Source organism: Heterodontus francisci, chromosome 1 (genome assembly GCF_036365525.1).
Source record: "Heterodontus francisci isolate sHetFra1 chromosome 1, sHetFra1.hap1, whole genome shotgun sequence".
Classification (NCBI taxonomy): domain Eukaryota; kingdom Metazoa; phylum Chordata; class Chondrichthyes; order Heterodontiformes; family Heterodontidae; genus Heterodontus; species Heterodontus francisci.
In genome coordinates this window covers 134,374,252-134,662,609 of record NC_090371.1, presented here as the reverse complement: position 1 = coordinate 134,662,609, position 288,358 = coordinate 134,374,252, and the positions used below count along the sequence as shown (strand labels likewise).

Here is a 288,358-nt window from a genome sequence, read left to right as displayed (position 1 = left end):
GTGGCGCTGCTGGGACTAACAGCTGCTGGCCCGCTGATTGTCTGGCAGCTGTATTAGGCAGGACTTCCTCCCTCTAGCGGGTGGAAGACCGCCTCAGAGCAATTAAAGCCCAGGGACCCGCAAAGTATGGGTCGGATCCCCAGGCAAGAAGCGGGTTCGCCACCGACTTTTCAGTTGGTGGCCAGCTCCCATCCGCCTAGGGTAAAATCCCAGCCCAGGATTTTAAGTTTAACATTGGGAGATAGGGAACCAATTAAGCTCAGCAACAACAGGCAAGCAGGAATTAGTGAGCGACATGATATGGATGGCTGAATTTTGAACAAGTTGTAATTTATGGAGGGGAGAGAATGAGAAGTCAGGAAAGAAGACATTGAAGAAACTGAGACTAAATATGACAAAAATATGGGTAAGGGTTTTAACAGTGGTGAGGTAGGGCTGAAAGCAGACAATGTTGCAAATGTGAAAGAAGTCTTGATCAACAACATGATGTGGAGTTTGAAGCTCAGCTGTGGGTTGAGCAGGCCAGCAGAGTTTTGCGCCGTCTGGTTCAGCCTAAGCGAATGACCAGAGTGACATTATTGGCAAGGAGGAAGAGTTCCTGGCAGGTGACAAAAATTATAGCTGTAGTCTTCGCGATGTTCAATTGGAAGAACTTTTGATGCAAGCATGAATTAATCTCAACAGGCAGTCATACAACCAAGAGGTGATAATAGGATCAAAGGAAGTAGTGGAGAATTAGAGCTGTATGTCACAGGATAGATATGGATACTGACTCCATCCCCCATATGTCACCAAAAGATTGCATGTAGATGAGGAAGAAGAATGTATAGGATCATGTACCATGACAGGCCAAATGGCTTGGTATAAGCACAGAGCATAATGGGATAGTTAGCATATAATGTAAAGGACTAAAGTGTGTAAGTACAGAGGAGCACAAAGAATGAACTGAACATAACCAACAGGGAGACTGAGGTAAAGCAGAAGAAGGGCAACTGGTACACAGTGTACCTGGTTGTTTAAGTATGAAACTCTCCCCTACATCAATGATATTTCTGATGCCCTCCGTCACTTTACAGCCAGGAAACTCATCACCATGGACATCCAATCTGTCTCCACCTTCGTGCCCCACGAGGATGGTCTGAGAACTCTCCACTTCTTCATTGAACGGAGATCCAACTAATTCCCATCCACCACTCTCCTCCGCCTGGCCGAACCTGTTCTCACATTCAGCAACTTCTCCTTTGACTCGTTTCACTTCCTCTAAATAAAAGGTGTTGCTATGGGTACCCACATGGGTCCTAGATAGGCCTGCCATTTTGTGGGATATGTTCCAGTCCTACTCAGGCCACTTCCCTCAAGTCTTTTTCTGGTACACTGATGGTATCGGTGTCATTTCCTGCTTTTGTCCTAAACTGGAAAATGTAATCAATTTTGCTTCCAATTTCCACCCTTCTCTCACCTTCACATGGTCCATCTCTGACACTTCCCTTCCTTAACTTCTCTGACTCCATCTCTGGGGATAGTCTGTCTACTAGTATTCATTATAAGCCTGCTGACTCCCACAGCTACCTCGCCTACACTTCCTCACACCCAGCTTCTTGTAAGGACTCCATTCCATTCTCTCAGCTTCTCCATCTCTGTTGCATCTGTTCTGATGATGCAACCATCATACCAGTGCTTCTGATATGTTTTCCTTTTTCCTCAACTGTGGATTATCCCCCACTACAGTTGACAGGGCCCTCAACTGTATCTGACCCATTTCCCGCACTTTTGCTCTCACCCCTTCCCCTCCCCTCCAGAGCCATGATGGGGTTCCCCTCGTCCTCACTTCCTACCCCACAAGCCTCCGTATTCAAGGAATCAACCTCCGCCATTTCTGCCACCTCCAGCATGATACCACAATCAAACACATCTCCCCTTCCCCTCCTCTTTCAGCCTTCTGAAGGGACTATTTCCTCTGCAACGTCCTGGTCCATTCCTCAATCACCTCCTATACCCTGTCCCCTTCCCACAGCACCTTTCCAAGCAAGTGCAGCAGATGCAACACCTGCCCTTTTACCTCCTCTCTCCTCACCATCCAAGGCCCCAAATACTCCTTCCAGGTGATAGTGATTTATGTGTACTTCTTTAAATTTAGTATACTGTATTTGCTGCTCACAATGCAGTTTGCTCTACACTGGGGAGGACAAATGCAGATTGGGTGATTGCTTTGTCCATTCAGTCCGCAAGCATGACCCAGAGCTTCCTGTGGCCTGCCATTTTGATTTTCCACCTTGCTCTCACACTGACATCTCTGTCCTCAGCCTACTGCAGTGTTCCAATGAAGCTCAGTGCATGTTCAAGGAACAGCACCTCATCTTTCAATTGGGCACTTTGCAGCCTTCCAGATTCAACATTGAGTTCAATAATTTTAGACCCTAATCTCTGTCCCCGTTTTGCTTTCTTATCTTTGCATGTCTTAATCTTGGTTTTCTTTTTTTTTTTGCTTTCAGATGGCAGCTGTTCATTATTCTGCCATTCACACCTCCTCTGGACACATCGTTTGTTTCTCTGCTTGTCCCATTACCACTCGCTTTGGCTCTGCACCGCCAACACATCTGTCATTTGGTGTCTCCTGTCTTCCACCCTGTTGCAGGACTTCCCTTTTTTCTTTTTCCACCCACACCCCCACCATTTCACCTGTTAAAACCTATTACATTTCTAACTTTTCCCACTTCTGATGAAAGGTTATGAAAACAGAAAATGCTGGAAATACTCAGCAGGTCCAGCAGCATCTGTCGAGAGAGAAACAGAGTTAACGTTTCAGGTCGAAGATCCTGCCCAGTAATGGTGACCATGAAACTACTGGAATGTAGTAAAAAGGAAATCTGCTGTCCTTAACTGGTCTGGCCTATTTGTAACTCCAGAGCTACAGAAATGTGGTTGACTCTTAACTGCCCTCTGAAATGGCCTAGCTAATCATTCAGTTGTACCAAATGGCTTTGAAAATCTCAGACTGCAGCAGTTCAAGAAGGCAGCTCACCATCACCTTCTCAAGGGCAATTAGGGATGGGCAATAAATGCTGGCCTTGCCAGTGATGCTCACATCCTGTGAATGAATAGAAAAAAATGGAGAGGACGAGGAGAAGACTAAAGAACCGAGTGGATAGCCTTGATCTACAAGACAAAAAGTGAGGATGGGTAAGCAGAAAAAGATTTGAGAGTTGATTGTTTTTGAGAGGGCAAGTTTGGGATTGTTCTTCCTCTCAAGGCTAATTTAGAAGCAGAAGGAAAGTTTAGCAATGGAAAGGTAGATATAATTGTGCTAGATCAGGCAAAGTTACCAACCAGGATAGCTGTGTGGGAATTGTAGAGGGTGGAGATTGAAAATTTGTGAGGGATAGAATGGGTGAGCCCATCAAAAAGGGAGGCAAGGGACCTGTTGAGTGAATTAACAACAATAGTGGCCAAATGAGAGGAAGCGGAAATAGATCAGGATTTGGATTTCCTGGGTCCTGGGTCCTGTTTCAGGAATTCCTTGGACCTAATAAGAGGTTCCATCTGTACCTTACAAGACCATGGGCATCATAGGAGGTGTGCCCGGGGCGAAGTCTATCTATGTCAGATAGTTCCATGCCCCTAGTCTTGGAGAAGATCTGGCCTACCTGTGATTGTGGCCTAGATTCCCAAAGAGGAGGCACATTGTTTTTTGTTTAGAACAGCACAGGGGGCCACAGGGGACTCAGAAGGTTGTGGTTTCAAGTCCCACTTCAGGGACCTGAGCACAAAAAATCTAGGCTGACACTCCAATGGAGTACTCAGGGAGTGCTGTGCTGTTGGAGGTGCTGTCTTTCAGACAACATGTTAAACCAAGGCCCTGCATGCCCTCTCAGGTAGATGTAAAAGATCTAGTGGCACTATTTCAAAGAAGAGCAGGGAGTTCTCCCTCATGTCCTGGACAATATTTTGGGGTATTATAGCATAATGGTTATGTTGCTGAACTAGTAATCCAGAGGCCTGGACTACTGATCCAGAGACATGAGTTCAAATACCACCATGATCACTGGGGAATTTAAATTATGTGAATTAAATAAACCTGAAATAAAATGCTAGTATCAGTGACATGAAACTACCAGATTGTCATAAAAAGTCATCTGGTTCACTAATGTCCTTTAGGGAAGGAAATCTGTAGGCTTTACTCAGTCTGGCTTCCATGTGACTCCAGACTCACAGCAATGAGATTAGTTCTTAACTGCCCTCTGAAATGACCTGGTAAACCACTCAGTTGTTGGGGATGGGCAATAAATGCTGGATTTGCCAGCGATGCTCACATCCTATGAATGAAAATAAGCTTGTGATAGTAGAGGTTCTTTCCAACAATATTATAACATTTATGTTGAAGAAGGGTTCTGTTCAATTAAAGCACAGATTGAATTTGTTCATCAGCATCATATCATGCAGGTAGACAACAGAAGCTGCCACGATGCATTTATCCAATTCTCTTTTGACTGTTACTATTGAATCTGCTTCCGCCATCCTCAAATAGTACCATTCAGATCACAATTCTCTGTGTAAAAAGAACATTTTCTCTATTGTCAATCACCAACAATCTATGTCCTCTAGTTACCAACCCTTCTGCCACTGGAACAGTTTCTCCTTATTTATTATATCAAAACTGTTCATGATTTTGAACACCTCCATCAAATCTCCTCAACCTTCTAACGACCTTCTAAAGACAAAAAGATTAATAAGAAGGGAAACATTAGCGTACGAGAGAAAGCTAGTTAGAAATACAAAGACAGTAAGAGTGTCTGTAGATATTTAAAAAAGGGTTAACAAAGTGTGCATTGGACCTATAGACAGTGAGTCTGGGGAATTAATAATGGAAAATGGGCGGCAAAGTGGCGCAGTGGTTAGCATCGCAGCCTCACAGCTCCAGCGACCCGGGTTCAATTCTGGGTACTGCCTGTGTGGAGTTTGCAAGTTCTCCCTGTGTCTGCGTGGGTTTCCTCCGGGTGCTCCGGTTTCCTCCCACATGCCAAAGACTTGCAGGTTGATAGGTAAATTGGCTATTATAAATTGCCCCTAGTATAGGTAGGTGGTAGGGAAATATAGGGACATGTGGGGATGTGGTAGGAATATGGGATTAGTGTAGGATTAGTATAAAATGGGTGGTTGATGGTCGGCACAGACTCGGTGGGCCGAACGGCCTGTTTCAGTGCTGTATCTCTAAAAAAAAAGAGATGGCAGATTAATTGAACAGGTATTTTGCATTGGTTTTCACTATAGAGGATACAAGTAACATTCCAGAATTAACTGTAAGTCAGGAAATGGAAGGGAGGGAGGAACTCAAAAAAATTACAATCCCAGGGAAGTGGTACTGAGCAAATTGTTGGAGCTGCAGGCTGACGAGTCCCCGGGTCCTTATGGACCTCATCCCAGGGTCTTAAAAGAAGTGCCTAGTGAGATAGTTGATGTGTTTGTTTTAATTTTCCAAAATTCCCTCGATTCAGGAATGTTCCATTAGATTGGAAAATAGCAAATGGAACTCCTTTTTTCAAAAAGGCAGGAAACTACAGGCCAATTAGCTTAACATCTGTCATAGGGAAGATGTTAGAAGCGATTATTAAAGATGTTGTAGCAGGGCACATAGAAAAATTCAAGGTAATCAGACAGAGCCAACATGGTTTGGTGAAAGGGAAATCATATTTAAACAATTTATTGGAGTTCTTTGAGGAAGTAAAGTGTGCTTTGGATAAAGGGGAGGTGCTGTACTTAGATTTCCAGAAGGCATTTGGTAAGGTATCACATCAAAGGTTATTGCGAAAAATAAAAACTCATGGTGTAGGGGGTAACACATTGGCATGGATTGGATAGAAGATTGGCTAGCTAACAAAAAACAGAGAATAAGCATAAATGGGTCATTTTCTGGTTGGCAAGATGTAATGAGTGGTGTGCCACAGGGATCAGTGCTGGGGCCTCAATTTTTACAATTTATATAAATGACTTGGATGAAGGGACTGACGGTATGGTTGCTAAATTTGTTGATGACACAAAGATAGGTAGGAAAGTAGGTTGTGAAGAGAACATTAGGAGGCTACAAAAGGATATAGATAGGTTAAGTGAGTGGGCAAAGATCTGCAAATGGAGTATAATATGGGAAAATGTGAAATTGTCCATTTTGGCAGGAAGAATAAAAAGGAAACATATTGTCTAAATGGTGAGAGATTGCAGAGCTCTGAGATGCAGAGGGATCTGGGTGTCGTAGTGCATGAGTCGCATAAGGTTAGTATGCAGGTACAGCAAGTAATTAGGAAATCTAATAGAATATTATCGTTTATTGCAAGGGAAATTGAATACAAAAATAGGGAGGTTATGCTTCAGTTATACAGGGCATTTGTGCGACCACATCTGGAGTACTGTGTACAGTACTGGTCTCCTTATTTAAGGAAGGATGTAAATGCATTGGAAGCAATTCATAGAAGGTTTACTAGACTAATACCTGGAATGGGTATGTTATGAGGAAAGGTTGGACAGGCTAGGCTTGTATCCGCTGGAGTTTAGAAGAGTAAGAGGTGACTTGATTGAAACATAAGATCCTGACGGGTCTTGACAGGGTGGATGTGCAAAGGATGTTTCCTCTTGTGGGAGAAGCTTGAACTAGGGGGCACAGTTTAAAAATAAGGGGTTTCCCATTTAAGACAGAGATGAGAAGAATTTTTTTCTCTAAGAGGGTCATGAGTCTTTGGAACTCACTTCCTCAAAAGGTCTTTGAGTATTTTTAAGGCGAGGTAAATAGATTCTTAATCAGCAAGGGGGTGAAAGGTTATTGGGAGCTAGGCAGGAATGTGGAGTTGAGGTTACAATCACATCAACCATGATCTTATTGAATGGCGGAGCAGGCTCGAGGGGGCGAGTGACCTACTCCTTCTCCTAATTCATATGTTTGTATGTTTCTGGCCCCCTGAGGGAAGAGGGCCTCTCTCCTCCTGCACCAAGGCCTCCAATACTGCATTGGAGAACACTGGGGCAGGCTCTCTGGCCTGCTGTACCATTTTTCAAGATTCTTCCTGATCATTGATTCATCCTTGTGTCTGCAGGAGAAGATTACACATAATCGCAGAGAGAGGCCCAAGGCTGGCAGTGGGCTGCCGATTCTCCGTATCCTGAGCCCGATGGAGGAGGAGGTCATGGAGCTGGCTGGTCCGCAGGATGGAAGAAATGTTGCGGATGGAGAGACAGGGGCACCTTCCCAAGACAGTGAATAAGGTCATCATGGGGCACAAAGGTGCACCAGCAGCTATGTAGCCATGTTGCTCATCAGGCATCCGGTGCCTACAGAGATCTCCAACATAGGGTTGTGTGACTCTTCAATGTCTGTTCTCTCATGCAGGTCACGTGGAACCTACTCGAAGAGCTTCTGAGACTGTGAGAGAGCCTGCCAACTCTGCGGGAGAGGAAGGAGCCTCAGAGGGTCCAGTGACACCTCATACCCCTCCATCAGCACGGGTACTCTCACATCAGTGGGTATGTTCTCACGGTTCGATTCAGACGCACAACCTGGTGAGCACAGCACACACATGCCCGAGCAGCCGAGGGAGACTGTGACAGCTCAGGCCTCTGATAGCAGCAGGCTAGGCCCATTCTGAGCCCCAGACTCATGATGCACCTCTGGTGTCGCCAGCTTCACAGGAAATACTGCAGCTGCAGCGAAAGGTCAGGCAACATCTGACAAAGATGTCAGAGGCTATGTGTGCCCAAGAGTGGACGATGGATGAGTCTATCCAGGCCTTGAGTGCTGCATTGTCTCTGACTAGTGCACGAGTGGCTTCCTCCATTGAGAGATTGGTGGCTCTCCTGGAGTCACATCCAGCAGAGCAGTTAGTGTCTGCAGGAGATTTGTGCAGACCTACATACCCTCATCTTGACCATGAGCTCAAGGCAGCAGTGGCAAGGTAAGAGTGGGACAGGGGACCTGGAGTCACCACCAGGTCCTCCACCCTCTCAGGTCAATAGGGAGGTACAAGTTTGCCTTACAAGGGAGGAAGAGCAGCTGCCCAACACTGTTGGGAGCTCCTCTTAGGGTGCTCTTGGTGGGGACAGCAATTCCTCTGCCTTTCTGCCAGTGACGCCAGGGCCTCCATCATCCCTGATGACAGAGGGTGCTACTGTTTCTGTGCAGGAGGACCCCAACATGCCGGGGCCCATCAGGCCTCAGGCAACCGCAGGACGACCGCCAAGGGACAGCAAGGTAAGCAGCCTGCCTCCACTTCAACTGACAGCGCAGGGGGAGCACCTTATAGAAATGTATGCAAAAGAACGAAGAAAATCACCTAGAAGCACAGGGTTTTCACGGGTGAATGTGTATTGTAGATGGAAAGAGCTGAGTTTGCTGTCACAGTCAGTAAAGAATTTTTTTTCCAACAAACAGGATCTCCTTGCTATTCCATAAGGCCTTTGCCGCTTCGTATCAACCCAGCCTCCATGAAGAGGCTCGCAGTGAGGGATCATGCTGCGAAGGGTCCAGTCTGGAGCCTTGCCAACCCAGTGCTGTGCAAATGATCAATGAGCGTTTGTTCCCTGAAAGAAAGATGGTGAAAACAGGGCTACATAAAGGTGAGTCTTTATTGGTGAACATAAAACTGGAAATACGGATTAAAGGAAATGCAAATGTATAAAGGTGTCATGCGCCTCACTTGCACATATCCCATGGCGTCTCTCCTGTTGTCCCTGGGTCCTTTATCTGTTAATGCCTGGCCAGCTTCCTGCTCTGCATCCTCATCGCTGAGGAGGCATCGCACTCCTTGCATTCTGCATTGTTCAATGCCACCGTCCCCTCCGTCATGCCAGGTTGCACAGTAGACCTCCATCATATGAGAGACCTTCGCTGGCGCATATTGAAGGACTCCACCAGACCAAGTTAGGCACCTGAATTTCATCTTCAGCAAACAAATGGCCTGCTCAATGGTCATTCACGTGGTCCCATGTCCTCTTTGTCTGTGCAGGCGCTCCTTAGAGGCGTCAGTGGGTAGCAAATTGCTCCAAGGATCCACCTCTGAAAGCGGCAGGGAGGCTGGAAAATCTCTGGCATCTGAGACTGCCTCAAAATGTAGGCATCGTAGCTGCTTTCTGGGAAATGTGCACAGACTTGCAGGATCTGTTTACGGTGGTCGCAGGCCAGTTGTACCTTGAGGGGGTGGAATCCCTTCCTGGTGTTCAGGAGCCTTGATGGGGAAATCCAGCAATGGCCCTGAACCCAATGGCCCTCTCAGCTTGACAGTTGGGATCTGTGCGGAAGTGCACATAGTCACCGGCCCTCCTGAAAAGGGCATTAGTGATCTCCTTGATGCACCGATAGGCCGTTGACTGTGAGATCTCACACATATCCCCAGTGGATCCCTGGAATGATCCAGAAGTGTAGAACCCCAGCACCACTGTGATCTTCAGTGCCACTAGCACTGGATTTTTTTTTTTAGAGATACAGCACTGAAACAGGCCCTTCGGCCCACCGAGTCTGTGCCGACCATCAACCACCCATTTATACTAATCCTATACTAATTCCATATTCCTACCACATCCCCACCAGTCCCTATATTTCCCTACCACCTACCTATCCTAGGGGTAATTTATAATGGCCAATTTACCTATCAACCTGCAAGTCTTTGGCATGTGGGAGGAAACCGGAGCACCCGGAGGAAACCCACGCAGACACAGGGAGAACTTGCAAACTCCACACAGGCAGTATCCAGAATTGAACCCGGGTCACTGGAGCTGTGAGGCTGCGGTGCTAACCACTGCGCCACTGTGCCGCCCTGAGACACAGCTCATCCTGCATCATAGTGCATAGGTCAGTGACAGCCTCGCTGGAGAGGCAGAGTCTTCATTGACACTGCCTCTCGGACATCTGCAGATAGTTTAGCCTTGACAGGTAGCCCCTCTCTGGAGAGTAGCTTCTTCGTGTGGGGGAGCCACCTGTCTTTCCCCTTTGTGCCCTTCCCCATCATCTTGTGAGCTCTCAGGTCATTGTGGAGCCCTGCAGTTGCCTGGACCTCCCTCCCGCTCTGTTGCACTTCCTCTTCAACTGGGTCCCTGAAGCCTGGATGAATGAAGCCCATGATAGGTGGCCTCTTCCTAAGTCCAAATCCTTCACTGCCAGCAGTCCCCCTCCCTGACTTGTCACCTCTGACGAGGTGGCTTTGCCCATTACCCCCCTTAGAATGGCACCCCTGCAGTTCTGGGATATTTGCCCCCACTCCTCAGATGTTGTCCGATGCTGTTCTTTCTCCACCCTGCCTGGCAGACGATGCTGCTTTTCTTGATGGCTTCTCCTTTCAGGCAGAAATGAATTTCTGCCTCCATGTCACCTCCATCAAGCAGGTGAGGCTCTGAAGCCCTGTGAATACCATGCGCCATTAATAAAATTTAAAACTACACATAAAATCACGGTCAATAGCCCTCTTAAATACCTTAATTGCTTGCCCACCACATCAATGGCTGACCTCCGCCCTCCATGTTTGCCACCATAGACAAAAGCGGGATTGGATGTCACAACATCGGACTTCCTGTCCAATGTCTCCTGTCTCGATTATATCCCCTCCCCACCCCCCCCACGTCCGTTTCCATCCCCAAGGCCTGCACAAAATTCAACTCTCATGCAATGGATTAACAAAGGGATCCATGTGTGCCAAGAGATAAGCCTTTAAAAGTGGGTGAAATGATAAAAAAAATTGAGAAGGCAAATTAGATTTTTAGGTTTATTTTAAGAGGGATTGACTACAAAAAGGAAAGTGATTATGATGACTATACAAAATGATATTTGCTTACTTTTTGAGTATCGTGCAGTTTTGATCTTCCAATTGTAGGGGGGGGGGGGGGGGATATAATAACTCTGGGCAAAGTGCAATGCAGATTTACAAGGACAATATCAGGGATCATCACAAAATGAAGGGCTGCTGTACCTAGTTCAGTTCAAACTGTGTGCATCTTACAGTCATACTTTTTACAATAGTTCTATTCTGCAAGTCTAACAAAAAAACACTTGGATTCCGACTGAGACTGCTCATGCCATCTTGTGACTACACTAAGCAAAATCATTGACAAGTAGTGAGCTGTATTATTTGAAGCACTGCCCTCTGCTGGTGGAAGAAATACATGCAAAAATCAAAACAGACATCAAAGATTTGCAAAACTAAGGGCCAACACAATTTGGAATATGTAGCTGGCACTGCTAATCTCTCACATGTCTGAGCTTCAATCTGTCAGAGCCACAAGCATGAAGTGCCACTGTGTTTATAATTTGCATGCATGTCTGGTATATTTTGGGAACCCGCCTTATAAAAAGAATATAAAGCAATGGAAAAGATATAGTGTAGATTCACTAAGATGTTAATAGGGATGAGGAATGAAGAAACAAAATCAGCACAAACCAGATGGGATAAATGAACTGTTTCTGTGATGCAACATTCTATAAATCTGTGATGTTCTGTTTGTATTAAAGGGTCGATGATGCAGTCTAAGCTCTGCATTGTTACTGCTACATACACCCATACACGGATAGGCTGTACTTGCTAGACAATGCCAGACTAACCAATTGCATAGCTTATTGGAAGTTGGGGCATGTCACTCATGAATTTTTCAAGGAGGTGACTAGATGTGTAGTTGAGGGTAAGGCAGTTGATGCAATCTACATGGACTTCAGTAAGGCTTTGGATAAGGTCCCGCATGGGAGATTGGTTAAGAAGGTAAGAGCCCATGGGATCCAGGGCAATTTGGCAAATTGGATCCAAAATTGGCTTAGTGGCAGGAGGCAGAGGGTGATGGTTGAGGGTTGTTTTTGCTTGTGGAAGCCTGTGACCTGTGGTGTACCGCAGGGATTGGTGCTGGGACCCTTGCTGTTTGTAGTATACATTAATGATTTAGACTTGAATATCGGAGGTATGATCAGTAAGTTCGCAGATGACCCAAAAATTGGTGGTGTCGTAAATAGTGAGGAGTCAAGCCTTAGATTACAGAACGATATAGATGGGCTGGTAAGATGGGCAGAGCAGTGGCAAATGGAATTTAATCCTGAGAAGTGTGAGGTGATGCATTTTGGGAGGACTAACAAAGCAAGGGTAGGATCCTAGGAAGTACAGAGGGTCAGAGGGACCTTGGTGTACGTCCATAGATCACTGAAGGCAGCAGCACAGGTAGATAAGGTGGTTAGGAAGGCATATGGGATACTTGCCTTTATTAGCCGAGGCATAGAATATAGGAGCAGAGAGGTTATGACGGAGCTGTATAAAATGCTAGTTAGGCCACAGCTGGAGTACTGTCTACAGTTCTGGTCACCGCACTATAGGAAGGATGTGATTGCACTGGAGAGGGTGCAGAGAAGATTCACCAGGATGCTGCCTGGGCTGGAGCATTTCAGCTATGAAGAGAGACTGGATAGGCTAGGGTTGTTTTCCTTAGTGCAGAGAAGGCTGATGGGGGACCTGATTGAGGTATACAAAATTATGAGGAGCATTGATAGAATAGATAGAAACTTTTTCCCTTAGCGGAGGGATCAATAACCAGGGGGCATAGATTTAAGGTAAGGGGCAGGAGGTTTAGAAGGGATTTGTGGAAAAAAAATTTCACCCAGAGGGTGGTTGGAATCTGGAACACACTGCCTGAAGAGGTGGTAGAGGTAGGAACCCTCACAACATTTAATAAGTATTTAGATGAGCACTTGAAAGGCGATAGCATACAAGGCTACGGGCCAAGTGCTGGAAAATGGGATTAGGATAGGTGCTTGATGGCTGGCACAGACACAATGGGCCGAAGGGCCTGTTTCTGTGCTGTAAAACTCTATGACTCTATGAAGCACTGGGAGCATCTGGGCACATTATAAGATCCCAGCAGCAATGAAAGATGAGTGGCTGTCTACTGTGAACCAAATACTTTTGCTGGCATAAGGAAAGGGCCACCAGGGATGAGGCAGAGGGAATGCCAGTACATTAAAAGATAGAAGGACCCAATATGTTTTTAACTTAAAGAGATCCTCCCTTTCAGCCCCTGTTCCGATGGGTGTTGTCAGGCTGCAGTGCTGCTCATGCATCTCAGCCACATTCTGGGGCAGATGTTTCATTTAAATGCAACTAGGTGACCAAATAAGGTAGGGATGTAACTTGTGCACCAGCTCCCAGTCCCCTTTGCGCTTGACACCTCAGACTTCCCCACACAATATTTGGGTGGTGGGTTCCCGATACATTGAAGCAGATAGAGGGCCCACCGTCATATTATCGGCTCTATGTTGACCGTACATTCTAGGTTGGATTTTTAGGTTCCGCCAGGGGCAGGAACAGAGGTGGGCGGGTGATGAAAATAGCAGCGCCAGCTGGTGTGCTGGTTTCCCATTGCCATTATTGATCCCAGCGAGTTTCACCAGGGTGGGGGGAGACCAGCCCTGAGAACCTTCCCGATCCACTAATGAGTGTGACTAAGGTTGTTAAAGAGCCCATTGAGACCTTGTTTGAGGAGCATGCTCAGAATTTGGTTACGGGCTGCACGCTGGGTCACAGGCAGACCAGGTGCATGGAGGTGGCAACACAGTGGGGAGCCAGTCTTGGCCACACCAAGGAATTAGGTGGGCGCATAAAAAGGGAGGGGGACTCAGCCTTTGGCACACAGGTGCCATCGGGTATGTGCAAATTTGGGGAGAGTGTTGACTGCGCACTCGGCCTGGGGGTCGTCACCATCCTGGCATCATGGGAGCATGGGGGGGCAATGCTTCCAGGCACCTAAGCACAAGGGAGGCAGCGCTGGCAATGGGGGCACAACTCTCAGATTTCGCACCTACTGGCAATGAGGAGCAACATCCTCCACAGGAAGGGCATGAGGAGGGCAAAGGGGAGGGACAAGGGGCAGGAAGGCAACCAAGGCAATACCCTCAGAATGGGATCTACCGCTGAAGACGGAGTTGCTGGACATGTCGCAGGAGACTGTGCCTATCCAGGCAGACGGCAACAGAGATTTGTGCCCTTGTTGCAGAAGACCTCACCTTGCAACACTGCTCACCATGCCAATAACCATCAAAGTCACTGTGGCCTTGAACTTCTTTGCTTCTGGCTGCTTCCAAGGATCAGCTGCAGACCTTGGTAGCGCCTTGCAAATGGCAACACACCACTGCATCTTGCAGGTCACTGATGTCCTATTTGTGAGAGCTGGGCAGTACATTTAATTCCAGATAGATGGGGCCTTGCAATCACAAAGGACAGTGGGTTTTACTCCGTCGCTGGATTCCCCCACGCATCGACTGACTGCCTAGTGAGGTTCACCAGGGCTTCCACTCCCTCAATGTTCAAATGGTCTGCGACCACAAGAGCTTCCTGCGTGTGTGCACTCACTATTCTGACAGCTGCCATGATTCCTTTATCCTGCGACAGTCCAGGGTGCAGCAGCACTACCTTCCACCCCCAAACTACGTGGTTGGATTCTAGGGGTCAAGCGATATCCCTTGAAGAGATGCCTACTCACCCCTTTACAAGACCTCAAGACAGAACCACAGAGGGGATACATAGAAGCCATCTGCTCACAAGGACCACCATTGAGTAGGCCATTAGGATTCTGAACATGTGGTTTCAGTGCCTTGACTGGTCGAGTGGCACCCTGCAGTACACTCCTGCAAGGGTCTGGGACATTGTGGTGGTGTGCTGCGCTCCCCATGACATGGCCCTCCATAGAGGTTTAGTTTAGTTTAGAGATACAGCACTGAAACAGGCCCTTGGGCCCACCGAGTCTGTGCCGACCATCAACCACCCATTTATACTAATCCTACACTAATCCCATATTCTTACCACATCCCCACGTGTCCCTATATTTCCCTACCACCTACCTATACTAGGGGCAATTTATAATGGCCAATTTACTTACCAACCTGCAAGTCTTTTGGCTTGTGGGAGGAAACCGGAGCACCCGGAGAAAACCCACGCAGACACAGGGAGAACTTGCAAACTCCACACAGGCAGTACCCAGAATTGAACCCGGGTCGCTGGAGCTGTGAGGCTGCGGTGCTAACCACTGCGCCACTGTGCCGCCCACCTTAAACAAGGAAGAGAGACTTGAAGAGGGTGATGCCCTGGAATGCAACAGCTCAGCAGAGGGAGGGGAGAAGCAAAACATGGAGGAGGAGGAGGGAGATGTAGAACAGAGGTTGAGGGAGTGGAAGTCCTGGTGAATCTCACAGGTGCACAGGGAGGTGGCTGGGCTCGGCAAGGGACTTGAGGGTCTTGTCAGGGTTCCATCAACTTCAGGGATTATCTGATTCAGGATCATTTCAGCTGAGCCCTTCTAACCCAGGAGGATGGCATGGTCTGGAACTCACTTTGAGCTGCCTGTGAGAGCACTTCCATTGATGACACAGCCTGGAATAGATCAACTCCTACCCCCAGTGAAGGATGCACATTTGTCCAGAGGTTTCACTCTTCCCATCCAAGGGCCCATGCTCTCCCTTTACCACTTCATCCCTCTTTTCTTGTTTCACCATTAAAATATGGAAGCTCACATGTCTTGTGTTATGTGTCAATATTTACATTGTCTTAAAAAATAGGAAAAGTGCTCAGTTACAGGTGAAAGAAACCCCAGTGACCCACTCAGTACTCTGCCTGATGCGGTGGCCTCCATTCTTAGCCACTTTTATGTGTTGCTTCTCTTGCGGGCTCGGAGAAGGTGGTGGAAGCCTATTTACTTCTCTCTGCTCATGGCTGAGATGCACATGGCGGTTGTCCATGTAGTGGAGGTGCCAGGGGGCACCTCCAGAGGCCGCTGCATGGCATCATTGCAGGGGCAGCCTCCATTGGAAGGTGGGTTTTCTGGTGTGGGGGGGGTGGGGGGGCGGGGGGAGATTCAGCGCAGATTCGTCCGGCATGGAACCCAATGCCGGATTCCGATTTTCTCGGAGAGGCGAAGTTCCGTGGCGGTATCTCCGCTACGATGTGACGGTATCATAGTTTAAATATGCTAAATATTGTTTTGCATGCATTAGTATCTAATTTGCCAAGATCCTACCAGGCGTTCACAATCTTCTGCATGAAGTGCGGCACTCACGTGCCTTCACTTTCCCGTCTATGAAAAGCTGGTGCCACCGAGGTGAGAGTCATCAGTGCCTGCAAAGGTCAGGTAAGTTATCCGTTGTTATCTTGGTGAATTTATTTAGCATCGGACATTGCCACTAAGCTCAATCTGCAGATGTGAGGGGAGGTTGGAACTCTGCAAGTGGATACTGTTGGGGGGCTGGGGGAAGAACTCAGCAATTGTATCAGATGTTTTTTTCGGGGGTCCAGTGCAGGCAACTCAAATGGTATTGTTATGGCCATGATGACTTGGACTTATTGAAAAGTTACGAGAACAATATCAAGTCGTACCATAGAGCTCATGCCAGAATCCTGCAGAACCAAAAATACACATCTTTGCCCAGATAGGTGTACTTGACCTTTTGAAGGAAGCCAAAGTTACAAAGAGGATAGAGATGGGTATGATTCACCGTTTGCCTAGAGCCTTTTGCTGTGCTGAGGCATCTCTGCCGGAGGTGGGCCCAAGAGGCAGCTGCGGCTCAAGAGGAAGCTCCTACATGTGAGCAGCAGTAGCCGCCAAGGCTAAGAAGACTCGGATGACATACTTGCGGATGTCTGAGCGCAACTCCCAAAAATGACTGCAGATGCCAGAGAGGCCGTCACACACCTCTGCACACTGCTGAATGATGATTTGCAACCAATGGGTTTTGGTGGAGCACCCGTGGCCCTCACAATTACCGTGGCCCTAAACTTTTATGCCTCTGGATCATTCCAGCAACATGTGTGGGGTCTCTCAATCCGCAGTGCACCATGAAACATAACACACTACTGCATCAAGGAAGTGACCAATGCTCTGTTCAGGAGGGCCAGTGACTATGTACGCTACAGGTCAGATGCTGAGAGCCAGGCCGAGAGGGCCATCGGATTTGGAGCCATTGCGGGATTCCCACAGGTCCAACGTTTTATCGACTGCACACATGTGGCCATCAAGGGTCCCATGGACCAACCAGCCACCTTCATAAACAGAAAGGGGTTTCATTCAATTCATGTCCAACTAGTATGTGACCACAGAAAGTGCTTTCTGCAAGTGTGTGCCCGCTTCCTGGGCAGCTGCCATTACTCATACATACTTCGCCAGTCCCAGGTGTCACTGCTTTTCACTCCCCCCACTCACCTTCAGGGGTGGATTCTTGGGGATAAGGGCTACCCCTTGATGACATAGCTTCTGACACCAGTGAGGAACCTCACCAATGATGCTGAAAAGCGTTATAACGCTTGCCACAGCTCCACCCGAGTGACCATCGAGCAGGCCATTGGTATGCTGAAGATGTGGCGCCGCTGCCTCGATAGATCTGGTGGAGCTCTTCAGTAAGCACCATACAGGGTTGTGCAGATCATTGTAGTCTGCTGAGTTCTACACAACATTGCACTACAGAGGGGGAGGCCTTGCAAGATGAAGAAGTACGGAAGCATGAGGCATCCTCCACGAAGAGGACACAGAGGACACGCAAAGCCAAGCACGCATGGAAAATCAGAGAACAGTGATGGAGGCCAGACATAATGAGCAGTGCACAAGGGAGGCAAAGCAGAGACAAATAATTGTGCATTTTCACAATCCATGAATCTTAATAAATATATTTGCTAACAAAACTCACCATCATGCATGTAGTCTCAAATCCTCTGCCTCTGTCACATCTGTCTCTCCAGCATGAATGGCAGCAACAAACTGAGCCATTGCTCATCTGAAATCATTCATGCAATTAAACATGCATATTGGCATGCTAATGATGTCAGTGGTCACATTGACAAAACTTTAAGGCTTAGGATGGAATTGAAAAACACATAATCACTCTATGGTGGAATAAGGCTTTCAGACAATAAAGGCAGATGATTGGCAGAAAAACATTTTAAAAAACATGAAAAAATTAAAGTAAACAACATATCTCTGTCACCCATGAATATCCATATGTGTCAAGGCGTTTTAAAAATATTTTTGCTGGTGCTCCTTCGCAGTGTTACCTCTGCGCTAGCAGCTGGACTGGAGGCAGGCTGCTGATCAGGATGCTTTTTGGCCTGGGATGACTTTGGTAGTTGTCCTCTGGGTGCCTGAGGCCTGGAGGGCCCCGGCTGCTTGAAGGCCTCCTGCACCAGTGCAGGACTCTCCTCAGGCATCGTGGATGCTGCAACTGGACTCACTGCCAGAGGGGCTGAGTAGCCGGTATCCACACTCGAACCACCCTGAGGGGAGACTCCAGATGTGGAGCGCAGCCTCTCCTTCTCACTCTCAAAGTTCGTTGGAGCCTCCCTGCTCTCCAGAGAAGGACTAGGAGCGGGAACATTCTGCAGGCTCCTGGTCCTTCTCTCGCCCTGCCACTGCTGATTTGACGTCATGGCCAAGGTGAAGGTTTGCAGGTCATGGTGTATCTGTGGGATCTGGTCCTCCATGAGAGTCGCCAACCTCTCGATGGATGAAGCCATGTGCTCACATGCCTGGGACATGACAGCATTCATGGCATGGATGGACTTCTTCGTTGTCCGCTCAAGGCTGTGCATGGCCTCTGGCATCTCTGCCAGATGTTGTCTTACCTCTCCCTGCAACTCCAGCACGCCCTGTGTTGTTGACACCAGAGGCACATCATCAGCCTGGGGCTCAGCATGGGCCTGGACACCCACAGTCCTCTGACTGTCAGAGGCCTCGGCTGTCACGGCATCAGGCAGCTGCTCGGGTGCGTGTGTGGTGCTCTCACCAGCTTGTGACCCCAAATCTAATGCTAATTGAATACCCACTGAGGTGAGAGTATCTGCACTGGTGGAAGGTGCAGGAGAGTAATGGGATGGTGCATCCTTTAAGTGTTGCTCATCCTCAGAGGTTGTTTCCTCGTTGTCTTTAAGCATTTGCGAATGCTGCCCTGCAAGATACAATGTAAAGAACAGACATTTAGATGTTATGGTACACATGTCGCAATGATGACAGCACTGTGTTTCTCCATAAAATGTAATTTCGATTCATTTTGTGTTTGTCAATAATCACTCTCTTCAACTGGGACCCCGAGCTCGATGTCCGATATGGAATGTCCTCCTTGGCTCCTGACTAGCTCGAGCGCCCCCTCTGCCTGAGACAGAGGCTGCAGGTCAGGCAACCTGCCACCGGTCCAGGGTGCCTCCCTGCTGTTGTGGACCCCCTTCTCCTGAAAGATCAAGGATACAGTTACTGTTAAGTTCCAAATGTCTTTACATCACCACAAAGCTAACATGAGCTCCTCTTCTGCACCTGGGGGATGTCGCTGCTCTCATTCTGACTCGACTTGTCATGGGTCTCAATTGGGCTAAAATAGAAACAAGGGAGACTGGTCTCACTTATTCAGTCAGTAATCTACTATCATTATGCTATGACCTTCCTATCATTGGAATGGTTATGTAAGTGTGCGTCTTTACGCTTGTGGGCAAGCAGATTGCAGCAAGTTATGTGGAACCACGCAACTTACCTTGACTGAGCAAAGGAGGTCATTGATCCTCTTTGTGCACTGGACCCAGTTACGACGGGTGACCTCACGGCTGCTGATCTCCTCTGTGATCTCTGTCCAGGCTCACTTGGTCAGATGGGAGGACCTCTTCTTGCCATCAATGGGGAACAGGACCTGCTGCCTTTCCCTTGCAGCCTGGAGGAGAATCAGCAAGAAGGCACCACTGAACCGTGGGGCCACCCTAACCTTATATCTGACATAGTCAGAATGATGCCGGGGGGAGGCTTGCTGAGTTGCACAATTATGGCAAACCAATGAAAGTGTTGCTGCAGTAAGCTGTTATTCAAGGCAAGGAAAGTAAATGCAGGACTGGCAGCCTTTTAAAGATGGTGCCAGCACCTGATCCAACATCAGGTAATGCCATTAATGGCGGCACCAATGCGGCCCTCGCCACGTGATGGGGGATGGCCGATGTCATTATTCTAAATGGCCGCATGGCTAAAAACATCACAGGCAGGACCACCGCCATTTTGCGCACCCGCTACCACTCACTGCGGCGCAATAATAAAATCCAGCCCATTAACTCTTTTTCTCTTTTCACAGATGTTGCCTGACCTCCTGAATATTTCTAGCATTTTCTGTTTTTATTCCTGAAAAAAACCTGCTTAAGTATAACTAGAAACTTGTCTTGTATGGGTTGGGATCAGCAGAGAGATAGATGCCAACTGTTCCAGCTGCAGAAAAGTCATCTGAAGTATCCAATATCCAACTACCGCTTTCCTGCGACTTTCTGGTTGTTTTGATCATAGTTGGAAAGCAGCACACTAACAGGACCAGCTGTTTAAATTGTCCAAGCCTGCTGCCACTCCTGGACAGGCTCACTCGCTTTGCCATGTTCTCACCGAGGAGTTAAAATCGAGACTGTAATGTAACTTTACTCTGTATTAAATAGGGCAACATCACAGTTGGCCATGTGAGCCGCATGGAAGATGGCAGGATCCCCAAAGACACATTGTACAGCGAGCTCGCCACTGGTATCAGACCCACCGGCCGTCCATGTCTCCGTTATAAAGACGTCTGCAAACGCGACATGAAATCGTGTGACATTGATCACAAGTCGTGGGAGTCAGTTGCCAGCATTCGCCAGAGCTGGCGGGCAGCCATAAAGACAGGGCTAAATTGTGGCGAGTCGAGGAGACTTAGTAGTTGGCAGGAAAAAAGACAGAGGCGCAAGGGGAGAGCCAACTGTGCAACAGCCCCAACAAACAAATTTCTCTGCAGCACCTGTGGAAGAGCCTGTCACTCCAGAATTGGCCTTTATAGCCACTCCAGGCGCTGCTTCACAAACCACTGACCACCTCCAGGCGCGTATCCATTGTCTCTCGAGATAAGGAGGCCCAAAAGAAAATAGGGCAACACCATTCCGTTATTGTAAAACACTTGAACAGCTTTTGTCCCTGTAGGGTTTCTAATTCCTGTTAGTTAATTACATTTGCTCAAGTACTTCATGTAATCTTTAACTTTTAGTCTTAAAATGTTAATTTTATCAGAAGTTAATAAAGAAATTTTATGCATGACTTTGTTGTCTGACTTCTTATGTCTTTAGCAAGAAGACGTTATCTTATTAATTCTATAGTGTACTCTGTCCTCTAAAAGGATGGTTGGTTTGGGTAACTATTAATGTATTTTGAACTGGTTAATTTAAGATGGTTCACTGAACTTATTTTTAGGCACCTAATACCTTAGATGTGGATGGTAAATCTCCAGCTATTTCTTTAATGAACATTTAAGGTGAAGGGGTTGAAAGATTCATTTGGTGCCTTTTGATTAATATGCCATAAGAGGTTTACCAGTCACAGAATTCTTATATAACGTCTCCTCTCATACAGCTCTTCAATGCTATTCAATCCCAGTTTTCCTCATAACTCAGTCCTCTTACATCAGGGATTAGTCTTGTGCCTCTTCTTGATACCAAGAATTGGGTGTTTCCCTTATGCTATTCTGACCAGAAATGGACAGAATACTCAAGCTGCAGCTAGACCAGATCACTGTCTAGCTTCAGCAAGACCATTTCAGACTTAAAAGGATAAATTCACTGATCCCATGCTCCCAATGCGGAGGTGCACTTGAATGGAGATAGGGGCACAATGTTACAGTACTGAATCTCTGAATCGTACATGCTTCGAATGTGGTTTCCAGCTAGGAGCACGAGTTTAATAAATTTACCCAAAATTTATTGATTTAGCAGGACATCTGTGCAGGTTTTAGTGTGTTTAGTAGGTTTAGTCAGCAGAATATGGCTAACATAGATATTATGGGTACGTGAAGTTAACTGGAGTCATGTCTGTTAGCAGACAACTGATCACACAACATAGAAGGGTCACTGACCTGAAATGTTAACTCTGCTTCTCTCTCCACAGATACTGCCAGACCTGCTGAGTATTTCCAGCATTTCTTGTTTTTATTATAAATAAAATTAAGCTAACTAGAAAAAAATCAGTGGATAGCAGGAATTGGTGTTAGGGCCATTTCTGTTTACTATTTTTATTAATGATCTAGATGTAGGTGTTGGGAATGATCTGCAAGTTTGCAGATGATACTAAGATTTGTGCAAGAGTCAGAACTCTAGATGATGTTCAGCCACTACAGACATATATAGATGTGCTGGGGGATTGGACCTGTGACTAGCAAATGATGTTTAACTTCGAAAAATGCAGTGTTATGCATGTGGGCAGGGCGAATGTTGAATGTATCTGCACCCTTCAGGTAAAAATACTACAGCAGGTGGAGAAAGATAGAGATTGGGCATTCTAGTGCATTGATCTCTAAAGTTTCATGACCAATGTCATGAAGCAATAGCTAGACTGAGTAGGGTTCTAGGGTGTACTTGTAAGACAATTCAATATAAGACAAAGCATACTACTTTGTCCATGTATAAGACTTCTAGGTTAGGTCTCAGAATGCTGTGCCCAGTTTTGTTGGGCAATATTGACCCTTTGGAAAGGGTGCAGAAAAGAACCATAAGATTAATTCCCAGTTTGGAGCATCTTAGTTACCAAAATATGTTCAAAGAGCTGGTACTGTACATTATATGTATGTTTGATTGAGGTTTATAAGATGATGAAGGAAATAGATTATGTTTACATAGACAATTTGCTTCAACTAAATAGATTAGGGAGGACCAGGGCTCACAATCTCCAGTTATACTCGGCTAGATGTTAGAAGATGGTTCTTTTCCTCGAGAGTAATGGAACTCCAGAACAGGATGTCAGCTCGTGCGGTGAATGCTGATTTACTGAATTCCTTAAAGTGAGAGGGGAGCTGTTCCTGACCGGGGCAGAGATCACCATGTACAAAAGGCAGGGACTGTGGAACATTACTTTGGACTAGAGTGGTCTCTGGACTGGTTTCATTCACTTAAAGGGGGGAGTGGGGTTGGAGAGGAACTTTACTGATTTTTTTTCACTAATTAGCTGGGGTGTTTAATCTCATTTTCTGCCTCTCATTGGAGATTAGTTGGCTTTCAGGTGGGGTGGGGAATGCATATATTATGATGCAAAAGGCATTGTAGTCACGTGGAATAGGCAGGATGGTCCAATGGGCCTGTTCCCGTCCGTCATTATTTGTATGCAAAAGAAAAGATGGGATTAATGGGAGGTAGAAACAGGAGAAGAATCACAATGTAGACTCAATCAAGAATTAGTAATAGAATTAATCAGATTACACACATGCCTTTGATACTATTAGAATTACCATAATTAACAAGAAGTCAGCCAGTTTATCTATGATGGAGATATACTGAAAGGAAAAACTCAGTTTAAAAGAAAGGAACACAACCTTGAGAAATACAGAAAAGGGGTCCAGCTACAGCTGTAGTTTGTGTGCAGAAAACAGTCAGGAAAGCAGACGTAAAGTGTCAGGTGGCATATGTTTGTTATAAAAGTTTGGGCATCCTGGTAGCCTGTGGGAAACTTGTACTAAAGCACCCAAAGCACAGGGCGCTCGAAGTCTGACCAACGGGTTGTCTGCTTGTAAGTCTATGCACGTATATTGCTTGCTTACTTTGATTGATGCATGGGTATAAGATAAGGCCAAGGCTAAATCATATATTTCTTAGAAAAGTAATAAAGTTGCTTAAATTAGACTGTTGAACCTACTATTTAATAAGGCAAGGCAGAGGCCAAAACCTTACACTCAATTTTATTTGCTTTGCTGATTATTACTTTACAAAGACAGCATTGTAAGCATTGTGTCTACTATCACTCAATGATATTCTTCACCCTCTCTACTGGATAGCATGACTCCATTCATTCAGTATGATGCTTATTCTTTTCTCTTCCAATATGTAGCAGCCTGCACTTATCCATAATGAATTTCAGCTGCCATCATTGTGTCCACTTGCAGATATTTTTCAGATCCTTCTGTAGATCTCTGACTGATTCGTAAAATTCTACTCCTCTCCGTTCCAATTTAGTAACATCTATAGATCTGCCCAACTTAAATTGCATTACTGAATCCTTTTGGTAAATGTAGATTAGGTTATCTAAATATTCACAATTCATTAGGTAATGAACTGTTCTTCACCATGGCCATTTATTTCTGTATCCTGATCTTTGAGAATGCATTTTGAAAGGTTTGCTGGATGGGTGGGGTTGGAGAAGAAACTATTCTTTTTGCAATAGCCCTAATTAAAAGGCAGCAGAGCACATTGTTCCACTTAGTATCAGCACAAAGATGACCAAATCTTGCCCAATAATGCCAAGTATATAGAGATGCAACTTACACTTTGCATTTTGTGATATCTGCTGAAAATATATATTTATTACCTTACAGAACTGCCATAGTAGAATACCACAGCTATTTCAAATTCAATTGAAAAACTAATCACAATACTACATTGAAATCTTTCACCAAAGTGAAAGGAGGAGGAAACGCATTTGGGTGAAATTTGGCAATCATACTCTGCTCAGCCATCACTTAACATGTGTGATCCAAATGAAACATCTGCTTTATAACTGAAAAGAAACATGCACCAAAATTAAGGATTCTGTCAATATTTGGACAAAAGAATAAAAATAAAGGATGAAAGATACCCGTGAGGAAATTATATTGAAGTAATCCAATTAAAAGGCTCAGATGGTACCAACTGCAAATCATTTTGGATAATTTCTGAAGTTCTGATACTGCCCTGAATTTAAATTTCCTTCCAGTGTTTTCTTCTTGGCCTTCTTCTGAAGTTGCTGACTCTTATTATACAATCCTAATGCACCTCACCCAAGTGTTAGCCCAGGCAGTGAATGCCAATAGGTTGTTTTACTGTGGAGAGTATCAGTGGCGGCACAGTGGCGCAGTGGTTAGCACTGCAGCCTCACAGCTCCAGCGACCTGGGTTCAATTCTGGGTACTGCCTGTGTGGAGTTTGCAAGTTCTCCCTGTGTCTGCGTGGGTTTCCTCCGGGTGCTCCGGTTTCCTCCCACAGCCAAAACACTTGCAGGTTGATAGGTAAATTGGCCCGAGTATAGGTAGGTGGTAGGGGAATATAGGGACAGGTGAGGATGTGGTAGGAATATGGGATTAGTGTAGGATTAGTATAAATGGGTGGTTAATGGTTGGCACAGACTCAGTGGGCCGAAGGGCCTGTTTCAGTGCTGTATCTCTAAATCAAATCAAAAAATCATGACATTGTCCTCAATCACCTTCCCCACTCAGGTGCTTCCAATGGAGTTGTTCAGAAGTGGATTCACAAAGTCATGGATTAATGGAAGAACATGGATTGATAGAATATAATATAGCATGCAAATTGAGCCCTATAGCAATTTTGAGGTACTGCTGGCTACAGCATCCACTTTGTGCCCTCCACCCTTTGGTATTAGGCACTGCGGAGCCTAACCAATAGTCAGTCCTTAAATGGACTGTTACAGAAGCAGGTAAGTCTTCAATTTTTTCCAAATTTTTGTGCGGTCAAGAGGTGAAAGTGAAAAATTACCCCTACTGATTTTCTATAATGGGGCACCCGAAACTGCACACTAACTGTGACCCAACAAGTACTCTGCACTAATTCATCCTTGTTTTTTTAAATCTTGTTCTCTATGCTACACTAATAGCACTATAACAAACGGAAGTTTTTGTTGTCTACAGTTTCAGGAATTATGTACTTCAATTGCTAGGTCTCTCTGACATGCACATCCTTCAGTGTTGTTTCGTTAAGTGTGTACTCCCATTCCTATTGGGGTAATTTTAACCTAACCCATCTGGCAGAAAACTGACACAATCAAATCTGTCTGTCTAACATTCTCGGTTTACTTCCCATTGAAGACCTGTTCAAAACTAAGCAATTGTCATTGTATCATATCCCTCCATAGTTATCAATGGTTCTATCATTCCAATTTTGTTTTGAATGCTTTGTGCAGTCACATACATACCATTCAATTGTGAGTCCAATTTTTCAAATATTGAGCCTTACTCTTTTTCCTGTTTTACCCATTTATTTTTGACATCCTTTCTACAACATTGTTTTTATCTCACTGGTTCTAACTAGTTTATGTTACATTTTTTCCTTCCCTTTCTTCTGATAGTGTATTCTCACTATTTAATTCAACTAAGATTCTGTCTTAATTCTGCTTTCCCCCACCGGTTTCAAACCTAGACTTTTCCCACTCCTTGCTACATTATTTTGAATCCTTCTCCACTGTTCTACCAGTGCCCCAAAATTATAAATACTTTGTCTGAACCAGCCTTGCAGCCACACATTAACCTTTCTAATCTTCTTATCCGATCCAGAGCGTGTCACAGGAAACAATCAAGAGATTACCATCCCTGGGGTTTTGTTTTTCCAATCAGATGCCTAATTCCTTAAACTCCCTCTGCAAGACCCCAAAAATACCTCTGTCTCTATAATTGATTCCATAATGTCCTTCACCCTGGCACCAGGAGGCAACATACTGTTCAGGACTCGTTATTACAGCTACAACAAAGACCATCTATTCTCCTAACAATTTACTACTATCTTATTCTTGGAGACTATGGGCAGAATTTTCGATTGCCGGAGAAGGTGGGACCAGAGGAATACGAGGGCGCAAATTTAGATACCCGAGCAGGGTGCTGTGTGACGTGCTGTCTCTCCGATATGGTCCTGCCTCCCAGCGATTTTGGAAGGGGCATCGGGGCCTGTATTCTGGCAAGCTGCACAAATGCGCAGTTCAGCCCTTTAGCATGTAATTGAGGCACTTAACAGTCCATTAAAGAGCAGAAAACTATTTTTGATTGCAGGCACCAGGACCACGAAGGGCCATGACCACATCCCTGAGTAGGAGGCATCGGGGGTGGGATCAGTCACTGAAGAGGGTTCAGTGAACATCAATGCTTTAAAGGGGAATGGATCAGAGAGCTGCTCAGGCAGTGGCACATAGTGGCCAGTAAAGGCTGGATTTAGTTGCGTACGGGGTCTCCCGGCGCCAGGCCAAAAAGGCGGTGGGAACCTTGCCTTGGCCTTTTGGAGCCCTCTGACCAATTCAACAGCAGTTCGGCAATGAACTGCGGGGGCCACTGTCGGTACCGCACCAGGAAGCAGGCCCAGCGCTGGAGACCAGGACTAGAGGAAAGTGAGGCAGGGGTCGCTGGGGCCAGTCCGGCAGGCTCTGGCGATTGGAGGAGGGGCAATGAGTGCAAGGTGGATGTGGGTGTTAAGGGAGCTGGGATTTTTGCTGGCAGGGTCCCTCTGTGGACCACAGATTGTCCACAGAGGATACCCCTCCCCATAAGCCCATGGGAGGTCATCCCATTTCACTGGGTGACCACGCGAGGTGGGAGAGCTTCCCCACCCCAATGCTGGTTTAATTCCAGCGGCAGCAGGAAGAGGCCCTTAAGTGGTTAATAATCGGCCACTTAAGGGTTTCAATTGGCCCTTTCCACCCCTGACTTATTTGCATGATGACAGGAAGGCAACAAGCCTCCTGTGCTCCCTGCCTCTCATTGCAATTCTATGGCCACCAGCAGCACCCACCCCCCACCCCCCACCCCCCCCCCAGCCCATCTTCGGGGCCCATTAAATCCAGCCGTAAGTGTGCAAAAGGAGCATAGAGATAGATCTGCAGGCACTGGAGCAATTACAAGGGAAGTGACCCTACAGGGGCACAGCAGGGGTGTCCAGGCATCCGTGACATCACGTTCGGAGGCAATGGAGACCAAATGTGGAGACGGGGCTGAGCTACTTGGATTTGGAGACGAGAAACAATTAAGAGCAGCAGGAAGTGCAGGCCATTGGTCTTGAGGAACGCAGAGGTGTTGGATGAGGGGCAGGGTGGGAACGAAGGCAAAACCCTCCACATAGAATATACCAACAATGAATTAGTTTCACCGAGGGATGCGCCTATCAAGGCAGAGGGTAGCAGAGTTGCGTGCCCTGGTGGAGGGACACCTCAATCCTTAACGGCCATATCGGCACGCCCTGCCAGCAGCCGTTAAAGTGACTGTGATGTTGAACTTCTTTGCCTTTGGGTCCTTCAAAGGGGTAACAGTTGACTGCACTGGCATCGCACAGTTGGCTGCCCATCACAGCATACGGGAGGTAATGGATGCCCGGTTTGAGAGGGCATTGGATCATATTGAGTTCACTACAGATGGGGGCCACATAGGCATAGACAGCGCTGGGATTTACCTCCATTGATGGACACCCACAGGTGCAGGGGGTTGCCCACTGCAGCCATGTTGCCAGCAAGGCACCAGCAAAGTAGCCAGGGCATTCATGAACAGGAAGGGATTCCTCTCTCTCCACGTTCAACTGGCATGCAACCACAAGTGTTTACTGAATGTCGGTGCACGAAATCCTAGCAGCTGCCATGATACCTTCATCCTTCGGCAATTGCAGGAGCCGCAGCTGTTCATGCCACCAGAGAGACTGTTAGAGGATGGCTGTTAGAGGACAAGGGCTATCCATTGAAGATGTGGCTGTTGACACCTATATGCAGCTGCTGCCATCTCAGCACAAGGGCCACCATTGAACAGGCCATTGATTGCTCAAGATGTGGTTCCAGTACCTTAACCAGTTGGGGGAGTGGGGGCCCTGTAATACGCTCCCTCAAGAATGTCTTGGATTGTAGTGATCTTTATTTTTTTTAGAGATACAGCACTGAAACAGGCCCTTCGGCCCACCGAGTCTGTGCCGACCAACAACCACCGATTTATACTAACCCTGCAGTAATCCCATATTCCCTATCACCTACCTACACTAGGGGCAATTTACAACGGCCAATTTACCTATCACCTGCAAGTCTTTTGGCTGTGGGAGGAAACCGGAGCACCCGGGGAAAACCCACGCAGACACAGGGAGAACTTGCAAACTCCACACAGGCAGTACCCAGAATCGAACGCGGGTCCCTGGAGCTGTGAGGCTGCGGTGCTAACCACTGCACCACTGTGCCGCATTTCACAACATGGCGCTCCAGAGAGGTGTCAACCTTTAATGAAGGAGAAGCGGAGGATCGGCACACTAACTCGGAGGAGGAATTAGTAGAGAAGGGTGATCCAGCCTTGCAAGGACCTGCAGAGATCAGGTTAAAGGCCTCAAGGCATCGATCAGGATGGAAGGGATGCTCAGGTCGCACTGATACGGCATGTTTCTCCTGAGGGCTCATCCTGGAAGACAAGCAGCTCATGACCTCACCTTTCTATGGGGAGTCTATGAATCTAAGATGCAACCGATTTATTGAGGTTTCACATTGCTTAAATCAATTAAATTCTGGAAAAATGAGTTATAATCTTAAAAACACAATTGGGTGGCTAGGAAGTGTACCACCATTTGCAACTTCCAGCATCCTGCTGATTCTAAGAATGTTAATCAACACATGGGAGATACTTACATAGTGGTAATAGCACAGGACTTAGTAATCTAGAGCCCTGGGGACACAGGTTCAAATCCCACCATGGCAGCTGGTGGAATTTAAAATCAATTAATTAAAAAAGATCTGGAATTTAGTCTCAGTAATGGTGCCATGAAATTATCATAAAAACCCATCTGGTTCACTAATGTCCTTTGGGGAAAGAAATCCACTGTCCTTACCTGGTTTGGCCTATATGTGATCCTAGACCCACAGCAATATGGTTGACTCTAAAATGCCCTCTGAAAGAATAAAAAAAAGCATGTGTGCTTACTGCTGGCTAAGCATTTTCTTAGAAATTAAATAGATTTCAATTCGAAATTAACAGTTAAACAGCCTTATTTTGGAAATAGAAGGGGACAAACCTACTTGCAAAGAGGTAACATTCCCATAAGTAAAAAAAACTAGTTAAGCAGATTAGAAACAGTATAAATATTGAAATCACACAGTGGATCTTTAGATTCACTGGATTCAGTCCAGCATTTCTCACAGTAAAGGTACAGCTACTGTGGTGCGGTGATGATAGTTCTCCTCCTAATTGGGATAGAGGTATCTCGCTAAACTCTGTAGATTTCTGCTCAGGGATTTACGGTAAATGTTACTTTAAATATTGATGGATATCTCAAATATTTTAACGTAACAATATTAGATTTAATAATTGGATTCTCCACTAGGAACAAGATTATACTTTCTTTCTTTTCCTAGAACTATTAACGTTGCGATTGACTTTCCCATCAAATCTGAATTGCATGTTCAGTTCTTTAATAAACTTTTATATAATTCAGAAAATATATTGTCTCATATAGTCTTCTGTATCTCAAACTCGAGAACCCATCTCCATACACTCTTCAGTGGGGAGGTACATTATTGAGGAGAGATGCCTGGACCCTTATAATATCCGGGTTGTTATAATCTGGCTAAAGCTTGTTAAAAAGGCTATCTGGAGGATGGTAATATTTTCAGCTGGTTCCTTTCCTTTAGGGAGAGTCAAATCAGTTCTTCAGACTCATTCAAATGTTTGTGAGATCTGTCTCTCTCAACTGTCACTGCCTTGTGTTTTTTCTTCTCTCCTCAGAAATATTGCTGTGCGCCTTTAAGACTGTAAAAAATCAGTACATCTTTAAGGCAGAAAGTTCCAGAGGCTCAGTGATCCAGGGTGCATTTTGCTGGCCAAGCAACAGCCACAAAGAGAAGACACGTGATTCAATGCTGCAAATTGACTTTTGAAAATAGCTGGCACAGACTGGTTTTAAGCAGTTCTAAGGCGATTTAAAACTGAAGGAGCTGTGTTTTCTCTCTCAAGATTCTAGCAAGCAACAAGCCAAATTAATTCCCGAAGAAAATAAGAAAAACTTTTCTTTCTTAACAAAGTATTGATATTGCTGTGTTTATCACTGAAGGGACAGCTTATGCTAGAACAGCCAGACTGCTGAATTCCTATCTTGGAAGGACCTTTCTTTTTCCCATCGGATCACTGAGAAGACATCAAGCAACCTTGGACTGTTTCTATATTGGAAGACTCCATTTCGTCAGGAACACAACTTGCAAAGACTTTATTTTTTTTATTTTTACGGGCAGCTAATTAAAAACCAAACTACTGTTAGTTTGACTATATGTATGCGAATGCAGGAGTTAGATTTTTAAATAAGAAGTTATAAGGTCTTTAGATATTGGTTTATCTTAGTAGTGTGTTTAAGATTTTAGTTTTTTTAATAAATAGTTAATTTGCTGATATCTAAAGATACCTGGTTTGGACCACTTCATTCGCGGGTTACTAGATTGTTCAATTTGGCTGTTTTTTGTTCTGATTTGGAAAGCTTAAAGAAAATAAAGCTGTGACCTGTGGAGTGACGGGATTGAATTGACAGTGCATTGCTCCCACTGCAATCAGAGTCATATATTTTGATTAGGAGCTTTATCCTAAGCGGTCATAACTCAACCTTAAGTGGTAGTAATCATCTGGGGATTACACCTGATCCGGAATGGTCCCAAAAAGGGGCTAGAATTACAATCCACTTCACTCGGACTTCAGAATGGATCACCAGCTGGGGCGCACCTGGCATCCACTCCATACATTGTTGCGCCATTAGTGCCACTGATTGATTAATGCTACATAAAGTGACATTCATTACCTTGTGGTCAGTGCATTGTTCCTGCATCCACTCAGCTTGAGCTCCAGTGCTCATATGCTTCAGGCATGGAGGAGCACATGTCATGGATGGACTCCTCCATTCTCTGCCCATGACTCCACACAACTTCAGGGAACTCTGACATTTGGATACACACCTTCCCCTGCTGCAATAGGAAGACACACCTTGTCTGAGACACCCGAGGCTCTGCATCTCCGTCCAGCTGAGCATGGCGGTGTCAGTCCTCCATCCTCCGAGGGAGACTGCCCACAGCTGCCTCTGCCTCCCTCACCTTCTCCGTGAAGTGTTGCTCACCCTATGCCATCCATTCTATGATCACATGAAGTCCCACCGACATGATTGTGTCTGTGCTGGTGAAGAATGCGCTTGACTGATGTAATGATGCAGGCTTGCTCACATCTTCCACCTCTGCAGACGCCGCCGACCCTGTTACTGTCGCCTGCATTGCCTCCCCCTCCACATCTGGCCCTGTGGGAGATATAAGAAGGTGGTCGAGCTAAATTGCCTCTGTTATTGCTTGCTTCTGCAAAGCTGAAGAAGGCCCTTAGAGCTACTGTTTGGCATGAAGGAAACTGGGGAGGAGGGAGCTCCATCCCAGTCACCTGTAGATGTTCAGAACTTTTCAGCCTGGCTTGGACAGGCTCCCCTCTCACCATCGCCTAGTTCCTCGCACTGTCACCCTGGCCAGGTCAAGGGCCACCTCCTCCATGGTCACTAGATGGCCAGATTTGGCATTCCATCACCTGACCAAGCCCATTCTCTGGCATTATGCAGTATCTTCCCCTGCAAGATCAAGAGGATGAGAGTTAAGATCAATGTATCCAGTTGCACAAACACATGTGATGTCACTGGCCAGAGTCTTACCTCCTACACTTCTGATGGTGAGGTGAGTTTTGCCCATGGCTCAGTGATGTTTCTGGAAACACGTGTAGTGAATGCCCAGGAGGACTTGGTGTCCTCACACTTCTCAACTCGTGTGTATGCTTGTGACTGCAAACCTAGAGGACTGTCATCTGGGTGCAGCATTGTACTCACCTTGCCAGTCCACAGAGGATCATTCAAGCTTTTGCAGCACTGAGTCCAGGCCCACCGCACCATGCCACAACCATTTACTTCTTCTACAATCACCAGCCAACACTGTTTGGTTTGGCTGCCTGGCCTATTCCTGTCTCTCTCTGGGAATAGAATGTTGCAGCATGCTGCCACTACCTCCAACAGAACCTTAAGGGAGGCATCGCTAAATGGGGGAGCCACTCTGGCATGGCCACCTGTCCTTTTATGGACCTGCTGTTTCTCCTGCCACCTTTCACAAAACTAGCAACCACAATAATGGCTGCCGGCTCCTTTGTAAATTGTGCCCGCCTCACTGCTGTCCCGTGTACGCCCCACCTCCGCAGCCCCTAATTGGACGGTGAGCGTGAATCCTGGTGACTAATTAGCCAGCTTGTTTAAAATTGCGTTGGACGTCAGGCGTAGATGTAACGTCGGGACCCAAATTCTGCCCTATCTGTCTCTCACTCCCTTGTTTCTCTGAGCCACTTCCACTTGCCCAATATTAATTGACCCTGAATTTCCAAGGGACAGGATTCCCAATATCCTGGAGCAACCAGGAGATTTATCGAGCTTTTGGAGAAAAGGCACAAATGGCTAAAAATGGAACTTCCACCAATTTCTCGCTGCAGGAGTGTCACAATAATCCTGAGATTCTTTGGATCTAATGAGTCCAGATTCCCTGTAATACCACTGTAGATAGCCCCAACTTCTGTCTTTCTACACTATCCCTGTCTTGAACTCTCTTATTACCTCTTCCTCTTGATTGACCACATTCTGGACAGCATGATCCAGAAACTCCTCTTTCTTTCTGTGTCAAAACCGCAATTGGCTACTCTCTGTAGAATCAGAGATCCTCAGCTCCACAAACTTAATTTATCAACACTCAGTGGAAATGTACTGCCACTGGATGTAATCCATGATGATCCACATATCACACTCCATGAACATTACATCATGCCATCCCTTTGTGTCTAACATAAAAAAATGTATGCCTAACCTGGGCCTTGAGACAGGTCTGAATTCGACACCTTCAGTTTACTTTCAATAAAAATCCAACTTATCAATTTGATTTTACTTTTGATTGCATCAGTCTCTAACTTTATCTGCATCCTTGTTGATAACTGTATGCCTGATTCATCATCATTAGGGTAAGTGAATTTTCACACTGCAGACATTGCCCGATAGAGAAAACTGAATGCTGGAAGAGTCCACCTAATCTGCCCTCCTATTGTCTTAGCAGTTGTATTCGATGCAATAGAGCCAATTTTAACCCACCTGCCCAGCAGAAACTGCTTGTATGCAGTTACCACAGAGACACTCCTCAATGATCTTGATGACTCCAAACAGGTTGCAATTTTAACCTGCGCTAACCAGAAGGCAGTGGGGTCTTTATTCAAATATGCAGATCAGTCTCTGTTGATGTCATCAAAGTCTGACTACAATGTTAACCTGAGGTCTATGCAAAGAAGCCTTTGTGGCTTCTTCACCAGATTGGGCTGTTGGCTAGAAGAGGACCACAAAGGTGAATTAACTTTATTTTGTTTCTTTGTAGGCCAGGTGCAGCATGCTGCTCCAGACACCACGAGGAAATTCAAAACCTATCGCATAACAGGCTTCCTTCCCCTGATCACGATGTCCTCCTGCTTCCCCTCCCAATAACTTATCAGATTTCTTGGGGTTGGTCTATCAGGTCTCCGCAGCGGCCTGATCACCCCTGAAATCCCGCTCCCACCTGCTGGCACTTTGCTGGGGCCTATGCAGATTTTAGAATTAGAATTAGATGAGGCTTGAGATTTAAAATCTCCCTTATACTGAAGAGAGTCACAGTGTGACAGACACCTTGGCTCCCAGCTGCACCACACCTGTCAGGGTTTTTTCTAAAAAAGGCCCTTGTATTTCTGTTCATGAAACTTGCACAGTTTGATCTTAAAAATATCTAAACCCATTTCCCCCTACAACTTCCTTAGGTAAGCTGCTACAATAACCAATTAACTAATCTCTAAATAATGTTTCCCTACATCCAGTGTGAACCTATCTCTTCCTAATTGCCCTTCAGCAGGTGGTGGTGAGTTGCCTTCTTGAACTGCTGCAGTCCATGTGAGGCAGGTACACCCACAGTGCTGCTAGGAAGGGAGTTCCAGGATTTTGACCCAGTGACAGTGAAGCAACAATGATATAGTTCCAAGTCAGGATGATGTGTGGCTTGGAGGGCAACTTGCAGGTGGTGGTGTTCCCATGCATCTGCTGCCTTCGTCCTAGCTGGTAGAGGTCATGGGTTTGGAAGGTGCTGTCAAAGAAGGCTTGGCAAGTTGCTGCAGTGCATTTTGTAGATGGTACACACTGCTGCCACTGTGCACCGGTGGTGGAGGAAGTGAATGTTTAAGATGGTGGATAGGATGCCAATTAAGCAGGCTACTTTGTCCTGGATGGTGTTGAGCTTCTTGAGTGTTGTTGGAGCTGTACTCATCCAGACAAGTGGAGATTATTCCAGCACACTCCTGACTTGTGCCTTGTAGATACTGGACAGGCTTTGGAGAGACAAGCGGTGAGTTACTCGCTGCAGAATTCCAAGCCTCTGATTGGCTCTTGTAGTCACAGTATTTATGTGTCTGGTTTAATTCAGTTTCTGGTCAATGGCAACCCACAGTATGTTGATAGTGGGAGATTCAGTGATGGGAATGCCGTTGAATGTCAAGGGGAGATGGTTAGATTCTCCTTTGTTGCAGATGGTCATTGCCTGGCACTTCTGTAGCATAAGTGTTACTTGCCACTTATCAGCCCAAGCCTGAATGTTGTCCAGGCCTTGCTGCATTTCAACACGGACTGCTTCAGTATCTGAGGAGTTGTGAATGGTACTGAAACTGTTCAATCATCAGGAAACAACCCCACTTCTGACCTTGTGATGGTGGGAAGGTCATTGATGAAGCAGTTGAAGATGGTTGGGCCTAGGACAATATCCTGAGGAACTCCTGCAGTGATGTCCTGTGGCTTAGATGTTTGGCCTCCAACAATCACAGCCAGTGGAGAGTTTTCGCCCCCGATTCCACTTGACTTCAATTTTGCTCACGCTCCTTGATGCCATACTCGGTCAAATGCTGCCTTGATGTCAAGGGCAATCACTCTCACCTCTGGAGTTCAGCTCTTTTGTCCACATCTGGGCCAAGGCTGTAATGTGATCTGGAGCCGAGTAGCCCTAGTGGAAACTAGTGTTGTAGCTGTACTGGAACAGCTTGGCTAAGAGCCTAGCTAGTTTTGGAGCACCCGTCTTCAGTACTACTGCCGAGATATTGTTGGGCCCCATAGCCTTTGTTGTATCCAGTGCCTTCAGCTGTTTCCTGATATCATATGAATGATTGAAGACTGGCACCTGTGATGCTGGGGACCGCAGGAGGAGGCTGAGATGGATCATCCATTTGACACCTCTGGCTGAAGATGATTGCAAATGCTTCAGCCGTATCTTTTGCACTGACGTGCTGGGCTCCCCCATCATTGAGGATGGGGATGTTTGTGGAGCCTTCTCCTCCAGTTAGTTTAATTGTCCACCACCATTCACGACAGGATGTGGCAGGTCTGCAGAGTTTTGATCAGATCCATTGGTTGTGGGATCGCTTAGCTCTATCGCATGCTGCTTCCACTGTTTAGCATGCATGTAGGCCTGTGTTGTAGCTTCACCAGAATGGCACCTCTGCTACTCTCCTTATTGAACCAGGATTGATTCCCTGGCTTGATGGTAATGGTAGAGTGGGGGATATGCCGGGTCATGAGGTTACAGATTGTCGTTGAATGCAATTCTGCTGCTGTTGATGGTCCACAGCACCTCATCAATGCCCAGTTTTGAGCTGCTAGATCTGCTCTGAATCTATTCCATTTCTTCTTCTTTCTTCTTAGGCAGTCCCTTGGCATCAAGGATGACTTGCTTCCACTCCGATACAATGCATTCTGAAATGGCTGATAAGTCCAATGCATGATCTGCAGACTCTGCCACATGAAGGACAGGTGGTGCTTGAAATGTCAGGGAGTTGAGCAGTTTGGAGGTTTGTGCACTCCCTCCAATGCCTCAACTTTGCCTCTGCATATTAGCGATGAAGTCCTTCGAGGTGTACGATGACTTCCCTAATGAGCTTTTTCCATCTAGGACGGTCAAGAGCCAGGGACCCTATGAGTTGACTGGAATATTTGATCTCTTCAGGGATACTTTGAGGAATCTTTAAAGCATTTCCACTGTCCTCCTGGGAGTCTCCTGGTGTGACCTAGTTCCGAGTAGAACAGCTGGTGTCAGGCATGCGAACATGTCCTGCCCAGCAGAGCTGGTTTTGGGTGATTAGCACCCCGATGTTGGGCAGGTTGGCTTGGGAGAGGATGCTGCTGTTGGACTGCCTTTCTTGCCAACAGATTTGGAGGATCTTGTGGAGACACCTCTGGTGGTACTTCTCCAGTTCTTTGAGGTACCCGCTGTAGGTTGCCCAAGTCTCCGAAGCATATAGGAGCGCAGGGATTACTGCAGCCTGGTTAACCATGATCTTAGTCTCAGGTTTTAGATCCTGATCCTCTAATACTCTCTTCCTCAGTCAGCCCAAGACTAAGTTGGCACACTGGAGGTGATGATGAACCTCGTTGTCTATGTCTGCTTTCACCAAGAGGAGGCCCCCAAGATATGAAAAATGGTCCACATTTTCCAGGATCTTGCCATTGATCTTGATTGACGGGGGCGGGGGGTGGAGGGGATGGTGTTATGGTGTGGGAGCTGTATGGAAGAAGATCTTCATTTTCTGATTGTTTGGTGAAAGACCCATTTTCTCATATGCTTTGGAGAAGGAGTTGACACTGATCTGGAGCTCAATTTCAGAGTGAGCACACACGTAAGCGTCATCTACATATTGAAGCTCGATGACTGAGGTTGGACTGATTTTGGTTTTGGATTGAAGGCAGCATATGTTGAACAGTTTCCTAGCCATTCTGTAGATTATCTCCACGCCTACGGGTAGTTTGCTGGAGGTGAGCTATAGCATTGCAGCGAGGAAAATGGAGAAAAAAGTTGGAGAAATGACACAGCCTTGCTTGACTCCAATCTTGACTGAGATAGGGTCTGTCGTAGTTCTGTTGGTGAGGATTAGAGCTTGCATGTTATCGTGGAGTAGACGGAAAATGGAGACAAACATCTGCTCCATAAGCCTTCGCAGTTGACAGTCAAAGGCTTTCATGCAGTCAAAAAAGGCATGTACAGTGGTTGGCATTGTTCCCTGCATTTATCTCGGATTTGCCGCGCAGTAAAGCTCATGTCTGTGGTGCCTCTCAATGGGTGAGAACCGCACTGTGACAAAGAAAGAACAAAGAAAATTACAGCACAGGAACAGGCCCTTCGGCCCTCCAAGCCTGCGCCGATCCAGATCCTCTATCTAAACATGTTGACTATTTTCTAAGGGTCTGTATCTCTTTGCTTCCTGCCCATTCATGTATCTGTCTAGATACATCTTAAAAGACGCTATCGTGCCCGCGTCTACCACCTCCGCTGGCAATGCGTTCCAGGCACCCACCACCCTCTGCGTAAAGAACTTTCCACGCATATCCCCCCTAAACTTTTCCCCTCTCACTTTGAACTCGTGACCCCTAGTAATTGAATCCCCCACTCTGGGAAAAAGCTTCTGGCTATCCACCCTGTCTATACCTCTCATGATTTTGTACACCTCAATCATGTCCCCCCTCAACCTCCATCTTTCTAATGAAAATAATCCTAATCTGCTCAACCTCTCTTCATAGCTAGCGCCCTCCATACCAGGCAACATCCTGGTGAACCTCCTCTGCACCCTCTCCAAAGCATCTACATCCTTTTGGTAATGTGGCGACCAGAACTGCACGCAGTATTCCAAATGTGGCCGAACCAAAGTCTTATACAACTGTAACATGACCTGCCAACCCTTGTACTCAATACCCCGTCCTATGAAGGAAAGCATGCCGTATGCCTTCTTGACCACTCTATTGACCTGCGTTGCCACCTTCAGGGAACAATGGACCTGAACACCCAAATCTCTCTGTACATCAATTTTCCCCAGGACTTTTCCATTTACTGTATAATTCACTCTTGAATTGGATCTTCCAAAATGCATCACCTCGCATTTGCCCTGATTGAACTCCATCTGCCATTTTTCTGCCCAACTCTCCAATCTATCTATATTCTGCTGTATTCTCTGACAGTCCCCTTCACTATCTGCTACTCCACCAATCTTAGTGTCGTCTGCAAACTTGCTAATCAGACCACCTATACTTTCCTCCAAATCATTGATGTATATCACAAACAACAGTGGTCCCAGCACGGATCCCTGTGGAACACCACTGGTCACACGTCTCCATTTTGAGAAACTCCCTTCCACTGCTACTCTCTGTCTCCTGTTGCCCAGCCAGTTCTTTATCCATCTAGCTAGTACACCCTGGACCCCATGCGACTTCACTTTCTCCATCAGCCTACCATGGGGAACCTTATCAAACGCCTTACTGAAGTCCATGTATATGACATCTACAGCCCTTCCCTCATCAATCAACTTTGTCACTTCCTCAAAGAATTCTATTAAGTTGGTAAGACATGACCTTCCCTGCACAAAACCATGTTGCCTATCACTGATAAGCCCATTTTCTTCCAAATGGGAATAGATCCTATCCCTCAGTATCTTCTCCAGCAGCTTCCCTACCACTGACGTCAGGCTCACCGGTCTATAATTACCTGGATTATCCCTGCTACCCTTCTTAAACAAGGGGACAACATTAGCAATTCTCCAGTCCTCCGGGACTTCGCCCGTGTTTAAGGATGCTGCAAAGATATCTATTAAGGCCCCAGCTATTTCCCCTCTCGCTTCCCTCAGTAACCTGGGATAGATCCCATCCAGACCCGGGGACTTGTCCACCTTAATGCCTTTTAGAATACACAACACTTCCTCCCTCCTTATGCAGACTTGACCTAGAGTAATCAAACATCTGTTCCTAACCTCATCATACGTCATGTCCCTCTCCTCGGTGAATACCGATGCAAAGTACTCATTTTGAATCTCACCCATTTTCCCTGACTCCACGCATAACTTTCCTCCTTTGTCCTTGAGTGGGCCAATCCTTTCTCTAGTTACCCTCTTGCTCCTTATATATGAATAAAAGGCTTTGGGATTTTCCTTAACCCTGTTTGCTAAAGATATTTCATGACCCCTTTTAGCTCTCTTAATTCCTCGTTTCAGATTGGTCCTACATTCCCGATATTCTTTCAAAGCTTCGTCTTTCTTCAGCCTCCTAGACCTTATGTATGCTTTCTTTTTCCTCTTAGCTAGTCTCACAATTTCACCTGTCATCCATGGTTCCCTAATCTTGCCATTTCTATCCCTCATTTTCACAGGAACATGTCTCTCCTGCACACTCATCAACCTCTCTTTAAAAGCCTCCCACATATCAAATGTGGATTTACCTTCAAACAGCTGCTCCCAATCTACATTCCCCAGCTCCTGCCGAATTTTGGTATAGTTGGCCTTTCCCCAATTTAGCACTCTTCCTTTGGGACCACTCTCGTCTTTGTCCATGAGTATTCTAAAACTTACGGAATTGTGATCACTATTCCCAAATTAGTCCCCTACTGAAACTTCAACCACCTGGCCGGGCTCATTCCCCAACAGCAGGTCCAGTATGTCCCCTTCCCGAGTTGGACTATTTACATACTGCTCTAGAAAACCCTCCTGGATGCTCCTTACAAATTCTGCTCCATCTGGACCTCTAACACTAAGTGAATCCCAGTCAATGTTGGGAAAATTAAAATCTCCTATCACCACCACCCTGTTGCTCCTACATCTTTCCATAATCTGTTTACATATTTGTATCTCTATCTCACGCTCGCTGTTGGGAGGCCTGTAGTACAGCCCCAACATTGTTACCGCACCCTTCCTATTTCTGAGTTCTGCCCATATTGCCTCACTGCTCGAGTCCTCCATAGTGCTCTCCTTCAGCACAGCTGTGATATCCTCTTTGACCAGTACTGCAACTCCTCCACCCCTTTTACCTCCCTCTCTATCCCGCCTGAAGCATCGATATCCTGGGATATTTAGTTGCCAATCATGCCCTTCCCTCAACCAAGTCTCAGTAATAGCAATAACATCATACTCCCAGGTACTAATCCAGGCCCTAATTTCATCTGCCTTACCTACTACACTTCTTGCATTAAAACAAATGCACCTCAGACCACCAGTCCCTTTGCTTTCATCATCTGCTCCCTGTCTACTCTTTTCCTTAGTCACGCTGACTTCATTATCTAGTTCCTTACAGGCTTTAGTTACTACCTCCTTACTGTCCACTGACCTCCTCATTTGGTTCCCATCCCCCTGCCACATTAGTTTAAACCCTCCCCAACAGCGTTAGCAAAAGCACCCCCAAGGACATTGGTTCCAGTCCGGCCCAGGTGTAGACCGTCCAATTTGTAATAGTCCCACCTCCCCCAGAACCGGTCCCAATGTCCCAAAAATCTGAACCCCTCCCTCCTGCACCATCTCTCAAGCCACGCATTCATCCTGACTATTCTTTCATTTCTACTCTGACTATCACGTGGCACTGGTAGCAATCCTGAGATTACTACCTCTGAGGTCCTTCTTTTTAACTTGGCTCCTAACTCCCTAAATTCTGCTTGTGGGACCTCATCTCGTTTTTTACCTATATCATTGGTGCCTATGTGCACAACGACAACTGGCTGTTCACCCTCCCCTTTCAGAATGTTCTGCAGCCGATCTGAGACATCCCTGACCCGTGCACCTGGGAGGCAACATACCATTCGGGAGTCTCGTTTTCGACCACAGAACCGCCTATCTACTCCCCTTACAATCGAATCCCCGATAACTATAGCCCTTCCACTCTTTTTCCCGCCCTTCCGAACAGCAGAGCCAGCCACGGTGCCATGAACCTGGCTACTGCTGCCTTCCCCTGGTGAGCCATCTCCCTCAACAGTATCCAAAACGGTATACCTGTGACTCCGGAAGGAGCTCTTCAGCCAATGGGAGGAGGTGATTGAGGACGATCCTTGCAATGATCTTTGCTGTGGCAGACAGCAGGGAGATTAAACTGTAGTTGTCACAATTGGTCCTGTCTCCCTTCTTGAATGCAACCACGATCACAGCGTTCCTGAAGTCCCCCAGCAAGCACTCCCTGTCCCACATGAGGGATATGAGGTTGTGCAGTCAGGCTAGGAATGTATCTCCACCATGCTTCACGATTTCAGCAGGGACTCCAGCTGCTCCAGAGTCCTTGTTGTTCTTCAGCTGTTGAATGGCTTTTTCAACCTCGCTCAGGACTGGGGTAGCATCGAGACTGAACCGGATGGTGTGTTGAGGGATGGAGTTGAGGACATTCAAGTTGAAGACAGAGTCTCAGTTGAGGAGTTCTTCAAAATGTTCCCTCAAGTGAGCACAAACTGCTTCCCTGTCCTTGATCAGTTTTCTTCCACGTTTGGCTCTCAGTGGGGTGGGCCGTTGAGTGCTTGAGCCATTGATCGTCTTGAGAGCGCAAAGGAAACTGCACATGTTGTTAGTGTCCGCAAGTTGCTGGATCTCTTGCATTCTTTCTACACATCATTTGTTTTTTATGTCCCGGGTTTTATGCTGCACCGTTGCCTTCAGGAGTATTACCTTGGATATGTGGTGAAGTTTCCAGTCTGCGAAGGCTTACGCTCGATTAGATCATGTATTTCTTGGTCGTTCTCGTCAAACCAGTCACGATGCTTCCTGATGGAGAAGCCAAAGATCTCTTTACAGGTGCTTATTATGGTGGCCTTTAGGGTCAATTGGGCACTAATAGCACACAGGAGCTCCTGGTGGTTGGAGGTACGGTGCTGACTGAGAAGGACCAATGATATAATGGAAAACCAGGCTGATTTTGGAAGGATCAGAGGGGAAGTGAAAAAGCAAATAAGAGAAGCAAAGAGGGATAGAAGAGGCTGGCAGCTAACATAAAAGGGAATCCCAAAGTCTTCTTTAGGCATATAAATAGTAAATAAGTGGTAAAATAAGTAAGGCCGATTCAGGATTTACACATGGAGGCAGGGGGAATAGCTGAGGTGCTAAATGAATACTTTGCATCTGTCTTTACCAAGGAAGAAGATGCTACCTAGGCCATGGTGAAAGAGGAGGGAATTAATACACTAGAAGGGTTTAAAATTGATAAGCAGGTATTAGATAGGATGTCTATACTTAAAGTTGATGAAGCACCAGGACGGGATGAGATGCATCCAAGGATATGGAGGGAAGTTAGAGTGGAAATAGCAGAGGCATGGGCAATAATTTTCCAGTCTTCCTTAGACTCAGGGGTGGTGCCTGAGGACTGGAGAATTCCAAATGTTACACCCTTATTGAAAAAAGGGTGTAAAGATAAGCTCAGCAACTACAGGCCAGTCAGTTTAACTTTGGTGGTGAGGAAACTTCTAGAAACAATAATTCGGGAACTTATTAGCGAGAGACAGCATGGTTTTGTGAAGGGGAGGTCGTGTCTTACTAATTTGATTGAGTTTTTTGAGGAAGTGACGAAGATGATTGATGAAGGAAAGGCAGTGGATGTTATCTATATGGACTTTAGTAAAGCCTTTGACAAGGTCCCGCATGGCAGACTGGTACAAAAGGTGAAGTCACAAGGGATCAGAGGTGAGCTGGCAAGATGGATACAGAACTGGCCCGGTCATAGAAGACAGAGGGTATCAGTGGATGGGTGTTTTTCTGAATGAAGGAATGTGACTAGTGGTGTTCCACAGGGATCAGTGCTGGGACCTTTGCTGTTTGTAGTATATATAAATGATTTGGAGGAAAATGTAGCTGGTCTGATTAGTAAGCTTGCGGACGACACAAAGGTTGGTGGAGTTGCGGATAATGATGAGGATTGTCAGAGGATACAGCAGGATATAGATCGGTTGGAGACTTGGGCGGAGAAATGGCAGATGGAGTTGAATGTGAGGTAATGCATTTTGGAAGGTCTAATGCAGGTGGGCAGTATACAGTAAATGGCAGAACCCTTAGGAGTATTGACAGGTAGAGAGATCTGGGCGTACAGGTCCACAGGTCACTGAAAGTGGCAACGCAGGTGGATAAGGTAGTCAAGAAGGCATACGGCATGCTTGCCTTCATCGGTCGGGGCATAGAGTATAAAAATTGGCAAGTCGTGTTGCAGCTGTACAGAACCTTAGTTAGGCCACACTTAGAATATTGCGTGCAATTCTGGTTGCCACACTACCAGAAGGACGTGGAGGCTTTGGAGAGGGTACAGAGGAGGTTTGCCAGGATGTTGCCTGGTCTGGAGGGCATTAGCTATGAGGAGAGGTTGGAAAAACTCTGATTGTTTTCACTGGAACGATGGAGGTGGAGGGGAGACATGATAGAGGATTACAAAGTTATGAGCGGCATGGACAGAGTGGATAGTCAGAAGTTTTTTCCCAGGGTGGAAGAGTCAGTTACTAGGGGACATAGGTTTAAGGTGCGAGGGGCAAAGTTTAGAGGGGATGTGCGAGGCAAGTTTTTTACACAGAGGGTGGTGAGTGCCTGGAACTTGCTGCCAGGGGATGTGGTGAAAGCAGATACAATAGCGACGTTTAAGAGACATCTTGACAAATACATGAATAGGAAGGGAATAGAGGGATATGGGCCCCGGAAGTGCAGAAGGTGTTAGTTTCGGCAGGCATCAAGATCGGCGCAGGCTTGGAGGGCCGAATGGCCTGTTCCTGTGCTGGACTGTTCTTTGTTCTTTGGGACAAAATTAATAGGTACATGGTCAAATGTGAGTTAATTAAGGAAAGCCAGCACGAATGTTTCAAAGAAAGATCATGTTTAATTTGCTGGAGTTTTTGAATAGGTAATACAGAGGGTTGATGAGGGCAATGCTGTTGATTTGGTGTACATGGACTTTCAGTAGGCATTTGATACCGTGCCACACAACAGACTTGTGAGCCAACTTATAGCTCAGGGAATAAAAGAGACAGTAGCAACATGGATACAAAACTGACTGTTATGACGGGAAACAAACAGTAGTGATTAATGGATGTTTTTTGGGCTGGAGGAAGGTTTGTAGTGGAGTTCCCCAGGGATTAGTGTTGGGACCCTTGCTCTTCCTGATATATATTAATGACCTAGACCTTGGTGTACAGGGCACAATTTCAAAGTTTGCAGATGATATGAAACTTGGAAGCATTGTGAACTGTGAGGAGGATAGTGCAGAACTTCAAAAGGACATAGGCAGACAAGCGGCAGATGAAAATGCAGAGAAATGTGAAGTGATTCATTTTGTAGGAAGAACATGGACAGACAATATAGAATAAAGGGTACAATTCTAAAGTGGGTGCAGGAGCAGAGGGACCTAGGTGTATTTGTGCATAAGTCATTGAAGGTGGCAGGACAGGTTAGAGTGCAGTTAATAAAGCATACAGTATCCTGCGTTATTAATAGGGTTATAGAGTACAAGAGCAAGGAGGTTATGTTAAACTTGTGTAAGACACTAGTCTGACCTCAGCTGGAGTATTGTGTCCAGTTCTGGGCGCTGCACTTTAGGAAAGATGTGAAAGCACTGGAGAGAGGACAGAAAAGATTCATGACAAAGGTTCTTGGGATGAGGAACTTCAGTTATGAAGATAGATTGGAGATGTTGGGACTGTTTTCCTTAAAGAGAAGGCTGAGAGGTGATTTGACAGAGGTATTCAAGATCATGAGGGATCTAAACTGTGTAGATAGGGAGAAACTGTTCCCACTTGTGAAAGGATTGAGAACGAGAGGAGACAGATTTAAAGTATTTGCTAAGAAAAGCAAAAGCAACATGAGGAAAAACTTTTTCACAAAGCGAGTGGTTAAGGTCTGGATTGCACTGCCTGAGAGTGTGATGCAGGCAGGTTCAATCGAGGCATTGAAAAGTGAATTAGAGTGCTATATGGAAAGTAAATATGTGCAGGGTTACAGGGAGAAGGCGGGGGAATGGCACCAAGTGAATTACTCTTTTGCAGAGCTGGTACAGATATGATGGGCCAAATGGCCTCCTTCTGTGCTCTGATAATTCTGTTATTCTGAAGGGCCGCTTTAGCAGGATCTTTGAGGCCTTCAATGTTAATTTTCTTGTGGCATTGTTTATGTTGCTTCCGCTCAGATGAGGCGGTGGTCGGTCCAGCACTCGTCGGTACCTGAGGCGGCGTGGGTGATGTGGACATTTCTGCGGTCCCTCACTTGAACGATGACATAGTCCTGTAGGTTTCAGTGTTTGGATGTTGCCTTGAGGTCTTGTGTTTGTCTCACTGGTGGAACAGGGCGTTAGTAATGACAATGTCATTGTTACGACCAGGTGAGAAAGGTGTCTAGGGGTCTTTTGCTGTCTTCACCTGGTCTTATTGTAACAGGGTTTTATTTTTAACACACAGTTTTGAGCTCCCCCTTATTGAATCCTTGTTCACAGCTTTCCAATTATAAGGCAAAGAAATGAGCATAAACTGACTTTCTTTGGTTTAAAGGAGAAAAGTGAAATTTATTAAACCTTAAACTTAAACTGTAATACAGCTAACACCTATGGATATACAACGCACCCACGCTAGCATGCACATGCGATACACACATGCAAATAGGGACAGAAAAGAGTAGAAGAAAAATAAAATGGAGAGGTTTGAGGCAGTCTCTAAAAGGGGGTTTCTTGTTAATGTTTCTGTGTTTCCAGCTCACTGTGGAGTCCTTGATTGTAGACAGTTCTTACATTTCATTGGGGCCCAGTATTCTTCTTAAACCTTGTTCACTGTAGGAGACTTTTCTCTCTTGGGGTTCATATGTCTTCAATGGTTTCCGAAGCTGGTGGGAGCGAGATGAGAGCAGACAAGAGAGAGGTGTTTTCAGTCCAGGAGCTAACAGCCTTCTGAGTTCAAACACTGTTTTCTCCAATTTAAAACTCTCAGTTCAAAACTCTGCAACAGCCAGTTAGTCATGTGACTAAACACTGGTCTGTCCACATCTGTGTTTGTGGATTCTGCTAGCTTAGCAGTCAACCTGGAATGCTAGCTCCCCCACCTCCAACATCTGGTAATCAAAAGTCCATTGTTGGTTGAATATGTCAGGGCATGGTCCTTTGTCCCTTGTTCCAACACTGTGTTACAATTAAAATGTCTTTCCAGTCAGGGGCTTGCAATTTTTAGTTTTAATGTTCATGTGATGAAATAATGTGTGCCTCAGTCTTGGCAGGTAGGGGGGCTTGCCTGACAGTCATGCTCAAAGAATTTTGTCAGGAGAAGGACTCCGTTGGAGTTTGTTTTCCCTATTCCTTCTTTGCCAATCACCCCCTTCCAGAGATTTGTGTCCTTCCCGACTCTGGCATTGAAGTCTTTGAGGAGGATTAGCGTGTTTCTGCTGGGATTCAGGCTAGGGAATTGCTCAAGGTCTGTGTAGAATCCCTCTTTGGCCTTGTATGTTGCTTCAAGAGTAGGAGCATAGGCACTGATGACAGTGGCATGCCGGTTTCTTGTTAGGGTGAGCAGGGCAGTTATGAGGCACTCACTTATCCCACAGGGGGAGTCGCTGATGTGCTGGACAAGCTCATTTTTGATGGTGAAGCTCACCCCATGGAGGCGAAGTTCCTCTTCTGGCAGACCCTTCCAGAAAAACGGTGTATCCGCCACCTAGTTCTTTCAGTTGGCAATGTCAATGTCGAGGCGCCTGAGCTCCTGAGCTATGATGGCAGTGTGACATTCAGGCCTGTCGCTCTTGGGGTTGTCCAGGAGGGTCCTGACGTTCCAGGCCCCAAACTTCATTTTGGCGAGTGGAAGATGCCTGTGCGTGGATTTTTTAAATGTGGCATGGTCTTGCACGTCGGCCACCATATGGCCTCGGCAGAGTGGGGCTTTGGTCCAATGGAAAGGGGGTTCCAAGACGATTAGAGGCCAGACTCTGCTGTAAGACGTATACAACACGCAGTTCCAGGTCAGGAGTGATGCAAGCTAAGTATCATGCAAAGCTTTCTCAACTTTCTATCAACAGTAAATTATAACCACAATCTAAGAAAAGCACTCCTCAGCTTCAGTTCAACATTTTCAATTTCACTCACAACCACAAGAATGGCTGATAGGAAAATGAAAATGTTGACTATCCCATTTAGCATGGTGGTAGTGCCACACAACATGATGGATGGCATCATCAGTGTGAAGTCAGGCCTTCGTCTTCACAAGAACTGTGCGGTGGTCACTCCTACTAATACGGTCAAGGACAGATGTGACAGGTAGATTGGTGAGGACGGGGTCAAGTAGGTTTTCCCTCTTGTTGGTTCCCTCACCACCTGTCACATGCCCAGTCTGACAGCTATGTCCTTCAGGACTCGGCCAGCCCGGTCAGCAGTGGTGTTGGTGAACAGTCAAGCAACTGTGGGTCTCCTTAACTAATCAGATTGAAGAATCCTTACTGAGCCACGCAGTCTAAACTAGGAACTGTAAGGTAGAATAATGGGCTGGATTTTGAGTCAGCAAATATAAAATAATTGTTTCAGGGCCAGTGAGGTTGCTGAACAGTAATCTTGAACCATTAAAAACCCAGTCAGACCTCATTCAACAAGGTGTAACTTCTCAAGTGTTTTGACAGCAAGACTAAGAGCGTAAGTGTGTAAGTTCTCATCAGTTCAATGATTTCCAATTGATTGCAGTCTGGGTGGACCTTACAGAGCACCCTCTGCAGAAGCGTAGAATCATAGATCGCAACTTCTGGATTTCCACATTTAACAGTACAGGTGTGGATTCCAGAAGTTGCTGACAGTTTCACCTTCATTACCACCACAAAATACGGGCGGCACAGTGGCGCAGTGGTTAGCACCGCCGCCTCACAGCTCCAGCGACCCGGGTTCAATTCTGGGCACTGCCTGTGTGGAGTTTGCAAGTTCTCCCTGTGTCTGCGTGGGTTTCCTCCGGGTGCTCCGGTTTCCTCCCACAAGCCAAAAAGACTTGCAGGTTGGTAGGTAAATTGGCCATTATAAATTGCCCCTAGTATAGGTAGGTGGTAGGGAAATATAGGGACAGGTGGGGATGTGGTAGGAATATGGGATTAGTATAAATGGGTGGTTGATGGTCGGCACAGACTCGGTGGGCCGAAGGGCCTGTTTCAGTGCTGTATCTCTAAACTAAAATGCAAATCATGTACAGAAAATGAAATAAAGAGGAAAAGCAAGATGGAATTAAGAGGGAAATATAAAAGAAACCAAAAAAAAGTTTTAAAAATTAAATTACTTTAAATCTCCAACCATAATTAAAATCTGAAGGAGTGAGAGTCCACAATTTTAAAAGTAAATTTTCAGTGCTAGAGAGGTTTATGGCCAGTAATTAAGACTTAACATGCTGTTATAAATTTACTTACACTTTAATGAACAAAGTCCACTTTTTCTGTAATTTTGTGGGCACCTAATGAGTATGTTCAGCAACTTCATGCCCTTAATGTGTTTGAATGCAGAGTCTCTTGGCGAGTTACTGGTGGAATACAGCTTCTGGCGGAGCAAGGCAAATTGGATGGCAACTTTCTGATTTCCACATTTGATTGTGCATGTGTGGTAACTGGAAGATCCTTTGCATTCCACTCCTTAATAACGGTGAGTGCTGCCCACATTGACCATCTCCATGTTTAAGGAGCAATGCTCCTTGCTGCTACTGGAATAGGGAATTTCCAGCTGCTCCTATCATTGATTTGCACTATATCACCCTTCCACCAGTTGAAAACCTGCTGCACGAAAATTAAAATTTAGTATTAGATACTTTTCCACAGAGTAACTACAGTATTGTGTGGCACCATTGTGTTACCTCTCATATCTGGTATTATAAATTTATTACTTGTAATCTTCTGAATTGTGTAGAACAGAGTGTGCTACAGCATGTCAGTGCTGTTTTCAGAACAATTCTGAACTTCAAGACTTCTCAGTCCTGCAACATCATAGAAACATAAAGAATCTCAAGGCTGGAGGAGATCAGTGCCATTAAGCTGTGTCTCTTTCTGTCCTGCTTCTTGCTCATGCTGCAGCACATTTAAAAGGGGGAAAATGAATGGTGCAATAGCTGAGACCTGTTTCCTGCAAATCTCATGTCATATGTTAACTCCAGGGCACTTCATGTGTCTTGAATAGCCAAACATGCAGGAATTACCTCCAGTTGCTTGAACATGAGCTCAGAGTTTCTGAGCTTGAGGAGTGGCTGGAGTCAATGCAGTGCATATAGGAGGCTGAGAATTTCCAACAACACAAGTTTCAGGAGGTGGTTACCTTGCAGCTACAGGATGTTTAAGTGAATAGTGAGTGGTTGGCCATCTGGCAGAATAGGAATCCTCCAGGAGTGTGGCACTGTCAAACCGGGATCAGCGCTGAATATTGGTGAGAGTGATAACATCTTAGGGAAGTGCAGTCTAAATACGCCAATAGCATTGTAGGGCAAATGACTGCACATGGTGGGCACAGCAAATTACAAAAATGCAGTAATCATAGGGGATTTAATAGTCATAGGGATAGGGATAAACATGCATTTCTGCAACTGCCTGTCTGTTGCCTCCCTGGTGATAGGGTAAAGGCCATCACTGAGAGGGTGCAGAACATTTTGAGGAAGGAAGGGGAACAGACAGCAATCGTGGTCCACATGGGAGCTAATGACATAGGAAGGAAAAAGGTTGAGGTCCTGCAATCAGAGTTTTAGGAGCTGGAGAGAAATTAAAGAGAAGGGCCTCAGAGGTAGTGATCTCTGGATTACTCCCAATGCCATGCGCTAGTGAGTATAGGAACGGTAGGATAATACAGGTTAATGTGTAGCTGGAGAAATAGTGCAGGAGAGAGGATTCAGTTTTTTGGGACAGGAGCAACCTGTTCAAGGTGGACAGATTGCACCTCAGCAAAGCTGGAAACAATGTCCTTCAGGGAAGGTTAACTAATACAGGAGGGAGATTTTTAAACTAATTTGGCAGGGGGATGGGCACCAGGTTGAAACATTAGAGAGGAGAACCAAGGTACATAGGCACAAATAGCACTAGAGTAAAGGATAGTTCAGAAATAGGAGGAATTAGACAAGGGCAAATATGTGGCAGTCTAAAAACAAGAAATGCTGGAACCACTCAGCAGGTCTGGCAGCACCTGTGGAAAGAGAAGCAGAGTTAACGTTTCGGGTCAGTGACCCTTCTTCGGAACTAGCAAATATTAGAAATGTCAAAGATTATAAGCAAGTGAGGCGGGGGTGGGGCAAGAGATAACAAAGGCGAAGGTGTAGATTGGACAAGGCCACATGGCTGACCAAAAGGTCATGGAACAAAGGCAAACAATATGTTAATGGTGTGTTAAAAGACAAAGCATTAGTATAAATAGGGTGTTAATGGACTGAAGGTAGAACAGCAGCAAGTACAAACATGAAAAAAAAACAGTGGGTAAGCAAACTGAACAAACTAAGATGAAATGAAATAAACATGAAAAAAAAAGTTGTAAAAAATGTAAAAAAGAAAAACTAACTAAAAATAAAAGTAAAATGGGGGGCCCGTCATGCTCTGAAATGATTGAACTCAATGTTCAGTCCGGCAGGCTGTAGTGTGCCTAATCGGTAAATGAGATGCTGTTTCTCGAGCTTGCGTTGATATTCACTGGAACATTGCAGCAATCCCAGTACAGAGATGTGAGCATGAGAGCAGGGGGGAGTGTTGAAATGGCAAACAACCGGAAGCTCAGGGTCCTGCTTGCGGACGGAGCGGAGGTGTTCCGCAAAGCGGTCACCCAGTCTGTGTTTTGTCTCCCCTTCTCCTTCTCCTTTGTTATCTCTTGCCCCACCCCTGCCTCACTTGCTTATAATCTTTGACATTTCTAATATTTGCTAGTTCCGATGAAGGGTCACTGACCCGAAACGTTAACTCTGCTTCTCTTTCCACAGATGCTGCCAGACCTGCTGAGTGGTTCCAGCATTTCTTGTTTTTATTTCAGATTTCCAGCATCCGCAGTATTTTGCTTTTATTTTATGTGGCAGTCTAAGATGGGTTTGGAGAGCATGTGCGGCTCACCATCACCTTCTCAAGGGCAGTTAGGAATGGGCAACAAATGTTGGCCTTGCCAGCGATGCTCACATTTCAAGAACAAATTTTTTTAAAAATCTGTCAGTAGTGTGGTAAATAGGATTGGTGAGCTACATGGACAAGTCGTCACATGGGGCTATGATATCGTGGCAATAATAGAGACCTGGCTCAAAGAAGGGGAGGATTGAGACATTAATATTCCTGGCTACATGGCATTCAGAAAAGATTGGGAAGGAAAAAAGGAGAGGGTTGGTGAGATGGCAGTCTTGATCAAAGAAACTAGTATAGCACTGGAGAGGGATGATGTAGTTATGGGGTATTCAGGAAAAATAAGAAAGCCAAATAAAAAGGGGGGAGACAAGCAGTATTGATCAAAAAAACTATTAAAGAACTGGAGAGGGATAATGGAAGAGTGTTCGAAGACAGAATCTATTCACTTAGAATTAAGGGCCAATAGAGGAGCAATTACACTATCAGGTATATCCTATAGGCCACCAAATAGTGGGAAGGAGATAGAGGAGTATAATTTTCTGGGAAATTACAGAAAGATGCAAAAATTGGGGGACTTCAACTATCCTGATTTAGACTGGAATAGGAACAGGGCAAAGAGGGGGAGGAATTTCTGAAATATAAACAAGAGAACATTTCTTGATCAGTCTTGTTTCCAGCCCAATGAGGAAGGAAGAATTACTAGATCTAGTTCTGGGAATGAATTGTGGCAAGTGAAGCATGTTTCAGTGGGAGAGCTTTGTAAAAATACTTAACTGGAGGAAAGCTAACTTCAGTGAGTTGATGGCCCCGATGGATTGGAATGAAAAATTGGAAAGCAAAACAGTAATTGAACAATGAGAGGCCTTCAATGGGCAGATGTTTGGGTAGAGAGAAGACCTGTTCCAACAGAGGGAAAGGAAGGGTATCTAAAGCTAGAGTTCAGGGATGACTAAAGATATTGAGGTTAAAACAAGACAGAAAATGTAGGTTTATGACAAATGTAGGGTTCATAATACAGCAGGGAACCAAGCTGAATACAAAAAGTATAAAGGAGAACTGAGAAAGGAAATAAGAGGGGCAAAGAGAGATTATGAGAATAATTAGCGGGTAACATAAAACAGAAACAGAAAGTCTTTATAAACATATAAAGAGTAAAAAGATAGTCAAAGGAAAGGTAGAAAGATTATGGACCCAAAAAAAAGAGATATTCTTGTGGAGGCAGGGGGAATGCCTGAGGTACTAAATGAGTGCTATGTAACTGTCTTCCCAAGAGGAGTAGCAAAGGAGGAGGTAGTAGTGAAATTGCATAGAGAAAAACTGTGCATTATATTGCGCCTTTCACAACTAAAGGACATCTCAAAGCACTTTACAGGCAATGAAGTATTTTTGAAGTGCAATCACTATTGTAATGTAGGAAACATGACAACCAATTTGGGCACTGCAAGCTCCCACAAAAATCAATGTGATAATGACAAGATAATCTATCTTTGTGATGTTGATTGAAGGATAAATATTGGCAGGACACCGGGGATAACTCTCCTACTCCTTTTTAAAATAGTGCTATGGATAGATGGGACCTCAGTTTAATGTCTCCCCATCTCTAACAGTGCAGCACTCCCTCAGTTCTGCACTGGAGTGTCAGCCTTGATTTTTGTGCTCAAGTCCTAGAGTGGGACTTGAATCCACAATCTTCTGTCTCAGAGGCGAGTGTGCTTGGATAAAAATAGGTAAAGAGAAGGTTGTCAGGCTTCAAAGTAGAAAATTCATCCAGTCAGGATGGGATGCATCCTAGTTTACTGAGGGAAATAAGGGTGGAAATTGCAGAGGCTCTGTTCAGTTTTCTAATCCTTGGATTTGGGGTTAGTGCCAGAGGACTAAAGGTTTGTAAATATTACACCTCTGTTTGAAAAAGTAGAGATGAATAAACCTGGCAACTGCAAGCCTGTCAGTGATGAGGAAACTTTAAGGGACGTAAAAACAGAAAATGCTGGAAATACTCAGCAGGTCTGGCAGTAGCTGTGGAGAGAAAAAAAGAGTGGGAGTCCCTAAATGCCACGGCAATCCATGGCAACCACATCTGTAGTAAGTGTCTGCGGCTTGAGAAGCTTTGGCTCAGAGTTGATGAGCTGAAGGCCGAGCTGCAGACATTACAATGCATCAGAGAGAGAGAGAATTGTCTGGACACTTTTTTTTCCAGAAGGCAGTCACACCCCTTAGGATAGGCTCATCTGATTTGGTCAGTGGTCAGGGACAGGAGGATGTGACTGCGAGTCAGGCAGGTCAGGGGATCGAGAAGGTGGGAGCGGAGCAGCCTCAGCCCTTGCAATTGAGCAACAAGTTCGAGGTTCTTGTAGCAGTATGGACAACTCATTTAAAACATACCTGGACATGCACCTGAAATGCTGCAACCTACGAGGCTACGGACCAGGTGCTAGAAGATGGGATTAGATTGGGTGGCTAGTTTTTACAGCCACGCAGACATGATGGACTGAATGGCCTCCTTCTGTGCTGTAACTTTTTTATAGTTCTATGGACAAGACCAAGGACTGTAGTGTGGATGAGCAGACTAACCATGGCATCGTAGTGCAGGAAGCCATTCAAGCGGAGGGAGCAAAAAGGAAAGTAGTGTTAGTAGGGGACAGCATAGTGAGGGGGATTGACACTGTTCTCTGCAGCAGAGTGAGAGTCTAGAAAGCTGTGTTGCCAGACCGGTGCCAGGGTTCAGGACATCAACTCAAGGCTGGAAAGGAACTTACTGTGGGAGGGGGAGGATCCAGTCGTCGTGGTCCACGTCGGTACCAACCACATAAGCAGGTCAAGAAAAGAGGTTCTACATAGTCAGTATGAGGCGCTAAGCACCAAATTAAGAAGCAGAACTTCAAAGATAATGATCTCTGGATTATTACCTGAGCCACATGCAAATTAGCATAGGGCAAATCAGATTAGAGAAATGAATGCGTAGCTCAAAGACTGGTGTGGTAGAAGTGTGTTCCGGTTCAAGGGGTATTGGCACCAGTACTGCGGAAAGTGGGAGCTGTACCGTTGGGACGGTCTACACCAGAACCGTGCTGGGATCAGTATTCTAGCGAAATGCATAACTGGGAAAGTAAAGAGGGTTTTAAACTAAATAGTGGGGCTAAGGGATCAAATTTGGGAAGATGTGGTAAATCAAAGAAAAGAGACAAGGCAAGAGAGAAAGGTATTAATATGGGAAATGATAAACAGACCATGACAGGGAGGGATAGAGAGTACAAATCTAAAAGTAAATCAGCAGTCAAGGCTAGACATTACAAAAATAATAAAAGGACAAAACTAAAGGCTCTGTATCTGAGTGCACGTAGCATTTGAAACAAAACAAATAAACTAATCATGCAAATAGAAATAAATAAGTGTGATCTGATAGCCATTACGGAGACATGGCTGCAGGATGACATAGATTGAGACCTGAATATTGAAATGTACATGACATTTAGGAAGGACAGAAAGCTAGGAAAATGTGGAGGGGTGTCTCGTTAATTAATGATGGTATTAGCACAATAGAGAGAGATGACCTAAGTTCAGGAAACCAGAATGTAGAAGCGGTTTGGGTAGAGATGAGAAATGATAAAGGCAAGAAGTCACTTGTGGGAGTGGTGTACAGGCCCCCTAACAGTAACCACATGGTAGAATGGGGTATAAAGGAAGCAATAATGGGGGCTTATCAGAAAGGTAGGGTGATAATCTTGGGGAATTTTAATCTACATATAGACTGGAAAAATCAGATGGACAAAGGTAGCCTAGATGTGGAGTTCATAGAATGTTTCGGGATAGCTTCTTAGAAGAGCATGTTCTGGAACCAACCAGAGAGCAGGCTGCATTAGATTTGGTATTGTGCAACAAGATAGGATTAATTAATAACCTCATAGTGAAGGCGCCCTGAGCAGCAGCGATCATAATATGATGGAATTTTACATTAAGTTTGAAGGAGAGAAGAGTGGGTCTAAGACGAGTATTTTAAACTTAAATAAGGGCAATTATGAGGGCATGAAAGCAGAGCTAGCTAAAGTGAACCGGCAAATTAGTTGGGTTAAGGGATAGGTCAATAAAGATGCAGTGGCAGACATTTAAGGGGATATTTCAGAATACACAGAATAGATACATTCCAAAGAGAAAGAAAAATTCCAAAGGGAGCACTCACCATCCATGGTTAACTAAAGAAGTTAAAGGTAGTATCAAACTTAAAGAAAAAGCACATAATTGCACAAAGATGGGTGGCAGGTCAGAAGATTGGACAGAATACAAAAAACAGCCAAGAATGACTAAAAGATTAATAAGCAGGGAAAAATTAGAATACGAGTGAAAGCTAGTTAGAAATATAAAAACCGATAGTAAGAGTTTCTATAGACATTTAAAAAAGAGTTAATAAAGTGAGTGTTGGTCCGATAGAAAGTGAGTCTGAGGAATTAATAATGGAAAATAAGGAGATGGCAAATGAATTGAACAGGAACTCAAGAAAATTATGATCACCAGAGAAGTGTTACTGAGCAAATAGCTGGAGTTGCGGGCTGACAAATCCCTGGTCCTGATTACTTCATCCTAGGGTCTTAAAAGAAGTGGCTAGTGAGATAGTTGATGCATTGGTTTTAATTTTCCAAAATTCCCTAGATTCGGGGAAGGTTCCATCAGATTGGAAAATAGCAAATGTAACTCCTTTATTCAAAAACTGAAGGGGACAGAAAGCAGGAATCTACAGGCCAGTTAGCTTAAAATCTGTCATAGGGAAAATGTTAGAAGCTATTACTAAAGATGTTATAGCAGGGCACTTAGAAAAATTCAAGATAACAGGCAGAGTCAAAGTGGTTTTATGAAAGGAAATCATGTCTAACCAATTTATTGGAGTTCTTTGAAGAAGTAACATGTACTATGGATAAAGGGGAACCAGTGGCTGTACTGTACCTAGATTTCCAGAAGACATTTGATAAGGTGCCACATCAAAGATTATTGCGAAAAACAAAAGCTCATGGTTTAGGGGGTAACATATTGGCATGGATAGAAGATCGGCTGGCTAAAAGGAAACAAAGAGTAGGCATAAATGGGTCATTTTCTGGTTGACAAAATGTAACGAAAGGTGTGCCACAGGCATCAGTGCTGAGGCCTCAACTTTTTACAATTTATAGTCATTAATTCGATGAAGGGACCGAAGGTATGGTTGCTAAATTTGCTAATGATACAAAGATAGGCAGGAAAGTAAAAGCAAAATGCTGCGGATGCTGAAAATCTGAAATAAAAACAAGAAATGCTGGAATCACTCAGCAGGTCTGGCAGCATCTGTGGAAAGAGAAGCAGAGTTAACGTTTCGGGTCAGTGACCCTTCATCGGAACTGGTAGGTAGGAAAGTAAGTTGTGAAGAGGACATAAGGAGGCTACAAAGGGATATAGATAGGTTAAGTGAGTGGGCAAAGATCTGCAAATGGAGTATATGTGAGAAAATGTGAAATTGTCCATTTTGACAAGAAGAATGAAAAAGAAGCAGATTACCTAAATGGTGAGAGATTGCAGAGCTGAGTTGCAGAAGGTTCTGGGTGTCTTCGTGCATGAATCACATAAGGTTAGTATGCAGGTACAGCAAGTAATTAGGAAAACTAAGAATGTCATTGTTTATTGTGAGGGGAATTAAATACAAAAGTAGGGAGGTTATGCTTCAGTTATACAGGGTATTAGTGAGACCACATTTGAAGTACTGTGTACAGCATTGGTCTCCTTATTTAAGGAAGGATGTAAATGCATTGGAAGCAATTCAGAAAAGGTTTACTCGACTAATAGCTGGAATGGACGATTTTTCTTGAGGAAAGGTTGAACAGGCTAGGCTTGTATCCGCTGGAGTTTAGAAGAGTAAGAGGCGACTTGATTGAAACATATTAGATCCTGAGGGGTCTTGACAGGGTGGATGTGGAAAGGATGTTTCCGCTTGTGGGACAATCTAGAACAAGGGGTCACTGTTTAAAAATAAGGGGTCGCCCATTTAAGGCAGAGATGAGGAGAAATTTTTTCTCTCAGAGGGTTGTGAGTCTTTGGAACTCTTCCTCAAAGGGTGGTGGAAGCAGAGTCTTTGAATATTCATACGGCAGAGGTAGATAGATTCCTGATAAGCAAGGGGGTGAAAGGTTACTGCGGGGGTAAGCGGGCATGTGAAGTTGAGGTTACAATCAGATCAGCCATGATCTTGTTGGATGGCGGAGCAGGCTCGAGGGGCCAAGTGGCCTATTCCTGCTCCTAATTCATATGTTCGTATGTAACATTTTGAAACGTTAACTGTTTCTCTCTTTACAGATGCTACCAGACCTGCTGAGTATTTTCAGCATTTTCTCTTTCTATTTCAGATTTCTAGTATCCGCAGCATTTTGCTTTTGGAAACGTTTAGAGACAATGGGCTGAATTTTCAGGTCCCACTGAGGGTGGAAATGGGGGCTGGCAGGGGACCAAAATACTGGTGCATTAGTTTCCTGATGCTGGCGAGTTTCACCAGGGTGAGGGGGAGTGCGGTCCCGAGATTCCACCCAATCCAGTAAGGAGGCCTATTAACATTGTTAAAGAGCTCATTGAGAGCTCATTAAAGGGCATGTTCTGGTTTTGATGGGGGCACCAGGGCTGCACGAGTTATATGGGGCAGACCAGCTGAATGGAGGCGGACACACAGTGTGGAGCCAGTCATGGCCACCCCAGGGAATTTGGTGGACCCCATGAAAAGGCGAATAGCTCAGAGAGGTCCCAGCCATTGGGAAGTAGGTGCCATCCGAGGCAGTACTGGGTGTGTCGAGTGGGTAATAAGTGCTTGGGCAATGCAGGGGGTCATCACCCTCCTGGCTTCACAGGGGAATAAGAAGAAGGGACAAGACTAGCAAACAGAATTGGAGGACCACCTGAGCAGAACAAAGACAGCAGCTGGAAACGACCTGGACTTGGATATATAGGGCATAATTTCAAAATTTGCAGATGACACAAAACTTGGAAATATAGTAAACAATGAGGAAGATAGTAACAGAAATCAGAAGGACATAGACAGAAGTATGAAATGGGCAGACATGTGACAGATAAAATTTAATGCACTGACCTGTAGAGAAATATATTTTGGTTGGAAGAATGAGGAAAGGCAACATGAACAACATGTTACAATATTAAAGGGGGTGCAGGAACAGAGACACCTAGGAGTGTATGTACACAAATCTTTGAAAGTGGCAGGACAAGTTGAGAAGTCTGATAAAAAACATATGGGATTCTGGGCTTTATAAAATAGAGGCATAGAGTACAAAAAAAAGGAAGTTATGCTAAACTTTTATAAAATGCTGGTCATGACTCAGTGTGTCCAATTCTGAGCACCACACTTCAGGTTGTCAAGCTGTACAGAAGGTGTAGGAGAAATTTACAGGAATGATAACAGGGTTTTGAGAATTCAGGTTTGTGGAGAGACTGGAGTAGGTGGAATTGTTTTCCTCAGAGCAGAGAAGGTTAAGAAGAAATTTGATAGAAGTGTTCCAAATTATAAATGGTTTTGATGAAGTAAATATGGAGAAACTGTTTCCAGTTGCAGAAGGGTGAATAACCAGAGGACATTGATTTAAGGTGAGTGGCAAAAGAACCAGAGACAACATGAGGATTTAAAAAAAAAATCTCAGTGAAATCTGTTACAAAAGTTAAGTATATTGTTAAGTATATGTTTTTGAGGACTTATATTTAAATTGTGAAGATGAATTTATTGGAAGGCTGAAGATTTCATAGAAGCTGGACTTTGCTTTGTTGTTGACAGTTCATTGAAAGGAAATGTTGCTTAAAAACAGACTTGCTGGAAGTCATGTGCTTTAAGCAATAAACAACAGAAAACTTGGTGACCTGGGGAAGATGTTTACAGAGAAGTAACAGGTCAAGATTTATAGCGGTCAGGAGGCTTGACTTTACTTTTAGCTTTAGCTTTAGAGATACAGCACTGAAACAGGCCCTTCGGCCCACCGAGTCTGTGCCGACCATTAACCACCCATCTATACTAATCCTACACTAATCCCATATTCCTACCACATCCTCACCTATCCCTATATTTCCCTACCACCTACCTATACTCAGGGCAATTTATAATGGCCAATTTACCTATCAACCTGCAAGTCTTTTGGCTGTGGGAGGAAACCGGAGCACCCGGAGGAAACCCACGCAGACACAGGGAGAACTTGCAAACTCCACACAGGCAGTACCCAGAATTGAACCTGGGTCCCTGGAGCTGTGAGGCGGCGGTGCTAACCACTGCGCCACTCTTGAGATATTGTTTTTGGTTTCACTTTGGACAATGTGTTGGGGTGTGAACTGTTTTGAAGACAGTTGGAGAAAACCAGCCAAGAAAGCAGCCACCATCAGATCACCCTCTTCCATCTCTTGAGAACTTCCTGAGAATCAAGCATAAGAAATATAGAAACTGATGCCACATTTCTCCTGGAAAGTCTGCCAAACTGATCCTCAACATCACCTGAAAAGAACTACTCTAGAAAAATCCCAGTGACAGCCATCTACGCGTATTTGGGATGCCAGACCAAAAAAGGACAAATGACATCTTTCCATATCTTCTCTTATTTTTCTTCAAGAATTAGTAAGTATTTGGTGTTCTATTTGCTTTTTTTTGGTAACAGGCCTCTGCAGAGAGAACGTCTGTATTTTTTTCAGTGTGTGTGAGTTTGTGTGTGGGGAATTTAAAAAGGGGAATGTTCATATTTCAATCTGTGTATTAATGCTTTGCTTCGTTACTGGATATGTCTTGTTTTATAATAAACTGATAATTTTGTTGTTTATTAAAGAAATCTGGTTGGTGTATTTTATTATGGAATAAAGAGTAGAGTATATGATTGACTGCATCGGTAACTGAGTAAATATTTTTAAAAAACGTTGTGACCTGTGGAGAAGTGGAACTAGAAAAGACAGTGCACTCATCCACCTCGGTCATAACAAATGCACTGCCTGAAAGCATGGTGGAAGCAGATGGAATGCTAACTTTCAAAAGGGAATTGGATAAATACTTGAAGGGAAAAAATACAGGATAATGGGGAAACAACAGGGGAGTGGGGCTATATGTTTTTCATGTTTTTGCTTTTGGACAGAGCTGTTCATTATTCTGCCATTAACAGCCTCTGGACTAGTGCTTTGTCTTTTACTACAACTATTAACACTCCCTTTGCCCTTTTTTGTTCTGTGACATCTCTGTTATTTAATCTCTCCTGCCCTCTGCTCTATCATACACCTTCCCTTTTGTTCTTCTTCCCCACTCCCCCCTTTCACTTGCTCAAAGCCTATTACATTTCCAACCTTTGCCAGTTCTGATGAAAGGTCACAGACCTGAAACGTTAACTCTGTTTCTCTCTCCAAAGATGCTGCCAGACCTGCTGAATATTTCCAGCACTTTCTGTTTTTATTTCAGATTCCCAGCATCCACAGTATTTTGCTTTCATTTTAGTGGGACTAATTGGATAGCTCTAACAAAGAGCCGGCACAGGCACAATGAACAGAATGGACTCCTCCTGTGCTGCATCTTTCTCTAGTTTCTTTCCTATGTCCCCTCATACCCTTTCTTGCTCATCTTATCCATGAGATCCACCTCTTGCTCTCTAGACCCTATTAGTACTAAATTGCCAACCACCCAACTTTCCTTTCTGGCTCCCATGTTAGCTGATATTGTTAACAGTTCTCTTTCCTCAGGTACTGTCTTTCAAATCTACCGTCAACACCCCTTCTCAAAAAACCCCCTGACCCCTCCATCCTTGCAAACCATTTCCAACCTCCTGCTACTTTCCAAACATATTTCCTTGAACATATTGGCTTCCAAATCTGTCCCCATCTGACTCGGAACTACATGTTTGAATCCCTCCAATCAGGTTTCTGCCCCCCGCCACAGTACTGAAATGGCTCTTTGTAAACTTGAGGCCATCCAAAACTCTGCTGCCCAATGTCCTAACTCGCACCAAGTCCCACTCACTAATCTCCCCGTGCCCGCTGACTTACATTTGCACCTGGTTACGCAATGCCTTGATCTTAAATTTTTAACATTGTGTAGAAATACTTCATTGCCTTGCCCCTCCCTATCTCTGTGACCTCCTCTAGCCTTACAACCCCCAGCGATCTCTGTGTCCCACTAATTCTGGCCTCTTGAGCATCCCTGATTTTAATTGCTCCACCATTGGCCTTCACATGCCAGGGCCTTTTTTTTTTAAACCTTTGTCACAGTCATGCAGGATGTCATTTGTGATTTTGATAAGAACTGTTTCAGTACTGTGGCAGGGGCGGAAGCCTGATTGGAGGAATTCAAATGTGAAGATCTAGGAAAGATGGGCATAGATTGGTGAGGCAACATCTTCAAAGTCTTTGGAGAGGAAAGGGAGGTTAGAGATGAGGCAGTAGTTTGTAAGGATGGTCAAGGGTTGGTATTTTGAGGAGGGGTGATGGCAGTAGATTTCAAGGAAAGGTGGAAGTACTTGAGAGAGAACTGTTAACAATGTCAGCTAACATGGGAGCCAGGAAGGGAAGCTGGGTGGTTAGCAGTTTAGTGGGAATAGTCGAGAGAGCTGGAGGTGAGTCTCTTGGATAAGAGGAGCACAGAGAGGGCTAAAGAATGATGCAAGTTCAAGGGCTAGGGCGGGGAACTTTTGTGGAAGCTTGACCCGGAGGTTAGGGGAAGGAAGTGGCAGAGGCAGCTGATGGGATGGTCTCAATCTTAGAGACAAAGAGGTCTACGAGGTGCTCACACTTGTTTCAGGTGAGGGTGGAGACAGGGGTTTGATAAGATGGCTTGCAGTAAACTGTAACATAATTTCCATCCTTTGTACTTCAGTCTCCTTGAGATAAAAGCCAACATTCCATTAACCTTTTAAATTATTTTTGTACCTGCCAACTAGCTTTTAGTGATTTCTGTGTTGCATCCTTGAATTTCTACTACCCTGCCTTCTTGTCATTTAGATGATCTTTCTTCCAAAGTGGATGATCCCACTTGAACTCCACCTCAGTTTTGCCCACTCACTTTATCAGTGTTTTTTGTTTAATGAGTGGTATAATTTCAGATCGCTACTATATCTTCGATTTTTCAGCAGTTCAATTTTAATCCTAAGAGTTACGTTTGCAGGCTTTCCACATTTTTGTTTCAAATTTCTACCATTCCCTTACCTTTTCCCACCAAGGGTGGCTCTCACTAGAACTATGATGAAGGGTCACTCACCTGAAACGTTAACTCTGCTTCTCTCTCCACAGATGCTGCCAGACCTGCTGAGTATTTCCAGCATTTCTTGTTTATATTTCAGATTTCCAGCATCAGCAGTATTTTACTTTTATTAGATAACTATTTTCTTGTATTGTTTCTTTAATATATGGCTGATGACCGTCCGTGAACCTTTATATCAATTATTTCAAGCAGGCCATTGGTTTTTAACTTAAAAAAAATTTTTTTTTTAGAGATACAGCACTGAAACAGGCCCTTCGGCCCACCGAGTCTGTGCCGACCATCAACCACCCATTTATACTAATCCTACACTAATTCCATATTCCTACCACATCCCCACCTGTCCCTATATTTCCCTACCACCTACCTATACTAGGGGCAATTTATAATGGCCAATTTACCTACCAACCTGCAAGTCTTTCCCATTTGGTAGTACAGTATCTATTGTTAACTTCTGTTTTCGTTCCTTTACGCCCTTTCCCTCCTCCCCAATTCAATAAAATACTTTTTATATTTGCTGCATCTCGAGTACTTTCAGTTTGGTTTCAATTTTCATTATCCACCCACCCTCTTCAAACACATCCGCCATTTGGTCACTAGGCAACAGACAATCACTAATGGCGTTCAGTACCCTGCAACACCAAACCTTCCAATCGGAGCCCACCACGCACTCGACCAACAAGCTCCATTGTCCCATTGTGACGTTCTCCAACGTCCACAGGGTGCGCTGCGCTAATTGGGCGGCGGCGGCTGTGATCTCGCGATGGTTTATTTTTCTTCCCGTCATGAAGGTTTCTGTGAAGTAGAAGGCACTGGGAGGATGGTGATGATGGGGGAAAACGGGAGTGAAGGAGTGAGCGTGTTATGAACGGATTTAAAGTGAGACAAGCGTGCGTTACTTACCGGCACAAATAAAGAGACAGGTGAGTGAGCAAGCTAGGAGCAGACGTAAACAGTATATTTAAAGCGAGACATGTACCGGCGTTGGAAGTTGCCGCCCGACTCGTTACCGGGAGTCAAGGAGCGAGCGAGCGGGGGGGTTGAACTTGTGCTCGGCGGTTTGAATGATTTAAAAAATTAAATTAAATGGCTGACTATCTGTGCGGCTCCAGCAGTTGATCAGTGGGGTGGAAACATTGACCTTTATAATTGGCAGGCTCTGTGTACTAAGTGGGCGGAGGGACGGGCAACCGTTCTTTATTTTCCTTTGGTTTAGGTTGCAGAGGCGCTCTAATTTCTGCTCATGTTATTGCCGAATACATAGTTTAAAAAATCCCATAGAAATAACTAGCCCCTCAACCCACAACTAGTGCCATACCTACCTCACTCCAGTGCCAAAATCCAGAGGAATATTCTGGAGAGTAACTGATAACCTTAGGGTTGCGAACTCTGGTTGGATGTATTCCCGGAGGTTCCACCTGACATTTGCGAAAGAATATTGTTTACTTTTTTTTGAAGCTTTAGAGTAACAACCTAGGTCCAAATACGGTCAAAGCAGCTGACTTCCTGAGGTGAGTGACTGCCCTTGACATCAAGGCAGCATTTGACTGAGTATAGTATCAATGAGTCCTTTGTAAAATTAAAGTCAATGGGAAAGTGGGGGAGGGGAACTCTCCACTGTTTGGAGTCATCCCTAGCACAAAGGTGGTTGTTGGAAGCCAATCATCTCCGCTCCAGGACATTGCTACATTTGTTTGTCAGGGTAGTGTGCTACCTTGGCCCAACCATATTCAGCTGCTTCATTAATGACTTTCCCTCAGAGGGTCAGAACTGGGAAAGTTAACTGATGATTACAGTGTTCACCATTCTTAACTCGTCAGATACTGAAGCAGACCGTGTTGACATGCAGCAAGACCTGGTCAACATTCAGGCTTGGGCTGATAAGTAACATTCATATCACACAAGTACCAGGTAATGATCATAGAGTCAAAGTCACTTATAGCACAGAAAGGGGCCATTCATCCCATTGAGTCTATACCATTTCTCCACCGAGCTATCCAGTCAGTCCCACTCCCCAGCTTAATCCCTGTAGCCCTGCAAATCTATTTCTCTCTGGTGGCCATCCAACTTCCTCTTGAAGTCATTGATAGTCTTTGCTTCTGCCACCCTTGTGGGCAACAACTTCCAGGTCATTACCACCCGCTACCTAAAAAGTGCTTCCTCATACTCTCCCTGCATCATTTGTCCAAAACTTTCAATCCGTGTCCCCTAGTCCTTGTACCATTTGTTAATGGGAACAGCTTTTTCTTGTCTAACTTATCTAAGCCAGTCATCTCCAACAAAAGATAATCTAACCATCTCCCCATGACATTCAATGACATTATCATTGCTGAATACCCCTCCATCAACATCCTGTGTGTTATCATTGACCTGAAGCAGAACTGGACCAGCTATACAAAAAATGTGGCTACAAGAGCAGGTCAGAGGCTGGGTATTCTGTTACAAGTAACTCCTCTCCTGACTCCCCAAAGCCTGTCCATCATCTACAAGGTGTAAGTCTGATGGCATACTCTCCAGTTGCCCGAATGAGTGTCGCTCCAATAACACTCACGTTCAACACCATCCAGGACAAAGCAGACCACTTGATTTGCACCCTATCCACTACCTTAAGCATTCACTCCTTCCACCAGCAGTGCACTATGGCTGCAGTCTGTATGATCTACAAGATGCACTGCAGCAACTTGCTAAGAATCTTTCAACAGCATCTCCCAAACCCATGACCTCTACCATCTAGGAGAACAGGGGCAGCAGATGCATGGGAACACCACTTCTTGCAAGTTCCTCTCCAAGTCACACACCATCCTGACTTGGGAATATGTTACTTTATTGGAACTCTCTCCCTATAGCAGGCTGGGTGTACAACACCATATGGACTGCAGCATTTCAAGAAGGCAGCTTACCACCACCACCACCTTGAAGACAATTGGGGATGGGTATTAAATGCTGACCTTGCCACAAAAAAAGTAAGACAGTCACTAATAAATTCAATAGGGGATTCAGGAGAAACATCTTTACCCAGGCAGTGGTTAGAATGCGGATCACAAGGAGTAGTTGAAGTGAATACAGTAAGTATATTTGAGGCGATGCTAGATAAACACGAAGGAGAAAAGAATAGAAGGCTATGTTAATTGGGTTAGATGAAGAGAGAGGTGGGAGGAGGCTTGTATAATGTTAGCATGGACCAGTTGGTCCAAATGGCCTGTTTCTGTACTGTACATTCTATGTAATTTCTTGTGCTGGCAGCTGTTGAGACGTTTTGAGAGCCGAGGGCCATCTGTGAGCAGGGAAGAACGAACAGTAACTCACTAAAATTGCACTGATAACTAATAGTAATACTGGTAACACTTAAATTCCTTGTGTAACTAACAGTAATACAGTAACTCACTGATAATTTATTTGTAATAGGTAGAATGACTATCCTATTTGTGGCTAGTAGTAATCCTATAATCTGCTGATATTCACTGTGAAACTACAGCAGTAATTCTCATGAACTGCATAAGGTGTTGTTTGGCTCCCAAGTCAATGCCACTTTTTAACAGACCTCTCCCTCCGTACTCCTTGATGTTTGGTTTGGGCTCAGGCTCTGTGTGAGGGCGATAACTCTGAAGTGGGAGCCTCAGTCAGAGCTGATCTGCACTTGGACTTCACGTGTCAAAATTAACAGAACAGACAAACTTGAGTGAAAGCAAGGGGTTGCTCAGATGGCAGTAGGCTCAGAGTTTGGGGCACTTCTCACAGGGCACGTTGTCCTAAACTCTGCTCAGCAGCATTTCTAAACCATTCCCTGGGCTCAAACTCAATAAAGGCCAATTTTCATAAAATAATGGGCATTATAACACATGAGGAACCTATTTTTCTCTAGGTAAATGTACATGTGCTGTCCCTCCTATAACCTCATTCTCCCTGATCATTGTATATTGCTCCCTTTCAAATGCTTATCCCAATCCCTTTATGAATGATGTTCTAATCTCTATCTCAATAGCCACTTGTGAGCAATCCCATGGTCTCAGCCTACAGTTTGAAAACCTTCCTTCTCTGTTTTCCCATACATGTACCAATGAGAATCCTCAGTCTCTGTCCCCTACTTTTCCACTGGCCCTTCTCTTCCTCTCTTATTGTGCCTTGATACCATTCCACATTTAAAATAATTGGCAAAATGAGAATTTATTTTAATGCCATGGGTTGTTACCTTCTGGAATGCACTGTCTGAAAGGGTGATGAAAGCAGTTTCAATAGTAACTGTGTGTGCGTGCGTACGTGTGTGTACCTGTCCAGACGACCGTATAGGGCTATAAGGAAATAAGAACAGTAGATGTAGGAGGAGGAGTCGACCATATGGCCCGTCAAGCTTACTCCGCCATTCAGTATCATCATGGCTAAACTTAGGCTTCATCTCCGCTTTCCTGTCTGCTCTCCATATCCCTTGATTCCCTGAGAGACCAACAAAAATCTGTCCATCTCAGCCTTAAATATATTCAATGATGGAGCATCCACAACCCTCTGGGGTAGAGAATTCCAAAGATTCAGAATCCTTTGAGTGAATAAATTTCTTCTCATCTCAGTCCTAAATGATCGGCCCCTCATCTTGAGACTGTGCCCCCTTGTTCTAGATTTCCCCAGCCAGGGGAAATAACCTCTTAGTGTCGACCCTGTCAAGAGCCCTTTAAATCTCAGCTGGAGTGTTGCATCCAATTCTGGTTGCCGAACTGGAGGAAAGATATGTGGGAACTGGAGAGAGTACAGAAAAGATTCACCTGAATGGTTCCAGGGATGAGGAATTTCAGTTATGAAGATAGATTGGAGAAGTTAGGACTGTTTCCTTGGTGAAGAGGCTGAGAGGCGATTTGGTAGATATATTCAAAATCATGAGGGGTCTGGACCTAGTAGATAGAGAGAAACTGTTCCCACTCGTGAATGGATTAAGAACGAGAGGGCACAGATTTAAAGTATTTGATAAGAGAAGCAAAAGTGACAAGAAGAAAAACTTCTGCATGCCGCGAGTGGTTAAGGTCTGGAATGCGCTGCCTGAGAACGTGGTGGATGCAGGCTCAATTGATAAATTCAAACGGGAATTAGATCAGTTGTATGAAAAGGAAGAATGTGCAGGGTTATGGGGAAAAGGCAGGGGAATGGAACTGAAGGGGTTGCTCATTCAGACAGCCAGTGCAGACACGATGGGCTGAATGACCTCCTTTTGCACTGTAATGATTCTGTGACTAGAGGACATAGATTGAAGGTTTTGGACAAGAGATGCAGGGGGAATGTGAGGAAGAGCTTCTTATGCAGCAAGTGGTAATGACCTGGAACTCGCTACTCACGAGGGTGCTGGAAGCGGAAGCAATCAATGATTTCAAAAGGAAATTAGATGGGTACTTGAAAGAAATACACTTTCAGGGCTATGAGGATCGAGTGGGGGAGTGGTACTGATTTGATTGCTCTGTGGAGAGCTGGCTTGGAGTTGATGGGCTGAATGGCCTCCTTCTATGGTGTCAATGACTCTGACTGTGTTTGGGGATAGGGAACTAACGAAGATGGGCACAATGAGTGATAGGTGGGAATTAGTACTGCATAGGATGTGGTGGCATTTTAAGTATACAGTTTGGGAGACAGGTTAGAGAGCATTGGAGCCTTAACGTGACAGAATGTAAGGGAGTTTCAGTGGGGTAAAATAGAAATATTTGATTCTTTAAGTTAAATTTATATGAAATCTAGTCAATTTTTATTGTTTACAAAGCCATTTTAATTCCATAAAATATTTAAAATTTGGTGTTCTCTACCATTCTTTGCTTTATATTTATTGTGTGATCGCATACAATGGCATGTTTTTCCAACTGGAACTTGATTTCCATGATTGTACCACTGTACTCTATTTTTATGCCTATCTCCTTATTTATGAATAATTACCATCACCATGGAAAATCAGGTAAATACAGTTACAGTTGTGATGAAAGGTCACAGACCTGAAAGGTTAACTGTTTCTCTGTCCACAGATGCTGCCAGACGTGCTGAGCATTTCCACCACTTTGTTTTTAAATCTTCTTGTCAGCATGTGTGGGGGGTGGGAAACGGTCTTCAGGTTTGCTGAGTATGCCAAACAGAGGCTCCCTGTTCTTGTATAACTTTTAATCCCCACTCTTGGCTTTTGAGTTTTTCCACCTATAAGTAATGCAAGCGGTGGCTATAAATTTTGTGCTTTTAAAAAGGTTTCCAGTTCATCTAATGTGGATGATGTCATTTCTATTGTTTTTAAATACTTTGTGGTTCATCTCCTAACGGTTCTGTGCTGGATAGCGATAAAGAAAACTGTTCATTCAGCATCTTGCCACAAGTGATGTGCTGCTAATGGGAGAAGCATAGGGGTCAACATCTGGTTATTTTTGTTTACTTCTACAATGCTGTGGTTTTATTGGAACAGTTAGTGAAGGCAACAATTTGTAGAGAGGATCTGCATATAGTAGGGATGACTGAAACATGGCTACAGAGAAGAAAATTGGAAATTAAATATTGTCGGATATCATGCATTTAAGGAGGAAAGGGGAGAGGAAGAGTAGTTGTCCTAGTTAAAGATAGAAAGAAAAGAATGTAACTGGTAGTAAACTAAGCACAGAATCCGTGGGGACGTGGGTTCGAATCGCACCATGGTGAAACTTTAATTCAAAATTAATAATTAATAAATCGCACCATGGTGAAACTTTAATTCAAAATTAATAATTAATAAATCTGGAATTTAAAAAAAAAACTATTCTAATGACCATGAAACCACTGTCAATTGTTGTAAAAATCCACTGGTTCATTAATGTCCTTTAGGGAAGGAGGTCTGCCATCCTTACCTGGTCTGGCCGACATGTGGCCACTGCTGGGACTGCAACCCAGCCATCGGAAGGAAGATGAAGGATGGCCCTGGAATGATGGTAAGTTTATGGGCCCTTGCCGGGATGATTGGTCAGGCCCTGGCGAGGCAAGGATAGTAGATTGGGGGGGATGGGGGGTTGGCCTGATGGGTGGTTGGGGCATCAGGGGCGGCCCTCTGGGCACAGGATGCCTGATAATGAGGGCCCCCCCCCACCACTGGCTATCAGAAAGCCGCCTGCTTTTGTCAGGCGGCTTTTCTCGGGCCTGGGCCCCCTGACTAGCGATGGGTAAAATCCATGTGGTGCCGGGTGAAGGCCCTTAAGTGGCCGTTAACAGGTCACTTAAGGGCTTTGGCCTGGGGTGGGCAGGCTGTTTTTCATCGCCGCCCTGTGTAAAGTGGAGAAGGGAGCGTGTCAGCAAGGGCTGCCTGAGCCTCCCATTTTATGCCCCCCTCCCACCACCTTCCTGCTCTTTGGTGGGGGGGGGGGGGGGGTTGCGGCGGTGGGGTGGTGTAAAATTCAGCCTGCTGTTCCTCAAGCTTGTGTTGCGCTTCATTGGAACACCGAAGTAGGCAGAAGTCAGAGACGTCGATGTGAGAGCAAGGTGGAGAATTAAAATGGCAGGCCACCAGAAGCTCAGGGTCATGCTTGCAGACTGAACATAGGTGTTCCGCAAAGCGGTCACTCAATCTGCGTTTGCTCTCCCCAGTGCAGAGCAAACCATGTTGTGAGCAGTGAATCCAGTATACTAATTTGAAAGAGGTACGTGTAAATCACTGTTTCACCTGGAAGGAATGTTTGGGCCATGGACAGTGAAGAGACAGGAGGTAAAAGGTCAGGATTTGTATCTCCTGCGCTTGCGTGGGAAGGGGATAGGGTGACTTAGGAGTGGACCAGGGTGTCATGAAGGGAACAGTCCCTTCGGAATGTTGAAAGGGGAGTGGAGGGGAAGATGTGTTTGGAGGTGGCTGAAATGGCAGCGGATGATCCGTTGAATATAGAGGCTGGTGGGGAGGAAGGGGAGGACAAGGGGAGCTCTATCGTGGTTCTGGGAGGGATGGAAGGATGAGAGCAAAAGTGCAAGAAATGAGTTGGACATGGTTGAAGGCCCTGTCAACTATGGTAATAGATTGGAACACAGCAAATTACTAAGAAATGTGGGTGGAACTGAAGAAGGTAAACTCGGAGAAAATCTTGAAAAACAAACAGGAAAAAAGTGGGATACCCTTGAAAGGATAATCAACGCAAACGTTTTCCAGGAAAAAGCCAAAAACAAGGACGCTAATTATGGGGCACTGTGAAGAAAGAATGAAAGGAAAAAATGAATCTAAAGAAAAAGGCATTAGAAATACTTAGCTGTTAAAGAAGAGGACAAAAGCAAATGCAGAGAACTTTCTTTAGTTTAGTTTAGAGATACAGCACTGAAACAGGCCCTTCGGCCCACCGAGTCTGTGCCGAACATCAACCACCCATTTATACTAATCCTACACTAATTCCATATTCCTACCACATCCCCACTGTCCCTATATTTTCCTACCACCTACCTGTACTAGGGACAATTGCTAATGGCCAATTTACCTATCAACCTGCAAGTCTTTGGCATGTGGGAGGAAACCGGAGACGTTTTTTTTTTTAAAAAGGCAAAAAGAAATTACAAAATCAAATTATCAAGGAAAATATAAAGAAATAAATGTTCTCTAGACACACAAATAAGAAAAAGAAAATTCAAGTAGGGATAAGGCCACCAAAGGATGAACAAGAGAAACTTGCAGGTAATGACAGAAATGGCAGAAGTATTGAATAATTACTTTGCCTCAATTTATACTCAAGATAATGTAGGCACTTTGTTAGAGGATAAACTCAAAAAGAATATTAATATAGTTGAGATAGAAAGGGAAAAAATAATTGGCAAACGAGCAACCCTAAAAGAGAATGAAATCCCAGGTCTATTTATGCGCCCATAAATAGTCAAGGATTCTGGGGAGGAGATAAGAGGCACCAGTTTATGCGTAGAAAAAGGGGAGTGAAACAGGACTGGCGGACAGCTAATGTTCCTTGTATATAAAAAGGGTGACAGAACTAAACTTGGAAACTATAGACAATTCAGCTTAAGGTCAATGATAGGAAATATACTGGAATCTGTACTCGGAAGTGATAGAGCATCCAGAGAGGAAAAAATATAATTTAAAAAAGTTAGTATGGACTCAGGTTAAGTCATGTTTAACAAACCTGAAATACTGGAACCACTCAGCAGGTCTGGCAGCATCTGTGGAAAGAGAAGCAGAGTTAACGTTTCGGGTCAGTGACCCTTCATCGGAACTGATAAATATTAGAAAAGTCACAGGTTATAAGCAAGTGAGGTGGGGGTGGGGCAAGAGATAACAAAGGAGGTCTAGATTGGACCAGGCCACATAGCTGACCAAAAGGTCACGGAGCAAAGGCAAACAATATGTTAATGGTGTGTTGAAAGACAAAGCATTAGTACAGATTAGGTGTAAATACACTGAATATTGAACAGCAGCAAGTGCAAACCTGAAAAAAAAACAGTGGGTAAGCAAACTGAACAAACTAAGATGAAATGAAATAAATGCAAAAAAAAAAAGGTTGTAAAGAATGTAAAAACAAAAGGAAGAAAAAACAACTAAAAGTAAAATGGGGGGCTGTCATGCTCTGAAATGATTGAACTCAATGTTCAGTCCGGCAGGCTGTAGTGTGCCTAATCGGTAGATGAGATGCTGTTCCTTGAGCTTGCGTTGATGTTCACTGGAACACGGCAGCAATCCCAGGACAGAGAAATGAGCATGAGAGCAGGGTGGAGTGTTGAAATGGCAAGCAACCGGAAGCTCAGGGTCCTGCTTGCGGACTGAATGGAGATGTTCCGCAAAGCGGTCACCCAGTCTGCGCTTGGTCTCCCCAATGTAGAGGAGACCACACTGTGAGCAGCGAATACAGTATACTACATTGAAAGAAGTACAAGTAAATCGCTGCTTCACCTGAAAGGAGTGTTTGGGGCCTGGGATAGTGAGGCGAGAGGAGGTAAATGGGCAGGTATTACACCTCCTGCGATTGCAGGGGAAGGTGCCCTGGGATGGGGACGAGGTGGTGGGGGTAATGGAGGAGTGGACCAGGGTGTCACGGAGGGAACGATCCCTTCGGAATGGTGACGGGAAGGGAGGGAAGATGTGACTGGTAGTGAGTTGATGCATTTTAGGAGGCAAAACAGAAGTATCACCTACACCTTAGAGAATAAGAAACTAAATGGGGTAGAAAAGCAAAGGGATTTGGGGCTCTAGGTGAACAAATCATTAAAAGCAGCATCACATGTCAGCAAAGCAATTAAAAATGCTAACAAAGCACTGCAATTTATTACTCTGGTTATAGAATTCAAAAGTGGTGAAGTTATGTTTAACTTGTATGGGGATGAAAGGCTGGTTAACAAAATGAGGCTCATGGAATAGGAGCAAAATGGAAAATGTTGAAAATATTCAGCAAGCCAGGCAGCATCTGTGGAGAGAAAAAGAGTTAATGTTTCAGGTCTGTGTGACCTTTCATTAGAGCCTTGACAGAAATCTTTGTATCCTCATTGGCTACTGGTGAGGTTCCAGAGGACTGGAGAATAGCCAGTGTTGCTCCTTTTGTTTAAGAAGGATAATCTAGGAAATTAAAGGCCGGTGAGCCTTATGTCAGTGGTAGGGAAATCATTGGAGAGGATTCTTCGGGACAGGATTTACTCCCATTTTGAAACAAATGGACATATTAGCGCGAGGCAGCACGGTTTTGTGCCTCACTAACTTGATTGAGTTTTTTGAGGAAGTGACGAAGCTGATTGATGAAGGAAGGGCGGTGGATGTTGTCTATATGGACTTCAGTAAAGCCTTTGACAAGGTCCCTCTTGGCAGACTGGTACAAAAGGTGAAGTCACATGGGATCAGAAGTGAGCTAGCAAGATGGATACAGAACTGGCTTGGTCATTGAAGACAGAGGGTAGCAGTGGAAGGGTGCTTTTCTGAATGGAGGAATGTGACTAGTGGTGTTCCGCAGGGATAAGTGTTGGATCCTTTGCTGTTTGTAGTATATATAAATGATTTGGAGGAAAATATAGCTGGTCTGATTAGTAAGTTTGCGGACGACACAAAGGTTGGTGGAGTTGCGGATAGTGATGAGGATTGTCAGAGGATGCAGCAGGATGTCGATCGGTTGGAGACTTGGGTGGAGAAATGGCAGATGGAGTTTAATCTGGACAAATGTGAGTTAATGCATTTTGGAAGTTCTAATACAGGTGGGAAGTATACAGTAAATGGCAGAACCCTTAGGAATATTGACAGGCAGAGAGATCTGGGCGTACAGGTCCACAGATCACTGAAAGTGGCAACGCAGGTGGATAAGGTAGTCAAAAAGGCATATGGCATGCTTGCCTTCATCGGTCGGGGCGTAGAGTATAAAAATTGGCAAGTCATGCTGCAGCTGTACAGAACTTTAGTTAGGCCACACTTGGAATATTGCATACAATTCTGGTCGCCATACTACCAGAAGGATGTGGAGGCTTTGGAGAGGGTACAGAAGAGATTTACCAGGATGTTGCCTGGTCTGGAGGGTATTGGCTATGAGGAGAGGCTGGATAAACTCTGATAGTTTTCACTGGAACGACGGAGGTGGAGGGGCGACATGATAGAGGTTTACAAAGTTATGAGAGGCATGGACAGAGTGGATAGTCAGAAGCTTTTTCCCAGGGTGGAAGAGTCAGTTACTAGGGGACATAGGTTTAAGGTGCGAGGGGCAAAGTTTAGAGGGGATGTGTGAGGCAGGTTCTTTACACAGAGGGTGGTGAGTGCCTGGAACTTGCTGCCGGGGGAGGTGGTGGAAGCAGGTACGATAGCGACGTTTAAGAGGCATCTTGACAAATACTTGAAGAGGATGGGAATAGAGGGATACGGACCCTGGAAGTGCAGAAGGTTTTAGTTTAGACAAGCATCAAGATTGACACAGGCTTGGAGGGCCAAATGGCCTGTTCCTGTGCTGTACTGTTCTTTGTTCTTCTGTCAAAAGTTAGAAATGTAACAGGTTTTGAGCAAGTGGAAGAGGACAGTGGGGGAGAAGAACAAAAGTGAAGGTCTATAGGGAGCTGGACTTGATGGGCCGATTGGCCTCCTACTATGCCGTTATGGCTTATTCCTCGTCAGGCTACACTTAGAGTACTGTGCACAGCTCTGGTCTCCCTACTATAAAAAGGGCATAGAAGTACTGGAGCAGGTGCACGAAAGATATGCAAGATGGTACCAGAACTGAGAGATTATAGCTATTGAAAAAGATTGTACAGGTTGGGACTGATTCTTTAGAAAAGTGAAAACTTGGAGGTGACGTGGTAGAGGATCTTTAAAAGTATGAATGGACTGGACAGGGTACATGTGCAGGGAATCTTTCCATATGTGGCAGAATACAAAAATAGGGGCCATAGATACAAGGTAGTTACTAATAAATCCAAAAGGAAAATAGGGGGAAATTTCTTTACTCTGAGCGGTTAGAATGTGGGAATCGCAATCACAAGCACTGTTTGAGGCAAGTAGCTTAGATGCTTCCAAAAGGAAACTAGATGAGTATGTGAAAGAAAAAGGAATAAAAAGATAATCCTGAAAGGCTGAAATGAGAGAGATGGAAAGGGACAGCACAGACTAGTTGGGCCGAATGACCTATTTGTGATGTGTATATATAATCCTATGTAGTTGGATCATCTGATGAAGAGAATGGTTTAGGGAAGCAGTTCTTGTCATCTTCCCGTTTCACACCGTGAAGTAAGTTTTTGGTTGTGGATTACAACCTGGTTGAAGAAATCGTGGAACAGTCTTCTGTTTTCATTTTTTAAAAATCTGTTCGTGGGATCTGGGTGTCGCTGGCTAGGCCAGCGTTTATTGCCCTTGAACTGAGTGGTTTGCTTGGCTATTTCAGAGGGCAGTTAAGAGTCAACCACATTGTTGTGGCTCTGGAGTTGCATGTAGGCCAGACCAAGTAAGGACAGTATATTTCCTTCCCTGAAGGACATTAGTGAACTAAATGGGTTTTTACAACAATCGACAATGTCACAGTTAGAGTAGCTTTTTTTTTGAATTCCAGATTTATTAATTGAATTCAATTTCACCATCTGCCGTGGTGGGATTCGAACCCATGTCCCCAGAGCATTAGCTTGGGCCTTTGGATTATTCCAGTGACATTGCCACTACACTACCGCCTCCCATCTTTCATTTGGTATTGCATGCATTACATCCATAAATTTCCTCCTTGGTTCAGCTTTGATGTTTTCCTTACTGTGATATGCTTGATGTATTTCATTATATATTTCTGTTTTGCCTCCATCGGTTTCCTCATAGTACACTTTGGCAGCCTGATTGTGTTGAGACGTACCCCTTGTTAATTTTAGGATGAGTCTGTATGCAACTGTGTGAACACGCACAGCATCTTTCAATATCAGATAAGTGAAAAATTCTAGTTTTGTGTATTTTACAAGGACCTTCTATATGTCACCCACTGGGTGATATTAGTTAAGTTTAAAACCATGAGTACTTTTTAATTCAACTAAAGTTCTTTTTTTCCCAACAGGAAAACCTGTCTCCTGAAGAATCTCTGAATATGTTTCTTTCTCTGGTGCAGAAACCATGGCATCCATTGTGCAAGTTTTACCTCCAACATTATGCTGTTGGAGCCAGTCAGGTCCATTATGGTGAGTAAAACATGATTCTAGAAAGCTATTGTATACCTGTTCCAGTCCTTGTCTTTTCCAGACCAGGTTATTTTGTTTAACAGACTTGATCAATCACTAGTGATAGTTATAACCTATACAATTACAATGTGTCTGAATCAGAACATAATGTAACAGTGCATTCACGATCAGCTTGTGCATTATAATGGGTTGGTTGGCATCTGTCCATCTATGAAAGATGATGGATATCAAACAATCCATTTAAGTGGGGTCTCATCTCATGGTACATCTTTGGCTGTGAAGGCCAATCCTTGAGAGGCAGGTTCTGCCACAAGTGCTGCACATGAAGCTGCCAAGTGACCGAGTTGTTGCTTTTGACGTTGGCACCTGTTGTCAAGCTGCTGTCGCAATTGGTCATCGTGGTAGTGCACACCAGTCCACAGGATGTCGCCATTTCCCGCTTTCTCCAGCTCCTAAGTGTGATGGTCAACATTTAGTGCCTTCGTGTCACACTTGCAAGCTTACTTGAAGTGGAGCTTTGGGCACCCCACTGGTCGTCTGGCCCTGGCTACATCACCATACAGAAGGTCCTTGGATATGCGACTGTCTTCTATCCTGCGGGTGTGCCCGATCCACCGAAGCCACCTCTGTTTGAATAGTGCCAACACACTAGGGAGCTCTGCCTTTTTAGAGGACTGCCACATTTGTGACTTTGTCCTACCAGGATATACCCATAATATGCCGCAGATAGCTATGATGGAAATGATTGAGCTGCTTTTCCTGGTAGCTGTAAGTCACTCATGTGTCACAGCCATACAGCAAGTTGCTGAGAGCCTTCTAAACCATTAGCTTGGTGTTATCCCATGCGCGTTTCGCAAGTTGGCCAAAGGTGGTAGCTGCTATCCCTATGCACGTTTTGAGCTCTGCATCGAGGGACAGATTGTCGCCATGGACCAAAGGTCCATGTAATTTGCTAACCACTTCCAGTGGGGTGTTATTTATGTGATCGGGTGGAGATGCAACACCTTGTCCCATGACCATGGTTTTCTTGACACTTATAGTCAAGGAGAAAAGTCACAGTCATAGGAGAGACAGTCCATGAGTCTTTGCAGCTGAGTTTCCGTGTGAGCGACTAGTGCAGCATTACCAGTGTAGAGGAGTTCTCTGATCAGGGCAGGATGTGTTTTTGTCTTTGCTTTCAGCCTTGATGGATTGTAGAGCTTGCCGTCTATAATAGCACAAGTTAAACTGGAATGTTGAAACAGCGTTTATAAAGGTGAATTAATGTTAATCTGCTTAATCCCATCTTCATTATGTTGATACGTGTTGCTGTTTTGCCACAGTCTATGCAATTTGGTAGTGTGTCTTTGATTTGGTACAGTTAACAGTTTTTAATTTAGGTTTGAACTTTGTAGAAGATTAGCAGTAATGTACAAGTGGGTTATGTCTGAACACAAAACATTCATCAGATGTGTGATACATCTGAAATATTGATTGAAATTGATTATCAAGTTGAAGGTTCAGATATGTACAATTTCAAAGTGCTTCATATGACACATCAACTAGGAACTTAAATATGCAGTTACAGTACAAACTGCAGCAAACAAAATTCAGTTGAGGTAATTGTAAAATGTTAAGTCAAAACTATCCTTATTTACTTTAAAAATCGACTCAATGCTCATATCAACGCAATTTATCCCATTTTAGCAGATGTGCGTTATAAATTAAATTTCTGTGGAAAAGTAGACAGCATCTTTGGGGGTAAAATCATTAATGCTTTAACATTTAAGCATGCTGATACTTTCCTGCATTGTCATTCTATGTAAGGATCAAGATTGCAAGTGTTTGCCATCACTAGAGGTCAAATGTTAGACCTAAGCAATGACCAATTTCTATTTAGTGAAGTATTTTAAAAGTTTAAAGGGTGCATTTACAAAAAGCATTAATGTTCAGGTTCGCAATGTGAATCTGAAGTTTGGGAGCAACTATGCTCACTGAAACCTGAATCCTTTTTAACTGGCCTACAATTAAGGTGATTGGCAAAAGTGAGTTGTTATGATCTGGAATGCACTGCTTGAAAGGGTGGTGGAAACCGATTCAATAATAATACTCAAAAGGGGGAGTGCGACCAATGGATAATTTTCAAAGAGCTGGCACAGACTAATGGGCTGTGGCCTCCTTCTGTGTTTCATTCTATGACGTCGTTTTGTTTTTGATTTCTCTATCAATAACTTGTAACATATTAAACAGTTTGATTGGATCACTGCTCAAATGCCTATACTCCAGGGAATACAAGCCAAGTTATGCAACCTGTCCTCACAATTTAATCAACTAATCCCTGGTATCATTCTGGTCCATCTGAACTGCAGATCTTCAAGGCAACTATATCTTTCCTGAGATGCAGTGTTCAACAAGGCTGAATACAGTGTTCCAGACGAGATCTGACCAGTGTTCTAAACAACTGAAGCATAACTTTTACCCATCCTGCTTTGAATCCACCCAGGATTGCAGGTGTCTCTGAGAAATACAACATTCCTCGGACTGCTATTCTCGCCGCACCCTGAGATCCACACTCAGTGCTATGTGCCGCCACATGCACACACTGAACACCTCTCTCCAGCAGCACCGTCTCACCTTATCTCAGAGCTGTTCTACTCGACAGTTTCATTTCATCCTTCGTCTCATCTGACGCATTAACAAAAAACTCTTTTTCTTCCTTTCAGGTGTCAAGGAACGCAAGCTCCAGTAACTGATGGGGACTAATGCCCCTCCAGATCCTTTTTCCCCTTCACTTCCCTCTGACCCCACCCCTTCTGATCTGACCCCTTGCTCTGTATTCACTATACCCTCTGACCTCCCCCTCTCTGACTCTGAACGTTCTGTACTCAGCAAAGGTCTCAGTTTTATCCCCTTACGCCCCCACCTCAATGAATTTCGCGCTCGGCATGACGTTGAGCTCTTCTTCCGTCGCCCCCGGGTTCACTTCTTTGACCAGGATTCCTCCCCCCCCGATCAGTAGACCCATTCATCCGCCTCCAGCATTCTCCCTCTACCTGGACCCCTCCCCCTGGCCTCTTGCCCTCGCTTGATCTTTTCATTGAAAACTGTCGGCGTGACATTGGTCTACTCAATTTCTCTGCCCCCCTCACTCACTCTAACCTGTCTCCCTCTGAACTTGAGGCACTCTGTTCTTTCTGGTCTAACCCCGACATGGTCATCAAACCTGCTGACAAGGCTGGTGCTGTTGTTGTATGGCGTACCGACCTCTACCTTGCAGAGGCTCAGTGCCAACTCTCAGACAGTTCTTCCTACCTCCCTCTGGATTGTGACCCCACCACCGAACATCAAGCTACTGTCCACAGGGCTGTCACTGACCTCATCTCCTCTAGAGATCTTCCCTCTACAGCTTCCAACCTCATAGTCGCACAACCCCGGACAGCCCGCTTCTACCTCCTTCCCAAAAGCCACAAACCGGACTGTCCCGGCAGACCCATTGTGTCAGCCTGCTCCTGACCCACTGAACTTATTTCTTCTTATCTTGACTCTATCTTTTCTCCGCTGGTCCAGTCTCTTCCCACCTACATCCGTGACTGTTCTGACGCTCTACGTCATGTTGACAATTTCCAGTTTCCTGGCCCCAACCACCGCCTCTTCACTGTGGATGTCCAATCTCTCTACACCTCCATCCCCCACCAGGACGGTTTGAGGGCTCTCCGCTTCTTCCTTGAACAGAGGCCCAAACAGTCCCCATCCACCAGCACCCTCCTCCACCTGACTGAACTTGTTCTCACATGAGGTGAGAGTGACAGCCCTTGACATCAAGGCAGCATTTGACTGAGTATGGCGTCAAGGAGCCCTAGCAAAACTGAGGTCAATGGGAACCAGGGGGAAAACCCTCCGCTGGCTGGAGTCATGCCTAGCACAAAGGAAGATGGTTGTGGCTGTTGGAGGTCAATCGTCTGAGCTCCAGGACATCACTGCAGGAGTTCCTCAGGGTAGTGTCCGAGGCCCAACCATCTTCAGCTGCTTCATCAATGACCTTCCTTCAATCATAAGGTCAGAAGTGGGGATGTTCACTGATGATTGCACAGTGTTCAGCACCATTCGTGATTCCTCAGATACCGAAGCAGTCCGTGTAGAAATGCAGCAAGACCTGGACAATATCCAGGCTTGGGCTGATGTGTGGTGTGAATGTTACTTGCCACTTAAGTGCCAGGCAATGACCATCTCCAACAAGAGAGAATCTAACCATCTCCCCTTGACTTTCAATGGCATTACCATCGCTGAATCCCCCACTATCAACATCCTAGAGGCTACCATTGACCAGAAACTGAACTGGAGTAGCCATATAAATATCATGGCTACAAGAGCAGGTCAGAGGCTAGGAATCCTGAGGCGAGTAACTCACCTGACTCCCCAAAGCCTGTCCACCATCTACAAGGCGCAAGTCAGGAGTGTGATGGAATACTCTCCACTTGCCTGGATGGGTGCAGCTCCAACAACACTCAAGAAGCTCGACACCATCCAGGACAAGGCAGCCCGCTTGATTGGCACCCCATCTACAAACATTCACTCCCTCCACCACCGACGCACAGTGGCAGCAGTGTGTACCATCTACAAGATGCACTGCAGCTATGCACCAAGGCTCCTTCGACAGCACCTTCCAAACCCGTGACCTCTGCCAACTAGAAGGACAAGGGCAGCACATACATGGGAACACCACGACCTGCAAGTTCCCCCTCCAAGTCACATGCCATCCTGACTTGGAACTATATCGCTGTTCCTTCACTGTCGCTGGGTCAAAATTCTGGAACTCCCTTCCGAACAGCATTGTGGGTATACCTACCCCAAATGGCCTGCAGCGGTTCAAGAAGGCAGCTCACCACCACCTTCTCAAGGGCAATTAGAGATGGGCAATAAATGCTGGCCTGGCCAGCGATGCCCACATCCCATGAATGAATAAAAAAAAACATTGAACAACTTCTTCAACTCCACTCACTTCCTTCAAGTAAAAGGTGTTGCAATGGGTACCCACATGGGTCCTAGTTATGCCTGTCTTTTTGTGGGATATGTCGAACATTCCTTGTTTCAGTCCTACTCAGGCCCCCTCCCCCAACTGTTTTTCCATTACACTGATGACTGTATCGATGCCGTTTCCTGCTCCCGCCCCGAACTGGAAAACTTTTATCAACTTTGTTTCCAATTTCCACCCTTCTCTCACCTTTTACATGGTCCATCACTGACCCTTCCCTTCCCTTCCTCGATTTCTCTATCTCCATCTCTGGTGATAGGCTGTCCACTAATATCCATTATAAGCCCACTGACTCCACAGCTACCTCGACTACACTTCATCACACCCTGCCTCCTGTAAAGACTCCATTCCATTCTCCCAGTTTCTCTGTCTCCGACGCATCAGCTCTGATGATATGTTCCATGACGACGTTTCTGATGTGTCTTCCTTTTTCCTCAACTGAGGATTTTCCCCCCACTGTGGTTGATGGGGCCCTCAACCGTGTCCGGCCCATTTCCCGCACCTCTACCCTTACCCCTTTCGCTCCCTCCCAGAACCGTGACAGGGTTCCCCTTGTCCTCACTTTCCACCCCATCAGCCTCCATATCCAAAGGATCATCCTCTGCCATTTCTGCTTCCTCCAGCGTGATGCCACTACCAAACGCATCTTCTCCTCCCTTCCCTTGTCAGCATTATGAAGGGATCGTTCCCTCCGTGACACCCTGGTCCACTCCTCCATTACCCCGACTACCTCGTCCCCTTCCTGTGGCACCTTCCCCTGCATTTGCAGGAGGTGTAATACCTGCCCATTTACCTCCTCTCTCCTCACTATCCCAGGCCCCAAACACTCCTTTCGGGTGAAGCAGCGATTTACTTGTTGTACTTTCAATGTAGTATACTGTATTCGCTGCTCACAATGTGGTCTCCTCTACGTTGGGGAGACCAAACGCAGACTGGGTGACCGCTTTGCGGAACGCCTCCGCTCAGTCCGCAAGCAGGACCCCGAGCTTCCGGTTGCTTGCCATTTCAACACTTTTTTCCCCCTGCTCTCGTGCTCACATCTCTGTCCTGGGATTGCTGCAGTGTTCCAGTGACCATCAATGCAAGCTCGAGGAACAGCATCTCATTTACTGATTAGGCACACTACAGCCTGCCGGACTGAACATTGAGTTCAATAATTTCAGAGCATGACGGGGCCCCCTATTTTACTTTTATTTTCAGTTATTTTTACTTTTTCCTTTTTTTAAAAATATTTTTTTGTTTATTTTATTTTCATAGTTTGCTTACCCACTGTTTTTTTTTCATGTTTGTACTTGCGGCTGTTCAATTTTCAGTCCATTTAACACCCTATCTGTACGAAGGCTTTGTCTTTCAACACACCATTAACATATTGTTTGCCTTTGCTCCATGACCTTCTGGTCAGCTATTCTGTGGCCTTGTCCTATCTGCACCTCCTTTGTTATCTCTTGCCCCACCCCCACTTTACTTCTAATTTTTTACATTTCTAATATTTGCCAGTTCTGATGAAGGGTCTCTGACCTGAAACGTTAACTCTGCTTCTGTCTCCACAGATGCTGCCAGACCTGCTGAGTATTTCCAGCATTTCTTGTTTTTATTTCATAACTTTCTCCCCTTTGTGTTCAGTCCCCTTGAGATAAAAGGCAACATTCCATTAGCCTCTTTCTTTTTGTACTTTTATTACTAGCTTGGAATGATTAGTGTGCTTGGACTCGCAAATTTCTTTGCTTTTTTACAGTTCCGAGTTTCTCAACATTTAGAAAATATTTTGATTTGTTTTTCTTGCGTCCAAAGTGGATGATCTCACACTTGTCCACATCGATCTCCATTTGGCACACTCAATCTGCCAATGTCTGTTTATAACTTTCTGCTCCCAACTGCACTACATATCCTATGAAAGAATAAAATAAATGTTGGTGACACTGGCAAGGCCAGCATTTGATACCCATCCCGAATTTCCCTAGACAACTGAGTGGCTTGCTAGGCCTTTTCAGAGGGCAGTTAAAAGTCAACCACATTGCTGTGGATCTGGAGTCACATGCAGGCCAGACCAGGTAAGGATGGCCTATTTCCTTCCCTAAAGGATATTAGTAAACCAGATGGGTTTTTACAACAATCGATGATAGTCTCAGTAATGGTGCCATGAAACTAGCTTTCAATTCCAGATTTAAAAAAAATTAATTAATAGAATTTAATTCCATCAGCTACCATAATGGGATTTGAACCCATGTCCAGGGCATTGGCCTGGGCCTTTGGTTTACTAGTCCAGTGACATTACCAATACGTCGCCATCTCTGTTAGTAATTTAGTATCAACTGCAGACTTGGATGTACAACTTAATATTCCTTCATCTGTCATTAATAAATATGATGTAAAGTTGAAGTAGATCCCTGGGCAACACCACTGGGTACCCCACATTCTGCTAATCAGGCTTTGTACCCAGTCTGTCTCCTATCTCTCAACCAATATTCATCTCCAGTCAAAAGGTTGCCTTCACTTATGTGCACTCATAATCTTTGTATCAAATGCCCTCTAGAAGTGCATATAAATAATATCCACAGACACTTCCTTATCTACCTTGGCCCCTCAAGAAATGCAACTGGATTAGCCAAACAGGACTTGCCCTTAATGTTGACGCATTCTGATCAGCACATATTTGTTGAATTGCTCAGTTACTCTATTCCCAACAACACATTCTAGGAGAGAGAGTGAGAGCAGTTTGAAAGAGCGAGCCAGTCTATTCCATATTCATATAACAGTCTAATTCCCTTCTGAATGCTTTAATTGAACCTGCCTGCACCACACTCGGGCAGTGCATTCCAGATGTTAACCACTCGCTGTATGTGAAAACTTTTTTTTCCCTCATGTCACTTCTTCTCAACCATTACGTTAAATCTGTGCCCTCTTGTTCTCGATCCTTTCACGAGTGGGAACATTTTGTCCCTATCTATTCTGTCCAGACCCCTCGTGATTTTGAATACCTCTATCAAATCACCTTTCAGCTTTCTCTTCAAGGAAAACAATTCTAACTTCTCCAATCTACCTTCATAGCTGAAGTTTCTCATCCCTGGAACCATTCTCGTGAATCTTTTCTGCACTCTCTCCAGTGCCTTCATGTCTTTCCTAAAGTGCGGCGCCCAGAACGGGACGCAATGCTCCAGCTGAGGCCGAGCTAGTATCTTATATAAGCTCAACATAACTTCCTTGCTGTTGTAATAAAGCCCAGGATACTGTATGCTTTATTAACTGCTCTCTCAACCTATCCTACCACCTTCAATACTTCTCATATGCACCCAGGTTGATTTGTTGGTGAGATTTTTTCTCTCATTTATCTTTCAAAACTGGGGTAATTTTTAGTAATTGAAAGGTTTTATTTACTAATAGTAAAGCTTAATAGATTTGTTAGTAAATATTTACTATTAAGTAATTAAATAAATAATTGTTTTAAATAATCAGGATGGCAGGGCAGGTGATATGTTGCAGCTGCAGTATGTGGGAGCTCGTGGACACGTGTGATCCATGGCAACCATGCCTGCAGTAAGCGTCTACAGCTTGAGCTTCGGCTCCGAGTCATTGAGCTGGAGACTGAGCTGCAGATGTTGTGATGCATCAGGGAGGACGAAAGTTACCTGAACACTTTGTTCCAGAAGGCAGTCATGCTCCATAGGAGAGGGTGTTCCGATTTGGTCAGTGGCCAGGGACAGGAGGGTGTGACTGCGAGTGAGGCAGGTATGGGGATCGAGAAGGAAGAAGTGGAGTAGTCTCAGCCCTTACAATTGTCCGACAGGTTTGAGATTCTTTCAGCTTGTATGGATGAGAACGAGGGCTGCAGGGTGAATGAGCAAACTGCCCATGGCACCGTGGTACAGGTAGTCATTCAAATGGGGGAGTAAATAGGAATGTAGTGGTAGTAACGGACAGCATAGTCACGGGGATAAACACAGTTCTCTGTAGCCAAGAGTGAGAATCCAGAAGGCTGTGTTGCTTGCCTGGTGCCAGGGTTTGGGACATCTGCTCGGCTGGAGAGGAATGTGTAGTGGGAGGGAGAGGATCTAGTTGTCGTGGTCCACGTGGGCACCAATGACATGGATAGGACTAGGAAAGAGGTTCTGCATGGTGAATATGTGTAGCTATGGGCTAAATTAAAAAGCAGAACCTCAAAGGTGGTAATCTCTGGTTTATTACCTGAACCACGGGAAAATTGGCGTAGGATAAATAAGATTAGAGTTAAATGCATGGCTCAAAGATTGGTTTGGAAGGAATGGGTTTCGATTCAGGGGCACTGGCACCAGTCCTGGGGAAAGTGGAAGCTGTACCGTTGGGACAGTCTACACCTGAATTGTGCTCGGACCAGTGTTCTGGCAAGTCGTATAACTAGAGCAATAGAGAGGGCTTTAAATTGGAGTGAAGGCAAGGAATCAAGTGAGGGAAGATGTGATGTAAAGAGAGAGGAGAAGGTAAGAGAGCAAGATAGCAATAAGGATAATGATAATCAAGATATGGCAGGAAGGGATAGTGAGTACAAACGAATGAGCCAGTAGATAAGACAAGAGGTTGTGAACTAACAGTGGGGAGAGGGTTCATGAGAGGTGAGATTTAGAAATCCAAAGAGAAAGGCCAAGGCATCGGAACAGTATAGCATTGTGGGTAAAGACCAGCTGAATGGGACAGTAAGGGACAGAGAGTTTAACAGAAATTGGACATCAGCCAATAAGGTCATTGAAGGAAATAGAAGCAAAAAATGAAATTACAGGTTCTTTATCTGCGCAAAGCATCTGCAAAGTGATAGATGAACTAGTGGCACAAATAGAAGTACATGATTTAGATCTAATCGCCGTTCCATGGTGATCATGGTTGGGTAATAAATATTCCTGGGTATGCAATACTTTGGAAAGACAGACAGAATAGCAAAGGAGGAGGGATAGCAATGATGGTAAAGAATGACATAAGGGTATTGGTGAGAAAAGATCTGACCTCAAAAGATCATTAAGTAGAATCAGAATGGGTAGAAATAAGGAACAACAAGAATCAGAAAACACTGGTGGGAGTAATTTATAGGCCCCCAAACAGTAGTTATACTATTGGACAGAGCATTAAACAAGAAATTATTGGAGCTTGTAACAAAGGCAATGTAATAATTGTGGGGGACTTTGATCTTCATTTAGACTGGGATAATGAAATTGGCAGGAGTGGTCTAGAAGATGTGTTTGTAGAATGTTTTTGGGACATTTTCTTGGAGCAATACGTTGTGGAGCCAACTAGGGATGAAGCTTTCATTGCTTTCTATTTCCCTCGTGTTTGATAAGCATTGCTTTCTATTTCCCTCCTGGTGTTTTATAAGCTGTCTACCAAAACTCATTTTCACAGCCACCTCTTCTTCCTCAGCGATTGTCTCTGGCTCCGATTTATTCCACGTGGTTTCCAACTGAAGTTCCATCCTTCATGTTTTGAATCCACTCAGGAATACAGGTATCTGTAACTACAGTGTTCCTTGGACTGCTTCTCTTGCCGTGTCCTGAGATCCACACTCCGTGCCATGCGCACCACATGTATGCACTTGACCTTTCTCTCCAGAAGCACCGGCTCGCCTTATCTCAAAGCTGTTCTGCTCCGCAGTTTCATTGTCCATTGTCTTATCTGACTCGTTAACAAAAAACTTTTTCTCTTCCTTTTCAGGTGTTCAGGAATGCAAGCTACAGCAGCTCATGGGGTACCAACACCCCTCCAGATCCTTCTGACCCCATCCCTTCTCCTGATTTGACCCCTTGCCGTGTATTCTCAGTACCTTCTGACACTGATCTGTACTTAACGACTGTTTTATCCCCTTATGCCCCAACCTCAATGAATTTCGTGCTTGGCATAATGTTGAGCCCTTCTGTCGCCTTCGCCACCGGGCTCACTTCTTCGACCAGGAGTCCTCTTCCCCGACCAGGGGACCCTTTCACCTGCCTCCACCTGGACCCTTCTGGCCTGTCACCCACTCTTTATCTTTTCATTAAGAACTGTTGGCGTGACATTGGCTGTCTCAATTTCTCCGCTCCCCTCGCTCACTCTAACCTGTTTCCCTCTGAACTTGCTGCACTCCGTTCTCTCAGGTCTGACCCCAACATTGTGATCAAACCTGCTGATAAGGGTGGTGCTGTTGTTGTCTGGCATACCGACCTCTACCTTACAGATGCTGAGCGCCAACTCTCAGACACTTCTTCCTACCTCTCCCTGGGCCTTGACACCACCACTGAACATCTAGCCATTGTCTCCAAGACTGTCATTTGACCTCATCATCTCTGGAGATCTTCCCTCGACAGCTTGCAGCCTCATAGTCCCACAACCCGGGACAGCCCGCTTCTACCTCCTTCCCAAAATCCACAAATAGACTGTCCTGGTAGACCCATCGTTTCAGCCTGTTCCTGCCCTGCTGAACTTATTTCTTCCTATCTTGACTCCCCGGTCCAGTCTCTTTCCACCTACATCCATGATTCTTCTGATACCCAACATCATTTTGACAATTTCCAGTTTCCTGGCCCTAACTGCCTCTCCTTCGCTATGGACGTCCAATCTCTCTACACCTACATCCCCCACCAGGATGCTCTGAGGGCCCTCTGCTTCTTCCTTGAACAGAAGCCCAACCAATTCCCATCCACCACCACCCTCCTCCGCCTGGCTGAACTTGTTCTTACATTGAACAACTTGTCCTTCAACTCCACTCACTGCCTTCAAATAAAAGATTTGTCACTTGGGTCCTAGCTTTGTTTGTCATTTTGTGGGATATGTCAAACATTCCTTGTTCCAGTCCTATTCAGGCCCCTTCCCTCCCCTCTTTTTCTGCTACGTCAATGACTCTGTCGGTGCCGTTTTCTGCTCCTACCCCAAACTGGAAAACTTCAACTTTGCTTCCAATTTCCACCCTTCTCTCACCTTTACATCGTCTGTCTCCAACACTTCTCTTCCTCGACTTCTCTGTCTCCATCTCTGGGGATAATCTGCCCACTAGTATTTATTATAAGCCCACGGACTCCTGCGGCTACCTTGACTACACTTCCTCACAACCCCTTTCCTGTAAGGACACCATCCTATTCTCCCAGTTTCTCGTCTCCGACGCATATGTTCTGATGATGCAACCTTCCACAATACGCTTCTGATATGTCTTCCTTTTTCCTCAACCAATGATTCCCCACCCCCACTGTGGTTGACAGTGCCCTCAACCGTGTCCAAACTATTTCCCGCACTTCTGCTCTCATAGCTTCCCCTCCCTCACAGAACCGCGACAGGGTTCCCCTTGTCCTCGCTTTCCACCCCACCAGCCTCCACATAAAAAGAATCATCCTCCACCATTTCCACCACCTCCAGCTTGACGCCACCACCAAACACGTCTTCCCTTCCCCTCCCCTGTCTGCATTCCAGAGGGCTTGTTCCGTCTGCGACACCCTGGTCCACTCCTCCATCACCCCTGACACCCCGTCTGCTTCCACGATACCTTCCCATGCAATTGCAGGAGGTGTAATACCTGCCCTTTTACCTCCCCTCTCCTCAGCAACCAAGGTCCCAAACACTCCTTCCAGGTGAAGCGGCGATTAACTTGTACTTCAATTTTGTATACTGTATTCGCTGCTTAGATTGGGAAGACCAGACGCAGATTGGGTGACCGCTTTGCAGAACGCCTCTGCTCGGTCTTAAAGTATGACCCGAGCTTCCAGTTGCTTGCCATTTCAACCCCCCGCTTTCATGCCCACATTTCTGTCCTTGGCCTGCTGCAGTGAGTGTTCCAGTGAACATCAACAGAAGCTCGAGGAGCAGCACCTCATCTTTTGATTAGGCACTCTACAGCTTAACCTAAAGTTCAATAATTTCAGATCATGACTGACTTTTTTTTTATATCTTTCTATTTTTTATTTTATTTTTTAACCATGTGCCTGTTTTTTCATGTGGACTGAGCTGCTCATTACTCTGCCATTAATACACTCTGGTCTAATGCTTTGTCTTCCACCACAAGCATTAACATGCTCTTTGCTTTTGCCCCACGACAGCTTTGTAATTTAATTTCTCCTGCCCTCTGCCCCATCGCACACCTCTTTTGTTCTCTTCCCCAGCAAACTGCCCCCCTTCATTTGCTTAAAACCTAATTCTTTTTAACCTTGCCAGTTGTGATGAAAGGACACAGACCTGAAACATTAACTCTCTGCGTCTGTCTCCACAGATGCTGCCTGATCTGCTGAGTATTTCCAGCACTTTCTGTTTTCATTTCAGATTTCCAGCATCTGCAGTAGTTAGCTTTATCCTTAATATAAAAGCTATCTTAGATCTAGTATTGTGTAATGAAGCAGGGTTCATTAGCAATGTCATAGTAAAAAGTCCACAGGGAAACATTGATTATAATGCCATTGAATTCCATGTTAAGTTTGAAAGTGACATGCTTCAATCACAAACAAGAATCTTAAACTTAAACAAAGCCAATTCTGTAGGCATGAGGGGAGAACTGACTAAGGTAAATTGGGTAAATAGACTAAAAGGTATGGTGGTAAATGAACAGTGGGAAACCTTTAAAGAAACCATTCAAAATGTTCAACAAAAATACATTTCATTGAAAAACAAAAACTCTGCCCGACAGACCCACCTGTGGCTTACTCAGGAAGTTAAGGATAGTATTAGATTGGAAGAGAAGGCTTACAATGTTGCAAAAAAGAGTAGTGAGTCTGAAGATTGGGAGTGTTTTAGAAACCAGCGAAGGGCCACCAAAAAGTTGAGAAAGGAAAAAATGGAATCTGAGCGTAAACTAGCCAGTAATATAAAAACAGATTGTAAGAGCTTTTATAGGTATATCAAAAGTAAGAGAGTAGCTGAAGTAAACATTGGTCCCTTCGAAGCAGAGACAGGAGAAATTATCATGGGGAATGAAGAAATGGCAGAGGCATTAAACAAATACTTTGTGTCTGTCTTCACAGTGGAAGACACAAGTTCCATACCAGAAATACAGTAAAAAGAGTGAGGAAATTAAGGAAATTCATATCACCAGAGAAAAAGTGTTGCAGAAACTTAAGGGACTAAATCTGATATCTCCAGGACCTGATGGTCCACACCTTAGGGTTCTAAAAGAGATATCTGCCGAGATGGTGGATGTGCTAGCTATGATTTTCCAAAATTTCTTGGATTCGGGAACAGTCCATCAGATTGGAAGTTGGCAAATGTTACATAACATTTCAAGAGTTTTTTGAGGATGTAACGAGTAGGGTAGATAAAGGGGAACCAGTAGATAATGTATACTTGGATTTCCAAAAGGCATTCTATAAGGTGCCGCACAAAAGTTTAATAGGCAAGATAAGGGCTCATGGAGTTGGGGGTGATATATTAGCTTGGGTAGATGATTGGTTAACAGACAGGAAGCAAGAAGTGGGCATAAATGAGGCATTTTCAAGTTGGCAGGCAATAAATAGTGGAGTGAAGCAAGGATCAGTGCTGGGTCCTCAGCTGTTTACAATTTATATTGACTTTGAAGGGACAAAGTAATGTATCTAAATTTGCTGATGATGCGAAGGTAGGTGGAAAGGTAAGCTGCAGGGAGGACACAGGCTGCAAACGGATATAGACAGGTTAAGTGAGTGGGCAACAAGATGGCAAATGGAATATAATATAGGAAAGTGTGAATTTGTGTACTTTGCTCATGAGAATAGAAAGACAGAATATTTTTAAAAGGTGTGAAACTTGTAAGTGTTGATGTTCAAAGAGACTTGGGTGTGCTTACACTAGGAACACAGTTAACATGAAGGTACAGCAAGCAATTAGGAAGGCAAGTGGCATGTTGGCCTTTATTACAAGGGGATTGGAGTACAGGAATAAGTAAGTATTCCTACAATCAGTGACTCCTGACCGTGCAGCGCATATGCAGAATGATCGCGGACATTATCAGTCCATGTAATCACTTGCCAGGTTGCCAGTATGAATGCACGCACGCGATTGCTGATGTCACCATGCAATGATGTACTCACCCCTCAATAGCAGCGGTTGCTGCCGCCATTCCCCCGAACAATACCACGCTCCCTCCTGCCATCCCTGCTTCAATTGCTGCTTTCAATTTGCCACTTCCACCCCCCCCCCCCCCCCCCCACTTGTCTCTTCCCCCTCAGCCCCTCGCTTCCCGCCTCTCCAACACTACTCCACTACTCCCAGGTAGGCGGTGGCATAGTGGTATTATTGCTGGACTAGTAACCCAGAGACCCAGGGTATTGCTCTGGGGACATGGGTTCAAATCCCACCAAAGCAGAAGGTGGAATTTGAATTTAATTAATAAATCTGGAATTAAAAGCTAACCTAATGATGGCCATGAAACCATTGTCGATTGTTGTAAAAACCCATCTGGTTCACTAATGTCCTTTAGGGAAGGAAATCTGCTGTCCTTACCTGGTCTGGCCGACATGTGACTCCAGACCCACAGCAATGTGGTTGACTCTTGCATGCCCTTTGAAATGGCCTAGCAAGGCACTCAGTTGTATCTAACTGCTACGAAGTCAATAAAAAGGAATGAAACCGGACAGACCACCCGGCATCGACCTAAGCACCAGAAACGACTATGGCAAACCCAGCTCTGTCGACCCTGCAAAGTCCTCCTTACTAACATCTGGGGGCTTGTGCCAAAGTTTGGAGAGCTGTCCCACAGACTAGTCAAGCAACAGCCTGACATAGTCATACTCACGGAATCATACCTTACAGACAATCTCCCAGACACTGCCATCACCATCCCCGGGTATGTCCTGTCCCACCGACAGGACAGACCCACCAGAGGTGGTGGCACAGTGGTATACAGTAGGGAGGGAGTTGCCCTAGGAGTCCTCAGCATCGACTCCAAACCCCATGAAGTCTCTTGGCATCAGGTCAAACATGGGCAAGGTAACCTCCTACTGATTACCACCTACTGCCCTCCCTCAGCTGATGACTCAGTACTCCTCCATGTTGAACAGCACTTGGAGGAAGCACTGAGGGTGGCAAGGGCACAAAATGTACTCTGGGTGGGGGATTTCAATGTCCATCACCAAGAGTGGCTCAGTAGCACCACTACTGCCAGAGCTGGCCAAGTCCTAAAGGACATAGCTGCTAGCCTGGGTCTGTAGCAGGTGGTGAGGGAACCAACACGAGGGAAAAACATACTTGACCTCGTCCTCACCAATCTGCCTGCTGCAGATGCTTCTGTCCATAACAGTATTGGTAGGAGTGACCACCGCACAGTCCTTGTGGAGGCGAATTCCCGCCTTCACAGAATACTTTCCATCGTGTTGTGTGGCACTATCACCGTGCTAAATGGGATAGATTTCGAACAGATCTAACAATGCAAAACTGGGCATCCATGAGGCGCTGTGGGCCATCAGCAGCAGCAGAATTGTACTCAACCACAATCTGTAACTTCATGGCCAGGCATATCCCCCACTCTACCATTACCATCAAGCCAGGAGACCAACCCTGGTTCAAAGAGTGCAGGAGGGCATGCCAGGAGCAGCACCAGGCATACCTCAAAATGAGGTGTCAACCTGGTGAAGCTACAACACAGGACTATCTGCGTGCCAAACTACGTAGCAGCATGCGATAGACCGAGCTAAGCGATCCCATAACCAATGGATCAGATCTGAGCTCTGCAGTCCTGCCACATCCAGCCGTGAATGGTGGTGGACAATTAAACAACTAACTGGAGGAGGTGGCTCCACAAATATCCCCATCCTCAATGATGGGGGGGGCCCAGTACATCAGTGCGAAAGATAAGGCAGAAGCATTTGCAACATTCTTCAGCCAGAAGTGCCGAGTTGATGATCCATCTCAGCCTCCTCCTGAAGTCCCCAGCATCACAGATGCCAGACTTCAGCCAATTTAATTCACTCCGCGTGATATCAAGAAACGACTGAAGGCACTGGTAACTGCAAAGGCTATGGGTCCTGACAATATTCCAGCAATAGTACTGAAGACCTGTGCTCCAGAACTTGCCGCACCCTTAGCCAAGTTCTTCCAGTATAGCTACAACATAGCATCTATCCGGCAATATGGAAAATTGCCCAGGTATGTCCTGTACACAAAAAGTAGGACAAGTCCAACCCGGCCAATTACCGCCGCATCAGCCTACTCTCAATTATCAGTAAAGTGATGGAAGGTGTCATCAACAGTGCCATCAAGCAGCACTTGCTTAGCAATAACCTGCTCAGTGATGCTCAGTTTGGGTTCCACCAGGGCCACTCAGCTCCTGACCTCCTTCCAGCCTTGGTTCAAACGTGGGCAAAAGAGCTGAACTCGAGGTGAGAGTAACTGCCCTTGACATCAAGGCAGCATTTGACCGAGTATGACATCAAGGAGCCCTAGCAAAACAGAGGTCAATGGGAATCGGGGAAAACTCTCTGCAGGTTGGAGTCATACATAGCGCAAAGGGAGATGGCTGTGGTTGTTGGAGTTCCAGGATATCACTGCAGGAGTTCCTCAAGGTAGTGTCCAAGGCCCAACCATCTTCAGCTGCTTCATTAATGACCTTCCTTCAATCATAAGGTCAGAAGTGGTGATGTTCTCTGCACAATGTTCAGCACCATTCGTGACTCTTCAAATACTGAAGCAGTCTGTGTAGAAATGCAGCAAGACCTGGACAATATCCAGGCTTGGGCTGATAAGTGGCAAGTAACATTCGTGCCACGCAAGTGCCAGACAATGACTATCTCCAACAAGAGAGAATCTCGCCATCTCCTCTTGACATTCAATGGCATTACCATCGCTGAATCCCCCATTATCGACATCCTAGGGGCTACCATTGACCAGAAACTGAACTGGAGTAGCCATATAAATACCGTGGCTACAAGAGCAGGTCAGAGGCTAGGAATTCTGCAGCGAGTAACTCCCCATCTGACTCCCCAAAGCCTGCCCACCATCTACAAGGCACAAGTCAGGAGTGTGACGGAATACTCTCCTTGCCTGGATGGGTGCAGCTCCAACAACACTCAAGAAGCTCGACACCATCCAGAACAAAGCAACCCACTTGATTGGCACACCATCCACAAACATTCACTCCCTTTACCACCAACGCACTGGCAGCAGTGTGTGCCATCTACAAGATGCACTGCAGCAATGCACCAAGGCTCCTTAGACAGCACCTTCCAAACCCGCGACCTCTACCAACTAGAAGGACAAGAGCAGCAGATGCATGGGAACGTCACCACCTGCAAGTTCCCCTCCAAGTCTCTCACTATCCTGACTTGGAACTTTATCGCCGTTCCTTCACTGTCGCTGGTCAAAATCCTGGAACTCCCTTTCTTACAGCACTGTGGGTGTACCTACCCCACGGACTGCAGCGGTTCAAGAAGGCAGCTCACCACCACCTTCTCAAGGGCAATTAGGGATGGGCAATACAGGCTAGCATAGCCAGTGATGCCCACATCATGAATGAATTTTTAAAAAAAACCTTCCTGCTGCTCCGCTCCCACCCCACCCCCCCCCCCCTCTCCCCCCCCCCCCAGTCAATTGCTCCCGGCCTCACCTCTGCCTTCCCTCAGCCGCTCGTTTGCGCCGCTTTGCCCCCTCGGCCGATCGCTCCCTGCTGTGCCGCCCAAAGAAGCGGCGGTTGGGGTGTGCGGGCGGACGAGTGACTGAGAGGGGGAATGCGGCGAGGCCTGGAGTGAGCAGTCGGAAAGAGAGCGGCTGAAGCGGCAAAGCGGGGAGCGAGTGGCTGGGGGTGCTGGTTAGAATGGGGGATGTGGCAAGGGCGGTAGCAAGTGGCTCAGGGAAGGCCATGGCAAGGCGGTGCGCAGCCAGGCACGTGATGGAGCGGCGAAGAGAAGTGCGATGGCAGGAGGGAGGCGTCGATCACAGCAATTGAAGGGATTTGGGTTTCAATTTGTTTTTTGTGACAAATTGAGCTGCGCCATCTTTGTTACTGGCAGCTGTCTGCAACGTCGTAGACTAGGCTGCGTTTGTGCATGTGACAGTACTGCACCACCTAGTGCTTCTGTTATCAGCAAACCCAGCCTGCAGTAATTGTACAGGGTTTTGGTGAGACCGCATTTGGAGTACTGTGTGCAGTTTTGGTCTCCACGTTTAAGAAGGATTATACTTGCATTGGAGGTGGTACAGTGAAGTTTCAGTAGTTTGGTCCCTGGGATTGGCGGTTGTCCTATGATAGGCTAAGTAAAGTGGGCCTGTTTTCTCTGGAGTTTAGCAGATTGAGAGGTGACGTTACTGAAACATGCAAGATTCTAAATGGGCTGGATAGTGTAGACACTGAGAGATTATTTTCGCTGGTCGGGGAATCTAAAACACGGGGGCACAGTCTCAAGTTAAGGGGCTGATTCATTTAGGACTGATAGAAATTACTTCACTCAAGGGGTGCTGAACCTTTGGAATTCTCTACCCCAGAGGGTTGGATGCTGCATCTTTGAATGCATTTAAGGCTGGGATAGACAGTGTTTTGGGGTCTCAGTGAATCGAGGGATATGGGAAGCTGTGGGAAAGTGGAGTTGAATCCTAAGATCAGCCATGATCGTTTTGAATGGCAGAGCAGGCTCGATGGGCCATATGGTCTACTGCTGCTCCTATTTCTTGTGTTCCTCGTTCCTGTTGTGTTCCTGGTTTCTGTCTCCCATCCTCCTTATATCATGGAGTGACATCAGCAACAATAGCTGGCAGTATGCAAAGTGGTGAGTTGAAGATGCAAATTAGATTTGAAGCCACCGCTGTCGTTTTCCAACTCCGTTCTCCAATCAATGTCTTATCTTAATCTTGCACAGCTGAACGCAATGTTAAACAGCATGAGGAATCCCCCACCAGCACTGTTTAAAGGGATCATGATGTCCTTACAGGTTATATTTACCAAATTGGATTTTGAGCCACTTTGGTATTCCAAACTCTGGTAGATTGAATTTGCTTATTAAGTAACTTTTCAGTTCACACGTACCCTACCAAGTTTCCTTTTTATTTCAGACTGGTAGTCTGTATTACGCGTCAAGTGTTCAGCTTTGCTGGTTGATAGGTTAATTGCCCCTGGTATAGGTAGGTGGTAGGGAAATATAGGGACAGGTGGGGATGTGGTAGGAATATGGAATTAGTGTAGGATTAGTATAAATGGGTGGTTGATGGTTGGCACAGACTTGGTGGGCCGAAGGGCTTGTTTCAGTGCTGTATCTCTAAACTAAAAACAAATGATCTAATCTGAGCAATTTTGTAACTTTCCATCATCCACAAGATCGACTTCAGTAGCTTCTTGGGTGTTCTGACCAAAAGCTACACTACCTCACTTTCTATCTGTTTATCTTTTCTGCACCTCTAGATGTTGTATTCATTATCATCCTCCAAGTAAAGCCTGGCTACCTGATCTGAACAAACCCGACTACATGTGTCGGGTTTGGGTCAGGTCGATATTCTGTGTCCAGCATTCGGGCTCGGGTCGGGCTGTACTGTTTTGTATTGTTTTCTTTTTAATCTACATTTTGACATGAATTTTTTCTGTACTAATAACATGTTTGATATTGTCAGGTCGGGCTGGGCATGAAAAAAAATTAAAGGGTTCGGGCCTGGGTCAGGTTTTAATTTTATACCCGAGCCAGGGCTTTACCTCGAGGGACCTCCTAATGTTTCTGTTTGTACTGCATTGTGTTTGCCTACTAGAATGACGGTTTATAGTTCTGCTCTCTCAATAACTGGTATGGAAGCATAGTAATTATGTTACTGGACTAGTAATCCAGACAATGCGAATTTAAATGCTACCATAGCAATTTGAGAATTTGAATTCAGTTTTGTTTTAAAAAGTTGGTATCGGTAAAATTGGCCTTGAAATAGTTATAAAAACGGAACTGGTTTATTAATGCTCTTTAGAAAAGGAAACCTGTAGTCTTTACCCAGTCTGACCTAAATGTGACTCTAGTCCCATGTTGGTGTGGTTAGTTCTAAACTGCCCTCTGTGGTGGTCTGAGAAGTCACTCAGTTGTGTTAAACTGCAAGAAAGGAAAGGAGAATAAAATCTGACCGATCACTTGGCTGCAACTTGGGCATTGCATCAGGACACCAGCTGTGCAAAAGAAAGATCCACCACTTTGGCAGTTAGGGAGGAGCAAAAAATGCCAGCCTTTCCGCAACATCTATATTCCTGTTATCTAATTCCGGTATATTGAGTTTTTGTGTCCATTTCTGTGCCTGTTGACTATCCTCTAACTTAGTCGCATCTGGGAGGTTAATGTTTTTGGTGTAGACCCTTCATGAGAGCTGGAAACTGGAAGATAAATGAGCTCTTTAATAGGACTGAACTAAACAAAAGTCCTGGAGAGAAAGAGAATGACAGAATTTTGGATTCCAGAATGCTGACTACCATCACACAAGTTTTGACAAAACGTCTGTTTTCAGCGATATTTAAGACATTAATTTATAGAGTCAGGCCCTTCGGCCCATCGTGTCTGTGCCGGGCATCAGACTCAAACTGAATATGAAATTTTAGCATTCTATCTTAGCTTCTTGTCTTAGTTAAGATGATTTGTAAAAGCTACTAGATGGAACAGTATATGGAATTATACAGTGAAAGGTGGACAGTAGTTCCGTCAAGTAAATGAAAGTACATAGAGTTGAAGTAATGGAACCATCAGTTAAATTATTTACTAATATTGAAGTATTTTTACATTTGGTTGCACCATCACCAAAAGTGCTGTTCATTTTTTTTTATATTCGTTCCTGGGATATGAGCATCACTGGCAAGACCAGCGTTTGTTGCTCATCCCTATTTGTCCTTGTAAAGATGTTAGTGAGTTGCCTTCTTGAACTGGTGAAGTCCATCTGATTTAGTGTTAGGAAGGGAACTCCAGGTTTTTGACCCAGTGACCGTGAAGGAACGGCGATATAGTTTCAAGTCAGGATGGTGTGTGGCTTGCAGTGGAACTTGCAGGTGGTGTTCCCATGCATCTGCTGCCCTTGTCCTTCTAGATGGTAAAGGTTGTGGGTTTGAAAAGTGCTGTCGAAGGAGGTTTGGGAGTTTTTGCAGTGCTTCTTGTAGATGGTACACACTGCTGCCACTGTGTGCTGGTGTTGGAGGGAGTGAATGTTTAAAGTGGTGGATGGGGTGCCGATCAAGCGGGCTGCTTTGTCCTGGATGGTGTTGAGCTTCTTGAATGTTGTTGGAGTTGCACCCATCGAGGCAAGTGGAGAGTATTCCATCAAACTCCTTGAAGAGGGTGGACAGGCTTTGGGAAGTCAGGAGATGAGTTACTCGCTGCAGTCCCAGACCTCCTCTTGCAGCCACATTATTACCTAAATAAAATTAAAAATAAAGCATGTCAATATATTTAAGATTTCTTTTTGAAAGTGTATTTTAAATTATATTAAACCTATGAAATTCTTAATATTATTTCTATGTCATTGTTCTATGTTTACAAAAATATAAGCAAAACAAAACTTCGATTCTTGCTTTACAGATTGTGAACTTGTCACTACTATCGTTAAAGTGGGTTAAATAATCCCTTGGAAAGGATATCTTGTCAATATTCTTACAAAGTTTATTTTACCTCTGTGGCCTTGTAAAGTGGACATTGTGTATTTCAGAGTTGGAAATTAATTTATTTGGTGACTTTCAACATTTATTTTCAGTATGCAAGAACATTAGAACCAACCAAAGTCCCTGGCGTAGTATGCGAACTAACCTACCTTTCAGCACTGGCATCCAGCTGCGTTTATGTTCATCAAATGGCAAAAAGGATGGTACTTATGAGTATGGTGCCAGCAGTGCCTTGGGGATGGAGACCAGTACTCAACAAAATCCCAAAAGATCTGGTAAAGTCACACTTGTTCTATATTGTAATGTCCTGAAGACAAAAAGAAAGGCTTACCACCAACCAATACCACTTGTTGCATGCACCTGTAAATTGAAAGCCCTTTTTATGTGTGTTTTTTTTCCTGACTATTTTTGAATTTAGCTTTTGGCTAATGTTGGAAAGAGTAACTGCTCCCAGGCAGTATCTCTAACAATATTATCACTCTCTAAGTGTTTTTAAAAAACCAAGGGAAGGAAATTTAATTTTTTGATGTCCTGAGTATATTTGTACTGTGAATAACTCCAGTTAGAAAATCAATTTATGAAGTATGATCCTTAGTTTTTGGAATAAGCATTGCAATGCTTTTGTACTTCATGATGGTTTTGCTGAATACAAACAAACAAAAACCTAAATCCTGCTGGTTAGTTATTAAGTTTGTGTTTCAAATCTACAACTTTGTCCAAATAAATCTCCCAATTTTTCTGCACAGCTATAGTAATAAGACTCTGGTTGCTTCTGTTACAGCCACTTAACCAGAAATTTACTGAAATTGACAGTTGCAATGAATGATCTAAATCAAATCATAGTTGCAGGAGTAAGCCATTTGGCCTCTTGTCTCTCTGCCAGTGTTAACCTTTGAACTGGAGCTAACTACTGTAATCCCATTTCCCAATATTTTCCTTTCATCCTTTATATTCCATTTTGAACAACTGTGTTCTGCTTAAGCCTTGTAATGATCTCATGTCCCAGTGATCTTCAGTGTAAAAAAAAAAGTCTAACTTCCTCCTTTTTATAGTTGTTATAATCCTCAATCTCTGCCCCATTGATATTGATTCATCAACCAGAAGAAACAATCATGCAGTGGCTACTCAAAGCATTTCATAATTTTGAAAAACTCTAACAAACGATTAGGGGTGATCTATTAATGAGAAATTACCCAATTTTTCAGCTGCCCTTCATAACTATAACCTCATTTCTGGACCATTCTAATCAATGTAGCCTTTCCACAGCTGTGATATCCTTATATGACAGTGGGTGCCCAAAACACTGGGAGAAATATTATTGTAAGATCCATAAATAAATATGTTTGTCACAAATTCTAGGACCAGGGATTCAAATTTTAGGCTTTTAAAATGAAGGTGCACTGACAGATTAGAGTGATCTATTTACTTTATGCAGAATGTGATATAAATGTGGGACTGACTGCCCACTCATTTAGGCTGAACTAGATTGTGAAAAAAGCATCCTGCTTTATCCAAAGCTGAGCTTCTAGCCCTGCATTCTTTCCTTCATTAAGATCACTTACTTCTACTCAACAACATGCCTTACCTGTTCCCTATTTCTATACTTCTTCTTTGGCCTCCTTATCTCGAGAGACAATGGATAAGTGCCTGGAGGTGGTCAGTGGTTTGTGAAGCAGCGCCTGGAGTGGCTATAAAGGCCAATTCTAGAGTGACAGGCTCTTCCACAGGTGCTGCAGAGAAATTTGTTTGTCGGGGCTGTTACACAGTTGGCTCTCCCCTTTCGCCTCTGTCTTTTTTCCTGCCAACTACTAAGTCTCTTCGACTCGCCACACTTCAGCCCCGTTTTTATGGCTGCCCGCCAGCTCTGGCGAACGCTGGCAACTGACTCCCACGACTTGTGATCAATGTCACAGGATTTCATGTCGCGTTTGCAGACGTCTTTAAAGCGGAGACATGGACGGCCGGTGGGTCTGATACCAGTGGGGAGCTCGCTGTACAATGTGTCTTTGGGGATCCTGCCATCTTCCATGCGGCTCACATGGCCAAGCCATCTCGAGCGCTGCTGACTCAATAGTGTGTGTAAGCTAGGGATGTTGGCCGCCTCGAGGACTTCTGTGTTGGAGATACGGTCCTGCCACCTGATGCCAAGTATTCTCCGGAGGCAGCGAAGATGGAATGAGTTGAGACGTCGCTCTTGGCTGACATACGTTGTCCAGGCCTCGCTGCCATAGAGCAAGGTACTGAGGACACAGGCTTGATACACTCGGACTTTTGTGTTCCGTGTCAGTGCGCCATTTTCCCACACTCTCTTGGCCAGTCTGGACATAGCAGTGGAAGCCTTTCCCATGCGCTTGTTGATTTCTGCATCGAGAGACAGGTTACTGGTGATAGTTGAGCCTAGGTAGGTGAACTCTTGAACCACTTCCAGAGTGTGGTCGCCAATATTGATGGATGGAGCATTTCTGACGTCCTGTCCCATGATGTTCGTTTTCTTGAGGCTGATGGTTAGGCCAAATTCATTGCAGGCAGACGCAAACCTGTCGATGAGACTCTGCAGGCACTCTTCAGTGTGAGATGTTAAAGCAGCATTGTCAGCAAAGAGGAGTTCCCTGATGAGGACTTTCCGTACTTTGGACTTCGCTGTTAGACGGGCAAGATTGAACAATCTGCCCCCTGATCTTGTGTGGAGGAAAATTCCTTCAGAGGACTTGAACGCATGTGAAAGCAGCAGGGAGAAGAAAATCCCAAAAAGTGTGGGTGCGAGAACACAACCCTGTTTCACGCCACTCAGGATAGGAAAGGGCTCTGATGAGGAGCCACCATGTTGAATTGTGCCTTTCCTTTTGTCATGGAATGCGGTAATGATACTTAGTAGCTTTGGTGGGCATCCAATCTTTTCTAGTAGTCTGAAGAGACCACGTCTGCTGACTAGGTCAAAGGCTTTGGTGAGATCAATGAAAGCAATGTAGAGGGGCATCTGTTCACGGCATTTCTCCTGTATTTCTCCTTCTACTGAAACCCTTATTCACATTTTCTCATGATCTGCAATATTCATCATTCACAGTTTTCAGTTCCAGACAATTTCTGCAATGTTTTTCTCTGTCTTCCCATCCTTTACATTCCAAAAACTCCAGCTACTTGAACCTAAACCCACGTTAAAATTTTCTCACCCATCATCTCTGTCCTTGGTAGCCTATGCTAATTCCCTGCATTTAAATTTAAAATTCCTGTCCTCACCTTCAAATTGAGCCATTGACTCACTGCACGCTATTCTGCAACCATTGCCAAGCTAGCATCCTCTCCTGCATCCTTTTTCTTTTGTGTAACCATGGATTCTCCAGAACTCCCTCAACCACCCTTTGCGTTTTTACTTTTCTGCCTTCCTAAAAACATTCTCAAAATCCATTTTTGACCAAGCTTTCTGTTGCTCTTAAGCATACTATGGTTTGACATTTGCTCCTATATTTCTATTAGCTGTTTTCCTCAGCCTGCTTGTAAAATGCTGTATGATGTTTTCATGTTAAAACATAATATACAAATACTATTGGTAATTGCTGTGCTGTCCACAGGTTTTTATGAACCTGAATATTTTAACCTGAATAGCCATGTTTCATGCCAAATTTATCTTAACAGCTCAAGGGCCCAATCCTCCAGGTCAGCCTACTTTGGAGCAAATCCAAGTGAAAGGTAAGCAATTTTATTTTGTTTAATTAAATAGCGTTTGGAGCTTGCTATCTATCATAACCTATGCATGGGTACTGTCTTGCATGCCCCCACCTGCCAAGAATGAGACTCATTAATTTTGCCACATGAACATTGATTTTTCAACTGTTACTGGAGTAAAGAAAGAACTTTTTAAAAAAAAAAAAACAGACCCTTGACTGGAAAGACGTTTACATAGTAACAGACAGTACTTGGAAAGGACAAAGGGGCCACTCCCTGCTCCAATTTAATCCACAATGGTCTTTTGATTACCAGACATTGAAGGTGGAGAGGCTAACATTCCAGGTTAACTACTAAGATGGCCGAAGATGTGGTCAGACCAGTTTAGATTAGAGATACAGCACTGAAACAGGCCCTTCGGCCCACCGAGTTTGCGCCGACCACCAACCACCCATTTATACCAATCCTACACCAATCCCACATTCCTACCAAACATCCCCACCTGTCCCCATATTTCCCTACCACCTACCTATACTAGTGACAATTTATGATGGCCAATTTACCTACCAACCTGCAAGTCTTTTGGCTTGTGGGAGGAAACCGGAGCACCCGGAGAAAACCCACGCAGACACAGGGAGAACTTGCAAACTCCACGCAGGCAGTACCCAGAATCGAACCCGGGTCCCTGGAGCTGTGAGGCTGCAGTGCTAATCACTGTGCCACTGTGCCGCCGTCACATGACTAACTGGCTGTTGGAGTTTTTTTTTAATTAGAACTTGCCACAGGGAATTTGAACTCTGAAAGCTGTTTGCTCCTGGACTGAAAAGACTTCTCTCTCCTGTCTGCTCTCATCTCTTTCTCGCAGTATTGAAGACACATAAATCACGAGAGAAAAGTTTCCTACAGTGAACAAGGTTTAAGAAGAATACTGGGCCCCAACGAAAAGCAAGACTACCTATCAAAGGACTACAGTGAGCTTGAAGCACAGTAACAAGAAACTCTTCTGATATTGCCTCAAATCTCTCTACTCTATTTTTTCTTCTCTTTTCTGTCTCTATTTGCACGTGCGTATCGCGTATGCTCATGGCCCTCCTGCCTTGGGCACTATGGCATTGGAAGGATGAATGAGAATGGACAGAGACTGCTGGAGTTATGTACCTATCACAACCTCTGCATCACCAACTCGTTCTTTCATACTAAACCCTGTCACCAGGTTTCATGGAGGCACCCAAGATCACGTCATTGCCACCAGCTGGACCTCATCGTCACAATAGAGCCTCTATAAACAGTGACCAAATCACACGCAGCTTCCACAGTGCGTACTGCGACACCGATCAGTCCCTGGTGTGCAGCAAAGTTAGACTCAAACCAAAGAAGCTGCATCACTCCAAGCAGAAGGGCTGCCCGTGCATCAACACTAACAGCATTTCTTTTCCACAGCTGTTATGTAAGTTTCTAAATTCACTTGGAAAAAGCCCTTCAAAACACTCCTGTAGGGGATGCAGAGACGAAGTGGGCCCACATCAGAGACGCCATCTATGACTCAGCAATGACTACCTTTGGCAAACGTGAGAAGCAGAATGCAGACTGGTTTCAATCTCACTTTGAAGAGCTGGAACCTGTCATAGCCGCTAAGCACACTGCACTGTTGAACTACAAGAAAGCCCCCAGCGAGTTAACATCCGTAGCACTTAAAGTAACCAGAAGCACTGCACAAAGAACAGCCAGGCGCTGTGCAAATGACTACTGGCAACACCTATGCAATCGTATTCAGTTGGCCTCCAACACCGGAAACATCAGAGGAATGTATGATGGCATTCAGAGAGCTTTTGAGCCAACCATCAAGAAGATGCGCCCCCCCACACGTCTAAATCAGGGGAAACGATCACTGACCAATGCAAGCAAATGGACTGCTGGGTAGAACACTACCTAGAACTATACTCTGGGTAGGGGGGGGGGAGGAAATGTCACTGATACTGCCCTCAATGCAGCCCAGTCTCTGCCAGTCATGAATGAGCTGGACGAACAGCCAAGAAAATGGAAACTCGGTGATGCCATTGATTCTCTAGCCAGTGGAAAAGCCTCTGGGAAGGACGGCATTACCCCTGAAATAATCAAGAGTGCCAAGCCTGCTATGCTCTCAGCACTCTATGAATTGCTTTGCCTGTGCTGGGATGAGGGAGCAATACCACAGAACGTGCGATGCCAATATCATCACCCTCTATAAGAACAAGGGTGACCGAGGTGACTGCAACAACTACTGTGGAACCTCCCTGCTCAGCAGGGAGAAAAGTCTTCGCTCGAGTCGTTTTAAACGGACTCCAGAAGCTGGCTGAGCGTGTCTACCCTGAGGCACAGTGCGGCTTTCGAGCAGAGAGATCCGCCATTGACATGCTGTTCTCCTTTCGCCAGCTACAGGAGAAATGCCGCGAACCACGGATGCCCCCCTACGTTGCTTTCATAGATCTCACCAAAGCCTTTGACCTTGTCAGCAGACGTGGTCTCTTCAGACTACTAGCAAAGATCGGATGTCCACCAAAGCTACTAAATATCATCACCTCATTCCATGACAAATGAAAGGCACAATTCAGCATTACGGTGCCTCATCAGATTCATTTCCTATCCTGAGTGGTGTGAAACAGGGCTGTGGTTTCATACCTACACTGTGTAGGGTCTTCTCACTGCTGCTCTCATATGCTCAAGTCTTTAGAAGAAGGAATTTTCCTCCACCCAAGTTCAGATGGCAGGTTGTTCAACCTTGCTCGCCTTAGAGCGAAGACCAAAGTACAGAAAGTCCTCATCAGGGAGCTCCTCTTCTCTGACAATGCTGCATTAACATCCCAGACAGAAGAGTGTCGGCAGAGACTCATCGACAGGATTGCAGCTGTCTGCAATGAATTTGGCCTAAACATCAGCCTCCAGAAAATGAACATCTTGGGACAGGACATTAGAAATGCTCCATCCATAAATATCGGCGACCATGCTCTGGAAGTGGTTCAAGAGTTCACCTACCTAGGCTCAACTATCACCAGTAACCTGTCTCTAGATGCAGAAATCAACAAGCTCATGGGAAAGGCATCCGCCGCTATGTCCAGACTGGGTAAGAGGGTGTGGAAAAATGGCGCACTGACACGGAACACAAAAGTCCGAGTGTTTCAACCCTGTGTCCTCAGTACCTTGCTCTATGGCAGCGAGAGCTGGACAACATATGTCGGCCAAGAACGACGTCTCAACTCATTCCATCTTCGCTGCCCCCGGAGAATCCTTGGCATCAGGCTGCGGGACCGTATCTCCAATGCAGAAGTCCTTGAGGCGGCCAACATCCCAGCATATACACCCTACTGAGCCAGCGGCACTTGAGATGGCTTAGCCATGTGAGCCGCATGGAAGATGGCAGGATTCCCAAGGACGCATTGTACAGCGAGCTCGTCACTGGTATCCGACCCACCGGCCGTCCATGTCTCTGCTTTAAAGATATCTGCAAACGCGACATGAAGTTCTGTGACATTGATCACAAGTCGTGGGAGTCAGTTGCCAGTGATCGCCAGAGCTGGCGGGCAGCCATAAAGGCAGGGCTAAAGAGTGACAAGTGGAAGAGACTTAACCGTTCGCAGGGAAAAAAAGGCAGATGTGCAAGGAGAGCCAACTGTGTAACAGCCCCGACAACCATTTTTATCTGCAGCGTCTGTCACTCTAGAATTGGCCTTTATAGCCACTCCAAGTGCTGCTCCACAAACCACTGGCCACCTCTAGGCGCTTACCCATTGTCTCTCGAGACAAGAAGGCCAAAGAAGAGGAAGGTTGCGTATGCATGTTAATGTGGGGCATGGCGCGCATCCGTACGGGTTAACCGAATTGGAGTTTAAGTTTTAATAAATTTCACTTTTCTTTAAACCTAAGAAATCCTGTTTATGCTAATTTCTTTGCCTTATAATTGGAAAGTGGTGAACAAGAATTCACCAAAGAGGGAGCTCAAAACATGGTGTGTTTAAAAATTAAACCCTGTTACAATAAGACCAGGTGAAGGCTGAGAAAGACCCCGAGACACCTTTCTCACCTGGTATTTCTTTCTTTTGGGCCTCCTTATCTCGAGAGACAATGGATACGCGCCTGGAGGTGGTCAGTGGGTTGTGAAGCAGCGCCTGGAGTGGCTATAAAGGCCAATTCTGGAGTGACAGGCTCTTCCACAGGTGCTGCAGAGAAATTTGTTTGTTGGGGCTGTTGCACAGTTGGCTCTCCCCTTGCGCCTCTGTCTTTTTTCCTGCCAACTACTAAGTCTCTTCGACTCGCCACAATTTAGCCCTGTCTTTATGGCTGCCCGCCAGCTCTGGCGAATGCTGGCAACTGACTCCCACGACTTGTGATCAATGTCACACGATTTCATGTCGCGTTTGCAGACGTCTTTATAACGGAGACATGGACGGCCGGTGGGTCTGATACCAGTGGCGAGCTCGCTGTACAATGTGTCTTTGGGGATCCTGCCATCTTCCATGCGGCTCACATGGCCAAGCCATCTCAAGCGCCGCTGACTCAGTAGTGTGTATAAGCTGGGGGTGTTGGCCGCTTCAAGGACTTCTGTGTTGGAGATATAGTCCTGCCACCTGATGCCAAGTATTCTCCGAAGGCAGCGAAGATGGAATGAATTGAGACGTCGCTCTTGGCTGGCATACGTTGTCCAGGCCTCGCTGCCGTAGAGCAAGGTACTGAGGACACAGGCCTGATACACTCGGACTTTTGTGTTCCGTGTCAGTGCGCCATTTTCCCACACTCTCTTGGCCAGTCTGGACATAGCAGTGGTAGCCTTACCCATGCGCTTGTTGATTTCTGCATCTAGAGACAGGTTACTGGTGATAGTTGAGCCTAGGTAGGTGAACTCTTGAACCACTTCCAGAGCGTGGTCGCCAATATTGATGGATGGAGCATTTCTGACATCCTGCCCCATGATGTTCGTTTTCTTGAGGCTGATGGTTAGGCCAAATTCATTGCAGGCAGACGCAAACCTGTCGATGAGACTCTGCAGGCATTCTTCAGTGTGAGATGTTAAAGCAGCATCGTCAGCAAAGAGGAGTTCTCTGATGAGGACTTTCCGTACTTTGGACTTCGCTCTTAGACGGGCAAGGTTGAACAACCTGCCCCCTGATCTTGTGTGGAGGAAAATTCCTTCTTCAGAGGATTTGAACGCATGTGAAAGCAGCAGGGAGAAGAAAATCCCAAAAAGTGTGGGTGCGAGAACACAGCCCTGTTTCACACCACTCAGGATAGGAAAGGGCTCTGATGAGGAGCCACCATGTTGAATTGTGCCTTTCATATTGTCATGGAATGAGGTGATGATACTTAGTAGCTTTGGTGGACATCCGATCTTTTCTAGTAGTCTGAAGAGACCACGTCTGCTGACGAGGTCAAAGGCTTTGGTGAGATCAATGAAAGCAATGTAGAGGGGCATCTGTTGTTCACGGCATTTCTCCTGTATCTGACGAAGGGAGAACAGCATGTCAATAGTCGATCTCTCTGCACGAAAGCCACACTGTGCCTCAGGGTAGACGCGCTCGGCCAGCTTCTGGAGCCTGTTCAGAGCGACTCGAGCAAAGACTTTCACCTGGTATTAACAGTACAGTAATGCAGTGCTTGTTACTGGGTGAGTAATCCAGAGACTGACTGAATAAACCAGAGAGTGAATTCAAATTTTAAGAGCAATCCAATTAGTCCCACTCTTGCTCCATATCCTGCATTTTTTTCTTTCGTATTTATCAGATTCCCATTTGCAGACTACTGTTAAATATGTATCCAACAACCTATTAAGCAGTGTATTCCAAATTGTAACCACTTGTTTACATAAAGAAACGTCTCTCATGTCGACTCTGATTCTTTAGCCAATCACCTTAAATCTGTGTCCTCTGGTTATCCACCCTTCAGCTATTGGAAACAGTTCCTCTTTTTCTTTACTCTAAACCCTTTTATGATTTGAAACACCTCTTAAATCTACTCTTTGCCTTCTCTGCTTTAACGAGAACAACCCCACCACCTTCATTCTCTCCACGTAACTGTAATCCCTCATCCCTGGAACCATTTTAATAAATCTCCTGAATACCCTCTCCAATGCCTTCATGTCCTTCCTAAAGTGTGGTGCTCTGAATTGGGCAGTTGGGACTGAACTAGTGTTTTATAGAGGTTTGGCATAACTTCCAAGCTTTTGTACTCTGAGCCCAGGATCCCATATGTTTTATTAACTGCTTTATTAACCTGTCCTTCAAAGATTTGTATGCAAACACTCCCAGGTTTTTCATTTTTGCACCTCCTTCAAAGTTGTACCATTTAACTTGTATTGCTTCTCATTCTTCCTACCAAAATGCATCATAGAATCATAATGGTTGCAGCACTGATGGGGGACATTTGGTCCTTCGTGTCCATGCCAGCTATATGTGCAAGAGCACCTCTGCTAGTCCCACTCTCCTGCCCTTTCTCCACAACCCTGCAATGTTTTTTTTTCTTATAATTATCCAATTCTCTTTTGAAAGCTGCAATTGAATCTGACTCCACTACACTCTCTGGCAGTGCATTCCAGATCCGAACCACTTGCTGCATTAAAAAAAAAGTTTTACTTCATGTCGCCTTTGGTTCTTTTGTCATTCACCTTTAAAGCGGTGTCCTCTGGTTCTTGACCCTTCCGCCAATGGGATCAGTTTCTGTTTTATCTATATCCAGAACCCTCATGATTTTGAACACCTCTATCAAATCTCCTCTCAATCGTCTCTTCTTTACGGAGAACAGTCCCAGCTTCGCCAATCTATCCATGTAACTGAAGTCCCTCATCCCTAGAAACATTCTCGTGAATTGTTTCTGCACCCTCTGTAATGCCTTCACATCCTTTCTAAAGCGTGGTGCCCAGATTGGACACACGCTCCGTTGAGGCTGAAGCAGTGTTGTATAAAGGTGCACCATAACTTCCTTGGTTTTGTACTCTGCCTCTATTTCTAAAGCCCTGGATCCCATATGACTTTTTAACCACTTTCTCAGCTTGCCCTGCCACCTTCAATGATTTGTGCACTTATACCCCCAGGTCCTTCTGCTCCTGCATCCCTTTTAGAATTGCATGCTTTATTTTATATTGCATTTTGCTAGGAAGAACGAGGGAAGGTATCACTTCACAGTTCTCTGCATTAAATTTCATCTGCTACGTATTTGCCCATTCTACTAGCCTGTCTATGTTGTTTCATGGGATGTGGGAGCGCCCATCCCTGACTGCCCTTGAAAAGGTGGTGGTGAGCTGCCTTCTTGGACCGCTGCAGTCCATGCGGGGTAGGTACACGCACAGTGCTATAAGGAAGGGAGTTCCAGGATTTTGACCCAGCGACAGTGAAGGAACGGCGATACAGTTCCAAGTCAGGATAGTGTGTAGCTTACAGGGGAATTTGCAGGTGGTGGTATTCCCACGCATCTGCTGTCCTTGTTCTTCTGGGTGGTAGAGGTCACAGGTTTGGAAGGTGCTGCCTGAGTAGCCTTGTTGCGTTACTGCAGTGCATCTTGTAGATGGTACATGCTGCTGTCACTGCGTGTCGGTGGAGGGAGTGAATGTTTTGTGGATGCCAATCAAGCGGGCTGCTTTGTCCTGGATGGTGTCGATTTCTTGTTTTGTTGGAGCTGCACCCATCCAGGCAAGTGGAGAGTATTCCATCACACTCTTGACTTGGACCTTGTAGATGGTGGACAGGCTTTGGGGAGTCAGGAGGTGAGTTACTCGCTGCAGGATTCCTAGCCTCTGACCTGCTTTTTAACCACGGTATTTATATGGTTACTCCAGTTCAGTTTCTGGCCAATGGTAACCCCCCACTGGCTTTGTTTAGCCTACGATTTCCCCCTCCTGGGAATATATGTCGAATGTACCTGAACCATCTCCTTTTTAAAGGCAGCCCACTGTTCTGTTGGTTTTGCCTGCCAATCTTTGATTCCAATTTACCTGGGCCAGATCCATTCTCACCCCATTCAAATTGGTCCACCCCCAATTAATTATTTTACTGTGGATTTCTCCTTGTCCTTTTCCATAGCTAACCTAAATCTTATACTATGATCACTGACGCCGAAATGTTCCCCTACTGACACTTGATTCGCTTGACTGACTTCATTCCCTAGGGCTAGATCTAGCAATGCCTCCTTCCTGATTGGGCAGGAAACATAACCAATCAGTAAAATTCTCCTGAATCCACTTGAGAAATTCCTACCCGATTCAATATTAGGGTAGTTAAAGTCTCCCATTATCACGACTCTTATAGTTCATGCTGCTCCTCAATTTCTTTGTAAATCTCCTTTATCATCTCCCTTGTATTTGGTGGCCTATAAAATACATCAAATAGCATAAGAGCTCCTCTATTTCTTAACTCCAACCAATAGATTCTGTCTTTGACCCCTCAATAACATCTATTTCTAGCACTGTCATATTTTCCTTAATCAAAACTGTTACCCTTATTCCTTTCTTTTCCTTCTCCATCTTTCCTGAATACTTTGTACCCAGAAATATTAAGCATTTACTCCTTCCATTTTTTGAGCTAGGTCTCCTTTCTGTTACAACTTGGTGTGCAAACCCCTGCTAAATTAGTTTAAACCCCTGGTTGGGTGGACAACTATTATGACCGGTGGGATTTCAGGCCTGCAACTTAGTTGGGTAGGCAACTGTCATGGCATCCTTGTCTGTCTTTTTGTAGAATGTGATTGGTGAATTAGTTCAGAAAAAGGATCTCTTTGTTGGAAGGTGGTCAATTAGAGACATAGTTATACAGCACAGAAACAGCCCATTGTGACTCTGCTGGCCATCAAGCACCTATCTATTCTAATCCCATTTTCCAGCACTTGGCCTGTAGCCTTGTATGTTATGGTGTTTCAAGTGCTCATCTAAATACTACTTAAATGTTGTGAGGGTTCCTGCCTCTACCACCCCTTCAGGCAGTGTGTTCCAGATTCCAACCACCCTCTGGGTGAAAAAATGTTTCCTCAAATCTCCTCTAAACCTCCTGCCCCTTACCTTAAATCTATGCCCCCTGGATATTGGCACCTCCGCTAACGGAAAAAGTTTCTTCCTATCAATGCCCCTCATAATTTTGTACACCTCAATCAGGTTCCTTCCTCAGCCTTCTCTGTCAGGGAAAACAACCCTAGCCTATCACTCTCTCTCTTCATATTTGAAATGCTCCAGCCCAGGCATCATCCTGGTGAATCTGCTCTGCACCCTCTCCAGTGCAATCACATCCTTCCTATACTGTGGTGGCCAGAACGGTACACACTACTTCAGCTGTGGCCTAACTTCTGTTTTATACAGCTCCATCATAACCTCCCTGCTGTTTATATACTGTGCCTCGGCTAATAAAGGCAGGTATGCCATATGCCTTCCTAACCACCTTATCTATCTGTGTGCTGTTGCCTTCAGTGATCTATGGACAAGTACACCAAGGTCCCTCTGACCCTCTGTACTTCCTAGGGTCCTACCATCCATTGTATATTTCCTTGCCTTGTTAGTCCTCCCAAAATGTATCACCTTGCACTTCTTAGGATTAAATTCCCTTTGCCACTGCTCTGCCCATCTATATCATCCTGTAATCAAGGCTTTCCTCCTCGCTGTTTATGACATCACCAATTTTCGTGTCATCTGCGAACTTACTGATCATACTTCCTATATTCACGTCTAAATCATTGATGTACAAGGCAAGGGAGGAGATTGCAGGGGCTCTGACACAAATTTTCAAATCTTCTCTGACCACCGTAGAGGTGTCAGAGGACTGGAGGACAGTGAATGTGGTACCATTATTCAAGAAGGGTAGTAGGGATAAACCAGGTAATTACAGGCCAGTGAGTCTAACTGTAAGTCGCTGCAGTACACCACTGGTCACAGGCTTCTAATTGCAAAAACAGCCCTCGGCTATCACCCTCTGCCTCCTGCCACTAAGCCAATTTTGGATCCAATTTGACAAATTGGTCTGGATCCCATAGGCTCTTACCTTGACCAATCTCTCATACGGGATCTTATCAAAAGCCTTACTGAAATCCATGTAGACTACATCAACTGCTTTACCCTCATCGACACACCTAGACACCTCCTCAAAAAGTTCAATCGAATTTGTTCGACACGATCTCCGCCTGACCAAAGCCACGCTGACTATCCTTGATTAATCCCTGCCTCTCCAAGTGGAATTAATCCTGTCCTTCAGAATTTTTTCGAATAGTTTCCCTACCAATAATGTCAGACTCACTGGCCTGTAATTACCTGGTTTATCCCTACTACCCTCCTTGAATAATGGTACCACATTTGCTGTCCTCCAGTACTCTGACACCTCTCCCTGTGGCCAGAGAGGATTTGAAAATTTGTCAGAGCCCCTGCTATCTCTTCCCTTGCCTCGCATAGCAGCCTGGGATAAATCTCATCTGGGCCTGGGGATTTATCCACTTTTAAGCCTGCTAAAACTGCTAATATCTCCTCCCTTTCAATGCTAATTTGTTCAAGTATTACAATTCCCCTCCCTGATCTCTGCACCTACGTTGTCCTTCTCCATAGTGAACACAGATGATAAGTAATCATTTAAAACCTCACCTACGTCCTCTGGCTCCACACAGCTTGTCACTTTGGTCCCGAATAGGCCCTACTCTTTTCCTGATTGTCCTCGCGCCTTTAATATACTTATAAAACGTCTTGGGGTTTTCCTTTAACTTGCCCGCCAGTGTTTTTTTCATGCCCCTCTACGCTCTCCTAATTACTTTAAGTACCCCCCTACACTTTCTGTACTCCTCTCGGGCCTCTGCTGTTTTCAGCCCTTTGAATCTGCCATAAGCCTCCTTTTTTTTCGTTATCCAATCCTCTATATCCCTTGACATCCAAGGTTCCCTGGACTTGTTGGTCTTACCCTTCACTTTTACGGGAACATGTTGGCCCTGAACTCTCTCTGATTCCTTTTTGAATGACTCCCACTGGTCTGATGTAGACTTTCCTACAAGTCGCTGCTCCCTGTCTACTTTGGCCAGATCCTGTTTTATCATATTGAAATTGGCCTTCCCTCAATTCAGTACCTTTATTTCCTGTCCATCCTTGTCCTTTTCCATAACTACCTTAAATCTTAGAGTTATGGTCACTATCCCCAAAATGCTCCCCCACTGACACTTCTACCACTTGTCTGGCTTCATTCCCCAGGATTCGTCCAGGACTGCCCCTTCTCTTGTAGGACTTTCTATGTGCTGGCTCAAAAAGCTCTCCTGTAAGCACTTTAAGAATTCCGCCCCCTTTAAGCCTTTTGCACTAAGACTATCCCAGTTGATATTGGGGAAGTTGAAATCCCCTACTGTTATTTCCCTATTATTTTTACACCTCTGAGATTTGCCTACATATCTTCTGCTGTATCTCTCCCTGCCTACTTGGAGGCCTGTAGTACACTCCCAGCAAAGTGATGGCCCCTTTTTTGTTTTTAAGTTCTATCCATAAGGCCTCATTTGAGGAACCTTCTAAGATATCATCCCTCCTTACTGCAGTATAGACTCCTTGATCAATAATGCAATGCTACCTCCTCTTTTATGTCCGCCCCCCCCCCCCCCCCCCCAAATCATGCCTGAAGATTCTATACCCTGGAATATTGAATTGCGAGTCCAGCCCTTCCTTCAACCATGTCTTTGTGATAGCAATATTATCATAATCCCATGTGTTAATCAATGCCTTCAATTCTGCCTTACTTGTAAGACTCCTTGGGTTACAATAGATGCAATCCAGCCTTGCATTATTCGCTTGTGCCTGAACAAGTCTATATTTGCTCTGCCTTACAGACTGACTTAGTTTCTCTTCTATATTTGACTGTGCATCATGCCAAATTAGTTTTAACCTTCCCCACCCGCCCCCCCCCCCCCCCCCCAACAGCACTGGCAAACATCCCTGCAAGGATGTTGGTCTGGTTCCGGTTCCGGTACAACCTGTCTGACTTGTACAGGTCCCACCTTCGCCAGAAGCAGACCCAATGATCCAGAAACGAAAGCCCTCTCTCCTGCATCATCTCTTCAGCCATGCATTCATCTGCTCTATCCTCCTATTCCTATACTCACTAGCACATGGCACCAGGAGTAATCCAGAGATTACAACCTTGGAGGTCCTACTTTTTAATCTGCTACCTAGCTCCCTAAATTCTTGTTGCAGGACCTCATCCCTCTTTCTACCTATGTCGTTGGTACCAATGTGATGAGATAAGCTATTAAACAAAGAATTAACCAATTTGGTAGGAGAATAGATACGAAGCATTTTACTGATCAAGGAAGAGAATAAGATTACAAAAACATTATAAAGATTATTTAAGCATTTGAACAGTTGTTAAGCCTGAGAAGTATTGTAAGTGATATTTTTACGAATGCTTAACATGCATGTATCCAAATCCTGATATTGTAACACTTAATCGAAGTAAACTGCCTAATGTTTCCATTAAAACGGCAGAGAGAGGATCTGATACTTGTATAACAGTAATTTATAGCCTATAGTATTGTGTAATTAGGCAAGTGAGGAGTTTTAATGCTAAAAGAATATGCATCTTCTCAAAAATCTAGATGCCTTTGACAATTGAATTTTTATTCATAGCCAGACAGTAAATCCACTGAAAATATTTTAAATTATTTTGGAATGCAATGAAGCTTCATTCACAAATGTTTGTTTTGTTTGTTTGTTTCAGAGATGTAATGACTAAATAATGCTAATCAGAGGTCTATATGTAGCTCGCTTTAAAAAAAAAAAAATTACTATATTAAATATATTAAGTTGTACCAAAATGTAGAAGAAGCAAAGTAAAAGATAATAACTTTGAGTTGGTCTTTGTGCTGTGAGCTTCTGAGGCTACAATGGAACGCAGTAATTGAATAGCTACTGAGATGATGTGAATATTGACTGACTAGACAGAATCTAGTAATTCAGTACAAACCATAAAGTGCAAGGAAAATTAGTTTTTTTTAATTTGTTCCCCATTGTTTATTCAAAAATATAATTTTGCCTTGATATTTTTCAAAAGCAAATTTGAATCTCAAGACCTACACCGTGTTGAGTCTCCTGTCTGCAGGATGTTCAGGTTGTGAATGCTATGGGTCTACTTGCACTCCGAATAATCTAGTCACTGGTGTGAGAGTACTGAAATGAGTTCTATCTTAAGCTCAGGTATTCAGTCATTGTTGACATCACACTGTCAAAAGCCACATGCTTCATGGGTTCCACTGATTTTATTAAGGGTCACAACTTTGGACTGGTCAGAGAGTAGCTGCTAACCCACAAAACTATTCCACTGAATTAACAGACTGCATGTCCAAGATGATGAGACCAGCTGTTCAAGGCTGCTTGCAAGAATTTGATTCTGATGACTTCACTCTTGGACTATACTAGATGTGTTCTGAGTGCTTCTATATTTCTAAAGTTTTTTTTTTGCAGACTCTTATTTCAGAGCTGGACATTGGTTTATTTTGGGAAAACTGAAAAGACTCCATGGATGGGTTTTTACCAGGGTCACCTGACAGGTGTGGCTTTGAAAACAAACAGTTACTGGAAGGCACCTGTTTTCAAATAATTACCCAACAGGGGTTGTTTTTGACTTGATGTTTACAGAGAAGTGACCAGTCAAGATTTATAGAGGTCAGGAGGCTTCCCTCTTGTGACATTGTTTATGGGTTTTACTTTAGACAGTGAATTGGGTTATGGACAATGGTTTGCCAAGACAGTTGGAGAAAACTTGCTAAGAAGAACAAACCACCCCAACTCAGTCTTTTCCAAGCAGTTTGGAAAACACCTGCCTGTTTTCCATCTCCTTGACCTGAAAAGTAAGTGCAAGAAACAGACTGAAACTGTGACTGCATTCCTGCTGTAAGGGCTGTGTCTGAAACCTTTGCTGCATTTCCTGGAAAGCCTACCCAAACTGATCTTTGTCGCCTGAAAAGAACTGTTCTAGGAAGATCCCGGTGACAGCCGTCTATACGCATTTGGGACGCCAAACCAAAACAAAGGATATCTTTCCATATCTTCTCTCTCTTCAAGAATTAGCAAATATGTAATCCATGTTTTTTTGTCTTTTTTTGTAATAGAGCTCTAAAATGCAATTCCCTTTATTTTTCCAGTTAACCTGTGCGTATATGCGCTAAGGTAAAAAGGGAACTTTAATATTTCAATCTGTTTATGCTTTACTTCATTACTGGTTAAGACTTGTTTTATAATCTGATAATTTTGTTTATTAAAGAAACCTGGTGTGTTTTATTCCGGGAAAAAGAGAATATGATTGACCATATCAGTAAGTGGAAAACTTTATATGTTGTGACCTGTGGAGATGTGAAACTAGAATAAACAGTACACTTCTCCCGCCTCGGTCGTAACAGATGTTATGTGGCACTGAAATCAAAAATATTTTGCATTGATGAGATATGTAATATAAAAGGATCTATTAATGAACAAGTGTTCTAAATTTTTAAGCATCCTTGTTGACAGATGGTGATATCTGAGTTGCAGATGTGTGATAGGTTACTCTAACAAAATGTGATAAAATCTCTTGAAATTTGTGGCTGCATTTTGTGCTGTAACCATATTTAGTTGAGCTCTGTTTCTAAGAGTCTAATAAATATACAAGGGATAACAAGGGGCTTTGTTTCATCAGCATTAGAGAAAGTGTGTGTGTATATTTAATTCATTGTTTGAAAGCTCATTCTCTTCCCCGATGTTTTTCAGTTAAAGCTATTCTGAAGAAAAGAGACTATGGATCCGCATACACACAAAATAATTTCATCACTGGTATGCGAGCACTGAATGAGTTCTGTCTAAAACCCAGGTATTCAGCAGCATTGCTAAGAAATGAAGATGTTGTGATTTAAAAAAAAAAATGCAAAATATTGGAATGTAAAAGACAATCCAAATATGTTGATTATGTTTGTACATTCTGGTTAATTATACTTTTTGTGGAAAAGAGAATTGCAGCATACAAATCATGAACCTGATTTGTGAATTCTGCTGTACAAAGATCTCCCTAATGGAGAACTGAATAGAGAGCACAGTAATATTAACCATCCCAAGTTAATTCGTTTGTTCAGCCAGTCATGGATACTAATATCCCTTTCTTAAAGGACTCTGACAGAAATTCTGTATCATGAGAACCTTTCTTTTCGCCTGAGTGTGCACCGTGTTTATATATTTGGCTTGCTGTTTATAAAATGAAACACCCTAGGGCACAGTACTAATGCCGTGGGCTGCTATCAGCATGTAACACGTCCAAGGATCATGTGTCATTTTTATTTTTGGCCATTTTTTTTTTTGCCACTCGGCAGTTTCAGGGTTTGGGCCCAGAATGAAGCCTGCCTTTTTCTCCATGGTACCACATGGTGTAGTTCCAATGTGCTGTGCTGCAATGCTGTGTATAGTAATTATTTCTAATAAAGATCTTAATTTCTCACTTTACCTACAGTGACCTGGAGCAGTTAAGGAAGATTCGACGGCGAAGTCCTCATGATGATACAGAGGCTTTTACTGTATACTTAAGATCTGACGTGGAAGCCAAGTGGGTATAGATCACTTATCTTGCACTAAGAGAATTTAAACACCTATTAACTTTTATTTCTGTATACTTAATTCTAATATGGAGATCCTTTGCACTATTATGTTATCTCCAGGTAAGTTTCTTCATACAAAAACATTGAAAAAAAATTGCTGAGGCTAGGAACTGAATGGAGTGAGAATTGAATGTGTGGCCTCCTGATCTGTGGCACTGACTGTTAATGCTCCAATACTCCATACCACTCCTCTGTTAACTGTGCCAGTTTAACTGTGAAGTGGAGTAAATCCAGTTTTTTTTTTTTTTGCCACAGTGACACTCCCCCTTTTATCCTGCTCACACTTTCCATAATGCTTTCTTTGCCTTTCTCCAGTTTTCCTGTACTAACGTGCTGTCAGCAGTCTCAAGTCAGAAATCAACAGAAGGTTGAGATCAAATCTAACTTTCTCTGTTAAATACATTAACCTGAGTGTACTGTAATATAATGGACTTTAAAATGCATTGTAGGTATAGTGCTTCTAAATCATTTTTATAGTTTTGGAGAACCAAGAATTTTTTGTTTTAAAATTCAAAGTAATGCATTTACCAATGGATTTTTCAGAATATCAACATATTCTGATATTCCAAAGGCATTCTGAGTTTGCCTGTCTACTCAGAACATAAGGACATAAATATCCAGGCCAAAGAAAGATCATTTAATACATTAGCCTGTTCCGTCTAGAGTCCATATATGATTTCTGTATCATGGTGAGCAGTGGAAGGGGAAAATCCACACTGTAGCACAAAAAGTTTAAAAAAAAAAAAAGACCAGCACAGCAGGGCATATTGGCAGCGTGGGTATAGTTATCCAAGTAAGAGTTCTGTATACAAATGCACTTAGCATAAGGTCTGAAATAAGTGGAAGTACAGATTCAGCTTAGAGGATGATGGTAGTAGTCATTACAGAGAAATTAGGAATGGAGGGGGGAGTAGCAATATTGATAAAATACACAATTACAGCAGTAGAAAGCAGGGATTTCAGTAAGGGTGATCAGTCAATGCAAACATTTTGGGTAGCGTTAAACAGCAGAGGATTCAAGACTGTGGTAGGAGTGTCTACGAAGCTGCTAATAATGCAGTGGGGATGTATAAATATGGAACATACAGCAAAAAACATTATAATGGGAGATATTACATTTCACAGAGTGGCAGCAGAGCACAAGTAATAAAGGCAGTGGAATTTCTAGAATATATTTGGGACAGTTATTTTGTGAGGAGTAACGAACCAGAATTAGTTAACAATCTGTCAGTCTGGGAACATGTTACGAGCAGTGATCATAATATGACTGAAACACTGAAAGCAGTGATGAAGGTTTATAAGGCCATTCAAAAGCAAACCAAGCACTATTCAGAGAGAATTGAAAAGCAGAGAAATTATGTTAAACTTGTATAGAGCCTTGCTTAGACCACACTTGGAGTATTGTGAACAGTTCTGCTCTCCATATTATAAACCGGAATTGAAGGCATAGGAAAAAGTTAAAAAAATTTACCAGAGTGATATCAGAACAGCGAGGTTATACCTATCGGGAAAAGTTGAAGAGGCTGAGGCTCTCTCTAGAATGGAGAACACTGAAGGGTGACCTGATCAAGGTCCTCCAGATTATGAAAGGATTCGAAAGGGTTGGCGTAGACCAGATATTTCCACTTGCAGTTGAGAGCAGAACTAGGGACAATAAATATGATAGTCACTAATAAATTCAGTCGGGAATTTTAGACAGTTAGAATGTGAAACTTGCTACCACAGAGAGTAGTTGAGGCAAAGAACATAGATGCATTCAAGGGGAAACTAGAAAAGTACATGAGGGTGAAAGTAATAGAAGGATATGTTGATGGGGTTAGATGAAGAGGGATGGGAGGAGGTTTGTGCAGCGCATAAACACTGCGTGAACCTGTTGGTTTGAATGACCTGTTTTTGTGCTGTAAATACGTTCATACTTGGAATTTGGTATTAGGTTTGAGAGAAGAGAGAGAGTAATAAACCAAGATTTTAAATTTAAGTAAGGCAAACTTTGGTGGAATGGGAAATGAATTGACCACAGTAAACTGGGCTGAATTGTGAATGAGTAAACCTACAAATAGTGGGAAGTATTCAAAGTAATACTTGATATGATACAAAACAAGTACATACTGCTAAAAGCCAAAAGCTCCATTTATGTAGTGGAACATAACAACATGGAGCAGGAGTAGGCCACTCGGCCCTTCGAGCCTGCTCCGCCATTCAATAAGTTCATGGCTGAACTGATTACTCCATAGTTCCACCTACTCCGATAAGCTTCCACCCCCTTGCTTATCAAGAATCTGTCTACCTCTGCCTTAAAAATAAAAACACCATAATTAACTATTGAGTCAGGTGTCAAGCTAAAAGAAAAGTGCAAGGAAAAGTGAAAATCCACCTGACATGAGAGCTATGAGGCAACAAACGGGTACAATGAAAGTTTGAGGTGCAAAAACCTGTTTTTAAAAAAAACCTGTTAGCTTTGATTATAAGTATTGGGACTGACTGCTCCAGTCAAAGCCCCCAATCAAAATATGCAATTCTGATTGTGGTGGGCGAAACACACTGATGATTCAATTCCGTCCCTCCAAAGATCGTCTAACACATCATTTTAAACTTTCCAAATTAAAGGAAGACCCCGCCAAATTGTACCATCTATTAACCCCCTGAATGAGGCTACCCAAACCAGGTGTCTTTAAATCACCAAATTAACTGTTTGATTAAAAAACGAAATCTTTAAAACAATATGAAGATATAAACATTTAAAATAGAAAAAATTAGAGTCCTTGCAAATTTACAGTCCAATGTTGTTTGAAGTCCTCACAGCTGTCTGATGTGGGGGTGGGGGGTGGGGGGGGTGGGCGCGGCGGAAGGTTCTTCCACAGTAGAACAGTCCATAGTCTAATTCCAGCAGTAAGTGATGCTTTCCTTCCTTCAGCGAATTTCAACAATTAACGACTTGCAAACACTTTTTTTTAAATGAATGAATTTGGCTTTAGAATTTTTGAGGGATAAAAGATTGTCACAGTCTGACTTCCCTTCCTTCAGTTTAAATTATAACATCTCTGTTTTGGCTTGACTTTTTTAGAATTTTGAGAGATAATTAAACAGACTAAATTCACTTCCTTCAGTTTACATGGCAGAGAACTCTTTCAGGTGCTAACACCAGCAGTCTGTCTGTGTTCTTTTAGAACAGACTGTCTTCAACTTACAATTCAATTTTGAACTGGCTTTTTAACAAATGTATCGCTTGATATTCAGTCCAAGTGGCTGTATCCAAGGTAACGAGAAGGCACCCTTTGAATCACAGTCTCCAAATGGCTGTATCCAACGGCAACCAAAAATGCACTTTCTCCAACTCCTGAGGCTTGCTGGTTCTTATGCAATACTGATCCTTTCCAAGCCTTAAAGACACACCACATGTTCCCCGGGAAAGTAAAACTACAGGACCATGACACCTCTGCCCCTAGCGAAATGAAACGCCATTCCTGGAATGTTTCATTACATTAGGTAAAAAAAATACAAACTGAAAAAACGCTAACTTTTTTTTCCTCGCTTTTACAGATATACACTTAAAAAAAAAGTGTTCAGACTACAGCAACAAGTTCCACCAGAACATTTCGGCTTTAAATGGGCGGCGCAGTGGTTAGCACCGCAGCCTCACAGCTCCAGCGACCCGGGTTCAATTCTGGGTACTGCCTGTGTGGAGTTTGCAAGTTCTCCCTGTGTCTGCGTGGGTTTCCTCCGGGTGCTCCGGTTTCCTCCCACATGCCAAAGACTTGCAGATTGATAGGTTAATTGGCCATTATAAATTGCCCCTAGTATAGGTAGGTGGTAGGGAAATATAGGGACAGGTGGGGATGTGGTAGGAATATGGGTTTAATGTAGGATTAGTATAAATGGGTGGTTGATGGTCGGCACAGACTCGGTGGGCCGAAGGGCCTGTTTCAGTGCTGTATCTCTAAACTAAACTAAATTTTCAAAAGGTTGTTCCAATTAACCCATTTCAAATTTCCAAGCATAGTCTTCCAATTGTTTCCTGTTTTCTTCCCAAGTGTCCCTATTGTCCATCGCCTCAGCCAGGTGAACTGCACAGCTCTGAGCACTGACCACTACAGGGTTTACTATTCTATGCAACGTTTCTCAGGTATCCCTTAACCTATGTGGCATCACGTGACACTGGAAAACCCTGTCTGGTGTAACAGAAGCTGATTATTTTTTTTTTCTTATCCTGGGGTGTCAAAGGAATTTGACAGTATCCCTCCAGCACATCTGTCTCTTTAAGACACATTGTGTTGCCCACTCTCTGTCCTTACAGTCCTTTAAATGAGAATTTGGGTAGGAGTCTGCCTTCTTTACCACAGTGACTTTTCTAGAGTCTCTGCAAGTTTGAGCTGACTCACCAGGTTTAGCGATCAAGACCATCCAGCTATCCTGACTAGGTTCATCTAAGCTGCCCTTCAGCATGCATTGTACCTCTGCTTCCACTTAGGCCTGTCTGCCTGGACCTAAGTGACAAGGATATTGTTTTAAAGGAATGGTTTCCCCTATACCCACATGTGTGGCTAAGGTTGTGCATCCTGGCTTATCTCTACAAACATTTTGAAACGTTGTGAAAACCCTGGTTAGGACTACACACTGTTTTGCCTCTAAGTGTAAAAGCCTATGGTTTAATTTTCCTAGCCATTCTGCATTCCCTAATGGGATAGTTGAAGGTTCAATCTAAGAATTTCCTAGGCCTGCTTCTGCCTCATCCTCACTATCCTTTTCCTTCTCAACAGTCCCGATTACCTGCCATAACTGTATTAGCTTCTCCTCCCTGCGATAATATGGTTTGACACAACCGGTTCTTCCAGTGATCAGGGGTGTCATTCAAGTAATCTACCTTACCCACTCTTTTGATCACTCTATATGGGCCACTGAACAGTGCTTTCAGTAGTTCTCCCTGGGATGGTAACAACACTAATACTTCATCCCCTGTTTTTGTGGTAAGTTGTAGTTTTCCCACCATTTGATAAGTATGTCATGCCCTACAAAATTGTGTCTCATCCTTTGTAAGACCTGGCCAGCAATAATGTTTGCTTATGTGTGATTTGATCTTCTGAATTTCCCTATGTCTTGCAAAAGGAATGTCGTGTGCTAACCCTAATAATCCCCGTCGATATTTAGGTGGTACCACTATCTGTTCAACAACTATCCAGTCTCCATTTGCAGGCCTATGAGGGGGTTTCCATTTCCTCCTCAAAACCCTGTTTGACATATTATAGCCTTCCGTAACTCCTTTCACCTCAGCTTCAGATGCATCCGTCTGTGTCATTCGGTAGATCTTTGGATCAGCTTACTGTGCTGCAATGATAGACGATCTGTTAAACATCTCATTTGGATTATCTAAATCCCCAAATAAGGTTTCAGATACTTGTTTTTCAATTTGTGTTGCCCCTTTTATCTCCGACAATGGATCCTGTTTAGCCATTGCTCGGGTAACTACACATGCAGGAAATATTCCCAGAACTTGTTCCTGTAATTGCTCCGTTTCCTTAAATTCACATGGTTCCTCTGTAACTATAGGAAGAACTGATACTTTTAATCCAGCCAAATCGTTTCCTAGGGAGAGTAGATTAATACCCTTTACTGGTAACCTGGGGACAACACAGTTTTGCACTGGAGTGCTGACTTGAGTTGCATTAGAGTGTTAAAGTGGAAGTTTGGTGACTGAGGGTAACTAAGGGTTAATTTTATCTTTAGTCTGTCTTTTATTTAGCAGATTAACTTAACAGTTGCTGTTTGGGTTGGAGAAGGTGAGTTTTAGACCAGCTTTAAACAGAGTTCACTCAGGCTCTGTTTGCAGCTGCCCCTTGTTAACTGGTTTAAGCCAATTCTCTAATTTTCAGGGGCTAGAGTCAGTCAGTATAAAAGTGGGCCATCTTACAGTGCTGACCTTGTTTGCACTAGAGTGCTGACTTGGGTTGCATTAGAGTGCTATAGTGGAAGTTTGGTGACTGAGGAAGTTCAGTGAGGAGGGAGCGAGGAGCTCCTTTCATTTCCTATCTGTCCTCAGTGAGGGGAGCCGAGAGTTTCCAAAGAGCACAGCTGACTGGTGAGTAAGTCCTGGTGTGTATTTTTCAAAGTGGATTGAATTGTAAGTCATTGTTTTAGCAAGACTTAGTAGTTTTAAAAAAAATTATAATCTTCTAAACTTTTAAATTTAAAGGGTTTAGTCATGGCAGGAGAGCTTAAAGCCATGGTTTGCTCCTCTTGCTGCATGTGGGAATCCGGGAATGTTTCCAGTCCCCGGGACCAGCATGTGTGCAGGAAGTGTGTCCTGCAGCTCCTGGAAACTCGGGTTTCAGAGCTGGAACGGCGGCTGGAAACAATGTGGAGCATCCGCGAGTCGGAGAGCGTTGTGGATAGCACGTGTAGAGGGGTGGTCACGCTGCAGCTGAAGGGACTTGAAGGAAGGAAATGGGTGACCACCAGGCAGTCCAAGAGAATCAGGCAGGTAGTTCAGGAGTCCCCTGGGGTCCCGCTTGCAAATCGGTATTCCATTTTGGAGGCTGATGAGGCTGGTTCCTCCAGGGAGTACCGACAGAGCCAAGCTTCTGGCACTGCAAGCAGCCTGTCTATACAGGAAGGAGGAAAGAGCAATAGTAATAGGAGGGGATTCTACCGTCAGGGGAACAGATAGGCGCTACTGTGGCCGTCAACGTGACTCCAGGGTGGTGTGTTGCCTCCCTGGTGCCAGGGTCCAGGATGTCACTGGCTGCAGGGCATCCTGAAGGGGGAGGGTGATGAGGCAGAGGTCATGGTACATGTTGGTACCAATGACCTAAGTAGAAAGAGGGGTGAGGTATGCATCAAGAATTCAGGGAGTTAGGCAGTAGACGAAAAAGCAGGACCTCTCTGGTTGTAATCTCTGGATTACTTCCAGTGCCACGTGCTAGCGTGTATAGAAATAGGAGAATAGCACAGATGAACGCGTGGCTTAAGAGTTGGTGCAGGAGGGAGGGTTTTAGATTCCTGGACCACTGGGACCGTTTCTGGGGAAGGTGGGACCTGTACAAACGGGACGGTCTATATCTAAACCAGAGGGGGACTAACATCCTTGCTAGCGGGTTTGCTAATGCTGTTGGGAGGAGTTTAAACTAATTTGGCAGAGGATGCAGACTCCTAGCAGAATAGGGACACAGCTAAACACAGGAAAGCGAACAAGTCAGAGGGAATACAGCGGAAGTAAGTTTCAAGGGAGTAAGACCAGGATGGAAGGCCTCTACTTTAATGCCAGGAGTATTGCAGGTAAAACGGATGAGTTAAGGGCAATGATTGACACGTGGAAGTGATATAGTAGCCATCACGGAGACATGGTTGAGGGAGGGGCAGGATTGGCAGCTCAATATCCCGGGATATAGAATCTTCAGGCGAGACAGAGAAGGGGGTAAAAGAGGAGGGGGCATTGCAATATTGGTTAAGGAGTCAGTTACTGCAGTAAGGAGAGGTGATATCTTGGAGGGGGCATCAAATGATGCTTTATGGGCAGAGTTTAGGAATAAAAAAGGGACAGCCACATTGCTAGGTGTTTATTATAGACCCCCAGATAGTCAGTGGTAAATTGAGGAGCAAATATATATGGAATTTGCAGAGGTGTGTAAAAATAATAGGGTAATTATGAGGTGATTTCAACTTTCCCAACATTAATTGGGATAGTCATCGTGTTAAGGGCTTAAATGGAGTGGAGTTCTTAATGTACACAGGAGAACTTTTTAGCTCAATATGTAGAGGATCCAACAAGGGAGGGTGCAGTGCTGGGCCTAATTCTGGGGATTGAAGCCGGACAGGTGGTTGATGTGTTGGTGGGGGAGTATTTTGGTGATAGTGACAACAACATGGTACAATTTAAGCTTGTTATGGAGAAAGAAATAGACAAGTTGCAAAAAAAAAAGGTTTTGGTTTGGGGTAGAGTGAATTTTAGTAAAATAAGGCAGGATCTGGCCATGGTAGACTGGAAAGATTTAATTGTCGGGAAATCTACAGAAGAGCAGTGGGGGGCATTCAAAAAGGAAATGGGGAGGGTACAGGCCCAACATGTTCCCTCCAGGGTAATCGGTAGGAGCAACAAGCCCAGAGAACCATGGATGACCAGAAACATTCAGGGTACGATGAGAAGGAAAAGAGAGGCTTTTAGCAAATGCAAGTAGAGCAAATCAATGGAAGGATTAGTGGAGTACAGAAAGTGTAGGATGGAGCTTAAGAAAGCAATTAGGAGAGCAAAGAGGGGATATGAGAAAGCTCTGGCTGGTAAAAGTAGGGAAAATCCCAAGATGTTCTATAAGTATATCAATGGGAAGAGAATAACCAGGGAAAGAGTATGACCCATTCGGGACCAAGGGGGAAATTTGTGGGTGGAGCCAGAGGGCATTGGTAGGGTGTTGAACGAATACTTCACATCTGTCTTCACCCAAAAGAAAGAGGATGTAGATATGGAACTTGGAGAGAGAGACTGTGAGGTTCTTGAGCAAATTGTCATGGGGAGTGTCAAGGTAGTGGAGGTTTTGGAAGGCTTAAAAGTGGACAAATCTCCAGGTCCAGATGATTTGTGTCCCAGGATGCTGTGGGAGGCGAGGGTGGAGGTTGCAGGGGCTGTGACCTTAATTTTTAATTCCTCTGTGGCCACGGGGGAGGTGCCAGAGGACGAGAGAACAGCTAATGTGGTCCCACTATTTAAGAAAGGTTGTAGAGATAAGCCAGGGAACTACAGACCAGTGAGTCTCACGTCAGCGGTAGGGAAACTACTGGAGAAAATTCTGAAGGAGAGAATCTATCTCCCTTGGAGAGGCAAAATTTGATTAGGAATAGTCAGTATGGTTTTGTCAGAGGGAGGTCATGCCTAACAAATTTGATTGAAATTTTTGAGCATGTGACCAGGTGTGTAGCTGAGGGTAGTGCAGTTGATGTAGTTTACATGGATTTCAGCAAAGCCTTTGACAAGGTCCCACATGGGACACTTGTCAAGAAAGCAAATGCACATGGGATACAAGGTAACTTGATAAGGTGGATTCAAAATTGGCTTAGCTGTAGGAGACAGAGAGTGATGACAGACGGCTGTTTTAGTGACTGGAAGCCAGTGTCCAGTGGCGTACCACAGGGATCTGTGCTGGGTCCCCTATTGTTTGTCATTTATATAAACGACATAGAAGACTATGTGGGGGGGTAGGATCAGTAAGTTCGCGGATGACACAAAGATTGGCCGAGTGGTTAACAGTGAGGTGGAGTGTCTTAGGTTACAGGAAGATATAGACAGGATGGTCAAATGGGCAGAATACTGGCAGATGGAATTTAACGCTGAAAAGTGTGAGGTGATGCACTTTGGAAGGAGTAATGTGACACGGAAGTATTCAATGAATGGCCTGACACTGGGAAGTTCCGAGGAACAAAGAGACCTTGGCGTGTTTGTCCATAAATCTCTGAAGGCAGAAGGGCAGGTTAATAGGGTGGTGAAAAAGGCTTGTGGGACACTTGCCTTTATCAATCGAGGCATAGATTACAAAAGCAGGGAGGTCATGTTGGCGTTGTACAGAACTTTGGTAAGGCCACAGCTGGAGTACTGTGTGCAATTCTGGTTGCCACATTATAGGAAGGATGTGATTGCATTGGAGGGGGTGCAGAGGTGATTCACCAGGATGTTGCCTGGGATGGAACATTTAAGCTTTGAAGAGAGGTTGGATAGGCTTGGGTTGTTTTCACTGGAGCAGAGAAGACTGAGGGGTGACCTGTTCGAGGTGTACAAGATTATGAGGGGCTTGGACAGGGTGGATCGGGAGCAACTGTTCCCCTTAGTTGAAGGGTCAGTTATGAGGGGTCACAAGTTGAAGGTGAGGGGCGTGAGGTTTAAGGGGGATTTGAGGAAGAACATTTTTACCCAGAGGGTGGTGAAGGTCTGGAATGCTCTGCCTGGGAGGGTGGTAGAGGCAGGTTGCTTCACATCCTTTAAAAAGTACCTGGATGAGCACTTGGCACGTCATAACATTCAAGACTATGGGCCAAGTGCTGGCAAATGGGATTAGGTAGACATTTCAGGTGTTTTAATGCATTGGTGCAGACTCGATGGGCCGAAGGGCCTCTTCTGCACTGTATTATTCTGTGATTGTGAACACCTACAATTACTATCCCAGTTATTAAGTCACTCTCTAGGCGTACTTTATATAAAGGTACGGGTATACACACCCCGCCAATTCCATTAACTAAAACTTAAGTGTTCAAGGGGCTCTGTGGTGGAAGCCTCATATCTTTCCCCAGCAAGAGAGTTTGAGTTGCTCCTGTGTCCCTGAGTACAATGATGGGCTTTCCTGCCTCATTCACAGGATACGGAGTTACTCTCCCCTTTGACAATAAAAATTATTATAACTCTCAGGTATTTTATTCTTGACCTCTACACTCCTTTTAGTTTTAGTATCTGGTTTCATATTCACAGCTGTCGTTAAAGCTATAGCCTGGTCTGCTATACTCTGTTAGTCTTTTCCACTGTACTAACTTTGTGTACCCCATAAGTCCTATGGGTTTAACCAGGCAATTTCTAGCACTCTGAATGAAGATGGTGGCACAGTGGTTAGCACCGCAGCCTTGCAGCTCCAGCAACCCGGGTTCGGTTTTGGGTACTGCTGGCGCGGAGTTTGCAAGTTCTCCCTGTGACTGCATAGGTTTCCTCCGGGTGCTCCGGTTTCCTCCAATGGGTGGTTGAATGTCGGCGCGGACTTGTTTCTGTTTCGGTGCTGTATCTCTCTATGACCCATCTTGTTGCGATGATAACACTTTGGCTTGCGAACCTCACTTCTACCCTCGGCATCTTCCTTTCTGACCTGGGATGGTGATCCTAGGTAATCCCAGCTGTTCCTCCTTGTCCCCGGCTACTTGCCTTTCTTTCACCCTCCCACTTACTATCCTTCTCTGGGTTTATGGGGGTGTTGGACAAAATGGGTTATCTTATTCACAAGCTCAAAATCATCAGCAATCTCTGCTGCTTGTCTGGCTTTCAAAAGTTTCAGGTTATCTATAATAGTTCCCACTACTGAAGGAATGGAGTTTTTAAACTCTTCTAAGAGAATAGATTCTTGAAGGTTCTTGTGGTTGCTCTGTTTAATGCCCACATCCAACAGTCAAAATTCATTTGCTTCACCCTCTCAAATTCTAAATATGTCTGCCCAGTCAATCTCTAAGTTCCTCAACTTTTGGCGGTAAGCTTCAGGGGCTAACTCATACGCAGCGAGAATAGCCTTTTTATGCCATCTCCTAATCTGCTGACGTCTCTTCAGGAAGCATGGCATAAGCTTCATGGATTCTGCCTACCAGCCTGCCCTGAATAAGCAATGTCCAGCTTTCTTTTGGTCATTTGTTTTCGGTCATCTGTTTGGCTACTTTTTCAAAAGATATGAAAAATGCCTCTATGTCCCTTTCCTTGCACTTTGGAAGAGCCTGTATAAAATTAAACCACTTCTCACTGGGTCCTGACCTAAACTCAGATTCTTCCTGACCTGAATTTTCCTTGGGTTCAAGACTACCCTTTTGTCTTGGTTCCATTTCTTTTAACTTAAATTCCCTCTCTTTTACACTTTCTCTCTGAAATGCTCTCTTTCTCCCTTTCCTCTTTCAAATTCAAGTTTTCTTGCTGCTATTTTTTCTTTTTTTCCAATTCAAGTTTTCTTAATTCTTTTTCTGGCTCATGATTTATTTTTGGTTCTAACTGAATCCTAGCCAATACCACTGCACCATTCTCGGACCTACAACCTTCATGTCTCTCGTATTTTGTTCCTTGTATTGCCCTTCATCTTTATCATCTTCGAATTCCAGATGTTTGGCTATCAATCCAATTATCCCTGCTTTTTTTTTTTTGGCACCTGATCTCCATTCCAACCCCAATTTCCTGCCATTTCTTTTAATTTGTTCTTAGTTAAAATTATCAAGTCACTCAGGGAAACATTCTGCATTCCCAAAAACTCTGCTGCAATCACTAATGCTATTACAATGGTATAGACTGTATCTTATACAAAAGACCTGGTTCTTTTAATTTCTTTGTAATTGGTGTTAGATTTAGATCCCAATAATCGAGTTTCCAATGGATATGATCCCAGACTCGAGAGCAATTAATATGATGCCAAATGCGTGCCCTCCAAATTAGTCTGATTCTGATTCCAGACGCGAGCCACTGAACTAAATATGATTCAACTGTGAGCGAGCCCCCAATTAAGATATGATTCAAATCCCGGACGAGAAACCCAATTAATATGTTACAATTGACCGCTCCAGTCAAGCCCTTCAATCAAAATATACAATTTTGATTGTGGTGGGAGAAATGCACTGATAATTCAATCCCATCCCTCCACAGATCGCTTAACATATTTTAAACTTTCCAAGTTAAAGAAAGACCCAGCCAAATTGTACCATCTATTAACCCCCCAAATGAGGCTAACCAAACCAGGTGTCTTTAAATCAACTGTTTAATTTAAAAAACTAAATTCTTACAAATTGGAGTCCTTGCAAATTTACAGTCGAATGTTGCTCGAAGTCCTCATAGCCGTCCAATGGGAGGGGGGAAGGTTCTTCCACAGAACAATCCGTAGTCTAAGTCCAGCAGTAAGCGATGCTTTCCTTCCTTCAGCAAATTTCAACAATTAATGACTTGCAAACACTTTTTAAATGAATCAATTTGGCTTTAGAATTTTTGAGGGATAAAAGATTGTCACAGTCTGACTTCCCTTCCTTCAGTTTAAATTATAACATCTCTGTTTTGGCTTGACTTTTTTTAGAATTTTGAGAGATAATTAAACAGACTAAATTCACTTCCTTCAGTTTACATGGCAGAGAACTCTTTCAGGTGCTAACACCAGCAGTCTGTCTGTGTTCTTTTAGAACAGACTGTCTTCAACTTAAAAAGCCAGTTCAAAATTGAATTGTAACAAATGTATCACTTGATATTCAGTCCAAGTGGCTGTATCCAAGGTAACGAGAAGGCACCCTTTGAATCACAGTCTCCAAATGACTATCCAATGGCAACCATAAATGCACTTTCTCCAACTTCTGAGGTTTGCTGGTTCTTAAAGCAGTACTGATCCTTTGTAAGCCTTAAAGACACACCACCTATTCCCTGGGGGAAAAAAAACTACAGGACCATGACAGTATATTATGAGAAAGTTGGAAAAGGAAATGTGGGCCCAATAAAGACAGATGCTGTTGAGACAAAAATGGATAATAAATAAATAACTTGTTAAATTGAGTACTTTGTATTTGTTTTCACACTGGAGGACAAAATACCAAAGTTACAAGGGAACCTAAAATTAAGCCAAGGGGAGGAACTTGGTGGATTTAACATGAGTTAAAAAATGGTAATGAAAAAATGAGACTTAAGATATGCAAATCTCCAGGACCTGATGATTTCCATCCCAGAGTATTAAAATAAATAGGTGAAGAAATTACGGATGAATTAGCCATAATTTTCCAAAGTTCTCCAGATTGAAAATTACAAATGTCACTCTTATTTAAGGAGATGGGGAGAAATAGATAACCACAGATCGGTCAGTTTAATGTAATTGTGGGAAAGTTAATGGATTCTATCATCAGGGCCAGAGTGACTGAACAATTGGACAAGAAAGAGCTGTTGAAAGCAATTAGCATGAATTTGAAAAGAGTAGGTCATACCTGATTAGTCTGGTTGAACTCTTTGAAGAGGTCGTAGTTGTGGTGGGTAGTGTCAGTGGATGTAATGTGCATGGACTTCCAGGAGCTATCTAAGTGATCCCATTCTCCTGCTCTTTGCCCATAGCCCTGCAGTTTTTCTCCCATAAGTATTCATTCCTTTTCAAAGTTACTATTGAATCTGCTTCCATTACCTTTCCAGAAAAAACTCACTTAAAAAAAAAAAAAAAAAAATTCCCATTGTTTCATTCTTTGATTTTAAAATTTGCTCTTCAAAATGTTAAAAACATGGTGGATTCTATATTGGCCTTTTGATGTTGCTTTAACTGCAACATGTTACTGAGATTCCTAGGTATATTGAGAGAGATTTGTAAAGCGAAATGTGGGCCTAATAAAGACAGATGCAGGTGAAACAAAACCTGTTATGAAGGTGCAGCATATTATGGAGATATTGCAGCAAATCGAATTGGCACTAATAGCAAGAAACAGTTGAAGCCACTGGATACAGCAAAGGCTATGGGCTGTGACAACATCCCAGTTATAGCAGTATCTAAGGTTTTCAGATACAAAGAGTTAAATAAAAACGTTTTGGTTAACCTCCCTATAAAATAGTGACATTAGCACAGGAGAAGCAGCTGATTGAGTGTTTGTTTAAGTTGTTAGGAAAGTGCTTCCATTTTTTTGTTAAATTTTTTTTGAGGACACATTTAAATGATGGAAATGGATTTGATTTTTGAAAGGCTGAAGATTTCATAGATGCTGGACCTTGTTTTGTTGCCAGTTCACTGAAAGGACACAGATGTTGTGTTTGAAAACAGCCTTTGCTGGAAATCATGTGCTTTAAGCTCAATAAACAACAGAAACCTTGGTGACCTGGGGAATATGTTTACAGAGAAGTGACATGTCAAGATTTACGAGGGTCAGGAAGTTCTGACTTGCTCTTTGCTTTCGCTTGTGAGATGTTGTTTTGGTTTAGCTGGGGCGTGGACAGTGCTCGAAAAGCAGTTGAAGATCAGCCTGCTAAGAAAGAAACTCCAGCTTATCTTTCCTGCACCTCTCAGACCCTGAGAGGTCCAGTATGTCAGCTCCTCTTGCCTCCTACCTTTGAAAAAAACCTGCAAAACCAGTGTGTGACAGTGGAAACTCCTGGTGCTGCATTTCTCCTGGAAAGCCTACCAGATTAATTCTCAACGCTGCCTGAAACGAACTGCTTCTGAAAAGATCCCAGTGAGCCATCACCATATACCCAGACTCCAGACCAAAAGGGACAACTGACATTCTTCCATATCTTTTTTTTTTTCTCTGAGAATTCGCAAGTATTTGGCCAAAGTATTCTTTTTTGTCCTGTAACAGACCTCTGCAGAGAGAAGTTCTGTATTTTTTTCAGTGTGAATTTGTGTGTGGGGGATTTTAAAAGGAAACTTGCGTGTTTCAAACTGTTAATGCTTTGCTTTGTTACTGGATAAGTCTTGTTTTATAATAAACTGATAACTTTGTTTATGAAAGAAACCTGGTTGGTGTAGTTTATTCTGGGATAATGAGTAGAGCATATGATTGACTGCATGGGTAACTGGGTAAACATTGAAATATATGTTGTGACATGTGGAGAAGTGGAACTAAAAAAGACAGTGCACTCCCCCCACCTCGGTCGTAACGTAATTAGGGGCTCTGTGTGGGATAACCCAAAAGCCGACAATGTGCAATTGTAAGCATTAGCATAAAGTTTACACTACCAGAATGTCTTGATCAGTTGCTACGATCTTTCTGGAGAAGGAGGACTTATCCCTGAGCGATTTGAGAAACTTAACCAAGGTTAAGCTAAAAGGCTCCAAGGCTGCAAAATTGGAGTTGGAGTTAAAACCAGGAGCTAAGAAAGCAGACATAATTGAAATAATAGCACAGCATTTAAAATTGGAAGAGGAAAAAGGTGATCAGATAGTAGTTCAGTTGAATTAGCTAGGATTCAGTTGCAATTGGAAATGAAAAAAGTTGTGCTTGAGAGAGAATTGACAACGAAGAAACTTGAACTTGCGAAGGAAAGGAATTTGAATTAAAGATGATGGACAAAGGGGTCTTGACTCTAGTGACAGTTCTGGTGAAGAAAGATCTGACACCAGCCCAGGACCGAGTGGATAGCTGTTTAAAGCCCTTCCGAAGTTTGAGGAAAGGGACGTAGAGGCATTTTTCATTTCTTTTCAAAAGATAGCCAGACAGATGAAGTGGCTGAAGGAAAAGCTGGGCACTGCTTATGCAAAGCAAGTTTATGTTCAGAGCTCATGAAGTTTATGCCATGCTTTCTGAAGAGGTTTCTGTAGATTGAGATGGTAAAGGCTATTCTTGCTGCTTATGAGTTGGTCCCTGAAGTGTACAGGCAGAAATTTCGGAACCTCCGGAGATCGGCTGGGCAGACTTATAGAATTTGAGAGGGTAAAGCAAATTAATTTTGACCATTGGATGTGGGCACTAAAGGTAGAGACCATGTATGAAAACCTTAAGGAAATAATTTTCCTGGATGAATTTAAAAATTCCCTCCCACCATTAGTAAGAACCCATGTAGAGAACCAGAAAGTTTCAACAGACTGGCAGCTGAGATCGCTGCTGATTGATTTTGTGAATAAGCCTAAACCCTTTGTCTGTCACCCCCACAAACCCAAGAAAGATAGAAGGTGGAAGGGTGAAAGGAAGGCAAGTAGCTGGGGACAACTGGGAACTCCCCAACATTACCTCAGGCCAGAAAGGAAGATGCTGAGGGTCGAATTGAGGTCCGCAAGCCTAAGTGTTAACATTGTCACAAGGTGGAACACCGTGCAGAATGCTGGAAGTTGCAGGGTAAACCCATGGGACTGATTGGGGTGCACAAGACCAATGTAGAGAAAGGGACCCTGACTGAGAGTATGACAGAGGTTGTAGCTCTGACTGTAGTTGTAAGGCCAAATACAAAAACCGCTGTGAGTCAGGGCACATGAATAAGATACTTCAGAGTTGCAAGGAATTCTTGTCAAAAGGAGAAGTAACTCCTTATCCCTCAAGTGAAGCAGGTGAACCTCTGGTTATACTTGGGAATGCAGGAGCCACCCAAACACCCTTGCTGGGGAAAGACAAAATTTTTCCACCAGAGAACGCATTGAGTGCCATGGTTTTAATGAATGGCAATGGCGGGGAGTATATACCTGTACCTTTGTATCGGGTGCACCTGGAGCGTGACATAGTGTCTGGAACGGTAACTGTAGGAGTTGTCCACAGTTTGCCTGTAGATGGAGTTGACGTACCTCTGGGGAATGATATGGCCGGAGCGAAAGTAGTCACAGAAAAAACAAGTGAAGTTAGAGACTGAAAAGTTACAGGAAAAGGTTCCAGGGAATTCTTCCTTCATGTGTAGTGATCTGAGCTAAGCAAGTTCCATTGTCAGAGGTAAAATTGACATCTCACAGTCAAAATATTTGAAACTTACTTTGGGGATTTGGATAATCCGAAGGAAATGTTGAATAAATCTTTTTTTTTTAAAGAGATACAGCACTGAAACAGGCCCTTCGGCCCACCGAGTCTGTGCCGACCAACAAACACCCATTTATACTAACCCTACAGTTATCCCATATTCCCTACCTACACTAGGGGCAATTTACAATGGCCAATTTACCTATCACCTGCAAGTCTTTGGCTGTGGGAGGAAACCAGAACACCCGGCGGAAACCCACGCGGTCACAGGGAGAACTTGCAAACTCCGCACAGGCAGTACCCAGAATTGAACCTGGGTCCCTGGAGCTGTGAGGCTGCAGTGCTAACCACTGCGCCACTGTGCCGCCCTAGTTACATAGCCCTGAGGCACTGTTTGTTTGTCCTTGTTATGTTCACCCACTTACCTATATTATTACCTTTTTGGTCTTTTTAATTTACCCTTAGCTGCTCATATTCCCTCAGCAGAACCTCTATCCTCGTTCTGCCTATATCACTGGTACCTACGTGGACCACGACAACTGGATCTTTTCCCTCCCACTCCAAGTTCCTCTGCAGCCCAGATGCGATATCCTGACCCCTGGCACCGGGTAGTCAACACAACCTTCGGGTCTCGATCCTGGCCACAGAGAGCAGTGTCTATGCCCCTAACTATACTATCCCCGATTATGACTACATTTCTCTTCTCCCCCCACTTGAATGGCTCCCTGTACCACGGTGCTATGGTCAGTTTGCTCATCCTCCCTACAGTCCCTGCTCTTGTCCACACAGGGAGCAAGAGTCTCGAACCTGTTGAACAAGGGCAAGGGTTGAGGCTCTTGCAACACTACCTCCTGGATCCCTCTACCTGCCTCGCTCCTAGTCACACCCTCCTGTCCCTGACCACTGGCCGAGTTCAAGTTAGTTAATCTAAGGGGAGTGACTGTCTGTCTCCTGAAACACAGCGTCCAGGTAACACTCTTTCCCCCTCCCTGATGTGTCGCAGTGTCCGAAGCTCAGACTCCAGCTCATCAACTCTGAGCGGGAGTTCCTCGAGCAGCCAACACTTGCTGCAGATGTGTTCACTAGGAACCGCAACAGGTCCACCAGCTCCCACATCATGCAGGTACAACACATCGCCTGGCCCTGCATCTCTTTTATTTAATTAGATCTTAATTTGTTTTTTAAATTTCCGACTGTTCTTTTGTTTCTAATCTGTAAAATATTTCTCCTATTCACCTTTAATCTGAAATAGGTAATTCAAATTAGCAGTTACTTGCCAACCAATGAATTTGCGGTTTTCCTGTGATGTCACACTTTTTTTTCAGTCTCCTCTTACACCCCGAGTTAATAAACCAAGTGATGGCCAGTGTTCCTAACTGTGGTTTACCTTGTTGATGTGTTGGTATATAGTGACACTTGGAAGGACCACTTGGAACAACTAGAAGCTCTGTTTAGAAAATTACCATTGGCTGATTTAGTGATCAACCTTTTTGTTTTTATTTGTTTTATGGGGATGTGGGTGTCGCTGGCCAATCCAGCATTTATTGCCCATCCCTAATTGCCCATGAGAAGGTGGTGGTGACAAAGGCCGATATTTCTTTAGCTCGATGGTGGGATGCCATCTTAAACTGCTGCAGTCCATGTGGAGTGGTATACCCACAGTGCTGTTAGGAAGGGAGTTGTAGAATTTTAACCCAGTGACAGTGAAGGAACAGTGATATCGTTCCAAGTCGGGAATATGTGTGGCTTGGAGGGGCGCTTGCAGGTGGTAGTGTTCCCACGCAGCTGCTGTCTTTGTCATTCTAGGTGGTAGAGATCGTGGGTTTGGTAGGTGCTGTCTAAGGAGCCTTGGTGTATTACTGCAACGCATCTTGTAGATAGTACACATTGCTGTCACTGTGCATCGGTGGTGGAGGGAGTGAATGCTGTGGATGGTGTGCCAATCAAGCAGGCTGCTTTGTCCTGGATGATGTCTAGCCTCTTGAGTGTTAGAGCTGCACTCATCCAGGCAAGTGGAGAATATTCCATTACACTCCTGACTTGTGCCTGGTAGATGGTGGACAGGCTTTGGAGAGTCAGGAGGTGAGTTACTAGCCACAGGATTCCTAGCCTCTGACCTACTTTTGTAGTCACGGTATTTATATGGCTACTGCAGATCAGTTTATGGTCAATTGTAACCCCCCCCCACCAGCATATTGATAGTGGAGGATTCAGCAATTGTAATGCCATTGATTGTCAAGGGGAGATGGTTAGATTCTCTCTTGTTGGAGATGGCCATTGCCTGGCACAGGTGTGGTGTGAATGTTACTTGCCATTTATCAGCCCAAGCCTGGATATTGTCCAGGTCTTGTTGCATTTCTACATGGATTGCTTCAGTATCGAAGGAGTCGCGAATGACACTGAACATTTTTGCAATCATCAGCGACCATTCCTTCTTCTGACCTTGTGATTGAAGGAAGGTCATCGATGAAGCAGCTGAAGATGGTTGGGCTAGGGCACTACCCTGAGGAACACCTGCAGTGATGTCCTGGAGCTGAGATGATTGACCTCCAACGACCACAGCCAACTTTGCGCTAGGTACGTTTCCAACCAGCGGAGAGTTTTCCCCCTGATTCCCATTGACCTCAGTTTTGCTAGGGCTCCTTAATGCCATACTCAGTCAAATGCTGCCTTGATGTCAAGGGCAGTCACTCTCGCCTCTCCTCTTGTTCAGCTCTTTTTTCCATGTTTGAACCAAGGCTGTAATGAGGTCAGAAGCTGAGTGACCCTGGTGGAACCCAAACTGAATGTCACTGAGCAGGTTATTGCTAAGTAAGTGCCGCTTGATAGCGCTGTCGACGACATCTTCCATCACTTTACTGATGATCAAGAGTAGACTGATGGGGTGGTAATTGGCCGGGTTGGATTTGTCCTACTTTTTGTGCACAGAACATGCCTGGGCAATATTCCACATTGCTGGGTAGTTGCCAGTGTTGTAGCTGTAATGAATCAGCTTAGCTAGGGGCGCAGCAAAAGTGCCAAAAGTGAAATTGCAAAAACAAGAGTGACCTACCTCGGGCGTGTAGTTGGGCAAGGACAATTGTTGCCAAAAACAGCAAAAGTACAAACATTGGTGCAGTTCCCTGCTTCTGAGACTAAAGGAGAAATCATGAGTTTTTTGGGGATGTGGGGTTTCTACCAAATTTTAGTACCATAGCTGCTTCACTGACAGACTTGCTACAAAAAAACAAAGCCACAGTAGTGTGTTCAGGAGAGTGCCAAGCATCTTTGAGGGGCTGAAAGCCATTTTGATTAATGAACCAGTGTTGGCTGCTCCAAATTTCACTAAGCCCTACAAGGTAGCAATTGATGCTTATGACCTGGGGGTTGGTGCAGTCCTGTTGCAAGATGATGAATCGGGCATAGAAAGGCCAGTGGGATACTTTTCCAAAAAGCTGGATTGCCATCAAAAAAAGATATTCAGCAGTGGAAAAAGAAACCTTGGGCTTATTGCTAGCTCTGAAGCATTTTGCGGTCTGTGTCTGCCATGACTACAGGGAGACATTGGTATATATTGATCATAACCCCCTATTCTTTGTGGAAAATTTCAAAAACCAGAATGCCAGACTATTCGCTGGAGTTTACTATTGCAACTTTATCACTTAAAGATTATCCACATTGCGGGCAAAAATAATGTAATTGCAGATACTTCGTCTCGGACTTAACGTTTGGTTATGAGTGCAAAGATGGTACAAAGCAGAACTGCATTAGCTACAGGTAAAGAGTGAATGAGAATGAGTGTGTAAATGTGTTCCAATGTTTTTCATCTATGTTTCCATACTTTTGTCATGAAATGCATTTAAAAATTTAAAATAATGGCAGTGTTATGAAAGTGCTTCCATTTTTTTGTCAATTTCTTTTTGAGGACTTGTATTTAAATGGTAGAAATGGATTGGATTTTGGAAGGCTGGAGATTTCATAGATTTTGTTTTGTTGTTGACAGTTCACTGAAAGAACACGAAGGTTGTGTTTGATAAAAACCTTAGCTGGAAATCATGTGCTTTAAGCTCAATAAACAACAGAATCCTTAGTCACCTGGGGAATATATTTACAGATAAGTGACCTGTCAAGATTTATGAGGGCCAGGAGGTTCTGACTTGCTGTTTGCTTTCGCTTGAGATGTTGTTTTGGTTCACTTGGGGTGTGGACAGTGCTCGAAAAGCAGTGCTTGAAAGATCAGCCAGCTAAGAAAGAAATCCCAGCTCATCTTTTATGCACCTCCTGAGACCCTGAGTGGTCCAGTATGTCAGTTCCTCTTTCCTCCTGACTTTGAAAAAACTCAGTGAAACCAGAATGTGATGGCAGAAACCCCTGGGTAAGTACTCCGATTGGCAGGATGTGACTAGTCGTGTCCCAGAGGGATCTGTGTTGGGGCCTCAATTATTCATTATTCATTACCGACTTGGATGGTGGCATAGTAAGTCATATATCCAAGTTAGGCGGCATTGTAGACAGTCGAGATGATAGCATAAAATTGCAGAGAGATATTGACAGACTAGGTGAGTGGGCCAAACTGTGGCAGATGGATTTCAATGCGGGCAAGTGTGAGGTTATCCATTTTGGAACAAAAAAGGATAGAGCAGGGTACTTTCTAAATGGGAAGAGGTTAAGTACAGTGGATGTCCAAAGAGACTTGGGGGTTCAGGTGCATAGATCTTTAAAATGCCACGAGCAAGTGCAGAAAATAATCAAAAAGGCTAATAGAATGCTAGCCTTTATATCTAGAGGATTGGAGTATAAAGACACAGAGGTTATGCTGCAGCTATACAAAACCCTGGTTAGACCCCACTTGAGTACTGTGAGCAGTTCTGGGCACCACACCTTAGGAAGGATATATTGGCCTTGGAGGGAGTGCAACGTAGGTCTACAAGAATGATACCTGGACTACAGGGGTTAAGTTACGAGGAGAGATTACACAAATTCGACCTGTTTTCGCTAGAATTTAGAAGGTTAAGGGGTGATCTGATCGAAGTCTTCGAGATATTAACAGGAAAAGACAGGCTAGCTAAAGATAAACTATTTCTACTGGTTGGAGATACTGGAGGCATAGTCTAAAAATTAGGACCAGACCTTTCAGGAGAGATGTTAGGAAGCACTTCTTCACACAAAGGGTGGTAGAGGTTTGGAACTCTCTCCCACAAACAGCAGTTGAAGCTAGAACAGTTGTTAATTTTAAATCTGAGATAGATAATATCTTTGTTTAACAAAAATCTAAGGGATATGGGCCAAAGGCAGGTATATGGAGTTAGGCCATGGATCAGCCATGATCTCTTTGAATGGCGGGACAGGCTCGAGGGGCTGAATGGCCTACTCCTGTTCCTATGGTGCTGCATTTCTCCTGGAATGGCTACCAGATTAATTCATGACACTGCCTGAAATGGACTGCTTCTGAAAAGATCCCAATGACCCTTCACCATATATCCAGACTCCAGACCAAAAGGGACAACTGACATCCTTCCATATTTTTTTTTCTCCAACAGTTAGCAAGTATTTGGCCAAAGATTTTTTGTCTTTTTCTTGTCGCAGATCTTTGTATATTTTCAGTATGAGAGAGTTTGTGTGGGTATTTTAAAAGCAAACTTTTTCATAGTTTATAAATAGGAGGATCAAGCAGATGAATGCTTGGCTGGAGAGATGGTGCAGGTGGAGGGCTTAGATTCCTGAGACATTGGGGCTGTTTCTGGAGGAGGTGGGACCTGTACTAAATATTCCTGGATAGAAAGTATTCAAGAAAGATGAAGAAAGAAAGGAGGAGGGGTAGAAGTATTGCTCAAGGAGAACATTACTGGTGAGAGAGGATGTCCTCGAGGGGTCAAGGACAGAATCTATTTGCTTAGAACTAAGAAACAATAGAGGTACCGTTCTGGGTGTATTCTATAGGCCACCAACTAGTGGGGAAAATATAGAGGCACAAATCTACAAGAAAATGAGAAAAGTGGAAGAATTATACAGTAGTTATAATCAGCTCTTTAATTGTCCTAATATAGACTGGGACAGGAACCGTGTAAGAGTTTCTAGAGTGTTCAGGAGAATTTTTTACATCAGTATGTTTCCAGTCCAACAAGGGAGGAGGCATTGCTGCATCTGGTTCTGGGGAATGACATGGTCAAGTGAATTAAGCATCAGTAGGGGAACATTTAGGGGACAATGGTCATAATATCATACAGTTTAGGTTGGCTATGCAAAAGGGCAAGGTGAAATCCAGGGTAAAAATAATTAATTGGATGAGGGCCAATTTCAATGGGGTGAGAACGGATCTGGTTCAAATAAATTGGAATCAAAGATTGGCAAGCAAAACTGTAACTGAACAATGGGCTGCCTTTAAGAAGAGAGTTCGGGTACAGTCAAGGTACATATCCTCGAGGGGCAAAGGTAGGGCAAACAAATCCAGAGCTCCCTGGATAACAAAAGAGATGGAGAATACGATGAAGCAGAAAAAGTGCATATGACAGATGTCAGGTTGATAGTGAGAACCAGGTTGAGTGTAGAAGATTGAGGGGGAAATGAAAAAAACAAATAAAAGCAAAGAGCACATGGGAAGAGACTGGTAACTAACATAAAAGGGAATCCAAAGTCTTCTATAGGCATATAAATAGTAAAAAGGCAGTAAAAGGAGAAGTGAGGCTGATTGGTGACCAAAAAGGGGATTTATGCAGGGGAGCATGACTGACTTTCGAAATGAGTACTTTTCAATAGTTTTTTGCCAAGGCGGAAGATTCTGGCTAAGTCATTGTGGAAAGAGAAGGCAGTTGAGACACTGGATGAGATTAAAAATTGATAGAGGTGGTATTAGATAGGCCAACTGTATTTAAAATTGATAAGTCACCAGGACTGGATGAGATGCATCCAAGGATACTGAGGAAAGTCCAGGAGGAAATTGTGAAGGCACAGGCCATGGTCTTCCAAACCTCCTTAGATACAGGGATGGTGCCAGAGGACGAGAGAATTGCAAATGTTGCACCCTTGTTCAAAAAAGTGTGTAAGGAAGAGCCCAGCAACTGCAGGCCAGTCTGTTTAACCTCGGTGGTGGGAAAACTTTTAGAAATGATAATTCAGGACAAAATTAAGTCACTTGGACAAATGTGGATTAATTAAGGAACTAACATGCTTGCGTTTTTTTGATGAGGTAACTGAGGGGTTGATGAGTGTAATGGGGTTGATTATGGTATACATGGACTTCCAAAAGGCATTTGATAAAGTGTCACATAACAGGCTTGTCAGCAAAGTTAGAGCCCATGGGAAAGAAAGGGACAGTGGCAGCATGGATGTGAAATTTGCTGAGACAGGAAATAGTAGTGGTGAATTAACAGCACAAAGTGCTGGAAATGCACAGCAGGTCTGGCAGCATCTGTGCAGATCGTATGCAGGTTCAGCAAGTAATTAGAAAAGCTAATAGAATGTTATTGTTTATCGCGAGGGCAATCAAATACAAAAGTAGGGAGGTTATGCTTCAGTTATACTGGGCATTGGTGAGACCACATCTGGAGTACTGTATACAGTCTGGTCTCCTTATTTAAGGAAGGATGTAAATGTGTTGAAAGCAGTTCAGAGAAGGTTTACTAGACTAATAGCTGGAATGGGTGGGTTGTCTTATGATGAATGGTTGGACGGGCTAGGCTTGTATCTGCTGGAGTTTAGAAGAGTAAGGGGTGAAACATACAACATCCTGATGGGTCTTGACAGGGTGGCTGTGGAAAGGATGTTTTCCTCTTGTTTAAAAATAAGAGGTTGCCCATTTAAGACAGAGATGAGAATTTTTTTCTGAGGGTCGTGAGTCTTTGGAACTCTCTTCCTCAAAAGACAGTGGAAGCAGTCTTTAAATATTTTTAAGGCAGAAGTAGATCGGTTCTTGACCAACAGAGTGAAAGGTTATCGGGGGTAGGTGGGATTGTGGAGTTGAGGTTACAAACAGGATCAGTCATGATCTTATTGGTGGAGCAGGCTCAAGGGGCCGATTGGCCTATTTCTGCTCCTAATTCGTGTGTTCCTATGTCTACACTCAATCATTCACAAAGATAACCAAGCTTTCAAGAGACACTTATTCAACAATAAACTGCTCACCGATGCTCAGTTTGGATTCTGCCAGAGAACTTCAGCCCCAGACGTCATTACAGTCTTGGTTCAAACATGGACAGGTGAGGTGACGGTGACTGACCTTGAAATCAAGGCAGCATTTGAGTTAAAAAGTAGGACCTCAGAGGTAGTAATCTCAGGATTGCTACCAGGGCCACGTGATAGTCAGAGTAGAAATGAAAGAATAGTCAGGATGAATGCGTGGCTTGAGAGATGGTGCAGGAGGGAGGGGTTCAGATTTTTGGGACATTGGGACCGGTTCTGGGGGAGGTGGGACTATTACAAATTGGACGGTCTACACCTGGGCCGGACTGGAACCAATGTCCTTGGGGGTGCTTTTGCTAGCGCTGTTGGGGACGGTTTAAACTAATGTGGCAGGGGGATGGGAACCAAATGAGGAGGTCAGTGGACAGTAAGGAGGTAGTAACTAAAGCCTGTAAGGAACTAGATAATGAAGTCAGCGTGACTAAGGAAAAGAGTAGACAGGGAGCAGATGATGAACGCAAAGGGACTGGTGGTCTGAGGTGCATTTGTTTTAATGCAAGAAGTGTAGTAGGTAAGGCAGATGAACTTGGGGCTTGGATTAGTACCTGGGAGTATGATGTTATTGCTATTACTGAGACTTGGTTGAGGGAAGGGCATGATTGGCAACTAAATATCCCAGGATATCGATGCTTCCGGCAGGATAGAGAGGGAGGTAAAAGGGGTGGAGGAGTTGCAGTACTGGTCAAAGAGGATATCACAGCTGTGCTGAAGGAGGGCACTATGGAGGACTCGAGCAGTGAGGCAATATGGGCAGAACTCAGAAATAGGAAGGGTGCGGTAACAATGTTGGGGCTGTACTACAGGCCTCCCAACAGCGAGCGTGAGATAGAGATACAAATATGTAAACAGATTATGGAAAGATGTAGGAGCAACAGGGTGGTGGTGATAGGAGATTTTAATTTTCCCAACATTGACTGGGATTCACTTAGTGTTAGAGGTCCAGATGGAGCAGAATTTGTAAGGAGCATCCAGGAGGGTTTTCTAGAGCAGTATGTAAATAGTCCAACTCGGGAAGGGGCCATACTGGACCTAGTGTTGGGGAATGAGCCCAGCCAGGTGGTTGAAGTTTCAGTAGGGGACTACTTTGGGAATAGTGATCACAATTCCGTAAGTTTTAGAATACTCATGGACAAAGACGAGAGTGGTCCCAAAGGAAGAGTGCTAAATTGGGGGAAGGCCAACTATACCAAAATTCGGCAGGAGCTGGGGAATGTAGATTGGGAGCAGCTGTTTGAAGGTAAATCCACATGTGATATGTGGGAGGCTTTTAAAGAGAGGTTGATTAGCGTGCAGGAGAGACATGTTCCTGTGAAAATGAGGGATAGAAATGGCAAGATTAGGGAACCATGGATGACAGGTGAAATTGTGAGACTAGCTAAGAGGAAAAAGGAAGCATACATAAGGACTAGGCGGCTGAAGAAAGACGAAGCTTTGAAAGAATATCGAGAATGTAGGACCAATCTGAAACGAGGAATTAAGAGGGCTAAAAGGGGTCATGAAATTTCTTTAGCAAACAGGGTTAAGGAAAATCCCAAAGCCTTTTATTCATATATAAGGAGCAAGAGGGTAACTAGAGAAAGGATTGGCCCACTCAAGGACAAAGGAGGAAAGTTATGCATGGAGTCAGAGAAAATGGGTGAGATTCTAAATGAGTACTTTGCATCGGTATTCAGAGGAGAGGGACATGACGGATGTTGAGGTTAGGGACAGATGTTTGATTACTCTAGGTCAAGTCGGCATAAGGAGGGAGGAAGTGTTGGGTATTCTAAAAGGGATTAAGGTGGACAAGTCCCCAGGTCCGGATGGGATCTATCCCAGGTTACTGAGGGAAGCGAGAGAGGAAATAGCTGGGGCCTTAACAGATATCTTTGCAGCATCCTTAAACAAGGGTGAGGTCCCGGAGGACTGGAGAATTGCTAATGTTGTCCCCTTGTTTAAGAAGGGTAGCAGGGAAAATCCAGGTAATTATAGACGGGTGAGCCTGACGTCAGTGGTAGGGAAGCTGCTGGAGAAGATACTGAGGGATAGGATCTATTCCCATTTGGAAGAAAATGGGCTTATCAGTGATAGGCAACATGGTTTTGTGCAGGGAAGGTCATGTCTTACCAACTTAATAGAATTCTTTGAGGAAGTGACAAAGTTGATTGATGAGGGAAGGGCTGTCTATGTCATATACATGGACTTCAGTAAGGCGTTTGATAAGGTTCCCCATGGTAGGCTGATGGAGAAAGTGAAGTCGCATGGGGTCCAGGGTGTACTAGCTAGATGGATAAAGAACTGGCTGGGCAACAGAAGACAGAGAGTAGCAGTGGAAGGGAGTTTCTCAAAATGGAGACGTGTGACCAGTGGTGTTCCACAGGGATCCATGCTGGGACCACTGTTGTTTGTGATATACATCAATGATTTGGAGGAAAGTATAGGTGGTCTGATTAGCAAGTTTGCAGACGACACTAAGATTGGTGGAGTAGCAGATAGTGAAGGGGACTGTCAGAGAATACAGCAGAATATAGATAGATTGGAGAGTTGGGCAGAAAAATGGCAGATGGAGTTCAATCAGGGCAAATGCGAGGTGATGCATTTTGGAAGATCCAATTCAAGAGTGAATTATACAGTAAATGGAAAAGTCCTGGGGAAAATTGATGTACAGAGAGATTTGGGTGTTCAGGTCCATTGTTCCCTGAAGGTGGCAACGCAGGTCAATAGAGTGGTCAAGAAGGCATACGGTATGCTTTCCTTCATCGGACGGGGTATTGAGTACAAAGGTTGGCAGGTCATGTTACAGTTGTATAAGACTTTGGTTAGGCCACATTTGGAATACTGCGTGCAGTTCTGGTCGCCACATTACCAAAAGGATGTGGATGCTTTGGAGAGGGTGCAGAGGAGGTTCACCAGGATGTTGCCTGGTATGGAGGGCGCTAGCTATGAAGAGAGGTTGAGCAGATTAGGATTATTTTCATTAGAAAGACGGAGGTTGAGGGGGGGACCTGATTGAGGTGTACAAAATCATGAGAGGTATAGACAGGGTGGATAGCAAGAAGCTTTTTCCCAGAGTGGGGGATTCAATTACTAGGGGTCACGAGTTCAAAGTGAGAGGGGAAAGGTTTAGGGGGGATATGTGTGGAAAGTTCTTTACGCAGAGGGTGGTGGGTGCCTGGAACACGTTGCCAGGGGAGGTGGTAGACGCGGGCACGATAGCGTCTTTTAAGATGTATCTAGACAGATACATGAATGGGCAGGAAGCAAAGAGATACAGACCCTTAGAAAATAGGCGACATGTTTAGATAGAGGATCTGGATCGGCGCAGGCTGGGAGGGCCGAAGGGCCTGTTCCTGTGCTGTAATTTTCTTTGTTCTTTTTCTTTGTTCTTGGCTGAATGTGACATCAAGGAACCCTAGTAAAATTGAAGTCAATGGAAATCGGGAGGAAACCTCTTCACTGGTTGGAGTCATACCTAGCGCAAAGGAAGATGGTGGTTGTTGGACGCCAGTCATCTCAGCACCAGGGCATTGCTACAGGAGTTCCTCAGGATTGTGTCCAAAGCCCAACTATCTTCAGCTGCTTAATCATTGACCTTCCCTCCATCATAAGGTCAGAAATGGGGATGTTCGCTGATTGCACAGGGTTCAGTACCCTTCTCAACTCCTCAGATACTGAAGCAGTCTGTGTCCACATGCAGCAAGACCTGGGGAACATTCAGGTGTAGCTGATAAGTGGCAAGTAACATTCATGCCACACTAGTGCCAGGCAACTCATTCATTTCAGAATGAGTTTAAATAATTAGCTCTTCTACTACCACAGATCTCTCATTAACAGTTACGTTTTTCTTCATTTTCCATTTATATTAAAATTTTAAAATGCGTTGTCTTGTAATTTTTAAAATTAAGAACACCTTGAACACTTTGGAGGCTGAGATGCATTACTGAATGAGCAGTAAAGTGGTTGAGAGAAAGTAGTTTTAGGTGGAGATATCCTACCTCAGCATCCACTTTTAATATATGCCAAGCTGTAAACAGTGGCACTGATGGAACCATCAGATTTGGGTAATTTGGCTTTTATGGAAAAAGCATTTAGCAAACCTTTACTGTTTGAAGTGGTTGAAGAATGGAGTATTATATTTAGTACCATGGCATTATGCACAAGTGATGCAGTGATCTGTTTCAACATGCTATACATTCTATTATCTTCTACCCCTCCACTTTTTCCTTTTAGTTCCTTTCCCCCTCTTCTGAACAAAGCATTCTGTGGTGTGATTTTCTTCATGTGTAAGCTTAAACAGTACATTTTGGCACATTTATTAACTCTGGAAGGCAGCACAGTTAACTGCAGTTCTGGCTGCATATTTGGATTTTCCATCATGGGTTTCTGGGTAATGTGGGCAATAAGTATTATTTTTCTTGCCCTCCTTAGCTAAAGGAAACTGAAGATAGTTTTATTATCCTCACAAGCTGTCCTGTATGAGATTTATTTGCTTAGTACAGACCAGAGAGTGAACCTATTGACGTCCTGGTTATTTTGGCTAGTATTATGCCACCTCCTTGAATTGTAGAAATTAATGAACAGTAGGTGTTCCAGTCTGCCTGTGCTGGTGCTAGCTATTCAACTCTAAACTCTTCTCCCATTTTCCCTTCATAGGAGTAGATCTTGCAAAATTTACCCAGTACTCTATGGCACAACAGTGTATTGTGATCAAGCATTCAATGGTCTATTAACCTTCCAATATTTCTTCTAACTTCCTTTCTCATTCTTTTAGTGATGAATGCTGAAATTATGTCCCCTTAATGATTTGTTCATCAATCTATCATTTAGTTTCTCAAAACTTTCCATCATTTTGAAAGTCTGCATTAGATATTCTTTAAGCTTCTGAGTACTTCTAAATGGGTGTCCATTTTTATGGTCCTTTCTTTGCTACTATAAACTCTAATTTTTGGTATTCTAATAAATATTTGTAGTTTCCTTTTCTATGGCTGTATTATCTTTTCCATAAGGGAATGCCTAGAGCTGCAAGGGCTAATTAGTATTGCCGTGTTGTTTTAGTTTTTGGTGCCCCATGTCTGAAACTCAATTCCAATTTTCCTAATGTCTTTTCTACTTGCAATCCCACATTTTGAATATTCATATATTTACATCCCTTGATCTCTGATACCATTTGTTAACTATCTTATTGTTTCGAGTATACTTGGCTGTTCTACTTCCCAAAATCAAATACTTGTCTGTATTGCTCCTCTGTCTTGGCCAATATTCATTGCTAAACTAACATCACTAAAACAGATATTCAGTTCATTCAGTGTGCAAATTCCTAGCCAAGTTTTATACTTTACAGCGGTGACTACACTTCAAAAGTAGTTCATTGGTTGTAAGGCACTTAAGGACGTCCTGAGGTTGTGAAAGGTGTTATGTAAATGCAAGTCTGTCTTTTATTGAACAGAATCTGCCATCTGCCAATTCGCTAAACTATTTACTCCTGCATTGTTCCTCACAATTTGCTGTTACATAATTTTGTCAAAAGAAACTTGAACATTTCCCTTCTGCCTATTTACAAATCATTTATATAACTGGAAATAAAAGGTATCTACACAGTTCCTGGGAGCACACTACATTCTGCTGATCCAAAAAACATTAATGTACCCTTGTCCTATGCTTACTGTCACATAGCACCTCTCCATACTAGTAATTATCACATCCCTTAATTTTTGCAACCTGCTGCTGTTCCAACCAGGTGAGAAAGGGGTCTAGGGATTCCCTGTCAGCCTTTGCCTGGTTTGACCATAACATTGTTTAATTTTTAAAACACTGTTTTTAGCTCCCCCTCAGTGAATCCTTGTTCACTACTCTCCAATTGTAGGGCAAATCAATCAATCAGACAGGTTTTCTTAGATTTAAACAAAAAAGGTGGAGTTATTAACATTAAACTTTCTGATTTGGTTAACGACTACGAATAAGCGACGTGACCATGCTGGCATGCATACACGATAAACACATGCAGATAGAGACGGAAAAGTAGAAGGAATAAAGGGGAAAAGTTTGAGGCAGTAGCTAGGATTTATTTAGGGACCTTTTGAGTTCGATGTAGTCTTTGATTGTCGGTAAGTCTTGGCGTTTCATTGAGGCTCAGTTCGCACTTTAAAAAAAACTTGTTTCGATGTAGGAGTCTTTTCTGTCTTAAGGTTTTAGTGACTTCACTGGATCTGGATATTCATGAGAAGGAGCGAGCTAGCCAAGAGAGAGGCTCTCTTCCAAGTTCAGTTGCAATTTCTGCTGTGAGCAGTTCAAACAAAACCTGGGCCAGCAGGCTGGTCATGTGACTAGCTGTCTTAACAGACTCCTGCGTTTGTGGATTCTCCATCTTTGCAGACACCCTGGAATGCTGGCTTTCTTACACATTCGATGTCTGGTGATCAGAATCCATTTGGGTTAATTTGATCAGGGAGCCGTTCGTCTCCAGGCACTGTCTCTTACTATGCAAATATTTTCAAGCCACTGCTGGTCTCTTTAAACTAAACTAGTCATTTCTTCATTCCAGCAACAGTTTAAAATTAATGTTCATATGATGAAATTGATATGCCTCATTCTTGGCAGGTGGGGTCTTCATGATGCTACATTTACACATTGAATTATTAGGGGAAATACATTGTGCACTTGTAAACAAGTGGTACAAAAGTTTTCCAAATACCTTTTTCATGAAAATCATTTTCATTGACCAATCAATTAAATTTAAAAATTGAATATTACAGGGAAACACAAATATCCACATTTCCTGACTGCTGAGCACAAATCAACAAAACAAATGTCCTTGTCATTACGATTATGTTTTAGTAAGGATTCTACTGACAGATTTGTGTATATGATAATCCTAAATAAATGACTTAAGCCATTCTAGAAAGTTTTTTTAAAAATGCGATGCAATATGTAATGTATCTGTAAGAGGCAGTAATAGCACTTCTAACAGATGTTCAATATTTCTTTAAGGGCTCTTGAGGTACATGGTAGCCCAGAAGCTCTTGCAAGAGCAAAAATGCATCGTCAAAATGAAGAAATTGCATATAAAGAAAGTAAGTGTGTGAAATATTTCTGCAGTGTTTAGAATGAGATTAAAATGTATTGATATGGATATTCCTCCAGTTTGGGAAGAACTGGAAAAAGTATGAGAGATAATACACTGATTAGTATTTGACCTTTCTGTCAATGAAGATATGTAACAGATATCATCACTGTTTTTGGTATTAGCATATGATGCTAATATTAAAGACTGAAATCTGCAGACTTGTGAATCAGGAACAATTGATGCAAATTTTTCCATAATATGTTTTGAGTTATGGCAATGCAATGCTTGATTGGAATATTTTATATGTAGTTTGATTTAAATCAAACATTTCTAAAACTTGGTAAAAGGAATATTGTGAAAGGGTATGATTAAAATTTAAAATCAAATGCACATTTGTAAAAACAGTACTGGGTGCTATTGTTCTTGAGCTGATACAAATCAGTAGAAGATTAGACAGTCTCTCAAAATGACAGCTGTGTTGATATTTTTATCCAGTAATAAAAGTTAGACCCTCTTACTTAGGGGAGGTTAGGTGTATGGAAGGATAGTGAGTATCTGAGGAGAAGTAATGCCTGGCTAAGGAGGAATGTATTGATGATTTGAGGGGCTGGTGGGGGTGGATAGAGTAGTTGAAGTAGACCACTGGTTGTGGAGGAGCATCATTAACAGGAATAAATAATTTAGATTGTTAGTATTTTGGGGAATCGGGGAAGTGAGTAATGAAGATTGATGTGGGTAATAAGAATTGATTTGTGGGCTGGGGAAAGTGAGCAATTGTGAAAGGAGTAGTTACTATATGCATGAAAGGGAGTGGGTTTGAGTAGTTCGGAGGGATGTACAGTGAGTACTGCAGGAGAGGGAAGCTGAAGGATAGTAGTTTGAAATGAGCATAAATACGGAAGAGTAGAATTGGATGGGTGAAGAGAACCTAAGAGGAAGTGGCGAGCCATTGAGGAGCATAGGGAGAGTTGGGACCAGTGCAGCCAAAGAGGAACATGGAAGACAGGGCTGAAGTGAGCAGAAAGAGAAATAAATGGAAGCATAGAATCATAGAAATTTACAGCACAATAGAGGCTATTCAGCCCATTACATCCATGCCAGCCTAATCCTACTTTCCAGCTCTTGGTTGGTAGCCTTGTAGGTTAAGGCATTTCAAGTGCATATCCAGGTACTTTTAAAATATTATGAGGGTTTCTGCCTCTACTACCCTTTCAGGCAGTGAGTTCCAGATCCTCACCACCCTCAAATCCACTCTGAACCTCCTCCTACTTGCGCTAAATCTGTGCCCCCTGGTTATGAACCCCTCAACCAAGGGAAATAGGGTCTTCCTATCCATTTTATTTATAATTTTATACATTTTAGTAATGTCTCCCCTAAGCCACCTCCTGTTCCAAAGAAAACAACTCTAGCCTATCCAATCTTTCATCATAACTAAAATTCTCCATTCCTGGCAATATCCTTGTAAATCTCCTCTGTACCCTGTCTGGTGCAATCATATTTTTCCTATACTGTGGTGACCAGAACTGCATGCAGTTCTCCAGCTGTAGCCTAACTAGTGTTTTGTGCAGTTACAGCATACCCTCCCTGCTCTTAATTTATTGGCTAAGGCATAGAATATATGCCGGCTTGACCACCTTATCAACCTTCAGGGATTTGTGGACATGCATTCCAAGGTCCCTCTGTTCCTCTATACTTCAGTATCCTACCATTTATCGTGTATTCCCGTGCCTTGTTAGCCTTCCCCAAATGCATTACCTCGCACTTCTCTGGATTGAACTCCATTTTCCACTGTTTCGTCCTCCTGACTAGTCCATTGATATCTTCCTGCAGTCTACTGCTTTCTTCATTATCAACCACATGCCCAACTTTATATCGTCTGCAAACTTCTTAACCATACCACAAACATGCAAGTCCAAATCATTGATATATATCACCAAAAGCAAGGGACCTTGTACTGAGCCTTGGGGAACCCCAATGGAAACAGCCTTCTAGTCACAAAAACACCAATGAACCATTACCCTTTGCTTCTTGCCTCTGAGCCAGTTTTGGATCCAACTTGCCACTTTGCCTTGGATCCCTTGGACTTTTCTTGACCAGTCTGCCATGTGGGACCTTCTCAAAACCCTTGCTAAAATCCATATAGACATGACCTTCCCATAACAAATCTGTGCTGACTGTCTTTGATTAATCCGTGTCATAGATACAGCACCGAAACAGGCCCTTCGGCCCAACGAGTCCACGCCGACCATCAACCACCCATTTATACTAATCCTACATTAATCCCATTTTTTTTCCCCTCATATCCCCACCTTCCCTCAATTCTCCTACCAACTAACTATACTAGGGGCAATTTACAATGGCCAATTTACCTATCAACCCGCAAGTCTTTGGCATGTGGGAGGAAACCGGAGCACCCGGAGGAAACCCACAGTCACAGGGAGAACTTTCAAACTCCACACAGGCAGTACCCAGAACTGAACCCGGGTCGCTGGAGCTGTGCTGCTGCGGTGCTTGCCACTGTGCCACCCTGTGTCCTTCTTAATTAAGATTTATCCTGTCCCTCGGAATTTTTTCCAATGTTTTTCTCAGCACTGAGGTTAGGCTGACCTGGTCTGTAATTACTCGGGCTATCCCTTCCTCCGTCTTTAAAGAATGGTACAACATTAGCTGTCCTCATGTCTTTTGCCACCACACCTGCAGCCAGATATTGGAAAATGGTCAGAGTTTCTGCTATTTTACTTCCCTTAATGGCCTAGGATATATTTTGTTTGGTCCTGGGAATTTATCCACTTTCAAAAATGTTAAACCCCTTTTATACATCCTCTCTCACTGTTAATTTCATCTCTTTCATGCTCCTCTTCCCTGATTGCAATGTCTGCATTCTCCTTTCTTTTGTGAAAACTGACACAAGGTAGTCATTTAAAAACTTACAACCTCCTCCACCTCCACACACTGGTTACCCTTATGGTCCCTAATAGGTTCTACTCTTTAATTATCCTCCTGCTCTTTATGTACTTCTAAAAAAAAATCTTTTGAGTTTTCCTTGATTTTACTTGGCAATATTTTTTCATGCTCTCTCTCTGCTTTTCTAATTTTTAATTTCACCCCTACAATTTTTATACTCAAGTTTTCAACAGTATTAAGCCCTAGGTATCTGTCTTAACTTCCCTTTTTCTCTTTATCCTTTTCTTTAAGTCCCTTGACATGCAGGGGGCTGTGAATTTGTTCGTCCTGCCCTTTAAGGGAACATACTTGCTCTGAACACTCAAGATCGCTTCCTTAAATGCTTCCCACTGATTTGGCATTTGCAGTCCACTTTAGCTAAGCCACTTCTCAACTTAGTAAAATTAGGTTTCCCCAATTGAGAACTTTTATTCCTGGTCTGTCTTTGTCCTTCTCCATAACTGCCCTAAATCTAATTAAATTATGAACCCTTCCACCAAAGTGTGCCTCCACTGATATCCCATCCACCTGCCCAGCTTCATTCCATAAAGACCAGAACCACCCCATTTCTGGTTGGGCTTGCTATGTTAATGCATTTTAAGAACTCTGTGTGCCTTTCACACTAATTCTATCCTAGTTAATAGGGTATTTGAAATCCCCCACTATTACTGCCCTATTGCTTTTGCAGTTCTGAGATTTGCCTCCATATTTGCTCTTCTATCTCCCTCTGGGGGTCTATAGTGTACTCTCAATAGTATGATAGCCCCTTTTTTGTTCTTCAGTTCAAGCAAAGGGGTCAAGTAGGAATAAATGGGGTGAAAATAGTAGACCAAAAGCCGATAAAGGAAGTTGTGTACAGCAAGATTGCCAAGGAAGCCGAAAGTAAGCTTCAGTGTTAGAATATGATTTAGTTAAATAAATTAATAAAAGGCAATTAAACAATAAGTTTTCCTGAAGTTATTAAATATAATGAGCCATTTGTGCTCTGGTAAGAATCCACAATAAATGAAATAAAGTGAGAAATCAATGGGCCAGCAGGAATCCCCAAAGTTAAATAAATGTAGCAGGAGCTCAGTAGGCTGGCAGAAGTCCCTGGAGTTAAGTAAACAAACACAATGGGCGCTGAGCCAGCTAGGCTGGTAGGAATTCTGGCAGCAGTTGAGAGATGACTGGAGTAAGGCCAAGTTGGAAGCAGAGCAATTCAAAAAAAAAGTCATATTTGCTTTTCTGATATGCCTTATATTATTCCTTTCTTAATTTCTATGCTTGAATTGTGTACAGGAATTAGATTTTCAGCTTTCAGTACTGTTGCCAGCAGAGGGAGTGCAAATGGGAGATGAGCAGGTGGCAGATATGACTGGGGAGAATCTACAGCACCACCTAGTGATAGAATTTTGTATTGATTGGCGAGATGGTAAAATTTAATTTAAGAAAAATAATTGAGAGATTAGAAAAACATGATGGGCTGGATTTTGTTTTCCGGTTTAAAAAAAAAATGGCGGCCGGCATGCGCTGCCTGCCATACCACCGCAATTTTGAGCCCAGTGGCTCATTAGAATGTGCAGGGCGGCCTCCCCCATCATGTGATGGGAATGGCCTTGGCGATACCGTGAGCAGCGTCACCTGTCTCTGCGCAGGCGCTGGTGCCATTTTTAAAGGGCTGCTAGCCCTGCTTGGAGAATGTAGAGTTGACCCCGTCCCTCCCCCCACTATACAGAAAATAAATGCTTGCTCCCCCCTCTTTTTCCCCCCCCCCCCCCCCCCCCACTACACTTCGAATGATAAGTTTCCCCTTTCCCACCTCAGTTAGTGCCAGCTTTCCCTAGACTGGAAAGTGAAGGCACGTGAGTGCTGCCCGTCGCGCTGAAGATCTGGAACCGAAGGCAAGATCGCAGATAATTCAATTTAAATGTATGAAAACAGGTAATTTCAATATTTAAACATGGTCCCACCGCAGAGCGGCGGAGGGCCAGCTACAGAGCTTCCCCGCCACCGGGAAGATCGGGCCCAGCAATCCTGGTGTCAGGCTTCATGGCAGGCTGATGCTGCTCCGATCTTCTGGCCGCCAATGCGCCCACCCCCACCATGGAGCCCAATGCGGGAGCTGAACAAAGTTCAGCCCTACGTAGAGGATGGTTAAAATGTGGAATTTTTTGCCTCAAACCATTGTTGAAGCAGAGTTCTTAAATTCTTTGAAACAAGAATTAGATTGTTGCTTGAAAAAGAGGATATTGAAAAGAGTGGTGAGCAAGCAGGGGCTGGGGATTAAACCAGGTGCTTATGTGAAGAATAACACTGGCACGGAATTGATTTCTCTGCTGATTGTATATGCTACATAGCATACGGTAGCAAATCATCTGATAACTAATCTATGAGCAAACAACAGAAGATCTTTTTTAAAAAAAATATATATATATGGACATTTTGTCCAAAATGTTTCTAGTTTCACATTGTGTAACTCACCCAAATTTCTGTGTCACTTGCACTTCTTTGGCTGAGGTTTCATGTTCATGAAACAGTGGCAACTAAACAGGAAGGGAACAAGCAAATCAAGTTGATACACTATCAATGCAATGGTATTAAGGACTTTTGGCGAAAAAGAATCAACAATTAAGCAACGCAAACTATGAATCAAAGAAATGTGTACCGTGAAATCATTCCAAATGTCTTTTGACCTCCATCTAAACTGACAAACTTAGGTATACAAAATTGATAGGCAGGAAAAGACCAGCCAATCCATCAAACCTGCCTCACACCACAATGGCTGGTCTATCATAACTAAACATTTTTTCCATCTGCCAATCTCCCTCCATGCACCTTGTACCCACCCCTGCAGCCATGTAATATCCTGGGAGAGGCAAAAAATAGAAAAAACCCAGGGCCAATAAGGGGAAAAAAATACTCCATAAAATTCCTCTCCAACCTCCTCAGGCAATCAAAGCCAGTGCCTGAGATCATATAGACCAAGTGTTATATAGAATGCAGGTGTCTTTATAGCAGTGATATCTGCCTCAATCAGGAACTAGTCTAGCTCCCTCTTGAAGGTGTAGAGAGAGAGTCAGCACCCAACACACCAGCCTGTAATGTATTCCAGAGGCTCACTACTCTGGACAAAGGACTGCCTAACATCCAATCTTTTCCTACCCTTAAATAGTTTAAACTTGTGCTGCCTGGTCCTCCCCAAATTGTTAAACTGGAATAATCTATCAATAGGGGCACTATCTGGCTCTTTAGTTATTTATAGACCTCTAGCAGGTTACCTCTAAATCTATGCTGCTCTAAAGTAAATGGATCAAGATTCTTGAGTCTGTCTGAGGAGCTGTGATGGTTCATTAAGCTAGAATTCATTCTTTTAGACTCCTTTTGGACCTTTTCCAAGGCCACCATATAGGGAAACCAAACTAGGCACAGTATTCTTGAAGTGATCTGACCAGCAGCCTGTATGTGGTATCAAAATGGTGTCCTTCGGTTTATACTGAATGGTTCTATTAATACAACTCAATGCCTTGTCATGAACCTTCAGTGATCTGTGCACATTAACGCGAAGATCTTTTTCTCTCTTGATCTCTTTTTCAGTATAGTTTTTGCAAATAATATGTGTATTCTGTGCTGGCCCTACCAATATGCATGATGCTACCTTTGTCTAAATTAAATAGTATTTGTCAATATATGCCCACTCCCCACCACATCTAAATCTTTTTGGATTTGATTGTACTCCTTTTAGATTAGAAATACAGCACTGAAACAGGCCCTTCGGCCCACCGAGTCTGTGCCGACCATCAACCACCCATTTATACTAATCCTACACTAATCCCATATTCCTACCAAACATCCCCATCTGTCCCTATATTTCCCTACCACCTACCTATACTAGTGACAATTTATAATGGCCAATTTACCTACCAACCTGCAAGTCTTTTGGCTTGTGGGAGGAAACCAGAGCACCCGGAGAAAACCCTCTACCATCTTAACCCTTGAACAGGTTTGGTGTCATCTGCAAACTTGCTTACCATACTCCCAACCCTGCTATTCAGATCATTAATAAAGACCATGAATAGTAGTGGGCTTAGGACCGATCCCTGGGGATGCCACTAATAACATGTCTCCAAGTTGAGTCACATCTGTTAGCTATAATATTTTGACTGCGGGATTGGAGCCAATTCCTAATCTAGTGTTTGAAATTTCTACTGATGCTATAGGATTCTGTTTTATGAAAGTCTGGTTAAACAGTGTCTGCTGGGTTTTCCTCATCCACTACCCTAGTGACTTACTCAAAAAAAACTCATTATATTTGTTAGGAGTGACCTATGTATCTGGAACCAGTGACCATAAAGAGCATCTCTTATGATCCCTCTAGCATCTTCCTAATAATGGAAGGCAGGCTGATGGGCCTGCAGTTCCCTGGCTCTGATTTGATCCTTTTTTTTTTTGAAAATAGGAACTACGTGAACTAACCTCCAGTCTAAGGGAACTATCCCTGACCCTATTGATCTGTTGAAGATATGGGTAAGAGTACCTGTCCCATCTCTTTGATCACCCTGGGATGGATATTATTCAGACCTAGAGCCCTATCTTTTTTGAGCTTTACCAATCTTTCTAAAATGGCAATGCTATCTATTTTAATAATTCTATTCCACACTGAGCATCCCTCATCTGGAATATAAACAGCATCTACAGGAGTATGGACTGAAAAATAGTTATTTAGCAGCTCTGCCAGAATCTGACTTGCAATAGCCCTATCTGATTGTTCATGGTCTTTTGACTTCTAACATGGCTAAAAAAGCATTTTCTATTACTGTCCCAATTGCATACGATCTCTTTTTTTTTTTCCAGAGGTCTCCTGGCTAATCTTAAGGTTGTGATTTGTCCTCTTTAGCATGTGATAATGTTTCCTGGTCTCCTGTGAGTTAAATGCCAAAAGTGTGTTGATGCTGAAGCCATGCAATCAAATTTGCCTCTGCACATTCCTTGCCAACAAGAATATTTTTTTTTAAACCATGTGCCCTCCTTTTAACCATTGGGATGTACATGGCTTCATCCATTTGAGAACAGTTTGAAATAGATCCATTTGGCCTCTTTAATTGATTGCTTACCTAGTAAGGTTGACCTGCCAACTTTCTTTTTGTTCGTTCATGGGATGTGGGCATTGCTGGATAGGACAGCATTTATTGCCCATCCCTAATTGCTCTCGAAGGTGGTGGTGAGCTGCCTTCTTGAACTGCTGCAGTCCATATGGGGTAGGTACATACACAGTGCTATTAGGAAGGGAGTTCCAGGAATTTGACCCAGTGACAGTAAAGGAATGGCAATATAGTTCCAAGTCAGGATAGTGTGGCTTGGAGAGAAACTTGCAGGTAGTGTTCCCATGCATCTGCTGCCCTTGTCCTTCTAGGTGGTAGAGGTCGCGGGTTTGGAAGGTGCTGTCTAAGGAGCCTTGGTGTGTTGCTGCATTGCATCTTGTAGATGGTACACGCTGCTGCCACTGTGCGTTGGTGTAGGGAATGAACGTTTGTGGATGGGGTGCCAATCAAGCGGGCTGCCTTGTCCTGGATGGTGTCGAGCTTCTTGAGTGTCCTTGGAGCTGCACCCATCCAGACAAGTGGAGAGACTTCCATCGCACTCCTGACTTGTGCCTTGTAGATGGTGGACAGGCTTTGGGGAATCATGAGGTAAGTTACTCGCCGCAGGATTCCTAGCTTCTGACCAGCTCTTGTAGCCATGGTATTTATATGGCTACTCCAGTTCAGTACCTGGTCAATTGTAACTCCCAGATGTTGATAGTGGGAGATTCAGCAATCGTAATGCCATTGAATGTCAAGAGGAGATAGTTAGATTCTCTCTCGTTTGAGATAGTCATTGCCTGGCACTTGTGTGGCGCGAATGTTACTTGCCACTTATCAGCACAAGCCTGGATATTGTCCAGGTCTTGTTGCATTCTACATGGACTGCTTCAGTATCTGAGAAATCGCGAATGGTGGTGAACATTGTGCAATCATCAGTGAACATCCCCACTTCTGACCTTATGATTTAAGGAAGGTCATTGATGAAGCAACGGAAGATGTTTGGACCTAAGACACTATCCTGAAGAACTCCTGCAGTGATGTCTTGGAGCTGAGATGATTGACCCCCTCCAACAACCACAACCATCTTCCTTTGCGCTAAGTACGAGTCCAACTAGCGGAGAGTTTTCCCCCTGATTCCTTGATGTCATACTCGGCCAAATGCTGCCTTGATGTCAAGGGCAGTCACTCTCACCTCACCTCTTGAGTTCAGCTCTTTTGTCTATGTTTGAACCAAGGCTGTAATGAGGTCAGGAGCTGAGTAGCCCTGGCGGAACCCAAACTGAGTGTCACTGAGCAGTTTATTGCTAAGTGTCGCTTGATAGCACTGTCGACGACATCTTCCATCACTTTACTAATGATCGAGAGTAGACTGATTTGGGTGGTAGTGGGTCAGGTTGGATTTGTCCTACTTTTTGTGTACAGGACATACCAGGGCAATTTTCCACATTGCAGGGTAGATGCCAGTGTTGTAGCTGTACTGGAATAGCTTGGCTAGGAGTGCGGCAAGTTCTGGAGCACAGGTCTTCAGTACTATTGTCGGAATGTTGTCGGGGCCCATCATTTTTGGATTATCCAGTGCCTTCATTCGTTTCTTGATATCATGCGGAGTGAATCGGATAGGCTGGAGACTGGTATCTGTGATGCTGGTGACTTCAGGAGGAGGCCGAGATGGATCATCCACTCGGCACTTCTGGCTGAAGATTGCAAATGCTTCAGCCTTTATCTTTTGCACTAATGCACTGGGCTCCTCCATCATTGAGGATGGAGATATTTGTGGAGCCACCTGCTCCGGTTAGTTGTTCAGTAGTCCACCATTCACAACTGGATGTGGCAAGACTGCAGAGCTTAGATCTGATCTGTTGGTTGTTGGATCGCATGCTGCTTACGCTGTTTGGCATGCAAGTAGTGCTGGGTTGTAACTTCACCAAGCTGACACCTAATTTTTAAGTATGCCTGGTGTTGCTCCTGGCATGCCCTCTTGCACTTTTCATTGAACCAAGGTTGATCCCGGCTCGATGGTAATGGTAGAGTGGGGGATATACCGGGCCATGAGGTTACAGGTTGTGGTTGAGTACAATTCTGCTACTGCTGATGGCCCACAGTGCCTCATGGATGCCCGATTTTGCATTGCTAGATCTGTTCGAAATATATCCCCTTTAGCACAGTGGTAGTGCCACACAACACGATGGAGGGTATCCTCAATGTGAAGACAGGACTTTGTCTCCACAAGGGCTGTGTAGTGGTCACTCCTACCAATACTGTCATGGACAGATGCAGCTGCGGCAGGCAGATTGGTGAGGATGAGGTCAAATACGTTTTTCCCTCTTGGTTCCCTTACCGCTTGCCGCAGACCCAGTCTAGCAGCTATGTCCTTAAGACTTAGCCAGCTCAGTCAGTAGTGGACGACAAAAATTGGCCCTGCGGTAGATAGCGAGGAGGATAGCTGTCGGCTGCAGGAAGATACTGATGGCCTGGTAAGATGGGCAGAAAATTGGCAAATGGAATTCAAGCTGGAAAAGTGAGGTGATGCACTTGGGAAGGTCAAACAAGGCAAAGGAATACACAATTAATGGAAAAATACTGAGCATTGTAGAGGAAGTGAGGGACCTTGGACTGAATGTCCACAGATCCCTGGAGGTAGCAGGGCAGGTCGATAAGGTGGTTAAAAAGGCTTTTGGCATCCTTTCCTTTTATTAGTCGAGGTATAGAATATAAGAGCAGGGAGATTATGCTGGAACTGTGTAACTCGTCGGTTAGACCACACCTTGATAACTGTGCGCAGTTCTGTTCACCTCATTACAGAAAGGATGTAATTGTAGTAGAGAAGGTACAGGGGAGATTTACGAGGATGTTGCCAGGAAAAAATGCAGCTATGAGGAAAGATTGGATAGGCTGGGATTGTTCTCCTTGGAATAGAGAAGGCTAAGGGGAGAACTGATTGAAATGTACAAGATTTTGAGGGGCCTGGATAGAGTAGAGGTGAAGGGTCTATTCACCTTAGCAGAGAGGTCAGTGACTAGGGGGCATAGATTTAAAGTCATTGGTAGAAAAATTAGAGGGAAGATAAGGAAAAGTTTTTTTTTCACTCAGGATTGTGGGTGTCTGGAACTCACTGCCTGAAAGAGTAGTTGAGGCAGAAACCCTCAACTCATTCAAAAGGAGTCTGGATATACACCTCAAGTGCTGTAATCTGCAGGGCTACGGACAAAATGCTGGAAGGTGGGATTAGAATGTGTGGACCGTTTTTCGGCCGGCACAGACACGATGGGCCAAATGATCTCTTTCTGTGCTTAAACCTTCTATGATTCTATAGTGCTACCAAGGCACTCTTGGTAATGGACATTGAAATCCCCACCCAGAGAACAGATCTTCTGTCATTTTTGTAAAGTTAGCCCTCTTAAGATCTGGGAGCAGTATTCGATTAACTGCAGCTTTGGATTAAACCTAATTATATCATGATCAGAGCTGGCCCAGTGTTTTCCCCCTCACGGAGATTTGATACAGCACTAGGGCCACAGCTAAAAACCAGATCTAACAGTTGTTTATCCCTAGTTTCCTCACCAACATGCTGTGCAAGAAAACAGTCATTGATGATTTCTATAGAAGTTTCAGCTACTGTTGTACCTAAGCTCTGAAGTGGGGGAAAAAATGAAAAGCAAAGCCAAACTAGGCCTCTAGTTTCAAGTAGGAAGGAAAAATCCGAGGACCCTATGAGGAGAGAGGAAGAAGTAGCTTTGTTTATTTTTCCTGTTAAGGTGGGTGCACTGCACTACTGGAAGACATTGCTTTCTGTTCACTGGGACTTTGCCCTATTTTTGTGGCCTACAGAGGCTGAAGAAAGGGGAGGAAGAAGGGACTAGATAACAAAAGTTTAGCCATTATATTGCTGCTACCCCAGTGAGGAAAATGAAGAGAAGGCTGGGTGTGTAGGACAAAATTTATAATTGAGAGCAGCAACATCCCAGTGTCTTGCCTAGGTCAAACAAATTGTCTAGGTGAAGACTGCAGAGGAGAAGTAGAGCTGTGTCGCCCAGTCAGTTTGTCTGCCTGCGTCAAGATCAGTAATGTGGGAACTGGCTATAGGATCTATTGGTTCTCTGAGAGCATGTGGCTCCACACCTTTAAGGTGCTGGAGCATATTCACAAGAATTGTCCAGCCTCCTGAGTTGCTGAAACACTAAAAGTGGCCAAGGCTGGAACCATGATGACAACTTTTGCCTCAGCAACCAATGTCAGCGGAGACAATCAACATTGTCTCCACTGGGGAGGTGGGTGACCATCCTCGGGAGAAGACGGCAAAGAAAAAAACAAGCATCTGCAGTGTGATTCCAATGCTGCATCTGCCAACACACTACCTGGGATGGCCAGTCTAGCCCCCGCACCACCTGGGGTGCGCACTCTGGTCCCAAAAAGAAAGGAGCTGTTGGAGAGGAAATAATGTTGGAGCTACAAATACCTCTCCCTCAGCGCCCATCTGGGGAAAAAGTAGTGGTGGAAGTGGGGGATGATACTGCAAAAGGGCACCCACATGCTGAAGAGGAGTAGGCACCTCAAATAGATTCAGGGATTCCCCTCGACCCTGTTGGAGGGTGCAAGGGGGTAAAGCTGTAAGGCTCCTTCTTTCTATGTTTCTGGTGGGAGAAGTTCCGCCCAGGATGGATTTAAAGGGGGATGGGGTGGTCATGGATGAGAGCCCAGTGGCTCCACAATTAATTGAGGCACACTTGATTGTGTAGGGCACACTGGATGCCAGAGCAGAGGGGATGTATTTTCCAGATTCCCCCACCCTTGGCCCCTAGACTCATTTCCCAGGAATTTCTTGACCTGATCGAGGGTTTCAATAGTTTTTATCCACCTTTGGGTCAGTTGGGGTAATGGAGAAGGGGAAGGCCTCTCTTCCCTCACTCTGGGCTTGGTGTTGGGTGGATTATGGGATATGTTCTTGTCCCATGTTTTCCTGTGGCTTTGCATCTGTGTTACGCTGCCTGGAAGGGATGCTAGGAACCTGATCCACTGCTGCTCTCTGACCTAGATCCCCTGGAGGAGGCTAGGGAGGACATTCCTGCTGTGGATCTGGGGGTGGTATCTAGGTAGAGGAGCAGTTGGCCATAATTGGCACCATGTTGACCCACATGATCCACCCTGACTGATCCTACACTATCTTGGGTTGTTCGATTCATGATAACATCTATCTGGTGTGGGACCTGATCCACCATTCCCAGAGGAGTGATCAATTGGGTGCCTTCCTTACCCTAGATCAGAAGGCATTCAATAGGATAGATCACAACTACTTGTTTGGGATTGTACAAGCAGTAGAATTCTGAACACATTTCATTGCCTGAATCTGAATTCTGTACGCTTCCACAGATGTTTGATTAAGGTTAATGGGCCATTGGCGCCACTTTATTTTGTCCCTCTGTCTGGCCAATTATACAGCATCTGCATGGAGCCTTTCCTGCACCTCTTGCAGAAGAGGTTGTTGGGAATGGCTCTGCGTGAGCCAGGCAAGGAGGTCATCTTTTCAGCTTACACAACTGACATGCTCCTTGTGGTCATGTACCCCGTTGACTTGCAGAATATAGGCAAGTGCCAGCAAGTGAAGTCTGCTGTGTCTTCGGCAAGGATCATATGAGACACGTGCCCTGTAATCCTGGTAGCTTAGTGGATCTGGTAGCTGGATGGGCAGAGGAACTGTAGCAAATGTTCCCTCTTAGCAGTGTGGATGCACAGCTACACAGTGACCCGGAAGGTACCGTGCAGGCCACTCACAAGTTGTCTCCTTTAAGATACTGCACATTGAAATGCACATGTCAGAGACAATATATTAAAGAAAAAAAATAGGAGGGGACATTGGCTCCAGTTCTTTACCCAGGTACTATCCATCTCCGTTACCTGGGAGTTTACCTTAAGATCTTGCCAACTTCGGCAGGGCTAACAGCAAAATCTCAGCTTCCTGAAGATGCTGGACAGGACTGCTCTGATTGATGTCCTACACAGTTTGAACACTGGTTATAAACCAACTGGTAGCCACTATGCTATGATACGTGTTGGTAACTTTGATTCCATCTGCAGAGTTTTTAGCCAAGATTGAGGAAGCGCATCAACTTCTGATGCAAAAGGAAGCATTGGGTTTCTGTTGTAGGTGTGAGTCTCCTGTTTGTTGAGGGCGTTCATGTGCTAGTTTGTCTCTGCACCAGGTTTGAAACTTTCTGCCTTCAGACCAGGCAGAAAGACCTGTATGTAGAGGATCCTCACAAATGGTGTGCCCTGGTAAATCTTTTCTTCAGCAGATGCATGGCCTGAGTTATGATCAACAGCTCCTTTCATCAAGTTGCATGGTATGCATGTAGCCTTGCGGGAGTGCCTATCTTTCATCAAGAACTTATCAAGGTCTGGAGCAGGGGCTTGTTTCCATCAGTGGTAGAGGCTGTTTTGGTGAAACCGCTACCCTGTGATCAACACTTCCACATGGCTAGCTTAGGCAGCACACAGCTGACAGCGTGGCATTCGAGTGAGTTGTATATCGCCAGAGCCTTTGGCATGTTAAATGTTCTGGCACCAATTCCTGCCTGTGGTCAAAGCTATACGGGTGTGGAGGGATTGTCCAATCTTACACTGTTCAGGTGGAGTTTCTCATCTACACAACGCCAAATCCTCCTTCAGAAACCTGCACCTCTCAATTGGATTTGTTTGAAGGAAATTCCCTCTGCTATTCCATGCTGCGAGGAGGGATTTAGTGTATAGGCTGCTCCTGCATATCCTCCACTTCCTCTCCCTCGTGTCCTGCCCGGACATACTCTGGTGTGTCATTTTGCTGATTGACAGAGTTGGGGGATGCGTGGGGGGTTGCAATGGAAGGCTGTCTGCAGAGGAGCTCTAGCTGATGTTCCCGCTAAGCTTCCTTCCTTGCAACGTTGGGGATCTGGGGTGGAGAGTGTTGCACAGAACAGTAGTAGGCAACAGTTTTGTAAGTGCCTTCATGGACTCGCAGGCTACATATGATTTTTGTGGCTTAGAGAAGTCCGTGGTCCATGTCTGTATTTAGTGTGAGAGGTTGCAGGTCCCTGTATAATTAGTTACCTGAAGGGATTGATTCGCAGCTTTTGGTTACACATTAGCCCACACTACTAATTTTTGACTGCCTGATGCAGAGTGGGTTGAGTAAGTCAGAGGATCTTCTCATGGACCTGCTCGGGACTGGCTGAAATAATGTGTATTTCCAGGATGCGTGGCTCCCGGGATGGGAGGTGGTGGGTGGGGGGGCGGGGGCAGGGTTGGGCGGTATAGTCTCTCTGGCTGCCTACTTCTCTTCCATGGTCTAGTCTGTCCCCAGATGTCCCTAGAGCAGAAGCATGTGTTGCCCACTAGTATGCTTGAGTCTTCCTTGACTGGTAGGCACCGCAGGTTATAAAGTGTCTTATAGACATTGATAACATTATTGGCAATTCTTTTTGCTTTTGTTGGGACTTTGCTGTTTTTGGCTTTTTTTAGTTTGATTCGACCATATGTTTCCTATATTTGTGTTGCCCTAAAAAGGGCACTTGTGATTGTTGTTTGGTGACCTTGGCTCCAAAAAAGACCCAGGTTTGAAGCTTTAGAAACACGGCCCCCCCCCCCACCCCCGAGGCGGGGTGTCCATAGAATCACGACAGGTGGCAGGGACGGCCCGTCACCAAGTGATTTTTGCTGGGCGCGGAACAGGCTGATGTTGGCCTTCCCGTTCAGAGCGGCGGGGGTTGCCTGCGCCATGCGGAGAGGGCGGGCGTCTTGTAAAATGAGGTCCCCTCTTTGCAGGCTTGGCAGAGTGGTGGGTCCCTCCTTCGTGGGCAGTCTGTGGCCCATGGAGGATTTGTGCCAGCAAAGCCTCCACCTCCATGGATCCCCCCCCCTCCACTTGGACTTCATACCCACCCTCAGACCCCTTCTCACAAAGGCCTTCCGTACTGACCCCGGCGACCTCACCTCACTTTCCTGAGGCCTGGGGTTCCAGCGCTGGGCCTGGGTCTGTGGACTCTGCAGTATCAACAGTGCCCACTGCCAGTGGTGACGCTACTGATACTGCTGAGCTGCTGGCCCTGTGATTGGCCGGCAGCTCTTGGAGGTGGAATCATTGTTTTAAAGGGACGGGGATCCCGGCACGGGACACTTAGCGAGCAAAACAATGGAGGATCACTCCAGGGAGATGCAAAAAGGCCAAACCGGGGTTCCTCACGCCTTTTTGGCCCATGCTGGGAGCCCTGACTCCTCTACATGCTGCAGCCCAAGATGTGTAAGTCTTTTCCGTTAGAGGTCTGTACTTCTGAGATGCCTAGGACTTGAGTTCATAAGTCTCTTTAGCTGTCAATTATTTTTTGCAAACCCTGTTCTGTTTGTGTTGGAACTTGCTATCTAAGGCTGTTTGTTATCCCTCCACCTTTTCTATTCAATGATATTGAAGGCCTAATGGCGAGAAATCCATTTTTCAGGAACAGTTGAAAGTAGCCAGAATTGAATTTTTTTTATATACACTCAAAACAAGGGGCAACACAAACTTTTTTCTAATTTTTGCAAAGTAATTTTAGATAGAAAAAACAATATGTATATGCAGGTGATTTTTTTTTTGTTAAAACAGGTGTCTTCATTCTAAAGATCAATTGTTCAGACTCCACTGTGATTCCTCTCGCCCTTTCTCAAATTCTATTCTAGTTTATATTTCCTTCCCAATGTGCAGATATGTATTTGAAGGGAAGAGTCCCTTGCATCACCCTGCCCCCCACCCATGCAAACCCTCTAAATCTGATCACCAACTGAACACACTTTGTTTGCTTGTACCTCCCAAAAGCAGTATCCTGGATAAAATAAGTGTGCAGTTTATTTATTTTTATTTATTTATTTAGAGATACAGCACTGAAACAGGCCCTTCGGCCCACCGAGTCTGTGCCGACCATCAACCACCCATTTATACTAATCCTACATTAATCCCATTACCCTCTCTCATCCTCACCTTCCCTCAATTCCCCTACCACCTACCTATACTAGGGGCAAGTTTTAATGGCCAATTTACCTATCGACCTGCAAGTCTTTGGCTGTGGGAGGAAACCCACGCGGTCACAGGCAGAACTTGCAAACTCCGCACAGGCAGTACCCAGAATCGAACCCGGGTCGCTGACGCTGTGAGGCTGCAGTGCTAACCACTGCGCCACTGTGCCGCCCTAGTTACATAGCCCTGAGGCACTGTTTGTTTGTCCTTGTTATGTTCACCCACTTACCTATACAACAGTGGTATATTAAAGGAAGTATATTCATTTCCTTATCTATTTGCAGTCAGTAAGAAAATCCTTACTTTGAATTAATCAAAAACAGTTGCATGTCTGCCTCTCAAAATGCCACTTGTACTTTCTAAATTCCTTTCAGTGCAATGTCAGAGGAGACCTGGTTAATTCAATTAATTGACATTATGTTCTAGTACAAAGTGAATTTGATTTAATACTTTTTCTCCACTACAGATGTTTTCAAGAACCAGCAGCTAATGAGGGAATATAGGGAGTTTCTGGGTAACACTATGGTAAGACCAATTACGCTGTCAAAATTGTCTTCCTATTTAAAAAAAAGACATTTATATGGGGGTAGAGCTACGACTAGTTTTCTGCTCCGATTTCGGGGAATTTAAGTCAAAAGTAAGTTAGGCTTGAAAACACGTGCTCATGTTCTCAATCTTTTATGCTTGCTCAATCTGTCCAAATAAAACCCTGCACCCAGGTCAAAATTGTGAGATTTCACCGATTTTGTGCTGGTTCGGGAAGGGTCTTCAAATTGCGTTCATTTTGTTAGATGCACAGGCACTCGTGGGCAGGTTTTACAAGTTTTTTTTCATCTCAAAAACTAAGCTCATAAGAAACTGGAGCTGACTAGTGTACACCAATGAAAGCATTAAATGGTTCTGTATAGTTTTAAGCATTTTCAGTGATTTTTTTAAAAATCAGGTTGCACACAAATGAAGGACTGAATAACCTTAATAAAATGCTTATTTTGGGTGATGAATTCATTTTCAGCTGTATTAATGAAACTACACCAGACTGCCACTCTTAAAAACATCAAGGAATACTATTCATAAAAAATAAATATTACATTCTATAATGCAGCCCAATAATGCTAGCTTATGTAATATTTTGCATATGCAATTTTGCAAATGATATTTAGAGGAAATTTGAACTGTAACCTAACTAACACAATTTTAAATGCATTTTGGGCAACGTTTTCCAGTTTTGACCAAAGTGGAAACTCCACCCTAAAATTTCTTTGATCGCCGAGGGATGGGATTTGAAAAGAGTGTATATCTTAACAAAAAGTTGTTAATGTCATAATCCCACTTTTGAACTGATGAATTTTAGCACCATGCGTTCAAAAAGTTGAATGTAATTTATTGATATGTGAAATTATTAGAAATGATCAGATCTTAAATATTAACTATAACTGTAATGGTTTGCAATATTTTCATAGAAATACTTTTGAAGCGTTTAATCCTTCACACGAATATCCAGAGCAGGGTGTAAATTAAGCATTAATTTGTAAGAGTTGCTTTTATACACTACAGTCCATGAATAAGAGAGATATGAATAAGTTGGCTATCGCAGAAGAGGTTTATTAGATAAAACTTGCATCCACAATGACGATGTAAGAAAGTGGCGTTGAACAGTTAACCTAAGTCTTCCCATCTGTCTCCTAATAATGCTGCGTGAAGCATATTATTTCTCCTTTTCCTTAAGATGTGCAGAAATTTATTTTTACATAAAACTGGAGTGAAGGAATATTATTGTTTGGCATAGTGAAACTATTTATATTTTAAACTGGGTTGTATATGCACCCAACTTGAATTATTTTTTTCTACACCAAACAACTTTTCATCCATTTCAATCACTGTCTCAAATCACATGACAATATCCTGTCTGAGTTCACTGCCGCCTGTCCACCCTTAACCTCTCCTTCCAAATAAACACTCCTAACCATATTCATGGCTACTCCCCACCCACACCACCCCGTGTGGTACCTCTCAATCACAAGTAAAGGCATCTCTGTTCGCTTCCTTGGATATCTCTGCAATCACATTCCTCCTTCCACCCCATTCCTTCTGCATCCTCCTCTCGAAAAACTCTTGCCCCAAATCACTTACAGTGGCCCTTACAACTGTGTGGCCTTTGGCCCTCCAGTCACCACAATGCCTCTGCAGCTGACAATCTGCTCACTCAAGCCCCCACCTTTTGATGCCTTTGTCCACAGTAAAACCTTTAGACCATGTAAATTGGTTTCTTAGTGCCTGGGTTTTCAGTGCTATGAGTGCTGTTTTGCTTTCAAAATTGGTGTCTGCAGTACAGAATCACAGAATAATAGAGTGCAGAAGAGGCCCTTCAGCCCATCGAGTCTGCACCGATGCATTAAAACACCTGACCTGTCTACCTAATCCCATTTGCCAGCACTTGGCCCATAGCCCACACACCCACACTTCTGGTGTGAGCCGCACGGGACTTCTTTTTGGTGAGGGCATTAGTGTGCGTGCAGAGAGCATCTGCTGGAAGTATGCAGAGTAGGCTGATCGTAACGTCACATGCTGATTTGTCGTCAGTGCTGCCTTTTTGGAGCTTAACATTCCAGCTAACGCCTCTCAACGTTGCACAACTGAATATGTGCTTGGCAGCAGGATGGATTCTCCACCAGCCCAATTTAAAGGGACCATCAACTACTTTCAGGTTAGTTGTTGATTTCTAAGGGTTGTTCCTTAGATTGCTGAAGTGTTTGGTGGTTCCTAGAGTTGTTTAAAGTTACTCAAGTTACAGAGAGTGGAGTGGCACATGCTGAAGGACCTTTTCCTGGCTTCAAAGATTCTAAACAAGCCACTTGCTCCTAAACATGGGTGCAGAGTATGAATCTCCCTGGCCTACAGCATGATGGGGAAAATGAGCAGAGGTGACACAGAGCAGTTCAAGCTGCTGGAGGAGGGAGAGAAGAGCTCTTAGCAGGAGGCCATATCTGCCCAGAGTGTTGAGCAAACAATTCTCCTACCTGAGCCTCAGGGAGGAATAGTGTCAGATGTCTCCGTTTCACTAAGGGCATCCTCAGTGAAATCTGTCACCCAGTCAGAGCAGGGTGAGGACTGCATTGCAAGTGGTTTGATGGTGAGCATGGCCATGCATGTTTATATTTCTGGCTCCTTCTAGGCTGAAGCAGGCGATACTTGTCACACTGCCCAGTTTGCTGGTCATTGAGGCTCTGTATTTCAAGAGAGCTGACTATATTTCAATCTCAGTCGAGAACAGCAGACAGAGGGAGCAAGTGGCTTCGCAAGAATTACAGGCATTCTCCATGGTGCCAAGTGCCATTAAATGAATGCACGTCACTTTGGTGGCGCTGCATGTCAACTCTGAGATGTACTGCAATCGAAAGGGATTCCAGTCCCTCAGTGTCAAGCTGGTGTGTGACCATATGCAGCAAATCATGCAGATCTCTGCCCAGTTTCCTGGTAGCAGTCATGATGCCTTCAATCTGCAGCAGTCCTCTGTACCATCTGCATTTGAGCCACCACAACAAACCAGAGGCAACATGGCTATCCTTTGATGACATAGCTTATGACTCTGGTGTGCAACCCACGCATATGTGGACAGCATGCATATAACGAAAGCTGTGCTGCCACATGAAATGTGATAGGGCAAGCCTTGGGATGCTTAAACAATGCTGCCACTTCCTGGACCACTCTGGAGGAGGCCTGCAATACTTTAGAATGTATGTCAAGAATTGTGATGATCTGCATGCTGCACAACCTCGCCATCTCTAACCACCAGCTATACAGTGACCAGTTGATGAGAAGAAAGGGAGGAGGCAACCAGCACAGCCTCTTTCTGGCTGGGCTGTCCGTGATCAATTCATCTGACCGCAGTACTGGTAAACATAACTGCAATTCCCCATTCACTGACAGTCCCGCACCTTACCTTCCCTCTGCTACTGATCGTCACAGCATCTGCTTGGTCACGATGCAAAAATAAAAGCCTCCACAGAATAAACATTTCAAACCAAATTTATAAATCAAACTGTGATATTGTATACAAACATCAACTAATCACCCTTGTGTCTGTCTTCCATGTGCCTTTGCCTGTCCTAGTGCTCGTAAGCAGTGCTATCCCAGTGGCTGCAGCATGGCTGGAGGAAGGTTGCTGATTTTCAGTTGGGGAGACCGTAGATGACTTTGTAGGACTATCTCGAGCAACTCTGCCCCTAGAAGGCCCAACTTTGGACTGCATCTTCTCTGCAGCAGTTAACAGCAGTCTGGACTGGCTGGCTGATGGGCAAGAGCACTGAAGAAAGGCAGTGTTGGGATGTCGTCCTGAGAGAGGATAGCAGGTTTGTGCTCCACGAAGCCACTGCCACTCACCCAGGGTGGTGTCTGAGCAATCCTGATGATCTGTTGGAGGACAGATTGCTGGACTGCTGTGACACCCCGCCAGCTCCTTTGCACACTGCTACCTGCAACCATAATGGCAGCAGTTGGAGCTCCCACTACAGCACTTAAATTTTGAATGGCTTCTGCTTGTGCTGCAATGGAAGCTGAGATATTGGCATCAGACTCTGCATCATGATTGGGCCTGCAAGTGTGCTAATGGAGTTAGTAACTACTTACACGCTGGAAAGGATGGGCTTTAAGCTCTGTGCCAACTTGGTGCTAGACTGCTTCTTGACATGAACCACCAGACTTTCTGGCAGGCCTGCCAATGTACCAGACATTTCATTGTGTATACCCTTCTGCGGCCATCCCATTGAAGACCTTACCCGAGTCATCTGCGGAAAAACACGTGCAACCTCTCCCTCGATGAGCTGGCACCTTTGCTACTCAGGTCGCCTGCCCTGACTGCAGGCCTCTCGTGCCTTGTGTCTCAGCACTTGCACTTGCAGGTGCTATCCTATGTGCAATGTCAGTATTTGTGCTGGTGGTTGCAAGTGTGAGAGCGAATGATAGTCTTCTTCATCACTCTCTTCCTGCTCTTCTACCACTGCCTGGCCAGATGCAGTTCTTGGGTATCCGAAAGGAGAAAGGCACAAGGAGTAGTGTTGTAGTGAGGGGAGGTGGGGGAAAGGAAGACGTGCGTGCTTACATCATCTGCAGCTTGTAAATCAGAAGAGAAGATTGTGGGATAAGATATGTGAGCAGGAAAATTGGATATGAGGATACAGTCATCTTCAATGGTTCAGTCCTGCCACTGGCCACAGCCTTAGCCGTGGCTGCTCCAGTGATGGCAAACACCTGTCTCCTCCAAGTTAAGGACATGCAACCCTGCTGATTAAGTGCTGCTCCGGTTACCTGTCCCCTTGCCCTGCAGGGGAGAGGAATGTGTGTCAGTGAGTGTGGTGCAATGTGTTTGGGTGGCTGTCATTGTTGAATATTTGGTAGCATGTGCAAGCTGTGTAAATGTACACTTGGATGGCATTTTGTAATTAATTTAGCTCCTTTTAAAAACTGCGTTGACACCTTTCATATCTTAGTCTCTTTTTAGTAATTTTTGTTTTGCTCATGTTTGTTGATGTATTTCAAGCTAATTCTTGCAGTTAGGAAAGATATACTGCTTAAGTTAACCAGAACAGCCTGATAATCTGAATAATATTAGTTGTCCAGAGTATTGTGATTGTCCATAGTAATTGAATTTGACTTGTAAGCAACTGAAAAGTGCAGAAATGTTTCTGCCTTGTGATCTGCAATTATAAAAGCTCAAAATGCTTTCCTCATGATTTGATTGTAGTATAAGAACATATGAGGAGTAGGCTGTTCAGCCCATCGAGCCTGCTTCGCCATTCAGTACGATCATGGCTGATCATCCACTTCAGTGCCTTTTCCCCATACTATCCCTTTGTCATTGGTATTTAAAAATCTGTCAATCTCTACTTTAAACATATTCAATGACTGAGCTTCCACAACCCTCTGGGGGTAGAGAATTCCATAGATTCCCTCAGTAAAGAAATTTCTCTATGAATATACAGCAATCCAAAAACCTTTTTAGGTAACTGCAACTCTACTTATTGTAGTTGTCATGTCATATAATTGTGGAAACAAATGAATTGGTTATATATTTCAAGTCAGACCTGGTGGTAACTTTTTTTTAACATCCTTTTGCATATCCTAGATATAGTTCAGTGCTGCTCTCATTGGATGATTGCTATGTACCACTGAACTTTCCTTTGTCTAAATTTTCCTGGGGATTCTTTACTAAAGCACCTTCTTTTATACACTTTAAATGAAGCTAGGTGTAGGAGTATGCAAAATGCATAACACTTTTGCTGTAATTGCTGTTTTTTTAGAATTTTATTGGTCAAAAAATGAAAAGTAACGTGTTAAATTTCACCAAAAAAGTATTGTCACTGCTAAAAATAAATTGTTTTGAAAGTTAATACAACTGCAATAGTTGATGCTTTAACTTATCAATAACACAAGTTTTGTTTTTAACTTTTCCTTTCAGCCTCGCTCAACTAAGTCAACACCATTTTTACAGGGACCAGGAAAAGTTGTGATGGTTGCAATCTGCATGTAAGGCCTGTTTTGTATTTAAAGTTCATTTATTTTGTTTTAAAACTGGGATTAGATAGAAATCTGCACAAAGAACAAGTAAATATGTATTCTCTCTGCCTCTTCTCCCCCTCTCCTCATGATGCCATGTATCACTGTGCTCTCCCAAAAGGCAATAGGGTTTGCAAATATCTAGGATGGCAGAGAAAAATGCTCCATTTAGTGGTCTGGCTAAAAGATATGGTGCTTACCTTTTGAGAAAATAGCTGCTGTGGAATTTAATACTGAGCCCAATAGGAGACTGGTATTCCATTGCTATATATATATATAATCAAAATAAATTTTCTTGTTTTTACTAACTTTAAAACAAATATGTTGAAAAATTACTTTTTAGATGTTACTTTAAATACAAAAATCCCACATTTCTGTCTGTCAATATGTTACTTTTGTTAACCCCACTGTCTAGCAATGGGCTGAATTTTATCTTCAAACTACTTGCCTGGATTTATACAGGGTCTGCATCAATGTTCTCAGAAGCTATACATTCACTGGCGGACACCTGTAATCAGGTAAGGAAGTGAACAATTTATTGCCTCCTTTGCCTGGATTATTCAATTTATTGTGAGAATAAGTTAAACTTGTTTCAAATATAATTTACTGCTGCCTTATGATTATGCATGAAAGCTCTCCATGTGAGTAATTTATCAATAAATCTGAAAATGTTTATAATAAAAGTACTCTAATTATTGATGTTGTATTTGACTCCACTTTTAACTTTGCTGGAAGTATAACAGCCTGCTAATGATGTACGCTGTTATTAATGTGCAAATTGGCCAACAAATTCATCAGATTAAGAGATGCACTGTGAATCTCCAGAACTTCCTGGTTGATTTATGCTGTTTTGCCATTTGCTTCATGTAAATGGCATCTCATCCTGAACCTTCCCTTATTTTTGAGAACGTGCTGGATTTGCACATTAATTGTCCACTAAACTCACCTCTTTGGCCCAAAAAGGGAACAATTTAAAGTTTTCAACCCCATTCCTGCATATAATAAATTGTTGGAGATTTAAGGAATGTAAAATTAAAAAGAAAATTGAGGTTTTTTTTCTCTCTCTATAGCGAATTTGGCTCAAATTCACTTACTAATTCTTCCTGCTTTTCAGTCATTTCCTACTGAATTACCATTCACTTAAGGTCCCAGATGCCCCATTGCCTTCACAACCCCAAGTTATGCCGCAGAAATTTTCCGAGTTGATAGCTGCAGGAAAATGTCTTAACTGGTGCCATATGCCACAAGTTGCCCCATTCCAGCAAGATCAATCCCAGCCTGTTTAAAGCTTAACCTATATAAATAGGTATTGCATGCATATGGTCATTCTGATTGGGAGGGGTTGGGTTTCCTGTTCTAAATTTGGAACTGAGATTTCATCCATCTTCAATAGATACAATCTGCAGTGTTTCCAGGGGTGGGACAGGAAAGAGAAAAGATTGGTAGAATTTTCATCTTTTGATCCTTCATTTGTATGTTAACTCTCTTATCTAGCTTTTTCTATAGTTTAGTTAGCATGGACTTTGTAATCCTTGGCTAGAAACTAAGAAGTTAAGATTTTGCTTGGCCTTTGAGGTCCATGCAAAGTAACCATTTGCTCAAGGCAGAGAAACTTTTATGTCCTTGGTGAAGCATAAACTTGAGTTTTTGCTGCTAATATTTCTGACGATCTTTAGATCCTTGAGGACCTAGTAACTTTGAAGATTTTTGAAGTAGCCATTATCGTCATCCGTGGAAACCTTTGTTGCATAAAGGCTTAGTTAATGGTGTGGGTGCAGATTTGATGTTCCATTTGCAACTGGAATCTTAGCCTTTCAGAATCTGGTCTATTTATTGTGGGAACAAGGTATGGTTGTTCAGGTTGTCAACTACTGTTGGCTTATTTCTTTTTAAGTTCTAAAGTGAAATGTATTCATACTTGCATGTTTGCAAATTTGACAGATGAAATTGTTCATTATACAATATAATAGATTCAACTTACTATCAACTTGGATAAAAGGAAATACAGTTTAAGAGCAACCCTTTTAGATCATTGAGTGTATCAGTGATAGTTTTCTTGAGCAGTATGTAATGGAACCGACGCGGGAGCAAGCTATCTTAGATCTAGTCCTGTGTAATGAGACAGGAATAATTAGTGACCTCATAGTTAGGGATCCTCTTGGAAGGAGTGATCACAGTATGGTTGAATTTAAAATACAGATGGAGAGTGTGAAGATAAAATCCAATACCAGGGTCCTGCGCTTGAACAAGGGGGACTACAATAGAATGAGGGAGGACTTGGCTAAAGTAGACTGGAAACAAAGATTTTATGGTGGGACAGTTGACGAGCAGTGGAGGACTTTCAAAGCAATTTTTCAAAGTGCTCAGCAAAAGTATATTCCAGTGAAAAGGAAGGACTGGAAGAAAAGGGGTAATCTACCATGGGTGTCTAAGGAAATAAGGGAGGCTATCAAATTGAAAGAGAAGGCATACAAAGTGACCAAAAACAGCATGAAACTAGAAGATTGGGAAAACTTTAAAGGTCAACAGAAAGCCACAAAAAGAGCTACAAAGAAAAGTAAGATAGAACATGAGAAAAAACTAGCACAGAATATAAAGACAGATAGCAAAAGTTTCTATAAATATATAAAACGAAAAAGAGTGGCTAAAGTAAATGTTGGTCCTTTAGAGGATGAGAAGGGGAATTTAGTTATGGGATATGATGAAATGGCCGAGGCATTGAACAGGTATTTTGTATCGGTTTTCACAATGGAGGACATTAATAACATGCCAGTAATTGACAAAGAGACGAACGTAGGTGAGGACCTGGAAACAATCATTATTATGGAAGAGGTCGTGTTGGGCAAGCTAATGGAGCTAAGGATTGATAAGTCTACTGGCCCTGATGGAATGCATCCCAGGGTACTAAAAGAGATGGCGGGGGAAATAGCAGGTGCACTGGTGGTAATTTTCCAAAATTCGCTGGACTCTGGGGTAGTCCCAGCAGATTGGAAAACAGCAGATGTGACGCCACTGTTTAAAAAGGGAGGTAGACAAAAGATGGGGAATTATAGACCGGTTAGCTTAACCTCTGTAGTGGGGAAGATGCTTGAGTCTATTATCAAGGAAGAAATAGCAGGGCATCTCGATAGAAATTGTCCCGTTGGGCAGACGCAGCACGGGTTCATGAAGGGCAGGTCATGCTTGACAAATCTTTTGGAATTCTATGATGACATTACGAGCAAGGTGGACAATGGGGACCCAGTGGATGTGGTGTGCCTAGATTTCCAAAAGGCCTTCGACAAGGTGCCGCACAAGAGGCTGCTGCATAAGATAAGGATGCATGGCGTTAGGGGTAAAGTATTAGCATGGATAGAGGATTGGTTGACTAACAGGAAGCAGAGAGTGGGGATAAATGAGTGCTATTCTGGTTGGCAATCAGTCACTAGTGGTGTGCCTCAGGGATCGGTGTTGGGACCGTAATTATTTACAATTTATATAGATGATTTGGAGTTGGGGACCACGTGTAGGGTGTCAAAGTTTGCAGATGACACTAAGATGAGTGGCAGAGCAGAGTGTGCAGATGACTGTGAAACTTTGCAGAGGAACATAGATACATTGAGTGAGTGGGCAAAGGTCTGGCAGATGGAATACAATGTTAATAAATGTGAAGTCATTCATTTCGGTAGGAGTAACAGTAAAAAGGATTATTACTTGAATGGTAAAAAGTTGCAGCATGCTGCTATGCAGAGGGACCTGGGTGTCCTTGTGCATGAATCGCAGAAGGTTGGTCTGCAGGTACAGCAAGTAATTAGGAAGGCAAATTAAATGTTGTCCTTCATTGCTAAAGGGATTGAGTTTAAAAGCAGAGAGGTTATGTTGCAGCTGTATAAGGTACTGGTGAGGCCGCACCTGGAGTACTGTGTGCAGTTTTGGTCTCCTTACTTGAGAAAGGATGTACTGGCACTGGAGAGGGTGCAGAGGAGGTTCACTAGGTTGATTCCGGAGTTGAGAGGGTTGGCTTATGAGGAGAGACTGAGTAGATTGGGATTATATTCATTGGAATTCAGAAGAATGAGGGGGGATCTTACAGAAATATATAAAATTATGAAGGGAATAGATAAGATACAAGTAGAGAGGATGTTTCCACTGGCAGGTGAAGCTAGGACAAGAGGGCATAGCCTCAAGATTAGATGGAGCAGATTTAGGACTGAATTAAGAAGGAACTTCTTCACCCAGAGGGTTGTTAATCTATGGAATTCCTTGCCCAGTGAAGTAGTTGACGCTTCTTCAGTAAACGTTTTTAAAGCTAAGGTAGATATCTTTTTGAACAATAAAGGAATTAAGGGATACGGTGAGAGCGCGGGTAAGTGGATCTGAGTCCACGAAAAGATCAGCCATGATCTTATTGAATGGCGGAGCAGGCTCGAGGGGCCGGACGGCCTACTCCTGCTCCTAGTTCTTATGATCTTATGATCATATTGGGTAATAACCATTTAGGTTCACATTCTCTTAAAGTATAAAGCAAAATTTGATTTTATGATTTTAAAATTTGACATTAAATTTCTCACTCATTTGCACCTGTAATTTCTTTCTTGATGCACCTGTAATTTCTTTCTTGACTTTGGTTTGTAGGCATGATCCATGTTTACTTTCTGGTTCTGCAATGCAGCCATAAATCCAAAATATTGAATATTTTACAGTGCACATGTTTGCACACACTTTACAATTTATAACCATTACATTACTGTTAGCCATTATCTGTCTATGCAGTATTTTTATGACTGTTCTAGCTGTTGTAGCTGTGCAACCTTACTGCCTGCTGCGGTACGAGGGTGAAGTTTCTTTATCATTGGTCAAGTGAGTGCAGTCTGTGTCTTTCTGCTATCCAATTGATTATCTTATGCTTTGGCTAATTCCCCAGTCGCCTTACACAAAATGGAAAGATCAAACAATTCCTTCGACTGTCTCAAACATCCACATTTCACGACCTGCCTACAACCTCTCACCCTTTTGAGTTATTGAAAAAAACCTCACCCAGCTCCTTGATCAGTGTCCTCTTTTGCTTCAACTGATCTGGCCTTCAATCTACTGAACAGCTTTTTTTTTTTTGGTCTCATTTGGATACCTTCATCCCCACAAAATATCTCCGCATACTCACGCCCGCCCTGGTATAATTCCTACTCTGCCTCTTCAAATGTGAGTGGTACATAGGATTACATAGGATATATGGCTCAGGATCAGTCCATTTGGTCCAACTAGTCCATGGCTGGCATTTTTGCTCCACTTGAGCCTCCTCCCATCTAGCCCCATCTAAATCGATCATTATAGCCCTCTATACCCTTCTCCCTCATATATGCTTGTCTAAGTTCCCCTTAACTGCATCCATACTATTTGCTTTAATCACTCTCTGTGGTAGTCCACATTCTCAGCACTGTTTGAGTAAAGAAGTTTCTTCTGAATTCCCTATTGGATTGTTTGGTGACTGTCTTATCTTGAGGGCCTCCTAGTTTTGTTCTGGGCCACAAGTGGAAAAATTCTTTCATGATTTTAATGACCTCTATTAGATCACCCCATGCTCTTTTTACAAGAGAAGAGACCCAGCCAGTTCATCCTTTCCTGATGTGTATACCCATGCATTTCTGGCATCATCCTTGTAAATCTTCTCTGCACCCTCTCTAGTGTCTCTATATCCTTTTTATAACCCAGCGACCGGAACTGCAAGTGGGACTCCAAGTGTGGTCTAACCAAGGTTCGATACAGGTCGAGCATAACTTCCCTACTTTTAAATTCTTCCCCTCTTGAAATAAAGCTGAGTGCTTGGCTTGCTTTTTTAAAAAATATAGCCTTACTAACCTGTGGCACAACTTTTAGTGATTGGTTTATTTGTACTCCAAGTTCCCTTTGCTCATCTACCCCACCTAGACTTGCACCTTCCAAGTAATAAGTGACCTCCCTATTAGTCCTACCAAAATATACTACCTCATATTTATCTGTGAACTTCATTTGCCATTATTTGCCTATTCTGCAAGCTTATTAATCTCTTCCTGTAATTTGTTGCAGTGCTCCTCAGGGCACCCCCCCCCCCCAAAAAATTGGTGTCATCTGAAAATTTATAAATTGTGTTTTTGATTCCAAAGTCCAAATTGTTAATGTAAATTGTGAATAGAAGTGGTCCCAACACTGATCCTTGTAGAAAACCACTTCCCACCTTCTGTGACTCTGAATAAGTACCCTTTATTCCCACTCTCTGCTTTGAAGCAATCCATTCTGCCACCTGTTCCCTGAATCTGCACTTTCTAACAATATTTGTTCTATTATCGGACATTTTATTCAAGGCTGCTTGAAAATCCAGATAAATTACATCTTCATTACCATTGTCGTCTGCTCAAAAAATTCAAGGTTGGTCAAGCAAGATTTTGCCTTCTGAAATCCATGCTGACTCTTCGTTATATTTTTTCTTTTCTAGATATTCTTCTATTCTCTCCTTCAGTAGGGATACCATTATTTTCCCACCAGCAATGTTAAGCTATCCCCCTTCTTAAATTTGGGAATTATGTTAGCTATCTGCCCAGCCCTCTGGCACTGTACCTTTATCCAATTATTAAAAATGTGTAGTAATACCTCTGCTATCTCTTCCTTAAATTCTCTCAAAATGCATGGATGCAATCCATCCAGACCAGGGGCTTTATCCTGAGTTTTGGTTTATTCAGCACATCCTTTTTTTTATTTTAAATGCACTTATCAAATTACTTATCTCATCATTCAATGTCATGTCTACCTATTCTATCCCCTGGTAAATACCATAGCAAAATAATTATTTAATATTTCTGCCATCTCTCTATCATTGTCTGTGGTATTATCCTGTCTATCTCTTAATGGTCCTGGTCCCATCCCAGCCTTTTTTTTTAAACTGATGTGCCTATAAAATATTTTGCTATTTGTTTTATGCCTTTGATAATTTAATTTCATGTTCCATTATGCCTTCCTAATTGTTTTATTTTAACTTCTCTCCTAATCTCTTCATATTCTGTATCGTGCACTCCTCTGCTTTCTATGTACTTAATGTATGCCTCTTTTCTAACCCTTATTTGTTCCCTTAAGCTTTATTCATCCAGGGAGTGTCTCAAGTGTTTAGTTTAGTTCTTTCCTTTTAGGAGGAGATACTTTTCCTGCTCTCTGTTGAACACTCTTAAATGTTTCCCATTGTTGTTCGACAATGACCATAATATGATAGAATTTTACATTATATTCGAAAGTGAAGTAGTTCAATCTGAAGCCAGGGTGTTAGATTTGAGCAAAGGAAATTATGAAGGTATGAGGGGTCAAATTGGCTGAGGTGGATTGGGAAAATACATTAAAAGGTATGATAGTACATAGGCAATGCATAGTCTTTAAATAAATATTACATAGTTTACAGCAACTATACATTTCTTCAAGGCACAAAAAGGAAGGATCTCAGATCGGAAGAACAAAATTTGGGATCTGTTTGGGTGGAGCTAAGAAACAGCAAGGGGCAGCAAACATTGGTAGGAGTTGTTTAAAGTGATGGAAGGTGTCATCAATAGTGGCATCAAGCGGCACTTGCTTAGCAATAACCTGCTCAGTGACGCTCAGTTTGGGTTCCGCCAGGGCCACTCAGCTCCTGACCTCATTACAGCCTTGGTTCAAACATGGACAAAAGAGCTGAACTCGAGGTGAGGTGAGAGTGACTGCCCTTGACATCAAGGCAGCATTTGACCGAGTATGGTATCAAGGAGCCCTAGCAAAACTGAGGTCTATGGGAATTGGGGGAAAACCCTCCGCTGGTTGGAGTCATACCTAACGCAAAGGAAGATGGTTGTGGTTGTTGGAGGTCAATCATCTGAGCTCCAGGACATCATTGCAGGAGTTCCTCAGGGTAGTGTCCTAGGCCCAACAATCTTCAGCTGCTTCATCAATGACCTCCTTTCAATCATAAGGTCAGGAGTGGGGATGTTCGCTGATGATTGCACAATGTTCAGCACCATTCATGACTCCTCAGATACTGAAGCAGTCCGTGTAGAAATGCAGCAAGACCTGGACAATGTCCAGGCTTGGGCTGATAAGTGGCAAGTAACATACGCGCCACACAAGTTGCAGGCAATGACCACCTCAAACAAGAGAGAATCGATAACCATCTCCCCTTGACGTTCAATGGCATTACCATCGCTGAATCCCCCACTATCAACATCCTAGGGGCTACCATTGACCAGAAACTGAACTGTAGTAGCCATATAAATACTGTAGCTACAAGAGCAGATCAGAGCTTGGGAATCCTGCAGTGAGTAACTCACCTTCAGACTCCCCAAAGCCTATCCACCATCTACAAGGCACAAGTCAGGAGTGTGATGGAATACTCTCCACTTGCCTGGATGGGTGCAGCTCCAACAACACTCAAGAAGCTCGACACCATCCAGGACAAAGCAGCCCGCTTGATTGGCACCCATCCACAAACATTCACTCCCTCCACCACCAACGCACAGTGGCAGCAGTGTGTACCATCTACAAGATGCACAGCAGCAACGCAGCAAGGCTTCTTAGCACCTTCCAAACCTGCGACCTCTACCAACTAGAAGGACAAGAGCAGTAATTGCATGGGAACACCACCACCTGCAAGTTCCCCTCCAAGTCACACACCATCCTGACTTGGAACTATATTGCCGTTCCTTCACTGTTGCTGGGTCGAAATCCTGGAACTCTCTTCCTAACAGCATTGTGGGTATACCTACCCCACATGGACTGCAGTGGTTCAAGAAGGCAGCTCACCACCACCTTCTCGAGGGCAATTGGGGATGGGCAATAAATGCTGGCCAGGCCAGCATTTATTGCCCATCCCCAATTGCCCTCGAGAAGGTGGTGGTGAGCTGCCTTCTTGAACCACTGCAAGGCACAAAAACCCCAAAAGTAAAGGCAGTCAACGTGGATAATAAAGGAAGTTAAGTGTTGTATAAGATTGAAAGAAAAGGTGCCAGAAATGGTAGTAAACCTGAGGATTGGAAGGATTTTAAAATACAGCAAAGGAGGATGAAGAAACTGATCAAGAAAGGGAGAACAGAATATGAATGTAAGCAAGCAAAGAACATAATGGACTGTAAAAGCTTCTATCGGTACATAAAAGGGAAACGTTTGGCTAAGGCAAATTAGTTTAGTTTAGAGATACAGCACTGAAACAGGCCCTTCAGCCCACCGAGTCTGTGCCGACTATCAACCACCCATTTATACTAATCCTACACCAATCCCATATTCCTACCGCATCCCCACCTGTCCCTATATTTCCCTCCCACCTACCTATACTAGGGGCAATTTATAATGGCCAATTTACCTACCAACCTGCAAGTCTTTTGGCTTGTGGGAGGAAACCGGAGCACCCGGAGAAAACCCACGCAGACACAGGGAGAACTTGCAAACTCCACACAGGCAGTACCCAGAATTGAACCCGGGTCATTGGAGCTGTGAGGCTGCGGTGCTAACTACTGCGCCACTGGGTCAATTACAGGCAGAGTAAGGAGGATTTATAATGGGGAATAGAGAAATGGCAGAGAAGCTAAATGATTACTTTGTATCTGTCTTCACTGAGGAAGATACAAGAAATCTCCCAGAATTAGAGATCCAAGGGAGAATGAGGATTTGAAGGAAATTAGTATTAGTAAGAAGGTTGTATTGGAGATATTAATGGGGCTGAAGGTTGATAAGTCCCCAGGACCTGATATTCTGTATCCCAGAGTGTTGAAAGAGGTAGCTATGGAGATGGTGGATGCATTGGTGATCATCATCCAAAATTCTATGGATTCTGCAATGGTTCCTGCAGATTGGAAGGTAGCAAATGTCACCCCAGTATTTAAGAAGGGTGGGAAAGAGAAAACAGGGAATTACAGACCTTTAGCCTTACATCAGTCGTTGGGAAAATGCTGGAATCTATTCTGAAGAATGTGATAAATGGACACGGATGATAATGATGTGATTGGGCATAGTCAACATGGATTTATGAATGGGAAATCATGTTTGACAAATCTGTTGGAGTTTTTTGAGCATGTTACTAACAGAATGGATAAAGGGGAGTTGGTGTATGTAGTATACTTAGATTTTCAGAAGGCTTTTGATAAAGTCCCCCCAGGAGGTTGGTTAGCAAAATGAAAGCACATGGGATAGGAGGTAATATACTGGCATGGATTAAGGATTGGTTAACAGGCAGAAAACAGAGAATAAGAATAAACAGGTCATTTTCACATTGGGAGGCTTTGACTAGTGGGGTAGCCCAGCGATCAGTGTTTGGGCCCCAGCTGTTCTCAATACATATCGATGATTTGGATGAGGCGACCAAATGTAGTTTTCCAAGTTCAAGGATGACACAAAACTAGGTGTGAATGTGTGTTGTGAGGAAGACGCAAAGCGGTTTCAAGGGGATTTGGACAGACTTGGTGAGTGGGCAAGAATGTGGCAGATGTAATATAATGTGGAAAAATGTGAGGTTATCCACTTTGGTAGAAGGAACAGATGTGCAGAGTATTTCTTAAATGGGAAGAGATTAGAAAGTGTAGATGTACAAAGGGACCTGGGAGTCCTTGTCAATAAGTCACTGAAAGCTAACATGCAGGTACAGTGAGCAATTAAGGAGGCAAATGGTACGTTGGCCTTCACTGCAAGAGGATTTGAGTACAAGAGTAGTGAAGTCTTGCTTCGATTGCATAAACCTTGGTTAGACTGCACCTGGAGTATTGTGTGCAGTTTTGGTCCCCTTACCTTCGGAAGGATGTTATTGCCATAGAGGGAGTGCAACGAAGGTTCACCAAACTTGTTCCTGGGATGGCGGGACTGTCCTGTGAGGAGAGATTGGGGAAACTGGGCCTGTATTGTCTAGAGTTTCGAAGAATGAGAGGTGATCGCATTGAAACCTACAAAATACTTAAAGGGATAGATAGGGAGGATGCAGGTAAGATGTTTTCCCTGGTTGGGGAGTCTAGAACCAGGGGACACAATTTCAAAATGAGGGGAGAGCCACTTGGGACAGAGATGAGGTGAAATTTCTTTACTCAGAGTTGTGAATCTTTGGAATTCTGTACTTCAGAGGGCTGTGGAAGCTCAGTCATTGAATTTGTTTAGTGCAGAGATTGACAGATTTCTAAATACTAATGATATAAAGGGATATGAGGATAGTGTGGGGAAAAAAGCATTGAAGTGAATGATCAGCCATGATCATATTGAATGGTGGGGCAGGCTCGATGGGCTGAATGGCCTACTCCTGCTCCTATGTTACAACATAGTCGTTTACCCATTTTATTTTCCCAAGTTATATTCTTAGCCTCTTGAAAATAAGCTTTTCTCTGTCGTAATTATGTCCTTCTCTGTTATCATCTTACAGCGTATTCTATTGTGGCTATTGCCTAGCTGTGCCTCGACTTTTACTTCTCTTATCTGCTCTGGTTCATTCTCCATTGCCAGATCAAATAGCGAAGCTTCTCTTGGGCTTTTTACATATTGGGTTATAAAGGAGTTCTGTACACATTGTAGGAACTCCATTCCCTAATCCTCTTTACCTATCTCTTCTAATAAAATTAATATCGGGATAGTTGAAATCCCCCACGATGATTATTCCATGTTTTCTACTGAATTCCCTAATGTCTGCATATTTCTTCCTCCACCTCCCTTCCACTATTAGGTGGTCTGTTGACTACACCTATTATTGTGATTGATCCTTTATTATCTTTTATCTCTCCATATGGATTCTGTTTTTTTGTCTGGCTGATAGCTGATTCTACTGCCATTGTTATCCCTAGTAAGTACAGCTATTCCACCTCCCCCATTTTCCCTTTCTGTCTTTTCTAAATGTTATACCCTGCAATGTTTAATTCCTAGTATTGATTTTGCTGTAGCCATGTGTCAGTAATCCTTGCTATGTCTGGTACCTCCCAATGCCCGATTGCTTCCAGCTCCCCTGTTTTATTACAGACACTTGTGTGCATTACTGTACAGATGTTTTAACTCACTTTTAATAGGATTTCCTTTCAGTTTGTTTTAACCATCCATTTAGATTTCTGCTCTGTAATTCTATTTATCCCCTTATCAATGTCTTCCCTTACTTTATTCTTTCCTCTGCTCACCTTCCCTGTTTTGTTTACCTTTAGGCTGCTTACATTTCTTGTTAATCTTGTTGAATGTTGTGTGACTGACTCACTGTTGTGCTGAAGAGGATTGTGGCAATGCATTCAAACATTTTATGTTGGGAAGAGTTTCTGATATCTGATGTCCAGATAGTTGGGGCTCAAATCCCGCTTGTCAAACTAAATAGTGACTATCCTTGGGGCGACCAAGTGGGAGGTAAGCAGGATCTCGTTGGGATCAAAATAGAGAAGAGCTACTAGACTGCTGCTCCGTCTCGAGGTCCTGAGTTTATAGGGAAAGATTGGAGAAAATTGAGCTTTTCAGTCTAGAAAGGAAGAATCTGAGAGATGATCTCTTGTGAGATTGTAATGCATAAATAACATGTTAACCTGGTGTATTTAAATTAAATTTTAGCAGTAGAACTGGGTGACATTTTCAAACTATTAAAAGGTAACTTTAGGACTGATTTACAAAAGATTCTTCACCGAGGTAATCAATGTGTGAAATAAACTTGCTAATAAAGTAGTGAAGGCAAAAACCCAAGAATCAATTAAGAACTAATTGGATGCTACAATGGGGTGACGTTTGTATTTCATTGGAAAGATGAACTAATATAGGCTGAATGGCATTCCTCATTCACAATTATGTTGTGAACAGTTACTAGCATGCATCGTCACACGCACCTGCAACTTTATTCCACAGATTGTTTGTGACCTTGGTGCCTTATTTGACCCGGGGATAAGCTTCTAATCTCATACTCTTCATCACCAAGATCACCGACTTCCACCTAACAGCACCACCCGTTTCCACCCCATCTCAGGTTATCTTCTTCAGAAACCCTCTTCTATGCCTTTGTTCTCTCTAGACTTAACGATTCCAATGCTCTCCTGGCTGGCCTCCCAGCTTCCACCTTCCAAAAAGCTGCTGCCAGTATCCTAACTCGCAACAAGCCCCGTTCACTCAACACCCCTGTTCTCATTGACCTACATTGGCTCTGGTTTGGCAATGCCTCAGTAACAAAATTCTCATCCTTGTTTTAAAACCCTCCATGACCTTGACCCTCCCTATCTCTGTAACTTCCTCTAGCCCTACAACTCCCAATATCTCTGCACTCCCCCAGTTGCACATTCCCAATTGTAACTGTTCCACCATTAGCTGCCTATGACCTAAGCTCTGGAATTTACTAACATACGAATTAGGCGCAGGTGTAGCCCACTCGGCCCTTCAAGCCTGCTCTGCCATTCAGTAAATTCATGGCTGAACTGATTACTCCACATTTCCACCTACCCCCGATAACCTTCCACCCCCTTGCTTATCAAGAATCTGTCTACCTCTGCCTTAAAATATTTGAAGACTGCTTCCACCACCTTTTGCGGAAGAGAGTTCCAAAGGCTCTCCACCTTCTGAGAAAAAATGTCTCCTCATCTCTGTCTTAAATGGGCGACCCCTAGTTCTAGATTCTCCCACATCCTTTTCACATCCACCCCGTCAAGACCCCTCAGGATCTTATATGTTTCAATCAAGTCACCTCTTACTCTTCTAAATTCCAGTGGGTACAAGCCTAGCCTGTCCAATCTTTCCTCATAAGACAGCCCGCCCATTCCAGGTATTAGTCTAGTAAACCTTCTCTGTACTGCCTCCAACGCATTTACATCCTTCCTTAAATAAGGAGACCTTACTGTGCACAGTACTCTAGATGTGGTCTCACCAATGCCCTGTATAGCTGAAGCATAACCTCCCTTCTTTTGTATTCCATTCCCCTTGCGATAAACAATAACATTCTATTAGCTTTCCTAATTATGTTCTGTACCTGCATATGAACCTTTTGCAATTCGTGCACTGGGACACCTAGATCCCTCTACATCTCAGAGCTCTGCAATCTCTCACCATTTAGATAATATGCTTTTTTTATTCTTACTGCCAAAGTGGACAGTTTCACATTTTCCCACATCATCCTCCATTTGCCAGATCTTTGCCCACTCACTTAACCTATCTATATCCCTTTGTTAACCCCCTTATGTCCTCTTCACAAGTTACTTTCCTACCTATCTTACTTTTCCTCTCTAAGCCTCGCTGATGTTCCTTAAAACCTAACTCTGACTTCACTTTTGGTCATTTGTCGCAACATCTTTGTGTGGCCTGGTGAAAAATAGTGTTCGTTGACTTCTACTGTGAAGTGCCTTGTGGCATTTGGCTCTTTATTAGTAAAGTTGTTGTCAACCCTCCTAAGGCCCAACATGAGAAATGCATGTAAAGCGGGAGAAACTTGCAGAAAGGAAAGGGAGAGATGCAGCACAGTGTTTATTAGTAAACGTCAGGGTTCTTTGGAAATTGCTAACACACAGATGGCCAGCATCAGGAGCAACTAGGTGGGGAACGTAAATATTGACAAAGCGAGAGGCGGCACAGTGGCGCAGTGGTTAGCACCGCAGCCTCACAGCTCCAGCGACCCGGGTTCGATTCTGGGTACTGCCTGTGCGGAGTTTGCAAGTTCTCCCTGTGTCTGCGTGGGTTTCCTCCGGGTGCTCCGGTTTCCTCCCACATGCCAAAGACTTGCAGGTTGATAGGTTAATTGGCCATTATAAATTGCCCCTAGTATAGGTAGGTGGTAGGGAAATATATAGGGACAGGTGGGGATGTGATAGGAATATGGGATTAGTGTAGGATTAGTATAAATGGGTGGTTCATGGTCGGCACAGACTCGGTGGGCCGAAGGGCCTGTTTCAGTGCTGTATCTCTAAACTAAAGAGGTTTATAACAGAATTGGGAGAAAAGTGTGGAGTCACAAGGAGGGATAATTTTTTTTTTGTCTGGGAAATGCCACAGTCAATCAACTAGTTTGTCAAGTATTTTTCTAAAAGTTGGTTTTAGTTTTCCTATAATGTGCCGTCGCATCGTAGTGATATATTCAAACGGTGTCACTCTTCCCTCCTTCCACCACTTGTCTGATTATGGGATGGGGGTACTGGGGTGGGGAATAGTGGTGTCACAAATTTACTGTGTGAAGAAAGAAAAGAAGAGACTTGCATTTACATATCATGTCAGTTCCATTGAGGAACAGGCAGGAAATGAAAGTACAGTGGAGATAGGCAAGGATAGAAGGGAGATATTGGGGTGGATGTATTTAACATTTTATCCTTCCAGCTGAAAAACCTGCAAGTGGCAGGAATGAATGAGGAGCTGGCAGAGCAGCTTTCCCACCCATATCAGCTGGAATCGGCATAACTGCAAAGAAATACCTGCCATATATTCTGTGTGTTCCAATCTTCAGGCAGGGATTGAATCGTAGAAACCTACAGCACAGAAGTAGTCCATGGACCCATCATGTCATTGACAACTCCTTGAAAGAACAGTTGTGCTTAGTCCCACATCTCCACTTTTCATTCCTAACTCCATAAGTTCCTCGTGTTCAAGTAACTGTTCAACTCCCTTTTAAAAATTACTTATGGAATCCGCTTTCACCACCATTTTAAAGAGTGTTCCAGTTCCTGACAACTAAGTGGGAAAAAAAATTCTCCTCATCTTCCCTCGAGATCTTTTTCAAATGACTTTTGAATCCGTGACCGTAGTTATTGACCCATTCTGCTTGGAGTGATGTAATTTCTTTGGTTTGAGTCTAACTTTGCTGCACACCAGGGAGTGGTCGGTGTCGCAGTCTGCACTGTGGAAGCTGCGTGTGATTTAAACACTGTTTATAGAGGCTCGCCTTGTGACGATGAGGTCCAGCTGTTGCCAACGACGTGATCTTGGGTGTCTCCATGAAATCTGGTGACAGGGTTTAGTTTGAAAGAACAAGTTGGTGATACAGAGGTTGTGATAGGTACACAACTCCAGCAGTCTTTGTCCATTCTCATTTATCCTTCCAATGCCATAGCGCCCGAGGCAGGAGGGCCATGTGTCATGGTCAGCCCCAACCCTAGTGTTAAAGTCCCCCAGCAGGAACAAATGTTCAGTATTAGGAATGCAGACTGGTTTCAATCTCACTTTGAAGAGATGAAACCAGTCATAGCCGCTAAGCGCACTGCACTGCTGAACTACAAGAAAGCCCCCGGTGAGTTAACATCCTTAGCACTTAAAGCCGCCAGAAGCACCGCGCAAAGAATAGCCAAGCACTGTACAAACGACTACTGGCAACACCTATGTAGTCGTATTCAGCTGGCCTCCGACACTGGAAACCTCAGAGGAATGTATGATGGCATTAAGAGAGCTTTTGGGCCAACCAATAAGAAGATTGCCCCCCTCCCACCCCCCCTCCCCCCCCCCCCCCCCCCGCCCAAGTATAAATCAGGGAAATGATCACTGACCAATGCAAGCAAATGGACTGTTGGGTGGAGCGCTACTTAGAACTGTACTTCAGGGAAAATGATGTCACTGATACTGCCCTCAATGCAGCCCAGTCTCTGCCAGTCATGGATGAGCTGGATGAACGGCCAACAAAATAGGAGCTCAGTAATGCCATCGATTCTCTAGCCAGCAGAAAATCTCCTGGAAACGGCGGCATAATCAAGTGTGCCAAGCACTCCATGAACTGCTTTGCCTGTGCTGGGATGAGGGAGCAATACCACAGGACGTGCGCGATGCCAATATCATCACCCTCTAAGAACAAGGGTGACCACGGTGACTGCAACAACTACCATGGAATCTCCCTGCTCAACACAGTGGGGAAAGCCTTCACTCAAGTTGTTTTAAACAGACTCCAGAAGCTGGCCGAGCGTGTCTACCCTGAGGCAGTGTGGCCTTCGAGCAGAGCGATCCACCATTGGCATGCTGTTCTCCCTTCACCAGCTACAGGAGAAATGCTGCAAACAACGGATGCCCCTCTACGTTGCCTTCATAGATCTCACCAAAGCCTTTGATCTCGTCAGCAGACGTGGTCTATTCAGATTACTAGCAAAGATCGGATGTCCACCAAAGCTACTAAATATTATCACCTCGTGCCATGACAATATGAAAGGCACAATTCAGCATAACTGTGCCTCATCAGACCCCTTTACCATCCTAAGTGGTGTGAAACAGGGCTGTGTTCTCTCACCTATGCTATTTGGGATCATCATTTTACTGCTGCTGTCACGTGTTTAAGTCTTCAGAAGAAGGAATTTTCCTCCACACGATCAGATGGCAACCTTGCCTATCTTGGAGCAAAGACCAAAGTACGGAAAGTCCTCATCAGGGAACTCCTCTTTGCTGACTATGCTGCATTAACATCCCACACGGAAGAGTGTCTGCAGAGACTCATTGACAGGCTTGCGGCTGCCTGCAACGAATTTGGCCTAACCATCAGTTTCAAGAAAACTAACATCATGGGACAGGATGTCAAATGCTCCATCCATCAATATCGGCGACCACGCTCTGGAAGTGGTTCAAGAGTCCACCTACCTAGGCTCAACCATCACCAGTAACCTGTGTCTCGATGCAGAAATCAACAAGCGCATGGGAAAGGCGTCTGCTGCTATGTCCAGACTGGCCAAGAGGGTGTGGGGAAAATGGAAAAAGTCCGAGTGTTTCAAGCTTGTGTCCTCAGTACCTTGCTCTATGGCAGTGAGGCTTGGACAGCATATGTCAGTCAAGAGCGACGTCTCAACGCATTCCATCTTCGCTGTCTCTGGAGAATCCTTGGCATCAGGTGGCAGGACCATATCTCCAACGCAGAAGTCCTCGAGGCGGCCAACATCCCCAGCATGTACGCTCTACTGAGCCAGCGGCGCTTGAGATGGCTTGGCCATGTGATCCGCGTGGAAGATGGCAGGATCCCCAAGGCTGTGTTGTACAGCGAGCTTGTCACTCGTATCAGACCCACCGGCTGTCCATGTCTCCGCTTTAAAGACGTTTGCAAATACGACATGAAGTCCTGCGACATTGACCACAAGTCGTGGAGTCAGTTGCCAGTGATCACCAGAGCTGGCAGACAGCTATAAAGGCAGGGCTGAAGAGAGGCGAGTCGAAGAGACTCAGCAGTTGGCAGGAAAAGAGACAGACGTGTAAGGGGAGAGAGCCAACTGTGTAACAGCCCTGACAACCAACTTCACCTGCAGCGCCTGTGGAAGAGTCTGTCACTCTAGAATTGGGCTTTATAGCCACTCCAGGCGCTGCTCCACAAACCACTGACCACCTCTAGGCGCTTACCCATTGTTTCTCGAGACAAGGCCAATAGGAAAGGAAGTTATTGACCCACTTTGCCAGAGAGAATTTTCTTTTCCCTATTTACTCTATAAAAAGCTTAAGATTGCATTTAATCTATTGCTTTGTGATTGCTGTTTAGTTTTGCCTGTTTATTGCAAGATAATTTTGTAGTTTCTTGTTTGAGTTCTGTCATATAACCATGGAATAGAAGTCCCTTAAATATCTGGACTTTAGCCCTCTGTTATGGTTTATAAAACCACGATTAGATAAGGCCAGAAACCGAAGGCATATTCATTTTCACTGTCTCTTCAGTTTTGCATTAACATTAATTATCCTCTTCAAGTACATAACCGTTTGGTCAACTGGAAGGAAATGCTGAAATAAGAGAAGCCACCTGTAACCATGGTTATGTGAGATATCTCCCTGTTAATAATTGAAACATTTCATTTTGTTCTTGTAAAGCATTCCAACCTTATCCTTCAGAAATCCGCTGGCTGACTGTCACTTGAAATAGGTATCTTTTAGCCCCAATGTTCATTTTTTTCAAACAAAAAGGAATTTTATTTGGTGCATTAAGTTACCTTTGATTTTATAAATTTGTTTGACCTATGGTATGTTTCATCTTTGACCAGGTAGGTAGTGGTGCAATATTTAGAACTGCTTTTTATTCAGTTGCACGTGGGATATGGATTAATGGCCTGGATTTTGCAGTAGAAATAACGGTGAGCATAGCATCACCGCCAATGAGGAGTAAATCAGATAGCAGCGTCCAGTGTCCATACGTGCACAGTTAAGTGAAGAGTTTCCCTGCCCTTCCAGAAGCTTTGTTATAACAGTACCTCGCAGAGAGACTCAGCATTCACATACATGGAAGAATGTGAAACAAAAACAAAATACAGGAAATACTCAGGTCAGGCAGTGTCTGTGGAGAGAAAAACAGTTAATGTTTTAGGTCTGTGACCTTTCATCAGAACTGTCAAAAGTTAGAAATGTAATCGGTTTGGAGCAAGTGAAAGAGGGGCAGGGGGAGAACAACAACAAAAGGGGCAGGTCTGTGATGAGGTGGAGGGCAACACAGATTAAATGACAAAAGGTTTCATGGCACAAAGCCAAAGAAAATGGTAATGGGGCAAATATAGAAACAAAAGATGTGTCTGGATGAGGTGTGAATGTCAGGATTGCAAATGTCCAAACAAAAGTAAAGGGATTAAGAAAGAAATGGGGGGAAAAAACAGCAAGAAAAAAATGAGGGCAGAGGTTGAACTACTTATTGAGTCAGGCAGGCTGTAATGTGCCCAGTAGAAAGATCTGGTAAGCTTGTGTTGCATTTCATTGGAACACAGTAGCAGGCCAAGGACAGAAAGGTCAGAGTGGAAGCAAGGTAGAGATTTGGACTGACAAGTGACAGAAAACTCGGAGTAGCACTTGTGGACTGAATGGAGGTGTTGAGTCGACCAAATTGTGAGCAGCGAATACAGTATACTAAATTGAAAGAAGTACAAGTAAATCGCTGTTCACTCGGAAGGAGTATTTTAGGGCCTTGGATGGTGAAAAGGGAGGAGATAAAAAGGCAGGTGGTGCATCTGTTGCACTTGCATGGAAAGGTGCTGTAGGAAAAGGGGGGGGGGAAGTGTTGTGGATGAATAAGGAGTGGATCAGGGCGTGGACGGATTTCGGGCGAAAAACTCAGTAGTGTGGGTTTCCCCTCGTGCTGTGGAGCCTTATCTCTAGAGTGTGCATCTTTTGTTTCCGACAGGTGCTCCACCCGGAAGCCAACTTGATTGACACGCTTGGCCCCCAGTCAGGTGGGGATCAGGGCGCGGGGCTGGGTTGGTATGATTCACGACCCAGGGGTGCTTTGTATGGATGGTGGCTGATGGAGCACTCCCGCTCCCCCAGTCCACAAGCAGTGCTGTAAAGGCACTTCTCCCCAGAGGTGTTCCTGTCTTGCTTCAGCTGCCAGGTTTCCCCAAGGCCTGGGAAACTCGGCTGCCCAATGTAAAACCTGTAAACCAGGTTAAATCAAAGGCTGCCAGCCTCATTGATATATATTTAAAATGCCACCCTGCTTCATGGGAGTGGTTTGGCTGGCTGTTCCTTGTCCCACCTTGGTAAATCCCGAAAATCAGGTTGGAGCCAACTTCCAAACTCACATAGAACTGTCCCCAACTGCACCCAATCCCACATGCCCACCCATGTTAAAATCCACAAGCCCCTACCTGTGTGCATCAGTAAGGGTTGTTCAATCTGATTGGCTAAGGAGATGCACTGTTGCTTGCCCTGTTCGCACAGGACTCCAGTCATCTGTAGAGGGTGCCATGCTGTGCTTGATTTCTAATAACTGCAAGTTCCAGTATGAAAGCCCACATACAGTCTGTGGGTAAGTGTAAGTATAATGAATGGAAAGATCATTCATTCACTGCTGACTGCAAAACCGGGCCAATATCTTTAGATACTTCTGTTTAACAATGAGTAGAGCTGATTTACTGGAGGTATTGTTAGTTGATTTTATTTTTTTATTTGTTTCAAGGCTAGCATTTGTTGCCCATCCCTAATTGCCCTTGACAACTGATTGGCTTGCTCAGCCATTGCAAAGTGCAGTTAACAGTCAGCCACATTGCTGTGGGTCTTGAGTCACATGTAGGCCAGACCAGGTAAGGATGGCAGATTCCCTTCCCTAAAGGACATTAGTGAGCCAGATGGGTTTTTATGATAGTCGATGATAATTTCATGGCAGCATTTCTGAGACCAGCTTTCAAATCCAGATTTTTATGAATTAATTGAATTTAAATTCCACCAGCTGCCATGGTGGGATTTGAACCTGTGTCTCCAGGGCATTAGTCAGGCTTACTAGTTCAGTGACATTACCACTACACCATTATCTTAATTATTTCTAACACTGCTCCTACCTAAAATTGACACTTTATTTGTTAACAGGCTTTACTAGCAGTGGGTGTCAGTCAATCTTCTAGGACCCCAGATTCTGACCATCCGTAAGTAAAGCCTCATTTTGTTTTTTTAATAGTGTACGGGAAAACTAGCGTTTGCTGTATATCTTGATCTTTTCTGGTACTTTTGATGGGGTGAAATTAGAGGAAGCATGGAGAAGCACCCATGATTTATCGCTACCAATCTCTGCAGCAGTGTTTGTTACAGATATAAAAGTAAAAGTTTTCTTAATAATTGCTTAGTTGCCACTATTTTAAATGTTTGTGATGGTCATAGATTACTTTAGTTTTAGATTTGAAATAGACTCCAATTCCCCCAGCCACAAAACTGATATAGTTCGTATGGTTGCCTTTGTATTTATTTTTCTGATCTTTTTTTTTAAATTAAGGTATGGATTTACAAATATGCGCTACATTGCATCCCTCATTAGTGGTGTTGGAATTTTTATGATGGGTGCAGGGCTCTCCTGGTACCATGGAATTATTGGACTTTTAAATCCTATTTATATAGAATCTCTAACATGGGTAAGTTCTGTATGTAAATGTTTCAGAAATAAATTGTGGAACCTATTCTGAGAAAACTACAAATGTGCTGCCTATTGCAAGTGCCAAATAATTGTATACCTCAACCAAACTGTTCTTTGCATATTCCAATCATTTTCTAAGTGAGTACAGTAGTCTGAACCAAGACCCATTTGGCTGACTAGAATTTCAGTGGTGCACAGCAAGAGGTCTGCTAAACTGCTTGTGTTACGGTGCTTCCAATGATTTTCCCACTTAGATTCTTCGCTCACTAGAACGTTGGTTTTAACTGGGAATAAGTTTCAAAGTGCTAATGTTGTCTACATGAAGCAAGTTAGCAGTTATTACAGTAACCAGTTCATCTTGGCCAGCATATGCTTTGCTACACTCTTGACAGTGTTGAAAACGAGTCTGAATCAAAATGTCCATGAGCAGAGCTGATTGTCTGATATCTAACCTCCAAAAGTTCACACTCAAAGATAGACACTTGTCCAATTTGAGAAATGTGCTTCAAAGAGAAGGAAGGTTGGAGAAGATTGCTATTTTCCATTCAGAGTATATTCTCATTCTGTTGGATGTATTTTTAACTATGTATATAATATACATGTACTTTGTCCTAAATATACTTGATTTTTTTTAACCTTTTTATAGAAGCTGACATTTTAAACTCGAGTGCGTAAGTTACAAGATGATTTGTGTGCATCACAGAGCAACTCCACTACCTTTAAAGGGGCTGGTGCTCTGTTCCAGGTTGGGGGTTGATCGTGGTACCAGAAAAAAATACTACTGCCTGTGTGCTGCTGCATTCTCAGCTGGCAGAGAGCTTTCCAAATGATATGAGACTTCTGCAGTTGTGTATGAATGCCACTAACTGATTTTGGTGTTCAGCAAACAAAAAGTTGGCAGTTGGTTGTTGATTTTAGCTTTTCCCACTCCCTTTATGCCTTTTTAGGAACATAGGACTTAGGAGCAGGAGTAGGCAATTTGGCCCTTCGAGCCTGCTCTGCCATTCAATAAGTTCATGGCTAATCCGGTTGTGGTCTCAACTCCACTTTCCTGTCTGTTCCCCCATAACCCTTGACTTCCATGTCTATCAAAAATCTATCTGACTCAGCCCTGAATAAATTCAATAACCCAGCCTCCACTGTTTTCTGAGGAAGAGAATTCCACAGACTAACGACCCCCTGAGAGAAAAAAATTCTCCTCATCTCTGTCTTAGACTGTTCTTATTCTTAAACTGTGTCCCCTAGTTCTAGTCTCCCCCACAAGAGGAAGCATCCTCCCCGTATCCACTCTATCAAGTCCCTTCAGGATCTTGTATTTCAATAAGATCACCTTTCATTCTTCTAAACTCCAGTGGGTATAGGCCCAACCGGTTCAACCTTTCTTCATAAGATAAGCCCTTCAACCCAGAATTAATCAAATGAACCTTCTCTGAATTGCTTTGAATACAATTGTATCCTTTTTCAAATAAGGAGACCAAAACTGTACACAGTACTCCCAGATGTGGTTTCACTAAGGTCCTATACAGCTGCAGTAAAACTTCCCTACTTTTATACTGTTTTCCATTTGCCTTCCTAATTACTTGCTGTGTCTGCATGCTGACATTTTGTAATTCATGTACCAAGAAACCCAGATTCCTCAGTTCGGCAATCTCTCTCGATTTAAAAAGTATACAGCTTTTCTATTCTTCCTATCAAAGTGGCCAAGTTCACATTTTCCGCCAAATTTTTGCTCACTCACTTAACCTATCTATATCCTTTTGTAGACTTTTTACCTCCTGTTGGCAACTTACTTTCTTTTCTATCTTGGTGTCTTCAGCAAATTTAGCTACCATACATTCGATCCCTTCATCCGAGTCATTGATATAGATTTTAAATAGTTGAGGCCCCAGCACTGATCCATGTGACACTCCGCTAGTTACAGCTTGCCAACCTGAAAAAGACCCATTTATCCCTACTGTCTGCTTCCTTTTAGTAACCAGTCCTTTATCCATGCTAATATGTTGCCCCCTAAACCAAGTGCTCTTATGTGTAGGAACCTTGATGTGGCATCTTACCAAATGCCATTTGGAAGTCCAAGTATACCACATCTACAGGTTCTCCTTTATCCACCTTGCTTGTTACTTCCTCGAAGAACTCTAATAAAACACGAGTTCCCTTTCACAAAACCATGCTGACTCTCTCTGATCCCATAATGATTTTCTAAGTACCCTGCTATAACTTTCTTAATAATGGATTTTAATAATTTCCCTATAACAGATGTTAGGCTAACTGGCCTATATTTTCCTGCATTCTATCTCCCTCCTTTCTTGAATAAGGGTGTGACATTTGCTATTTTCCAATCCACTGAGACCCTTTCAGAATCTAATAACCAAAGACTCTACTATTTCTGCGGCCAATTTTTTCTTTAAGACCCTAGGATGCAGGCCATCTGGTCTGGGAGACTTGTCAGCCTTTAGGTCTAATAGTTTTCCCAGTACCTTTTTCCCTGGTGGTGGTTGTTTTAAGTTCCTCCCAACCTTTCACCTCTTGAAAATCAAGTATCTTTGGGAAGTTTTCTAAGACTTCTACAGTGAAAACAGGCTCAAAATATATTTTCAACGTCTCTGCCATTTCCTTGTTTTCCATAGAATTTTATAGGTTTCTAACAGGGAGGATGTTCCCGATGGCTTGAGAGTCCAGAACCAGGGGTCACAGTCTCAGGATATGGGGTATGCCATTTATAACAGAGATGAGGAGAAATTTCTTCACTCAGAGGGTGGTGAACCTGTGGAATTCTCTACTGCAGAAGGCAGTGGAGGACAAGTAATTAAATATATTCAAGATGGGGATAGATATATTAATGCCAAAGGGTTCAAGGGGGAGAAAGCGGGAACAGGGTACTGAATTAGGCGATCAGCCGTGATCTTTTTTGAATGGCGGAACAGGTCCGAAGGGCCGAATGCCCTACTCCTGCTCCTATTTTCTATGTTTCGATTATCAATTTCCCAGACACACACTAGAGGACCAACGCTAGCTTTGGTTACTCTTTCCCTATTTAAATATTTGTAGAAACTCTGTTTTTCTATTACTAAGTAGTTTTCTCTCATACTCTACTTTCTCCCTCTTTATTATTTCTTATTCATTGGTTCTTAAAATCTGTCCAATCTTCTGATCTTTACAGATTTCTACATTGTTTCATTCAATTTGAATCTATCTTAATTTCCTTATTTAGCCACAGATGATGCATCCTTCTCAAAGAATCTTTCTTTCTCACTGGGATAAATCATTGTAGACAGTTATTAAATATCTCCTTAAAAGTTTGCTAGTGAATCTCTAGGAACAGGAGTAGGCCATTCAGCCCCTCGAGCCTGTCCCGCCATTCAATGAGATCGTGGCTGATCCGTGGCCGAACTCCATATACCTGTCTTTGGCCCATATCCCTTAATATCTTTGCTTAACAAAAATCTATCAGATTTAAAATTCACAACTGTTCTAGCTTCAACTACTGTTTGTGGGAGCGAGTTCCAAACCTCTACCACCACCCTTTGTGTGAAGAGGTGCTTCCTAACATCTCTCCTGAACAGTCTGGTCCTACTTTTTAGACTAAGCCCCCTAGTTTTAGAATCTCCAATGAGTGGAAATAGTTTATCTTTATCTAGCCTGTCTTTTCCTGTTAATATCTTGAAGACTTCAATCAGATCACCCCTTAACCTTCTAAATTCTAGTGAAAACAGGCCTAATTTGTGTAATCTCTCCTCGTAACTTAACCCCTGTAGTCCCGGTATCATTCTTGTAAACCTACATTGCACTCCCTCCAAGGCCAATATATCCTTCCTAAGGTGTGGTGCCCAGAACTGCTCACAGTACTCAAGTGGGGTCTAACCAGGGTTTTGTATAGCTGCAGCATAACCTCTGTGTCTTTATACTCCAATCCTCTGGATATAAAGGCTAGCATTCCATTAGCCTTTTTGATTATTTTCTGCACTTGCTCGTGGAATTTTAAAGATCTATGCACCTGAACCCCCAAGTCTCTTTGGACATCCACTGTACTTAACCTCTTCCCAATTAGAAAGTACCCTGCTCTATCTTTTTGTTGTCCAAAATGGATAACTTCACACTTGCCCGCTTTGAAATCCATCTGCCACAGTTTTGCCCACTCACCTAGTCTGTCAATATCTCCTTGCAATTTTTTGCTATCATCTAGACTGTCTACAATGCTGCCTAACTTTGTATCATCAGCAAATTTGGGTATGTGACTTACTATACCATCATCCAAGTCGTTAATGAATAATTGAGGCCCCAACACAGATCCCTCCGGGACACCACTAGTTACATCCTGCCAATCGGAGTACTTGCCCATTATCCCCACTCTGTCACCTACCACTCAACCAACTTTCTAACCATGTCAAGAATTTGCCCTCAACTCCATGGGCTTCTACCTTTGTTAACAGTCTCTTATGTGGGACTTTATCAAATGCCTTCTGGAAGTCCATATAAATAACATCCATGGACACTCCCCTGGCCACTACCTTAGTCACCTCTTCAAAAGATTCAATGAGATTTGTCAGGCATGACCTTCCCGTCATGAATCCATGCTGGCTGTCCCTGATTAACTGAAATGTTTCTAGGTGTTCAGTCACCCTATCCTTGATTATAGACTCTAGCAACTTCCCCACCACAGATGTCAGGCTAACTGGTCTGTAATTTCCTTGGTTCCCCCTTTCACCCTTCTTAAAAAGTGGAGTGCCATGTGCAACTTTCCAATCCAGAGGAACCACTGGTTGAATCTAGGGAACTCTGAAAGACTATAGTTAGGGCATCTACAATGTGCTCCCCTACTTCCTTTAACACCCTCGGATGGAAACTGTCAGGTCCTGGGGATTTCTCACTCTTTAGTTCCATTAATTTCCTTGTTACTGATGATTTACTTGTGTTAATTGTATTAAGTCCCTGTCACCTATCGGCTATTAATTTTTTCGGGACTTCTGGCAAGTTATCCTCCTTTTCAACTGCAAATACTGAGGCGAAGTAATTGTTCAACATGTCTACCATTTCCCCAATATCAATGACAATATCTCCAGTTTCAGCTTTTAGTGGGCCTACATTGCTCTTGACCACCCGTTTTCCCTTTATGTAACTATAACATTTCTTCTTACTGATTTTGATGTCCCTTGCAAGTTTCCTTTCATAATCTCTTTTAGTAGCTATTATAAGCTGCTTTGTGACCCTTTGCTGGTCTTTGTATCGATCCCATTCGGCCGGATCTGTGTCGCGTTTCTGTATTTTTGTAAGCCATTTCTTTTTGTTTTATGCTATCCCTAATCTCTTTAGTTGTCCATGGCTATTTTTTCTGTGAACTGGAGCTTTTTCCTCTCTGGGTATATACTCGCTCTGTATTTCATTAAATGTTTCTTTAAATATTTTCCACTGTTCTTCAGTTGTTTGACCCATTAATAGATCTTCCCAGTTTACCGTGGACAGTCTCTATCTCATCCCAATAAAGTCAGCCTTACCCAAATCTAAAATTCTAGTAGCTGATTCGTGCTTTTCACTTTCAAACGCTACATTGAATTCGATCATGTTGTGATCACTGTTTGATAAATGTTCACGCAGTTAGGCTACTAATTAAATTTGGCTCAGTACTCATAACTAAATTTAATATTGCCTGTCCCCTTGTTACATCTAGGACATATTGCTCTAGGAAACTATCCCGGACATATTCCAGAAATTCACTACCTTTCTGACAGGTGCTAGTCTGCCTCTCCCAATCTATGTGTAAGTTAAAATCCCGCATTAATACTACTCTGCCTTTGTTACACACTTGCCTAATTTGTGCATTTATACAATCTAACACCTCAGAACTGCTATCAGGGGGTCTATACACAACACCCATTACAGTTTTAGATCCTTTTCTGTTCCTCAATTCCACCCATAAGGTCTCCACTGGATGCTTTCCCCTCATTATATCCTCCCTCACCAATGAGGTGATATTTCTAATCAGTAAGGCTACTCCACCCCCTCTGCCATTTTCCCTGTCCCTCCTGTAAACTTTATAACCAGGTATATTTAGTTCCCAGTCCCGACCACCCTGAGCCACATCTCCGCAATGGCCACCAGATCATAATTTTCCATTTGAATTTGCGCCTGCAGTTCATCTAGTTTATTTCTTACACTCTGCATTTGTATATAGAACTCTTATTTGGGCTATATCCCCTAATCTGTCCCTCAGCACTGATGCTTTATTTGCCTGTTCATTACTTCTCTGTTCTGGTTTAACCAGTATACTTCCTGCAGTTTGGTAACAATCAGCCTCACCACTAACCTGCACTCCTCCCTTCTCCTTTAACTTCCTGTTTTTCCATGTAACTGAACCCCCCCCCCCCCCCCCCGCCCCCAACTATTTAGTTTAAAGCCCTATCTACAGCCCTAGTTATGTGAATCTCCAGGACTCTGGTCCCAGCATGATTCAGGTGGATCCCATCCCATCGGAACAGCTCCCTCCTTCCCCAGTACTGGTGCCAATGTCCCACAAATTCGAACCCATTTCTCCCACACCAATCTTTGAGTCACGCATTTACCTCTTTAATCCTATTGACCCTTTGCCAATTTGCTCGTGGCTCAGGTAGTAATCCGGAGATAATTACCTTTTTGGTTCTGATTTTTAATTTAGCCCCTAGCTGCTCATATTCCCTCAGCAGTACCCCTAACCTCACTCTACCTATATCATTGGTACCAACGTGGACCACGACAACTGGATCTTTCCTCTCCCACTCCAAGTTCCTCTGCAGCCCAGATGAGATATCCCGAACCCTGGCACCAGGTAGGCAACAGAGCCTTCAGGACTCGATCCTGGCCACAGAGAACAGTGTCTATACTATCTATAATTATACTATCCCTGATTACGACTACATTTCTCTTTTCTACCCCCACTTGAATGGCTCCCTGTACCACGGTGCTGTGGTCAGTTTGCTCATCCTCCCTACAGTCTCTGCTCTTGTCCACAGGGAGCAAGAATCTCGAACTTGGACAAGGACAATGGCTGAGGCTCCTGCAGCACTACCTCCTGGATCAATCTACCTGCCTCATTCATAGTCACACCCTCCTGTCCCTGACCACTGGCTGAAATCACGGTAGTTAATCTAAGGGGTGTGACTGCCTCCTGAAACACAGTGTCCAGGTACCGCTCCCCCTCCCTGATGTGTCGCAGTGTCTGAAGCTCAGACTCCAGCTCATCAACTCTGAGCCGGAGTTCCTCGAACAGCCAACACTTGCTAAAGATGTGTTCACCAGGAACCACAGTGGGGTCCACCAGCTCCCACATCATGCAGGTATAACACATCGCCTGGCCCTGCATCTCTATTTTATTTAATTAGATCTTAATTAGTTTTTTAAATTTCCAACTGGTCTTTAGTTTTTAATCTGAAAAATATTTCTCCTATTCAGCTTTAATTTGAAATCAACTTCAAATAGCTAATTCAAATTAGCAGTTATTTACCAACCAATGAACTTTACGGTTTTCCTGTGATGTCACTCTTTTTTTCACTTTGTTTTTACTCCCTTAAATTACCCAAAAATTAGATTTACACTAGGTACCTTGATTCTCCCAAAAAAAACAATACCTACTATATTAAAAAGATCTGTAGACCTTTCTCTTTACTTTAGTTATGAGCCCAGCTATTTAGAGTTATTCCCTAACGGCTGTTACTCACCAACCAATCACCTTACAGCTTTCCTGTGATTGTCACTGTTGACTTTTTTTTTTCAAAACTCTGGCGTGCCTGGACTGCTCCCGGAAGAAAAGCAGCTCGCTGAATGACCTCTCGCTCTCTCTCCCACTCTCTTTATGCTCCGGCACCGCGCTTGCTGTTCCCCACTCACTGAGCTCTCGCTCGCTCTCCCGGTCTCTTTATACTCCGGCTCCGCTCTCGCTATTTTCCGCTGTCTCTACTATCCTACCTTTTTAATCTAGTTTCCCAGTTCACTTTAGCTAGCTCTGCCTTCACACCTTGTAATGGCCTATTTTTGGTCTAAAACACTAGGCTTCGAACCGCACATCTCGCCTTAGAATTTCATGTTCAATTTGTTCACATTATGATTGCTGTCACCTAGACGCTCCTTTACCATGAGGTTATTGATTAATCCTGTCTCGTTGCACGTTATCAGGTCGAGAATAGCTTGCTCCCTGGTTGGCTGTAGAATGTACTGCTCTTAGAAATTGTCCCGAATACACTCTACGAGCTCATTTCCCAGGCTACCTTTGCCAATCTGATTTGCCCAATCTATATGTAGATTAAAACTACCCATGACTATTGCAGTACCTTTCTTACACGCCCCATTTATTTCTTCCTGTATACTCTGTTTTACAATGTAACAACTGTTAGGGGGGTACTCAACTACTCCCACAAGTGACTTCTTACCTTTCCTATTTCTTATCCCTACCCAAACTGATTCTACATCTTGTTCTTTTGAGTTATGGTCATCTGTCACTATTGTACTAATGACATTTTTAACAGAGCTACCCCATCTTTTCCGAGCATCATGTCTTTTTAAATGTCAGACTTCATAGCGGTTTGATACAACTGAGTGGCTTGCTAGGCCATTTCAGAGGGCATTTAAGAGTCAACCACATTGCTGTGGGTCTGGAGTCATATGTAGGCCAGACCAGGTAAGGACGGCAGATTTCAGTGAAGAGTGCAGGAGGGCATGCCAGGAGCAGCACCAGGCATACCTAAAAATGAGATGTCAGGCTGGTGAAGCTATAACACAGGACTACTTGCATGCCAAGTAGCATGCGATAGGCAGGCTAAGCGATTCCACAACCAACGGATCAGACCGAAGCTCTGCAGACTTGCCACATCCTGTCGTCAATGGTGGTGGACAATTAAACAACAGGAGGAGGCGGCTCCACAAATATCCCCATCCTCAACGATGGGGAGGCCCAGCAAATTAGTGCAAAAGACATGGCTAAAGCATTTGCATCCATCTTCAGCCAGAAGTGCCGAGTGGCTGATCCATCTCTGCCTGCTCCTGAGGTCCCCAGCATCACAGATGACAGTCTTCAGCCAATCCGATTCACGCCACGTGATATCAAGAAACAGCTGAACACACTGGATACTGCAAAGGCTATGGGCCCTGACAACATTCTGGCAATAGTACTGAAGACTTGTGCTCCACAACCAGCCGAACCCCTAGCCAAGCTGTTCCAGTACAGTGCCAACACTGGCATCTACCCGACAATGTGGAAAATTGCCCAGGTATGTCCTGTCCGCAAAAAGCAGAATAAATCCAACCCGGCCAATTCCTGTCCTAGCAGTCGTTTTTTAATTCGCAGTTGCTCAGCAATAACCTGCTCACTGACGCTCAGCTTGGGTTCTGCCAGGGCCACTGACTTCATTACAGCCTTGGTCCAAACATGTACAAAAGAGCTGGGCTCCAGAGGTGAGAGTGATTGCCTTTGGCATAAGACAGCATTTGACCGAGTATGGCATCAAGGAGCCCTAGTAAAACTGGAGTCAGTGGTAATCCGGGAAAAAACTCTCCGCCGGTTGGAGTCATACCTAGCACAAAGGAAGATGGTTGTGGTTGTTGGAGGTCAATCATCTCAGTCCCAGGACGTCACTGCAGGAGTTCCTTAGGGTAGTGTCCCAGGCCCAACCATCTTCAGCTGCTTCATCAATGACCTTCCTTCCATCGTTAGGCCAGAAGTGGGGATGTTCGCTGATGATTGCACAATGTTCACTATTCGATATTCCTTATATAGTGAAGCAGATGCAGCAACACCTGGACAACATCCAAGTTTGGGCTGATAAGTGGCAAGTAACATTCGTGCCACACAAGTGCCAGGCAATGACCATCTCCAACAGGATAGAATCTAACCATCTCCCTTTGATGTTCAATGGCATTACCATCGCTGAATCTCCAACTATCAACATCTTGGGGGTTACCGTTGACCAGAAACTGAAAATGACCTGCCATATAAGTACTGTGGCTACAAGAGCATGTCAGAGGCTAGGAATTCTGTGGCGACTAACTCTCCTCCTGTCTCCCCAATGCTTGTCCACCATCTACAAGACATTAATCAGGAGTGATGTAATACTCTCCACTCGAGAAGCTCGATGCCGCCCAGGACAAAGTAACCCGCTTGATTGGCACCCCATCCACCACCTTCAATATTCACTCCCCTCACCACCGACACACACTGGCAGCGATGTGTACCATCTACAAGATGTGCAGCAGAAACTCACCAAGGCTGCTTCGACAGCACCTTCCAAACCTGTGACCTCTACCATCTAGAAGGACAAGGGCAGCAGATGCATGGAAACACCACCACCTGCAAGTTCCCCTCCATTCCACACACCATCCTGACTTCGAACTATATCACCATTCCTTCAAATCCAGGAACTGCGTTCCTAACAGCACTGTTGGTATACCTACATCCCAAGGACAGCAGTGGTTCAAGAAGACAGCTCATCACCACCTTCTTGAGGGCAATTAGGGATGGGCAGTAAATGCTGGCCTAACCAGCGACGCCCACATCCCACAAACTAATATTAAAAAAAAGTCTCATAACCTTCAATATTCAGGCCCCAGACTCGGTCACCTTGCAACCATGTCTCTGTAATGTGTACCAGGCTTTGCATATTTATTTCTATCTGTGTTAACAATTCATCCATTTTGTTGCGAATGCTGCTCACATTCAGATGCAGAGCCTTTTAACTCTGTTTTCTTACCATTTCTGCAATCTCTGCCTTATTTTCCCATCCATTCAATAGTATGTATCCTGTACTCACCATAACTTTACTTGAATTAACAGCGAGGTGACAGTCATCTTTGAGACCTTTCTCAATGTTATGCTCCAATTGTTATGCAATTGTGGCACAAGTTGATGTCACCAAATCATTTTTCTCCTCCCTTCTGTGTGAAGAATACAAAATGCCTTGCCTTTATCAGCATTTTCCTGATAGTCTACCTATGATTAGGAACTTCTATTAGAAATTGTAATGGTTGTTGAGGAATAAATGTTCTATCTTAATCTGCTATTCCACTAGATAATAGGGTTCAAAGGCATTTATTGACTTCCATAGGAATTAAGCAAGTATCTGTTGTTTTTTTTTTAGAGATACAGCACTGAAACAGGCCCTTCGGCCCACCGAGTCTGTGCTGACCATCAACCACCCATTTATACATATCCTACACTAATCCCATATTCCTACAACATACCCATCTGTCCCTATATTCCCCTACCACCTATCTCTACTAGGGGCAATTTTTAATGGCCAATTTACCTATCAACTGCAAGTCTTTGGTGGTGGGAGGAAACCGGAGCACCCGGCGAAAACCCACGCAGACACAGGGAGAACTTGCAAACTCCACACAGGCAGTACCCAGAATTGAACCCGGGTTGCTGGAGTTGTGAGGCTGCGGTGCTAGCCACTGTGCCGCCCAGCAATCTCTCATATACAATGATAATTGATTGTGAATAATTACACATACACTGAGACATTTATGGTATAAGACTGGAGAATTCACCGTGTCACAGGTTTCATGCTCAAAGAGGTATTGGCGGTCAAGCCTTTCAAGTTCTGAAATATCTATTTTAACACTCCTCGTTATACCTTTCTTGCCTTTCTTTCACTCCAGCTATGTGAGAATCAGCATGTTTTTAAGTATTATCTCATCAAATTAGCTGGACTTCAATTTTAACAAGAATAGCTCCCATAACTTGATGCACATTCCCTCAAAAGCCTTTTCAGAGCTAGAGCTAACAAAGATTTTTTGTTGTCTCTGTTGAATTTCTAATCACAAATACTGTCTGACTAGAATCTCTTTTAGTAACTGGTCATTGTTAACAGCAATTCGCTTAAAACCTACATTTAATATAAAGACTCGCAACTCTTCACGATTGTGAATTCAATGAGGCCTTCATGGTACTTCACAAACGCTTCACATTGAAAATTGAGTTTGCATTCTAGTTTGTCTGATGCAACATTTTGACTAAACCAAAGTGTACACAACTGGGTTATTTTGTTGACTGATTTTCGCTTTAATATTTAAAAAATGGTTTTAAATTGTGTATGTTAAAGGATTAGTGAAATAGAAGGATTTGGGAATGTTGGACATGCTTAAATGTAGTGTTTTAGCATTCTGTTTAAAGTTCAGTTTATGTTTTTCAGGCATACTTTATCCTGGCTGGTTCTTTAGTATCTGAAGGAGGTAGGGCATTCATTTGGAACACTGCTGTTATGTTCTGTCCAGTCTTTTTCATCTACAGCGACATTAGCTGGATAAACTTTCTTTGCATGTTTTTTGTTCTTTCCAATCGAATTACGCTCGTGCGCATGCGTGCACTAGATCTTTTTGTGAAACTTTCAGTTTCTTTCCTGATTTATTCTGGTTCTACTGGCAATCCCTTTATTCACTATTTTAACTGTATTTTGCTAATGTAAATAGGAGCATAATTGACTTGTCGCCATTTTTACTTTAACGCAATTAAAATCAACCTCAATATTTTGATTTAATCATTTAAAACATCTAAATTTGGTTCAAGTTGCTTTGAAAAAATATTTTAAGCAGCCATAAGATTCTAGTTTTTTTTTTAATTGCTCAGGTACTTCTTCTAAACCACTTATATTTTGTACTTGCGACTATTGCACCTGAATGTTCTGCTTATATTCCTCCTTTGTAAATACTCACAATTATCTATTATGCTTTAATTGTTTTCCTAATTTGTTTCTCAACAACAGTTATTCAGTTTAGTTTTCCATTTCATCCTCATTCAGTAAGTCTTTTGCAGAAAAAAAAGCTATTTGCTTAACAGTTTTCTCATTGCAGACTAATTTTGTTGCTATGAGCAGTAAACTTATAAATTTCCAGGGTAATGTAATTTTGTTGCTGGCATTCTGTTGTATTTTCTTTACAGCAACACTTTTAGTGGCAATAACTGAACTCCGAAAGAGTGCTCGAGCTAAAGGAATATCCTTGTGTCAGTATGGTATGCTAATTTTATATTATTATAGTACACTTGTTTCTGCATAGAAATTTTTCACAAAGTTGAATAAGTATTTACTGTAGCACTATAGGTGTTGATATGAGTGGGAAAATTTGAGTATGCAATTTAATACTCCTGTATATTGACACTAATTAAAATAGAAGCCAAAGTTCCATTCCTCTGTTTCCACACGTGACATCCATTTAATTAGAGATTGTTCATGCTACCCAATCTACCATTGGATTGACTCGTGCTGTAGGTGAGTATTTTAAAGGATAGAAGAAATACAAATCCATCCAAGTTTAATGAGGGAATAATAACTGAGTAACCTGGAAATAATCTTCAGCTTCTTAATGACTTTCCCTTCGTCATAAGGTCAGAAATGGAGATGTTTGCTGATGATTGCACTGTGTTTAGTACAATACTTAACTCCTCAGATAAAGATCTGGAGAACATTCAGGCTTGGGCTGATAAGTGGCAAGTAACATTCATGCCACACAAGTGCGAGCCAATGACTATCTCCAAAAAGAATCGAACCATCTCCTCTTGGTGATCAATGGCATTACAATGGTTGGATCCTCCACTATCAACATCCTGGAGTGTTAGCATTGACCAGAAACTAAACTGGACTAGCCATATAAATGCTCTGACTACAAGAGCAGGTCAGAGGCTGGAATTTCTGTGGTGATTACTTCAGCACCTGAGCCCCCAAAGCCTGTCCACCATTTACAAGGCAGTGTAATGGAATACTCTCCACTTGCCTGGATGAGTGCAGCTGTAACAACACTCTAAGCTCGACACCATCCAGGAGAAAGCAGTCCACTTTATCGGCACCCCATCCTTCACCTTCAACATTCCCTCCCTCCACTGCAGGCGCATAGTCACAGCAGTATGTACCATCTACAAATTGCATTGCAGCAACTTGTCAAGGCTCCTTCAGCAGCACCTTCCAAGCCCGCAACCTCTGCCACCCAGAAGAATAAGGGCAACAAGAACACCACCACCTGCAAGTTCCCCTCCAAGCCACGTGCCATCCTGACTTGGAACTATATCGCTGTCACTTCACTGTCGCTGGATCAAAATACTGGAACTCCCTAACAGCACTGTGAGTGTACCTACACCACGTGGACTGCCGTGGTTCAAGAAGGTGCCAGACCACCACTATCTTGAGGCAGTTAGGAATGGGCAACAAATACTGGCCTTGCCAATGACGTTCCCATCCCATGAACAAATTAAAAAAAATAATCAGCTGATTAAATGCTCTGCTTATTCATAATTTCGGCATTTTGTTAATGTTTAATAGAAATCTTCACATTGCTGTCTTTGTTTGAAGGCCTTGTCATGACAATATGTGTTACAACTACATACCACTGTCACCAGCCAGTTTCGTTGTCAAATTCCAGGCATACTCTTTATTCCTTCACTTGAGCCCCTGTCCCTTCTCCACACCCACTACTTTGGAAGCTAAGGAAACAACAGACAAGATTTTGTGTGTGACTGATGTGCAATTTTAAAAAAAAAACCTCATTTAGAAATTCAGTTTTTAAGAGTTTAAAATTACTCCAGCAGCCGAAGAACAGGGCTGACATTGTATTAAAGTTCAATAGACCACTTTTTTGTGATGTGGCTGCTCACATATCACTTTCAAGATTCACTGGCAGTCATTTTCAACCATTGGTCACCCATTTTTGCCTGATTAAACGGGCAGCCAGAAGTTGAAAATCATGGATTCAAGCAACATCCTGATTTAAAAATTCTCATCCTAGTTTTCAAATCCTTCCATGGCCTTGTCTCTCCCTGTCTCTGTAATCTCCTCCAGCCCCACAACCTTCAGAGATATCTGTGCTCCTCTAATTCTGGCCTCTTGTGCATCCCTGATTTTAATCCTTCCACCATTGGTGGTCCTGCCTTCAGTTGCCTCGGCCCTAAGATCTGGAATGCCTTCCCTACACCTCTCTGCCTCTCCACTTTGCTTTCCTCCTTTAACACACTCCTTAAAACCTACCTCTTTGGCCAAGCTTTTGATCATCTGACCTAATATCTCTCTCTGTGGCTTGGTGTCATACTTTGTTTTATCAGGCTCCTGTGAAGTCAAAGCCTGCTTGGGTATAAAATTGGAACCTGACCCAGGCCCCGAGGCCTTCAATTTTTTTCCACACCTGACCCGACACGAATATCGTTCATCGATTCCGACAGCAGTCTATTCCTGCAGATGGAATTGTGGGGAATCATGGGTAAGCCTGATCCCGTGAGTTCCCAGAAGCAGCACTGTCCAGCCGGTCCGAGCCCGAATGCTGGACTCGAAATATCGACCCGACCCAAAGTCGGGTCTAGTCAGCTTCGGGTCGGGTAGCCAGGCTTTACTGTGACGCGCCTTGGAATGCTTTATTACATTAAAGACGCTACATAAATATAAGTTGTTGAGGACCTACATTCTAGTTAATTAACTACAAACAATTTTTTTCAGTCACGAAATTGCTTGCATTTGCAAATTATGGCCCTACATTAGTTTTAGGATCCAGTTTGCAATTTGCACATACAAATTGGTGCAGCAACATCATGCACAATCCACCAATTTGTACTAGTCGTTGAGCAATCTTAACAGTCGGCCCTTAAATGAATTGTTGGCCACTTACAAACCGACCGAAAGATTCTTTCAGGAGAATTTTTGTGGGACTAGGAAGAGCACTTGTGGCCCTCTGACTTCACATTATTGCAGCCCACTGCAGTTCTTCTTTGACCCCATCCAGGATCAGTTCTGTTGCCCTGCTGAAATGAAATGAATCTTGGCTGAATGACAGGAGGTTCACTGAACTGTGAAATGCTGACTCTGCCAACAAAGTCATCTAGTTGTAAAGGATTGTGATCACCACAAAGCAACAGTACAAATAACCTCTAGTACAACAGACCTATTGCACAGATGATACCGAGAATTTCTTATTATCTTCGACAGGTACTGAATCAGTGACGTGACATAATATTTTGAATTATATTTCATCCTTTTCCATTAAGTCTTTATCATTTCTTGATGGACAGTGACTGCAGATCACTGCACTGAAACTGTGACACCACAGGGCGGCGCAGTGGTTAGCACTGCAGCCTCACAGCTCCAGGGTCCTGGGTTCAATTCCGGGTACTGCCTGTGTGGAGTTTGCAAGTTCTCCCTGTGTCTGCGTGGGTTTCCTCCGGATGCTCCGGTTTCCTCCCACATGCCAAAGACTTGCAGGTTGATAGGTAAATTGGCCATTAGCAATTGCCCCTAGTATAGGTAGGTGGTAGGGAAAAATATAGGGACAAATGAGGATGTGGTAGGAATATGAAATTAGTGTAGGATTAGTATAAACGGGTGGTTGATGGTCGGCGCAAACTCGGTGGGCCGAAGGGCCTGTTTCAGTGCTGTATCTCTAAACTAAACTAAACTTATTACACCTGAAACTGTAACAATATACATTTATATGGTGCCTTCAAAGTAGAAAATGCACCAAAGCCCTTGAGGTATAATTTTTAAAAAGAAAACGCAGAGCTAAAGCAGGAAGTGTTAAAAAGGGTGACCAAAATCTTGGTAAAAGAGGTATTGAAAGAAGTAGGAGGAAAAGAGGTGGTGAAATGGTTTAGGAATAATTCCAGTGTGGATGCTTAGGCAGCTGAAGGAATGGGTGCTAATGGTGGGGTGAGGAGGGGGGTGTGCAAGAGGGAGAGATGGGGGAAGCAAGAAGTTCTGGGGGTAGGGGCTAAGGTTGTTCATCTAGGGTTGCTCAGCTAGAGCAGGGGCAAAGAAATAAATACTGTTTAATTGAAATATTTGTTTACATTTTTTTACATTCCTGTTTATGGTAAGGCGAAACAGTTGCTGAAAGATCTGTTTAATTCAGTACTTCGAATAGCAAACAGTTAATTGTGCAGCGTTAAGGCAGTGCATATCATAAAATTGAGAGTAACTTGTGTAACAATTATTTGACCAAATGTAAAATAAATTTGGGATTTGTTGAACATTATCTCAGTAGCCCATTATTGGGTGACACTAATCCCTACAACTAATGTGTTAGCAGCAGTTCTGTCAATAAGTCGGTTTTAAAAGCCATGTTTGATAATGATTCTTCATTTAAAGACTTAAGTAGTTTTGGAAGCTCATGCTCCCAATGTGTAGCCTCACCTGCAGGAAGTGCACATCAAGAATTTGGATATGTGCCAATCCCACTTTTCTGTCTCAGATTCAGTGCCAACTCAAACTGATTCTTGGGGCATACAGTATAACTGCATTCCCAGGATCAGGAAGCCTGGACTAAGCACTGCGACCCTAAATGGATTAACAAATTAGAAGTGAAATAAGGAGGAAGAACAGCCTCCTATACGGAGAATGGTGAAAGGGTTCATTACAATAATCATAGGAACATACAGAAATGGGTTTTAAGGTTGGTCAGAGGGTCAAAGAGGAATCTAAGAAAACAACATTGCTACAGATAGAACCCAGTGCAAAGAAATTACTTCAGTACTGTAACAGTAAGAGGGCTATCAAAGAGCAGATGAGAAGTCTAAGCAAACAGTGAAGAAACCGAGGTTAAGCACAAAATAATTAAGGTATGATTTTTTTTATTCCTTCAAGTAGTTACTCGGTAAGACTCTGAGCAACACGAACCCTAACTAACAATAACCCAACTGGAATTAACAAGTTTCCGTATAAAGGAGATGGAGGTTTTGGACAATGGTAGATGATATTTACCCCCAAGGAGTTGAGTGACAAGGGAGGAAATTTGAGAGACATTGATTGTCCTTATGAGAGTAGATGAATACCGGGGACATTTTGGTAGCTTGTAAATAAGTAATATGGTGTTCACTTTCAAAAAGGATAACAAGGCAGATTCAGCTAACTAGACTCTGATTAATCTTCAATATGGGGTAAAAATGGAATTATCAGACGTAAATTTGAGGATTACTGTAAGCAAACCTCATTCAATATGGGGCTGGATTTTGTTATCGTGGTGGATCCCACTGATGGACCCAAATGCGGGCAGGCGACCCTGCATCAGCAGTCTGTGGGACTCTGGGATGCATCTTGTCAGCGCCAGTTGTGGTGGGGGAGGATCGTCCCTATTTAGGATGGCCGTCTGCCCCCGGAGCTGCGAGCTGATCAGCTCAGCAGTGCCATGGGAGTGGTGGCCACTGTTGGGCCTGCACCTGGAAGAAGAGAACAGTGTCCTCGCTACCAGATAGGTGAGGTCTGGGGATGCCCAGAGGTACCCCCCCCCCCCTCCTCCCCCTCCCCCCAAACTGCTGGTAAAATGCCTACTGTGGCAGAAACATGCCCTGAATTGGCCTCTGAGCGGGAGAGCCATCCACCACCCTCCCTGTCGCTGGCAAGATGGCATGGCAGTAAGTTGACCACGAGCACTCCAACCCCCCCACCCCCCAAACCTTCCTCTCACCATTTTACAGGTCCTTCCACTTCCCGGCCCATCCCCAGAGAGCTGGTAAAATTCAGCCATGGATTCAGAAGGATAAGATCCCATCTGACCAACCCCTTTTACTTTTTGAAAACGTAATATCTTAATTGGCCTTTGACGAGCCTTGCGATATGGTGTACTTAGACTTCCAAAAAGCATTTGAAAAAGTGCCACATGAACAAGTGTCCCAAGGAGTGGACATCCTGTTCCATGTGGGAACTCCAGGACACTTATGTCCTGGACAGCCACATGTGCAGGAAGAGTCATCACCTGGATCTTTGGGTTTCGGAACTTGAGCAGCAACTGGCGTCACTGCGGTGCATCTGTGAGACTGAGATTTTCGTGGATATCACATTTGGATGTGGTCATCCTGCAGCTTAAGGGTATGCAGGCAGAGAGGGAATGGGTGACCATCAGGCAGTCAAGGAGGACCAGGCAGGTTCTGCAGGAACAAAGAACAAAGAAAATTACAGCACAGGAACAGGCCTTTCGGCCCTCCAAGCCTGCGCCAATCCAGATCCTCTATCTAAACCTGTCGCCTATTTTCTAAGGGTCTGTATCTCTTTGCTTCCTGCCCATTCATGTATCTGTCTAGATACATCTTAAAAGACGCTATCGTGCCCGCGTCTACCACCTCCGCTGGCAATGCGTTCCAGGCATCCACCACCCTCTGCGTAAAGAACTTTCCACGCATATCCCCCCTAAACTTTTCCCCTCTCACTTTGCTCCCTGAGTGCATCTTGCTCTAGCCAGCATTCACATCTGAAAACTGGTGAAAGTGATGGTCCCTCTGGGGAGTGCAACCGGAGTCAAGTACAGGGGGGCAGTTGGACGATTGGAAAAGCAATAGTTATAGGGGATTCTATAGTTATGGGAACAGACAGCTGTGAATCGAAGATGGTATGTTGCCTCCCTGGTGCCAGGGTAAAGGATGTCACTGAACGACTGCTGAAGCGTTTGTGGTACGTATCGGTACCAATGGCATAGACAGAAAGAGGGATGAGGTCCTGCAGACAGATTTTAGGGAACTAAGAAAGAAAGTAGCAAGCAGGGCGGCGCAGTGGTTAGCACCGCAGCCTCACAGCTCCAGCGACCCGGGTTCAGTTCTGGGTACTGCCTGTGTGGAGTTTGCAAGTTCTCCCTGTGAGCGCGTGGGTTTCCGCCGGGTGCTCCGGTTTCCTCCCACAGCCAAAGAATTGCAGGTTGATGGGTAAATTGGCCATTGTAACTTGCCCCTAGTGTAGGTAGGTGGTAGAATTGAGAGAAGGTGGGGATGTGATGGGGATTATGGGATTAGTGTAGGATTAGTATAAATGGGTGGTTGATGGTTGGCACAGACTCGGTGGGCCGAAGGGCCTGTTTCAGTGCTGTATCTCTCTAAGTTCTCTCTCTAAGGACCTCACAGGTAGTAACCTCTGGATTACTTCTGGTGCCATGTGCTAGTGAGTATAGAAATAGGATAGAGCAGATGAATTCGTGGCTAGTGAGATGTTGTACAAAGGAGGGATTTAGATTCCTGTGGCATTGGGACCAGTTGTGGGGAAATGGGACCTGTGCAGGCCAGATGAGACGCACCTGAATAGAGCTGGGCCCAGAATCCTTGCGGGGCAGTTGTGCTGTTGAAGAGGGTTTAAGCTAAGTTGGCAGGGGGATGGGAGCAAGGAGTTAACATTAGAGAGGAATAACCAGATGAATTGGTGGAGACAGATAGCATGAGAGTAAGAAATAGTAAGGTGTTGGGTGGGGTTGGAGTAAGAGGGAATGCAGTAAGGTCTAAATTAGGTTTACTGTGTGTGCATGTGAACAGAGTATGATAAATAAGGTTGGTAAGCTGCAGGCGCAGATACCCACATGGGGATATTGTGGCGAGAACAGAGCCTTAGCTCAAAAAAGGGCAGGACTGGGTACTAAATATTCCTGGATATAAGATGTTCGGGAAAGATAAAGGAGAAGGAGTATTGGTTAAGGAGAATATTATAGTGCTGGAGAGAGAGGATGTCCTCGAGGGGTCAAGGACAGAATCTTGAGCTAAGAAATAATAGAGGTACCATTACACTACTGGGTGTATTCTTTAGGACCCCAGCTGGTGGGAAATATATTGAACAAATTTGCAAGGAAATTAGTAAGGGTGGCAATTGCAGAGGCACTGGCCTTAATCTGCCAATCCTCCTTAGATACAGGGTTGGGACAAATGTTACATCCTTGTTTAAAAAAGGGTGTAAGAATAAACCCAGCTAATACAGTCCAGTCAGTTTAACCTCAGTGGTGGGAAAGCTTTTAAAAGTGATAAACTGGGACAAAATTAACAGTCACATAGACAAATGTGGATTAATTAAGGAAAGCCTGCATGGATTTGTTAAGAGCAAATTGTGTTTAACTAACTTGCTTGAGTTTTTTGATGAGGTAACAGAGTTGATGAGAGTAGTGCAGTTGATTTACTGTACACGGACATCCAAAAGGCATTTGATAAAGTGCCACGTAACAGGCTTGTCAGCAAAGTCAAAGCCATGGAATAAAAGGGACAGTGGCAGCATGGATAGAAAGCTGACTGAGTAACGGGAAACAGAGTGTAGTGGTGAACGTTGCTTTTCGGACTGGAGGAATATATATAGTGGGGTCCCCCAGGGAATAGCATTAGGAACACTGCTTCTCTTGATCGATATTAATTACATAGACTTGAGTGTGCAGGGCACAATTTAAAAATTTGTAGATGATATAAAATTTGAAAATATTGTGAACTGTGAGGAGGATTGTGGTAGACATCAAGAGGACATAGACAGGCTGATGGAATGGGTGAACCCGTGACAAATGAAATTTAATGTAGAGAAGTGTGAAGTAACACATTTTGGTAGGAAGAACGAGGAGAGGCTATATAAAAGGATACAATTCGAAAGGGGGTGCAGGAGGACAGGGACATGGGGATATATGTACAGAAATCATTGAAGGTTGCTGGGCAGAGTTGCAGCAGTTGCACACAGGATCCTGGGCTTTATAAGTAGAGGCATAGAGTACAAAAGCAAGGAAGTTATGGTGGACGTTCATAAAACGCTGGTTCGGCCTCAACTGGAGTATTGTGCCAATTCTGGGCACCACACTTTAGGAAGGATGTGATGGCATTAAGGTACGTAAAAGATTTATGAGAATGGTTCCAGGAATGAGGGACTTCAATTAGTGGATAGATTGGAGAAGCTGGGGCTGTTCTCAAAGAGATGGTTGAGAGGAGGTTTTGTAGAGGTGTTCAAAATCATAAAGGGTCTGGACAGAGTAGATAGGGAAAAACTGTTCCTATTGGCAGAAGTGTCAAGAACCAGAGGACACTGATTTAAGGTGAATGTCAACAGAACCAAAGATGACATGAAGAAAGCTTTTTCACGCAGCGAGTGGTTAAGATCTGGAATGCACTGCCTGAGAGTGTGGTGGAGGCAGATTCAATCATGGCTTTCAAATGAGAATTGGATAATTATCTGAAGAGGAAAAAAATTACAAGGTTTTGCGAAAAGGCCAGGGAGTGAGTCTTACTGAGTTGCTCTTGCAGAGAGCTGGCCTGGGCACAATGAGCCAAATGGCAGCCTCCTGTGCTGTTACCATTCTATGAAAGCAACAGTTAATCTCCAAACAGTGGGGATTCGAGATCTATTATGGTAATAGATATGAGATTGGTTAAAGAATAAATAGCAGGCGATGCTAGTTAGAGGCATAATGAGCACTAAGGATCAGTTTTGGAATCCTTTCTGTAACAACATAAATGGATTCAGAAACTCATCAAAAATTTATCAATTTGCAAATAATACCAAACTAGGAAGAAGCAGTTTATTATTTGTTCAGCTACAGGAATGAAGTTGAGAATTCTGGGTTTTTAATAAACTCAATGCTCACATGTTCAATTACTATGGAACAATAGTCAACAAAGCAAATCAAAGGGTAAACTATGTATCCCAAACAGTAAAATAGGTCAGTGTTAAAACTATTTGGTATTCTGGTCAGACCACAGCTTCAGTACTGCATTGAGGTATGGTCGCCAGAAGAGAGAGGGAGGTTCTACCCCGTGACGTATTTCAAAAAGAATCAGGTGGTTGCACCCTTGTGTCAGAAATATAGGGGAAGATTGCAGAAACTTGGGCTTTTCAGCCTTGAAGAGAGAGGTGGTCTATCAGTTACATAATCCTGCAAATGGTATGGAAAGAGTAGATCTGGAAAATTACTTCAAACTGAACTGCAAGAATATGACGAGGAGACCCCGATTCGAGGGAGTAAAAAAACTAATTTAGGACTGATGTTCAGAAGTAATTCTTCACACGAGATTTATCAATTTATGAAACGGTCTAAATGTTGAGTAGTGGAGCAAAAACTCAAATCATTTAAACAGTTGGATGCTCTGACTGGGGCAGGAGACTAGGCTCTTTCTCGATGGATAGGCTTAGATGGCCTAAATGCTCTTCCTCATCCATAATTATCTTGCAAATAAACCACCTCAGTTTGCATTGATTGAAACAAATTATGTAACTGCCATGTTAGCCCAAATTGCTGCATTTCTATTCCTGTTTCTACATGGTGAAAATGAACTTTGGATGTCAAACCTTCTTGATCAAGATCTATATTCTGTATGTAAATATGTATACATTTTCGAGGGTACACTATTTATTGTACGTTAGTAAGGTTTTGGTTTTATTTTATTGTAAGGTCAATTGCAGATTAGTTTAGTAAAAGACAGTCAAGGTTCCTTTATATAATTCATTCAACAGATTTCATGCACCATTGTGTATGTAATATTGCTACTACATTATTTTGGTTCTTTAATTGCATTTCCTAAAGCATATAAATTATCTATTTATCGTATTGTTATCGGGCAGCTCTAGTGAGTGCTCTAGCAGATCTTCTGTAGCATTTCTCATAGTGACTGATCTTTTATAAGAACAGGGGTATTCTTCTTTGGCCTCCTTATCTCGAGAGACAATGGGTAAGCGCCTGCAGGTGATCAGTGGTTTGTGGAGCAGCGCCTAGAGTGGCTGTAAAGGCCAATTCTAGAGTGACAGACTCTTCCACAGGTGCTGCAGATAAAATTGGTTGGCAGGGCTGTTTCGCAGTTGGCTCTCCCCTTGCGCTTCTGTCTCTTTTTCTGCCAACTGCTAAGTCTCTTCGACTCGCCACACTTTAGCCCCGCCTTTATGGCTGCCCGCCAGCTCTGGCGATCGCTGGCAACTGACTCCCACGACTTGTGATCAATGTCACAGGACTTCATGTCGCGTTTGCAGACGTCTTTAAAGCGGAGACATGGACGGCTGGTGGGTCTGATACCAGTGGCGAGCTCGCTGTACAATGTGTCCTTGGGGATTCTGCCATTTTCCATGCGGCTCACATGGCCAAGCCATCTCCAGCGCCGCTGACTTAGTAGGGTGTATAAGCTGGGGATGTTGGCCGCCTCGAGGACTTCTGTGTTGGAGATACGGTCCTGCCACCTGATGCCAAGGATTCTCCGGAGGCAGCGAAGATGGAATGAATTGAGACGTCGCTCTTGGCTGACGTACGTTGTCCAGGCCTCACTGCCGTAGAGCAAGGTACTGAGGACACAGGCTTGATACACGCGGACTTTTGTGTTCCGTGTCAGTGCGCCGTTTTCCCACACTCTCATAGTAACTGATCTTTTATAAGAACAGGGGTATTATGCCAAGCTATATTACCAGAGACACTAACATCTGCATTGGGGATCGGTGTCTCAATACTGGATTGGGGTAAGAGTCCTTGCCTTCAGCAGTATATTGAGGAAGGGGGAGGTCCATGGTCTGGAAGTGTGAGATTCTGGGAGCACAGGAAAGGAAGGTTTTTGGAAGACTGGAGGAGGGTTCCTTCCAATTGGGGCATTGCAATAGTGTTGTCAGGATTGCAGTGTAGAGGGTTGTAAGTACTGAGAGGAGTCCTGAAAACTGGAAGTAGGAAGTCTGGGGAAATTTGTCGCATTGGTGGGGGTTATGGGGGGGGGGTGGCATTAGTATCTGTTGGGATATGGCTGTGTTCAGGGCAGCAGGACCTAACTACCACCTTGTGGGAGAAGGTGGCCCAGTTAATAGTACCCAATGTTCAATTAACCCCCTTTCAACAAATCCATGGCCATGTTTTACCAGTCAGCCACCTACTCGACCTGTCTGCAGATTTGTTTTTCGGTTCTTGGGATGTGGGTATCACTACCTCTTAGAAGGTGGAAGTGGGTCTGGTTGTTGGATCACTTCAGAGGGCAGACCTGAGAACAAGGAGTGGACAGTAATTCACCAGTTAGTGGTGCTGCAGACGTACCGGAGAGAAATATTAAGGGCCCACGAGACTATAGTGGCTGTACATGCTGGTATACGAAAGACTAAAGCCCGCATAAGACAGCAGTTTGACTGGCCAAAACTCCACAAAGATGTGGTGGAGTACTGCAAGAGTTGTCACATGTGCCAGGTTGAGGGGAAACTCCAACCTACAGTGAAACCTGAACCCCTAAGTCCTGTTCTGGTGTTAGGAAGGCCCTCTAGCAGAGGGTTGGTGAACTGTATGGGACCCCGTCGAGAACAAAAGGGGACAGGCAAGCACAAGGTTGGCAAAAGTTTAGAAAGGGAAGAGGAAAAAGCGACCAAGAGGGCAGGTTAAAGGAAGTCTGGGAGGAATCCTGGATGAAAACTCCTACAGTCTGGTCAGCCAAGCCCAAAAAGTTAGACCCCATATCCTCCTATGTAAATGCAGACACTCGAAGCACCTCACCAGAGTTGCTAACAGCATTTACAGAAACCTGTAGAAACAAAGAAAGACCTCTAGGAGGCAGAGAAAACATGAGGGGGGATGCCTCACCTAGTCAAAATGCCACAGGGGAGTGCAGTAGAGCTGCACAGATACCTGCAGGCAGGCATGTCCCAGAGGACAATGGGGAGATTAGCAAAGAATCCTCCCCCACAGTCAGAAAAAAGGGAACCACCCACCCCCTAAAATCAAAAGCCTTTGCATGACTCAGCCAAGCACTGAAGGAGAATTCAGGATAAACCCGCCCACTACTGACTCTCCTGAAGAAAAAAAATTTCAGCTTAGGGCTAATGAAATCTAACCCCCTTACCGACATCAACAGGAACATAAACCCTAGGCTGTCATGGAAATGGGCAAGCTGAAGGAAACATTTCTCCACAGAACCACATGTTTACTGGGATGCCAAAAAGGGGGCAATTAAAGCAGCACTGGCACCAAGAAAAGACAGGCTGGAATAAGTTTTAGGATTTATGAATGAATGAGAGAAAAGCATGTTTTGTTTTCTGAATCTTATATTTTCTCTCGACCCTTGTTAATGAAATGCGCTTTTCTCAAATCGTGTTTCATTCCGCTGGGTGTGGAGATATCATGCAGGCCCCCACCTGCCAGGAATGAGGCACATTGATTTTTAGTTGCTGGAGCGAGGAACTGACTCGTTAAACAGATCAATCGTGGCTGGAAAAAAACATTTACATACTAACAGACCTCGAAGGTAAGGAAGCGCGTTCCAGGGCCTGCTAAGGAGGATACAATCCACAAGGGCCAGGACTGGTTAGACCAGCTGATCACATGACTAACTGGCTGTTCCAGGGTTTTCTTTTGAACTGGCCACAAGAGTTTGAACTGAAAGACTGTTTGCTCCTAGACTGAGAAAAACTCTCCTGGTTTCTCCCATCTCTTTTTCACAAGCCTCTGAATCCACTGAAGACATGAGACCCAAGAGAGAAAAGTCTCCCTACAATGAACAAGGTTTAAGAATACTGAGCCCCAACAAAAAGCAAGATCTACCTACAATCAAGGACTCTACAATGAGCTTGAGGAACCGTAACAAAAACTCTTCAGATATTGTCTCAAATTTTTCCACTTTATTTCTCTTCTCTTTTCTGTCTCTATTTACATGTGTGTATCACGTTTGCATGCTCGCATGGGCATGTCATATATCTGTCGGCATCAACCGAATTAGAGTTTAAGTTCGAGTTCAATAAATTTAAACTTTTCTCTAAACCTAAGCAAACCTGTTTGCTGGTTTCTTTGCCTTATAATTGGAAAGCAGTGAACAAGGATTCACCAAGGGGGAGCTCAAAACACTGTTTAAAATTAAACTCTCTTATGGTAAGACCAGGTGAAGGCTGAGCAGGACCCCTACACACCTTTCTCACCTGGTTGTAACAGTTAGTAATTCTCCAATCCTCCGGCACCACATCTGTATCCAGTGAGGACTGGAAAATGATGGTCAGACCCTCTGCTATTTCCTCTCTTTTAACAACCTAGGATACATTTCATCTGGCCCTGGTGGTTTATCAACTTTCAAGGATGCTAATCCCAGTAATACTTTCTCTCTCCTGATGTTTATCCCATCCAATACTTCACACTCTTCCTCCTTAACTACAATATCTGCATAGTCTTCCTCTTTTGTGAAGACAGACACAAAGTATTCATTAAGAACCATGCCAATATCTTCCACTCCTATACATAGGTAACCTTTTTAGTCTTTTATGGGCCCTACTCTCTCCTTAGTTATCTTCTTACTCTTAATATATTGATAAAACATCTTTGGGTTCAGCTTGATTTCACTTGCCAATATTCTTTCATGTCCTCTCTTTGCTTTCCTAATTTCCTTTTTCATTTCACCCCTCCACTTTCTGTACTCTTCTCGACTTTCTGTAGTATTGAGTTCTTGGTGTCTGACATAAGCTTTCCTTTTATGCCTTACCCTGTAGGCTCCTTGACATCCAGGGGGCTCTAGATTTGGCCGTCTCACCCTTTTTCTTTGTGGGGACATGTTTACTCTGAACCCCTTGAATCTCTCCTTTGAATGCCCCCCACTGTTCTGACACTGATTTACCTTCAATTAGCTGTTTCCAGTCCACTTTTGCTAAATCACTCCTCAGTTTAGTAAAATTGGCCTTGCCCCAATTGAGAACTCTTAACTCCTGTTCTATCTCTGTCCTTTTCCATAATTATGTTAAAACTGACTGAATTGTGATCACTACCACCAAAATGCTCTCCCACAGCCACGCCTTCCGCCTGCACATCTTCATTTCCTAAAACGAAGTCTAAAACTGTGCCCTCTCTTGTTGGACTTGCTACATACTGGGCAAAAAAATTCTCCTGAATGGACCTTGAGAATTCTGTTCCCTCAATTCCTTTCACACTAAAGCTGCTTCTTCTTTGGCCTCCTTGTCTTGAGAGACAATGGGTAAGCGCCTGGAGGTGGTCAGTGGTTTGTGCAGCAGCGCCTGGAGTGGCTATAAAGACCAATTCTAGAGTGACGGACTCTTCCACAGGTGCTGCAGATAAAATTGGTTGTCGGGGCTGTTACACAGATGGCTCTCTCCTTGCGCCTCTGTCTTTTTTCCTGCCAACTGCTAAGTCTCTTCGACTCGCAACGCTTTAGCCCTGCCTTTATGGTTGCCCGCCAGCTCTGGCGATTGCTGGCAACTGACTCCCACGACTTGTGATCAATGTCACAGGACTTCATGTCACGTTTGCAGATGTCTTTAAAGCGGAGCCATGGACGGCCGGTGGGTCTGGTACCAGTGACGAGCTCGCTGTACAATGTGTCCTTGGGGATCCTGCCGTCTTCCATGCGGCTCACATGGCCAAGCCATCTCGGGCGTCGCTGGCTTAGTAGGGTGCATATGCTGGGGATGTTGACCGCCTCGAGGACTTCTGTGTTGGAGATACGGTCCTGCCACCTGATGCTAAGGATTCCCCGGAGGCAGCGAAGATGGAATGAATTGAGACGTCACTCTTGGCTGACATACGTTGTCCAGGCCTCTCTGCCGCACTAAAGCTAACCTGGTCAATATTGGGGTAGTTAAAATCCCCTACTATTACTGCCCTATTGTTCTTGCACTTCTCAGAGATTTGCCTGCATATTTGCTCTTCTATCTCCCTCTGACTGGGGGTCTGTCGTACACTCCCAACAGTGTGATTGCCCCTTTTTTGTTCCTTGGCTCAATTCATATGGCCTCATTTGATGAAACTTCCAACCTATCATCCCTCCTCACAGCTGTAATAGGTTCCTTGACCAAAATTACCACTTCCCCTCCTTTCTTATCCCCCTCCCTGCCGCGTCTGAAAACCCTGTAACCAGGAACGTTAAACTACCATTCCTGTCGCTCCTTAAGTCACTAGTAGCTATGATATCATGTCGTGTCAATCTGTGCCCTCAGCTCATCTGCTTTATTTGCTATACTCCTTGCATTGAAATAGATACCCTTGAGCACTCCAAACTTTATTTTCTAACCCTCATTTCCTCTGTCTTCCAGACTCATCCATTAATTTTACGCCTTCCATTTTAATTTTCTTTCCTTGATTAATCTATGTCTTTTCTAAATGAAGGTTTATACTGTCCCTCAGAAGTGATTCCAATAATTTGCCCACAACTGAAGTTCAGCTGACTGGCCTACAATTACTCGGATTATCCCTTCCTCCCTTTTTAAACATCAGTGCAACATTGGCAGTCCTCCAATTCTCTGGTGGTACTCCTGTAGTCAGGGAGGATTGAAATATGGGGTTGGACTTAACCAGCCCTTTGAAGATGGGTTGGGAGGCAGGAGGCCTCATAAAATGGTGGCGGAAGACGTCAAGATGGGAGTCCAACATCTTCCTTCCTACGAAATATTTTGAATGGTGGGAATGGCAGTGGAGCAGCCACCCACCAACAAGAAGCGGGCAGCCAATTAAAGTAAGTAATACATCAATGAAGGGCCATTTCCCGCCCTGCCTGCATTTTACCGGCGTCGGGTGGGCCCCTGTTGCATGGGTAGACTGCCAGGTAAACAGTGGCAGCCTCTGTGGGTTTTTGGGGGAGGGTGGGGGGGTCCCATCCTTGATGGCCACTCCTTGGCCCATAGAGGGCCACCCGGTAGCAATGTCCACCCCTGCGGCTTCAACACCGCTCCTGGAGGGTTCACCCCTCACTGGGGCACAGTCTCAGGATAAGGGGCGAATCACTTAAGACTGTGATGAGGAGAAATTACTTCACTCAAAGGGTTGTGAATCTTTGGAATTCTCTACCCCCGAGGGTTCTGGATGTGCCATCGTTGAATGTATTTAAGGCTGGGATAGACAGGTTTTTGATGTCAAGCGATATGGCGAGTGGGCAGGAAAGTGGAGTTGAATCCTAAGATCAGCCATGATCGTTTTGAATGGCGGAGCAGGCTTGATGGGTCAAAAGATCCACTGCTCCTATTTCTTGTGTTCTTTTGATTGGCGGGGCCTTCCTGCCTGTCTGTCCCCATACATTAAATAAAATAAAACTTAGCTGGCCCAAGGCGTCTCAACATGGAGGCGCCCTCTTCTTCCTGCAGCCTCAGCAGCAGCCACCTCTATTGGTAGCGCTACTGAGCTTCCGGCTCTCTAATTGGGCCGGCAGCTCTGAGAGGCAGGCCGCCATCCTCAATTGAACAGTGGTCCCAGTGGCAACCTCTTAATTGGCCGCTGCCAGTACAATACTGGCCAGGGTTCCTCCACGCCGGCTCGTGACTGACTTTCAGTTCCGGTGACAGGAGAGCCCTGGAACTCAGAAAATTCCTGTCATGATGATTAGAGCGTCCACAATTTCCTCCCCCACTTCTTTCAACAACCGGGGATATATTTCATCCGGGTCTGGTGATTTACCTACTTTCAAAGAAGTCAAACCCTTTTAATACTTCCTCTCTCACAATGTTTATCTCATCTAATATTTCACAATCCTCAAATACGTGTCATCACGGCCCCCTCTTTAGAGAAGACAGCAACAAAATATTCATTATGAACCTTACCCACATCCTCTGCCTCCATATACACATTACCTTTTTGGTCCCGGATAAACCCTACTCTTCCCTTCGTTATTCTCTTGCTTTTTATGTGCTTAGGAAACATCTTTACACTTTCCTTGATTTTACTTGACAGTTTTTTTTTCACACCCTGTCTTTGCTTTCCTAATTTCCCTTTTAATTTCACCTATTCACTTTCTTTATTCTTCTCGGCTTTTTGCTGTATTAAGCTCTTGGTGTCTGACATAAGCTTCCTATTTTTGCCTTATCTTACCCTCTATGCACCTTGTCATACAGATTGTTCTGCCCTTTTTCTTTTGTGGGAACATGTTTCAGACCCAGATTCAGTAAAATAGCCACTGAATTCCACTGTGTTTGTGTATTTGAGAGATTTTTGTAAACTGATATTAGGAAATATTTTGGATGTTCAAATGTTTTTAAGAAAACGTCCTGCCTTCTAATAGTGCCTTTCATGACCGTGCAAAGTGTTTTACAGCCAATGAAGTACTTTTGAAGTGCAGTTGCTAATGTAATGTAGGAAATGTGGCAGCCAATTTGCCCAGGCAAGGCTCCACCTATGGCAATGTGATAACGTCCAGATAAACTGATTTACCAAACTGATGTAGTTTGAGAGAGAAATATTGACCAGGGCACTAGGGAGTACTCCCATGCTGTACATCAAAATAGTGCGCTAACATCACTCTCTTCCACCTGAGAGAGCAGCATCAGTTTCACATCTCATCTGAAAGATTGTACCTCCAACAGTGCAATGAAATGTCAGCCTAGACTTTGTGCTCAAGTCTCTTGATTGGGACTTCAACTGTACAACCTTCTGACTCATATGAGTTTGCTACCACTGAGCCAATGTGTTTTGTAATGTTTTATGATGTAATCTGCACACCTCCTTAAGACCACTACATAGTAGTAGCTGTCCACTATTCTCCAGATATTCGTTAGTGTACTCGGTAGCTGTTCAATGCAAAGCTCTATTTTTCAAATAAAGCCTCACCATGTTTTAGCTGACTATTTCTCATATTAATTTGCTCATTGTGCCTCCAGACCATTAACGTGCACCCATATTTGTTTCCTAGTGATGTATGGTCACGATCCAACGACTAATGTTGTTCTGTTGGAAGATGCAGCTGCTGTGTTAGGAGTGATGATAGCAGCTAGCTGTATGGGGCTGACCTCTCTTACTGGTAAGACATAGTGTTAAGATAATCACTGGCCTGTTCATTTATTTCTCATTTTCCTGTCTTATTAGGTACTACATGTGACTTGTTTTATATGTATGTGAAAAAGGTATACTACAACATAAGAGCTATGTTGAATGGTTTGGAAATTGATGGAGATATCAATATAACATTTACATATAACCATGCAGTAGGTACATACGATCGCATTTTCTATAATAAAATCTTGCAGAATACTCTTTTAAAATTTTTTTTTTTAATTCTTTCATGGGATGTGGGCGTTGCTGGCAAGGCCAGCATTTGTTGTCCATCCCTAATTTCCCTTGACAACTGACTAATTGATTTGCTAGGCCATTTCAGAGGGCAGTTAAGAGTCAACCACATTGCTGTGGGTCTGGAGTCACATGTAGGCCAGACCAGGTAAGGACGTCAGATTTAGTTCCCAAAAGGGCATTAATAAACCAGATGGGTTTTTACAACAATCTGTGATCATTTCATGGCACCATTACTGAGACTAGCTTTCAATTCCATTAATTTTAATTTATTGAATGCATTAATTAATTGAATTTAAGTTCTATCAGTTGCAGTGGTGGGATTTGAACCTGTGTCCCAGGGCATTAGCCTGGGCTTCTGAATTGCTAGTTCAGTGGCGTTATCACTATGTCACTGTCTCCCCTAAGGGAATATTATAAACAGTGACATAATGTGTTAAGAGTTGGTTGGTTCGCCTAGCCTCCCTGTCGAAGCTACCTGTTGGATTCCTTACTTGATTTGATCAAGAATATCTGTGTCTGTTTTACTAACAGGGATTCATCCGGCCCCTTTTTTGATTTTTCTTTCCCACCACCCTGACCGGTAATTTGCTCAAGAATTTTATTGTCCTCTTGCCAAAATGAGTTGCCAGAATTTCCCATTTACCTTTGACTTTCCCTCAGCCTTAAAAAGCATTCATAGTCCTTGAATTCTTTGCCTAATAGATCTTTTCTGAATCTAATTTCCCGATATCCCTGAAAATGTAAAGACCTCTAAGTCCATCTTCCTCATCCCCTTCTCAAGATGGTAAAGTCCCTAAATGGACAGTCAGCATCATGGCCTCATCCAGACTCCCTCCAAAACCTTGCAAACTTTCTGTGATAAGGAGAAAAAAGAACTCTGTGCTCCAAATGTGGTGTCTCCAAAGTCAGGTACAACTTCAGCATCACTTCCTTTGACCTATAAATCACACAGCTAGCTATACATCAGATATTTATTTGCTTTTTTGAGAACCCTTAAATGCTGAACAAGTGCTTTTAATTACCCTTCTGTCAAACTTTTATCAGTGATTCTTCACAACACAGCCGGCGGGGATGTCATCCGACAGCGCCAACCTGCGCACATGCGCAAACGGACTCCTACACTTTGCGCGTGCGCTGCGATCTGGATTGCCAGGACCAGTTGGCGCATGCGCAGATGGCGTCATCACCAAAATTGCCAGGACTGCGACACGCATGCCCAGATGGCGACATTGCATAACGCAGGAGAGAGTGGGATGTGGGGGAGATTTCCCCCCCCCGGATCTCCTGCTCTCTCCGGACATTCCCCACCAGCCCGCCCGCTATCTCTCTGGCCGTTCCGCCCGCCCGCTATCTCTCTGGCCGTTCCGCCCGCCCGCTATCTCTCTGGCCGTTCCGCCCGCCCGCTATCTCTCTGGCCGTTCCGCCCGCTCTGTGGCCATTCCGCCAGTATTATCAAGTTTGATACCAAGCTACCGAAGGAGACGTTAGAAGAGGTGATTAAAAGCTTGGTCAAAGAAATAGGTTTTGAGAAGTGTCTTAAAGGAGGAGGGAAAAGCAGTGAGGGTTAGGAAGACAATTCGGAGTTTAGGGCCCAGGTCGCCAAAAGCACTGCCGCCAATCGTGGAAAGATAAAAATTGATTACATTAGAGAAACGGAGAGAACTATATTGTCTGCATTTGGGGAAAAGGTGTATATTTTTTCAAATTCTAAAGCAGTATTATTAATTTTAATTCTGCAAAAATGCTTCTGTTGATTCAGCATACTTGCACATCAGTGTCAACTTAACAGTCGAAATAAACTAGCCTTTTGTTTCAGTTTACATGCAAAAGAGTTAACATTTGTTCCAACTCAATACCCAGATTTCAATGTGAGGCTGCACAGCGGTTGCTTTTTTTCATGTGGCATTCGCTTTTTTTAATGTGGCATTCTCATCCCACTGTTCTTTAAAACAATTTATTAAATGATACAACAGTACCTTATTAACTTTTTGGTTAAGAAAATTTTTGTGTTTCTCATGAGCTGGGCCTCCCTACTGGAAGCATGAAGTCAGAAAGTTGTCCCTTTTGTGATGTGGAACAATATGGAATTTGACCAGCCGCATTGTTTTTCATAGGCAATGAAAGCACATGATCAAGCTAATATTTATTTTGTAAATTGAGAAACGTGTATTTTTTTTTTTAAATACAGCTAGTTTATAAACCAATATCTATCTTCCAAAAATAAAATAGCACAGATGCTGGAAATCTGAAATAAAAAACAGAAAATGCTGGAAATATTCAGTAGGTCAGGCAACATTGGAGATGGAAATCTGTCCCAGACACTGCCATCACCATCCCCGGATATGTCCTGTCCCACTGGCAGGACAGACCCAGCAGAGGTGGCGGAACAGTGGTATACAGTCGGGAGGGAGTTGCCTTGGAAGTCCTCAACATCGACTCCGGACCCCATGAAGTCTCATGGCATCGGGTCAAACATGGACAAGGAAACGTCCTGCTTATTATCACTTACCGCCCTCCCTCAGCTGATGAGTCAGTACTCCTCCATGTTGAACAGCACTTGGAGGAAGCACTGAGGGTGGCGAGGGCACAGAATGTACTCTGGGTGGGGGACTTCAGCTGCTAGACTGGGTATGTGGCAGGTGGTGAGGGAACCAACAAGAGGGAAAAACAGATATGACCTCGTCCTCACCAATATGCCTGCCGCAGATGCATCTGTCCATGACAGTATTGGTAGGAGTGACCACCACGCAGTCCTTGTGGAGACGAAGTCCTGCCTTCATGTTGAGGATATCCTCCATGTGCCCTTAGCTAAGCTGTTCCAGTACAGCTGCAACACTGGCATCTACCCTGCAATGTGGAAGATTGCCCAGGTATGTCCTGTGCACGAAAAGCAGGACAAGTCCAACCCGGCCAATTACCGCACCATCAGCCTCCTCTCAATCATCAATAAAGTGATGGAAGGTGTCATCAACAGTGCCATCGAGCGGCACTTGCTTAGCAATGACTTGCTCAGTTTGGGTTCCACCAGGGCCACTCAGCACCTGACCTCATTACAGCCTTGGTTCAAACATGGACAAAAGAGCTGAACTCGAGGTGAGGTGAGAGTGACTACCCTTGACATCAAGGCAGCATTTGACTAAGTATGGCATCAAGGAAGCCAAGCAAAACTGAAGTCAATGGGAATCGGGGGAAAACTCTTGGCTGGTTGGAGTCATACCTAACGCAAAGGCAGATGGTTGTGATTGTTGGTCAATCATCTGAGCTCCAGGATATCTCTGCAGGGGTTCCTCAGGGTAGTGTCGTAGGCCCAACCATCTTCAGCTGCTTCATCAATGACCTTCCTTCAATCATAAGGTCAGAAGTGGGGATGTTCGCTGATGATTGCACAACGTTCAGCACCATTCGTGACTCCTCAGATACTGAAGCAGTCTGTGTAGAAATGCAGTAAGCCTTGGATAATATCCAGGCTTGGGCTGATAAATGGCAAGTAACATTCGCGCCACACAAGTGCCAGGCAATGACCATCTTCAACAAGAGAGAATCTAACCATCTCCCCTTGACATTCAGTGGCATTACCATCACTGAATCCCCCACTATCAACATCCTAGGGACTACTATTGACCACAAACTGAACTGTTGTAGCATTTTCAATACCATGGCTACAAGAGCAGGTCAGAGGGTAGGAATCCTGCGGCGAGTAACGCACCACCTGACTCCCCAAAGCCTGTCCGCCATCTACAAGGCACAAGTCAGGAGTGTGATGGAATACTCTCCAGTTGCCTGGATGGGTGCAGCTGCAACAACACTCAAGAAGCTCGACACCATCCAGGACAAAGCAGCCCACTTGATTAGCACAACATCCACAAACATTCACTCCCTTCGCCACCAACGCACAGTGGCAGCAGTGTGTACCATCTACAAGATGCAGTGCCGCAACGCACCAAGGTTCCTTAGACAGCAGCTTCCAAACCCGCGACCTCTACCAACTAGAAGGACAAGGGCAGCAAATGCGTGGGAATACCACCACCTGCAAGCTCCCCTCCAAGTCACACTCCATCCTGACTTGGAACTATATCGCCATTCCTTCACTGTCACTGGGTCAAAATCCTGGAACTCCCTAACAGCACTGTGGGTGTACCTATCTCCCATGGACTGCAGCGGTTCTGGAAGGCAGCTCACCACCATCGTCTCAAGGCCAATTAGGGATGGGCAATAAATACTGGCCTAGCCAGCAATGCCCACATCCCATGAATGAATAAAAAAAAACATTGTTCCCATTTTTTGGACAGAAGCTGCTGGTATTAATTCTGCTGTAGTCATTTCCAGCTGCTCTCGACCCATCGTTTATTTATTTTCTTGTCCTATTGCCACGCGCCATCATCCCTTTTGTGGTTTAATCTCTCCTGCCTTCCACCCTAACACAAACCTTCCATTTTGTTCTTTCCTCCCCTCTCTCCTTACTTCTGCACTTGCTTAAAATCTATCACATCTCTAACCTTTTTCAATTGTGATGAAACATCAATTGTTTCTCTCTCCACAGATGCTGCCTGACCTGAGTATTCCCAGTGTTTTCTGTTTTTATTTCTATCATCTATGTTGATAATTCTTATATGTATTTGGTATTTGTCCCAAGTTTTAGTGTCTGTGCATGCAGCTGTACACAACCTTTCTTAATGAAGCAGTCCATACCAACAAATACAGAAAATGCAGAGCATAGTTATTGTGCATTAATGATTATACAGCTGCCTAAAATTTAGGATTGGAATGTTCCCACATATACATTGTTTAAATGTTTTGTTGTCTGATGCTATTGAGCATCTTAAGCAGTTACTCATGTCTGTGTTCTTTTCACTCAGGGAATCCCTATTATGATAGCATTGGCTCCCTTGGTGTTGGAACACTCTTGGGTATAGTTTCAACATTCTTGATCTACACAAACACTGAGGCTCTGATTGGGAGGTCCATCCAGCCAGAAAATGTACAAAGGCTTACTGAACTTCTGGAAAATGACCCTTCAGTAAGGTAATTGGGTGGGTTACTCTGTCATCCATAAAGGAAGCCTAAATAGCTGCTAAATAAGAGTTATTCAGTAGGTTGTAGAGTGTATAGGGGCAGATTTTTTTTGGGGGTGCAAAATACTGCTTGGGTGTGTGGCTGAGCCTGCCCTGTTTCAGCCATTTAAGTTAATGGACAAATGCCTGTCACAGGCATTTGATCCTTTTTGCGCAATTTTCCTCTTTGCTGCACCTAATCCTTTCCATCCAAATGCAATTAGGCAACAATCTGCCAATTTGGTTTGCGTGACAAAAGCAGGAAAGTTATGCTGAACCTTTATAAAGTTGTGATTAGGCACCAACTGGAGTATTGCGTCTAGTTCTGGTTGTGAGGGTGCCGAGGAGATTTACCAGAATGGTTCCAGGAATGGAGGAGTTTAGTTTCAAGGTTAGGTTGGAAAATCTGTCTTTGTTCTCCTTGGAACAAAGGGGATCAAGGGGAGATTTAATAGAATAGGCTTAGATAAGTTAGACAAGGAAAATCACTTCTCATTAACAAATGATACAGGGGCATAGATTAAAAGTTTTGGGCAAAAGATGCAGGGGGAATAGAAGTGGTGGAAGTGGAGCCGATCAGTGACTTCAAGAGGAAGTCTGATGACCGCCCGAGAAAAATAGACTTGCCGGTGAGCGGGACTGACTGCATAGCTCTGTGGAAAGCCGGCTTGGACTCGATGGGCCAAATGGCCGCCTGTGCCATAAATGACTTTATGACTTTGTGTGAAGTGATTCATTTTGGTAGGAAGAACAAGGAGAGGTAATATAAAATAAAGGGTACAATTCTAAAGGGGGTGCAGGAGCAGAGGGACCTGGGGGTATATGTGCAAAAATCATTTGAAGGCTGGAGGGCAGGTTAAGAAAGCAGTTCATAACACATACGGAATCCTGGGCTTTATAAATAGATAGAGTACAAAAACAAGGAAGTTCTAATAAACCTGTATAAAACACTGGTTTGATCTGAACTGGAGTAGTATTGTATCCAGTTCTGTCACCACATTTTAAGAAGGATGTTAAGGCATTAGAGAATCATTTATGGCACAGAAGGAGGCTCTCCATGGTGCTATGCAGTCAGTCCCACTCCCTGGCTCAGTCCCCATGGCCCTGCAAGTCAATTTCTCTCAGGTGGTCATCAGACTTCCTCTTGGAGTTATTGATCGGCTCCATTTCCACCACCCTTGTGGGCAGCAAGTTCCAGATCATTACCACCCACTGTGTAAAAAGAAAAGTGCTTCCTGATATTCCCCCTGCATCTTTTGCCCAAAAAGTTTAATCTATGTCCCCCTCGTCCTTGTATCGTTTGTTAATGGGAACAGTTTTTCCTTGTCTAACTTATCTAAGCCTGCCGTAATCTTGTACACTTCTATTAAATCTCCCCATAATCATAGAATCATAGTCATACAGCACAGAAACAGGCCCTTTGGCCCATCGTGTCTGTGCCGCCATCAAGTACCTACCTATGCTAATCCCATTTTCCAACACTTGGCCTGTGGCCTTTCAAGTGCTCATCTAAATACTTCTTAAGTGTTGTGATGGTTCCTGCCTCTACCGCCTCTTCAGGCAGTGCGTTCCAGATTCCAACCACCTTCTGGATGAAAAAGTTTTTCCTCAAATCCTCCTGCGCCTTACCTTAAATCTATGCCCCCTGGTTATTGACCCCGCCGCTAAGGGAAAAAGTTTCATCCTATCTAATCTATCATTGCCCCTCATAATTTTGTATACCTCAATCAGGTCCCCCCTCAGCCTTCTCTGCTCTAAGGCAAACAACCCTAGCCTTTTCAGTCTCTCCAGAGCTGAAACGCTCCAGCCCAGCCAACATCTGGTGAATCTCCTCTGCATCCTCTCCAGTGCAATCACATCCTTTCTATAGTGTGGTGCCCAGAAATGTACACAGTACTTCAGCTGTGGCCTAACTAACATTTTATACAACTCCATCATAAACTCCCTGCTCTTATATTCTATGCCTTGGCTAATAAAGAAAAGTATCCCACATGCCTTCCTAACCACCTGTGCTACTGCCTTCAGTGATCTATGGACAAGTACACCAAGGTCCCTCTGACCTTCTGTACATCCTAGTGCCCTACAATCCATTGTATATTCCCTTGCCTTGTTAGTCCTCCCAAAATGCATCACCTCACACTTCTCAGGATTAAATTCCATTTGCCACAGCTCCGCCCATCTTACCAGCCAATCTATATCGTCCTGTATTCTAAGGCTTTCCTCCTCACTTCTTTGGCCTCCTTGTCTCGAGAGACAATGGGTAAGCGCCTGGAGGTGGTCAGTGGTTTGTGAAGCAGCGCCTGGAGTGGCTATAAAAGGCCAATTCTAGAGTGATAGACTCTTCCACAGCTGCTGCAGATAAAATTGGTTGTCGGGGCTGTTACACAGTTGGCTCTCCTTGCGCTTCTGTCTTTTTTCCTGCCAACTGCTAAGTCTCTGCGACTCACCACGCTTTAGCCCCACCTTTATGGTTGCCTGCCAGCTCTGGCGATGGCTGGCAACTGGCTCCCACGACTTGTGATCAATGTCGCAGGACTTCATGTCGAGTTTGCAGACGTCTTTAAAGCGGAGACAAGGACGGCCGGTGGGTCTGATACCGGTGACGAGCTCGCTGCACAATGTGTCCTTGGTGATCCTGCCATCATGGCCAAGCCATCTCAAGCGCCGCTGGCTTAGTAGGGTGTGTATGCTGGGGATGTTGGCCGCCTCGAGGACTTCTGTGTTGGGGAAACGGTCCTGCCACCTGATGCCAAGGATTCTCCGGAGGCAGCGAAGATGGAATGAATTGAGACGTCGCTCTTGGCTGACGTACGTTGTCCAGGCCTCGCTGCCGTAGAGCAAGGTACTGAGGACACAGGCTTGATACACTTGGACTTTTGTGTTCTGTGTCAGTGCGCCATTTTCCCACACTCTCTTGGCCAGTGTGGACATAGCAGAGGAAGCCTTCCCCATGCCCTTGTTGAATTCTGCATCGAGAGACAGGTTACTGGTGATAGTTGAGCTTAGAGTGAACTCTTGAGCCACTTCCAGAGTATGGTCGCCGATATTTATGGATGGGGCATTTCTGACGTCCTGTCCCATAACGTTCGTTTTCTTGAGGCTGATGGTTAGGCCAAATTCGGTGCAGGCAGCTGCAATCCTGTCGATGAGTCTCTGCAGACACTCTTCTGTGTGGGGTGTTAATGCAGCATCATCAGCAAAGAGGAGTTCCCTGATCAGGACTTTCCGTACTTTGGTCTGCGCTCTTAGACGGGCAAGGTTGAACAACCTGCCACCTGGTCTTGTGTGGAGGAAAATTCCTTCTTCTGAAGACTTGAATGCATGTGAGAGCAGCAGGGAGAAGAAGATCCCAAACAGTGTAGGTGCGAGAACACAGCCCTGTTTCATGCCACTCAGGATAGGAAAGGGGTCTGATGAGGTGCCGCTATGCTGAATTGTGCCTTTCATATTGTCATGGAATGAGGTGATGATACTTAGTAGCTTTGGTGGACATCTGATCTTTTCTAGTAGTCTGAAAAGACCACATCTGCTGACAAGGTCAAAGGCTTTGGTGAGATCAATGAAAGCAACGTAGAGGGGCATCTGTTGTTCACGGCATTTCTCCTGTAGCTGGCGAAGGGAGAACAGCATGTCAATGGTGGATCTCTCTGCTCAAAAGCCACACTGTGCCTCAGGGTAGACATGCTCAGCCAGCTTCTGGAGCCTGTTTAAAGGGACTCGAGCGAAGACTTTGCCCACTATGCTGAACAGGGAGATTCCACGGTAGTTATTGCAGTCACCGCGGTCAACCTTGTTCTTATAGAGGGTGATGATATTGGCATCGCGCATGTCCTGTGGTACTGCTCCCTCGTCCCAGCACAGGCAAAGCAGTTTGTACAGTGCTGAAAGTATAGCAGGCTTGGCACTCTTGATGATTTCAGGTTCCGATTTGGTTGGCTGTTCGTCCAGCTCATCCATGACTGGCAGAGACTGGGCTGCATTGAGGGCAGTCTCAGTGACAACATTTTCCCTGGAGTACAGTTCTAGGTAGTGTTCCACCCAGCGGTCCATTTGCTTGAGTTGGTCAGTGATCGTGTCCCCTGATTTAGATTTGAAGGGGGCAATCATCTTGATGGTTGGCCCAAAAGCTCTCTTAATGCCATCATGCATTCCTCTGATATTTCCGGTGTCAGAGGCCAGCTGAATATGACTGCATAGGTGTTGCCCGTAGTCATTTGCGCAGCGCCTGGCTGTTCTTTGTGCAGCGCTTCTGGCTGCTTTAAGTGCTACAGATGTTAACTCGCTGGGGGCTTTCTTGTAGTTCAGCAGTGCAATGCGCTTAGCGGCTATGACAGGTTCCAGCTCTTCAATGTGAGATTGATACCAGTCTGCATTCCGCTTCACACGTTTTCCATAGGTGGTCATTGCTGAGTCATAGATGGCGGCTCTGATGTGGGCCCACTTGGTCTCTGCATCCCCTGTGGGAGTGTTTTGAAGGGCTTTTTCAAGTGAATTTAGAAACTTACGTAACAGCTGTGGATGAGAAATTCTGCGAGTGTTGATGCGCGGGCGGCCCTTCTGCTTGGAGTGATGCAGCTTCTTTGGTTTGAGGCTAACCTTGCTGCACACCAGGGAGTGGTTGGTGTTGCAGTCCGCACTGTGGAAGCTGCGTGTGATTTGAACACTGTTTAAAGAGGCTCGTCTTATGACGATGAGGTCCAGCTGGTGCCAACGACGTGATCTTGGGTGCTTCCAAGAAACCTGGTGACAGGGTTTAGTGTGAAAGAATGAGTTGGTGATGCAGAGGTTAGGATGAATGAGAATGGACAGAGACTGCTTGAGTTGTGTACCTCCTCGCTGCGACACCACTAATTTTTGGTTCATCTGCGGACTTGCTGATCATACCTCCTATATTCACGTCTAACTCATTATACTACAAATAGCAAGGGTCCCAGCACCAAACCCTGCGGTACACCACTGGTCACAGGCTTCCGCTCACAGAAACATTCCTCAACCATCACCCTCTGCCTCTTGCCGCTAAGCCAATTTTGGATCCAATTTGATAAATTGCCCTGGATCCCATGGGCTCTTACCTTCTTAGTCAATCTCCCATGTGGGACCTTATCAAAAGCCTTACTGAAGTCCATATACCCTCTCAAGAACCCTCACATACTTCCTGAAGTGTGACAACCAGAACTGGATGCAATACTCCAGTTGAGGGTGCAGAAAAGATTCATGACAATGGGTCCAGGGATGAGGAACCTCTGTTATGTGGAGAGATTGGTGAAGCTGGGACTGTTCTTGGAGAAGAGGAGATTTGATCGAGCTGTTCAAAATCATGAGGGTCTGGACAGTGTAGATAAGGAGAAACTGTTCCCATTGGTGGAAGGATCCTGAACCAGAGGGCACCGATTTAAGGTGATTGGCAAAAGAGCCAACAGCAACATGAGAAAAAACACTTTTCCTCAGTGAGTGGTTGGGATCTGAAATGCACTGCCTGAGTGTGGTGGAGGCAGATTCAATCGAGACCTTCAAAACAGAATTGAATAATTATGTAAAGAGAAAAAATTTGCAGGGCTATGGGCAAAAGGTGGGGGAGTGGGACTAGGTGAGTTGCTGATGCAGAGAACTGGACACAGACACAATGGGCCAAATGGCCGCCTCCTGAGCTGTAACCATTCTATGATTCTATGTATCAAGTTAGAATAGACACCTGCATTTTTCTGACATGCCATTCTTAAACAACCTGGCTGTGTATATTTTATTAGAAATCTTTCATCTGTATGCTCTTCTATTTGGTAAAGCCATACTTAATTTTTGCCACACTGTGCCTCAGTTTTGCACTCTTCAGTTAGTTAGATTCATAGGGTGGTAAGAGCTACTCGAAGTCCTTCTCCCTCACCTTTTCACCATAGTCCTGCAATTTTTTTCTGTTTAAATAGTTATCCAATTCTCTTTTGAAAGCCACAATTGAATCTGCCTCCACCGCACCTTCAAGTAGCGCATTCCAGATTCTAACCAATTGCTGCGTAAAAACGTTTTCCTTCATGTCGCCTCTGGTTTTTTGGCGGTAACTTTAAAGTGGTGTCCTCTTGTTCTCGACCCTTTCGCCAATGGAATCAGTTTCTCTCTATCTATTCTGTCCAGACCCCTTGTGAGTTTGAACACCTCTATCAAATCGCCGCTCAACCTTCTTGAAAGAGAACAACCTCAGCTTCGCCCATCTATCCTCGTAACTGAAGTCTCATTCTGAAACGTTCTCGTAAATCTTTTCTGCACCTTCTCCCGTGACTTCACATCCTTTCTAAAGTGTGGCTTCTGATCTCAGCCCATGTTGATAAGATGAGGGATGTTCACACCTTACTGTAATGTTTGTAGCTGGAGATGGAGCGTCTGCTAATGCCTTTGTTTTAGCTCACTTGTGGATAGCTCACATTCATGCGTGATGAGCTGTTTAATTTCAGTGCAGACAGGATTAATGAGTTTCAGTTCTGGCAGACATTGATGTACATTTCAGTGCAGAAGATGGTATGTGCCATGTGACTTGGTCCTTCATCTTGTTGAAGGCAAGTGTACCAGTCTTTTTAAATTCTATTTTTTAAAAAACTCTATAGTTTATTTTTGTATTTCCATCGATGCACTTCCCGTGAGCATGACGGGCCTTACCATTGTTTTAAGTGTTCTACTCGGTCCAGACCCCTCATGATTTTGAGCACCTCTATCAAATCTCTGCTCAACCTTCTCTTCTGAGAACACCCCCTATTTCTCCAATTTCTCCACGTACTTGAAGTCCCTCGTTCCTGGAACTGTCTTTTCTGCACCATAATACATTCACATCCTTCCTAAAGTATGGTGCCTAGAATTGGCCACAATACTCCAGATGAGGTCTAACCAGTGTTTTATAAAGGTTCGCCATTACTTCCTTGCTTTTGTACTGTATGCCTCTATTTATAAAACTCAGGCTCCCATATGCCTTATTAACTGTGCTCTCAACCTGTTCTGCCACCATTCAAATTATTTGGTAATTCAATTTTGGGTATAAGTTCCCACCTTGCTTCCATAACTCAAACTCACTCACTCCACACACACCACCCCCGCATCCCCTTTCCACTTGAGATATATAAATGACCAGAATTAGCAAAGAAGAGGCAGTACACAAGAATTGAAGTTGTCCTGTTAAGATAGAAATGTAGATGATTTAGTATTTCAGTAAATAATGTATTTGACATTTTTTGAAGTTGATTCAAATCTCCTGAATAAACATTCATATAGAGCAGGGCTGTCCAACATATGGTCCGTGGGCCAGGATCTGGCCTGCCAGAGGTTTCCATCCAGCCCGCAGGTGTAAACTGGTGTAAACAGCTGACAGCTGCTGAAGCAGGAACCTGCTTCCCAACTTTCACAGATTTGGGTTTTTCCAACTTCTTAAAAAAACCCGCCGGAAAACCCCAAATCTCCGATGTTGGGAAGCACTTTCCTGCATCAGCATTTGTCAGCTGTGAAACACACTGCAATACTTTTAAACAAACTGAACAACCCCCAAGCTGTTGTGCTGAACGCTCCTGCGTCGCTACATCAAGTGTGTGGGCAGAGATTGACTACTTATGCAAGCGAAAACAATGCCAGGTATGTCACTAAATCAGTTTTCAACATAATGACAAGAAAGTTAAGTCAATAAATTAGTTTTCTCATTTAAAGCTTCTTCACAAAAATGCACATTTGTTCGTTTTATCAGATTAATTTTTAATGCCTTTTCCTTTCGAAATTTGCTCACCAGCCCCCTGGGCCGAGCAAAAATCTGAATGCGGCCCTCCGCCCGGAAAGGTTGGATATCCCTGCTCTCGAATGAAATGGCATGAATTTGCATACTGAGTATTTTGTAAGATTAATTGTTGTAATTGAGCCCAGTGGTGAAAGTTGGACTAATTTTGTCAAAAGTAAATTTCAAATTCAGATTTTATGATTGGCTGCAACATGCAATGTAGTAAACTGCCGCATCCTACGAGCAATGCATTCTTTGTTAGGATAGACATTCCCTTGCCAGACTTTTGACAATCAAGTCATTATAGCTGCATGATTCGAGAATTAAACTTGCCAACATTACAATTGAACATTGCCGCAGTTAATGTTTTATTATCAGTCAGTTGAATACGGTGGTTTTACAGTGTAGATTTCTCAACCAAAATAAACCATTTTGTTCACAGGAACTGCTCTTACAAATAACAGATTCCACACTTAATATTGGTCCTGAATTGTAAAATGGCTTTTGAGTTGCTAGTTTTCAAGAAAAGTGGTATCTTAAACATAAAGCCCAAGAACCAAAAAATTAAGCAACTGGTAATTACTGACAAGACAACAAAAGTTGTTGTTACATTAGACCATTAGGATTATTGGCATACAAATAAAAACAAAATATTTCAATGAGGTATAAATGAACTGTACATAAACCATACTGGCCGAGAGGGCCAAGGATTGATCACTGATTTCTCCTGGGTGTAGCAATTGCTTAGTGGGGATATGAAACAGATCCTCCATGTACCACTAGAATAAGAAAAGCATTATTCAGGGCACAACATGACTGGCCAGTGATGATTTTGACATCAACTTGTGATAAAGCCAAATTACTTCTGCTGAAATGGTAGCATACTTCTTCTGTGTGTAGTTTAAAACCACTGAGTGTGCATCAGAGCTGCAGGTCATTTTTCTCAGTCGGAACAGCATTCTTGTGTGCCAACACCATTCAAAATCCATTCTTTTTTACTGTGATTCTTTCATCCTTGTTAATTAATTAAAAATATTCCAGCTTTTTGTATAAGCAAGAAGACCCTCGACCCTATTCCATAATTCAGTTAGATCATAGCTCCTTTTACTCACCTTTGATCCATAATCCCTGACAATCTTGGTCTTGAAAATTTGAATTGACGCAGCACGCACAGCATTTTGGAGAGGTATACTTAATAGTTTTGGTCCAGCCTTTGGGACACTCACTGCTCTTGCAGATCTCACCAATTGGCATGTGAACTTCCTGACAAGGCCAAAAAAATGAACTGAAGCATGCACCTGATGTATCTCCAGTAATTTCAACTGTGAATGTTTAGAGGTTTTATGTTTGTTAATTGCCTGGCACAGTAGGTGTCCACTCCAGCTGCTGTATACAGGACAGCTGTTTCATCCATTCTTTATTTTGAAGTCAGAACTGAAGCAAAGACTTAATCATGAAAGATGTATAAATATACATCACTGAAGGGATCAAATACATCATTCTGGTCTCTCAGAAAATTGTCTCAAGCCATACACTGTCTTTCACATCAAAGCTTTGCAATGAGCTTTTCTTGCAGAATCCCCTAATGGGCTAACAGTGTTAAACAGTTAGCTCTATCTCCTTCTCGCAACCAGTTATTTAATATAGTATTTGTCCTGTATGTAGACTTGGCGGCTATCCCCATTAATCAATTGACTTAATCAGCAGTGACTTATTTGCTTTTGAAGCAGCAGTTTTGGTACAAGCCAAAGATGTCAAATTCCCTTCAATGTTAAGGAACTGAGGGAATCTCTTTGTGCATTGAATTGTATGTATGGTGCACATTTTTCCTAAGTCTATTTTCTCAAAATTTTCCATAATGTGTGCTTGTTTGGGTTCTGAGATAGAAACAGCAGTTTTGACTGAAAATCCACTTTTCCCTTCCCGTTCAAATTCCTGCCCCCTATTTCACATGGACTGCAAATCTAATTCGTGTCTTTGGTAATGTGTGGCAGAGTTGAAGTTGCATGTATAAGATAGTGAATGTAAATGTAAGCATAAACTGTTCGGAAGAAATGGGGAAGATGCTGAGAATACCTGTTACATGGGGCTTGTCCAAATTCTTTCTGTTCTATTAAGTTCAGTTTGTCAATCATAACATCTTTTGGATATTCAGACTTCTTGGGTTGGAAAATGACCCAAGGTTGCCTTTCATCATGGGAACATAACTAACCTCTCCTCTGCATCAACCGTGCAAACCAGCCAACATTAGGAGCTCTGAAGAATTGAATAGAAATGCACATTAACATTCTGATCTAATGTGTTGCCACTAAAGTAGTTTTGTAAAATACTTATTTTAGTTATTAATGACACATTTATTCTCATCAGGGCGGTGCATGACGTAAAGGCTACTGACATGGGTATGAGCACAGTACGATTTAAAGCGGAAGTTGATTTTGATGGAAGGATAGTGACAAGATCTTACCTGGAGAAGCAAGACATTGACATGGTCTTAAATGTATGTAACATTATGGCTAAAAAGCTGACTATATGGACTTGTGCCGTTCTATTATATCTCAAAGTTGGAATGTCTGCTGGAGTTCAAAGAGTAAAAGGGGAGGAGGTTTTAGTCTCCCTATTAACATGGCCTTATTCAAAACATAGAAACATAGAAAATAGGAGCAGGAGTAGGCCACTCAGTCCTTCGAGCCTGCCCTGCCATTCGTTATGATCATGGCTGATCATACAACTCAGTAACCTGTTCCTGCTTTTGCCCCAAGAGCTATATCTAACTTCTTCATGAAAACATACAATGTTTTGGCCTCAACTGCTTTCTGTGGTAGCGAATTCCACAGGCTCACCACTCTCTGGGTGAAGAAATTTCTCGTCATCTCAGTCCTGAAAGGTTTACCCCATATCCGTAGACTATGACCCCTGGTTCTGGACTCCGCCAACATCGGGAACATCCTTCTTGCATCTACCCTGTCAAGTCCTGTTAGAATTTTATAGGTTTCTAGGAGATCCCCCCTCACTCTTCTGAACTCCTGCGAATATAATCCTAACCGACTCACTCTCTTCTCATACATCAGTTCCACCATCCCAGGAATCAGTCTGGTAAACCTTTGCTGCACTCCATCTATAGCAAGAACATCCTTCCTCAGATAAGGAGACCAAAAGTGCGCACAATATTCCAGGTGTGGCCTCACCAAGGCCCTGTATAATTGCAGCAAGACATCCCTGCTCCTGTACTCAAATTCTCTCGCTATGAAGGCCAACATATCATTTGCCTTTTTTTACCGCCTGTTGGACCTGCATGCTTACCTTCAGCCACTGGTGTACTAGAACACCCAGGTCTCATTTCATATTCCCCTCTCTCAGTTTATAGCTGTTCAGATAATCTGTTTTCCAGTTTTTGCTACCAAAGTGGATAACCTCACATTTATCCACATTACACTGCATCTGTGATGCATTTGCCCACTCACTTGTTGAAATCACCCTGAAGCCCCTCTGCATCCTCTTCACAACTCACCCTCCCACAGTTTTGTGTCATCTGCAAATCTGGAGATATTACATTTAGTTCCCTCATCTAAATCATTAATATATATTGTGAATAGCTGGGGTCCTGGCATCGATCCCTGCGGTACCCCACTAGTCACTGCCTGCCATTCAGAAAAAGATCCGTTTATTCCTACTCTCTGTTTCCTGTCCGCCAACCAATTTTCTATCCATCGCAATACACTACCCCCCCAATCACATGCGCTTTAATTTTACATACTAATCTCTTACATGGGACTTTGTCGAAAGCCTTCTGAAAGTCCAAATAAACTACACACACTGGCTCCCCCTCATCAACTCTACTAGTTACATCCTCGAAGAATTCTAGTAGATTTGTGCAGCATGATTTCCCTTTCGTAAATCCATGCTGACTCTGCCCGATTCTACCACTGTTCTCCAAGTGCTCTGCTATAAAATCTTTGATAATGGACTCTAGAATTTTCCTCACTACTAACATAGAAACATAGGAAGATAGGAACAGGAGTAGCCCATTCAGCCCCTCGAGCCTGTCCCGCCGTTCAATGAGATAATGGCTGTTCCGCGGCCGAACTCCATATACCTGCCTTTGGCCCATATCCCTTAATATCTTTGCTAAACAAAAATCTAATCTATCTCAAATTAGAGTTCCAAACCTCTACCACCGTGAAGAAGTGCTTCCTAACATCTCTCCTGAACAGTCTGGCCCTAATTTTTAGACTATGCCCCCTAGTTGTAGAATCTCCAACGAGTGGAAATAGTTTATCTTTATCTAGCCTGTCTGTTCCTGTTAATATCTTGAAGACTTCGATCAGATCACCTCTTAACCTTCTAAATTCTGGCGAAAGCAGGCCTAATTTGTATAATCTCTCCTCGTAACTTAACCGCTGTAGTCCAGGTATCATTCTTGTAGACCTACGTTGCACTCCCTCCAAGGCCAATATATCCTTCCTAAGGTGTGGTGCCCAGAACTGCTCACAGTACTCAAGTGGGGTCTAACCAGGGTTTTGTACAGCTGCAGCATAACCTCTGTGTCTTTATACTCCAGTCCTCTAGATATAAAGGCTAGCATTCTATTAGCCTTTTTGATTATTTTCTGCACTTGCTCGTGGCATTTTAAAGATCTATGTACCTCAACCCCCAAGTCTCTTTGGACATCCACTGTACTTAACCTCTTCCCATTTAGAAAGTACCCTGCTCTATCCTTTTGTTGTCCAAAATGGATAACCTCACACTTGCCCTTGCCCGCAGTGAAATCCATCTGCCACAGTTTGGCCCACTCACCTAGTCTGTCAATATCTCCTTGTAATTTTTTGCTATCATCTAGACTGTCTACAATGCCGCCTAACTTTGTATCATCAGCAAATTTGCATATATGACTTACTATGCCATCATCCAAGTCATTAATGAATAATGTGAATAATTGAGGCCCCAACGCAGATCCCTGTGGGACACCACTATTCACATCCTGCCAATCAGAATACTTACCCATTATCCCCACTGTCTCACCTACCATTCAACCAACTTCCTAACCACGTCAAGAATTTGCCCTCAGCTCCATGGGCTTCTACCTTAGTTAACAGTCTCTTATGTGGGACTTTATCAAATGCCTTCTGGAAGTCCATATAAATAACATCCATAGACATTCCCCTGTCCACTACCTTAGTCACCTCTTCAAAAAATTCAATGGGATTTGTCAGGCATGACCTTCCTGTCGTGAATCCATGCTTGCTGTCCCTGATTACCTGAAATGTTTCTAGGTGTTCAGTCGCCCTATCCTTGATTATAGATTCCAGCAACTTCCCCACCACAGATGTCAGGCTAACTGGTCTGTAATTTCCTTGGTTCCCCCTTTCACCCTTCTTAAAAAGTGGAGTGCCATGTGTAACATTCCAATCCAGAGGAACCACTCCTGAATCTAGGGAACTCTGAAAGTCTACAGTTAGGGCATCTACAATGTGCTCCCCTACTTCCTTTAACACCCTTGGATGGAAACCATCAGGTCTTGGGGATTTCTCACTCTTTATTTCCATTAATTTCCTCGTTACTGATGTTTAACGTACATTAATTGTATTAAGTCCCTGTCCCCTACGGTTGTTAATTTTTTTTCGGGACTTCCGGCAAGCTTTCCTCCTTTTCAACTGTAAATACTGAGGCAAAGTAATTGTTCAACATGTCTGCCATTTCCCCATTATCATTGACAATATCTCCATTTTCAGCTTTTAGTGGGCTCTTGCCCACCCGCTTTCCCTTTATGTAACTATAAAATTTCTTCTCATTGATTTTGATGTCCCTTGCAAATTTCCTTTCATAATCCCTTTTAGTAGCTCTTATAAGCTGTGTTTTGCATTTTTGTAAGCCCTTTTAGTTTTATGCTATCCCTAATCTCTTTAGTTGTCCATGGCTGTTTTGTTTGTGAAGTGGAGCTTTTTCCTCTCGGGTATATACTCACTCTGTATTTCGTTAAATGTTTCTTTAAATATTTTCCACTGTTCTTCAGTTGTTTGACCCATTAATAGATCTTCCCAGTTTACCGTGGACAGTCTCTGTCTCATCCCGGTAAAGTCAGCCTTACCCAAGTCTAAAATTCTAGTAGCTGATTCGTGCTTTTCACTTTCAAACGCTACCTTGAATTCGATCATGTTGTGATCACTGTTTGATAAATGTTCACGCGCAGTTAGGCTACTAATTAAATTTTGCTCATTACTCATAACTAAATCTAATATTGCCTGTCCCCTTGTTACAGTTAGGATATATTGCTCTAGGAAACTATCCCGGACGCATTCCAGAAATTCATACCTATCTGACAGGTGCTAGTCTGCCTCTCCCAATCTATGTGTAAGTTAAAATCCCGCATTAATACTACTCTGCCTTTGTTACACACTTGCCTAATTTGTGCATTTATACAATCTTAACACCTCAGAACTGCTATCAGGGGGTCTATACACAACACCCATTACAGTTTTAGATCCTTTTCTGTTCCTCAGTTCCACCCATAAGGTCTCCACTGGATGCTTTCCCCTCATTATATCCTCCCTCACCAATGAGTTGATATTTCTAATCAATAAGGCTACTCCACCCCCTCTGCCATTTTCCCTGTCCTTCCTGTAAACTTTATAACCAGGTATATTTAGTTCCCAGTCCCGACCATCCTGCAGCCACGTCTCTGCAATGGTCACCACATCGTAATCTTCCATTTGAATTTGTGCCTGCAGCTCATCTAACCTATTCCTTACACTCCATGCATTTGTGTATAGAACTCTTATTTGGGCTATACCCCTAACCTGTCCCTCAGCACTGATGCTTTATTTGCCTGTTTATTACTTCTCTGTTCTGGTTTAACCAGTATACTACTTGCAGTTTTGCTATTACCTGCAGTTCTCTAAGTAGGGTTTTTGACTGTTTCTTTACTCTCTGTCCTGTTACTTGTTTTTGAAACTGTATTGACTTCCCGCCCCCTAATTTTCTTATCCCTATGCCAATTTACACGTGGTTCAGGTAATCCAGAGATTATAACACTTGAGGACCTGTTTTTTAAAATTTTGTTCCTAGTTCCTGATCCCCAAACAGGTCCTCTTGCCTAGTCTTGCCTATGTTGTTTGTCCCAACGTGGACCATAACAACTGGATCCTCCCCCTCCCCTTCCAATATCCTTTCAAGCCGGTTAGAGATGTCCCTCGCCCTGGCACCGGGTAGGCAACATACCATGCAGGACTCTCAATCCTGCTTACAAAGGATACTATCAGTGCCCCTTTTCTTTGTGTTCCCCCCGCTTGAATGGCCTCCTATACCACGGTGCGGTGGTCCTTTTCCTCGTCCGCCCCGCAGTCCTTTTCCTCGTCCGCCCCGCAGTCCTTTTCCTCGTCCGCCCCGCAGTCCTTTTCCTCGTCCGCCCCGCAGTCCTTTTCCTCGTCCGCCCCGCAGTCCTTTTCCTCGTCCGCCCCGCAGTCCTTTTCCTCGTCCGCCCCGCAGTCCTTTTCCTCGTACCTGTTCGACAAGGTCAAGAGCTGAGGCTCCTCCATTGCTGAATTCAGGATCCCTCTTCCTGCCTCACTTGCAGTCACACCCTCCTGTCCCTGACCACTGGCCGAATTTGAGATACTTAATCTATGGGGTGTGACTGCCTTAAGCATAGTGTCTAGGAACCCCTTCCCCTCCCTGATGTGCCGCAGTGTCTGAAGCTCGGACTCCAGCCCATCAACTCTGAACTGAAGTTCTTTGAGCTGCAAACACTTGCTGCAGATGTGCTCACTGTGGCTCACAATGGAATCTACCAGCTCCCACATGCAGCTATGGCACATCGCCTGCCCTGCCATCTCTACTTTAGTTAATTAGTTTTTCAAATTTAGTGCAGATTCCCTACCAGTTTTCCTTTCACGTCACTTTTTTCAGATTTTTCTCAGTTTCAGTTAGAACACTGAAGCAGTGAAAACAGCTATGCCCTTCGGGGTCCGCTGTACCTCCGTTCCCCGGTGACTAGGCCGCGAAATCCCCGAGGTAAGTTATTAATACTCACGGCTCCGATGCAAACAGGTAGCTTCTTCCCTGCTCTGTCTGTTGATTGTGACGTCTCTATGACGTCACTTTTCAATTTTGTTTTTTTATTTATTTATTTTTTTCCCTGCTCCACTCTCCCACGCTCACGGTCTCTGACTCTGATTTGGCACACTTTTTAAACCTCTGGCTCCTCGGGCTGTGCTCCGCTCTCCCAGTCTCTCAGACTCCAGGCTGACTGCTCTATAATTCCCTGTTTTCTCTCTTCCTCCCTTTTTAAATAGTGAGGTTACATTAGCTACCCTCCAATCTGTAGGAACTATTCCGGAGTCTATAGAATCGTGGAAGATGACCACCAATGCATCCACTATTTATAGGGCCACTTCCTTAGGTAGTCGGGGATGTAGATGATCAGGCTCTGGGGATTTATCGGCCTTAAATCCCATCAATTTCCCCAACACCATTTCTCTACTAATACTGATTTCCTTCAGTTCCTCCCTCTCTCTAAACCCTGTGTTCCCCAACATTTCTGGTATGTTATTTGTGTCCTCCTTTGTGAAGACAGAACCAAAGTATGCATTTAGTTGGTCAGCCGTTTCTTTGTTCCCTGTAATAAATCCCCCTGTTTCTGACTGTCTTCACCAATCTTTTTTTTTCCGCATACCTATAGAAACTTTTGCAGTCAGTTTTTATGTTCCCCGCAAGCTTGCTCTCATATTCTATTTTCCCCTTCTTAATCAATCCCTTGGTCTTCCTTTGCTGAATTCTAAACTGCTCCCAATCCTCAGGTCTGTTGTTTTTTCTGGCGAATTTGTATGCCTCTTCCTTGGATCTAATGCTATCTCTAATTTCCCTTGTACCTTTCCCGTTTTACTTTTGAGCCAGACAGGAATAAACAATTGTTGCAGCGCATCCATGCGCTCTTTGTTTGCTATTGCATATCCACCGTCATCCCTTTAAGTGACGTTTCCCAATCCATCATGGCCAACTCGCGCTTCATACCTTCGTAGCTTCCTTTAATAAGATTCAGGACCCTGGACTCAGAATCAACTACGTCACTCTCCATCTTGATGAAGTATATACAATTACTTATCCCACAATGCTAAAAATGAATTTAAGTATAATGCAGACACATTCATGACTGTATTTTGTTTTGTAAAGAATAGTCTTTCAAAATGCTGAATGTTAATACAATCTCTTTTTCATTGGGTGCACATCATCCAGAAAGCATGTAAAATCAACATGACCTTCACCCAACTGTCAGGACATGGGGTCGACGCTTTTCAGAAAAAATTATGTTCTGTAACACATTAGAGAAGCTTTTGTCTGTTCATGCTCTCACACAATAATTCTGCCACTTCTAGTAGGTGGATCAGAATCTGATGTTTTCCCATACTGCTAAATAATTAATGTCAATGTGTAGAATAGGGAGGTCACTTATTACTCGGAAGATGCGCGCCTAGGTGGAATAGAGGAACAAAGGGATCTCGGAGTGCAAATAGACCAGTCACTCGAAGTTATGCCACAGATTAGTAAGACCATAGAACAAAGCAAACCAAGCACTGGGGGTTATTTCTAAAGGGATAGATTTGAAAAGTAGAGAAGTTATGCTGAACCCATATCAAAACTTGGTTAGACCACACTAAGGGCAATATTTAATGTGGGCGTTGTGGGTTTTGCCTGCCAGCTGGAGAGGCAGCAAAAACCCCGCGTTGTCACCTTTCAAGAAGGCCTGCCAAATTAAGTGCCAATCAGGCACTTAAATGGACAACGGCAGGCCTTCCCCAGGACCCTGGAGGTGGAAGTCCTGCCCACCCAGAGCTGCTGGCCAATCAGATCCCAGTCTCAGGTGAGTAGTGGGAGGGGTTTCTTGGGGTGGAGGTGTAGGAGGCTTGACAGCAAGGGCAGGGAGTGGCTCTCCGCGCCTGCCCGCCCCGCCCCACCAGGGAGCTGGCAAGCAATCCACATGGCTTTACATGTGATGCTCCGTGTGTGGGGTCAAACCCACCTGCTGCTGGTTTAATGCCAGTGACGGTGGGAAGTGGACCTTAAAGGGGCAATAATTGCCCCTTAAGGGCCTTGATTCCCAATGGAGTGGGAAGGCTGTCTATGGGCGTTCCTGCCATGGACGATCAGGGTGGAGGCAGGAAGGTGCTGCGGTCCCCACCCGCCACCATCCATCCTATTAAATGCTCTCCCGCCTCCAAACTGGCAATGCGAGAGAGCATAAAATCCAGCCCTTAGAATACTGCATGCAGTTCTGGTCGCTACATTATAGAAAGGATATAGAGGCACTAGCGAGGGCACAGAGGAGATTTGCAAGGATGACACCAGAAATGCATGGGTATGCATATTGGGAAAGGGTGCAGGCTGGGCCTCTTCTCTGGAGGGAAAAAAAAGGCTCGGTGTGCCCTAATACAGGTCTTTAAAATCCCACCGGCAGGACAGACCCACCAGGGATGGTGGCACAGTGGTATACGGTAGGGAGGGAGTTGCACTGGGAGTCCTCAACATCGACTCTGGACCCCATGAAGTCTCATGGCATCAGATCAAACATGGACAAGGAAACCTCCTGCTGATTACCACCTACTGCCCTCCCTCAGCTGATGAATCCGTATTCCTCCATGTTGAACAGCACTTGGAGGAAGCACTGAGGGCGGCAAGGGCACAGAATGTACTCTGGGTGGGGGACTTCAATGTCCATCACCAAAAGTGGCTCGGTAGCACCACTACTGGCCAAGCTGGCCGAGTCCTAAAGGACATATCTGCTAGACTGGGTATGTGGCAGGTGGTGAGGGGAAAACATACTTGACCTCGTCCTCACCAATCTGCCTGCCGCAGATGCATCTGTCCAGAATAGTATTGGTAGGAGTGACCCACTGCACAGTCCTTGTGGAGACGAAGTCCTGCCTTCACATTGAGGATACCCTCCATTGTGTTGTGTGGCACTATCACCGTGCTAAATGGGATAGATTTCAAACAGATCTAGCAATGCAAAACTGGGCATCCATGAGGCGCTGTGGGCCATCAGCAGCAGCAGCAGAATTGTACTCAACCGCAATCTGTAACCTCATGGCCCGGCACATCCCCCGCTCAACCATTATCATCAAGCCAGGAGACCAACCCTGGTTCAATGAAGAGTGCAGGAGGGCATGCCAGGAGCAGCACCAGGCATACCTCAAAATGAGGTGTCAATCTGGTGAAGCTACAATACAGGCCTAATTGCATCCCAAACAGCGTAAACAGCATGTGATAGACAGAGCTAAGCAATCCCATGACCAAAGGATCAAATTGAAGCTCTGCAGTCCTGCCACATCCAGCCATGAATGGTGGTGGACAATTAAACAACTAACTGGAGGAGGTGGCTCCACAAATATCCCCATCCTCAGTGATGGGGGAGCCCAGCACATCAATGCGAAAGATATGGCTGAAGCATTTGCAACAATCTTTAGCCAGAAGTGCCGAGTTGATGATCCATCTTGGCCTCCTCCTGAAGTCCCCAGCATCACAGATGCCAGACTTCAGCCAATTCGATTCACTCCACGTGATATCAAGAAACGACTGAAGGCACTGAATACTGCAAAAGCTATGGGCCCTGACAATATTTCAGCAATAGTACTGAAGACCTGTGCTTCAGAACTTGCCGCGCCCCTAGCCAAGCTGTTCCAGTACAGCTACAACACTGGCATCTATCCTGCAATGTGGAAAATTGCCCAGGTATGTCCTGTACAAAAAAAAAAGCATTACCATCGCTGAATCCGGCACTATCAACATCCTAGGGGCTACCGTTGACCAGAAACTGAACTGGAGTAGCCATATAAATACCATGGCTTCAAGAGCAGGTCAGAGGCTAGGAATCCTGAGGCGAGTAACTCACCTCCTGACTCCCCAAAGCCTGTCCACCATCTACAAGGCACAAGTCAGGCGTGTGATGAAATACTGTCCACTTGCCTGGATGGGTGCAGCTCCAACAACACTCAAGAAGCTGGTCACCATCCAGGACAAAGCAGCCCACTTGATTGGCACACCATCCACAAACATTCACTCCCTTCACCACCGACGCACAGTGGCAGCAGTGTGTGCCATCTACAAGATGCACTGCAGCAATGCACCAAGGCTCCTTCGACAGCACCTTCCAAACCCGCGACCTCTACCAACTAGAAGGACAAGGGCAGAAAATGCGTGGGAACATCACCATCTGCAAGTTCCCCTCCAAGTCACACACCATCCTGACTTGGAACTATATCGCCGTTCCTTCACTGTCACTGGGTCAAAATCCTGAAACTCCCTTCCTAACAGCACTGTGGGTTTACCTACCCCAAATGGACTGCAGCGGTTCAAGAAGGCAGCTCACCACCACCTTAAGGGCAATTAGGGATGGGCAATAAATGCTGACCTGGCCAGCAATGCCAAGATCCCATGAATGATTTTTAAAAAATGAAAGCTTTTGATAGAGTGGATACAGAATGTTTCCACTTTTGGGGAGGAGCATAATTAGTGGCCATCACCATAAGATAGTCACCAAGAAATCCAACAGGAAATTCAAAAGAAACGTTTTTACCCAAAGTGGTGAGAATGTGAAACTTGCTACCACAGGGAGTGGTTGAAGCAAGTAGTATAGATGTGTTTAAGGGGAACCTAGAGACAGGCATATGAGGGAGAAGGGAATAGAGGGTTACGATAATAGATTTAGGTAAGGAAAGATGGGAGGAGTCTTGAATGGAGCATGAACACTGGCATTGACTGGTTGGGCCGAATGGCCTGTTCGTCTCTGCTGTATATCCTGTGAAATGTATAAAAGTGAGCCATCTTACTGTGCTGAATTTGTTTGCACTAGAGTGCTGACTTGGATTGCAATAGAGTGCTACAGTGGAAGTTTGGTAAGGAGGGAGCGAGGAGCTCCTTTCATTTCCTACCTGTCCTCAGTGAGGGGAGCCCAGAGCTTCCAAAGAGCACAGCTGACTGGGAGAAGACTCTGAGGGCAGAGTTCCGGACTGCTAAGTATAAAAAACTTACCTCTGGTTAAAAAAAAACTGAGTGACGTCACAGGAAAGCTGTGACCTGATTGGCTGGTAGGGAATTTTTTTTACTGAATTTGAAAATAAGACACTGATGAAAAATTGATTAAAACCCTAATGAACTAATTAATAAGTAGAGTAATTAAACCAGAGGGAGGAGATTACTGTATTTAGTTAGCATTTAATATTTATAGTAGGAATCTAGCACTAGGGACCATATAGTTATAACAATTTAGTAAGGATTTAATAAGTATTTATTTATCTTAAATTAATTTATTAATTAGTGTTAAAAATGTCAGTTAGAGGGGTGAAGTGCTTCACCTGTGAGATGTGGGAGGTCCGTGACGCTTCCAGCGTTCCGGACGACTACATCTGCAGGAAGTGTACCCAGTTGCAGCTCCTCACTGACCGCATGGATCGGTTGGAACGGCAACTGGATGCACTTGGGAGCCATGCAGGTGGCAGAAAGCGTCATAGACAGGAGTTTTAGAGAAGTGGTTACACCCAAGGTGCAGGCAGATAGATGGGTGACCGCTAGAAGGGGCAGGCAGTCAGTGCAGGAATCCCCTGTGGCTATCCCCCTCTCTAACAAGTATACCGTTTTGGATACTGTTGGGGGGATGGCCTATCAGGGGAAAACAGCAGCCGCCAGAGCTGTGGCGCCACGGCTGGCACTGTTGCTCAGCAGGGAGGGACAAAGCGCAGAAGAGCAATAGTTATAGGGGACTTTATAGTCAGGGGCACAGATAGGTGCTTCTGTGGACGTGAAAGAGACTCCAGGATGGTATGTTGCCTCCCTGGTGCCAGGGTCAAGGATGTCTCTGAACGGAGAGGGGGCATTCTGAAGGGGGAGGGTGAACAGCCAGAGGTTGTGGTACACATTGATACCAATGACATAGGCAGGAAGAGTGAGGAGGTCCTGCAGGGGGAGTTTAGGGAGTAAGGTAGAAAGTTAAAAGACAGGACCTCTGGGGTTGTAATCTTGGGATTACTCCCTGTGCCACGTGCCAGTGAGGCTAGAAAGAGGAAGACAGTGCAGCTAAACGCGCTCTTTTTTCCCCCCGCCCCTCCCATCCCCGCTCGCTTTTCCCTCCCCGCGTGCTCTTCTTCCCCCCCCCCCCCTCCCCGCGTGATCTACTTTACCACCCCCCCCTCCCCGCGTGCTCTACTTCCCCCCCCCTCCACGCGTGCTCTACTTCCCCCCCCCTCCACGCGTGCTCTACTTCCCCCCCCCTCCACGCGTGCTCTACTTCCCCCCCCCCTCCACGCGTGCTCTACTTCCCCCCCCCCCTCCACGCGTGCTCTACTTCCCCCCCCCCCTCCACGCGTGCTCTACTTCCCCCCCCCCTCCACGCGTGCTCTACTTCCCCCCCCCTCCACGCGTGCTCTACTTCCCCCCCCCTCCACGCGTGCTCTACTTCCCCCCCCCCCCGCGTGCTCTACTTCCCCCCCCCCCCCGCGTGCTCTACTTCCCCCCCCCCTCCACGCATGCTCTACTTCCCCCCCCCCCCCGCGTGCTCTACTTCCCCCCCCCCCCCCGCGTGCTCTACTTCCCCCCCCCCCTCCACGCGTGCTCTACTTCCCCCCCCCCCTCCACGCGTGCTCTACTTCCCCCCCCCCCCTCCACGCGTGCTCTACTTCCCCCCCCCCCCCCTCCACGCGTGCTCTACTTCCCCCCCCCCCCTCCACGCGTGCTCTACTTCCCCCCCCCCCCCTCCACGCGTGCTCTACTTCCCCCCCCCCTCCACGCGTGCTCTACTTCCCCCCCCCCCCTCCACGCGTGCTCTACTTCCCCCCCCCCTCCACGCGTGCTCTACTTCCCCCCCCTCCACGCGTGCTCTACTTCCCCCCCCTCCACGCGTGCTCTACTTCCCCCCCCCGCGTGCTCTACTTCCCCCCCCCCGCGTGCTCTACTTCCCCCCCCCGCGTGCTCTACTTCCCCCCCCCCGCGTGCTCTACTTCCCCCCCCCCGCGTGCTCTACTTCCCCCCCCCCGCGTGCTCTACTTCCCCCCCCCCCGCGTGCTCTACTTCCCCCCCCCCCCGCGTGCTCTACTTCCCCCCCCCCCGCGTGCTCTACTTCCCCCCCCCCGCGTGCTCTACTTCCCCCCCCCCGCGTGCTCTACTTCCCCCCCCCCGCGTGCTCTACTTCCCCCCCCCCGCGTGCTCTACTTCCCCCCCCCCGCGTGCTCTACTTCCCCCCCCCCGCGTGCTCTACTTCCCCCCCCCCGCGTGCTCTACTTCCCCCCCCCCGCGTGCTCTACTTCCCCCCCCGCGTGCTCTACTTCCCCCCCCGCGTGCTCTACTTCCCCCCCCGCGTGCTCTACTTCCCCCCCCGCGTGCTCTACTTCCCCCCCCGCGTGCTCTACTTCCCCCCCCGCGTGCTCTACTTCCCCCCCCGCGTGCTCTACTTCCCCCCCCGCGTGCTCTACTTCCCCCCCCGCGTGCTCTACTTCCCCCCCCGCGTGCTCTACTTCCCCCCCCGCGTGCTCTACTTCCCCCCCCGCGTGCTCTACTTCCCCCCCCGCGTGCTCTACTTCCCCCCCCGCGTGCTCTACTTCCCCCCCCGCGTGCTCTACTTCCCCCCCCGCGTGCTCTACTTCCCCCCCCGCGTGCTCTACTTCCCCCCCCCCCCCTCCCCGCGTGCTCTTCCCCCCTCCCCCCCCCCCCCCCCTTTCAACTTACAAGCCTCAAACTCGGCCTGTTGACTGGCCACCTTTGAATACTCTGGCTGGAATCAGAACAGCCATGTAAGAAAATCATCCACATCACTGTCTCCAAACCAGTCATCTATCTCTTCAAACTAAAAGCCTCAGATCACCAAATTCAGCTCAAAGCTAAAAAAAAAACTAAGTGCCACAGACTTGTATACCCCTTTTTTCCTATGGACTCCAACTCGACCAATCTATCTTTCCCCATTTTGTAATCTATTTGCGTGCGTGTGTGTGTAAGTTGGCGCATTGTTTATTATTTTCATTAGATCTGTTTAGGTACAATAAAGTTAACCTCTTTGTTGAACTCAAGAAAACCTGTTTGTTTCTGGTTATGATCATAGCAAGTAAGTAATCAAACGCCTTCTGAATTGGCCAGTTCATCCACTTTAAGGAAGAAGAAATGGGAAAAGAGAGAAGCACTTTGACCCCACCTCACTTGACCATAACAGTTTTTATCTTAAGCCTTATTAAGCTGTGATCAGTATTGCCTCGATGTTCTCATACTTACTTCACTTATTTGATCTGGCACATTGCCTATCGGTAGATCCAGAAGTGCTCCCTCTCTCATTGGACTTTTTGGGTTAGGAAGGAATCCTGCACACACTACTAAAACTCATCTTTTGCTGCCTCTTCTTGCCAGTTTCTTTGCAGGTAGTTAGAATCTCCCGTGATTATGATTTATGTTCTTTTCTGATTTCACATATTGGCTTACCTATTTTATTCCTCCATCTCCTTTCCATTATTAGGTGGTCTATGAACATATGCTATTAGTGTGATCAATCCTTCCTATCTTTTCTTTCAATCCATATAGATTCTGTTTCTAGCCTTCTGTTAATTATGTCCCTTTTTTCTACTGCCATTATGTTACCTCTAACTGGTACAGCTACTCCAGTCCCACTTCTTTCCCAATCCTTTCTGATTGTGTAATGCTCTAGCCATAGTCCCAAAGGGCCATCGGCATTTCTCCCCATTAGAGAGAGACAGTTGGTGATGTATAGCTTGAGGGTCACCACTCCTGAAGCATGGGGTAAAGTGAGGAGGCAGGCCTCCATGAACAGCTGGCCTCCACAGCCAGTATGGGAATCGAACCCACAGTGTTAGCATCTATTCTGCATCACACTCGAACCGTCTAGCTACCTGACCAACCTGTAATATTTAGTTGCCAGTCGTCATCTTTATGTAGCCACTTTTTAGTTATTCCTACTGCATCTGGTTCCTCTTTATGGATTATTGCCTTCAGTTCCCCCATCTTATTTTGGATACTGTGTACATTGTTGTACATGCAGTTTAATTTGTCTTTAGTAGTAGTTAATTTTACTTTTTTAATAGTCTTTTATACTTCTGTTTTATAAACTGTATTTGTTCCCTGACCATTTGTCACCCTTGTTCCTTACCTTTGTCACCCTTGTTCCTTACCTTTGTCACCCTTGTTCCTTACCTTTGTCACCCTTGTTCCTTACCTTTGTCTGACCTTTATCCTCATCTGCTATTACTTAGACTTCACACTTAAGTTATTTTCACCACTTCTAGTGTTTAATACTGGTGACCTTTGGCAGAATGATCTTCTGCCACTGGAACTGATCTGATGGCTAAAACGGGGCTTTAAAGCTTACTACCCTTTATTCTGCAGGAAATTCAGCAGGTAAAAACTCCTGAGGACTTAGAAGCATTTATGCTGAAACATGGAGAGAATATCATTGACACACTGGGAGCTGAGGTTGACCGGCTAGAAGTGGCACTCAAGGTAGTATCTACTTTTCCCTGTACTATCTTTTTGAGCATACATGTACTTGTGCAAATGCTTATTTGCTTTATTTTTTCCAAACTTGCCAGATATATTTGGTAGTGCAATAACTAATGAAAAAACAATGGAAAATTGCTGCATTAGTGCACTTCTATGTTTAGAGGCAAACCTGAATCAAGGAATGACTAAAGTATAGAAGTAATAATTTTCAAGCTGTTAGAATCTGTAACTGGCCAGTATTAGCACTCCTGCCCCCTCCTTCAAAAAAAATACATTGGCCACGAACATATGAAACAGCACATGCTAAAATGTTAGACTTCCTACTGTTTTGCAACTGCAAATCTTGTGACTGTAGGTTTAATTCCTGCTATCGTGAAAGTGTTTTGTTTTAAAAGAAAACAAAATGTAGCTCATCAATAAATACTTTTTTATTTCAGCAAAAATATCCAGACGTGCGTCATGTGGATTTAGAAATCTTATAATTACTATGGACTATGAAGATGCCAGGAATGTCTGATGAAGAGCACTGCAAAATACAAAGATAACTATTACTTGTAGCCATTACTGCAATGCCTTTTGTGGACATTATAAGCTGTTAGAGTCACATGTTGCTCTTACTCTTGCGTTTTAAGACATTGCAAGTTCAAATTATAAGATTGGCGGACTGTAGAGTTGCAGTGCTATGGAGTAATCTGTTGTGTTATAACTTCCACGTGGTTAAAGAAATGGTTCTAATATTCATTAGCAGTACAACTATTTTGAATTCATGGAATGTTATTCATCAGAATGCCTGTTGTAATGGGAGAATAGACAGCTTTGCTACCTGTTTGCAAATTGGGGTTATTGCATAACTTTCTATTGAAACAATTTAGTTGTTTTTGTTAGCTTGTGTAAATTGTACATGCTAAAATTTCCCAGATTCAAACTGTACACCATTCTGTTTCATAATGTTCAGCCTTGACATAACGTCAGCAGAAAGGGTGAAAACGTACTGCAAATAAATCCTTTTTATTTATGGGTCCATTGAATTTGCTGGTACAATAAGTAAGTATACAAACCAAAATTAATGGTCATTTAAAAAGAAAAATCAAGTATCTTAATAAAGATGTAAGGTTTTATTTTGAAACTGGAAGAATATTTTAGAAAGTGAGGAAAATGATTGTTTTATTATTTGTTTAAAGTGTTAGTATTCCTATCGAAGGGGGGTAAAATGTTTTCTTTTGATTATAAATTTATCCAACTAAGTGACCTCACTAAGTATAAAATCAGAAACCCACAGAAGTTGACTGTTACTTTATGAAATAATGATTCAACCAAAGTGTATTTTATATAGCAGTAGTTAATGTGGGAAGTTCAACAGCAATGCTTTACAGGAGCAGCTAGAACTTGCCCCTTTGCCCTTATATAGTTTTTGTTAACAAATATCAGGACATGGAAAGCAAAGGACCAGGTATTTAAATGAGAAATACAAATTTACTGTTTCATGCAAAATAGTTAAAATTATGTAACTTGTGTGCTCATCTAATGAAGTTAGACATTCTTTGTCATTTGAATCTACAGTGATACTATATGTATTGTACGTTTAGGAAATAGAAAAATAACTAGAATACACTAGAATTGTTTGTGTCTCCTGGCAAAGCATGGAAGGTAGGGCTGTTAGAACCAAAGCTGCTAAGAATGTCTTGAAATAGTGTCCTTTTGTGTTGTGTTTCCTTAACCTGCTTTGTTAAGAAATAAATATACAAGGGAACTGGGTGGTGCTGTGATTTATTAAACCTTTCGCTTTTGGAACCTGGATGATGGAGTAAAAGTCTATTTTCTCTACTAGTTGTATAAGAGCCCCAATTAAAAGGATTTAGATAATATCTTTTGTTTCATGTTTCCAGTATGAACTGCGTGCATTTTGACACACTATGCTGAAATGGTAATGTCAGGATAGCTGTTGTGGAAAGTATAAATAAATTATACTTTTTGAAATGGAGTGCTGTTCTGAGATTGGAGTTCAGGGCCATTGTTATGCAGAGATTTAAAAAATGTACCTTGTAATCTAATCTGGAATTAGTTGGAAATTTAAAGTGTTCAGTTCTTCAATAATGGTACCCCTCACCTTGTTTCCAATTACTCATTCGTTTTTTAAAATATCTAGCCTTCAAATATTCTGTAAAAGTTTTATTTTTTCTTAGATTGAGAAGGGTTGTATTTTTCCTACATTATCATTCTTTTTGTATTGTGAAAAGGCTGGAAAGTTATAGAAGAAAATGGTGTTTTTAACTTTTTTAATTTAATTGGTTTGAACAGGCTGAAGAAATTGTATTACAGAAAATAATGGACTTCTGTTGAAAGGAAATTATTTGTGATACATAATACAAATTGAGAATTAATTTTTCTTCAGAGTATTTAACTTTAAAGTGCATCAAATACATTTGGATGATTCCAGAGAACACTGTGTTTAGATTCCGGGAAAATAAAAACTGATTGCCGAGTTGCATAATCAACTAATTTATCTCGTCCTCTCAAGAAATGAAGGCTGGACTGAAATTTTTTGGGGGGAGGAAACTACCTACAGAATGCAAATGTCTCAAAACATCTATCTATCCAGGCTTGTACATCTTGTATCTTTCCCCTCTTACAGTTCCCTTTCGAATCAATTGAAGTGGGATTTACAATGGTAAGATTATACAAGTACACTTGTTTGTAAAATATTAATTTATTTAAGGATATTGATATGGAATCCTTTGCCTTTTAATAGAGTAATGCAATTTGATTTTTATGATAAATATACTTATTCCTCCAAGCCCTTTGTTCTTAAATTGTATTTTCATTATGCATTACCAAATTTGGTTTTGGTTTAGAATTTAAAGATGCTGAGTGGAAAATTGTTACAAATAAATAATTTAAGCTAAAAGAGCCTTGTCTGCAAACAATTTTTGAAGACATTAAATACAGAATCCTCCAATATTTTCAAAGAGTCATAGCATCTTGGAGTCATTATAGCACAGAAGGAGGCCTTTCAACCCATTGAGTCCATGTCGGCTCTCTGTAGAGATTTCCAGTCAGTCCCATTCCCTCACTCTATCCCCTTAGCCCTGGAAGTTTATTTCCCGCAAGTGTCAATCTAATTTTCTATTGAAAGCATTGATTGCAAGGATGAGACATTTCCACCAATTGGCGGATTTCCGACATTCGGGTTTTGGAAATCCGCCGTTGGCTTCTTCTGGCCATCCAATGTTTACAATCTGGCCCTGTCTGCGATTGGGCACAGTCTGGACTGACAGTGAGCTGCCTTGTTTTTATTTGTTCGTGGGATGTGGGCATCGCTGGCTAGGCCAGCATTTATTGCCCAGCCCCAATTGCCCTTGAGAAGGTGGTGGTGAGCTGCCTTCTTGAACTGCTACAGTCCTTGAGGTGTAGGTACACCAACAGTGCTGTTAGGAAGGGAGTTCCAGGATTTTGACCCAGCGACCATGAAGGAATGGCGATATAGTTCCAAGTCAGGATGGTGTGTGGCTTGGAGGGGAATTTTCAGGTGGTGGTGTTTCCATGCACCCACTGCCCTTGTCCTTCTAGATGTTAGAGGTCGCGGGTTTGAAAAGTGCTATCGAAGGAGCCTTGCTGAGTTGCTGCAGTGCATCTTGTAGATAGTACTAATGTGCATTGGTGGTGGAGGGAGTGCCAATCACGCAAGCTGCTTTGTTCCGGGTGGTGTCAAGCTTCTTGAGTGTTGTTGGAGCTGCACGCATCTAGGCAAGTGGAGATTCCATCACACTCCTGATTTATGCCGTGTAGATGGTGGACAAGCATTGGGGCGACAGGAAATGAGTTACTCACTGCAAAATTCCCAGCTCTTGTAGCCACAGTATTTATGTGGTTGGTCCAGTTCAGTTTCTGACAATGGTGACCCCCAGGATGTTGATAGTGGGGCGTTCAGTGATGGTAATGCCTTTGAATGACATGGGGAGATGGTTAGATTCTCTCTTGTTTGACATGGTCATTGCCTGACACTTGTGGCACGAATGTCACTTGCCGCTTATCAGCCAAGCCTTTTCTCCAGGTCTTGCAGCATCTGGACTCTGGGTGCTTCAGTATCTGAGGAGTCGCGAATGGTGCTGAACATTGTGCAATCATCAGTGAACGTCCCCATGTCTGGCCTTATGGAGGAGAGGTCATTGATGAAGCAGCTGAAGATGGTTGGGCCTAGGACACTACCCTGAGGAACTCCTATAGTGATGTCCTGGGACTGAGATGATTGACCTCCAACAGTCACAACCATCTTCCTTTGTGCTAGATATGACTCCAACCAGCGGAGAGTTTTCTCCCTGATCTCCATTAACTTGTTTTGCTAGTGCTCCTTGATGCCATATTCAGTCAAATGCTACCTTGGTGTCCAGGGCCGTCACTCTCGCTTCTTGAGTTCAGCTCTTTTGTCCATGTTTGGACCAAGGCTGTGATGAGTGGAGTGGCCCCGCGGAATCCATACTGAGAGTCAGCGAGAAGATTATTGCTGAGCAAGTGCTGCTTGATAGCACTGTCAACGACCCCTTGCGTCACAAGCTGATTGAGGGTAGACTGATGGGACATTAATTGGCCAGGTTGGATTTGTCCTTTTTCTCATGGAGAGGGCATACATGGGCAATTTTCCAAATTGTCCGGTAGATGCCATTGTTGTAGCTGTAGTGGAACAGCTTGGCTAGGGGTGCGACTAGTTCAGGAGCACAAGTCTTCAAATCTATTGCTGGAATGTTGTCAGGGCCCATAGATTTTGCAGTATCCAGTGCCTTCAGCCATTTCTTGATGTGTAGTGAATCAGGTTGGCTGAAGACTGGCATCCGTGATGCTGGGGACCTCAGAAGGAGGCCGAGATGGATCATCCACTTGGCACTTCTGGCCGATGATGGATGCAAATGCTTTGTCTTTTGCACTGATGTATTGGGCTCCCCCGTCATTGACAATGGCGATTATTTGTGGAGTCGCCTCTGCCTGTCAGTTGTTTAATTGTCCACCATTCACGACTGGATGTGGCAAGACTGCAGAACTTAGATCTGATCTGTTGGTTGTGGGATTGCATGGCACTGTCTATTGCATGCTACTTCTGCAGTTTGGCATGCAAGCAGTCCTAAGTTGTAGCTTCACCAAGCTGATACCTCATTTTGAGGTATGCCTGGTGCTGCTCCTGGCATGCCCTCCTACACTCTTCATGGAACTAGGGTTGGTCCATTGGCTTGTTGGTGATGGTAGAGTTGGGGATATGCCGGGTCGAGGTTACAGATTGTGGTTGAGTACAATTCTGCTGCTGCTGATGGCTCACAGCGCCTCATGGATGCCCAGTTTTGAGTTGCTAGATCTGTTTGAAATCTGCCCCATTTAGCATGATGGTGGTGCCACACAACACAACGGTGGATACCCTTAATGTGAAGACGGGACTTTGTCTCCACAGGGACTGTGCAGTGATCACTCCTACCAACACTCATGGACAGATGCATCTGTGACAGGTAAATTGGTGAGGATGTGATCAAGTAGGTTTTCCTCTCTTGGTTCCCTCCCCACTTGGCGCAGACCCAGTCCAGCAGCTATGTCCTTTAGGGCTCGGTCAGCTCGAGCCACTCTTGGTGATGGACATTAAAGTCCCCCACCCAGATACATTTTGCGCCCTTGCCACCCTCGGTGTTCTCTCCAAGTGGAGTTCAACATGGAGAGGCACTGATTCATCAGCTGTGGGGGGGAGGTGTGGTGTGTGGTAGGTGGTAATTAGCAGGAGGTTTCCTTGTCCATGTTTGACCTGATGACATGAGACTTCATGGGGTCTGTTGTCAATATTGAGGACACCCAGGGCAGCTCCCTCCCAACTGTATACCACTGTGCTGCCAACTCTGTTGGGTCTGTCCTGTCCCACTGGCATGGTGATGGTGGTGACTGGGAGATTGTAAGGTATGATTCGGTGAGTATGACTGTCATGGCACAAGCCCCTAGATGTTACTAAGCAGGAATTTGCAGGGTCAATGGGGCTGGGTTTGCTGTGATTTCCGGTGTGTAGATTGATGCCAGGTGGTCTGTCCAGTTTAATTCCTTTTCTTAGGCTTTGTAGTGGTTTGCTACAACTGAGTGGTTTGCTAGGCCTTTTCAGAGGGCAGTTAAGAGTGAACTATATTGCTCTGGGTCTGGATCCACATATAGGCCAGACCAGGTAAGGATGGCAGATTTCCTCCCCTAAAGGGCGTTAGTAATAGTTTAGTTCAGTTTAGTTTAGAGATACAGCACTGAAACAGGCCCTTCGGCCCACCGAGTCTGTGCCGAACGTCAACCACCCATTTATACTAATCCTACACTAATCCCATATTCCTACCACATCCCCACCTGTCCCTATATTTCCCTACCACCTACCTATACTAGGGGCAATTTATAATGGCCAATTTACCTACCAACCTGCAAGTCTTTTGGCTTGTGGGAGGAAACCGGAGCACCCGGAGAAAACCCACGCCGACACAGGGCGAACTTGCAAACTCCACACAGCCAGTACCCAGAATTGAACCCGGGTCGCTGGAGCTGTGAAGCTGTGGTGCTAACCACTGTGCCGCCCTCATGGGTTTTTACAACAATCGAAAATGTTTTCATAATCACCACTTTTAATTCCAGATTTATTAATTGAATTCCAATTCCACCATCTATCATGGTGGGATTTGGACGCATGTCCCCAGAGCATTATCCTGGGGCTCTGGGTTACTAATCTGATACCACCACTAGACCACCGCCACCCCTGCTGTTTTCGCGTGGTTTAGGGAGAGAGAGGCCAATGGGGAGCAGGAAGCGGGCCAGCATACAGCCAGAGGCAAAGGGTGGAGTGGTGCTGAAGGAACACAGTGAGTCAGGCAGCCCTTTAAATCAACACCAGCCTGGGGAGCAGGGGAAGAGAGGGAGCGACACAGAATGGGTGGGGGAGAGAGACAGGGGGAGGGGTAGAGATAGGGACAGGACGGGGAGGGGTAGGGCAGGGATGGAGACAGGGGCACACATATACAGATGGAGGGAGAGAGAGAGACATACACACAGATGGGGGGCGAGAGAGAGACACACGCACACGGAGGGGGAAGAGAGAGAGAGACACGCACACGGAGGGGGAAGAGAGAGAGAGACACGCGCACCCGGAGGGGGAAGAGAGAGAGAGACAGGCGCACACGGAGGGGGAAGAGAGAGAGAGACAGGCGCACACGGAGGGGGAAGAGAGAGAGAGACAGGCGCACACGGAGGGGGAAGAGAGAGAGAGACAGGCGCACACGGAGGGGGAAGAGAGAGAGAGACAGGCGCACACGGAGGGGGAAGAGAGAGAGAGACAGGCGCACACGGAGGGGGAAGAGAGAGAGAGACAGGCGCACACGGAGGGGGAAGAGAGAGAGAGACAGGCGCACACGGAGGGGGAAGAGAGAGAGAGACAGGCGCACACGGAGGGGGAAGAGAGAGAGAGACAGGCGCACACGGAGGGGGAAGAGAGAGAGAGACAGGCGCACACGGAGGGGGAAGAGAGAGAGAGACAGGCGCACACGGAGGGGGAAGAGAGAGAGAGACAGGCGCACACTGAGGGGGGATAGAGAGAGAGAGAGGGACAGACACTCACACGAGGGTGGGGGAGACAGTGTCACAGAGAGAGGGCTGTGAGAGAGACACAGAGGGAGGGGGAAGAGAGAGGCAGACAGACACGGGAGAGATATGATCTGATGTAACCTTCCACAACAGCACTTCTGATATGTCTTCCTTTTTCCTCAACTGAGGATTCCCTCTCTCCCAGAACTGCGACAGGGTTCCCCTTGTCCTCATTTTCCACCCCATCAGCCTCCACCATTTCTGCCACCTCCAGGGTGATGCCACCACCAAATGCATCTTTCCCTCCCCGTCAACATTCTGAAGGGATTTTTTCCCTGCACAATACCATGGTCCATTCCTCCATCACCCCCAATGCCTTCCCATGCAATTGCAGGAGGTGTAATACCTGCCCTTTTACCTCCTCTCTCCTCACTATCCAAGACCACAAACACTCCTTTCAGGTGAAGCAGTGTTTTACTTGTACTTCTTTCAATTTAGTATACTATATTTGCTGCTCAAAATGCAGTCGTCTCTACATTGGGGAGACAAAGTGCAGATTGGGTGACTGCTTTACGGAACACCTCCGCTCAGTCCAAAAGCATAACCCTGAGCTTCCGGTCACTTGCCATTTCAACATATTCCCACATCTCTGTCTTGGGATTGCTGCAGTGTTCCAGTGAACATCAACGCGAGTTTGAGGAACAGCACCTCATTTTCCAATTAGGCGCGCTCCAGCCTACCAGACTGAACATTGGACGGGCCCTTTTTTAAATTTTTATTTTATCTCATTTCATCATTTTTTTTTTTTACCATGTACCTGCCTACTGTTTTTTTCATGTTTGTGCTGTTGGTTAAGGCTGCTCATTATTCTGTCAATAACACTCCCTTTGCATTAATGCTTTGTCTTTCGCCACACCATTAGCACAATCTCTTTGCCTTAGCCCCATGACTTCCTTGTCAGTTAATCTAACTGACCCTCTGTCCTATCACACACTTTTTGTTCTCTTTTCCCTCCACCCCTGCTTTACTTGCTTAAAACTTATTACATTTCTAACCTTTGCCAGTTCTTATGAAAGGTTACCGACCTGTTTATTTGATAAAGGGGATAAAAACCCGAGTAACAAAAAACACGCTGCAGTCAGGAGTTGAACAATGGGAACCACCCACCTTCAAGGATACCAAGTGTTCAGAAAAGATGAGGAAGGAAAAAAGGGAGGTACGATGGCAGTACTGATGAGGTGTTGAAAAGAATCCATTTGGTTAGGATTGGGAAGCAAGAAAGGTATGATAATGCTGGAGAGTGTATTCTATAAGCTCCAAATAGAGAAAGTTAGAGGAGTTTGGAGAAATCAGATGTGCTATGTGGTAATATTGGGGGACTTTAATTGCCTAAATATCAATTGGGATAACGTTAGAGTAAAGGGAAAGGAGAGAGAGGATTTCTGAAATATGTTCAGGAGCACTTCATTGACCAGTATGTTCTCGGTGCAACTAGGAAGGAGACATTGCTGTATCTGGTGCTGGGGATTGAGGTGGGCTAAGTGGCAAAATGTCTGTGGGGGAACACAGTGTTATGTAAGAGTGATCATTCTAACATAAGGGTTAGAGTAGCAGTGGAGAAGAGCAAGGAATAATCTAAAGTAGAATTTCTAAATTGGAAGAGGGCTGCCATCAATGTGGTGAGAGGGGATCTAGCCAGGGCAAAACAGAACTGAAGACTGACAGGAAAAACTTTAATAGAACAACGGGTGATCTTTAAGGCGGAGATGTTTCAGCTATAGTCTCGGTACATTCCAACAAGTCTAGGTACATTCCAACAAGTGCGAAAGGTAGGGGAACCAAAGCTAAGGCTCCTTAGAGGTAGGGAATATGATGCAACAAAAAAGAGGGTATATGCTGCATGTTAGGTGAATTCTTCAAGCGAGGACCAGGCCAAATACAATAAGTTGAGAGGGGCTGTGGAGAGGAAAATAAGACTGGGAACGAGAGAATATGAGAATAGAATGGCAGTCAACATAAAAGGGAACCCAAAAATCTTCTACCAGCATGTAAATAGTAAGTGGGCAGTAAGAGTTGGGGTGAGTCTTTTAGGTACAAAGAGGATGATACTTATTTAGAGGGTAGGGCAAAGCTAGAATACTTAGTACTTTGTATTGGTGTTTACTAAGGAAGAGGGTGCTGAGAAATTATCAGAAGTTGAAATGTTAGAAGTAATGGATGGGACAAAAATTCATAGGAAAGATGTACTGGAAAGGTTGGCTACGCCTGGTCCAGTTGGCTTGCATCCCAGGTTGTTAAAGGAAGTGGGAGGTGGAGATAGTGGGAAGATATTCCATAAACCTCAAATCTTCCCGAGAGGTACCAGAGGATTGGGTAGAGGCAAATGTGACACTGTTATTCAAGAAAGGGTATAAGGACAGTCCTAATAATTACAGGCCAATTAATTTAGCATCAGTGGTGGGTAAGGTTTTTAGGACCAATGTGTTGGATTTTTATTTTATTGGGAGGGCAGGAACAGGCGGAGCGTGGTCACTTAAACCCACCGCTCAGGTCAGTATGCCGGTTTCCTGACACAAAACCAATACCGCTTAAAGTTTAAAAGGCTCTCTGAGAGCTGGAGTAGACAACCTGCCCAAGATCAATAAACAGCCAGTTAAGCTATTTAACTTGCTTGTTGTCAGCTCATTAAGGGCCAGTTTTGAATTTTCTTCATAAGGCACAGGATCCACAGTGTCTGAAACATGACAGGGAGCAGGAGGTGCAAACAAAACGGGGAGCCAGTCAGAATGGTGGCATAGCAGCAAGAGGCTCCATTAAAGAGCGAAGGCTCAGAAAAGGTCCTCATCCCCAGGTAACCAGCCCCACACAATCAGGAGAATTATCTGTCAAATCTCTTCACTCTTGAAAAGGGCATTTTGTGGTGGTGGTGGGTGGGGGGGGGGTGGCAGTGGTCCGTTTTGGGGAGTTGGGGAGGAGATTGATGGATCCCTCTGCTTATGAATCTCATGGCTTCATGAGTCAAGGGTTCAGGAAGACTGTACATAACAAGGACATAACAAGAAATGGGGTAAAGCTACTCTGCGATACGATTGATTAGCGATGATGAACAGCATCTGCAGGAGCAGAGGCAGACCCCTGGGAAAAAGGGGTCAGGAATGGGGGGCAGGAAGGCAACAAAGGTGATACCAGCAGCAGAGGATCTACCACCAAAGCAGAAGCTACCTGGACATGTCTGGGCGTCAGTGGCTGCTGAAGGCTGTGCTGAGACAAGAAGATGGTTGCTGACTTGTGTATCGTCAGAGGGTCATTCGGGGATTCCCAGGAACTGTTGCCATGGCCTTCCCGTAGCTGTAAAAGTCACAGTGGTCTTTCACCTTTTTGCAACTGGGTCCTTTCAAGCAGTGGCCGCAGACATTGGTGGCATCTTGCAGCACATCATTGGATCATGGAGGTAATGATGCTTTGTTCAAGAAGGCAGGGGATTACATTGAATTCAGGGTGGATAACAGCGCTCAAGTTCAGTGACATTTGTGCCTGTTTCCAGATTCTGTCAGGTGCAGGGGATCATTGTTTGCACCTATGTAGCCATCAAGGCATCAACTGACCAGCCAGGGAGATTCCTCAACAGAAGCGATTCCACTTCCTAAACATTCAGCTGGTATGTGATCACAGTAAATGCTTAATGCAAGTGTGAGCACACTACCCTGCCACGACACCTTCATCCTCCTGCAATCACAGGTGCCAGAGCTCTTCATGGAGCAATTGAAAATCTGTGGATGGCTGTTAACAGATAAGGCTTATCCCACAAAGAGATGACTGATGACCTTCGTGCATTACCCTGCCCTGGAGGCTGAGAGTAACTACAACAAATTCCACCTGAGCACAAGAATCTTCATTGAGCAGGACGCCGGCCTCCCAAAGATGAGGTTCAGGTGCATTGACCAGTTGGGTGGTGCCCTCCAGTACACTCCCTCAAGAGTCTCATGCATTGTGGTGGTCTGCTGTGCTCTCCATAACATGGCCCTCCAGAGAGGTGTGCACCTTCAAGAGGGAGAAGTGTGGAACGGCACAGCTTCTTGGAGGAAGAAGAGGAGGAGGATTATGAGGATAAGGAGGAGCCTGAAAGAGAAGTGAAAAATAGTCCCCATGCTTTGCAGGGATGTTGCCATGGTATTCTCAGGAGGTGGAGTGTTCATCAGGGTGTCAGGGATGCTAGGACCACTCTGATCCAGACACTGAGTGAGACTCAGTCTGCAGGACATTTGAAAAGGAGATTCATCTGCATCTGAGTGAGAGCATGCATCTATTAACAACAAAAGTCAGCAACCTTCCAATGGCACCAACATTGCAAGGCTCCAGAATCTCCACCTGACACACTCTTCCCCAATGCACTCCTTTGCTTTGCTAGCCCTTATTTTCCGTTCCCCTGCCATTCGCCATGATGAAATGAAAATACACAAGTCTGCCTTAGTGCAACGAAGTGCCCATTGTATTATCAAATTAAGTGTAATATTATTTAGAACAGAAACACCTAGGTGATAACAAAATCACAGCCACTCCTATGAGCTGCTCCCCCGATGGCTAAGGATGAGGTGGCGACAGACTGCCTGCTTGTGCCTGTTTGGGCCTGAAACACCTATGGTAGTTGGCCTCATCGTGGAGGTGCCAGGCGGGGTAGGCGGGGGAGGGTTGGTGGGGGAGGTGGGTGGGGGCTGTGCCTCTAAAGACTGCTGCACCAGCATCACTGTTGAGGCAGCCTCTGTCACAGTGTGTGACTTTACAGATGTTTCGTCTGGCGGAGGGTCTATGGAGGTGGATGATAATGACAGAGCCCGCTGATGGGTGGCGCCTCCTCAATATCTGTCACCTCCTCAGCCTAGAGGGACCCACCAGCTGGAGTGCAGCTGGCATCCACTCCTTTGTGCCATTGACCAGTCAATGCTACAGACTGCATCATGCATTCTGTGCATGTCAGTGCACTGTTCCTGCATCCACTCTGAATGATGCAGCATATGGGTCTCCATGAGGTTCACCGCTCTCTCAATGGAGGAGCTCATGCATTCAAAGCACTGAGACATTGTGGAACACAAAATGAATGGATTCCTCCATTCTCGTCCCATGACTGCAACACCTCAGGTAACTCCAACATGTGAGCACAATGCTGGTTCTCCAGGTAGAGCAGCCTGTTTTGTAACTCCTTAGACTCTGCATTTCCACCCTGCTGAGTGGGACTTCACCTGTCTTTCATCCTTCGAGGGGAACTGGCCACTTTGCCTTGCCGAAAATCCTCCTGCTCTGAAGTGATGTGCACTTCACCCCGTGTCACCATCTCTACTAACACATGAGGACCCACTGAGGTGATAGAATCTGCACTGGTGGAGGGCGCACAAAAAGTACGTGCCGGTATGAGCGTTGAGGTGACTTCCTCCTCTGGAACAGATTGGCGGTGTTGTAACTCCTCCACCTCTGCAGCTAGCCCTGTGGGAAACTTAACAGAAGGTGGTTTATGAAAGATCAGCACAATCAACAGATGCTTTAGCTGCATGAAATAATGATGACAGCTCATGCATTGACATTCATCCCCTGAACCTGGAGAAACATACAAACATATGAAAATATGAGTGACGGAGCAGGAGTAGACCACTCGGCCCCTCGAGCCTGCTCCGCCATTCAACAAGATCATGGCTGATCTGATTATAACCTCAACTCCAATTTCCCATCTACCCCAATAACCTTTCACCCCCTTGCTTATCAGGAATCTATCTACCTCCGCCTTAAAAATATTTAAAAACTCTGCTTCAACTACCTTTTGAGGAAGAGAGTTCCAAAGACTCATGACCCTCTGAGAGAAAAAATTTCTCCTCATCTCTGGCTTAAATGGGAGACCTTTTATTTTTAAACAATGACCCTTAGTTCTAGATTCTCCCGCAAGGGGAAACATCCTTTCCACACCCACGCTGTCAAGACCCCTCAGGATCTTATATGTTTCAATCAAGTCGCCTCTTACTCTTCTAAACTCTAGTGAACACAAGCCTAGCCTGTCCAACTATTCCTTATAAGACAACCTGCCCATTCCAGGTATTAGTCTAGTAAACCTACTCTGAACTGCTTCCAATGCATTTACATCCTTCCTTAAATAAGAAAACCAATACTATACACAGTACTCCAAATTTAGTCTCACCAATGCCTTGTATAACTGAAGCATTCAATTCCCCTCACAATAAATGATAAAATTCTATTAGCTTTCCTAATTACTTGCTGTACCTGCATACTAACCTTTTGCAATTCATGCACTAGGACACCTAGATCCCTCTGCATCTCAGAGCTCTGCAATCTCTCACCATTTAGATAATATGCTTTTTTATTCTTCCTGCCAAAATGGACAATTTCACATTTTCCCACATTATACTCCATTTGCCAGATCTTTGCCCACTCACTTAACCTATCTATATCCCTTTGTAGCCTCCTTATGTCCTCTTCACAAGTTGCTTTCCAACCTATCCTTGTGTCATCAGCAAATTTAGCAACCATACCTTCGGTTCCTTCATCCAAGTCATTTATATAAACTGTAAAATATTGAGGCCCCAGCACTGATCCCTGTGGCACACCACTCGTTAGATGTTGCCAACCAGAAAATGACCCATTTATGCCTACTCTTTGTTTCCTGTTAGCTAGCCAATCTTCTATCCATGCCAATATGTTACCCCACTCCACCATGAGCTTTTGTTGAGATCTTTTCACCCTGTCCATGTTGAACTCCCATTTCTCCTTTTCCAACTTTGTGGTGGCTTGCCACTCTGACCAGATCAAGGGCCAGCTCCTTGAAATGCGTCAGTGACGTGAGTTGGGCGACCTGGCATTGTTCTCCCGTTTGGCCTGCAAGATGAAAAAAGATGCATTAGGACCATACCTCTCTCCCTCACCACTTGCAGTTTTTCATTTGCATCGGGTATTGCCAATTTCCCCATATCCCACTGTCCAATAGTGCTCAGATAATGAACTATGCCTAGGGGTCATCAATGATGGCATCAGCACCTGACTCCCTCAGGCTTGGTCTCTCTCTCTCTCTCTCTCTCACCCGCTGACTCTCTGCTTTTACATGTTGTTCTCTGGCACTGTTCCCCTCAGGTTCATTCTCTCTCTGTTGCCCTCTGTCTTCTGGCTGCTGCTTTTACCTGTGGATTTCCTGCATTGCTTTACCTCAGGATCGTGCTCTCTCTCTTTCCCTCAGTCTCACTGTCTTGTGTTCTTTTGCTGCTGCTTTTTTTGCATATCTGTTATGTTTACTTTTTATCAAAATTCAACCTCATTGCAAGTCTCACACAGGTCATTATGGTAGATTGTGTAGGAAGCGAAAAATGTTGCTTGGGGTTATGTTTCAGGTTAAGGAAAATTGTTGAGGCAATTCAGAGGCTGCCCTATCCTACGTGTAACTAATGGTGCAATTACACTATAACTGTAGAACAGGTGTAGCGTATTTGAAGCCTGAACTCATCCTGATGCCAGAACAAAATGACGCGTGACTCCATGCATGAGGGAATCTTACTCCACTTCACTTCAAAGCCACGCAGGCCTGCCCACCTAATCTATAGTCCACAAGTTTACTATCGACGCAAAGCTGAAACAACTTTGCAGAAATACTAACTCAACCTAGCATTCTTAGACTATGTAGCGTGGAATACTTAATATCCAAGAGTAGTCCCCAGAGATTATTGCTGAATTTAAACACAATTCACAGAAAATTTTCCAGTAACTTCAGCATCATACATTGAACAGTTGGTCTTTATGAAATTGTTATTTGCAGTCAGGCAATGGATTCATGATTCTGCATTATTCAAACTGTGCAGCAATTTCCTAATTGGATGCTAACATTCCATCCACCTTTGGTAGATGTAATGGACTTTTTCAATGTTATTTTTACTTTTTTATTTATTTGTGGGATGGAGGCATTGCTGGCTAGGTCAGCATTTATTGCCCATCCCTAATTGCCCTTGAGCTGTGTAGCTTGCTAGGCCATTTCAGAGGGCAGTTAAGAGTCAACCACATTGCTGTGGATCTGGTGTCACATGTAGACCAGACCAGGTGAGGATGACAGATATTAGTGAACCAGATGGGTGCCAGATGAGTGCCACTGGCAAAGCCAGCATTTATAGCCCATCTCTAATTGCCCTTGAGAAGACTGTGGTGAACCGCCTTCTTAAACCACTGCAGTCCTTGGAGTGTAGGTACTTCATTGTCCTTCCAGTTTAGTTTTTTTTCTTTAATCCAATGTGTCGTTGTAAATGCTACACACTGCAGCCACTGTGTGTTGGTGGTGGAGGGAGTGAATGTTTAATGTTGTGGGTAGAGTGCCAATCAAGTGGGCAGTCTTTTCTTCAATGATGTTGAGTTTCTTGAGTGTTGTTGGAGCTGCACTCATCCAGGCAAGTGAAGAGCATTCCATCACAAACCTGACGTGCTTGCAAATGGTGGAGAGACTTTGGGGAGTCAGGAGGTGAGGTACTCGCCACAGAATTCCCAGCCTCTGACCTGCTCTTGTAGCCACAATTTTTATATGGCTGGTCCAGTTAAGTTTCTGGTCAATGGTAACCCCCAGAATGTTGATGGTGGGGGATTCAGCAATGGTAGTGCCATTGAATGTCAAGGGGAGTTGGTTAGAATCTCTCTTGTTGGAGATGGTCATTGCCTGGCACTTGTGTGGCGCGAACCTTACTTGCCACTTATCAGCCCAAGCCCGAATGTTGCCCAGGTCTTGGTGCATGCGGGCATGGATTTCTTCAGTATCTGAGGAGTTGCAAATGGTGCTGAACATGGTGCAATCATCTGTGAACATCCCAACTTCTAACCTTATAATGGAGGGAAGGTCATTGATGAAGCAGCTGAAGATGGTTGGGCCTAGGACACTGCCCTGAGGAACTCCTGCAGTGATGTCGTGGGACTAAGATGATTGACCTCCATCAACCACAACCATCTTCCTTTGTGCTAGGTATGACTCCAACCAGTAGAGAGTTTTCCTCTTGATTCCTATTTACTTCAATTTTGCTGGAGCTCCTTGATGCATACTCGTTCAAATTCTGCCTTGATGCCAAGGGCAGTTACTCTCACCTCACCCCTGGAATTCAGTTCTTTAGTCCATATTTGGACCAAGGCTATAATGAGGTCAGGAGCTGAGTGGCCCTGGCAGAACCCAAACTGAGTATCAGTGAGCAGCTTATTGCTGAGTAAGTGCCACTTGATAGCACTGTCAACGACACCTTCCATCACTTTGCCGATGATCGAGAGTAGACTGATGGGGCAGTAATTGGTGGGGTTGGATTTGTCCTGCTTTTTGTAGACATGACATACTGGGAAATTTTCCATATTGCCAGGTGGATGCCAGTGTTGTAGCTGTATTGGAACAGCTTCACTAAGGTGTGGCTAGTTCTGGAGCACAGGTCTTCAGTACTATTGCCAGGATGTTGTCAGGGCCCGTAGCCTTTTCTGTATCCAGTGCACTCAGCCATTTCTTGATATCATGTGCAGTGAATTAACTTGTCTGATGACCAGCATCTATGATGGTGGGGACCTCAGGAGAAGGCCGAGATGGATCATCCACTTGGCACTTCTGGCTAAAGATGGTTGCAAAATGCTTCAGCTTTGTCATTTGCACTGATGCACTGGGCTCCCCCATCATTGAGGATGGGGATTTTTTTGGAGCCACCTCCTCCAGTTAGTTATTTAACTGTCCAGCACCATTTACAACTGGATGCATTCTTGTGTTGTAGCTTCACCAGGCTGACACCTCATTTTTGGGTATGCCTGATGCTGCTCCTGGCATGCCCTCCTACACTCTTCATTAAACTAGGGTTATGCCAGGCCATGAAGTTACAGATTATAGTTGAATAGAATTATACTACTGCTGATGGCCCACAGTGCCTCATGGATGCCCAGTTTTGAGCTGTTAGATCTGTTCTGTTCTGAGTAAATCCTATTTAGCATAGTAGTAGCACTACATGATGGATGGGGTCTTCCACAGGGACTGTGCAGTGGTTACTGCTACCAATACGGTCATTGACAGATGCCTCTGCAACAAGTAGATTGGTGAGGATGAGGTCAAGTAGATCTTTTCCTCTTGATCGTTTTCTCACAACCTACTGCACACCCAGTCTGGCAGCTATGTCCTTTAGGACTCAGACAGCTCAGTCAGCAGTGGTGCTACTGAGCCAGTCATGGTGATAGACATTGAAATTCCCCACCCAGGGTTTCTTCTGTGCCCTTGCCAACCTCAGTGCTTCTTCCAAGTTGTGTTCAATATGGAGGAGCACGGATTCATCAGCTGAGGGAGAACGATAGATGGTAATCAGCAGGAGGCTTCCTTGCTGTGTTTGACCTGATGCCATGGGGTCTGGTGTCAATGTTAACTCTATCCCGACTGTATACCCCTGTGCCTTTCCTCTGGTGGGTCTGTCCTGCCAATGTGACAGAACGTACCCAGTGATGGCGATGGAGGAGTGTGGGACATTGGCTGTAAGGCATGATTTGGTGAGTATGACTATGTCAGGCTGTTGCTTGACTAGTCTGTTGAACAGCTCAACTTTGGCACAAGTCCCCAGATGTTATTGAGGGGGACTTTGCTGGATCGACTGGGCAGGGTGTATTTCAATCTTTCCTCATAGGACAACTCCTTATCCCAGGAATCAATGTAGTAAAGTTTTGTTGTACTCCCTTGAAGGCTAGTATATTCTTCCTTTGGTAAGGAGACTAAAACTGTACACAGTAGTACAGGATTGATCTCACCAAGGCCCTATATAATTGCAGTAAGACGTCCTCATTCTTATACTCTAATCTCTTTGTAATAAAGGCTAACACACCATTTTCTTTCCTAATTGTTTGCTGCACCTGATGTTAACTTTCTGTAATTCATGTTAAAGGGCACACAGGCCCCTCTGAATGCCAACATTTCCCAGCCACCATTGTCATGAAGGTGCTTCCATTATTAATATTTTTGGAGAACTCATGTTTAAAAGATTGTGAAAATTGGTTCATTTGAAAGACCGAGGAGATGCCTGGATTTGTTTTTTTTAAGGTTACTCGAAGGACACATTGGATCAAAAAAAACACTTAACTGGAAGGACAATGAAGTGGTAAAATAAACATTAGGAGCCTTGCTGGCTATTGGAGTTGTTTACAGAGAAGTCACATGTCTAGCTTTATGGTTTTTATGGAATCTTTCAAGGGCGGGGTGGCCTCCACTACACAGGGAGGACACCTTGTAACACAAGACAACATCCCTGTGGGCTTGGGGGAGGTCTCTCCTCTGTGGGCAATCTGTGGTCCACAGAGGACCCCCGCTGGAAACCACTTCACCCCCACAAGGACACCCCTCCCCCTAGACTGCATGACCATGCTCTCACCCCCACCATCACCAGGCCCTTTCAGACTAGCCCCAGTGACCCCGCCTCACCTGCCTCTGGTTCAGGGTTCCAACATTGAACCTGGGTATAAGACCTCTGCAGTACATGTAGTGACCACCGCTGCTGGTGCCACTGCCGATACTGCTGAGCAGCCAGCCCTCTGATTATTTGGCAGCTCATGGAAGTGGAAACCCCATCTTTAAAGGGACGGGGATCTAGGCTTGTGAAACTTTGATGGAAAAAGACGGAGGATTGCTCCGGGATGGGGGGGGGAGGGGGCGTAAAAAAGCAGAGGTGGGGTTCCCTCCACCTCTTTGGCCCAGTGCTGAGAGCCCTGCCTCCTACATAAAATCCAGCCCTTCATAGTAGAATAATATCCATTCAAACATTAATAGTTAGCTATGTATTCCACATCCTGGTCCATTGTGTGGTCACGCCAGGGGGGAAGGCCATGTGTCCGCTAACAGAGACTATAATTTGATAGATTTTTGATGTTAAAAGGTAATCCTCTGGAGAGAGAGGGAGAGATCAGAGCAACATCACAGAAAAGCAGTCTAGAGAGTGACTGTGGGAAGATCCAGCTTAAACAAGAAGAATCCCTGCTGCTAATTCTACGCTCAACTTGGGGCAGCAGAGAACTGAAAGTGACCGCACCTCCAGTCTGAAATCTTAACCACCAAAAATCTACAACGCCTCAACAAGTTCAAGACTACAAATACCTAGGCTTACATCTTTAAAAGAGACTGTCTTATTTAGAAGATTCAGCAGGTTTGCCATAAACTACGAACACTACTACACCTTGAACTCTTACCCTTTACCTTCTATCTATCTTCTCTTGAGACTGCATGTGAGAATGAATGCGTGTGTCAGTGGTGTTGCGAACATTTCAAAGAATGAATATTGTTCAATAAATGTTAATATTCTGTTTTAAACCTACAAGAACACCTGCCAGTGTCTGTTTATTTGGCAAGTAAAACACTCAGGGGCTGTCTCATTATTTTAAGCAAAACAGGATTGTGGTCAGTTGGGTGGTGAACGGTGGGAAACACCCATACCCCTTACCACCTGTCCGTAACGCCATGCTAATATATTATCCCCAACCCCATGAGCCCTAATTTTGTGTCATAACCTCTTGTGTGGTACCTTGCTGAATGCTTATTGAAAATCCAACTACACCACATCCACTGGTTCCCTTTTATCTACCCTGTTAGTTATAACCTCAAAAAAAGTCTTGACAGATTTGTCAAACATGATTTCCCTTTCATAAATCTGTGTTGACTCTGATTTTCTAACTTCTCTGTTACCCTAATAGATTCTAGCATTTTCCCTACTATTGATGTCAGGCAAATTGGCTTGTAATTCCCTTTTTTCTCTCTCCCTCCTTTCTTGAATAGTGGGGTTACATTTGCTATCCTCCAATCCATGGGGACTGTTCTAAAATCTAGAAAATTCTAGAAGATTAAAACCAATGCATCCCCTGTCTCTGTAGCTTCCTCTTTGAAAAATCTAGGATGCAGGTCATCGGGTCCAAAGGATTTGTCAACTTTAAGTCCCAATAATTTCTCCAGCACTATTTCTTTGCTAATAATAATATCCCTAAATTCCTCATTTCCCTTCGACCTTTGGTTTCCCACTGTTTCCGGAGTGATTTCTTGTGTCTTCCATCGCAAAGTGTTCATTTAATGTCTCTGCCATTTCCTTATTCCCCATTATAATTCCTCCTGTCTTAGCCTGTAAGGAAGCCACATTTACTTTCACTAGTCTCTTCATTTTTACATACCTAGAGCAACTTCTACAACCTTTTTTATGTCTCTTGCTAGTTTACTCGCATTCTATTTTCTCTGACTTTATCAATTTCTTGGTCATACTTTGCTGAATTCTAAAATTCTCCAAATCTTGAGGCTTACTACTCTTTTTGGCAACATTCTAAGCCTTTTCCTTTCATCTGATACTATTTTTAACTTCTCTTGTTAGCCACTGTTGGACAACTTTTTCCATGGGGTTTTTATTCTTTAAGGAAATGTATATTTGTTGCAAATTAAACAAATTCTTTAAATGTTTTTCATTGCTTATCTAGTGTATATCTTTCAATCAAGATTTTCAATCTATCTTAGCCAACTTCTCCCTCATACCTAAATAGTTTGCTTTATTAAGATTTAAGACCCAAGTTTAGGATTTGACTAAATCATTGTAAATTCAATATAAAATGTTATAATTATGATCACTATTCTCTAGAGGCTCCTTTACTACAAGGTAATTAATCAACCCTTTCTCAGACAGACAGCATGGTTGATCGACTAAATGAGTACTGTGCATCTGTCTTTACCAAGGAAGAAGATACCACTGAAGTCATAGTGAAAGAGGAGGTAGTTGAGACATTGGATGGGCTAAAAATTAATAGAAAGTAGATCATACAGAGTAATTGACACAGAACGAGGCCATTTAAATCATCAAGTCCATGCTCGCTCTCCGCGGAGCATTTCAGTCAGTCCTATTACCCTGCTCTATCCCCATAGCCCTACAAGTTTATTTCCATCGTGCCTATCCAATTTCCTTTTGAAAGTTTTGATTATTTCCATTTGCACCAGCCTTGTAGGCAGCAAGTTCCAGGTCATTACCACTCGCTGCATAAAAAAGTTCTTCCTGTCATACTCCCTGTATCTCTTGCCCTAAACCTTAAATCTATGTCCCCTAGTCTTTGTGCCATCAGCTAATGAGAGCAGCTTTTCTTCATCTACCTTATATAAACAGGGGTCGGCAACGTGTCCGTGGTTAATATTTTGAGGTCTGAGAAATTTCTCATTGGCTTCTTCTTCCAATCTAGTCCGTTTAAAAAAAAAAATCGCAGCTGTCAGTTTCACAGCTGTCAAGTGCTTAGAGCAGAACAGCGCTTCCAACAACGCTTCCAAAACTTTTTTTAAGAAGCCCGCTGGAAACCACAAACTTGTCTGAGGGTTGGAAGCGCTGTTTGAAGCGTTATCTCTACTCTAAGCACCTGACAGCTGTGAAACTGATGGTTGTGATTTTTAAAACAATCTGACCAATCACCAAGCTGAAAGTTCCTGCTGTCTGCAATTGTCACTGAAAGAGAGAGACAGAGAGGCAGAGGGAGTGGGACAGAGAGAGAAAGAGAGGGAGAGGGGACAGAGAGAGAGCGAGAGAGAGAGGAAAGAGAAAGGGGGACAGAGAGAGAGAGGGGGCAGAGACAGAGATGGGGAGCAGAGAGAGAGTGAGTGAGGGGCAGAGAGAGAGAGAGTGAGAGGGGCAGAGAGAGTGGGACAGAGGAGAAAGGGAGTGCAGAGAGTGAGGGGGAGAGACAGGGGGATGATACAGAGAGGGGGAGATGACACAGAGGGGGGGAGACGACACAGAGAGGAGGAAATTACACCGATAGGGGGACACAGAGAGGGAAGGGGAGAGGGAGATAGAGAAGTGGGAGAGAGAGCGATCAAGATCACTCCTCATAGATGGGCGTCTATCCAGAATAATCCGCATCACTACAACAAGTGTGCAGGCAAACATTGACTACTTCTGCAAGCAAAAAAATGCCAGGGGTCTCACTAAATCAGTGAGTGACTACATAGTGACCAGAAAGTAAGTCAATAAATTGGTCTTCTTATTTAAACTTTCTTCACAAAAATGTACCTTTGTTGTTGTTTTGATTAATAGTAAGATAGATTTTTACTGCCTTTATCTTTCCGAAATTGTCTCACCAACCCCCTATGTTAAGACAAAAATTGTATTGTGGCTCCCACATGAAAATGTTGAACACCCCTGCTTCAAGCCTTTAACCTTGTGTTTTAAAATAACCTTGCAGCAAAATTAATTTAAAAAGTAATTCGCATTGGCATTCCATAGTAATTTGATAGCTAGCTAGCTAATACAGTTGTGCTGCTCTCCATTGATCTTTATATGATTAGCTGCTTTATTTATAGGGAGAAATGTGTTTTAACTTAGACTGTGTTTTGAAGCCATTAGATTGACTATATACTTTATATACAGATTAAATGCCCACGTGTCCATGGTTGATTCAATAATTTTGTCAAACACCGTGGTGCAACATATCAGTGCCTGTCCCTGTATCTAAACCTGTCAAAATCTTGTACCCTTCTATTAAATCTCCCCTCAGCCTTCTTTGCTGCAAGGAGAATAACCCAGCTTCTCTAACCTAACCTTATAGCTAAAATCCCTCATCCCTGGAACTATTCTGGTAAATCTCCTCTGCACCCTCTCAAGGATATCCTTCATAATCCTTCCTAATGTGTGGTGACCAGAACTGGACACAATACTCTAATTATGGCCTAACCAGAGCTTTATAAAGATTCAGCATAGCTTCTCTGCTTTTGTACTCAATACTTTCATTTATGAAGCCTAAGCTCCCATATGCCTTTCCAGCTACTCTCTCAATGTGTCCTGCCACCTTCAAAGATCTATGCACATGAACCCCCAGGACCTTCTGTCCCTGCACAATGTTTAGAAATATGCCATTATGTCTATATTATCTCTCACTATCCCTTCTGCCAAAATGCATCACCTCACAATTTTCTGAATTAAATTCGAGCTGTCACTTGTCTGCCCATTCTGCTAGCCCATCTATATCTTGTTGCAGTCCATTGGTATCATCCTCACTCTTTGCCACACCTGAAAGTTTGGTATTATCAGCAATTTTTGAAATTTTTCTCTATTCCAATAACTAAGTCATTAATATATATCAAAAAAAGCAGTGGTCCTAGTACGGACCCTTGGGGGCGGGGGTGGGGTGCGATGGTTGGTGGGGAAAACCACTGTCTACCACTCTCCAATCTGAAAAACAACCATTTACCATGACTCGTTGCTTTCTGTTCTTAAGCCAACTTTTTTATCCAATCTGACACTGACCCTCCTATTCCATGAGCCTCACTTTTGTTAACCAGCCTTTAATGTGCGATTTTGTCAAATGTTTTCTTAAAATCCATATGGACAATATCCACTGCACTCCTTTCATCAAACTTCTCTGTTACTTCATCAAAAAATTCAATTGGATTAGTCAAACACTATCTGAATTTTACAAACCCTTGCTGGCTCTTCTTAATAAATTCAAACCTCTCCAAGTGCCTGTTAATGTTTTCTCTGATTATTGTTTCGAAAACCTTACTGTTGGATCTCAATTTTCTGTTCTCATTGGTTACACCAAAAAGAGACGAAGTCCGACTATAGCTTTAAGAAACTTTATTGAAGTACTTAGTGGTTACATCATCAGCAAAGCGTACAACAACAACACCTGGGCTCTCCTCCCTCTTCCTCCGTGCTGGAGGAGGGAATTCAAGCCTTTCTTATAGTTCTTCTTACAAATCAGTGTCACCCCCTTTATGTTCCCAATTGGTTTACAAACTCTGCAGTTTCTTGGTGTTAGGGCCTGATTGGGACACTGCCTTGTCACCTCTCCCTCAAGCAGTTTCTTATTCCCCTATCTCCCTGGAACGTTGGGCTGATTGTCATACAAAGGGTTAGTCTTCAACAGCTGCAGCTGTCCTGCTAAGTTTTAGCTGGTTAGTCTATTTCTACTGATGAGCTGTCCCTACAGCACTGAATAGGCTACTATGAATTTCTGATAAGCTGTCTGCTGAAGCTCTAAAGCTATGAAGTCATTACTGATAAGCTGTCTCTGCAGCTCCGAGGTTAGCTTGTTAGCAATACATGATTGATTAATTATTTCATCTTAAATGTCCCCATATTATTGTGTTCTTAAAAATTCTGTTCTCACAGTCCCCCCTTTGATTCTTCAAAACACTTTTAAGAATCATTCCCTTGATCCCACCTAAGTGCCTTTAAAGGTCTCTACTTGTTTAGAAACAGCCTTCAACACCCGGATGAGTCACACTCAATACGTTGCCTGCTTGTGCCACAGATGGGGCCCGCGAGAACTCTGTAAAATCATAAGTTTTGCAGGGGCTTCATTTACTTGTTTACAACAGTACTTATTAAGCAAAAACATCAAATACAGAAGTACAACTATAACTAGAAATAAGGCCAAACCCTGTACCACTGAAGTCCCTATCGAGCCCAGCCAACTGGTCACCCAGCCTCACAAGGTGGAAGCTGGGGGTTGTTTTAGCTTTTCCACCTCCTTTCGGATGTGTGCTGCCAGATCGGAAATTTCTTCGGAACTATCTGGAATGTAGGTACAGCACTCGGGTCCTATCAGGGCACATGTACCCCCCTTTTCTGCTAGGACAAAATCTAAGGCCATTCGGTTTTGGAGTGCTACGGTGCAGAAAGCTACCATTTCTGCATTTATTTTATCAAGGGCTTCGGCGGTTTCATTGGTCACTTTTTCTAGGACCAAAGCGACATTGATGGATTCCCTGGCTAACTTGCCGGTCCCGTACCACAGGAACATGATTAAGAAAAATCTCTCAGACTCTGTGATAGCTCGTTTCCTCCTTTGTCCCTGAGGTAGCTTATACAGGGAGGTCATATGATGGATATAAGGTGTAACATAACCTAAGTAACATGATCCTGTCCAGAATTTCGGTAACCAGTTTTGTTGCCGCAAATAAAATAAGTACCGTTGTAGGCAATGGGATTTCTAGCTGTTTCGGGGTCCACCCACCAGGTAGCGTCCCGATCCTTTAGTTCTTCAAGGTCCCGCAGGAGAATAGATTTAGCGCCTGGAGTCACATTGAAATAGTGGGAGCAGTTACTTCGTCCCACTTCTCGTCCACCCTTTTGGTCTCTAACCAGGCATATGAATCCCTGTGGTCTTCCCACACCTGAGGTGTTAGTAAGGACCAAGAACGGAGGTTCTCGGGTCCGATTGTAATGGGGCCTGTACCACCCCACGAAGGCTCGTCTGCTCCGAGACCCTCTTGCGATCCATTCCGCCGACTCTGATGCATTAGACGGAATGGGACATAAGGGGATGCCTCCCCTGGAGTGGTTAGGCACGTGTGCACATATCCAACAGCGGCAGAGGTTAGCTTCTTTGGCATAAGTATAGGTCATGTAAAGGAAAGAGTTAACATGTAATTCTCTGGACACTCGATTAGTTTCCCCATGTGGACAGGTTTGGTTTGACAAAAATGAGCAACGACTTAAAATACATGCAAAGAAGATAATACAAATTTTAAACATGGCAGCAATTAATAATTCAGCGTTTAATCACGGGTCGCTCGTTTTACGTGAGAGGTGTGTATCCAGGCTTTCTTTCCTTCGACTTTAACTGCTGCCTGGGCTGTCAGTAGCACTTGGAAAGGTCCCTCCCACTTGGCGCCCAAAGGTTCATTGTGTATTTTCTTCACGTAGACCCAGATTCCCGGGATGATGTCGTGCCCTCCTTCTGGTGGGTCACCCCAAGCTGCCGATACCTGCGAGGAAGCAGAACTGATAGCATTTGTTAAGTTCTTGCAATATTCTAGTAAAGCGTCACTCATCAAGTGACAATCCGCTTTACGTAGATCAATTGTTCCCGGCAAAGACATGGGTCTCCCTGTTATTGCTTCAGATGGGCTCAGGCCTGTAGTTCTGTTCGGGGTCGCTCTGATACTACACAGAACTATCGGCAATGCCTGAGGCCACTTTAGTCCTTCCTGGTGATACTTGGATAGTCGCTGCTTTAGCGTCTGATTCATTCGTTCCATTTGACCTGATGACTGTGGGTGATGAGGACAGTGTAAATCCCACGTAATGTTTAGCAGTCGACTGACTTCCTGACAAACCGCGCCTGTGAAATGAGTTCCTTGATCAGAGTCAATGCTGACCGGTACTCCCCATCTGGGGATGTAATCCTTACACAGGACCTTCGCCCTGTGATTGGCCGTGGAGTTTCTGGCTGGGACGGCTTCTACCCATCTAGAAAATTTGTCGACAATGACTAAAATACCGGTGTACCCCTGGCAAGGTGGAAGAGTGATATAGTCAACTTGTAAGCACTGGAAGGATCCGGCTGGGGCAGGGGCTCTTAATTGAGGCATTATTGTAGTGGGTCCTGGATTGTTTTTCTGACAGACCACACAGCGGTCAGCTACCTGCTGTGCATGTTTTTTAAACCCTCGACCCCACCAGCTTTTCTGGAACCGTACAGTCATCTATTGCGGGGCCAGGTGTCCCCAGGAGTGAATTTGTTGGGCTAAAAAGGGCATCAGCGCCTGTGATGCGACAGGTTTCTCGGTGTCCCTTTGCCTCCAGATGCCGTCGTCACATAACTTAATCCCTGCTTCCATCCAGGTCCATTTTTCATCTTTGGAGCATTCACTCTGCATCACTTGTAGGTCTTGTGTCAGACGGGACGCATTCAATTCACATATTTGCATCCGTGCGTCCGGGGGATCACCCTGCGAGGCGGCTTCCTTGGCTGCCTTGTCAGCTAGGGCATTCCCTTTTGCTTCTATAGTGTTGTCTTTCGTATGGGCTTTACATTTTAAAATAGATACCTTTTGTGGCAATTGCATCGCCTCCAGTAAGTCTCGAACTTCTTTCCCATTTCGAATAGGTGTACCAGCAGCAGTGAGAAATCCTCTTTTACGCCACAACTGACCAAAGTCGTGAGCGACTCCAAAAGCATACCGTGAATCTGTGTATTAACTGTTTTTCCTTCTGCTATTCGACATGCTTCCGACAAGGCTCGCAGTTCGGCTTGTTGGGCCGACGTTCCTGGAGGCAGGCATCCCACTTTCACAACTTCATGTTGAGTTGTAACTGCCCATCCTGCTTTCCGTGTACCGTTGTCAACAAAGGAGGATCCGTCTGTGAATAGGATTAAATCTGGGTTGAGCAATGCTTCTTCTGCCACTGGGGCTGTCTCCTCTGTTTCTTCCATAATCTCTACACAATCATGTTCTTCCTCTATCTCCTCAGGCCACGGGAGCATAGTTGCTGGATTTACCGGGCTGACCCGGACGATGTGGAGATTAGGACCCTCTAGGACTGTTGTCCATCGGGTCCATCTAGCTGCGGTCACTTGGGATACTCTGTTCATGGATAGCAAAGTATGGACTGTGTGCGGACACTTAACGTTAACTTCTGATCTAACACCAGACCTGCAGTAGCCATTACTGCTTGACATGTAGCTTCCATAGCTCTTAAGCAACTACCCCATCCTAGGGCGACGGTGTCCAGTTTTTTCGAATAATATCCAATAGGTCTCTGTTTGTCCCCATGCTCCTGTGTTAGTATGGCAGTCATATATCCCTCTTTTTCGTGTCCTAACAGGGTGTACGGTTTCCCATTGTCGGGGATTCCCAGGGCTGGCACTGAGCACAGAGCCCTCTTTAAATTTTCGAAAGCTTCTTTTTCTTCTTTGGTTAGAGTCACGGATACTTTAGAGGCCTGCTTTCCCTTTAGGAAATCGGTTAACGGTTGAGCCAGCTGTGTGTAGGAGTCGATCCAGTTTCTGTTGAAGTTACACAAACCCAAAAAAGACCTCAGTTCCTGGATAGTAGTTGGCTGTTTGGCAGCTCGAATAGCGGCGGTCCTGTCCTGGGTGAGTTCTCTCTTTCCCTTCGAAATCTTTTGTCCCAGGTACACAACCTCCCCTTGAGTTATTTGTGCTTTGTCGATACTGGCTTTGTGTCCTTCCTGATGAAGGTGGTCTAATAGGGTACGCAGATCTTGCTCGTGCTGTTCTTCTGTCTCAGAGGCTAACAGAATGTCGTCCACGTACTGGATGACCGTGGAGTACATGGAAGATAACTCCCTCAAATGGTTTTGTAGGGCCATATGATTCTCCCTTGTGTTTGTTTTGGATCTTTTGTCACCTGTATTTTAACAGATGGCTGGTCATTGCATGCCATAAAATTTGAGGCAGTGTCATTCTGTGGGTCCATTTAGAATGATGCATGTGGCTATCTTGCTGATTTGTCTCAATGCATTTTGTCTGAGGTTAACCCAAGGACTAGCAGTTGCATGCCTAGAATTCACTCTTGTGTGGTGTTCTCCCAAGAAGCAACAATGTTTTTAATTCTATATTGTCATGAGCCCATGGGATATGGTCATGTGGAATTTGTCAGGTATAACATGTACTGTTAATGGCTGAACGCTTATTTTACATTGACTTGTGGAAGCATCATTCCTTAGTCCTGGGTCTTTTTTTAATTGTCTCCTTGCCTGCAGTGGCAAATGAACTACAGAATCTCAATTTGATATGACCAGCAGAGCAAAGAACTTCAAAGTGGTTTCTTTGTATTTAAAGTTTGTAGTTTGTTCCAGTAATCGACAAGAGGTCGTAGATGTTTAAATCCTCTATATACAGAGATGGGACAGGCACCCTAAAATGCTATTAACATATAAGAAAGAAAGACTTGCATTTATATAGTGCCTTTCAGGACCACAGGAAGTCCCAAAATGTTTTAGAGTCAATGAAGTACTGTTGAAGTGTAGTCACTGTTGCAATACAGTAAGCAGAGCAGCCAATTTGTTCACCGCAAACTGCCATGGACAGTAGTGTGGTGACCAGTTGATGTTTCTGTGGTGTTGATTTGAGCGATAAATATTTGCCAGAACACTCGGGATCACTCCCCTGCTCTGCTTTGAAATAGTGCCATGGGCCTTTTATATCCAGCAGAGGGGGCCTTAATTTAATGTCTCATCAGAAAGGTGGCACCTCCGACAGTGCAGCACTCCCGACAGTGCAGCACTCCCTCTATCCTGCACTGGAGTGTCACAGCTGGAGCTTTAGGGAGGGGAGTAATTGAGCTGTAGAATGTGTAAAATTCCCTTTTATTAAAAGAAGATGAATTATAAATAAAATGGGCCCTAATGACTAATTTTGTAAAAGTTGAGCAATTTATCAAATTGGTGGTCTTGTATTGGACATTTCTATTTTGAATACGAAGTATTGATTTTCTATAACTTTGATTAGTTATTTGTGCAAATTATTTGATAATTTAAGTCCTATCAAGCAATTTAATCCCTTCTAATCCTTATTTTATAGTTATAGGCTCTTGTGTGCTTTGAAAAAGTCCTCAATTGAAGCTTTGTAATTATTCACAAGTTGACTTGGAGGAAGGCAATAAAATTCTCCCCTGGAGTTTGCATCCTTTGATTATAAGCAAGTTAGTTACAGAAAGGACCAGCACCTCTTCATATATGAAGAGTGTGAAGCTCCATAGGCACGAGTCATATAAATACTGGTTAGTCTCGGGAATTACATATGTGGTCATAGAAGCTTCTGGTAGTGAGTGATCCTGGAAACTCGGGTATGCAAACACTGTTGAAATACATTGCTGAAAATATTGCTGATTAAAAATCCCCAACAATGCCTTCCTCGCACACCAATTTTGAATTCATTGCATGTGTTTTATTTCCCCCTTGGCTATATTGGCTGAAGGCTACATTTTCCCCCTTCCCCTATCACCCCAGTGGTAGTTGTATTGCTGGAAATTGCATGATACTGGTATTATTCTTGGAGTGTTGAGCTGCTGAGGACTTTCACTGCAACTCATGCCAATCTGTAATAGGCAGAAAAACAGAGGCTGACATGTAAGTGCGTATGTGGAGATCTGCTGACTGGTCATCAATTCTGGAAAATGTTTTAAGTTAGGAAAGAAGCTGACCCTCTCTTTTCTGTCAACTTTGCTGCACAGGCAATTAAAATGCACAGTTCTAACATTTAATCCTGGTTTGGTATAATTGGTCCTAATTTGGTATAACATTAAAAATATATTGCACTGATGGAAAATGTGGAGTAAAGTTTCTGTATTAAAGAATGTACGCAAGGGATTCCTGATTGTGCAAATCCACTGTGCCATGAGTAGCTGAGATGTAGATAATAGGAAAATCCCAGGTTCAATCACTGTGCTGAGTTAGGGTGATGGTAGGATGACTGCACTTGACCTAAGGGGATAAATCTGCTGGGGTTTCCACTCCTGATTATTCCAGCAGGAG

At 44.3% G+C, this 288,358-nt stretch overlaps 2 protein-coding genes and 1 long non-coding RNA gene across 8 annotated transcripts in view; 1 reads left to right on the top strand and 2 right to left on the bottom strand.

The window, feature by feature from the left end:
• Nucleotides 1-46,110: 46,110 nt before the first annotated feature.
• LOC137372354 (uncharacterized) lies at nt 46,111-63,463 on the bottom strand. 2 transcript variants are annotated; one of them, XR_010975420.1, is made up of 3 exons: nt 63,408-63,463; nt 48,901-49,260; nt 46,111-47,454 (listed from the first exon to the last, which is right to left on the bottom strand). It is a non-coding gene; the product is annotated as an uncharacterized lncRNA (long non-coding RNA). The 2 variants fall into 2 exon arrangements; XR_010975421.1 differs by having other exon boundaries at nt 48,901-49,257; nt 63,344-63,459.
• Nucleotides 63,464-63,524: 61 nt separating this feature from the next.
• Nucleotides 63,525-260,382, top strand: slc30a9 (solute carrier family 30 member 9). 2 transcript variants are annotated; one of them, XM_068036225.1, is made up of 20 exons: nt 63,525-63,699; nt 69,584-69,687; nt 76,219-76,339; nt 98,922-99,104; nt 102,463-102,516; nt 117,194-117,293; nt 117,924-118,016; nt 150,283-150,365; nt 167,850-167,908; nt 173,838-173,905; nt 174,351-174,453; nt 195,092-195,147; nt 195,492-195,627; nt 207,782-207,821; nt 208,528-208,599; nt 226,885-226,992; nt 232,118-232,283; nt 242,421-242,550; nt 257,418-257,531; nt 257,969-260,382. In XM_068036225.1, exons 2-20 carry the CDS (start codon nt 69,664-69,666, stop codon nt 258,011-258,013), a joined length of 1,755 nt encoding a protein of 584 aa, XP_067892326.1. In that variant the 5' UTR covers nt 63,525-63,699; nt 69,584-69,663; the 3' UTR covers nt 258,014-260,382. The 2 variants fall into 2 exon arrangements, with proteins under 2 accessions (XP_067892326.1, XP_067892336.1); XM_068036235.1 differs by lacking the exon at nt 69,584-69,687 and having other exon boundaries at nt 63,526-63,699; nt 257,969-260,381.
• Nucleotides 260,383-281,732: 21,350 nt separating this feature from the next.
• The window catches only part of ervk-19 (endogenous retrovirus group K member 19, envelope), a 17,390-nt gene continuing 10,764 nt past the window's right edge, over nt 281,733-288,358 (bottom strand). For all 4 annotated transcript variants that reach the window (XM_068036184.1, XM_068036211.1, XM_068036202.1 and 1 more), the window contains one exon: nt 281,733-286,230. In XM_068036184.1, coding sequence (XP_067892285.1) covers nt 283,633-284,562 — 930 coding nt within the window. In that variant the 5' untranslated portion in view covers nt 284,563-286,230 and the 3' untranslated portion in view covers nt 281,733-283,632. The remainder of the gene's footprint in view (nt 286,231-288,358) is intronic.

What these genes read in the sequence shown, in the direction of transcription:
- slc30a9 (XM_068036225.1), top strand. Translation starts at nt 69,664, where the DNA reads ATGAAGGATGGCCCTGGAATGATG. An exon ending in GTGATGGTTGCAATCTGCAT is followed by an intron (nt 173,906 to 174,350) that starts GTAAGGCCTGTT and finishes CCCACTGTCTAG; the next exon opens with CAATGGGCTGAATTTTATCT. An exon ending in AATATCCTTGTGTCAGTATG is followed by an intron (nt 208,600 to 226,884) that starts GTATGCTAATTT and finishes TTTGTTTCCTAG; the next exon opens with TGATGTATGGTCACGATCCA.